Consider the following 225,308-nt stretch of genomic DNA (forward strand, 5'->3'; position numbering starts at 1 on the left):
AAAAGGGGCATGTAAAGCATTGCTCCAGAGGCAATCTGCACTAGAGGTTTGGCTTTAACTTTGTTATCTTTGCCCTTAACTTAAAGACAAGGTTTTATCTAGGAGATGGTTCTGAAGACGATTAAGAAAAGTCTCTGTTAGCTCTGTGACTACTTCATTATTATATACCGTTCTCATTACATATTATTATAAAACACAAAGTTTAAACCAGAATGTAAGTATTTGTATAAACAGGTTGATATCTACAAAGAAAAACCATTAGAGTCTTTCCTATTCAGTGGCATCTACAATCATTGTCTGTAGGAAAACAGTCTTGTGTTCATTTCACAAATCATTTCACATTTATACAAGTTACGCCTGCCTCAAGTTAGAAAAACAATTATGAGAATATATATTGGGCAAATGTATTGACCTTTAAAAATGTATTTATACTATGCATTTCTAATCTTTAGTCAAAGTATATCTGTGTTTCTCCTGAATTAAAAGGTTTTAAAATTTTTTATTCAAAATCTATGAAAAAATAATTTCTGTTTAATACTTTTTATTATTTATGACAATGGAGAACATTCTCTGCTCAGCTTCCCCAGATATCAAATGGTTGACAATTATGTTCTTGCAATGAACATAAAGTCTGCCAGCTTTGATGCTGACGTCACTGGGGGCAGGATAACATGTTTGAGCCTGTTTCCATGAAAGACAGTAGAGAAAACTTCCCTGAACTTTCATGGCACAGAATGAAGACTTTTGAGGATGATCTATACTGCGTGGGTGGTAGATCTTTACTCAGAAGTCTCCGAGAGTTTGAAATAGACTGATTTGCTTGGCTTGAATCAATCCATTAGCATGTTTTCCAGTCAGAAGTATATACCCATAGGCTTTTTAAGATAGGATATCCACTAGGATAATTGACATCTTGAAGGAGGCCAACTTTTTCCAGTGACCAACTAATGGTTAACACTGCAAATATAATGCTTTAAAAATCACATGACACAAACATCTCATAAAGAATACAGTGTGTGTAGCAGCTTTCTCATTTAGATCTTCTAATGGCAGCACATTATGGGGTTGTTTGCTTCAGGTTTTGTGGTTTTTTTCTAATTGCTGATGCAGATACTAAGTCCTGCTACTGGGAGAGTGTTTGAAGAATTGGTGTGTCCAAGGGGAGAGAAATTTCAGATGAAAGAACAATAGATGCAGGCCATTTGGATTCATGTTGTATTATTTTAGTGAATTCCAGTCTTACAACCCAGGTGACATCACCTAATGATTGGAGGTGGAAAGCAGATAGGGAGTTTAACTGCAATTACTACAGGCAACATTTGTAAAAGTACAAACATTAACGTCACTTGTGGAACTTAACCCACACTCTATTTATCTGGTATCAACACTTATTCCTGTTGATATGACAAAGGAAAATCTCTTATTAAAATAATGAAAGCAAAAGTGGAAGCTTGGCATTGCCCATACCCATTAATATCATCTGTGGCTCAGAAGGGGATTTTTCTGCTTATCCAGCAAAGGAATAATCAAAAAGATTTTTACTGATAAAATTGGAGATGGTAGTAAAGTGGAAGTAGTGCAACTGTACCAGAGAAACAACCCCTGTCACACACTAGTTCCTTGATTATGCAAAAACCAAGAATAAGTGAAATATACTCATAGGCACCTTAAAACATCTGCTCATAGACAGCTAATCAAAAGCAGATAGTTTAAGTAATCACAGCAACCAACCTAAAGAAATACAAGATACAAGGGAAGCTGTAAGAACATACAACAGTTGTGAGCCTTGGCAAACTCAGTAGAATCAGCTATTGACAGTAATTCATGATAAGGTAAAGAAAGCATCGATCCCCATGAGGAAGAAAATCTCTGTATTCCCTACTGGCTCTGAGCTTGCTGATTATGGGTTGGCAGATCCTTACGGACAGGCCAGGAGAAGCAAGTACAGATGACAACTTTGAAGTGGAGTAGTTGTTTAGGTTATTGTATGTCTCTCTAAATGCAATCCAGTGTTTGTTTTCATCAAGTGAACTTCTCACTATCATCTCTACGGGTTTGTAACTTGTCTAGTATATAAAAAGTGCTGCCATAAATAATCACAGAAAAGCAATTTTAATCCATACTCTTACTCATTCCTAAAATCCCAGCTTATGCAAATTTTTACTGAATTTAATACGACTTTCCCCTAGGTAAAGGCTGAAAGCACAAAGAGATCATATATCTGCTTAATATCAAGCCATTATTCTTCTGGCTTTAATTGAATGCCCATACACCTGCAGAAGCTGGATAAAGAAATGTGCTTGACATGCCACAGACACAAAACTCCTGTACTGCTCCGTGGGGTTCAGGTGTCTGCAGCTCAAACCCTGCCAACACACATCTCACAACACCTCAGGGTGCAGCTGGGCCCAGGGGCAGAAGCTGCAGAACTACCATGAAACTGGGCAGTTGGCTTCTGCTGTATTGGGGTACCTTCTGAGGTGCTCTGGCTGCAGCTGCACAAACAGATTCCCAGAAGTGACCTGAAGGACCATGCCCTGACTCGAGTGAAAAACCTTCTTCTTTTTGCAACTGTTTTTGTCTGCCCTCTCTACAGAGAGGAAACCAAAGAGACTTCCTGCACAGAACTGCCATCTTCTTCAGGTGAAAAGACAGTGTCAGCAGGAACATGGTATTGCAGTGTAACTGCTAGCCAGGGTGGTAGCAGTCCTGTTCTACCAGGGGGAAAAAAGAAGAAAGCTTTTTTTCTGGCTCTCTCCAGAAGTCGTGTTTGAAATACTAATTATACCAGCATTGTACTTTTCTGTATTGCTTCTCATCGGCTTCCAAGGTGGTCCTTTTTCCCCCCTTTCCAGGCATTACTGAAATTTTGTAGTATTCAAATAGTGTTCACAAAGGGGTTTTTTTCCTCTGTGCATGTACTAACTTTCTGTTTGGGAACCTTGCTTATCATTTCAGAAGTCCTAGAGGTTCTCCTCAGTTGCCACATCTCTGATGTCCACTATCAGCCCTCTACCCTGGCCTCTTCTGGCAGAACAAAATATGTTGAGGGTCCCTTAGGTGACTCAGAACTGAGCATCAGCCACTGAGAACAGCCACTCCTGAGCAAAGAAGGGCCCCATAGAAGGGAAACATAGAATTTTCAAGGTTCTTGCAAACCTCCCAGGTTGGTGATACTGCATAATATGATGCACTACATTTCCATTTACTGATGGCCAGGTTTGGGTGAACCAAGGGCCGTGCGCTATTCCTTCTACACTGGGAATGGCTGGAAATAGTCTCTTCTCTTGTCCTGAATCCTTTATGTTTTCACCTTACAAGAACGTGAGAATGAAGACTCCAGACATGACAGTGGAAACAGAAACTGAGAAAAACAATAGTAGTGAAGAGAAACCTATCCAAACCAGGGGGTTTGCACATGTTAGCTTTAATGCAGAAGCCTAGAGCCATGAGAACACGTTGCATTGCCTCCTTCCTCTCTCAGTTTGTTCTTGGTTTGTTATTTTTCCTGTTGCTGCATCAAAGCACCCACAGTGAAAAGGGCCTGGCATGACATGTCAGGAACAAGATTATGCTCAGGCATGAGGCTTTGATCCTGAAGAGTCTTCAGCTGTGTACAGTGCACAAAGGTGCAGCCTTGGTACAAACTAGCAGAGGGTAGTTTTGCCTGGTGAGTGAAGAGTTAGTGCAGGTCAGTAGTAAAGGCTGTGTGAGCAGTTTTTTTGTTGCTGATGCAGTTTTAAAACACTGAGCATATGCAGAGGAAGTCTTCACATGGTGGTAAGTTGCTGCATGCAGACTTTTTTTTTTATCTATGTATTTTTAGATATGTACAAGAAATTAAATCTTCAACCAGCAGGATATGTGAAAAGAACTTTCATTGCAATATGTTTGTAAACCAAATACGTAGAGAGAAAAATAGATAAGAGGTAAAGAAAAACGTTCATTTTTTTTCAGACTCTTCCACATGTATTAATATCCAACTCACACTGAGGAAATTTTCTCTACTCACTGTTTCGGCATTCTGTGCTTTCAATACTTCTTTGATCTCTTGACTTACAGCCATGGGGATGAAAACCAAACAAATACTTTTCCTTTGTTTTCTTGAACGCCCAGGTTTGTTCCATTATAAAAACCAACCTGACAAACTTTTATATCACAGAGATAAAAAACGAGATACAGAATGTACTTTGTGAACTGTGAACTTCTGTAAAGATAGGTGATACCTCTGTGAAGTAAACAAGCACACATCCCCCAGGGAGGTGCAGTATACTTATGAAAGGCTGGAACCTCACAGAGAATTTTTCAGTAGCATGAGTGTGATGCTATCTGTGAGCAAAATCTGGCGTACATAATCTTTTTTTCTTCTGCTTTTTGTCTTTTGATCAAGGATGGACAGAACCTCAACAGGTGTTTTTTAGATCATCATCACGAAACCAAACTAAAACAATAGCTACAAATGTCAGTGTGCACATCACATCAGTGTTTTTGTCAAAAGCAGATGCTTAAAGAGAACAATATAAGTTAAGCTTACAGCATGAGAAATTTGACCCAGTAAACTTAACTCCATAAAGGCCACTACACGTATCTTAAGACTCAGAATAAGATTTTAAAAGGTAAGACATCATTCTACTTTTGCATTGGACAACTTCCACCTTTACAATTACAGCTGTATGGTGACACTTTTTCTAGATTAGAAAACATTTTACAAGTTTGAAAAAAAAGTGAGTATAGCTGGCAGAAGTGACAGTGTGTTAATGTCGACATCTGATGAATACAAAATGCAGGGGGAATAGCTTGTTGCTGAAATACATTAGATCACAGCAGCAGCAAAATGTAGCAGTGAGACGCCACCATCATCATTTCAACGTCTGTTCCATATAATTGCAGAGTGACTGCAAGCTAGCAGGGAAAGCTATCTGTCTTTGGGAGTCTTGTAAATGACATGCTATTTAAAATAAAACATCAAGACTGAAAAAAACATTCAGAGGCTCTTCGACATCTATTGAATTGTGTGCAGTCTTCGTGGAACATCATAAATGCAGCTCTCAGAGGAAGTAAATGGTTGTCTGAAGACACATTGCTACCAATGCCATTAACACAACTCATCAGCTAACAAGAGCATACTCATCTGTCTAGACACAGATGATATTAGAAGAGTAATCACTATAGATCACACTCATGTCCCAGTCCTGAAGGAGCTCTGTATGGTTTCATTCTGTCCCTGCCCTGGCCCACAGTCCAAAGGCAACATCCTCGCTCACAGGCAGTGTTAGCTACCCAAGCTCTGCATGAGCAGCAGAGTTCCTGCTGTCCAGACCTGATGAAGTATCTGTCTGGTGCAGATAGAGAGCTCATTGCCAAACCAAAGCTTTAAAATGCTAAGGAAATAGCTCCTTGTCTCTCCTTCTCCCCTGACACCACACACAATGTTTAGAAGATTAGCTCAGATTAAATACACAGCTTTTTGAGAGGTAAAGAAAAAGGACATGATTTTCATTCAAGCTGTTAAAACTCTGGTCAAATACAGGAACACAAACATTTGGGTTTATATATAATGCTTTGTTACCATAATGCTCTGTCAATCAGCCTTGTATTCAAGCACTATATTCCGCTTGAAATTCATTTATATGTTTAATCCCCTTCTTAAATTTTTTTTGCCTAATTCTGCACTTGGAAATTATTTTGGTTATGAGTCCCAAAACCATATCGCACCTTGGTGAAAAAGTATTTGTTTCCATCTGTTATTTTGCCACTTTTTCCCCTTTCATCTGTGCTCTCTTGTGAATGTGCTTTCTATCTAGTGGTCTTCGGGATAGCACGAAAACAATTTTGGCCAGTTTTCTTACTTTTGTTATGCAAGGATATCATCTATCCAGAGCACATTTGTCCTGCCTTGCTACATAATGTAGCAGACGCAGAAGTGGAAATAGTCCAGGTGTCCTCTTGAAATTGAATCTCTAATAAGGGCAGTAGGGCACTATCTTTGTTTCTATCAAATGCACATTATAGAAACAGCAAAGACTCAGAAATTAATTCAAATTTATTGAGGAACAAACTCATCAAATTTTTTATGACCGCAAGCTTAGCCTAAGGACAGCACCCTTGGAAGATTTAAAAGCAAAAACCTAGAGATAGAAATTATGGTACTCAAGCAACTTCGTGGAACCAGCAAGTTGAATGAAGACTTCAATTTCTTTTGCTCTAAAAAGAGAAACAATTGTCTCAGTATCTGAGTAATGGGTTTGGGATACTCAGTCTGTGAAATGTCTGTGACAAAGGCTGGTAAGACACACGTTCATCCCATTACAGATTAGAAAAATACATTATATCATGTCTGTACACCTTCAAACATTGTGCCAGATATGTCAAAATGTAATAATGGTTCTGGTGATTATTTGTTTGAGCATAGCTTTGTACAACAGCAGACTGAGGTAATGCCATGTGAATATAAAACGCGTACACAAGTAGTGCCTTTTCCATTGCCAAGTCTTACACTGTCCATGAATAGCTATGTGATGGTCAGAGTACGTTTCATAACAGTCTCCTGTCAGTTTTGGTTTGAAAAGAACAAATACCGTCTTATGTATCTGAAATTTATTTAGCCTTTCTTTTTTGTTAGGATTCACCTTTTTTTTTTTTTTTCCCCCAGAAGTTATTTCAGTAGTATTTTGAGAGGTAAAATATTTACAGTTGAAAGACTCATTTTCACTTAAATCATGTAGCTTTGTAAATAGAATGACACAATTTAGTAACACTTCCATAACAGGGCTGGAGCACAAGCAGAAGATGATTTTGACACCTACATTTTTAACATCTGCAGAGTGAATATTTCAAGTGAGTTACTGTAGAGAACAGTAGAGGGTAATAGAAGTTTCTAAACAAATTATGTTTGTTTATTCCAACTGTGGAAAGATAACCATACAGTTTAAACACACCACAGTGTTTGGGGTGATTTTGTGTCTACCGAGTCTCTCTGCAAGAGAAAGAAAATAAAATGTCTGGAGAACAGCAGACTGGCTCCTCAGAAAACTTCTTCATGCACAGCTGCTGATGGGTTAACTCTATTTTGCTCTCAACTGAAACTCAGAAAGATGTATGGAAAAAATGTACTCTTAAAAGCCACATTGTACAAAAGAGAGGAGAAAAAGGTTACTATAGATGACTAAACAAATCCAAATTAAATTAAAATGTGTTAAATAACTTTTTCACTGGGACAATCCAAAAACAATTTTCAAAATGCACCATTGCTGTGTTATCCAGACCACAGCACCCCATTCAGAAGGAGGTAAGCCAAGGTACCCAGTCCCATATGGAAGTCTGAGATCCGGGAGCAGGACTAATAAAAGTTTTAACTACAGAGTGTACCCTCCATGTATCTGTCATCACATGAAGCAGTCTGTGAGTCACACAGCCAAAGGACTCTGCCTTAGGTAGGGAAGGAGAAACGAGACCCAGGAGAGTCCTTCAGCTCGGCACCAGTGCAGGGTCAATAGGGCACTGCACAGCTCTATTTAAGACCTCAGTAAAATACCAGTGCTATGACTCTTTCAGGATGTTCTCTCCAGCTCCATTCAGAACAGGAAAAAGTACCAGAGCTCTTGTGAGGACAGAAAGTTTAAAGGAATCAAACGTTGAATGCCACCGATACATTTCATATTCTTCCTAAAAGTGAACTTCACGTGTTCTTACTGTTAGTTACTAAACTTGTGTCATTTTAGGATATTATTCTTTTAATATCTGCATTACTACCTCAGAAAGAGCCTGCACCTGTTCCCAGATCTGAACTTAACATATCACACAGATTTGTCCCTCTCCTGCATTTAAGAGTCCAGGCAATTATGTATATACTCACCACCCAGAACAGTATCATCTTAAATCACATGGATTTTTCCCTAACAGGGGAGAGGAATTAACAATAAAAATATATATATATATAAAAAAAAAAAAGGTTCCGGGTTCCAGGCAGTCAGACGTTGAGTACTGCAGAAATCTTTTATTGCTAGATAGCACAAAACATCACGCACTAAATTTGAGAGTGAGCATGGAGTCTGCCCCCAATGGCATTGATCTCATTAGCTAACACACAAAGCTGCTCCTGGTTCAGAGGCAGCACAAGCTGCACAACATGTGCCCAAAGTTATTTAGTACACCACAGATCAGAGAACAGACAAAGACAGACAATGCTGTACTCATCAAACACCAGATTTCAGGCATCCCAGGTGAAACCAGCTTCATTACAGATCATTTATTTCAAAGTAGCATTAGTATATCCACAGGTAAAGAAACTGATTCTTTTGGCAGTGTTGGTAAAGAGACCACAGGTTCTTACCTTCAGAGATTTCAAGTAAACAGAAGCAACTGAGCTGCCAAAGCTCCTCTCCTCATTTGTGTCCCTAAAATCAGTATAGGCATACAACATTCAGGCACTACATGATAGTCCTGCTGTGCTCCTGATATCACACAAAATGCCAAGGAGGACCTCACAGCAAACCTCATCACTGAGGCAGCTTCCAGCCCTCTGGTAATAAGAATTCCAGTGCCACCAATGATTCCAGTTCCACCACAATAACCTCATAGGCAGTGGCTCACTCTCAGCCTACCAAAAGACACTGCAGCTGAGAGCACCTGCTGCCTTCCGGACACTTTCTACATTTGCCTGTGACATGCTGGGCTTTCCCAGCTTCCACGTGAATCTTCACAGTTTTCTGACATCTCAAGACAGAGAAGAAAAGTGAAATGTGAGAAAGAGAAGAATGACAGAGAGAAATGAAGACCGATGCAAACAATCTGGAAGATAAAAGATGCCTCCAAGTTTATCCTGCAGCTTTCCTGCACAGTGAGTTTTCTGTTCTGTAGTGTTGCTGCCTGATCTCAGTTCCTAGAAATCTCTTTTGAAATTATAAATCACATCATCAGTCCCAAGAAACAACATGCAGCAAAGCTGGACTTTAACTGCTGCACAAAAAAGACCACTACACTGTAGCGGTTACATGTAACTCAGGAAAATTTTCTCTAACTCTGGTTCTGCTGAACCAGTGTCCACTTGTGCATCTGAATTCCTGCGTAGCTGTACATTCATGCATCTCACATACCTGTGATCTCATACATTTATTCAGAATACTTAAGTATAAAGTGGTGCTTATCTCTTCATCTCTCTGTATCGTAAGCTCTTCATTGTGCTCAAGACACGAAGGAAACATACTCTAAAGTGTAAAGCTAGGGCACAGAAGAATGGATCTAAAATAGAGGTGGGGAAAAACCAGAGAAGGGTTGTGGAGGGGTTTCTGCCACTGGGAGCTGGCAGAAGGGGGTTTTACCCCTCACGTGCCAACACAAAGAAGCCCGGAGGTCAACGCTGAAACCCCTCTGGAAGGCGGCACTCAGTGCCCAGCACACAATGAAACGGGGCAGAGCTCCTCACCCAAAAGGGGCTGTATCCTTCTGTGGCTGTCAGGCAGGCACGCAGCCGAAGGCAAAGAAGCAAAGACAGGGGACTCTCTGTATGTGTTCCACACAGGATTATCCCTGTGAAAAGACAGGGACAAAGAGGCCAACTGGCAGCAGGGTCCAGGGATCTTATACTGGGTACAGAATAGGTGGGGAAAGGGATCTCAGCCAGTGGGATAGAGACAAGCAGGGGGGATTGACAGGAAAGGAACCAATGGGAACAACACATAGGAGGGACTCAGGGAAGGATCCAATGGGGCGTCGAGGAACAAAGAACGTTCTAGAACTAATACATATTAAAGAAGGAAAATGAATATCTATAACTTCATACATAAAACAAGAAGACAAAATATTAACCAATCAGGGGAAAACATTCAAAAGACAAAACAGGGGAATCATGGGTTCTCACCATGACTGAAGTTACGTGCTAAACTTGGGTCACTAACCACCAGAACCGGTTGTCTGAGTTCTTTTCAGGAGAAAGAATAGCTGCAGCCGCTTGCAGCTGCTTGCACTGCTACAGGGCTGGATGAGATACAATTAGGAAGAAACGCCCCAGGCAAGGAGAGTATATTTCTATAAAGAGGTATTTAGTAAAAGGAAGACCAAGAGAAGAGTTGGTTTGCTGCTCATACAGAAGAAAGCTGTCAGTAGATATATAAGAGGCCAAATAATTGAATTCATGTAATCAGTTTGCTAACACTAGTAGTACCAACAACAGATGGGTTAATATAGCTGCCTGGAAGAGCAAAAAAGACATTAGAGAGTAGCTGGATGTTTTCAGTTCAGCTGGTCCGGCTGATTTCATCATGGGATACTTGAAGGGATAGATGAAACAGTGTCATGAGCATTAGCAGTTCTCTCTCAGAGCTCATAAATATCAAAGCATGAGGTCTAGGAAAAGGCAAAAAGAGCAATATCATGCTCTTATTTAGAAGAGGTGAATGGGGGGCTAGGGAATTTCTGACAAATCTGTGTAAATACTGAGCAGCAGCACAGTTTCGTAGCTTAGACAGTGTAGAGATACACAGCAGAAAGGGTTGATATGGAGACATAATGAATTCTATAAAGATAAATGACGTAATATATTAAAAAAACCTCAGAGATGGTTTCAGGAGTAAAAACCTTTTTAAAGCAGTCAGGAAAAGTAGCAAATAAACAAACTACTTCAAAGACCTTAGAAGAAGAGGGAGAGAGAGAGATGAGTAAAAGCCAATAATGGATTTGCCAAGAACAAGTCATGTCAAGGTATTGTAATTTCCTTCTTTGTCAAAGAAGCAGATGTGGCAATAGAAAAGAATAAGTGCACATTATATATCTTGACTTATTAAGGCTTTTGACACTGTCTCTCATGACTTTCCCTAGCACAAGTAGGCTAGGGAAATACAGTCTACATGAAACTATCGGAAGATGGGTACAGAACTAGTTGGGAAAAAACCTACACATTCAAACCCAGCAGAATGTCACTGACAAAGTGAAGGATGGAGAGACTGGGTAGTGAGATCTGCAACAATCTGGTCTCACCTTGGGTCTGCTCCTGCTGAATAATTTCCTGGGCAGCCTGAACATGGGAATGTGAATTTATTGCACCCACAGGTGACAGAACTCTAACAGGGCACAAACAGTTTGGGCAACAGAATTCAACAGACCCAAACCACAACCAGCCCACCTTGCTAGTATGTCTTAGCCATCACTTCAAATGCCAGTGTCTTCAAGGTCTGCCTTGAAGGGTTTAACAAGGTCCTCTGAGAAAAAGTTGGGGAGGAATGGGGGAAAAACAGAGTGGATTTATGTGTTTGAGGTTACTCTAGGTTCAAAGAAAACTATAAAACATTCAGAATCCATTTCAGAAAGGTAAACGTAGAGAAAAGAAAAAGAGATGGGAAAAGAAAAAGAAAATGGAAAAATCAACCAAACTGTATTTATAGTGGTCACTTTTCCTGTTCTATCCCAGCCAAGAGGTATGATGGAACTCTTCATTAGAAACTGAATAGCAAAGAATACACTGCAAATTAACAGTTTATTTGCTCTTACATACGAAAAATCATAAAGCCATTATTTTAAAAATATTTTTATTCATCTGGTAAAACAAAACCTATCCTCTGTTTATCCAGCAAGTGAGCTTTGCTCACCAATAGTTCAGCTGAATTTTAGAAGTGAAACAACATAGAAAGAATTTACGTCCACTTAAACTTGTGCAGGAACGCTTATCTTTAAAGTACACATTATTTTATTATGATCATTGAACTGGTGCTTTATCTGCAGCATTTACTACCCAGAAGCCACTGCTTCCCACAAAAGAACAGTAAACATTAGTAACTTGGACATGTGCATTTTGCACTAGATTTGGTGAAGCAAATGAAGGAAGCTAATCAAGTCTCCTGCCTCAAGATTGCTTTTACTGTTCACATCCAGCTGAGTTTACAGCGCAGCAGCAAGCAAAGGGTACAACAAAAGACTTTCACATAGGCAATTTGAAAATGTAATTGGTTTAAGTCATCGTCAATGCCAACAGGGGCACAAGTTTATGGCACAATTGGTAACAGAACACAAATATTACTTGTGTGAAAACTACTGTGCGTTTAACTACATGGAAATTAGCGTGTAGTGGCAGGCTGACAACACAGTGAGCACCATATCATTACAAGATTATAGCCTTCCCAACCACAAGGCAAGAATACAGGTTATATGCTAATTAGTTTTGGATCTACTAAAGGTAATTACATGGTAATCTTCACATAGTTACATGGTGTTTAATAGGAAACCCTATTAACTAATCATATAATTAAAGAGTAATTGCAAGATACTCCTTCCTTGCGACATGCATGGTGGCCAGATAAATTAAAAGCGATAGAACTTCACAGCCTAACCTGTTCCTGTTACCAGACTTCAGTGCAGTATTATGCCTCTAAAGACATTGAAGTAGATGGGAAAATGTACCAAAAGTCAGGGTGTTTATCATTCCCTCAATACACAGAAAACAGCACTTCATCCCCAGAGCCACTGTTTGTTTGCACAAAATTACAAGGAAGAGAACCTCACCATGTTCTTTGGTTTTTGCCTTACTTGATTTTCCTTTTTCTCCCTACTTTTGTCCATAATTTCAGTTTCTGTAGCTTCCCAGTCACAGCCATCCTGTCTTTTCTCTCAGCATGTTTAAGACACATGGAGTCAACTCTTGCTCCATTATGTTCACTTTTTTCCCCTTTTCTTCCTCTAACAAACTTTTCAGTAATTTAGTACTATTTTTTTTTACGTGAAAACTCCATCAACTTTCCCTTCTTTTTTCTTTTCCCTCTTCTGCTTTCTTTTCCTAGGACTCTCATTGTTTCCTGTCCTTTTTGCAGAGGACACTGCCATGCAAATGATAAATAAAGTTATTGAAACTCTCCCCTCAGACTTTCCAAAGCCAGGACTGCAGCTAGCGAGGCTCCTCCATCTTTGTTCCACTATCCACACATCCTTTCTGCCTGGCTTCAGCAGAAGTTGCTCACTGCTGCCACAGTCTTTTCTCCAGACTGATACTTAGACAACCTTTCTAGTTCTTCCTGACAGGTCACACCACCGACCACAGCAAAAGCTGCACAGCACAGCCAGCTGGAAAGAGGTGGACAAGCAGTGCAGACCAGCACACAGTGCTGGCCAATTTCAAAATGTCTCTCATGTGAACTACTGAAGTTGCAAAAATGGCTTCATTCCAGAGCGGACTGAAAAATTGAAACTTCCCACAAAAGAGCATTAAAAATCCAGTAAATCAAAACATTTCATTCTTGTTTTCACCCTTCTTCATTATTCTGCCTCTTATTTTGTACCAACTAAAATCACAGTTATATAATAGCAACATCTACAGCAAAATATAAGTGCAAAAAAAAATCAAAATCCATGTCCCCAGCACCACTCAGTTTCAATGAACAAGCATTTTTCCAAAGAAAAACGTCTGCCCACAAGTTTCCAACCATATGCAATACTAAGCCTGTTTCCAGGACTTCCCCAGCCTATTGGGGATGCAGAAATCGCCATTCAAAAATGTGAAAGCAAGTGAAACATTAGACTAATAAACTGCTAAGAGCACAATGTGCAATCATCCATGACTGTGAAAGGACTATGGACTCTGCTTAGTTTTAAAATACCAAGTCCCATTCACTGCTCTAATGAAGCCCAAGCCTCAAAATGTTGCCGAGCCCCCCAGTAAGGAAAGAAATGCTCCCACCCTTTTCTTTTTTCCTTTTTCTTTTTTGACAGATCTCATTCTGCCTAACCAGAGCACAGCACCAGCAGTGGATGCTGCTCCATACTCACAATGGGGAACAAAATAAAGATGGGTATGAATTCCAAAGGGAAGGACAGCTCCTGCAAGCTTCACCATGGTAAAACCCCACACTAAGGTAAGAAAACTGTGGGTGAGTACAATGTTACAGGAACACTGAGACAGAATTAAAATTCTGTCCGCAAAAACAGAGTAGACAAAAGAGAGCAAAAGTGATGATCAGTGGTGTGATTCAACACAACACAAGAAGTAAGTATTCTCACCTTTCATTTTTTTATTTCACATTTGTTCACTGCTTTTTATACAGGTCTAGAGCTGAATTTACGCAACAATAACCAAGGACCCTGGGGAGTCTGCTGTTATCCTAGAACTGCCCACTGCAGCCAGAAGAGTGAGCTGTGCTGAGAGGGAAGAGAGACCAGGTAAGTGCACAGAAAATACATCAGTTTGGTCTTTCTGCTATGCTGACCTTCTCTGACACCTTGGTGGGAAGATACAGCTGCTTCTGTCCTCCCACCAGAGGGGGTTTGAGAAACATGACAGACCAGATCAAGTCCATTGTGCCAGTGAACCAGTGATGCTAGGAAGTACCATTCTGTTCAGTAAACTTTGCCCACAACCTCTAGGTGTGCAGCTCCTAGCAGGGAAAATGCAATGCCTGTAAAGTTTAAAGGTAGAGGTACCATCTCTTGTTAGAGCAACTGGTAAAGCTGGAAAGGCTGGACAAGCTTTTGGGTTTCTTCATTACTACAACAACATCAGAATGCTGAGTTTATACTTGAGCTTCTGTTTCTTGAATGGCTTTCTGTTTCTTGATCAGTTTTTCCAGCTCTCCCAGCTGATACCCTGAGATATTCCCTCCACCTGCAAACTTCACATTGCTTATATCGTTGGTCTGCCACAACTGCAACAAAGTACAGTCTCAAGCAGAGGCAGCCTCATGTTGCGCTGCCATCACTCACAGTCTGAGACAGCTAGATGTGCAGGTTGGTACCCACTCAGGCCCAGTTAAACCCCTCGGTTACACCCCACTGTGAATTCCAGGTCACAGGGCAAGGGGCTGGATTTTGTGTAAGGATGTCACATTCATGGCATTGCACTGTTGGCATGCCAAATTACACCATCTGCCTGAAGTAAAGAATTTGGGGGTTTTGCATTTCTTTTTCAGCTAAATTTAATCTATATTTCAGTCCTATGTCTCCTAGTATAATCCTCCAAAATACAGGTTCAGAGGACATTGTGAAGCTAAAGAGAAGAGGAGGAAAGTGGGAAAATAACTGCTTCAATGGCCACTGCTACCTTGGCATTGGCAGGGAAGGGAGGCAGTGGGCAAACTGTACAAAGCCCTCCCAAGTCTCACAGCAGGTTTTACTTCCCAATCTCTGAGCACCTCATGGTTGTTCAGAAAGAAGAAAACAAAAGCCTGTGTCAGGAGAGTTCCCTGAAAGTGAATGTAACACTGAAAAATTATGTCTGATTGTGAGGCATTTTGGCACTGGAACAAGTGTGCTGGGCCAGCATATTCACAGCACACAGCCATTCCCCCGTGTTCAGCATTACATGGGCAGCTTGCTAACTAACAGTCCCCTCAGAGCAGGGGAATGTATTAGCATATGGACTTGGCATCCAGGTTAGTCAGTGCTGACTCCAATGTCTGCACAACTAAGTAAAGCTAAGCAGGAAGCACGAGTAGCTCACAGTATTACTTCAATTTGGAGATAACAAAGACTTATTAATTAAGAACAGCAATTACTAGAGTAAAAGAGGTTATGAACTCTTTTTTTCACTGTGAAAGTCTGTATACAAGTCTGCGTACTGTGCTGACACTGACACTTTTCAGAAAGGCAATTCCATTTTATTAGCATACAGAAATAAGCTTCCAAATTGGATTGTGGCTTAGTAAAAGACACTGGAGTGCAGAGATTATTCTCTCTATCATTGCTTCTCTTTCCACCACCACTGGGAGCATTATGACCCAGTCTCACAACACCCACTTCAGCCCCAAAGTCATGACATTGGTGCCTTCTTTCTCCTCACCCTGTGCAGCTCTGGGTCACTGCTTTGGCAGCTGTGGAGCTGTTGGAAAGCACTGCAGGCTATTTTTCCAGATGCAACCTGGGAGGGAGCTGAGGAGAGGAGCAGCACTGCTCCTCACAGGCACAGAGCAAGTCATTCTCTGAGCTCCCAAAACAACTTTTACTTACCGATCTGATTAATTTCAAATATCCATTATCTCACACTTTATTAAATAGTTACAAAATCTCCAGAAACCCTGGGGATACTGTGACTAAGGAGCAGCCAGCAGCTGGTGAAATGTAACAAGTAAGGTTAGAACCAGGTGCATGAAAGTCAAATGGAAACCTGCTGGAGATTTGGAAAACTGCTGCTTTCCTCGTCTGTGTGAAAAGTCAGGCACCCTGGGATCTCGGGCTGGAAGGGACATACATCTGAAGGGTACAAGAACCTGATGATGAACTGTAAGAACTGTCACTTGCCACACACAGTGATTTTGGACCATACCTCTAAATTTATATGGAAAACACACTGCCTCGGTTGGCAACTATGATCAAGACATTTTAACTGGCCAGAAACACCAGCCTTTATGTGCTTAGTAGGTACCAGGTGTTAATGCTCATGCTGGGAATATACTTCCTTGTGTGTTCTTTTCTTCTCTCCCTTTATCTTGGTGGGAATATCTCACCTCTTTGCCCTTCACCACATACACACAGGCTGTTGTTACTGAGATCTTTGTGCTGCCACTCTTTCATCAGACCAAGGAAGAACAAACCGAGAGGACATACAAATATGAAAGCAGTACATATGAAGAAAAAACCTAAAAGAAAGTCAAAAAAATAAATTCATATTGATCATTCACCCCTTCACCTCTCTGGTTGTTTACGCACATTTGAGACTAGGCCTGAATCTGAGGACATTAGGCACACTGTCATGATGAAGGATTCTAAGAGAACATAAGAAGCTCAGCAGAAATTATGAATATATACAGTAAAACTTAATTTTTAAAAAATTTAAAATATTTACAAGCCTAGCAGAAGCAGAGCCCAGGACTGGGGAAACAAAGGCAGAAAGCCTGTTTGTATATATTCTCAATTTAAAAAATTAATTAGACAAAGAGTAAAAAAAAAACGCAGGCAGAGGTTGCGTGTAAGCCATGTAAAAGAAATCCTTCATCTCCAGGTAGGTTTTACTTCGTGGATCCCTGAACACCTGATGCCAGTCTGTCAAGAAGCACAACTAGGACTAAGACCTGCTATAGGCATGGGAAGATTGCAGCATTGACCACTGGCAGAACAAAAGGTAGGAAGGAGGGGAGAACAGGACCTAGGGAGAGAAGGAGGAGAAACAGAAATTAATATATGAACACTTGGGTTCATTCAGTCACCACTTATTGATGAAACACTATTTTCCAGAAGTTCCCCAAGCAGCTGACCTGGTGCATCAGGGATACAGCTTATTTCAGTCTCAGTATTGTATGTACTGACCTGCTTGATACAAAAGAGAAGCAATCAGAGCAATTATGTTCTTGCACGGAGCTCTTGCCAGGCCTTTCATTTATGTAGGAAGTCAGGTGCAGTGCTGAGAACCATCACCCACCCTGCCCCTGCCTGGGACTCCTACCACCCACCCCACCAAGGCAGGCTTGGGCCTCCTGAAAGAGGAAATACTTGCAGTAGGGGGTGGTATCCCAGGAGGGCAATTTTCTGTGTTTGTCTAATGACAGAGGGCACGAGGACATTTGCATCCAGCAAAGTCACTCATACCTTTCCCTCTGGTCCATCTAATGCAGGAGCTAAGTCAGCCCCTCCAAAGAGGCATTCTGTCTGAGACCCTCATTCACTTACTAGTTATAGTTGGTCACATTGCACCCACTGTCTGCCACAGGATTTCCTTTCCTTGATTAGCCCTATCTACAACTTTATTCATCCAATGGCCACAGCAGCTGCATTAAAATGGGGCTACAGAAAACTAATCCTTTCTTTAAGTTCCTAAGCAATAATTTAACAGTAATAGGGTTTTGCCCTGTATCTCCACAACTTGCAATTTTGCCAACTTTCATTAATTTTAATAAAATACTCCTATTAAAATACTATTTTTTTACCTTTATACTGCAGCTCTGTGAGTTTATCATGTTGACTTCCACTAAAACAAACTAGTACAGTTCCAGTTATCACAGTTGCAGAAACCTGTAAACACAGTTTTAAATAGAGTCTCAAAAACAATAGGCAAATAAAAAGGGGGTTTTGTTTGGTTGGTTGTCTGCCTTACAGTTTTCCAGTTCTCCTTAAGCAGAGCATGAGTTTTATGCAGCCTGATGGTTTGCAATTCAGCTTTGGCAGTACTGAACTGAAGATCACTCTGAGTCAATATTAGCTCTTGATTTTTTGCTCTCACCTTCATTTTCATTTGCTTAGAGAGGTAGTCACATTAAGAAATACGTGTTTTAAAATATTCACCTTTTTGAGACACATACTGGCTGCATTTTAGCCACTCTGACCTCTTTCTCCCCTAGAAATGAAACCAAAAAAGGCCAGCAATGACTGAATGCTCTCTTTATAGCATCAGCTGGTGCCAGCTGAAGTCTATGAGAGCTGTTTGAAAGGTGTCACAGGAGAGGAACCTTATGGTGTCTGAAGGCACCTGTTTTCAAGATGTATGAAAGTTTTTGCACTTCACAGTCATTTCTCTATTCCTGCTTAGCTTTAATTATCCCAAAATGTGCAAATACACCAAGAACTCACATGGTCAGTTCCTTTGACACTCACTCAAATCCTTATTTTGATAATGCTCCCTCTGCAATGCTGTGTAAAGCAGCAGGTAAGAGATTTCAGGATTTAAAATTTTCCATTAATTCACATTGTGCAGAAGAATCAACACTCAGCAAGTGTCCAGGTGTCCTGAGAGGCCATACACAGACTGTGCCAACCTGATAATTATAATTTCTTTAGTAGAGATGCCATGCATATAAGGAAGTATAACATGCATAAAAGCATATTGGAAACAGAGAGGCTGTAATTTTCTCATCAAAGCTCCAAGTCACAAAGAAGTAACTGTGAAACACAAATCCAGGAGGTAAAAATGTAAGCTCTAAGAAATCACATCTCAGCCTGGAAAAGAAAAAAAATTGGTAACAGACATCAGAAAAATCTGGATGACTGCAGGCTAAGGCCATCATTCTATTGCAAAATCATAAAGCAAATCTGGGTACTGGTTTTGACTCTTTAAATTATTCACAGTCAATGGTGACCTTCCAGGATTGGATTCCCTGTTCAGTATTTCACTGTCTCATTGTATTGTAAAGATACTTTCCCTGACCTTTGCAAAGTTTTGTTCACTACCTGGTGTCTTGACAGAAAATATACATATCTACAGCAGATAGAAAGGGAAAAAAAAGTCAAACTCAAAGGTATTTTCTCCCTCGTCTGAAAAGAAAAAAAAAAAACTCAAACATAAATTCTTTTTTTTTTAATTATGTATTAAACAGTATGTGCTTATTAATAAATTACAAGGCAAGCAGATGTAGAAGTCACCTTCAGTGTGTTGTTGAAGGTGTTTATGTCAATGAGACAAGCAGAAGAATTTTTAGATGATTGTTTGCACGAGATAAATACTAAAATAAGAGCATACTAAGCAACTTTGAAATAGAAGTGATGGATTGTTCCCTATTGTTCTTAAAGAACATCTGGCAGTATTTGTTCATACATACTTATGGTGACCTTTCCTCGTTAGAAGTGATTTCCACTCCCCAGTTTCCAAACCATTTCTCGACAGCCCCCTATTCTACAAAAATTATGACTCATACCTAGATAGCTGAATCAATATCAACAATATCATTTTAATAGAGTATCTTAATTGTTCTATGAAAACTATTAAATCACAAACTTAGTTCTTCTTTTACTATCTCTTGCATATCAGAAAGAGTAACTGAGCATTCAACCCACAGGAGCTTGCTGTTGTAATGGTGGCGAGAAGAACAGAATCCAAAGGAATAGGAAAATAGAACTCTTCAAAAGTGGTGCGTTTTGGCCTTGATTTAGTTATTTCAGCTGAAGAAGGCATCTCTGATCTTACAGCTATTTTAGAAGTACATTTTGTTCCCCAAGACAAACTCAGGGTTGCCAAGGGGGGGGGTGAGGGACAGCAGAAACTTGTTCCACATGCGGGGGTGCAGGCAATGACACCAGCGATGCCCACGTGTGGGCAGTTCGCAGGGATGCACAGTCAGGCCTGTATGCAAAGTAAGTATGACAGCACAGAGACTGCAGGTGGAGCATTACTAGGCACATACATAAATGAATTTACCTAGTAATGTGTCCTTACACAAAAGCAGCTGCACAAACGCCTTATGCTCTATGTATGCTGGAATTACAGGCACAGAAGAGATCCAGGCTGAAAAATCTTCCAGTTTTGGTAGCACGGTTTGCATCCCTTCTTACAGACAGGTTTACATCTCTTCACAGGCATTCAGTTAGTTCAGACCTGTTCATTCCCTGGAGCAGAGATTCTTTTGTACGCCAAATTTGAGTACATGGGTATTTCCGGTAGAAACACTATACCTCCAAGATATGCAGGCATCAGGTATTCAGGATGCAAACGGAGATTACATCTTTGTACAAACTGTATTCAAGGCAGTTGTACTGGAGACCAAGATAAATCCAGCCCTTTCATGTATTGTTTTTCTTAACATTATAAAATTGGGCTAAAGCCCAATTCTTCTCCTCTGAATAACAATTACCTAAGCCAAGCCGTGATCTGCACCATCTCCTTGTGTTTCATTTTAGCAATATAACAGAGAGGATTTCTCAGGCCGAAGTTTCCTTGCCTCTGCTGCTAACATTTGTGACAAACCTATTTGTTTTGTAGATCTTGGAGGCAGACCCCAGGAGCATCTGATCAAGCCATCTCCAAACTGGACAAAAAGAACAAGGCAGATCTTTAGTCAGTACCTTACCAAGCCACACCAGGTGTACTTTACAGAAGGGGAGGAGGATTACTCTCTTCTCCTTTTCAAAATCACACTATTAATATAAGCTGGGTGAAAATAATGTTATAGATGTACATGGTAGCATTTCCTGAAATGTAAATTGCACGCTTGTAGAAGAGAATGTTAGAAAAATATAGTCACAATCAATTAGTTGGATTTAGAAGCAACTGTATATGGTATAGATCCTGTCATTATAGGATATATACCATATCTTAGAAAAAGATCTGAGTTAATTGCACATCTATTTATTTTTGTCATAGGATTTTAAATGAATGCACATAATTTTAACAATGGCCTGGTATACAATATACCAAAATTTAGAATAAAAATCCTTAAAAAATAAGGTGCAATTTAGTCCAGTTTGAAAATCAAAGCCTTCTTATTACCAATTCTGTTTTGAAAATGTAAAGAAAATGTACATATATTTTAAAAGAACACAAATGTCTAGAAAAAAGCTTATTTTAACATACTGTATGGGTAGGCATATAAATATGAAATTACCAAGGCACATAAGTTTCTTGGCATCTGTCATGCAGATAAAGCCAAGAAAAAAAAAGGTATTTTCTGGTAAAGAACTAAATTAATGGAATCTACCTCAAATGACTGTACTGCTTGGGTTGGTACACTCTGAAAGTCTTCACCCAAATGGTGCTGCCAGCTCCAATGCCTCCTGTTATTTAGAACTTAAGACCTAGCTCAATGTTCTCTGTTCAATAACTGAGTCATTTAAAGAAAGCAGAAAAAGTAAGAACCAGGGAGGTTGTGTTGGCTGTTTCTGTTTTGGTGGGGTTTTTCTTTACATAATGAAAGGCAAAAGAAAAGTCAATACAAAGAAAGCCACAGACTTTTTGAGGGGCAATTTTTTAATAAATACAAGTGTTCATGTCGCATATATCTGCCTCTCTGTGAATGCAGTTTACACGTTTTATGTGGTTACCTACAAAAAACACTCCAGCAAATTTCTAAAAAATATAATCTGATTTTTATAAATCCTATTCCTACCAAAGATAATCAAGAGATAAACAGCTGTTTTACTTCATTCTGTTACAGCCACTTAAAGAAACAATCTCATTGACGGAGCAGAAGAACCAGGCAATAGTAGTCACCCCTCCATAAAACTGCTTGTGCTGAAAAGTTTAGCACTGTGACTTTACTCTGCTAAAAAGGTGATTCTTAACTCTGATTTCTAAGGTGCTTCCAGTGCAGAATGAACCTTACAAGTAAAAAACCTGCCCCCAAGCCAATTACTATCTTTTATTTTAGTAAAGGCTGTTATTTCATCCCCTAATGGACTAGTGAGATTAAAGTTATGAAAGGAAATGTCTCGTTTTGGGAAGTTATGTCAAGAAGGGTGATTCTCACAGTCACTGTGAGAAAAAAAGTCATGTTTCTTTTTGAAAGGGAGTAACTAGGTCAGATTTCTAACTCAGAGAATTATTGCACTAGTTACGTGTCTGAGAGCTTCCCTGTACAACCACGACTTTGCACTCTTGCTTTCCCTCTTCCTTGCCTCCTAATAAAAACCACACAGCTATTGGGACATTTTTCTTTAAATAAAACCTGCAGTTAGTTTGCAAAGACACAGACTTCTGTGTATCTCTATATTTCTGCATACTCCCAGTACTCAGCTTTGCATGCAGAACTTCATTCCCTGTTGAAATTGTCACCACCTTCCCCTTCCATCAAGTGTGGCACCCAAACAGACATTACCTGACACATACATCTTGCACCAGTTCCAAGGAAGGGGCAGGAAGTGCTTGGCAGGACACCAAAGGGATCTGTAACACCTGGATTTGATTTATAACCTCCAGAGAATTAAGTAATGAAACTCATCTGGAAGCAGCAGGGCTGGGCCATGCCCTCACCATGGGCTCTGGGAGATGAGCCTTGCTCAGCCTGCCACTGAGCGCCAGGGCTGTGCCCCATTCCCAGAGTCTGATGTTTCCCAGGGGGTCACTTGGCTGGGAAAACTTCTCAACCATGAAATGCTAGGAAAAGCACCTCCATTTTATAGCTCTCGCAGTGAATTAAGGAGGCTGATTTTCCCCTTTCAAGAGGAAGTTCTGTGTTTTGAGCCTCTGTAACGCAAGGAAAGGGGTTGGTCGAGGGTGTATATGACAAACACCAACATGCACACAATGTCTTGCAGTCCATATGACCCTTTAGCAGGACCACACCAATCCCTGCCCCCAGCTGTGAGGAGCCAGCAGGGGCCCATGGCGGAGCAGCGCTGCCCACACGCACTTTGCATGGAGCTAGCCAAGCCAAGGGCACTGTGCAGCTGGAATGGTGGAACTGGGCCAGCATCCCGACTGGTCTGCAGAGGGGGTGTCCCCCACAAAGAGATGCTAGGCTGCATATGATAGCTGACTGCTAGAAACACACTACAACTGCATCTGACCCTCTGAAAGCAGTGTGATCTTCTGCTGTTGTCAGATCACTTGACATTGCTTACACCAAACCAACAGCTGAAAAAAACAAAATGACAAACACTGGTAATGAGCAGTTAATACAAGCTCCTGGATGAAGAAGCTTTGACAGTATTTCTGCTCTTGTGGAACCTCTGCTTCACAAGACTATCTTCCAATGCAGCTCATTAAAAGAGCACAAATGCTCAAAACTCCCTTTGGGGAAGCAAGGCTTGAAGTGAGCCAGGCAGAGGTTTCCTGGGCAAGATGGGCAATGCATGCCTCCCCCACGTACACACAGAGCTGTGCACCTCAGGCTGGAGGTCAGTCAACGATTTTTGGACCATGTGCCAAAGTAAATTCTTAGGTGTCTTGTGGGAAAAAATTCCTGTGGGTTAAAATTCAGCAGTTTCAAGGGCTGAATGAAATAGTTTATGTACAGTCATAATAAAAAATTGATCTTCATCAAAATGAAATAATCCTCTTGAAGAGTTTGGCATTTATTGCTAGGAAACTTCACTGCTGCTGTCTTGTCAAGCTGTTAACTGGCCCTATACAGAGATAGAGTGATCTGGCTCTCCCCAACACATCACAGGAGTGAAATTCTGTTTTACAACTAGGGATTAGTAATCACTGTATTTCTAATTTGAAGAGAGATCATTACTCAGAGCTTGGGTCTGAGATACAGGCAATTTACCTTGTCTATGCTACTATGCAAACAACAAATCTACCTCTTTGCAATTATTTGACCCTTTCTGCTCCATGGATGCCAGGCTATATTATTTCACATCCTACTGGAACTAAGAGAGCACAGGTTATAGAAAATATGCATTTCATATGCCCCATCAGAAACTACAAAACTGTGTCATAAACTATTTTCTGAGTTTTTTCTTAGTTGAACATATTAAGCACTGCTACTTTTTAAAAGTTCTTTTAAAGATTATGAACAACACACTTTCAAAATAACTTGAAGACCAATAAAAGTGTTAGAAACATCTTCACAGTTTGCTCCAAGTCATGCTTGACAAGTGCACATTAGAATAGTAAAGGTTTATTCAAAACTTAGAGTTACTTAAACAGACATCAATAAAATGTGTACTCCTTCTATTTTTGCAGTTGAACCCCACTGGAAATCAGCAGAGGTACTGACTCCAAGATGGACCTGCTTCTGGCCATTGCCAAGCTGTCAGCAACAGTGGTAGCATCTCTGGGATAATGTATTTAAGAAGGGGAAAAAAGAGTTACTGGGTGGAAGCAAACTGCAGCCAGAGAAGAAAGGAGGATATGTGAGAGGAGCAACTCTGAAGACACCAAGGTCAGTGAAGAAGGAGGGGCAGGAGATGCTCCAGGTACCACAGCAGAGTTTCCCCTGCAGCCCATGGTGAAGACCGTGGTGAGGCAGCTGTGCCCCAGCAGCCCATGGACATCCAGGGTGGAGCAGAGAGCCACCTGCAACCCATGGAGGACCCCATGAAGGAGCAGGTGACCCTATGGGAAGCCCATGCTGGAGGAAGCTCCTGGCAGGACCTGTGGTGCCCTGGGGGACCCACACTGGAGCAGTCTGTTCCTGATGGACTACACCATATGGAAGGGACCCCTACTGGAGGAGTTCATGGAAAGTTGCAGCTTGTGGGAAGGATTCACTTTGGAGAAGTTTGTGGATTACTATCTCCTGCTGAAGCAGGTGAAGAGTGTGCGCAATCCTCCCCCTTACGAGGAAAGAGCAACAGAGACAACGTGATGAACTGACTGGAGCTCCCATTCCCAGTCATCCTGTGCTGCTGCTGGGGATAAGGTAAAGAATTCAGGAGGGAAGTTTGACCCCAGGTGGAAAGGATGGATGAATGAAAAGTGTTTTAAGATCTGGGTGTATTTCTCATCATCCTATGCTGATTTGATTGATACTAAATTAAACTAATTTCCCCAGGCTGAGTCTGTTTTGCCCATTACTGTAACCAGTGAGTGATCTCTCCCTGTCCTTTTCCTGAGTCACAAGCCTTCCATTATATTTTCTCTCCTGTTTCATGTTCGAATATAACATGGCAGGCTATTTCCTCATACCTTTTTGTTGACCCTTAGCTATCTCTGTGTCCCAACAGGCCCAAATAAGTCCTTAATTAGAGTGGACAGCTCTGCCACACTCTCCCAGCACCCATGCAGAGCTCCTTTCCAAAGCGGTAGAGACACAAGGGTTAAGGTGTCATTTCCAGAGGTCATTCTCAGTGCAGGATTTTACCTTGGGAACAGTAACACTTTACAATCACAGGGTCATGCTTTGCCTGCAAATAATGCAGCATTACTCAAATGCAAAGCAAATCAGAGCAGAGAGCAGAGCCTGTAACAACTGCAAGGTCTGCTCCAGGTGCAGAACATGAACACAGTTCCCAAGTATTACACAGAGCAACTGTCCTTTTACAAACAGAACAGCAGCAAATAACAAACACTGACCAGAGCCGGCCCTGGCAGGGACATCATACAGTCTGATGAGAAGCACCAACACACTATGGAGTAAATAGATCCCTGTTTTCCCAGGGAGAGTAGACAGCAATGCAAAGAACAAACACTTCAGTGAGTCACTTCCTGTGTTAGGGACATGCAAACCTACAGTCTAAAGGTTCAATGCTGACACAGTTCAGGGTGTGACTTTTCTCAACAGCAAATCACAGAATGAGTTTGGAGTTCACTTAAGAGGCAAAAACTGCTGTTTGAATCCTGCTGACTCTTCCAGGCCCAGCACAAGAACATGCTGCATCCAGAACCTGGGTTCAACAGGTCTATTTGCATGATCCTTAACCATGACCACTAACTCATGTGGTTTTCAATTTTAAGGAATGCGTTTTATCTGCTATAGTTCCTTATTTTTTCCATGCCAATGGCAGTAAGGTTAAATAAAGAAATTCATACCCACACAGAAAAAGAGATTCATGTTGCTTGTGGGTTTATATTCTCAAGGTATGATGAGCAACTTGTTAGAAGAGTTCCAATCTGACTATCCAAAATTATGTCCAATTGGTATCTTTCCTTCTGGTAACTGTAGTTCTTAAAAACTAAACACAAAATAAAGAACAACCCTATCACTGACCATTTTGTTTTAAAGAAGATGATATAATCTTATGCCAAAGAATGAAATTCCCTCGAGGAGCCCTTGTACATAATCTTTTTATCTTTATCTGAGGAACCAACAGTAGTAAAGTGCTGGAAATGGAAATGTGAAACCTCTCTTATAGAAAAAAAAATGACTGGAATAGAATGAAACTTTAAGTTACTGCATATTAAGCTCAGGTATAATAATTTCATAATTCAATAAATTTTCCTGACACTTGGTATTGCCCAAGTGTGAGGAGCACTTTGCAGAGATTATATATCTTTGTATTGCATTTAACTTCAGCTCCTGTGGTCAATGACAGCTAAAATGCTACCTTTGATAAAGGACCACCCTGGGATGGCATGTTATCTGATGTGAAACAGACTGACCAAGAACTGAGACATCCCGTTCCTCAAGGAACATTCTGTATCAGCTGTTTTCAACTATTCACTTGTAAATACATTTTTCAGTTGCTTCCCTAAATTGCAGAAATTGTGTCATAAATGAGGGCTCCTGATACTCTTCTGAGTCCTGTCACCTCTTTGAAGCACCAGGACCAACACATCCCCAGGGTGACAGGCACCCCAGGTCATATGGCTGTACTTTTCTGGCAGAAGTGGGAAAGATGCATTTCCCATTTTATTTCTGAGAGTATAATGTTTTATTTCCTTTCATATGCCAGTCACATTTATCAGCTATAAAAAATCCCCGCTTTGCCTGACCCATCTGCCTTCCCTAAAAAGGCAACTCTGCTTGTATTTTTGCTATGCCAAACAAATTTCTATTGCTTCCTGGCATGAGGTCATTCCAGGCAAACATTGGTACGTCATCTCTGTTCCCTCCTGTCACCTGCTACTGCAGATTCATACTCCGGATTCTGTAGACAGGCACTGATGGGGAATAATACATAACTTCTCTGAGTCATATTCTTTGTGAAAATGCAGACCTTTTCAGGCAGTGGAAAGCAATCCATATCAACAGCAAAGAGCTTGTTCAAACATCTTAAATATTATTACTTTCTTAGAAAAACATATTTCAAAGATCTATAAATTGAAATATTTTAGATAAATTACTCTAGGGTGTACTGTTTTCAGTGTTCAAGAGCTGCAACCTCTAAATAATTAACAGGCATTTCATCTGCAGTTTCATTTTGTTTTAATGTAGATGTATAGCCCATCAGGGTAACAAAATCAACAATTCACTGAGAGAGTGACTACAATTTCCTATATTAACCCTACAGCGAAGAAGGTATTCAGCATCAAACAGCCCTGTCGTTTCTTTCTCTAGAGGAATAACTTTTTGGATGCATTACCAATAGGCAAGGAAAACTGCTTTACAAAAAGAGGTTTATTTATAGTGTCAAGAAATTAAGCCAAAAGTGAAGTAGCACTGTGTGTGTTAATAAGAAATGCATTTATAAAAAAGTGCTAACAAGCCACAACTCACAGGCTTTCTAAAAGCTTAGGATATTAAGGCAATACAAAAGAGATGCTAGTAGTGCTGGCATCATGAACAAATCTGGGGTTGGTTTCAAAGCCTAGATGCTTATGAGGTGTATTTGCTCAGCCTTTTAACACTTGTTTTAAAAACTAACTCCTCCATTGGGCCCCATTATCCTGCAGGGGGAACCGCAGAGTGCAAACCCAAAACCTCCTGACTCTATCTGAAATGTAATTAATTACAGGCCTCAAGGTACCACAGACAAAAGCCCGTTTATATGGAAATTCCTCCTCTAAAAAGAGACATGTAGAAACTTCCCAATTCAGCAAGTAAGCCAATGTGGAAACTCATCCTTGCCTGTCTGACCAGCTACAGACTCGACTCACATCACCCTCAAATGCCTGCTGCTGAGCAGGAGAGAGTTCAGGCTCCTGAACTTCACTTAGCACTTTCCCTTAATCAGATAAAAAAATATTTGCAACATTTACACAGCAAACAAACACTCCAAAATTACATCTACAGAATGTGGGTTTGGCTAAATAAGATACTTTCTCACTCTGTTTATTCCTCCTAAATAGCAGTCAAACTGGGCTTTAAAAATACATTATAGCATTTCTTCCATATTCATTTGGGGGAAAAAAAATAGTCCCTAAAAGTAAAAAGTACTTATAAGAATCATTAGAAAGTCATAAGCTAACACTTTTCAGAAAAAGCAACCAGAAGTTTGTATTTTTAAAACAGACCTTGTTTAGGAACAGGCAGCATACATAGGTTAGGCAAGTGAGGGGAATCTCCTGCCTTTCTCTCAATGAAAACACAAATTTTAGAAAATCCCAGTGGTATGAGGGAAAACACTTCAAATAAACCTGTAAGCCCTCAAAACAATGTTAAGATGTTCTTCCCCCCCTCCCCCCCCAGCTTGTTCGAAGACTCACACACTCCCTAGGAAAAGTCCTTTATTTGCATTGATTAAAGTAGGTATTCAGATCCAGACTCATACAAATGGAGAAACTGAGACAAATAGGTGCGTAAGGAAGGACAGGCTGTGCCCATCCTCTTATTGCTGAAAAACATCCATCCTCTCTGAATACACAAAGATAATGGAAAAATACAGACCTTTGAATATACTTTTTCTTCAGACTTTAATATCTTTATAATGTAAAACAGAGCCTGCAAAAAAAAAATAAAAAGGCAAGTCTTAAATTTAGGCTGAAAACTACTTTGGGAATTAATTTTTTCTTTTGCTACGTTGTGATATGTGGCTGACATACCAGTGCCTTGGCTGAAATGCTGCCAGAGTAAAACATAATTATCACTGTAACTCCTGCCATTATAAGTCAATTCTGAAACTAAATCAGCAATTCAGATTCTTCTTATGGTCAACTACTCTTAAGCAGGAGGCTTTCCCCCAGCCATCTCCACCAGGAAGTATTTCTGTTAAATAAAAATGACAGCAACAATATAGGCCCAGATGTGGACATGAGAAAATAAACTGACGCACGGGTATCAAAATCCAAAAACAAAACCCCAGAGCTTTACCTCAAATCTGTAAGCAGCTAAAATGCCAGGCATTAGCTTAAGAATTAGCCTAATAATTTTATTCATAGCATCATCAGGTAAATGCCATCAGTAAGGGTGGGAACAAGAAGCAAAGCCCAGTCCAAGCCATTAAGCCAAAAAAAAAAAAAAAAATTAGCTGTGATTAAGTCTATGTTCTTTATTTCTTTCACAAGCGATACAGCTTTATCAGGAGTGATGAACATTCCATGATGGTCCTGAGCAAAGACTGTGCCAGGTGACTGAAGACCTCTCCAAAGTTTAGGAGCTATGGATTTGAATCTTCTTAACCAAAGCCAGGTGTAGAACAAGCTTCTTGCACCTTGGACAACTACTGCAAACAATGTAGAAAAATAAGCATCCTACCCCCACCAGTATCTGGAAGGACAGGAGCAGTTCCTGTGACTTGAGTAGTTGGGTACTGAGCTCATGTGTCAGTCTCAGGGCTGGGGATGCTCTGAAAGAAGCTTTGCACATAAGTACCAAAATGTAAATTGTCACATGGCACCTTCAGTGCTGTAACCTTTGCAAATCAATTCTGTAGCCCACAGAGCCTCTCACAGCTCTTTAATCTTTCACCTAAGCAACAGAAGTTTTTCTTTCTTGCTGCTCCTCTCCCAAGTACATTCCTGCACCCGCAAGCCCTGTAATGGCAGGTTCTCTGGAACCTGGAGATGTTCCCACTGGCATAAGATTCACCCCTTCTTTACTCCCTGTTTCACCCCCTTGATTGCAGCCTTTGGTTTACATTAGGGCGCCCATTAATAGCCTGAACACAGTTTACCAACAAAGCAGCATACAGCAGCTGCCTCAGATCAAAGCTTTTCTAATCAGCACCCACTGCATCCACCACAAGCAGGCAAAACCCAACAGGGGAGTTTGAGTTGGTCAAGGTGAAACCCACTCTTTCTATGGGAAAGATATTATAGGGGGTTTCACCTGCAGAACTGGATCCAAGTGAGTCCAACTGTTTGAAGTAAGTTCAGAATTACAAGAGGTGTTTTGTTAATACACTGAAACGACCTGCTCCTGCCATGTCTCCTATTAATTCATAACCATGATCACCAATCAGAGCAACTAAAATGGATTGTAGTTTGAACTCTAATTGAATTAGTAGGCAAAAACTGACCTGCAAACTACTTCTTTCTCATAACTTCAAATAACAATTTTTTTTGTTGTGAAGACTTTAGCATCTTAAGTATTGCACAAGCCATAGTCTCAAAGGTTGAACAATTCATTAGCTGAACATAGCAGTAAGAAGATCATAGCAAAATACTTCACTAGCATAAACAATTCTATACCTTCTTTCAGTTTCATTTTCATTAAAATCAAAAACTTCTGAAAGCCAAGGAATGTACTGTGTTAGGACACAGCCCATTGGCTCCTCACCCAAGAAACTGCAGGAATTACCTGCAAACACAAGAACTGTAGTCACTATACAAAGGGTCATGTTGTGAAAGCAAAGCTACATCTGACAGTAATGCAAAAGGATCTTGGGAGTCTTGCTGTTAACCTACACAGGAGGTAAACTGGGACTGAAAATTGCCTCTGTCCCCATTCCTGCCTGTTTGGTCCTGTGCCTCCCTAGCCCTCCTCTTTCTTTCTCTTTCCTCCTCTGTGGGATTTTTCAGTGCGTAACTGAACTCACAGTGCTACAAACTTTGGTAGTTCTGTTCTGGTAACCCACGAGCACAGTAATTCTGCAGTAAGCCTCCCTAGCTCCTGAGCAAAGAACATCTACTCGTACAGCTTGGGAAAGCCAGGCCCTCTTGTTAGGATTAGCATTTTTAGAACAAAAACATACTAGTACACTAGGAAATATCAATGAGATTAAAGTAAAATACTGAAGCTGAAAAGAGCAAACAGCACTGTGTGTCAAGCCTATAATCTATATTCATAAACTACAGTTAAATACCACCTTCTCCTGCTAAACCTCCACCTGATCCAACCAGCCCTCCCATCCAACAACTTACATCAACGATTTTATGAATACAACTTCAAATGTAGTATGTTGACTAGAATTCATTAATACGTATTTAACAGTGTAGTGTATAATAAAAAAATATTAATACGTGTTTCAGTAACATTAAGAAGCAATAACACTGTCAGTGCCCTTCATTTACTTTGCAGAAGGTCTGGGAAACAGTTTTTCACTCATAAGAATGAGGGAAATAAAGCAAATATGTTCTCAGCTTAAATTTGGGTTGACTGTTGGTATCCTTAAACACAGAAACGTCCTGCCAATTCTATACAATTACATATATATTTAAAATGACTGACAATTTGCAATCAAATCAAGTACATTGTGTAATCCTACCACAAAACTATTAACTAAACATGAATTTTCAGACTGGTGTAGAAACTATGCTTAACCATTATAACATTGTTTCTTGATAAAGGCATCAAAATAATTCTGCAGCTGAAAGATTCAACAGAGCAAAACCACAGTACTTAATTAAAAGGGGGGGAAAAGGTAAAAAGGAGCAAAAATAGAAGAACACTTGAAAGCAAATTTCATCCTTCAACTAACCCAAGAAATAATGAAACAAAAGGGAAGACAAACAACCGTCTATCTGCATACCGACTGTTCACCCAGTCTCAATAGGATCTGGATGTCAGAGATTCAAAAACTTTTTAAAAGAATGAAAATTACAAACACTAACATTCAGATTATATCACTGTCTTTTGCTAAAAACCAGCCAGAAATCCCAGTTTTTCTACTGAAATGTAAGATTATACTGTGCCAAAACTACCACAGGATTACTTACAGACATGTATATCAACAATTTTGCTATGTAAAGCAAAGCTAATAAATATGCAGAGACAAAACTTAATTTAAAAAAAAAGTTACCAATGAAGTATGAAAGGGCAGAACACTAAGCCAGCTTTAATTTTTGTAAAATATATCAGACAACTGAAAGGAAGTGAGTATTTTGTCAATTCTATAGACTACAATAATGCACTATTGAAAAAGTTGACCGCTGATATGAGATCTCATGGGGAAGGGTGCAGGGAAGGAGGTTCAGAGATTGACAAAGCAAAAAATCAACATTTTCAGACTATATAATTTACATATTTACAAAATCACCTAAGTTTGAAATTCAAATCATCACTTTTGTCTAGATTTTTCATGTAAACTCTGGGTACATATTATTTAAATATTTTTAATGTAAATGTATACCAATTTTTTATGTTGTATCACTTCAATAAGAAAAAACTACATCCAAAATTCTGATTAAGTACTTGGAATACAGGGAAAACCCTGGTCCCTCAGAGGTCAAGAGCAGAACTCCCTAGGATATCTAAATTCACTGTATGGTATTCACAGTGTATGTTTAAGATACCCATACTTGACTATGTAGATGGAAAAGCCTAAATGTCAACTCAAAGATCTAACTGTAAAAGAAAACTCATTCCCTAAAGGCATAATCTTTCACTTCCACACACTAACACAAAAATAAAGATCACAGGCAATGAAAAAACAAACCAGGCGGCCACAGTTTGAAGACCAAATATTTCTTTACTTCAAAAATACATCTTTATATTCAAATTCCAAGTTGCTGCAGTGTAGCAGGAATATGCAATCATAAATTTAATTTATCTTGAACATTTGCATTCCCTGGCAAACTGAGCGCAGGCAAAACATCTGGTTTTCAGTGAAGACGTCTGTTACCTTGTCTTCTGTCTGGGTTCATTATAATGTAAAACAGATGAGAAATAAGCCTTGGGGTCACGTAAGCCATTCTCCGCTAAACTGTGAATTGCCTTGCGATCGAACTTTATCCGATAATGAATGAATTTGCTCATCATCCATCACAAGAACTCTTCAGAGCATATGTGGAATTTTTAAATTTTCTTTTCAGGTGGACACACAAAAGTACAGCAGTTACACAACTGATTTTGCTTCTTAAAATCTTGCAGAACTTAAAGTCGGTTTGATAGTTAACCATGTAAAAAGCCAAACAAAAATTGAAAGTAATTAGACTATTGAAAATTTAATTTTTCAAGCAGGATTTATGCCTTGGCATACCTCTCATTGTTCTCCTTGCATGGAGAAGCTGTTTTTCATTCTTGACTTTAAAATAGGGCACATGAAAAAAATGTACTTCATCCCTTCTTGCTTGATGATGTTACAATTCAGCAGTCAAATACTGTCTATCATCATTTGTATACTTGAATCCATTTGGACATGGCCAAACAATAATGTGAAAAACAGTAACTATCACAATCATAATTTAACCTCTGGTAAATTAATTCCTAAAGAAGTTCTTAGAATTAACATATTGCCTCCACATAATTAGGTAGCAGGACTCTTCTGCATTGGCTGCATCAAAGATCACTTTTTTGGTAAGTTTCAGTGGCAAATGCTTCAAGCAGGAGCTACTGGTAGTCTTCTTACTATTTCCATAGCTATCTTTAGATAGGCTTTAGCCTGCAAAACAGAAACATATAGTGAGCACCTTCCATTTTCTACAAAAAGGAGTATTTCACAATCTATTAGGTATTTGTTCTTTTACACACAAAGAGAAAACCAAAGATGTTTAAATAAATGGGTTCAATTTAGCCTGCATTCAGGAAAAATAATGCATTAATACACACAATAAGCACAAGCATTGTATCAAATATTGGTGGGGAGGGAGTGTGTTAAATTTAACTTGGGTATTACTTTAAGAATAGAACTTGACTGAACAACTGGTCTTTAACAACAAGCAGAGTCAATAGTTTTCCGGAGAAGTGATGAGGAGGACATAGACTCTTTAGTCCCACAGGTACTATTAATTATAAACTTCCCTCATCCTGACAACCGAGATGCTCCGTGCACAGGATAGAGAATCAGAGAAAACAACAGCATTCCAAAAAAAGTTTTTTGAGACAATGTGTTACAGACTAGACTATCACTATGGAATTTCCTATTCAGACATTTAAAGTATTTTCAAAAAAAGACATCTTTCCAAAAGACTGAAGTGGGTATTGGAAAGAACTAATTCTGCAACACTAGAATCCAACAGGTGAACTCTTTCACACCAAACTGTGACATCTGGTCAGACACCTTGAGCTGGAGAGCACAATAGCACAGAACTGCAGGACTATGGAGAGCAACCCAAGTAAGCATACTTATGTTAACAACTCTAAAAACCGTGACACAGCTAGGACCATGATCAGTCCAACATCAAGTATTAACAAACCTAATGTCAAGGGACTTATATCAAAACACTGCATAAAGTCCAACACAGAACGAACCACAAAATTAAACCAAATTATTCCTGTACCAAGTTCAACAACCTGTCATCAAAATAGAACATCTTTTAAAAATCTCAAAGATTGATATAAGAATGTTTAATTAAAATAGTGGTTTTGTGTGTATGTATATACACACTGCACATTGTTCCAGACGTTGATTACTTCCATTGTTAAAAATGTACACCTTATCTGTAACTTGAATTTGTCATATTTCAGTTTCCAGCTGGTGCACCACATTCTGTGTCTGTCTAGTACACAGCAAAGTCCCCCAACTGCGCTTGCTCCTCTGCTCCTACTCTGTTCGATCGTAACCAACCTGCTCCATCTTCTCCAGTAAGTCTCCATACAAAGTCCACATTGACAACCTTCCCTGTTTTACTCAAACAAACCCCCACAATAATCCCTACTGCACCAATTTTTCCTCTCTCCTGCACGATGGCTCTAACAATTAATTAATCCTTGTATCCCTGATGAGCCTTTTAAAACAGCAAACAAACTGACACATGCCAGAGGCCGGAGCTTGAGGAGCAGGAAGAAAAGGTCTGTCACACCAGGGCCACCAGCACCCACTGTCACTGGTCTGAAAGAGGTGTCAGCCTTCTGCAGAGCCACGCACTGCTCAGGTCTTCTCTTTTTTAGGGATTGCTCCCAACTTGTAGGGTTTTATTTTCTGGCACTCCCGCCCTCTACACCTCATAGTCTCAGTGCTCACATCCCCTTAAAACTAAAGCCACAAAATTTTCTGAGTTTGTAAGGAATGCAGATACCAAGATCGAACTGCTTCCTCTCACATGCATGACTTTGTGGCAAGAACGATAGAATGAATTTAGAACTTAACTCACAAACATGAATTTCAAACTTCTATGGCTACAATTGCAGTGCACTTGGGTAACAGCCTGTGTGCAACACTCACTTCACTCAGCCATTAATGTCCTGCGTGGTCCCCAACTAACCACTTGCCTAGACAATATAATGTACTAACTTGAAATAAAGCGATTGACTGAAGTCAAGCTGCCTTTGCAGTCAAGTATTTGACTAATTGGTGTAGGACCGCTCCAGGTGGGAATTTCGAACTCTCTTGAACAGTCCCACCACAGGCAGCTCCCACTTTGCACAGATCAATTAATGCATTTTAATGAGTCAATTAACAACCTGCATACAAAACCTGGCCCCTTCTAAAGAGTGTCCAGGCTGTTTGCCTGCTCCAGAGTTGACCAAATTGTACACAGAATTATAAATTCACCATAAACAGACTTGACTGTATAAATGTTACCCTATGTCAAGGTCCCAATAAACTTATGATTTTTTTTTCCTGCAAAATGCTGTTAATGAGGGTCTGAGCAACAGTTTCCCAATGTACACTGACTCTCATTTGCCACGAAGCTGATCTGCCACTTTGCAACAGGAAGTTCCTGGTGCAGTTCTTTGTAGCCAGCATGCCAGCATTACCTAGACAGTTTTCTCAGCAACTGGTCTTGCCTGCTAAGCTTTGGGTTTTTTGTTTTCCTGGACAACTACTTTGTCCGTTGAACAGAGCAGTATCTCCCACATGTCCTTACAGAACTCGACCAGTCACCTGGCTTTGGCAAAAACCAACCGTTTCGAGCCTTGGATTCCTATCTTTGAACAAATCATTTAGCTATGAGCAAGGACCTATCAGCCAACATACCTGAAAGGTCTAAATGGAATCTTGGTAACTGTCAATATGCACTATATAAAAACAACCCTACACATATTGAATACTGTCTTGTACTCATCATCTTCTCAATATGGCATCTGTATACAGAGAGCACAGCTCAGTTCAGCTGTTTAATCCATCATTACTAAGCAAAAGAAGTTGGGTTGCAACTCAAAATCAACAGGGTTTACTATTTCTTTTCTGGGTGGAAAACCAGCAGAGGAAGAGTAAAGGATGAGTTCTTATTCATCACTCATATCCTTTTTCATTTTAATAGGATAAAAGCAAATTTCTCGGGTCAGTTATTCCCTTTATGTTTGAAAGCTCTAAACAAATGGTTTATAGACTTTCTGAAAACCAGTTTTTTGTTGATGGACTACTTTATATTTAAAACAACTACACATCAGTTTTCATTCTCCCCACTTCATGAGGATGAAGTGCACAGGAAGACAGAATGCCCTAAAATCAGACCAGACTTGTTTATTACAAACACTGCCTAGATGGAGTCTGAGAGCAGCACTGGGACAGGCAGAGGTAGAAGTTGAAGGTGATGTTCATAGAGTCAAAACAAAAGCTGGGAAACAGCCACATGAGAAACTGCTCACGTCTCCAACACTGGTACAAACAGTGCCAGAAAGGCACAGTTCTTAAGACCTCAAGGGCACAGCTGATGATGAAGTGACTGATGACAGTGGATGTGGTGGAGTAGGAAACAGAGAACCTGTAATGAAGTTCACCAGGAAATGGAGTGAAAAGTCCTGCTTAGCCTAAATAACCAGAACATTCATTACTCTGTAATGAATTTGTATTATCATGGGCTAATAGATGTGGGGTAGATTTAAACTGCAAGACTTTTTACTAGCTGATCTAATTAAGCCCTACAGGAATCCTAGGGAAATATGAGCCTTCAGTTACGGCATTTCATTCTCCCTAAAAATCTTACCCCTGAGGGAAGCATGCATCATTGCTAAGATTACTGCAGACTGTACAGGTCATGGCCAACTCTGCCCTGTTCTCGTGGATTGGATTGGTTTGGCCTGACCTGCTGGTTTGCTTTCCACTGAAGCACAGATCTTAGCCTGCCAACAGCTCACTACAGTGGTTGCCAGTATCTGGTGCAACAGCCACACAAAGAACACAACTTACAAGCAACAAAGTCAAAGCAGGTAGGAGCTGACATCACATCTTTCTTCACCCAAACCACTGCATACAAACAACTTCAGACCAGCAACTCAGAAACGCACACTAATCCCCTCACGCGGTTGTAGGCCTCATACACCATTGGATATAAATCCCAGTACTGATATGGTTTCTAATGTCTGTTTGTAATTACAAGACTCCAAGACTATTAAGATGCTTTATCCAGTCCAGCAATCCAAAGGAGAATCTGTGCAAGCCCAGACTGTCTGGAATATCAAATGCTGTGGATGCTAATATACCTGTAAAGAAGGAAAAAGAATTTAAATGTGCTCAGCTGACCTGTTAGGGCTTGTAATTTATTAATTGCTGAAGGAAACTAGCAACCATGAGCAACTGATCAAATAGTGACTATAACAAGGACAAATACTAGATGTAGCTACCATCTACATGAACATAATCATAGCCAGCCAGTCACTGATAACTTTTGTTCTTAGCACTCTCTGCTCAACCACATTCCATTTGCCAGTTCAATCAGATTTTTAAATAGCTTTAATTTCCATGGAAATTGCTTGTTACTTTGACACAACTCCAGCCTTCAGTGCATGACTGAAGCTGCGCTCCAGTATCTGTATTTTACTGTGGTCAACTCAGAAGAAAGTGTGATGATAAATGCAGCTTTAATTGAGTCTACTTCAGATAAAAGCTTCGTGTCAAACCAGAGAAATTCTTGGCTGCTACAAGAGGTCCAGAGCCTATCTCACTCTGTCCTCCTCTGGGCAGTTCTACCCTAAGAGTCTTCTTTGCATGTACTGGCAACTCTTGCCAAATTACAATGAAGTCTCAGGTCAGAAAGGGAAACTTAATGAGCCAATAAAAGTCAATCCATACATTGTAACATGAAATGGGGGAGATGGGTAAGTAAGCTGGATTTATGAAACTAAAATCTCAAAGAAAATTCCTTACTGCTCATGGGAAATTTCCTATCAATCCTGTATTTCAGCAGTTTTAACAGCCATTCTTGGAGGGAGCCCCAGCTGGGTAATACTGCTATCCCTAAGGTGCCATTACAGACATCTAAAAAGACATCCTGCCCAAAAAACATGGGTAAGTAGAACAGTGAAAATCAAATGCAGTATAGTAACATCCTTCAAACAGACTATCCTACACTCGTCATTTTCTTCAGCAGACAGAACCATAAATGAGGATCTGATGATGCACTGTACTATCTACACCCTGAATGAAGGATTTGAACCTGTATGTACTAAATGTCACTGTGATCATTCAAAGGAAGCCTTGATGAAAAAGACGTATTATAAATCATACCATGCAGCCTTCTTTGGGGTTTGCTTTTCTTTTAAAAATATCAACCCCTGGACTGACCACTCATTAAACAGAATTATTGACGACAACTAAACCACAAAATAGGATTCTATGACTATTTGATACCAGTACTTCTATTCTTCTCCAACTACTTCTTGCAATCTTTAAAAGACTGTATGTTTTTACCCTACTTAAATATCACCGTTTCATAAGAATTCTACAGAAAAAGTGGTTCTGAATACAAATCTGAGTTGTCTCTTCGCATGACACCACAGCAAGGTTTGTAATGTTCTGGTTTAATTTAAAAGGGATTATTAACCAGACTTACTTTGCTCTCTTCTATCAGACTGCTGATGCCTTGTGTCCCTGCTTTCCACCTGACTGGGCTTTTTCTCCTCCCTTATAGATCAGTGTGCAATTTACTGGACTCAAAATCCTTCACCTGTATATACAGGATGTGAATGGACACACTGACATAGCAAATGTATTTTGTACTTGTTTGAGCTGCTTCTTTGACCTTAAGACAGGTGGGAGTTTGGTGTTCAACAGTCACAGATAACCTGTCTGTTCTACCAAGGTATTAAAAAATCCAGTCTGCCATCCAGGCTGTGATATAACCAGAAGTTTCTAGCAGGAATTCCTCACAAGATAACCACCAACTGCTCCATAACTCTCTGGGCTTTACACTCACAGACGAAAGAGCTCTTAGGAACCTTTACTTATTTTTCTCCCAGTATGACAGAGAGTTCACTGGGCATTTAAGCAGCTCATTTGGTGGAAGAATAACTCCACTGCAATTAATCATGTTCTGTATCTCTTGCTGTGCTTCTAGTCTTCTTATCTGCAAGCTTCAGGATTCCTCTTCCAAACACCTGTTTTGCTGCTGGCTCCTTTCCCATGGTCCATAGGAAGTTCCAGTACATCTGAGCATGATCAATTTCACCTGGTTTCAGTGATTCCTCATTTGTTTTCCCTATTCTACCTTTTCCCCTACTTTTTTCCCCTATTCTACCATTTTAGCAGCATTCCTGATTTTTGTTTACCAGCTTTTGCTGTCCAGTGACTCTTGCATATGTTTGAGTGAGCAAAAAAATGGAGCCTTAGTCAGCTAATCCACCTCCACAGTGTGACAGAGAAGAAAAATGCTCAATTAATCTCCAGAAGGGTCTCACTCCAGAAGGTAAGCCCTCACTGTTGATTAAAGTAAGAAATTATTAGCTTCTTATATAGAATCTTGGGTCACTCCCAGTTGCTGCATTAAGCTGACATGCAAGTACAGCAATACTCCATTTCTACATCAGAAAGTTTTGTCAATGAAGAGTATTAAGAAAATGCCACAAAAAAGCCACAATTTGAACAACTAAGCTGACAGAAAACACTAACGTAGACAATGTTATACCAAGAGCAAAATCATTTTACCAGCACTGTTTATGTCTCCCAGGGGACTGCCTCCAAGCTTCACCAGAAGAGAACTCCAGCCATCAAACCATCATATCCTTTAGCTATATTGTCAGTACTTTCCATAAGCAGATTAGTCATGTGTATTCTGTGCCTTCACTAAGGAAGAACTTTCTAAGTTCACACATGCACCATTCTACAAATAATTTTCTTTTTTAGTTGTTAGTAATTTCCTTGTCATTTGTGAAAAGGAAACCCCTTTTCCACCAACTACATCTAAGCTTTAAAATAATAAATTTAGACAAGTTTGCTTAGACATTTTGAAATTCTAGTGTGAAGTCAGAGATATGCTTTTAGATATTTGCAAGGCAAGATGAACCCCATGGCAGATCTGTAAGCAATATTTTAGAAACACCCTTTTATTCTAGGCTTGACAGAGCTCAGAAGGTGTGATAGCATGCTGGGTTCCTAAGAAATCAATCACCAAGCCTATTCCCTACTGCTTGAATCTGCTAGGTATTATTTCTATGATTCTGTACTTGATTTGTAAGTGTGTTCTAACAAAATCAGCATAGAATTTTGTATGAAAATCCCCCGCACATTTTAGCAACAAGAGCAGAGAATTTCAGCAGACATTGTTCTCTATCCCAAAAGTTGGTCATGCATGAATAGCCACAATTTCAGTTTATTTGAGAAACACGGTGATGACTGTCACGTATTAAAGATTAGAATCTGACCTTATATGACCTCTCCCACCATCAGTTATGTGCTAAGAATTTAATTTTTCTTTGAAAATATAAGACAATAATGATTTTCTGCCTTTAAAATGAGAAGCAAACTAGGAATAAAAGGAAATTCTTTTTCATTCCGTAGAGATTAGTGACATTTAAAAAAACCACATTCTCCAAGGAGAATGATTATCTCTCAGACACAATGGCAGAGAAGGATATTAAGATTTTTCCCCAGAGTCACACATATTTGTCAGTCTTTATTCCTCTGCATATTTAACTTAATTGCCACAAATGGTGATTATAACCCATCTTTTTGCTATCAAGAACATAGTTCAAGGAGGAACAGATGGGAACACAACAGACTTTTTTGCCTTTTTTATTTTCAGAACTATCCCCTACATGTCTGAATTCTTAGGTCAATAGTCCAGCAGGCTACAGACGCTTGCTTATTACAGATTTCAGATACTGTGAGCTGTGAGACTTCCATCTTAGTTTCCCAGCTGTTGTACTTCAACTTTGACCAAAACCATGCATCCACTCAAACCTTCACACTGCTGATCAAACTTCCCAGAGAGAAACCACCATATGGATTATAGGGATTCCTTTTCAAATAGACCTGGACTCAAGATCACTACATTATTCCATACCACGGGCCTTGCCCAAATCTAGCAAAAATATGGCATTCAATTAGAAGTCAACACACCATAGTGCTGCCTCTTCTCTTTCAAAACAAAATTACAATTTTGAGACTGTCACTGTTCTTCCAGAATCCCGTTCAGTATGTTAGTAACACTGGATTAACAATGTTAATCCTCTCCTCCCTTTTTTTCCCGTCTAAAATACTGGGAAGGAAAAAACTAATTTCAGCGTGTGCCTAGCAATCATGGTATTAAAAAATCTACCAATATTTGAATGTTCCATAGGTACAGTCTACCTAACTGTGAATTTATTCTACCATCTGTTATCAGCATTAATCACTTTTTTCACTATACATCTTTACATCTAAGCAGCAGTCAAGAGTGGGGCTGCATTATGCCATATACTGTGCACAGCACCCTGCCCTACAGAGCCTGGCAGACAAACTCCAGCAAAGGAGAAAGAAAACAGCAGACAGGAAAATCTTACTCTATCAGCATTAACGAAATTCTATATGTACAACTACTTTTCTTTACAGAGTTGCATATTTGACTCTCACCATCTCATCAACTCACATTTTCCACTGACAATAAAATGTTATGGTAAATGCACTCAAGAATCCATTTCGTCTTGTTTGTAAATTGCTCCACTTCCTGCTGAAAACAATCCAGGTACTGACAATATGAAGTTTTGTTCCAACCATCTTTCGATAGGACCCTTTGACACTTTGCAGGCTCAGCTACCAAAGGCTTAACTGACAGTTTTAGAGGACCTACATTAGCTGCAAGGTCTCATGAGGCTTGACACTGACCTTCCTCCTCTTAGCATGCCAGGACGTGGATCAAATCTTCTCTATTCTGAATGATTCAGCCTAATTAAACAAAACCAAACTCACAGAAGCAGAACAGATGACCAGCATTTCAAAATCAAGGACCTGAGTTACTTACTGGTACTACCTTCTTTTGTATTTCCTTACTTCCATTCAGATACACATTTCTTTCCAAACAGCAACAAGAAGCAGCACTCTCCATTCACTTTTTTCAAAGGAGAGCTTTCTGTTGTTTTAAGTGCAGTGCACCAAACTTACAGCATCACTTTGAGGCTGAGAGATCACAACAGGCTGTCCTGAATCACACGTCTCCCGTATATTAACATGCAGTGGAATGTCTCCTGCATCAAAAATACCAAGATACACATATGTGAAGACCTAGTACTTCTAAAATGTTTCCTTAAAATAACCATACAAAAAGCATATAAACCATATAAAGCAGTTAAAGCAACTTAAATCAAATTCCCATTCAGTATATTCTTTGAATTGCTTTATCCCCAAAAATCAGCATTTAAAACGAAAATTGGCTGCAGTATAGTTTCCTTACATCCATAATGAATAATGCCAAACATATTTTGGATTTTTCTTTCGCTGAAAAGAAAGGACCATGCTTCAGTCATTTACTAGAGAAGGTAAGGCTTTTTGCCGCAAACACACAGAAAAATACAGGCTGAGATACAAATTATTTTGTGTACATGAAATAAATTGCCTGAGTGTCAGGCAACTGCTCATCATGCAACTTACTGTTCAGCCTATCTCCTCATTGTAAATTCTTTTCAGTGCTGTTTTAAGATTTTAATCACTGTTCAAAGACTTCTTTGAATACTAATTTCCAAATAATAGCATTTGTTATTGTCCTTATTAGGCCTTGGATCCAATTCAAAGGTGGACAACTATTCAGTTCATTCTTCTTTCCAACAGAAATCATCTTTATATTCTGCTTTTATAATGAGCAGGGAACTATCAGAGAGGAAAGGAACATTCTAAAGAAGACTCAATTAGCAGCCCTATTCTATTCTGAGACGTACTTTCTGAAACACAGATTTCACCACTGCAAGAAACTTGGAGATTCCTATGTTTAGTTCACTGCTACACAAGTAATTTTGAAGTGAACTGAAGACCAACTTTCTTTTACTGGAAGACACAGCTACATTTTACATTATGGTTTGATGCAGACAGAACAGCCTACCGCAGTTCAATCCTGACATATGAGAAACTGTATCAGCTTAATTCAAACACTTTAGCAACTTGATTTAACTCAAACCAAGGCCAGTGTCAATTACTGAGATTCAGTGTATTCAGAAAAAGAAACATTAAAAAAAACTGTATGAAAATTGACAAAGTTTAAGAGAGATAAAAACCAGAACCCAAAGCAAGCAGAATACAAACAAAAACAAACAAGTAGTAAACACAAAAGCTGTGGTTCCATGATTAGTGTGCTGAATCTTTGAAGAACCTTATTATTTATGATAATTATAGTCCATTTACTTCAAATTTATTTTTTTCTTATTTATTTCAGTCATGAATAAATTTAGGCATAATAATCTGTTTATGTATTCATTAAAAGAAAAAAAATCAGGGAGTCCTCTGAAAGTTTTCTAACCATAAACATTCTTAATGGAATAAAAGTAACTTCGTAAATCTTCCTGAAATTCACTTCCTACTCTTATTTCATGTAGAGACTAATCTTCTCTTTTTTCCTAAGGATGTTTTGCTAATGAAAAAATACTCCTTCACTATCAGCTTAAAAACAATCTCCAATAATTACAAAATGGCAGCCTCTTTCTTTTGCTCCTCAGACTTACAAAGGTGTGCTGGTACTACAGGAGCCTAACAGGACTTGTACGAACAGAAGTGCAGTCAGAAGATAAAGAAAAATGCATTCTTAATTTTAAATAAAATCAAAACTCTATAATTTAAGCAGAACACATTAGAACCACCTGCATAGCTGTTTGGGTGATAAGGGTTTGAGGAAGATAAAACTTTTGGACTATCCTTCACTACCCAATGTGATGGGAACTTGTCATTTGACATTTTTCTGATACTAACAATTACTGCTGACTGCAAAGAAAGAGAATAATTTAAATTTATTGTAGGAAGAAAAACCAAAGAATTTTAAAAATCTGACAGTCATTGCTGATGGTCAGGAACCAGACAGTCTTTAAAAAGTCAGAAATTGCAAAGGTCAGAATGGAACATACAGAAATTATTATCTCAGTATCATGTATACCAATGGCATAGCTTTGTGGTCATGGTTACCAGTCTCAAGCTTCAGGGACAAAAAATTCAGAGACAGGGAGAGAAAAATCAGCAGCATGAAGTCTCTCTCACAAACCTTGTCACACTTTCCTTTAGAGAACAGTAAAAATACAAGACAATCAGAAGTATATGAAATAATGAACTGCACTTGAAAGTCTCCTGGCAACTGTTAATTGTCTTCTGTCATAAACAAAAATAAGGTATTCAGTAAAACTAATGACAGCCAACTCTGAGCAAGCAGAAGGACAATAGTTTTCAATCAGATGTTACCTTGTTGGGTAACATCTGTTAGATGTCAGATGTTACCTTGTTGGGTTTCCAAGCAGGACTAGGTGCCTATCTAAACAAACAGAACAGCCATAGGTGTTGGAAAATATAGGCAAAATAAATTTAGAATTACTAATTCTAAATATATGCATTTTACAGATATATATGTAAAAAGATGTTCTCAAGGTTTTTGGGCAGAATTCAAGTAATACTGAGATAAAACTTCCATTTGGGATGTATAAACTTAAAATCTGTAAGCAGTAATTCTTACAATACCATAAGGTGTTATTATATAATGATCATCCCTGGAAGGAGGAGCGTACTAATCAGATCAAGTACTGTAATTCTAAATTTAATCCTTGTGGCTTTATTCGTAATCTTAGTCTGGTTTTGCATTGACAGTTTGAAGTTAAACTTCACTCTGCTGTATTTTGTACATCTCATCTATCCCCTGCTAAATCTGTATATCTCTCACATCACTCCTAATTAAATCCACTCACAATCAGTTCTGTACTCCTAGGAAATAACAAAAACCACCCATGGGACCAATGCCATGGCACATCATTTGTGCCTGTGTATCTAAATGCATGTTTGACTCAACTGCTTGCAGAGCGTTTGCATCCATCCACGTAACTCAGGGCTGTAGAAGTCCCCTTGGGCTCTGATCACAACTTATTATATATTCAGAAAACTAAAAGATAGCCCAAAAGCATGTCTTTAATTATGTGTTGCCTTGCTATATTAAGTCTATGTCAGACCTTGATGTTTCTGTGTTGATCTTTCTAAGTGAGCTTCCTGGTTCTTTTTAATGAATTAGCTATGGAAAATCATTGAGATAATTAGAGTAATACATGGAAACACATCATTAGCACATGCAATTACCCCATTTACCAACTTAATTACGCTGTGTTACATTCTTTACTTACAGCACAGGTTGAACCATGCCTTTTTAAATCAGTAATGTATACTTTAAAGATCCTTGTGTATTTTAGCCTACAGGCATGACAGATAGCTTAATCATAGCTAATCATAGAACGGTTTAAGTTGGAAGGGACCTTAAAAATCATTTAGTTCCAACCCCCCTTTCATGGACAGGGACACCTTCAAGTAGAGCAGGTGGCTCAGAGCCCCATCCAACCCGCCCTTGAGTATTTTCAAGGATGGAGCATTCATAACTCTGGATGACCCTCACCATCCTCACAGTAAAAAATTTCTTCCTAATATCTAATCTAAATCTACCCTCCTTCAGTTTAAAGTAATTCTCCATTGTTCTTTCATTGCCTGCCTTTGTAAAAAGCCTCCAGCTTTCTTTCAGGTACCAGAAGGATGCTTTAAGGCCTCTACTGAGTCAATATGTAACAACTCATTTCATTTAAATGAAATAAATGAGAAAAAAATTATTGATATTACTGGACAGAGTTTAGGACTGTCCTAAGACTAAATAGAATTCTTGGTCTTTTGTAAAAATTGCTGTATAATCAATCATATAGTGAATTTCAGGTAATATGGCACACTGATATCAAAGCAATTCATGTTCTGGACTGTTTGTAAATACAAAGATTTAAGATGCAATTCAAGAATTTTCATATGCAGTCAACATCACCATTACAAGACTGACAAGGAACAGAGCATACTACTTATAGTTCTATTATATCTGAAAACTGTCTGACTATAGAGCAATCTAAGATTATGCAGTTCCATAGTTCAGTTAATGCTTCATGCACACCAATAAATTTTTCTTCAAAAATAAAACCATTTCCATATTCTTACCCAGAATATCTAATCCAAGAGTTTTTGCCAGATCTCTTACGCCATCGGCTCCAAAAATATGCGTCTCATGCTTACATTTGGGACATTGGAAAACACTCATATTTTGAACCAGTCCTAAAACCTGTCAAAGGAAAGGAAAGGATGTTCAAACCAAGCACTGGTATTTCCATTATTCATCTCTGACAACACAGATTATTGACTAAGAATCAACACAGAGTGGTGATTTAAAATAGGAATCAGACTCGTTATTATCATTATCATCTCTTACTAGTCACCTCAGTGGCACCATCATCTGTGCATTATTTCAATTTTTTCACATTTATACCTCAAAGACTAATAGCCTTATTTGTAATAAAAGGTACCTCTTGCACAAACCTAACTTGCCAAGAACTCTCCCTGCCAGTATTTCATTTTCAGACTCTGAATACTGGAAGAATTTTCATGCTGTGTTTTACAGTTTTGTACTTCGCAGTTTCAGGAAAGACAAAATAAAAACATACCATTACAAGGAATTACACAATCAGACATGCTTTTAAGGTATTTTTTATAAGTTATCCTGTAGGAAAATGTTTTCAAAAAGAACCAGATTTGCTACTCTTCTGAAGAGCAGAAGTACATTTTAAAGACCAAACAAGAGAAATAATTATGTGAAACTAAGTGGCAAAACCCACAGCATAAAAATCTAATATACACATCCTGGGTACCTTACCAAATACGTCAAATAAAAATTTGCCAAGTCATTCACACAAAATATCTGCTTTCACAATGTGAAATAATGCTAATGATAGCATTGATCTCATTTTATTCACATAGTAAACAAAACTCTTCATTGAGGCAGAGCAAAATTTCCAGAAGTGATAAAAACAGTGTTCAAATGCTACAAGGTGGAAGTTTCTATCCACCTGCTAATAAACAGAACACCTGCTTTAAGAGATTCCATGTTATGTATTTCACTTTCAGATTTATAGGTTACTGAGATATGTCACATAAACTATAGCTGAGTTTTAAAAATGAATATATAATTTACATTGTTATTTGCTTTGTAGCATTTTGGACTTCTACATTTCCCCGAGCCTTCTAGTTTTGTGCTTGAACAAGGTAGTCTCTAGTTATTAGAGAAGAAACATATCCACTATGCTAATGAAGCATATCTAAGAGGAAATAGCAGTGTTCAATGCAACCAACTAATATAAAGTTATTTAATTAAAAGTGAATGTACAACTTCTAGCACTTGTATGTTATTTACAATATCGTAATAAAAGTTTCCTTAGCTATAAACTGAAATTTATCAAAAGATGGTCACCTGCTTTTTCCTAAACCACCACAAAGTATATTTGCTACATCTTCCTTTAATTATGTAAAACTCTCAGATGGTTTAAAGCAAGGAACATTTTAAGAAATAGTAATGTTAAAAGAAATTTAACCTATTTCCAATTTAACACCTCAAACTGACTTTCTGCCTTTTCTATTCTCTCCCAGAGACTGCCAGAGAAGCAAGAGGACCAAGTTTCTATTTACTGGCACATTATTACAGGTAATTTTATCATCCAATTCTTAAGTTAGGAGAGACATGAAATACTTCATGTTCAAGGGTACGAGGTGCAGGGAGGTCAAAAGGGATCTGTACGGCCACAGTCTCTACAGATGAACTCTAAGCAGTTATTCATCCTGATCTCCCCTAAAGTCAAGTCATGAAGTTTTTACTCTGTTGGTAAACTGGAGGACACTGGAAGGGGTATTACTTGACAAAACAAAAATATTTTCACCAGGATACAGGGAGGCCATTTTTGACAGTACAAGGGGAAAAAAAAAAAAAAAACAACGAAATTTACACTTTAGTTAATTCATTTTCAGGTATCTCAGGGTTCACATTTTCTGTCCTCTTCAAAGTACTTATACAACATCTATGATCCAGCAAATTTATCATCGAAGAAAAAGTTATGTAGTATACTGTTTTGTGAATTATTACAGCTGTTCTGTTAATATTTCAATAATCTATTAACAAGGAGTACTTCTGCCAATGTAAAAGCAAAGGCTGAGATACAGCTGTATCTCCAATGCTAGATCAGTTTTAGAGGCCTTATACATTGTCCTTTTTTGTTTCCGTTTCAACAAACCTTACTAAAAGCAAATGACATTTCAGCATTATACGATAATTTTAATTTTTCAGTGTTGGTCCTGTTTGTCAGCCAATGAGTAGTGCATATTTAATAATATATAATCTATTCTTCTGGAATATGAAGATGTCACTTAAAAATACTAAGTATAATACAGAATTTTTGCAAACACAGAACATTACTGCTGAACTGTATTTTTACCATGCATATTTCTGCACATCTATTTACAGAAGGGAGCTCCTTATGACCTTCTTTTAAAGGTCGTAAGCTTTTAAATCTACAAAGTAATAGGTCTTGCTAATGAAGTCAGTAATAACCCTCATTTCCCTGCTCAAATAATAGACTTGTAATAGCTTCAAAGCAGCTGTTACTGTCTACACAAGCTATCCCCTAAGTGTGTGTGAATACTATTCGAGTCCTTAGTGAGCTTGGCAAACTTGGCTCAGGAATGACATGAAAACTTGTATGCACCACATTACAGGAGCTAACCCATGGTAGCAGCATGGAGCTGTATTCCATTTAGACTAATCGTTATTTTAAACAGCAAAGAGACATCTGGCAAGAAATAACAGGAAATGAAGAACCCTTTCATTATGAGTTATCTGCACAGTTCCTGAATGTTTACATGTTTCTTCTGCTCAACTAACCTTTTGGTTACACAACAAATCATGCCTAAATCCAAACATACAACCTTTTAAGTTAAAGAAAATACAGTGATGAAATGAAAGCTCTCTGTATTTACATTAGAAGACAATTCCTGAGAAATCCACTTCAGTCATTCACTGTATTTGAGGATGGATGGTGCTGAGGTCTGACTTCAATCTGATGAGGAGTGAATTGACCAGGGTTACAGTTCCTCTGTCATCAACTTCCTGTGTAACCATCAGTCAGTCACTTCACATTGTATTGCTTCAGGTAAACATGCACAATATTTCTGCATTCCTACCTTTCATCTTATAATGAACAATTTTTGCCTTTAATATCTGCTCCCAACATGACGCCATCATCTCAGCTGGTTTTTCTTGATGCTTCAGAAACACCATTAAAAACATAGCCAAATAAGCAATTTTGGTACAACTCAGAAGGAAACACATAGCTGAGTTTAAGCAGTTTTTTGAAATCTGCAAAATCTACAGCATAATCTTCCAATTCAAGGAAACTTCCAGAAAAGTTGCAGGTTTAACTAAAATCCTGTCTTTTCTTTCAGGGATATGATTGATAAGATAAACTATAATGAACTGAACTCAGCCTCAGCAGGTGGAAATAGGCAGGTTTTTTCCCTAAATACTCAAAATTATTCACTTCGAGTCACCCTTGGGAATGCAAGAAAACACTGACCAAACTCACATAATAGACATGAATCTTGAAACTTGTTGTGATAGGAAGTCAGCTTCACTTTGCAAATTCCTTCTATAAGTGTAGCTCTGCTTCACTGCACAACAAATGTCACTCCTTTTTTAACTACTATGCCCTAAGACTGAAAATATGAATTTTGCCCTGTAATCCTGGTTTTAATGCTGACTCTCCTTGCCAGATTTTCATTAGTTCCTTCAGTCATTCTACTTCAATTTCAATAAAGGACAAACAACATTTACAATTGTGACTTTACCGTAGTAACACTACATGTGTCATCTGAGTCTTTGATAACTAATAACAGTGGGGGTGATGGGAAGATGGAATACGTAGGCCTGTATGTACATGGGAGAGAATGAAGTTCATTAAATATAAAAAAGCGCACTCAGAGTTCAGCAACCTATAGATTTCGCTCCTTTGAAAAGTCAGCTCTTCCCAAGCACTTTCTGAAAGATTAAAGACTTCAGAGATTAGAAATTTAAAGATCAGTTAATTACGTAATCAGGATATGTAATTTTAGCACAGACCCGCAGATTCCACCTCTTTGACATAAACCTCAGATCTGAAATTGTCCACAAAAAATTATGTCACTGCACTTTCTTTAGATCCTCATATTTAGTTGACATTTAGAAATACAGTACATGGGCAGATGCTGCTTTAAAACTCAAGTGAATGACACATTTGTACTCAGGTACATAGAGGGCAGAATAAAATGAAGCAGGGTAGAATAAAATGAAGCAGCATCATGAAAAAGGTAAGGCCTGATGGTTCATGCGCATTCAAACTCAACATGTGGTGTAACAGCTTCACTGTGACTTTTCACTTTATTTGACAAGATCTGATAATTCCAATGAACCCAAACAGATCATACTTAATGTCTTATCTTCCACTAGTCAAACTAGTATTAGCCAAGCCCATTCTAGAACGCATGATTTTCTTGGAGGCCATTTTCTTCAAAGGACATTGAACAAAACAGTTTTAGAAAGAAATCTTGGTAATTTCTCATTAAAACAGAAGGAAAATTCAGTGAAGTACTAACTCAAACACAACTTAAATTGAAGAAAATAATTTTACGTCATTTGAACAAACCCAAACATAAAATCAAAACAAAATGTTCCATATGTTATTCTTCTTGTTTTCCTCTGGCAGCAAATTATAAAAGCTACAATACTTTCATTTTGATGCAAATATGCTTAAAAAATAGTAATAAGGAATTCATCAAAGTATTTTGGTTTTATTTTTGTTAAGCTATCTTGTAAATTAAAAAAAGGGAAAGCATTCACTTCATCTTTCTGTTGAGTTTTTTAATTAGCAAAGCACTAGCTATGAAAGAAATTTCCTTTCTTAAGAAAGAGTAAAAGTAACCTTCACACAGGTAAGCAAGAAAACATCTTTTTTTCCTTACAGTTTATGATAAGGAAGCATTTCAATTTATATTTTTTCATCAACTGCCCATTTCAAAGTAAAAATTAATCTCTACATAAACATACTCTAGCATATAATATTCGGTTACTTAGCAACTTCTAGCACACAGAGAATATATCAAGCCAAGGATGTTAGCCTGTTTAATGTTTTCTCCTAATTGTGGACATTCTTAAATTTTGCATTCCTCAAACAAGTAAGCTAAGATATAAGCTATAAACCTAATGAAAAACAGTGATTAGACAGCCTTCTACTTGTCGTGATAGGTACGGAGCCCTTCAAATGGCAAAATAACTAGATATATGCATATTTCCACAAAAATTCAAGCTTGCTTCTTAAAAAGTATCAATAAATTATTTTTTTACATTTCATGAAATTTTAGATTTTAAGCCCCAACACAGACAGTGCTGAAGAGGACATATAATGAGGACACACAGTATAACTGAAAGGCATGCATTACTTTGTAAGATATTCTGTTTAGCAAGCTGATCCATTCCACATGATTAAACAAACAGATTTAAAACAAATCACCTATTATTATGGCCTCAGTCTGAGAAGATTCTCTCCTTTCAGTTAACTCAAGTTCCTGATACAGATATAAGATGGATTCTAAGCCTTTTAAGAAGAATTTATTAAATTCAAGTGATTTCTGAATGTTCACCTATTGCTGCATATGGAAATTTTTTTTACACTTTGGGGAAAAAAAAATCTACTGGTATTTTTCATGGAGAGTCTTACAGGTACATGGACTTTTCTAAACATTTCAGCTCCTTTGCGTGCATCCAATAAAGCCACGTCTTGTGGAGTGGAGACGATCACAGCTCCTGGGAAAAGATAACATGAAATCCCATTTAAATGTGTATTATGAATTATTCTGCTAAATATTTTGATTATTTAGTACATGCTACTAAATTCAAAGCAGTCACACATTTATATGCTTTTAAGGAAGTAAATGATGCCAGGTTTTATATTACATAAAGATCAAAATAACTGAGATATGATATGATATGAAGTGAAAAAATAATTTAGATACTTTCATCATAAATTTTCTATGCAGAAACCATTTATACTTTCTAAATGCGAAAAATTATCTAGTATCATACAACCATGGAGAGAAGACAATGGTCCACATGCTGACAGATTGCAGAGGTGGTACTCTGGGAATATCTACACAGTGACAGTCCCATGCCATAATTATATTTGAAAGCTTTTAATTTAACAATAAGCCTTGTTCTAAAATCAGGAGGCAGACGCTTGCAATCAGACTGCTGTTTTCTGGACCTGCTGCGCTTTCTTGAACCATGTCACACTAGACACCAGTGCATTTGTATGAATGATACCACAAAGGAAGAGGCCAACTCATGCATGCTTGCACTAGGTTTGAATAAAGTGTTGCTCACTGTTCAGACATGGCTCCAGGTTACCTGATAATTAGTACTCCTGAGAGTTATTAAGCATATAAAACAGCTAGAGCTCTTTGTCAAAGTTAGACTCTAAAGTAAAGTAAGCCTACAGGTTACTATCCTATACTGTTATTACTTCTTGATTAATACAGAATGCAAAACCAATACAGACATCAGAATATTCCACATCAAAAAGAGCATCTTCTTCCAAATGCTCAGGGGTTTCAAATATTATTTCCTCAAAACTTGAAACAAAAAACTGTTCATGCTTGTCCCTATTTTAGAAAAATGTAATGTACAAGGGAGCATTACTGGTCAATTGATTAGCTTTGGTTTCACACTGACCCTCTAGTATCAAAAGTCTCTGTTACAAAAAGATTTCTGTAGAGTCACATTATACCAACCATGCACAAGAAATTTATGTCAAATTTCACACTAATAGCAATTACAACCGACAATTCTAGATGCTTGGGACAGTTTCCTACTGGGCCTGCAGTTCTCAATCCTCGGTGGACACGGCAAAAGAAGAGGTGGGTAGATTTCCAGAGGCACACAGCCCTGGCATCACTGGCAGCGACCAGAGCACCAGAAGCCCTGGCATTCTGAGATCACTCCTGGCTCTGGCAGCACTGGGACAATGAGCCCTGCCCCTTACATCATCCACCTACTGCGGGCTGACAGCCAGCATTTTCCAAACACCACCTGACAGCATGTTTGAATGTTTTCAGCCAGCATTCTTAACCTCTAATTTGAGAAAGAAAAATACAATCTGGCACCTCGCTCCTGAAAAGCTGCCGATCTCTGCCTTACACAGTATTATACACAAGTCCAAAAACTGAAAGGCACATATAATGTACCAAGCAAATGCAATTTCCCTATTTGCTAAAACTCTGGCATCCAAATAATTTGCTGGTATTCCCAAACCAACCTGTTTCCAATGTCATCACAAAGAATAATGTGTAAGCCTTTCAGTTACACTGAAGTCACCTTAGCTCCTCATTTCACCAAATGCAGGGTTACACTTTACAGGCAGCACTGAAATGTAGGGTCAATTCCACAAAATGAATGCACCCTTCCCTAAAAGCACAGGCCACAAGAAAATAATTTAGATGCAGTGTCCTTGAGACTTTTGCATACTTGTAAAACAAAGATCTTTCAATACTTGAAAAAAATGCTTATTACTGCTTTCTTTCCAAACAAAATTGGAAATATGTGCCTTGTGTGTATACACACTTTTATTCACACTCTTCTCTGAAGATGCTGGCTCAGAATTCCCTGGATCTTCACACAGAAGCTAATATGAAATCAACAAGACTGAAGTCTACATTTTCTGGTTCACTATTAATTGTTTTAAGAATCTAATAATTGGCATGGCATGAAGGACAGACTATGCACAACAAAAACACCCACTAAAACCACAAGCAGCTTAACAGAGAGGTACTTTTTACTAACAAATTCTCATCCAAATGAAAAAAACTAAAAATGCTAAAAAGACCCAATGGCACATTACAGAGTTTGGGCTGCCACAAGCACCAACCCTGTGTACAAAAAACTTCTGGCTCCTGAAATAGATGAGTTAAAATTACGCTTGTGGACAATTTCCATGGCTTCTTCCACAGAATGAAAGCCAATATCCTCGAGAAGCTGCTGTTGAGGGTGTAATAGTTGTTTCTCTCCTATTTTCCTTTTTACTCTGAGCTAGTTACAGGCAAAATTTATTCACAGCCAGCTTGTACTGACTTACACCAACACCCTATAAAAAAAGTATCTTCTCTCTTTCTTTGGTACATCTGCTAATCCAACAAACCCAACCTGAAGTTCAAGAATTCAAATTATTTGCAGCATTATTTCCTTTGCTAGCAACCAAATATGGCAAATGAGACTTTTCATAGTGCTCCCCTCCCTGAATAAGTTTACATATGTTTAATTCAGAAAATTATTCAAATGATAAGCAAGAAATATTGCAGCCTACACTTTCCTTGCTATCTTGACTCTACACAATTAACAGGAATATCAAACAGTAAAGTTATTTTGATCAATAAAGTAATGAAATATGACGGAATTCATGCTCTTGAAGCAATACGTGCAATGTTTACACAAGTGTCTGAACGACAAACTGAGGCTGACAAATTGAATGAAGAAGCTGCAGAAACTTTATAATGCTATCACACTGCACATTGAAACGTACTAAAAATTCTGTGTCTGCAGCTGTGTGCAGAAAAAGTTTCTGTGCCTTGAGCATAGTACAGATATCTAAGTAGAGCACATTTATGTTTAACTGACTTATCTACTTATTCATGCATTCGATTTTTTTAATTAATTTCAATGTATTCCTGTTGACAAAAAGCTGATACACATTCACTGAGTCACACAGAATCTGTGAATGGGTCGGGTTGGAAGGGACCACTGGAAGTCACCTAGACCAATCTCCCTGCTCAAGCAGGGTCCAACAGAGCATGTTACTAAGGATTCTGTCCAGGTAACTTTTGAGTATCTTCAGTGATGGAGACTCCACAACCTCTCTGGGCAGCCCGTTCCAGTGTTTAATCACCTGCACATTAAAGAAGTTCCTACTTTTGTTCAGGTGGAATTTCCTGTACATCAGTTTCTGCCCACTGCCTCTCTTCCTACTGCTCAGCACCACCAAGAAGAGCCCAGCTTCTTCTTCCTCTCCTCCCTTCCAATACTTACATACATTGATAAGATCCCCTCTCAGCCTTCTCCAGGCTAAACAGCCCCAGGTCCCTCACAAGTGACATCCTGCCATCCCCTATTCTTCTTTGCCCTTTGCTGGTCTACCTACAGGAGCTCCATGACTCCTTTGTGCTGAGGGATCCAGAACTGGACTCAGCACTCCAGCTGAGATTGCATTAGTAAAAACTATGTTAACTGTATTTTTAATCCTTAGGACACATTATATAAAGAGACAGGACTAACAGTACCCTGTAGCACTGATGTTTGCCTTTCTATTTCAACCCCAGGTCCTTAATCCTCAGTAAAAGAAAGATGTGCCTACAATGCACATTGGTACCCTTCTGGTGGACTGGTGTTCAGGAAATTACAAGCGCTGAAACAGCCTATAATTTGTGTGTTACAATTTTGAGTTACAAAGCATAAGGTGAAATCTCACCAAACCTCTGCTATAGTCACTTTGTTCCCAAGCAAAGAACACAGAGGTCTAAAAAACAGCTGATCAGCAGCAGCATAGCAGGTCTACCTTAGGATGAAAAGGATCCCCCTAATATATTCTTTTTTTCCCTCCAGTGTCTTCACAGACAGATTTCAGAATCAGGCTACGTGTCTCTCATCCAAGACAGATGATTAAGGATCCCACCACACAACAGTATTAGACCATGTCTTATATCAGCCTCTTCGCAAACAGTGCCACCTCAAAAGCTGTGAAGTATAACTGACCAGGGAGACCGACTGAGTTCTGGAGGATAAAGAGACAGAATAATCATATCTGCTAGCTGACAGGCACTGAACGCTCTTAGCAAGGAACAATATTCAAGCCTCAGTACAGCTGTAGATGGCCTGACCTGACTACAGCACTCATGCACTTTTTCTAGTTTTTGCTACTTTTTCCACTGCATTAATTTCAAACTTCTAGGTGAGATCTTCCACTCATAAATAGCCTGGTTAACCCGACTCCTCTCTGCCACAGGTTTCTTCAGAGCCCCTCTGATCTTCTGTTAAATTTCTTGCCACTTCATAGATAAAGTGTGCCTGAAATTACAGATACACTTTGCACTTGAAGATGCAGAACAAGGTCTTGCAAGAACGAAGACTTCTGTCTTTGCTGTAATTTCAACTGGCAGTAATTGGAGATAAACCAACACTAGAAGATGGTTCATCTCCTTGGATAAACCATAAAAAGACGTTCCTTTAGCTTTTGTGTGTGGTGTCTCATTACAACCAGCAGCTTAAAAGAACCACTAGTGTGACTTTCCATTATAGGATCCTCACTTCAAACTCATAAAATAGCTCAGAACTGTCCCAAAGGCTGGATCCTGGCTGTGTCACACCTCCAGCCTGCTTGCTGCCTTCTCTTTGGAGGAGTCATTGAACAACTGCTCAGACAGGGGATGTTTCCAACAGCCACACATCCTCTTCTGCCCAAGAACTAGCAGGTAATAAGAGATCAGGACACTATTGACTAGCCCACATAAAAAGAGAATAGACATCTTAAAGCAAGATTCTTCCTCCTGCTCAGTGGAACTATCAGTGAAACAACTGGGCAGAGGAATATCACAAGCTGGATAAAGCTGTCACCCTAAAGCTAAACTGCCCTCATCTAAACTGATCAGTAAGTATTATAATATCCATTTCACACCAGATCACATGGAGAAAGATGTGGAAAGACAACTCTCACTGTGTAAAATGTTTGGTGTTGGACATGGCAAACTGAACACGTATGTCACACTAATGCAATTTACAATGGAGTATTTATTTAGTGAAGTGAAAACACTGAAAACATTAAAAATAACATCTGCACTATCTGCAAAGTACAGGCCTAGAACAAAAAGCTAATCCGTCACAGACACTGTCACTTTGCACTCTTTCTTAGCTATCTGAATTAGCATTTTTCTGCTCAACCCCATTCCGCCTCCTGCTTTCAAGGACATTTGCCAGTCATGTCCAGATTATTATGAGAATTGTACTAGGCAAGAGCAAAGCCCAAACAGTCTCTCTGACAAATGAGTACGACTTTTTTTTAAGTGAGAGGTCCTAATCCAGAGAGGAGAACTGGGTAAAAGAGTGATTTTACTACAGAAAAAGAAGACAACAACGAGATTACTTCAATCAGCTCCCCAAACCACTCTATTCTTTACCGTCATCCCCTAGACATGGGGATGATAAGGAGCAGATTTGAACATTTACTTTTTTCAAAAGAAATTGCTAGAGGAGAAAATGCAGTACCACTATTCATGTGAATTTCTCTCACCTTCAGCAACTGTCAGCTGAACGCTAGGGTAGTTTGTTCTTCCTATTCAGAATAACTGGTCTAAAAACCAACAAGGCAATTGCAGTTAATCTAGTACTTAGCATACACTTAGCCACTGTTGCCAGACCTCAGAGGGCCCAGTTTGCAAAGCCTCTATTCTTCACAATTTTTTTTCCTGAATACCTGGAAACTATTTTTCAGAAACAATAAAATTTAAAGAACTTGCACTGAATAAACTATCACACCAGCTTCAACAGGCAATGTGTGTTAATTCAATCTCCATGAGCCAAGAATTAAATTTAAATTTATATCGAAAGAGTGTGAAATATTAACGTGTAAACTCATACTATATTTTGGTCTCTAAATTAAGTTTACAGAGTCTACTGAGTCTGACAGTTCATAATGAAGCACCAGGAGTGTCCAAAGCTAAGATAACCCTGACAATAATTTGCATTTGTCAGTTAAATTTATTTTGACAACAGAAGCAGACCATTTCAGCATGCAAATCATATTTGGATGAATACAAAGAACTGTTTTAAAATCCCCACTGGTGTGACTAGGGTTTTTTTCTGTTTTTCAATCTATCCTAAACCCACATGCCTTTCCTTTCCTGCACCTATTTAAAACATCAAAATACAGCATGAAATGAAGAGTAAATCTACATCAAAATCTGATATTAAAAATATTCACCATTCAAAATTATATCAAGTAAAATTTACTATTACCCAAATAGCACCCATAAAACAGCTTCAAAACTTTACTGCAGAAAATAATTATGTACCTTCACCACAGAAGAAGCAAGCAAATTTTCTTAGAAATTGAGAAAAACATTGTATATTGCCATTAAACTAACAGGAAAGGTCAGATGCCTTGCCAACTGCAGTTTGCACCAGAGATGTGCAACAAGGGGCAAACAAACACTTACACAAAGAGCAATGACAGAACACAGATATGCTTCTTAAACTGTATGCTATACACAATTTGTAATGTAGCACTGGGCTTTTTTTCATCATTTCTCTTCAGGAAAGAAAAGAGAACAGCACCATACCTATTCAGCTTTCAATTTCAGGTAACTTAAAAAGTCACCCTTATAAAGTCACAATTCTTTTTCATGCTAAATCATGCATAGTTTTATAAAACATCAACAGTATTTTTTTTTAATGCTGATTTGAAATTCTCCTCTTACTGTTTTTAATGTTCATTTCTGAAGAGACAGTCTACTCACCCCCTGGAACTCCCTGTTCCTGTGTATTACTATAAATTGAGCCAAGATCTGGTTTTCTTCAGTACCACACACTGCTATAATGTAGCTGTGCACTAGGCTACACCCTGATCTGTGTGACACTGACATAAATATGAGTAAATAATTTGGTTTGGAAGCTTGGTGAGTCACATGACAAAGAATTTAAAACTTCCAAATGTCTTCAAGTTGGTGGCATCCCTTTATTTTTTCCTGTTCAATGTACATTGAATAGAAATAAGACTTTTAATGTTTAACCAGCAGAGACAAAAATATGGTTTTTGGTTTTATTTAAAACCATCTATCAAAACACTGCTATCAAAAAATATCCTTTTAATTACAATTCTTTGAAAATTCATATTTGAACTAACAAAAATTCCTTTAATAAATATTTCAGCCTTACCTGAAAAAGGTATTCAGGAGATAATTAAGACATAGATATTGCTGAAAGATGCAAACATCCAGAAAAATTATACCATTTATAGGATAAGGCAATACAAATATTGTAGGAACTCTGTGTTATGTTGATTTTAAATCTGAGAGGTGACGAATGTAATTTCCTGTATGACTAGCAACAGCAATGCTTCTGCTTTTATAGAACTTGAGAGAAAAAAAATAGTATTCACATTGCTTTCACTTTGCTTATCTTGACTAATTGTCTTTCTGATTCCTATTAACAACCTTTTTAGAGCTTATTATTATAAAGATTTTAATAATATGTGCTTTGTATGGGGAAAAAAGTTATTTCAGAAGGTGGGAAAATTAAGAACACTGAAATAAAATCTGAAGCCTTCTACATTTAGGTCTCCTCTACAAACACAGTTCAGTTCAATACTCATTACTGCAATTACTAAAAGATTGCTCAGTAAGATGTGAAACTATTTGTTAGTCCCAGTCAGCTTCCCACTGGGCAGATGTACACTTCTAATGGTTTTCACTGCTATGGCACCTTAATATCCAAAGAAAAGGGTGATATGACACACTTTAGCAAATGAAGCAATTCCAGTATTAACCTGGAGCTGGTTCTGCCAGCTGAGACAGCATCAGTCTCTAGAGCTGTCAAGCTGTCACACTTCACTAACACTGACTTCACTTTAATGTTAATGAGGAGGCAGCAGACAGCCTAATTTAATGGTCAGCCCCCACAATGCAGCTTGTCCACAAGGCAGAAACATTTGTGCAGGGCTCTGAGACTGCCTCTTGAACAGAGAGGCTCTTGCTGCTTCCCACGCAGCCCTTGCACTCTGAAGGGAGAGAATAATAAAGTTCTTTCCCAGTCTTTAGGGAGGCTAACTATCCATCTCCAATAATATTTATTACACTTATGTCTCTTTTAGATAAATGATCAAACAAATACACAGATTTCTCAATTTAGCAGCTAGGTAATGCAAAGGAATCATAAGCCTTATTTTTCGTAATATCATTAATTCACACATAACATCTGAAACCCCCTGTTTTTAAAATGTTTTAAAAGCTGCAAAATGGGTAAGGATGTTTCTAACTTTTCCAAGCACGCATGTTCAATACATGATAAAGAATCCACTTCGGAAGTTCTGCTCATGCAAAAGATGGAACAGAAGAATAAAGCAGAAGTAAAGAAGTAGAACTCAACACAAATTAACTAACAATGGACATGAACAAAGCCATTTTCTCCAGACTGACCCTGGATTTCTATTTGGAAAGCAAACTTGCATCTGAGGAAAGCAGCAGTGTTTATGCAGAAATATGTATCACATTTTCAAGCTATTAGAACATTCCTCATCTGCCAGTTTGTTGAAGAATGACTGCAGCATAAGCAAAGTTACAGATGATTAAAGAATAATATGCTAAATAAGATGTGTCTCCCTGTAAGGTGACTAAGACTAATAAAAATAAAACCAAAAGTCACAGTAGTTTCCTTTTCCACCTTCTTTTAAAGAAGGAAAAGTACCCACACAAACCTGCTGCTCCAGCCAAGATTGCGTGAAGCTGATAATCTCTTTAATGACTACTGGAACTGTAAGACACATCTTGTTGTGTTGCTTTTATACCCATTAGGTATTTTTCTAGTCTTCTTTTGACTCAAGAAAGCTATGGGACGTGTGATGCAGGAAAAAAACCCAGTCTTGTAAAATTAAAACCCAATACCATTTCACGTATCCTATCAATGTCTCTCTTATGCTCAGATGCTGCAAAGCTACAGTTTTTTATGCCCCATCTGGGCAAACCCGCCACAAACAAAACATCTTGACACCAGTGCTCTTTCTCGCACTCACAGAAAATTCTGTAAGTGGCTAGCAATAATGTGTGCGGGTTTTGTAAATTTGTTTAGAGGCAAAATAAAAATATTCTACACTGCTTATCCTGAGGAAGCCACAGATTAATAATGAAGGAACCATAATGCAAATACTGTATCTCACATATGCATGCACGCAAATCAAAGAACAACGTTCATGCAAATTAGATATTGCACTTCTAAATTTACTAAGATATATATGCTGTCTCTGAGGAAAAACAGAGAAATTATTCCACTAATACCATGACTGTTTAAGGCATCTTCAAAGGATAAAGAAAGAAAGCACAAGAAAACTGGAGAGGGAACAGAGTGGCACAACACTTTCTGTAACAAAGTAAAAGACAACGAAGGGCTTAGAAATACAAATTGCAAATGAAGATGGAGTCCCCAAAGCAACAGAATTCTGTAGAATGCTCCAAAGATCATCAAGACCTGTAACACTGTCTTCCACACCCTTGAAAGGAACCAAGCTGAAGAAAATAAAAGCATGCTAAATAATGCTATGGACTCTTAGAGAAAAGAGACAGAAAGCAAGTAAAAGAAGCATGCACAGTTCAAGCTGTAATACACAAAAATACATCCTTACAATGAGGGTGAAAAATAGCCACAATAAACAGGAGAGAAAATTCTTCCTAAATCACAAATTCATTAAGTCAGTAAGAACACAGGGAATTACATATCTTATTACTCCTTGTCTGCTGTGTTTGTCTTCATCAAAAGCAGAATACATTATTTTTTTAAACTGCAAGAGTCAACTTCAGCATGGTCAAGAAAACCAACTAATGGGAAAGACAAATGTAAAGTGATGCTACCACTCCTAATTTTATGAAGCTAGGATTGATGAAAAACTAAGCTGAACTCAACAACTGTAGGAACAACGTGAAGCCATTTCAGAATTCAAATAAAAATCAGACATCACCAAAATTTAGAAGAAATACAGGATTAAAGTAATTTCCATCACCTCTCTGTCCCAGAGGACGCAGTGCACCACCATAACCACTCACACTTCTGAAAGCAGTGCAGCATTCTGTGGGGAAAGGGCACAACAATCCCTTGAAAATCAAGAGTCTAAGGACCTTTCTTATGTTAAACCAGGACACTTAGGTGCGTTGTAGTAAACAGAAATTATCAATACCCATTGTACTTAAAAAAGCCCCTAATAAAGCCACAGCTTTTTAACTGCATAATTTTACTGCCCTGATGTACATGATTCAATTATCCGACCTTACAAAAAACTTCTGTGCCACGGTCATGTTTCACGTCATTGCTTAAAACCCTGGGAGTAAAAGGCCCTCCTGCTTTGCTACAGACACATGCAACCTACGAAGCACTGTATCTAAGAAAATTAGTATGAACAGTTTGCTTTTTATCACGTGCTCCAGGTCATTGATAAGGTGAGGCACTAGAAGCCTCCTCTTTTACTTCTTCTGGGAAAAAATCATTGTATTTTTCATTACGACTCTGTTGGTTTGCTCTCTTCCATCACTCAACGCAATCACAGGCAGCAGAAAGAACCTCCCATGATTATTAATAATTTCGGGGCAATAATGTTATGGCTGAGTTAGCATGTTTCTGAACATTTAAGTTTTATATGTCAAAACCTTTAAGTTTTTCTGAACTTGACATCATTGAAGATTATGAGATCTTCACACAGACTTGACATTAATTTGTCAAAAAATTTGTGTACTAAATATATATATCTAAATATATATATTTATATATAACTGTGATTATCATGTTCATCTGATTGAAGTTGAGACATGACTGTATTAAAGAAAATGCCTGATTTTGTTAAAGGGCTACTTTCAAATCTATAGTCATCACTGTCCTGCTAATGTTTCTGCTATGAAAGTAGGATGTATCCCAAAATCCGTTAGCTGTTGTCTTCTTATAGAGGGGCCCATCTCCTACCTATATCTTAAGGTAACTCTTTAATCCTGTCTTATGAAGTCTTAGAGATAAACAGTTCTTTATTAACTAAACTTACAGACAGTCTGGTAAGAGTTCTACATGTAAGTGAAACAGTTCTACGAATTTAATATTTAGTAGATTCACTTCAGTGTGTGACTGCCACTGAAGTGCAGAGACAAAGGAGTGCTGGAGGGAACCAGGGCCTGTGCACATGAATCAGTCTGCACTCAGAAAAGAGCAAGTGCAACACAAAATGCTACCATTTCAGGTTTGTATCAACATACCTGTCTGATCCCATTAAAACTGGAGCAAGCAGTCCTACTGACTCTTTCATAACTTGGACTCACAAAACTGTTAGTCAAAAAAGGTCTCTGGAGGTCTTCTGCTGGCAACATTAGGTAAGGCCAGGTAGGGATTTATCTAGTACGATCTGGACAACTACCAAGAATGGAGATCCCATGGACTCCCCTCCTGGTGAAGAGCCATAGCAATTATTAAATTGGTCCTGGGACTGTAAGGATTGCTTTTGCTCTTTCACCATTGAGTTCCTAACATTTTTTATGTTGGTTATTGACAATTGCTTCTGTTGAAGCATGTCAGACAGGTAATAAATCATTACAGCCTTTTAGACCTCGTGAGATGCTTGCGCATTCTTTCAGAAGCGGAATTTCTAAGTCTTGCTGAAAGCAATGAGATTAGAGGGCAGCCTGCATATGGCAAGATTGTTTCATCAAAGGCTAAATCCACTACAAAAAGTAAAATTGATAACACAAAAGGAAAAAGAATGCATTAGCATATGATCGTGCCAAATACTTTATCTAAATAAATGTTGTGAATTAACAGCATTTTCACTGTCTAACTAAAAAGCAATGAAATCAAACTATTTTATTGTATTAGCTTTACTATGTACAGACAAGAGAATTGTTTTCTACTACAAAACTTAGCAGTTTTTGGCAAGACTATATTTCCTTCAAGAGTTACAATTGACTTCTCAATCTTTTCCAAACTTAGATTAAAAGAAAAACACAACTGTAATGCTAACATATTAAAAATCACTGATAATGTTTCCAGCCCCATATAACTGATAAAGCAATTTCTTAGCATGCTGGAAAAAATTAAAATAATTTTGGACTGGTGTTTTAAAACAAGATTTTTCCAAAGCTACCAAACTTAATTAACTTCAAATCTCTGAAACAGTCAAGAAATACACATACCTGCAATTGGAATATTCTGTGATACTGACAGCTGTACATCTCCAGTCCCAGGTGGCATGTCAATTACTAAATAGTCCAGTTGACCCCAGTCAACCTAGAAGACAACAATATAAATGTATGTGGAGATTTATGTGTTTCTATTTAAGGCCCTTCATGTTTTAGTGCAATCCTTGTTTCTTATAATGCAAACAAGTGAACCAAGGACACCTAAAAGAATGATACTGAGATGTCCTCTCAGTCACACTTTCAGCATGGGATCAAGACATTATTTTCCTGAGACACAATCTTTGCTGATTATTGCAAACTAAGAGTGCAACTTTATCATTAACTTAACTGGCATAATTCTTATTTAATTATTTCCCCCCAAAAATTAGAAATAACTTAAGACTTTTACTTTGCAGCTGCTTAATCATGGCTTAGAAGCAAATATTAGGTAAAACTCAGGCTAAAAATCAGGGGTTTGTGCAGCAAATATCACTCAGGAGTTGCTTCTATTAATTTAAGACTACTTTTGCTTCCTTCTTACCACTTGTGAAACTACACAGTTTATTTACTAGCTTATTTGCTACATACAAATTTAGGCTTTTTTTCCCCTGTTTTGTTGTTATGAAGTTAGAGCTATCAGTCCTGGATTTTTCTCTATGAAAAAGAGGTGTTGGGAGAAAAGAAAAATAAAGAAACAGAACACCCTAGATTTGTTAAATTAAAATCACCAGGTATAATTATACAGACTTACAACATTCTTAACATCACAAAATAAAAAAATATTAAACTTTTGCTAGACATCAGATGAGAGCAACCATTAAAGATCTTAGACTCCAACATGAGAACACTGAGATTACTTACCCTTTTTTACTAGGACAGATTTCAAGGAAAGCCAAAAACTCTCCCTAGACCACGGTGCACAGAGAGAAATGTTCTCTTAATGAGAACAGAAATGATCCTAGGCCTACTCTATATAATGGACAGCCTACCTATACCTTATCTAAACATTTCGCAACAAATATACTGGAATTATATGGTATGTTTCTGATTGATACAACATATACAAGATACAGTTGTATGAGCCACTTTAAAACAGGAAAATGCCAAGCTAAAGCATTGTATTTTACACATTTCCTCAAGTGTCATTTTAACAGCAAAAAATAATCAACACTTTGCCAGTCCCCTAGTTACTGTCATACTAGACCCTGTCAAGGGAACACTCATCCATTTTCATTCAGTTCTTCTGTGGATGATGACCTTCAAGGGAAGCACATGCCATGCGAAATCCAGATCACTAATCCACTATGCACTCCAGCGAGAAATGGAATTTTTCTCTTTCCAAGGCAGACTAATGAAGAAGGAAGACTTCAGAGCACTTATGAGAGAACAGCGGTGGTAAAAGTTAGCTGAAAATTCTAACTTTACATGTCTAAATTAGGGACTTCCAAGCACGCCTCCCTTTTCTCATTTTCTATACAAAAGCTGCAGGACCACTAAAAGGTGCCTAAGACAGTCTAGCTAAACAAGAAATGCCACTTACATTAACCACAGAAAACACTGCACTTTTTCACATTTGATATTGATCTGTATCATCTGTAATATCTATATTTTGTCAACAAAATTGACATAAATCTAGCAGATTTCTAAAACCAGTTAGCATTCATAATCATATTGAGACTATATAACCCTGAAGAAAAACTACGTATCTGTGCAAAAATATACATACTGAAACAATTATGGGTAGGAAAGCCATTTTATCTGGAAAAAAGTCTGGTTTTTAGTTTGGTTTTCTTAACTAATCTTGCTTAGTTATTCACCAGATAAATGCCAGTGCTGATGAATGCCTCCTTGCCCAGTAAAAACTACTTTGCTCACATGAAGGCATGAACTTCAAATTTCTATGTTTCTTAATTAAAAATCAACCGTAATAAAAGTGACAGATTGAAATGATATAGATGTAGTAGTTTACAATATTAATAAAGCCACATTCCTTGAAGATTTGCAACTGAACACAGAGATCTTCCGTAAGTAACACGTATAAATCTCAATATGCAAAACCCGCATCTTTCATAATAATCACAACCATTCTGAAATGCTAGATAGGCATAGGCAGTTTTAGTTTTCAGAAAGGATTAATGGATTAATTCAAAACATCTCCCCCCTCCCAAGTCTTCATGAAGGCTGATTCTGGCATCTTTTGTTAAGTTCATATATATATATATGATATATAATATATAATACAATTATATATTTATATTTATATTATATATAATACAATTATATATAATACAATTCCAGTAATAATATTCTCCTTCCTTAAATGCTTCTACAGAATAGAATGAATAAACTGTTTTTTTGCTTTCTGCCTTGCAGCAAGATGCAGTCTGGAAACACATCTATGAGTGGCACAGCACTACTATCATTCTGATACAGTTTCTAATCACTTTGTCTGCCAAAAACTCTTGGTTCTTGGATATATTATTGGAAAAAACCCTTGGATATTTAGTGATTTTCAGCCGTTTTCTCCAGGAGCTCAAATTCAAGTCCTTCTAGGTACACCACTGCCTTATGGAGTAGTACAAAACAACCCAAATCCCACCCTTATCGGTAACTGGAATGAAAAATATTTTCTCCTCAAGCTAAAAACTGTCTGGTTTTCCATATAGTTGCCAGCGCTAACTATAAGCTAGCTCCTCCTGTGTACCAAAGTGACTTTCTGGGCTTGACCTAGAGCTTTTCTTTTCAGCCTTACCAGATGTTTTGCTCCTCCAACCTCTTCAAGCACTAGTCTCCTTCATCAAGTTCCATGTGATCGTCCAACATACCAAGCATAACAGTTGTGCAACGCTGCTGGAGGTGACTGCAAATGCCAGGGGCTCAAAGCCTTTCCTAGGCATTCAGATTTGTGGGGATACACAAATTTTTGCTCAAGAAGTTACTGTCGAAATTTACCCCATATAGTAGCAGGGAAAAAAGGGTACAGAAATCTGCCTCAAGCTTCCTGAGTAAGTGATCCCGTAACATCAAACATGCACTTTCTGGATGGTCCTATAAATAATGATTTTTAATGATTTCTTAATAAAGTTGTAAACCTTTAAAAAATGAAGCTAATAAAGGAATCTTAAGCACATGGTGAATCTCATGGTAAATCTCATTGCTAGGCAACAGAAAAAATACTCTGTTAACACATAGTGTAATTAAATTATAACGCTTTATTTAATTTAAGGTACTGTAAACATCTTATTTCACAAATTTTCTTCAAATTCACAGATTGAAAAGAAAAAGAAATGCGCTGTCTATCAAATTAAGTGTGCTCTGTTATAATACTTACAAATATGAGCACAGAAAAACGGAGAAGCTACACCATCCCAGCAGCAGTGGAGAGGACATCTTACCACTGTGTAGAATAGGAGGAAGACAGGCTTTTGTCCCACAAGTTCAGAAAAAGCCACAGCAAAGATGCCAAGGTCTGTAAGTACTGAATATATAAAGGAACTACCCTCCACAAACCTCTCTTGAGTCATGCCACTGCTGTGGTGCTGAACTGGTGAAAAGAAAGTCAGGTGGCAAACCATATTGGAAAACCACTCCTAATTAAAACCAACCTTGCTTTTAATTTTGAATGTAGTCAAGTAGTTATTGTCACGATTTCATTTTCCTCTTTTTCATTTGTAATTCAGGGCAAGAAGGGAGAGCTGCACCAAAATGATATAGCCATAATTTCTGGAAAGAACTGAGCTACAGTATTTGCCTAGTAGTGAGCAGTAGTGTCTAGACTACTATATAGGTTTGCTCAGACTTGGGCTGGGGAATGCTGCACGTAACCCCATTTCTCACTGTCCTCTTATTTGATTCTATTCTGCAAGGATTGGATGACGTTCAGTTCCTCCTCCATTACCATCCCACAGGAGTACAGCAGTATGAAAATCCTTTATTAAACACATTATTGAATGTAATTTGGATAATTTGTTATAGAAGTGTACACTTTATTTAATGGGAGAAGAAATTCCAAGTCTGTTACTAAATTTCAACACAGCAGAAAGAAAGAGAGGAAAGACATTTTTAATTAAATTTAGAACTGGAACATAAAATCAGGAGTGGCTTTTTGAAATCTACTATTGCCATTCATTCAACATTAATAAAATTGAACATATAATCAGGCTGTGATGTAACACACTAATTTGAATGCAAATCCTGTTTATATGCAACAATTTACCAAATCAGGACCACTGTCCTCATGTTCTCAATGAGTTCCAAGAAGTGTGTCTGTATGCAAATGCGGTTTCACACAAGAAAATGAGCTCAGAGAGTTCCCTTTGCAAGCAATAGGCAGACAGCAGCTACAAAAGCCTGCCTTGTAGCATCTGAAATCTGTCAGCACCTTTGCATGTACAGAGGTGTTAATGTCTTTGCCCCTCTAATGTATACAGTGTGTAAAACATTTCAAAGCATAGAAAGGTAATTGCATTTTCCTTAAGCACAGTATTCATCCTTTTTAAAAAAGGCTTAACTTGGCATTTATTGTTAAGCAATGTAATTAAGTGCCATGTGCTTCTGTGTATTTTCCCTTGCTCAGAAACACCAGGAATGCTTCTATGTAAATTATTTTAATCAATCATTCTGCTTATGTGACAATCCATAATCAAAATACCAGATACGAATTTTGAGTATGGGTTCTAAATAGCAAGTTAAACCCAAGGTAGAACACATAGATACAGATGACATTTCTGCTGAGGAATGAAGCCTCAGCATCCTCTGTGCATGAGGCAGAAATGATAGAGCATTAGAACAGATGAGGGATTGCTACTTATGACTTTGAAGTAATCCTCATGTTTGGTTGTTTGGTAAATAACAGAAGATATTATTTACTTGTTCTTATTAAGAGGAATACATGCAGAGTTACAATCAAGCATTATGCAGGTGCAGACTTGGCAGCAGCCAGCCAAACTCTGAACACCAGGATCAGAAAAACAGCAAGAGCTACACTGCAGGCAGAAGTCTATTCCTGCCAGATTCATCCTCCTCTCCTAAGTACTTTGTGTGTATATTAATGATTTAATCCAGGCAAGCAGCTGAACAAAGTAAAGGTGAGAAATTACGTTCTTAAATGAAGATTTATATACCTGTTCACATGTAGTTATGTGTTAAGATAAAACATGCATTTAAAATAAAAACCATGTATTTTAACATAAAACATGTACCGAAATAATACTTCATTGAAAAATTACTTACAAGATGCTGTTTAGACACACACAGACATTAAAAACCAGTAAGTAGTTTCACAGTGTACGAAAACAGATAACTTAGGAATAATACAATGAAACACAGCATTTTAATCAAAATTTTTAATGCATTTTCAGAAGTATTTGATAAAGAAAGAAGACATTCCCCAGACATAAACTGAAAGATTTTTAGCCCCTATGGAAACTTTCTCCTATTTAATATCATAACAGGATATGCCACAGTGCTTAACACAACTCGACACTTTCTGAATAAACACAACTGCCCCTTTAACTTGTCCTCTGATGCTTAACCAATCTCAAAGCCTTACAATGTAACACCATGAAAAACAGATGCACTGCAACACTTCAAATTCCCTCTAAGGTATTTCTGAGCAGTCTGTTCTGCCAAATTCAGAGAGAAATTGAGGTGAAGCATAAAAACAGTTTGCTACAAAGACATCCACAAGGAAAAGGAAATTCTCCTAGTCTTTCTCAATATAGGTTAAGAGTAACTTTTAGAAATAAGTGCCTAGGAAGAATGCCAGAGTCCTGTTCAATTCAACAACCAAAACAGAAACTGGCCTCCTCCTCTTCCTCCCTGACGGCTTTTAATAATGTTAAGAATTGAAGGCAAATACAGTAACCTGAAGTTTCTGTGACCTTCATTTGTACAACCAACAAAACTAAACACTTTCCAGAAGGCAGCAATAAAGAGGTTATTCTCTGTGGGGTGTTCCAGGAGATGGAGGGAAGGCACTCAACACCAAGCTTCTTCAGGAAGCCCAGTCAACATCGTGTCAGCTTGAATGGCAGATGGAACCCAGCTGTGGGGCAGTCTGGAATGTCCATAAGAGCCTGGAGATGATCTCTGCGGATGACTGAAAAGGAGTAATTCTGATGAAGACTATCAGCACTACCATGTATAAAAGGCTCTTCCTCCAGGTTCAAGCTGTTACTACAAAGAGCTTTTGTGAGCTGGGATTCCCATTTCCCAGGGATTTTTTCCCTAAAGGATGACAGTCTGGAAAGCAAACTTCTATTATGCAGTCTTGAAACTGATCATTGGTCTGCTGCTCTCTCTACCCTTGAACCACAAATTATGCAATACAAAATTTGCAGAAACTTTTCTTCAGAAATACACCATCTTTTTTTTTTCCAGGTTCTACAATACAGAACTGCCTGTAGTTCAGCTTCTGAATCATGACATCAGGAAAATAAATATGGAATAAGCAAGTGTCTATTCCTATGTCTTTCTGCAATAAAACTAAGCACAAAAGTTAGGTAACATAAAGGTAAACAAATCAGAAGAAACTGGGCTAGTGTCACATCTTCTAATTAAACTAATCACCACGTTGATACAGCTACGTTAAACACATCACCTAAACTACAAATTCTGAGTTCTCCTTACTCATACACAAAGGTAAAATCATTGTCTAGCTATCAAATCCAAAGCCAACACCACATTTTTAAGGCAGTATTATCAGGAGTCAACTTAAGCTCATAAAATTTATATAAGCTGTCTGAACCAGATTTCCCCTACAATAACAATAGAAGGAAATATTACAAGTGTTGGCAACAAATACCAAAAGGGAGAAGCTTAATAAGACCACTGCCCATATGTATTTCAGCCTACAATTCTGTAATTATGTTGAAAGCTGATATATAATTTAAGACTGAATGTTTAAGTTGTGCAATGGAAATGAATGTTTCTAAACTGCTTTGTAAGTTATTGAACTTCCTTAATGTTCAGTTCATTTTCTGGTACAAGAAAAAAAATTTATAAATTCCTTACTGAGGTACCGACAGACTATTATAGGTACCACTTCATGACCACCACTGAAACAATGATCTTAAATCAGCACTTAAACTAAAAATCATTAGATTAAAAATGTCAGAAAATTCTTTCTCAACTACAATGTATAATGCTTTTTTGTACAGAAAAGGGAACTTCTGCAGAAGCCAGTCTAAAGCCACCTAAAAAAGGATTACAGAAGAAAGTAACATCATAGGTGTTATTCAAGTCACTTAAAACTCTGCTGAAGAAAACCCTCCAATATCACCATAAACAGTGCAACATAAAAACTCAAATAGAATCAGTTAGATGTAGACAGCTGAACAGAGGCCAAAAGACAGTAAATCTCAATAAAGAACATAATTTTCTGTCTGGTGAGAGTTTAAAGTAACTAGCCTTGAGTTGAAACATGAATTTTAAATAATAAAATGCTGGTTTTCTTTTTTTTAAACAACCTGTTTTTCACAAATATGGATTAAAATTTGTCCTCCAAAATTTCTGTACTTAAATTCACAAATATATCTTCCTCAGCCACAGAATTCAAAAAATTCAGCCCTTGCAAATAAAACCAGTGTTGGAGAGTCTGCTTTAATTATCTCAAAGCAAAACAATCAATACTTCCAACAAGAGTTACAATAAGGCTGCACAAAATATAGAACCTTTCAACTCTTCAGGAAGACTGAAGAATATGAGAGTGTGAGAAAAGAATGTAAGGAAGGGTACATGTGAGAGTGAACAGAGCAGATTCATGACCATGGGACTGCGATTGCAAGTTGGTATATGTTCTCTGTCAAAAAAACTGCCTTTACATCAGAAAGGAGCAAGAAAAATTGCATATACATTGTCCTTACAAATAATAGAACACAGAAAGGACATTAAAGACACAGACGAGATGTAAAAATGAAAGCAAATTTTAAAACAATACACATTTTGCAGTCACACACATACCACAGCCACAATTTAAAGATGTGCTGAATGTCATATCCCTAGAATACTAAGAGCATTTACTATCAATCAGACAACAGATAATCTGTGAAAGAACCAATTATAGATTGCCAAAATAATTGCTGTGCCCACAGAACCATGCTTCTGCATTCACCAGTGTCCTCAGTTAGGAATCTACAACAAGAAAAGTGTTCCTTGTATTCTAAACCTAATTAAAATAATTTGCTGAAGGTGCTGATACTGTGAGTTTCAGGGACATCCAGTGATTACCATCAAGCAATGGAGAATCTTCGTATTTTTATTCACTTCCTAGCTTTTTCTTTAGCTTCAGTTCTTATTTAATGGTTTTTATACAGAATAAAAAATCTAGCAGAAAAAGAATTTTAAATGTCCACTTTAGTTGCATAGTAGGAACTGTATTCCAAAGGCAGCATTCTTCTAGGAGAACATAATTTTTCTTTTAAAAGATACTACTGAAAGAGCTAAACACACTAAGAAGTGAAACATCTTCTACAGCTTCATAAACAGTACAAAAAAGCAGCTTCTTCATTGTTAGGGAGGGGGAGGGGAAAAAAAAGCCACATGACACTAATCTCTGGTACCTTAAGCACAATTACTTTATGTTTGTGTCAATCACTTGGGATGTGAGAAATAATCACTTTCCACAAAGAATACTAGTACAAAACCTGCTGCTATTCTTGGATACCTGCAGTTATTTTCTGGGAGCAAAAGAGATATGGGAGGATGGTTTGAGTGAAGGATCAATCTGTCAGCTTCCAACAGACAGAATGCAAGCTGGATTATTAAAAAGAAAAGAAACAACTCTGTGCAATCAGTTTAACATATATTAATTCAATATTAATTTTTAAAAGCTGTTTATACAGTTACATTCAAAGTTGTTTAGTAAGTAAAATTAATGTGTGATGCTAAACAGTGTGTCAAAGTAGAATCAATATTCAGAGGTAGCAAGGTTCCACTTTTGTTTCGATCAAAAAGATGAAAAAGAAAGGCTGAAAAATGGGGGAAAAAAACCATGCTCAAAAAGCAGCTCTGTTGAGCTCCACCTACACATTCCACCAAAGATCTCGACTGTTTAGGAAAGGAAATAAAAAATCTCCATTGAGCATAAAATTTCAACCTGAAGCCCATTTGGGATCCATTAATTACACACACATTTGCGGAAAAAAAGCAAGTCTTACAAGCCCAATCTAGCAGGCACTCTCTAAATGCACCTGCCACTGGAAACACTGAACTCAACACAAAGCTGAGCATACGTGACCATTAAAAAAGAAAAGAATCAAACCAAAACCAAAATCTCAAAGCCTGTGGTTCTGCTCTTGTAATAGCAACTGCTTAATATCACAGTTAGACACATGAGAGAACATATCTATGAATGGGAAGATGTCAGTTTTAATTTCCCAGGCAGGTGGCATTTACCTGGATAAAACTATGTAAGCAAGAATGCAAAGGCCACAGAAACTACCATGACCCTATACAAGGCCAGCTGAGGTATTCACCTGGAAAGCTAAAGCTTCAGGTTAACTGAATTTCCTGCACAGATCTGGTCATGCTCCCCCTTCATGCGTCTAGTCCTGCCCTCAGGAATCTTGCATCTCTAGCTGTAGAGCAGAGGGTTATGACTGCTGTATGTGATTGCAGGGCACTCTCCTGGGTGAGTGAGCAGGTAATACAGCCCTAAATGCTAAACTGGTAACGTAACCAAACTTGCATCTCTCATGTTCAGGCTTCCAAGGCTCTTATTATGAACAGAGGATAAGCCTGTGGAGTTCAACTGAAAGAAGGATCTTAGCGCTTAACAGAAGATGCTCAGTTTTGGCTTTAAATCTTCACTCTACACAGCTGTCCAATAAGGTTACATTTAGGTGCTGAAATCCAGGACAGATACAGAAAGTGAGACAGCCCACAGGCTTTTCCTTATAGCCCTCTCGTTCAACATCTTCAGTACCACTTAATTCCACTTGGCAAACCTACTCCCACTGACTTACACCATTAATTTCCACTTATTCCACACCAAGCTCTAAACTTCAGCACTCCAAGATATATCACCTATTCTTCTAAGGCACTGCCGAAGAGTCTGAAGGTACCTTCAGGAGGGCAAAGTAACCCCTCACTACACAGAGAATGACAAGTGATGTATTCTCCAGGTATGCAGTGGCTCCAGGCGAAGCTTTGGTTTAACTCTCCATTCCTGCAGGCTGGACACCAGCCTCTTCGGCACAGCACAGCACAGCCCATGTCCCTTTCTGCATCTAACCTACAACAGCTAGAAACAAAGAACAAACCCTCTTACTAGCAGAGGAGAACAAAGAAAGTAGAAGAGTAGCATTAGGTGTCTCCTATTTTTTTGAAAAAGTTTACGTAAATAATGGAAGTTTCATTTAGGAAAGAAAACAAGCAGTGCCTTCTTTCCCTCGCTCCTTTACCACCAGTATTCCTGTTTAGCAAACACTTCAAATCATGCTTAAATCACTACCTCTTTCCAAGAATGATGCTGGATGCCATTTAGGCACAAAGTTCTGAACTTTGCTGCAGAGAAATCTTAAACCTCAGAACACTTTCCTTTAAAACCTTGAGTAAAAAAAAAAATCTAACCCCAGCACAGCCATTTTGAGACACCATGAACTCTCTGCCATTTCTTCCTGTCTAGTCAACAAATCCAGCAAAACAGTTGCATGTTCTGCATTTGTTTTATGCAAAGGAGAGGAGACATTTGCATACCTGTGTAATGTGCACAAGAGATGAGACTACTGGAAGCAGAGCAAAGAAAACACTTTCACAGCCTGTTCCCACAGCAGCAATAACTGCACAGTCATAACTATGACAGCTGAGGAACCAGGCCAAGAAATGTTTGCTGTAAATACATTCTCACTACGCTGTTAGGCTTTTTTTTTAATCCTTAAAGACATTTAAAATACATTTACTACAAATACTTCCAGTTCAGCCGTAAGTGTTGGCTAATGTTTTTGGGTTTTTCTGGTTTTCTTAACACTTCTTTCTATGATTGTCAATTGCTTTCAGCAACTATAATCCCTTTTCAAATCAGCTGCTAATGTGAGCCAATAAAGCAACAGGGAGCTGTATGGATCCTGCTTAATTAAGGGAAGAAAGTCCAGAGAACAGGTTTTGTAGCTTCAGCTAGAAACAAAAAGAATCAAGCCCATATTCGTTCAGTCACACCCACCCCAAAACATACAGGAACACTCAAGACAAAGGGTGACAATAGAAGTACTCTAACTGGGGGACAGAGGAGTGGAAAGAAAGCTTTCTGCCATCTCCCACACTTCTGGCTACAGTACATCTCTGTATCAACGTTCAGCTTCTGATCTCCAGGAAGTACAATCATTTCCTTTAAATATGTACATACTGATTGGGACTGGTTAAGGCAGTTCTCTCAGGACAGACAGGACCTTTCAAGGTGATTATTAACATATGAGCAAATTAATGATGATTCTACAAATTCCTGTAGCAGGCTTTTCTAAACACCAACATCACAGCTGAAGCATGGTGTAGAAATTAGTGTAGAGATTTCCATTGATTTAAGTCAGTTCTGAAGGAGAAGAAACTAGTTTATTTATCCTTTAGTTTTTGCAAAATACATTTAATAAAAAATGAGTATAAGAATTTTTACTAATTCTTTTGTAAGGTATGAATGGGTCATCTTATCTCACCCTTGAAACAGGTTCCTTAATTTCAGTGACAAAACAAGGGAATGAAATTTGACCTTCCTTGATTTAAAAGAAAGCTTATTAAAGACTTAAGAAAAATCTCACAAGCATTCAGTTATAGTTTACCATCTGCCAGCTGTAGATGCAGTCTTAGTGGCATATCCTACTGCAGTTTTAGCACTGGCAGTTCAGTCAGTATTACTGAGTGTTGTTTCTCTTTTCAAAATACCTCCAATAGCAGAGAACATTTCTAAATAGAACACATACATAATACCAATGATCTTATGTTGAGGGACGAAATGTCTGGATCTCTTCATTCTCATACTCTAGATCAAAACATTAAAATAAAAAAAGCTTTCCAACTCCCTAAAGACGCAACTGCTCTTATTTCTTTGATTAACAATGATGCCTCACCTGGTTTTTTTCTTTTTCCAAAACTATAAGGTGGCAGACTTTAGGCTGAACTAACCATCTCTATGTCCACCTCAGGCGGAGGCATCTCAAAACAGAAGAAATAAACAGAAGAGATATTTTTGTAATTGTGGAAAAGCTGGGAAATTTTTCACTGTAGTGACACTGTAAGTAAGACTACTGTAGTTTAGAATTATGCACTGCAAATATAAACATGTCTTTGTAGTTTATAATATAAGCATATACATAGAGCAGCTTTGTTTAGTTCTATGAAATGTAAACTGTAAATATCTGCTACTGACTATCTGCCTCAATTACTTGGAGATAAATTGGATAAACACATGAATATTGTGAAACACATGTCAGTTTTGAAATTAGCAAATATCCTAAGACGGATGGATATTTGCCAAAACACAGAACATAGAGGAAAACAGTATTAATCTGCACTAAGCACATACATTTCTGGTACATATCTTCTGTTGATACATAAACAAGTGTGCATAGACTCTTACATTTGTACTAGAACATGAAAAGATTACAAAAGTTTGAGAAACAAAGAGCTATTTATGTTTCTTACCCCTTTTGCTAAAATTTCCCATTGCACCATCTCACTCTTTTCCTGTCTTGAAAATTTAGTGCCATAATGCAAGTTAAATGCCTTCATTTCTTGACAGAGTCCCCTTCCTAAACCAAACAGTGTTAAAAATAAAATCCACCCAAAAAAAAATCATCTGGCTTCACAGCAGTGCTCCTTCTTCACTTGCTCTTTACATTTACAATAAGAATAATTTTCAGCATTGATTCACTACTACTATTCTGGGCATCCTTTGAATTCTCTTAAAACATAGCTACAAAAAAAATCAGAGCCATCAAATTGTTATTGTCTTCCTCCTGACCCAGTATGTGCCATTCTCAGCTAAATCCCATTTCACTACTCCCTCTCATCCACCAATACTGTCTCACTGATTTTGTAGTAGTAAGACACTTTTTTGCCCACCCTAATAATAATTTCATTTTCGACATTTACCATGTAAGTGACAAAACACAGCAAAAGAGGTACTTTCTGCCAATTTGTTTAAGAAATGGATCTAAAGGATGACAAGTTTTTGCTATCCTTAAAATCCAAGGTTTGTACCTATTATCTTAAGACACTGCCAAAGAGTATGGAGATAAATCCAGGAGGGGAAAATAATGCCTCAAATAGTACCACTGGGAATGACAAGTTATGTATTCCCACCACCCCAGGTATGCAGTAGCTCCAAGCTAAGCTTTGGTTTAAATTTCCATTCCTGCAGGCAGGGCACCAACCGCAGAGGCACTGCAATATTCTGAGCAGGAATACCAACATCCCTTTTTGCACCTAACCTGCAGCAACCAGAAAGAAAGAACAGACCCCTTTACTAGTGAAAAAAAAATAGAAGAGTGGCATTAGGTTTCTCTGTAGTCCACATTTTGAAATTTTCCTTATAAATGAATACCACCAGTATTCCTGTTTAGAAAACACTTAAAAACATGGTAGCCTTCAATTCACGTCTCCAGGGTCCACTCCTGCACTCATTCCTGCTTGCCTTTCATCTAAAAAAATTTGACATAGAAGATTTAGTCTACTTGTTTTTTTAAGATTAATTTTGTTACCATCTTTGAATTTTTCTTTGTCCAATTAGACTTTAAATTACTCAGGGCTGACCCTGATGGCAAGATTAAACAAGCAAACAATCAAAGTCAACGTATGCTTCTCCATGCACTACAGAGAATGACCAGATGGCCAGATCTCTTAGTCTGAATTTCATAGAGGCTTGCCTCCTAGACAGTAAACTACTAAAGTTTATGCAAAAAAAGTTAATGCAAAAAAATTGCCAGAAGTTTCCAGCAAAACTTCTTTATGCCATCCCTACGCAATTCTTAGGTGCCTGAGAGCACATCAATGCATGCTTCAAACCTCTCCTAGATCAAGGTACTTCTATAAAAACAAGAGGTATGATAGGGAAACAAAAAATTTATTTCTTCTATTTTTTTCATGGTTCATATTAAGGATGCTCATTCAAGAGATAAGGCTTATTTGGGTTTGACTTTTATGTCACCACCTCAGTACCTTTACAGTCTAAAGAGACCAGAAATGCTACTGAGGAAAGGGTGGTCTCAGTCATTATGTTGAAACTTGCTCATTTGACTGCAACACTTAACTGTATGACTACCTCACTTAGTGATTAAGGCAGTCACATTAGAGAGACACCTACACTCAGTTTAGGTTTTGACTGAATGCTCTAACCAATGATTTCTGTGATAGGCAGAACCATTTTCTTTGCTCTGACCTTTAATGGAGTTACAGACCGATAGTCAAATAGGCAGTGGAATGCCAATTTTAGAACTAATCCCAGATTCACAGAACAACTTAGGTTTGAAGGACCTCGGGGACCTCTGTCTGCACAATGCAGGAACAACTTAGAGCAGGTTACTCAGATTCCTGCCGAGCTGAGTCCTTAATATCTTTCAAAAAAGAATTTTGAGAATCTCTCCTGGCAACCTGTTCTGACATGCAATTGTTTCAACTATAAAAAAAAAAACCACCAACACCCCCTCACATTTCTTACTATATATTGCAATGTAAACTCATTACCTCTTGTGCTATTAACGTGCATGTCCACAAATAATCTACTTTCATCTTCTCTGTATGTATCCATTAGGTAGTTCAAGACAGCAGTTCGTATCTCCCTTTAACTGTCTCAAAACAAACCCAGTTCCTCAGTGTCTTTGCGTATTACATGCTTCACCCCCCAGTATCACCTTGATGGCTCTTTGCTGGAGAACATATAGGCAAGGTAGCATGTACCATCAAAAGCTAAGCAATTGCAAATGTATCTGCAAAAGAGATTTAGGTTCTTAAGAATACTACTCATGGTGAATGCCTGTGATACATTTACAATGATCTCAGGCATTCTTAATAGATATATGTCACTCATATGCACAGACACTGAGAAGCAGAAACACAGAATGTATTGTGGTCAAAAGAGAAAAGGTTTTATAAATTTGTTTTATAAATATAAAAAAGTATCAAAGAAAAATGTTTATATTTATTTGGAAGCTGTAAATACTAGTCTTTGTATGTCTGTGCATCTCTCACAAAAAGTGATAATTCACTACAGTGCTGAATACTGCATAAACACAGAACGAAATTCCCATGGTCCCAAGAATATAAGGCAAAAGACAATACATGGACACAAACAGAAGCCAAACGACAAACTCTTAGTGAATGATACTAATGAATCAGGTACATGGCTCGGCATGTAGTACTTAACTACTTCAGTGACAATGTTTTTGTTGTTTATTGCTTCAAATCAAATACACATTGCTCCTCCTAATGTGGAAAGTTTTCCCCCAGTTCTTCCATTGTTCTGTTTGTAAGAAATGCATTTATACACACAAACACATAAGGCAGTGCAAAGCTGAAAATTTACAGGCTGAAGAATTTATGAGATATAACACAAGAGTGTTACGAACACACATGCCAAACAAGATTGGACTGCTGTCTACGGACACCATATAGAGAACATTCTTCTGCCTAGAATGTGTACAGTAAAACAGCCAATGGCAGCATGGTAGCTATTTTACCAGGTATAAATATATTTGCTCTCAATACCTTATCCATTTTTGCCTTCTCAAGTGCAGCATTAACATATAGCTAAATAAACCACATTTAAAGAAATGTTGGCCCCAATCTATACCTGCAACCTCTCCAACGAAAATGGTAGAAAGCATAGCAGTAACTACATACACACTTCTCAAACAGTAGCAACTGCATCTAGCAATTTATTAAGTAATGTCACTCAAACACAAATAGTACTATCTATAATTTCTATAGAGATAAGTCACTTCAGACTGATCAGAAACCCAAAACAATATAGCCTCCATAATATTTGCTTTCCAAAAATTAAATACTACTTCTGTTTCCAAGTTACCTTAATCCCAAATCTTTAAGCATGAATTTTTACTGTTCTATTCACACAACTGTTGCTTTTATGGCAGCTGTCTCATATAGGCTCTTGAAATAATCCAGATCTCACAACCCATAGTCTGCTCAATATTTTAAAGACTATTTATCCATCTGTCTATATCTTCCCTATTCACTATAACATATGTGTGCTGGTTCTGGCTGCAGCAGAGTTAATTTTCTTCACAGTGACAACAATACATACGCTACAACTACCTATGTATGACAACTGAGCATCAGAGAATTATGCTACAAAAAAGGTCAAAGTACATATACATACATTCACACACTCCACCATAGAATTACTACCATCACTACCTCTGGCAGGTGCTGGTTTTGAAAGAAAGTAGCACACACAGTCCTCATTGCTAGCCAAATTTTCGAAATTATGTACAGATTAAGTAATCACAAACTGAGTTCAAATTTTTTAAAGGATAAAGCTGAATCTTTAGACTACAGCCCGATTCAACTCCGGGTTAGCTAATAAGTAACTTTGATCCGTCTTCTCCTTAATTTATGGTTTACAACATGAATTTACAGGGGATAAAGCCTGTCCAAGTATCAAAGTGCAAGGTTCCATTTCCTTTTGCTGATGTGCAGTGGCTCTGCACTGGAAGTTTTATTTAATTTGCTTTCTGCTAATTTGCCTGCATTCTTCCTGTATTCTTCCTTTCTAATTATATCCTTCCCAGTAAAACTTTGTTTTATTTTAATTTTCTTTCAATACATACCTTGACTAAAACAGAGGCTAAAGTGGTACTAAAATAAGCAGGAAGAAAGAGATAGAGGAATTACAATTCGATGATAATAAGAGCATTTTAGGGACTCATTAGAATTAAGCCATTCCAGGAAAAACTTCATCACCATTCTGGGAAAATGGGCTCATCCTTATCAAGTACATTAAAGGAACCTTTTGGATTCACAAATACTTAGCAGCACTGAGGCTCTACATTATAGCCATAATATACCAAAGACGCTGTCAATGCACAAAATATTCTGGATACTCTTGAAAACTATGATAAGGACGAAATACAGAAGTCCTGCCTCTTAAGACCAGACTAGCCTGCAGAAGCATAGGTTAAAATGTCATGTCAGGGTAAGAAATCCTATTAAGGGTGTTAATCAACCTGAAATTTATGCCTTGAAAAAAGAGCAGATTTCTGGGCTAGTTTCAATGTGACTGTTCACACAAAACAGAATTGCTGGTATCTATAACCCATGTTGTGTAGGCAACGCTTGCTTCCTTCCAGTAGTGATATAACTTCATCTATTGAGATGACAAAGATACAAGAATATTACATACTAAAATACGCACTTGCATTTTATCTGTAGTCTCATTTTGATTTGATTTTTTTAAAAGAGAAGCAGACTTGTGTGCAGAATATTGAATTTTTTCCTTCTCTGCTGATAGTTCAACTAGGTAACACACATAGAATAAGACAGAGCTCAAGATCAGAACAACAAACAGTTGCTATCTTTAATACTAAAAGCTTTATTGATTATTCCCTAAACAGGAAACCCCCTCCATTTGTATTGCTTCTATGACTATAGCAGATACTAAACTGGCAGTCAGCACAGTGCCACTTCCTTTCTCAGAGCCTTTTGGCAGAATAATTGCCACAACATATTCCAAGACATACAGCAGGTTTGTATCTGCACCCTTCTAATTGTTCCTTTGCCACTCAACTGTCAAGGTGTCCTAAGACAGAAAAGAGAATAGTGCTAGAAAATTTACCATAAAGACTGTACGGGACAGTGGTAATGACTATTTGAAATCCCTGTTCAAAAAGCAGTTTAAATCAGAGAGCAAATTTTGCTTGCCTTGTCTTTTTTTTTCATAATCTTTGTATGTCTAAGGTTCTTAGCTGCTTACTTGACACTTTTTTCAACAGCTTTTCAGATACATTACTGTTCAAGCACAGGCTTTAGGTGACTCTCAAAAAAAAAAATCGTACCTTTACTGCGCTTAGCCTAAAGGTTAATGTAAGTCACTCCCACAACAAATACAGCAAGATGATGCACTTTGAGGTAGCTTGTTTAATCTAAACCAAATACCACCACACTGAGTCAAGATACGCAGAGTAAAGGAACAAAGTAAATGGGACCAGGCAAAAAAGTAGGCAGCTTCTGAAGTGTATGTGAAGTGAAAACTGCATAGAAAAAGCCCAGTGCTATGGATGACACTGGAGAGCTATTAAAGCTTCCTTACCTGGACTTTAATTATACCTTTAGAGAAAAGAACTATCTTTTAAAGCTTAAATTAAAAAAAAAAAAAATCTCTTCTATCTTACCTACAGGCAAGCAAGATTCAAAAGAAGTGTTAACAGATGTGAAAGACTTTTTATACGAAGATAACTGTGACAGGGAAATAAAAATTAAAACCCAGACAAGTGACAGATCACCCTGAAGTATAAATGGGCCTACAGTACATCTAATTATGTTAACAAAGAAGTTACTTCTCAGCCACAACAAAATGTTGGGCAATTTCAAGACATATAAACTAGAGATATATTTAACTGAAAGAGTTATGAATATGTTTATAAAGATCAAATGTTCCATTACTGTTTGCAATTCACTTTAACTACAGGTGAAAAATAATTTCCTTCCATATTACTTGTTCTTTCAATAGCTTAAAATCATCGCTTTCCTTCTTTTCTATTGAACAATTCTTTTGTTATAGAATCAATATGCTATATATTTTCATTTATATACTAATTTGATACACATACATCAACATACAGGTAATGTAAGTAATATAGTATACTAAACTGTTTACTCTGTTTTGTATTATAAGGCACATTTCCTTCCAAATCTGCTAAAGGAGAATAATATGATGTGTTGCAGAAAACCATGCTTGCTCATGAGATAATGCATTCCCAGAAAAACACCAAGCACTACTTTGGGCTTCACTATTATTCCCTGTTATCTACCAGTCTGACACTATTCAAGAAACCTGTATTGTGAGATCACACGCAATAAGTATATACAAAAAGCATTATGTATATATTTAACAAATATATTTTCCAAATTAAGAATTTCATAAATTTTAAAAAGTTCCAAGGGTAAGAGAAGCATTTAAACACTCATTACAGTCACAGACATTTATGAGTCAACAAGTTCCCATTACAGAATTTGGAAACTAAGCACTTCAAATGCTTTACTGCAGTATCTGAAGCATGATAGAATCTGGCAAACAGATTTGTTCATACAGAAAAAAGAAACAGACATCCAAAATTATTCACAGAGTAATTGCATAGTCTTGATGCTATTAAACAAATAAAAAACCTGTCCACCATCTAACAGTAAACACAAATCTGAAATACCACCAGTGTTTTTAATGCAAAATTCTGGGAACATCTATGTTTTCTATCAGGCTGAGTTAATTATTTTAAGAACTCAGTATTTTATCAGCTCATCTGAATGCACAGGGACTCCTTACACTTATATTATACTACAAATCTAGATTAGAGAGCTAATTTAAATGGTTTCTATGCAGCTAATGAGATAAGCTATTTCTTAACAATATGGTTTCAAAAAGTTAAATACAAGCAGAAGTATTTTACTCTTGGAAGCAACTTTATCCTGTTAAACAAAAGGTAATAGCTAAGACCAACCAGAACATGCTGATAAAGAGAAAACAAGAAAAATTTTTCAAGTCCCCAAGAGATCACACAACTATTTCTAATATAAAATAGAATGATAGTATCTTTAAAAGCATCATCACAGGCTGCAGTTCTCTCTTGTTTAGGTGTCCAAGGTCTTTAAACTACTGGTCCTACCCGTTCTTGACACTGGCTGGTAACTGCAGAAGGGAGATTACAGCTTTTAAAAACAAAATAGCATGTCTCAGTCTGGAAAATGCATTCTTCCCTTTCTTAAAGCCACCTGTACATCAGATAGACCCGCTGGTTTTCCCTGTGATCTGTGAGCTTCTCTTCAAAGAAAGAACTTTTTCCAGCTCAGATTTAAGTCTATCCTGGTTATCATGCAGAAGCTAAATGCATTGGGCAGAAGAAATTTAGCCATAAAGCCTTCCTCTTTCACAACTTAGGTTTCACTGCCAGGGAAATCAGTGATGCCCTGAGCATTAATGGACTTGTCTCATTCCCACATCACAGCTGGCCAGCATGTAACTGCAGTGGTTGCTAGGGAGCAACGAGCTCATTACACAGCATCACCCACACCCTCCACAAGGATGCTGGCACATGCTTCCCATCTGGGGATACTACTGACTGAGGAACAGCACTGCAGTGCCTGCCAGCTTTCAGGCTCCCAGGGAAAAGAGTATGTCAATACAGCAGGTGCTAACTTTAGTTCTACCTTCAAGGTTTTACATTCTAGTTTTGTGAGCCAGGGAAGCGCGACACAGCACACAAAGAGGTCAGAACAGTCTCTACAGCTACTGGCATGGATACCCCTTACTTTTAAAGGTCAATTCTAGACAAAGATGTTCTTCCTAAAACTTTGGCAGACACATGGCTTTTGTGACCAGAGCAGTAAGTGCCACTATTCTAAAATCCATGTTAGAGGAGAACTCAGTAAAAATGGAAAGAGGCTGAAAAGGCTGGAAAAAATTATTCTTTTCAGTCATTAAAGGAGCACAGTATTTGGAGGCATTTAAAGAAGACACACAGAAACCTTGTGATCTCCAGGCTGTATACAGTAGATCCCAAGAGTGGATGTCAGCTGTGAACAATCTGGGTCACTTCAAAGTCTAAATATGCAACCTTAATGCTTTTTTTCAGCAGTTTGTCTCATTAGCACTTCACAATAAAAGAAACAAAAAATCTGTCAGAGAATAAAGAAGTCACCCTGCTTCTACATACCAAAAAACTTACTAACTAACAATCTATCTGCATTACACAGAGATTGTAGCTAATGATTTTCCTGTACCTGTCACACGTCAAATGCCATTCAAGAATTCTTAGTGCTGGTGAATTAACAAGCACATAAGGGAATACAGCTGTAGATATGCATAGATACCTATACATTCAAAACCTTAGGCAACTTCAAAATACCTTTTTTTTTTTTTAACAACTGCATAAAGAAACCTGAAAAGGAATGAGAAGGAAGGCAAATTGGGGTAATTCACTCGTCAAAGGCATGGAACAACAGCACTGTTTGAGGGGTTTAGGTAAACACAAAAATATCAATGTTTCCCCTTACCCGAATTTAAGAAGACCAAGACACAAAAATGCTCAGCACTAACATAGGAAATAATGTCACAGACACTCATGTATCACTTAAATGCATTTTTAAATAACTGATTACTTTGAAGCAGAAATACATAACTAAGCCTTACCTGTCTCAACAATTTTTCAACAGCTGACATTACCATGAGCCCTCTCCACACAACCGGGGCAGTCTCTTCTATCAAGAAACCCATAGACATGCTGAAACAACAAAGCAAAAACTTGAGCTTTACAGCACAATTCCAAGTACATCTGAAAAGAAGCTTGATTTAAATTAAAACATATGCTCACCATGCGATTCCATAGTTCTTAAGGGGCCTCATTAGTTTTTCTAAAAACAAAAGCAAACAAGGGGGGTTTTTTTAGAGGGGAGATGGTTTTAGGGTATTTCAGGGGTTTTTAAAGAAATATGCATACACATTTTATCTTTTAACAGCAGTTTTCCCTCTCTCTTTAAACAGTTGTTTATTTTTCCCCCCTCATCCCTTCATTATATGTATAAATGTAGGTATGTATATATGTATTATATGCATTTACCTATTCTGCCCAAGAATCTGACTCCACTTTTTCTTAGATTGTTACATTTTAATAACACCATTCATCTTTTGCCAGAATAACAATGTATTTGTCCATAATATAATGTCACTTTGTGCTGCCAGAATCAATCCATTTTTATGAAATCCTCATGGTGGAAGGCATAAATTCTCTATCAGGAATCACTAAAAGCTGAGTCATTTATATCAGAACAAAACCGAAGTCATACAACATGGTGGGATTTTAATTCTTTTTTTTTTTACATCTATCCTATTCACTAATCTCATTAATCAGAAGAGTATTCCCATTAACATACCAGAGTTTTGGGGAATTTGTCTCCTGTTAAATCTGCTATGGAAACCCCAGAGTAGAGATACCAAAGAAAGCCACCCCTAAACTACACACTGTCAACAGCTCCAGGCAATTAGTCCCAGATTTCTTCAGGTTGATAGAAGTCCACAGGACTTATACAATTTCTGCAGGAACAAAAGATGCTTATCTGAAAATTGCAGAGGTAATGTCCTTGCCATGCTTCTTATTCCTATGCTCTCCAGTGCCAAGAATAAAAAGCAGGGAGAGAATATTGTAATTGTTCTGGTAAAGGGGCGTGCAAGCAGAAAGCAAACGAAACAATACAAAAGAGTGCATTCAAACAAAATCTTGCAAAAGCCGAAACTCTTCTTTGTGGTTTCTACCATCTAAATCCACACCTTATCTCAAAATGGCAGACACACACACAAAAAAGAATGAATGGAATTTTATTTGGTCTAGCTGATGTCTTGGAAGAGCATGCACAGGCAGGAACCAGCAGAAAATAGGAAGAATACTTTAAGCAGTATAAAATATACTACAATACTGATTTTGACCAAAATCCTCGATGCACCCAAAGTAAATACATATAGAGAGTAAAATAAAAACAACGTAAAATAAAAACAGTGCATTCAAAGCTGAACTCCAAATTCAAAGTAACAACCAAGAACATACAAATTAAACAGCTAAACTCTACAGATGAAAGCTTTCAAGCAATCAAGTAAGTGAGGATTCAAGCCATGTAATTTTATAGAAACATGGTGGAGAATAGATTGGATGTTTTGGTTTACAAATCAAAAAGAACAAAACAGGAAGATAAACAAATCACTTGTATGACTACTGCACTCAGGAATGGGTAAGGAACTATCATTGAAAAGAGATTGGCTTGGACTGATACACTGTACCAGTGCATACAGCTCTCCTTCACTCGTGCAGCTCCTCAGTGTTTAGTCACGGCTTATTTTGGTGGCATTGTACTGTCTTAACCACATTTCTAGGAATCACGGTCTTACTTCTCCCCCTGCAGTAAGACAGTTATGAAAAGGTTGATGACATTGGAACTTCAGCCTAGAGCCATCTCTAGGCACTGCTTCGGTGTCTTGATAAACAACACATACACCACCACAAGTTATAATACTGTTAAAAGTATTGAAATTACCACATATTTACCTAAGAGACAGGTTAAAAAAAAGAAATAGGAAAAAAGTATTTGCAACAGTGTATATCACTGCAGAATCAAGGTTTCCTTCATTTTTTAATCACAAAATAGGGACAATTTTAAGACAAAACAAAACAGGGAGGCCAAGTTTTGACTGCTAATCATGAGGCCCAGGAACTGAAGAGTAATATGAATGGAAAAGATGTATGATTCTGGGAAGTTCACCAAAATACTAAGCCACTTCTCAGTTCAATTCAACTGCTCTTCACTATGCCAGTCAAATACCCAGCGGCTAACATCTCAACATCCACTACCTGCATGGACAATTTCTTCTGCATAGACACCAGGCACACAGACTAAGCTCACACACCTTCTGATATATCCCTCTCCTTTGTAAAATAGGAGAGTTGCTGTGAGTAGATAAACACTGACCTACAGAGCAGCCAAAGGGGCCTCTGTTTTTAGAATATATGCACTGCTTATTTCTCAACAGCAGTGTTTCCTTATGAAAACTGCATCTTATTTTCTTTGGTTAACAGCAAGGACTATATACTGCTCTGAGCAGCAAGATTTAATCAAATTTATACAATGCACAGGAACAATTCACAACTTGCTGTATATTCAGGCCATAATGTTCTGCATATTTTCAAAGTAATACAAAATACTGCAGAGCTCCCCACTGTTTGCCTACTGCTAAAAATCATTCTTAAGACTAATCTCAAATCTAGTGCTTCAGTGGGCTTTGGTAATCACCCTTGTCTCATCAAAAGCAACAGGCCTTCCTTCTCTTTCGCCCTGGGTCTCATGAAGATATTCTAAAACATAACATGTAAAGAAGATTTCGCTTAATGAGATCTCAGTAACATCTCTAATTCCCATTGCTCTTAGAGTATGCTTTTCTGTTATCAGAAGCCTACCATACAGCTCCAAAAATTCAACACACAACAGAACAATTTCTTAAAATCACGACACACAGCAATACCATGCCACCTATGCCAAGAGATAAATAGCCTAGTTTGCAATTTTCCAGTAGGCTTAATGGCCCTAAGTTCAAGACTGCTGTGTTTTCTCTGAACATACAAAATCAGATCAGTAAGATCAACATATCACCAATGACATGTCAGCAAATGCCTTTTCTGATAGAATACAAGTAGAAATTGTCTATCTTTTAGGATAGAATACACTAGAAAAGGCAGACATGCAAATTCATGACAGCATTATAGCAGATTGCTGATTAAAAGAGTTCTGGGACTGGTCTGAAGGTTGAATCGTTACTCACATGGGGAAGAATAACACCAATGTAATGAAGATGGATCTTCATTACATCAATGAAGATGCACTTTGTAATTATTTTTTACTAAGCTTTTTCTCCCCAAACAAATCAAGCCTTGCAGACAGACTATCCTAACAAGGTAACTTGAGTTACTCCACTTTTTAGAGAAAAAGACTGACATAGCTGTTCAATGATGGCTGGGGATAGTACAGCACTGAAAGTATGTACAGAACTACATATATATGTATATATATATAGTTTTGGCTGGGATACAGCTACATTTCTTCACAGTAGGTTGCATGGTGATATGTTTTGGATTTGTGATGAAAACAGTGTCAAAAACTTTTCTGCTTCTCACGCCACCCTACCAGCAAGCAGGCTGGAGGTACACAAGAAACTGGGAGGGGACACAGCCTGAACATAAGACCGCAAGTGACCAAAGGGATACCCCATACTATATGCCACCATGGTCCACATATAAAGCTGGGGAGAGAAAAAAGAAACAGGAGCACATTCAGCATTGCGATGTTTCTCTTCCCAAATAACAGTTACACGTGATGGAGCCCAGGGTTAAGCCACGAGGAGCCATTCCAACTCTTGGCTTAGTTTTTGGAAGCGGTCTGTTGAGCAATACTTTAGTGCAAGCAAAAGCTTACATTTGGTCTCACCCCACCACGTAAGTCAAGACCATTATTCCAGAAGATTGTGATGTTATACTACACCTCCTTAGAAGGCATTATACTGTTTAAGAAAAGGAAAGGTAGCTTGCAATTATTAAATATTAATGTAGTGGATCATGCAACGTCCTAGAAAATGTATTTTGAACTCACTGGCCCAGCAAGCACAAATGCAGAAGAGTTGCTCTGAGTTTTCAAGTGTCTGAACTAAGGAGAAAAATGGAGATTTTTTGCCATTTCAAAGACCAAAAAAATATCCAAACATGACAGGAGAACATTAGAAGGGCAGATTTTTCTCCCTGTTGTAGATTTCCTATTTTACTCAGATATTTCTGGAACTTGCCGCTATAATGGAAGATCAGAGATTTCTAATAATTACTTTATTTAATCTTTGTCTTCAATAAATCTTAATATTCAAAGTCACCTGCCTGTCCTAACTGGATTTTTGTCCTTGAGCAGGAAAGTGAGGCTTTTAAGTTGTTCTAGTGTCAATAGCCAAAGCTATGAAAAAGTAGTACACTTGTACTATTTTCCAGTTAAATACATTCTACTGACCTTTACATGCACATTTCCAAATGTTTCCAAAGACACTACCAACACAGAAATTTTGCCACCACAGACACAACTGCGTGTGTAGCTCTGGGCTACACTCTGAATGTGACTGTTTCCTGATTCTTTTTATACAAACCCTGTTCCCATAACACCTGTGCACCTAAAATGAACATTTCCACCTAACAACATGCTTCTAAGGTGGGAAATTATTGGACACTTACAGATGATAGAATCAAGGTTATACAAGAACCCTGTGGATTTGGAGACCTGAGCTGTGTTCCCCAAGGTCAGATACTCTGACTCTGGAGCCATGACTCTACTTAGAGCATTTCCAGTATTGGAAAGCATGTAATGCACAGCTAATAAACATCTAGGAGATCTCAACAGTTTAGGCATGTTGCTGAAGTTACATATTTTCCTTTGAAACTCCCAAGTACATTTGACAAGAATTTAAACTTCAAAAAGCAAACTGAGGGACACGAAATGGCATACAACAGAAAAGGCGTATAAAATTACACTACATATTGCCCATAAAACCTAAGTCTCTGAATACTATTTTAGCATTCAACACAGCAGGTTTAAAAGCATATTTCTGAATTGCGCGTAAGTTTAAGTATTTCCTAATCTATCAGAGTATCTTATTCTAATAAAACCCATACTGTAACTCCTCTGCATATGTTTATCACAATTTGAGCAAGCTGATACTTATTCACAGTTTATACAAAAGCTACGGGTTCTGCTGCTGTTTGCACAGCTCATCATGAGCTGAGGTTTACATGAGAAATTGGTATTGACCACCTCCTCACATCTCAGTGACAATTCACTGCCTGAAACACAGGTGATGTTTGGCACAACGAATCACACAGCCACCACACTAGTCAGAGAGACACTGCAGAACAGTCTGTGGATTCTGGTACATTAAACAAGGTTATCTGACATGAACTTAACTAATGTGCCATACATACAGACAAGCCTGCATCAGATTTTAAGCATGATCACTTATAAGATCTCAAAAACTTTTGCATGATCTGGATTTTAATTGTGTACAATTTCATGCTGCCAGTGACTAAAGGATACTCTATCACAGTCTAAGTCAGATCTCCATCTTACACAGCATCTTCTGTTAATCACAGTAAATAGTCATTCTCAGATGGCTACTACTATGTACAAGTATAAGGCACTTATTTGCTGTTTAATTGGAAAGTCACCTCCCAAGGTCAACATTATGTAATGGGAGGAGTGAGGTTTCAGTCAAGGACTCAAAGACTTCAGACTATTTAGGCTTTCCAATAACAGGAAGGGGAGGGAACGAAAAATGGGGAGGAGAAAGGAGGAGGGAAGAGGGAAAGGGAGGAGATGTTGGACAGAAAGAATAAAAAAATGGTTGGGCTTTACTTGTGTAAATATAGATGTGTCCTGCCACTCTGGATGCCTTAAAGAGCTGAGATTTGTAGAAGGCTAGCAGATTTGACAGAGGGCTTAGGGAGAGACATACCTTCTGAAGGAGCAGCTAGATGCCAGACATCATGCTCCAGCATGTTTAAAGTAGTACTGGTTTCCTAAGCAAAGGCAAGTGAATTCCACCCACGGAATGGTAAAGAGGAAAGAAATGCCACAGAGGGGAGGGGAATTAATAACAACAGGGCCCCAGAGTACCTTGAAATAAAACAGTGACACCAATCTATGTCAGAGAGTAAAGGATGCTGTCACTAAAAGGTCAGTCAAAGCCACAAATTTTAAATCCTTGTTTTAACTGTAATCAATGTTTTAAGTGCTTGTGTCAGAAGCCTACAATATTCTGTGGCAATTGACAGGCTGAGACTTCAGGCTTGATTTAACACTGTGTTTTAAGTTTACTTGCAGGGTTGCCCCAGAAATACTACAATTTGTATTTTAAGCTTGAAGAGCTCCACACAAGGAAGGCTGTGATTGCCCATTACATCCCACACTAATAGTGTTATCTAACAACAAAGACATCCCAAATACTTAACCAAAGCAAACTAGTAATGAGACTTAAAGAGCATTATTCCACGCTCACCATTCAATTTCAAGAAATATATGCATAATGAAATGCAACTTTTCCCAAGAGATTTGGTTCTCGTATTTAGAGGGTCTACCAGTCCCATTACCTGAAAAGGCTTTACACTTTTTTTCCTCCCGATAGACTGCAGAGGAAACAAAGCTCTGTAAAAGCTTTTTCATTAACAGAACAGTTTTGCAGATATGACTTCATCAGTTCTACCTAAAAGCAAAAGAACTAATTGCTTGCTGGAAAACTGTACTTCAAAAGCAAGTCTGGCACAAGTAAAGAGCACAGTGATTTAGTAACACCTTTGTTACATTTTAAAGCACCACTGACTTGCTAGGTCTAAAATAGGTTTAAAACACAGGACTGGTTTTAAGCATCATGCCATTACCTTCCATCACAAATGTCTTCCTTACGACTGCTAAAATAACCCACATTTTGAAATGCCCTCAGATCCCCAAGGAGCCAAAAAGCTTATGTATAGTGGATCAAAAGCTTTATTAGACTAATTTGGGCGGGTTCTTTTAGTTCATTATACCCACAAGGAATGAAATAGACTTACCCAACATGCAGTTTAAGGCATCTGTCCTGACACACAAAAACCTCTGGGAAAGCTCACATCATCTGAAGCAATGACGTGCTGCTGTGACAGGGGGACTGCCCTGGTCAGTCACATAACAGTGTGCCAGACAACAGCAGAGCAGAACAGGGAGCAGCAGAAACCCAACGGGCAGACATTCACTACACATCAGCTTTAATTCAAGACCCAAAGTCAAAAAACATTCCAGTTAACTAGGGACTTTTCACTGCTTTCAAAGCAAAACTATAGAACTCAATACATTTGTGTCAATTCAGCCTTTTTAGGTTCAATACTGTAATCGAGACCCCAGAAAACCAAAGAAAAAAAGAAATATAGGTGAAAAGACATGGGAGAAAAAAAAATTGTCCAAACGATTATGTGTAATTGTGCTGATTTTGGCTAAGATAGAGTTACTCTTTTTCACAGTAACTGGTATGGGGCTGTGGCTTGGATTTCTGATGAAAACAGTGTTAATAGCAGAGGGATGTTTTAGTTACTGCTAAGCAGCGCTTCCACCGAATCCATGTCTTTTCTGCTTGTCACCCCACCCCACCAGCAAAGCAGGCTGGGAGTGCACAAGGAACTGGGAAGGGACACAATCAGGACAGCTAATCCCAAATTACAAAAGGGATATCCCACACCATATGGCATCACACTCAGTATATACATGATCAGGACCATCAACTAAACCAAAGGAAAAAGATGCTAGCTTTTACACTTACTGTCACTTCTGGCCTCTGGTCTCTATAGGGAAAGGATTAAACCACTTTTTTCCTGTTTTTTAATCTATTCTGCTTCATCTCGCTATTCTGAAAAGTCACTCCATCGTACTACAGAGAAGAAAAGAGAATACAGCAAGAAGCCCACAGAGAAAGAAAACCACGGAAGTGAAAGAGCAAGGTAAAAATACTGAGAAAATTCAGAATTAGTTACAGTCCTTCAATTTTTCCTCTAGCAGAGAAGAGCAATGAAAGCGCTTATTCCTCTGAAAAAAGCAAAAAGGTAAATGTGTTCAGTGTACAAAAGCATGACTAATTTCTTTTGTTTATGTATGTATAATGAAGAGTATCATGTTCCTATAACAAGCCATTTTGCAATTTAATTCCAGTTTTTATACCAGTTGAACCAAAAAACCATTTGTATCTGTGAGAGTAAACTTTATAATATAGTGAGTATCTGCTAGCCACAATCCAAATCAAATAATTCAGAATTACTGAACTGCAGGATTAACAACATGAAGAGTAATACAAATCTGCCTTCAAGTACTTCAAATGTATTATTTCAGGTTACAGTGTTTCAGTAATTTATATTGAAGGCATTTGGTAAAATTTCATCTGCCATTTATTCAAAACGACTGCTCTCAGTAAGAGGCCTTAATTACTACGCACTACATTTCTCATCTTATACTTTTTTTAATTGTATGAATTTATGTGTAATGAAGAATAAAATTTTAATAAATTAATTCCCTAGAGATTTTTTCTTTTTAAACAGCAGCTAACAACTGTATGCCTATAAATAATTCCTTGCAGAATTGGGTATCCTCCATCTCCTTTCTCTTCCAAGGTCTTCAGTTTTTTTTACAAGTGAACTCAACAGTAGCTGAACTAATCCAGCTTGAGGTTTATTGTTACAGGTTTGAGGGCAATAGTCAAGGTCCAGAATAAAATATTAATAAACACTTTAGTAGTCTTCTCATTTTCAACTACTTCATCACATTTGAAAAAGCCTCCAAAATATAAACCACAATTAATTACAACATTCTCAATTATTATTTTGTCACATGTAAGGCACATGGGACTAGTGTACTTCCACCATCCAGATAAACTGGTGTAAGACATCACCAAAAGTAAAACACAAGTTTCAGTTTAGGCTACTTTCAAAACAGAATCAATAAAACATATCATTAGATTATATACAATCTAAAAATCACTTGCTCATCAATCAAGAGCTAGTGCCAGTAGCAAATACTTTTTTTTTAAAGAATCAAATTTAAGGTTTTTTTAAATTAATCATGACACAGTTCCACTGATAAAGCATGATAAAGACAGCTTGGAGACTACAAGCCTTATCTTCAACTCCTTAGCAAAGATCAAGAAATTTCTTCATAGTTACCAAAATAACTATGCTACCTACCTAACATTTTGTCTATTTCACTAGTCCACTCCAAATTTTATATTTATAACCCTCAAATGAATGCACCACAATCCCTTAATCAATCCTATTCCAGCAGACATCTTTAAACAATTTATTTTAAATTTTCACGTTCTGGGAGTCTGCTATCACAGTCTTTAGATATGTAAATGTATCCCAGCGAAAAAATTCAAGCATCCATTTCTATAGTTCCTGCAATTTTATTAGACTCAGTGGGGCAGCCACAAACACCGTTAACTTTCTCTAAGAAATTACATTTTATTCTAAATTGTGATAACAGATGCCAACTACTGATCTTTTGAATATACAATTTTATAAAGAAACTGAAGACACTGAAGCTATCATAAAATGGCAACAAAGTTTTGAAATACTAAGAGTGCAGTCACCTGTCAAAGATTTACCCACCAAAACCTTCATAATGAAACTAAATAAAGAGACTTTATTTATCCGGCGAAATGGCAATTTTTTTTGGCAACGTAATAGTTTTTACTGTCTGCCATCTAGTTTAAATGGCAGATTTGAAAGGAAAAAAATGAAATCATGCGATTCACTAAGCCAGAAAACAGCTTTTAAGTAAATTACTTGAGGAAAGAATAGAAGTAATGCTTTTGTAACTTATGCTATTAGCATTGCCCTGCATATATATATTGTAGATTATGTTAATATTAATTCCATAGTTAGATAATCCTCCATTAGCTAATTAAATTCAGTTGTGAATTTATTAACCAATATTTCCCTGACCATTTAGTTAAAAGTATTTTGAACGACAGCCTATTAAATGTTAGCAGACTCTTCAATGTACTACAGTTTGCAAAATTACATTAATGTAGTATCTCCCATTTATACAGACTCCTCACTAAGAATTCCTAATTCATTTTGAATGCTTAAATTATAGCATAACCATAATAATTTCTATTCAGAAGTAATAATTGCTGCATGGACTTATTTTGTATGGTACTGGGAATCCCTAATCCCTTTTCATGTGAGAAAAGAACCACAAATCAAAGATTGCAAAAGTGCTCAGAACCTCCCAGGATTACTCTACAGATTCATTTTCAAATCCACACCTCACTCTGAAGACAGCATTAGACCTTAAACTTTTTTTTTTTGATTGCTATGTTATGAAAAATGTTTTTAATTGACTCATTGTTATGTAGACATAGTTTATGCACTTCCATAACACAGAACTGCCTGGGCTTTCTCAATTGCTGTGCAATATTTCTTCAGAGCTTGTTTTACTCTTGAGAGCATAGTAAGAAATCAGAACACTAATCCTCATTATACCAAAAAACAAGAGTCATACATGTTTTTATATCAATGCATTTATATACATCTATATATACTCCATATATATACATATTATGATTGATCACTTCTTTGCAAGTTTATCCCATCTGTCACTCATTAAAGGAGCCCTTGATTAAACTTTAATTAAAGTTTCCTATGCCATTCCTATTTCGCAATTAAACCATCTTTGACAGTACTTCTATTGATGTTACTCTACAGTTTCACCAACTCAATAGTTAAAAATACACAAAGAAGTGAATACAATCCCTGAAATACAAATTCTATCCTGTTATCATTCATGCCAAATTACTATGTCTTTCTCAGCAGACTTGTGTCGTCTGTCAAGCTTTTGAAATATACAGATTCAGTTTTCAGTCTGTTAGAAAAAACAAAAGGTATGTTCTTTAAATCCTGATATTTACTTGGACTTTCCGCACAGAACTAGAAAGAATGTATTTCAGTGATCAAAATGTTAGTGCTTACAAGACAACAGCAGCAGTTTCAGTTCAGGGAAATCTTCCAATTTTTTTCTATTACATTGAATTCCACATTTTTAACAATGCTTGAAACATATTAAGACAAAGCTTATAGTGAATTCTGTTCAGCTGTTTACCAGAAATATCTAGTCACTGAAACAAAACTGAGCTGCTCAATATCTGAGTGAATATAGTCTTAAGGTCTTGCATTCCTAGAAAGTTGATTTGTACAACTGTAAGAAATAGACTGGGCAACTTGCTTTTTAATTTGTGGCTCAAGACATGGATTTAAGTTTGGTATGGATTGACAAAATACATAGCAAAATGACCAAGAAGTTCTAAGTTATTTGATCAATTTTTTAAACAGTGAGGAAAAAAATGGAAAAACAAAACTCAACATCACACAAAAATGAAAAGAGGAGAGATAGGAACACCACAACATGGTCCCTTTTGTGTTCATATTGCACAATGTGATTCAAATACAAAATTCATAGCAAAAAAATCTGTTACAGGAAAACACAACCTGTATGACATACATCCTCAATGGAGTTCAAAGTACAAGTGAATGCAAGAAGACTTCCATTTGTATCAGAAAGTCAAATCCCACTGATGATACATTAAAAGGCTCAGTTATTTATCTATTTATTTATCACTCAGCAGCCTTTTGACTTCAAAAGATATAGCAAAAATCCAACAAATAAATCTAAGTAATCTCCCTCTCTTTCAGGAATTTATCTAAATGAAACCTGTACTTGTAAGCCAGGCATTTAAATGTAGGAAGTACTCAACTTGACAGCTGTCTGTACAAGTATGTGCAGCACATCAGTACATGGAAATACATTACTTTTTTTTATCCAGAGTACAGGACATAATCATAAGGAGACAGAATTTTAATTACATAAAAAATCCTAAGTTTGCCACATTAAGTTTTCAGAGGCTGACACTGCAAGCTTAATAGCAACCCTTTAAAAATACTGGCACTGTTCAATTCTGTATGCTTTATACCAGGTGACAACACATAGACCAACAACCATTACACCCATATACATGCACAAATCAAGACGTTACAAATGAACACTCTACAGCAACAGTAGAACACATACAGAGGGATGGAACACCTCTCCTATGATGAAACACTGAAAGCATCAGGGCTGTTCAGCCTAGAGAAAGGAAGGCTCCAGGGAGACCTTACTGAGGCCTTTTAGTACTTAGAGGGGACTTGTGAGAAAGATGGGGAAAAATTTTTTAGCAAGGCCTGTTGCGACAGGACAAGAGGTAATGGTTTTAAATTAGAAGAGGGTAGGTTCAGACTAACAATGAGGCTGGTGAAACACTCAAACAGGTTGCCAAGAGTGGTGGTAAACAAGAAACACTAAAAATCAGGTTGGACGGAGTTCTGAGCAACCTGATCCCATTGAAGATCTCCCTGCTCATTGCAGGGGGGTTGGACTAGATGACTTTCAAAGCTTCCTTTCAACCCAGACCTTTCTATGATAAAAAGAGAGAGATCACGGCATGAAAGGAAGGAGAGGGAATATTCAGCTTTCCTTTTACCCAGCAATTGCTGCCCTCAAACATTGCAGTTGATTACTTCACTGAAGCCCTTTCAAGTCCTGTTTGAAATGATCCCATCCTGACACCACATATGGCCAATCTGCACTTTCTTCAGTAGGATCCTAATATGTTTTAATGTGTCAACCAGGTGTTACAGTGTGGGACTAGTTTTGTATGTGGTTACAAGTTTTTAATTTTTTTACTTACATGCACTCTCTCACAGGACAATCAAAACAAAGTATTAAACAAACCATATCACCCCAGTGTCCCTACCACCCCAAAATACCACACTGCCTTACACGCAAACATCATATGAACAGGATATCAAGATAAAGTCATTCTTCACTTTTGTCCTTGTTTGGCCTAGGTGAAAGTTAAATTTCTGAAAGCTAAAGAGACTTGATATGACCTTTTTAATTTGGGTCACCTTATTTCTCTGAAGACTCTTCTACCTGAATTTATTGAAACATAGATTTAGAAGAAATATAAAGATTTTAGTTATAGGCTAGCTGTGTTGAAATTAGTTAGAATAGGAAGGAATTCAGGCCCAGCTAGAGTTAATTAAAATAGTTAAGAGAGCTGGACCTGAAATGGGTTTTAAGATGTTAGTAACTGATTACCAAATAACTGATTTATGTTTCCCCAGAATTCTTCCTAGCAGAAGGAAAATTAGGAGTTTTGTTTACTGTCTTTACTGGTTTACTGGTAGGGAAGTGACCATCGTGTTCCTAAACACGCAACTTCAAACACAAATGAGTCAAGTGGCTTGGCACATTGGGCTGAAGAGAGATCATACAGAACCATTTTAGTGACATTTCATACAAGCTGCTGTAATGATCCTTCTCTTACTGCTCTTTTTCTTTCGTGTCTCTTTCCCTAGATTAGTGGGTTTTGTTCTTTAATTGAAAGTCACCTATTGTAGGATACTACATAACAATTTTAAAACTACTGATAAATAACCTTCCCTTCCAGAATCTCTAGTAAAACTCCATGAGACTGCATGGACCAAGATTAACAAAAAATAGGGCTCTGAATATGCTCCTAGTTGTACAAGGTAGCGTTGAAAGTAACCTCAATATTATAAATAAATACATACATACGTACACAGTCTTCTGTTTGCATCCCTTCTGTGCCACACCAAGGAAGCATCCATGAGTGGACCATGCTCATCCCTGTACAAAAAAGACAGCAAGAAAAATCACTTCTACTTACTTGATGTTAATTCTGGGTTTCCTTTTAAATTCATCATCTTTGGAATTGAAGGTCCATATATGTCTGCATCAAGTAAACCAACTTCTTTTGTCTGTGTAAGGAACAAAAAAGTAATTGCCAAAATGTCTTCCTTTCTGTATTATTAGCTGAACAAAATTCAATATCATTTAAAGAAATAAAAATATGATCTTGATTTGAGACATTGTGACAACTGACAACATCTACAAGTTGTGCCAGTTGTCTTTGCAAGAGCTAGATTCTCCATGAAGAGAATCCTCACTTGCACAGTTTCTTACTTACAATGTAGACCATAGACTTTATATTAATAAGCATTATAAGCAACGTTCTCTCTACTCCATGTACTTTTATACAGAATTAACACCTTAACTTCTTTAACAAGGTATCAAATTTTATTGTTTAAAAAAAAAAAGTGAGGTTTGTAAGTATATGCAAATGAATGCAATTTAAATCATTCTAGTGATTACAAAGAATGTGAAAAACAAAAAAACATATTTTTATCTTCTATTTAAGTGGCCAGAGTACACTTTTGCAGACATCTTGAAGTTACTGAAATGCAAGTCTCTGAAGCTAATTAAGCAGGCATAACATTTTAATGAAATACCTTTACACAAAAGTATGCTAGAAATGGGTTTATTCAACTACATATGGTACATTAGGCAATAAACTTTAAATAAAAATAATTTCAACTATGTAGTCTAGACTTACAAGATTCCTTTCTATATTCTTTTTTTATAGGTATACATACATATTTTGTGGCAATTAAACTATTTTTCCTACAGATGGCAAGACACAGTACCAATTACCAAGTTCTGCAAATTAAGTAGTAAAGAGCAAGCCCTTTAAAGTGCTGAATGTCAAGTTTCTCTAATATAGAAAGCTAACTGTATTCAACATTTTGCAAAATTGCAAACGAGTATGTTTAAGAGCTTGTTTGAAAGGTTAAAGCAGCAAGAAGAGCTTTTCCAACAATGCCGAATCAGACTTCCACTGTCAGTGTTTCAAAATGTGTACTTCATTTTTCAGATGATGCTTTCTTAATTTGTTATCTTATATTGAGCCATTTTGCTATCACAGTTTTAATGGGAAAGATAGAAAGATAAGTAAAAAAAAGCATGACCTTATTTGGTCTACTATGTACTTTTAAAAGTAAGTTTTTACCGCAAAAATCAACCAAATTAGGGTTTAGTTATTTGATATAGTTTTTATTAGCAAAACAGAGCAAAGCATATATAACTATATGGGTTATTTAGATTTTTTTCTTTATAATGTCTTGTGAAAACTATTAGACAAAAGTTCAGGAGTTACTGTAACAAATTATTCTACTTCTTGCCTACTGTTGAAAGCTGCAATTTCAAAAACATTGAAAAGACTCATCTTTATGTTAAACTTTAAAGACATCGAAAACAGACTATTAGAGCTTCTTTGTTCTTGTACAAAATGCATATTTTAACAGATTAGAAAGATTCATGACTCAGTCCCTCCATCTGTGTCAGCAGCTAATCAAACCCATCAACACATCATCTACAGGCTGTTCCACCTAATTCCTTCTCAAATGAAAGTAAGTAATTGCTGAAAACCCTACACAGTGTTTTAAACTTGATTACATACTTCCCCTGAATTTTTTGAGGATTTTCCCCCTCATGCAAAGATTGTGACTATTGACTGACTACAATGATCTCACAACTCACTAGAGTTTCACTTTCAGCACAAAGGGACTAAAGATTTAGGACGACCTAAATTAATTAGAATGACTTTATGACCTCCTGGGCATAATCAGGTATTCACCACTACAAGCCACTTATTCCTAGGAGTCAGCAGCACTGTATCTACTATACCTGTATTATCTAACCTAAGTGTACAAAATTTCCTGAAATAAAGAATAAATAGATCCACATTGGAGAAAAACATCCTAGAGGACTTCGCAAATTCAGCTACTACTTTAAATTACCAAGCTAATACAATAAACCTGGCCATTTCTCTAAAAATTTTACACACTTGTTCGAAAGTAAGTAAAGTGCCTGTTTCTGAGATGCACTGTTCTTCTCATGGTTCAAGAAAATTTTTGTCATCAAACAGAAGAATAATTAACAGATTCTCAAGTTTCTACGACTCATGTAAACGAAAGCACAAGTGTTCCTGTAAGCATGGTGCTTTCTACAGGATTATAGGAGAAAGGTCTTTCAGAAAATCTTTAAATCACTGACAGAACCTCACTTAATAGCTTAAAGAAAAGGTTTCTTTCTTCACTAAGCAATTCAACATGTTAGGTGAGAAGAGTTCACACTGCCTAGAAGTAGAAGCTGATACAGAAAGCATTTGCTCAATAAGCTATGGTTTTGAGTTTTGTTTCTCCCAACTATCCCTGCTTTTGCAGTATGTAAACATCCCTAGAATGCAAATAACCCTTTATTCAAGGTTTAATTACCTCAGAAAAATATTATGGCAGCTACGAAGGGATTTTTTAAGACATGCACAGTACAGTCCAGATCATCTCTTCCAGCATTTACAATGTTTTAAATCCCCAAGAGAAGAAATAATATGCACACACCTGGATGCTAACACATGAAACTGTTAATCAGAATTACCAGATGCTTCTCATGCTGAGTGAAATATAATCCAGATACACAAGTTACAATAATTTAAAAAGTAAATTAAATTTTAATAAATTGGTTTTTCTCCCCATATAACCCACACCTCATATAAAACCGCACATCTTTCAAAGCATTACTGTATTAAAACAAATCCTGAAAACACACACACATAAAAAAACAATATCTAGGCAGAAGGAATCGATTACAGGGGATCAAAAGCAGGACCAAAAAGGCAACTTAGGAAAAAAAGGGGGGGGGGGGAAGCGCTAAGATTCCTCTTATGTCCTTTGACAACATTTTCATATGCATATACTTCTCATACCAATGCTGAATCTTTTTTTCTTAAGTAATACTAGTTACACAGAGAGAAATGCAATACTAAAAGCATACCCAAGCACGCAGAAGTCCCCCTGCTACTAAGTGTTTTTCAGAGCACAGCACACACCACTGCTACAGCCTCCCTCAGCACTCTGGCAGGAAAATGATTCAAAAAATACAATTCCACCATCTTCTTATGGCTGTTTTTTCTCCTTATAAGCATATTTCTCTCCTGTGCTATTAAACAAACAGCACTCCATCTCTCCAGATGGCATAGCAATAACCAAGTTCAAAATAGCTGTTCTCAAGTTAACATTTATCCTTTTACTTTCACCTGCCCTACTGTGAAAGAAAGTTCGAATCGACTTTCAAGTTTATGATGCTTGGAAAATACTTCCTAGAGACCTTATTTTTTGGTTGCCTTACTGCAAGTTCTGCAGCTTAAGCCCCAAGGATACAACTGACAATGTAAGCATTCCCATATGATTTAGTCATGTCACTAGAAGCTACTTTGAAAAAATATACAAACACATGCAGTATTATTGACCTCTTCATGCAGCATACAATCCTTATCAAAATTCCATGAGGCAGAGACCATGAAATCAGAAATAATCAGAAATTTTCAGCACATGAAAATACAAAAGTACTCTCATGTCAGCAAAAACTATACTTAAAAACTCACAAACGTTCACGTTTACCTTCTTATCAATGCTTTTAAGGCTCCCCTACCATAGGTAAACAGTCTCTACAGGCTCACTACTCTAGGATTTGCTATTTCTGCAGTACTGGTACTCTCATGGTCTCATCTGATCACTGGTGACCTCAAGAACACAAAAAATTTACAGAATAAAGAACTATATTACAGAATAAAGAACTATAACTCCTCTTCATCTTCTACTTTTACATCATTGACTAAGTAATTCTTTCTACTTCTTTTTTACACTATCAATAATCTTCTCAGCAAAATATTAATTTGCCCATTAGACCTCTCTAAAGATTTCTGACAAACATTTTTCATGAGGTACTATAAGTTACACTATCACTGCAGCTCTTAACCCATTAAAAATACAGTGAAGTTTTCATTCCAATTTAGAAACTTCTCTCACCTACAATAAGAATCAAAAACTATTTTTCACTGTCACCAGGTACAGATTCCATATTTACAAGAAAACCAAACGCTACATCAATAGATAAAGAAGATATTCTTGCACATATCCCTGAGAGATGAGAATTCTACAGCTTCATTTTGTGCAGTGTACAAATTACAGGCATAGATAACCTCACTTTTTAAAAAGATACTTCTCTTTATCTTCTCTGGCAAGATTCTCTGCATAATTAAATTTCAGTTTAGTCCTTGAACTTGGCCACTGCCTTGTAAGTAGTGGGGATTTGGAAGACAGCGGTATTCTAAATTAACGATTTTCAAGCTCTGAACTTAGTTGTACTTCCTTTGGGGGAAAAAATTAAAATTAAGTTGCTGAAGGCCAAAGTCCTTGCAGAGAGAGGTCATGTAAAAAAACCAATAAATTTTGCCTCCTTTTCCTTACGCAGCTTAGAAAGTATTCAACTGATATTATGTTTGCTCTCTTAGGCAGGCAAATGTTACTGTACATAATCCTTGTTCAGGTGGCATAAGTTCATGCTAATGACAAAATGATCCTTATCTTTCCTCCTCTTAGCTCTTTGAGCAGATCCTTAAGAAATGTTTTGTCCCTCCCTATACTTTCTTTACGTAGGTTCCCTTTTCTGTCTTTCAGGGAATATTAACTACAAAATCAACTACATTTTCCAAAAACAAATTTTTAACCAAATGCAACCAGTTCCACTCACATGTCACAAATGACCCCTCCACACAATTCTGTGTGCAATGGAAAATCTGGTGATATTCATTTCTTCCATGTTGCCAAATCCTTTAGTGAGGAACAGACCTGATTAAAGACCTCATACCAACAGAGAGAAAAAAGGGAGAAAAAAAAAATAATAAAGAGCTCACATAAAGCTTCTATAAATAGCTGTTAATCAACATAGCCTACGTTACTGCTAAACATCCAGAGACTCTTTGACAGCATTAATTTCATTTTTGCTCATATTTTCTGAGACTTTTTTCCATGTTTGGTAGGGCTTATGTATCCCCACTGGATGCTAGTAGATAGTATTTTACTTTGAAGTAAACTCTGCAGACCACCAGAATTCCCTGGTGTTTAGCCTGGGAGGGATGAAGGCACAGGTTAATGAGCTGTTATTGTTCTATACAGTGAAGAACTTCCTACACTAGAAGTGCTCCCAATATTCAGCAGCTGTAGTCCATTCCAAAGACAGAAATTCCAGCTTTGCTAAGTGAAGGTGCCAGTTATTTTAAAGCTGGTGCTCTTAATCCACCACCAGGACTCTCAATTTATCCTTTTAATGTCATTATAGACTTAGAGCTAATCCCAAACTGCAAGCAGCAACACATAGACAAAAGAGAACTTTAAAATCAGGATAGGCTATGGATTCCTCATTTGATATACTGACACAATGAATAGCCATCTTTTAATCCTTAATTTTCTAACTCTTTCAGCTGCACACTATTTAAGTGCCTAGCTCTAAACTGGATTAAAGCCAAAAATGTACCACTGCAGTTTCCTCACTCTATCCTAGAAATGCAAACTTCCTTTCAAAACTCCGTCTGCTACTGATTTAAAAGCCCTTTTCCTTATATGAAGTGTTTCCAATTTTCTGCCAGCCACAGGACTTTTCTGGCACTTCTTTTCCACAACAGCCTGCAGTAGCTCCTACTCAATGTTCTTAACAATCGCATACCAGTAATTCATCCTTGTTTGGCCTTTTTGCACACTATGTATCTCACTGAAAAAAAAAATTCCATACAGAACCATTTGAAAAATAAATTACCAAAACAGAATCCCCAACATTACCACATCTCTACAAAATGCCTCTCCACTTTCACAGCATGTCAAGTTATTATAAAAAAAGGGTCCACCTTTCACATCAGTCTCTCTGGTACCTGCACTGGGCTTTCAATGACTTGAAGACTAAGGATACAAACTTTTACTTCTAAACAAAACAAACAAAAAAGGAAATTTTCTTCAAATTAAGCATACAGTTATCTGATTTAAGTAAAATATCTTAGGAGGTCTATGTTAAAATGTATTTTTAATTTTGGTTATTTTTTATTTGAAAAACAACAAAAATTTTTAAGCTTTATTCTCTCTTTTTTTTTTCAATTGATCTAGAAGCTAAGCTATCATTGCAAATAAGCCAAATCAATTCCAACTGGCATCTCCAGCTTTATTGAAACTTTTCAGCATTAAGAAACAAACATGAAGACATTAGCTACAGTGATTAAAGTCTTCTGATTCTCTAAGCAACAGGGTTAAGGATGCCTAGAAATCAAATCCTCACAATTAGAAAAGCTGCATGGGAAAAGGACAAAACAAGTCAAAACTTGCCTTCATACTACAATTACTCACTAAAGGATCCCATTATTGTCTAAATTCTTCTAGATTTGTTTTCCCACATGGAATTCTTTCCTTACCAGCAACAAATGTATATACATTGTAGAGCCATCTATAAATGTAGCTGTCAGGTATTATCCTGTGGACAAACAGTTTAACTACACAAATAGTTTAATTACACAAACCAAATATTTTTTTAAAAAAAGGTGGAGTGTAAAAAAAGTAAGCTGGGTGTCTTCTGAGTAGTTTCAAAATGTGTGGGTTTTGATTAAATACACGGTTTGAAGAAATAAAAATTAATTTTATTATCACAGCAGTCAGTTCACACGAAGACTCGGCTCCTAACTACATCATTACTATGCTGTAACTTACTATATATGCACGAGAAGTCTCTTCCCCGCCTGTGTTTGCATCGGTCAGATATCCACGCGAGTTTTCTGGTTCAAGAAGAACAACTGCGGGATGTTGAGACAATTCGGCAGCCGGACACCGTGTGACCCCAACCTGCTTCCCCCGCCGAGCGCCCCTCCCAGCGCCACAGCACCCGCGCCCCGCGCGCCCCCTGCCGGCCGCCGCCCCCCGCGCGGGCACGGCCGGGCCGCAGCCGCACTCCCCGCGTTGCGCAGCAACCGGAGCGCTTGCTTGGGAAAACAGGGACCGCATAAAAATCACCCTCCATGCATTTCACGTTTTGGTCCTGGTCTCCATGACCCAGTAACCCCCTCGTGCAGGGCTAGGTTCGAATACTGAAAACTGCTGCCTTTCACCACGTGTCCCCACTGCTGCAGGCAGAAGCCACTTGCTTATGCTTACATGCTAACTTGGTCCATATGGTTTTACTTCTTGCTCCTCTGTCCTTCACAACACAAAAAAACATTTCATCCTATAGTGAAAATGTAAATCTTCCAGAACGAAAAGGCGAGCCAAAGGAAATCTGACTGGGGAGCTTGCCACATAGTGACAGCACAAGCATACAGCCTCCCAACTGGATTTGTGCCATCCTTAGTCATGCACAGCTGGTGTTTGCTCACTAAAATACTCTGTTCATAAACAAGCAATCCCTACCCTATTATTGCTGCCATCTATTAATTCAACTTGTTTCTACTATAATAAATTGTCTCTGGCCAGGCAGCTTTCATAAATAGTCATTCTAGTCTGAATATGAATCGTCCTGGCACAAAACCCAAAAATTCTTCCCAAGTGCTCCTAGGGGAGCACAACTGACTGCTGGTACATCAAAAGAATGAAAAGAATCAGCTGTCAAACTAAGCCAGCAATTAACAGTAGGACACAAGGGTAAAACTTTAAGTTATTTCTTAACACAAAAAGAACACTGTATAGATTTATAGGCCTTGGTACAGGCCCAAGAGCTTATATATTTCTTAACTAGTCCATCTACAACAGATAACCCAGGGTACCAAAAAAACTAATATTCTAGGAAGGCATAAGAGGCTGCCCTGCTTGCTTTCCCTGGCTCTGAATCAAAATAAAAGCAAACGGGGGGGGGGGGGGTGGGTGGGAACTCCCAAAAAAATGTACTGTGTCTTGGACACGGTATCTACGCATCTAAATGAAATCCTGTCTTGAATTATTTACTCTGTAACCATGAGGTAAAAATATGCCAATCAGACTGAGCACCAGCATGCAAGACTTTGAACTCCCAAATTCTAATCCGGCTCTGCCAACAACACTGTGATACCAAGACTCTGTCAATGCCCTAGTATTTCAGACCATCACTACGATAACTGAAAAAGCTTCCGTATTATTAAAAAAATTTTTTAAAATATGTATCAGTAGAAACAGTGGGGTTTTTGTTTTGTTTTTTAACTAGAGAAAGTAGATTTTTAAAAGATAGAAGGATCTTTTCTTTCATCAGGAGGACAAAAAATCCTTTATTCTTTGACTGTTAATCTTCTGACTTATGCTACACCAAATACCAATAAGATGTCACAGCTGTTACTGAAAGCAGCAAGAATCTACTCTAATCCAACCTCGTCTGAGAGAAGAGCATCTTTCACAGATCTCACTCACCAGAAAACAGGTGTTGTCAATAGTCTGTAACTTGTTTTATCTTAGAAAAAGAACACTTGAGTTACAAGCATAGAACTTGTAATACAGACTGATGAAAAAAGGACAGACTTTTATAGTCATGCTGACCTATATTCCTCCACAAGTCCTTTATTTCCTTCTTTAAGCAGTACATCAAGTTCAAGATCAGCTTCTATGAATCTGTATTTCATTTATAAGAGGCATAAGGACTGTTAATGAAGTTGCAGGGGCGTCCTGAAGCTCTGGTCTACTAACAACCATTACTGCTTCTTCTGAAAGAGATGAACTTAAAAGAGCAATGAAGGGCAAAAAATCATGGCAAGGTGAGGCACAATCAATAGTTACTAAATGTAAAATAAAGGCATCCCTTGCTGCATACCTGAGGACAAAGAAATTGACTATACAATACAGCAGGAGGCACCAATGGACTCTGAAAAACAACCTTCTTATTTACTTCATTCACCATTACAAAACTGAACATTGCAATGATCTCTAGAATTCACAGCACTGGACAGTACCTGCCTGGAATAAGGTCACAGAAATTCTCATTTCAAAACCTTGACTCACAAAATTAGTGAGCTGAAATAAATGTGAGTACACAAATGAAGAAACCAGCAACTTCAAGCCCAAAGGTTAAACATAAACATGATGCATGCCATCATTATCTTAAGGAAAACAAACCACAAAAGAAAAAATATATTAATGCATGAACAAACAAGAAAGTTGTTTATTTAATCCACCTAATTTCATACTTTCTAACTTGTAACCACATCAATGCACAATTTCACCATAGTAACAGCTTGCTAACTTGTGACGACCAGTTCACACAATTCACAGATATTTCATCAGTTTCTCTGCTCTTCATTGATTAACATCCACCAGATGCTGGCCTCCAACTTCACACACCAACACATAATTGTAACATCAAAATTCCTAACAAAGGACATAATCTCAAAACTTGTGTATGTCAGAATTACTAAGAAATGCATTATTTAAATATATTTTAAAACTGCATGCTTGAGAAGTATCAGACACCATCTTAAAAACACATAAGCTGGTACAGAAAAGTTATGTGCAATTGGTTGACATGGTTTCCATGGAGCTACTCAATGACCATCCCACAACACAGATCACATTGCAGACTGATACTTGTTTTGCAAAAGTATTAGAGCAAATGCCATGTTTTAAAGTTAATTAGAAGGAACCATTCAAGCAGTTTTGCTTTTCAAAATGACAGATTCTTCTCTGAGATTCAATTATTCCAACAGCCTATTTAAAACACAGAATTAAAAACTGTGAAATAACAAGATCAGATGCCATCACCAACAGTACATATTTCATATAACAGTTCTAAACACTCTTCCTATTAAGTGTGACTGAGTATATGGAAAATTGTTTTAAATTTTTTACAAAATTCCTACAGGAAGCTCGCAGATTGCATGCAGTCCTCGCTCCTTCTACCTGTCATGTTTTGTTCTACTTGTCTTTTACAACAAGAAAAAGATTCTACATTTGCCTAATTAAAGTACTTGAGGATACTTTGTATTTAATGTTTTATGAGTACAAAGCCTACATTATACACCCTGCCGCTGCAAAGGAGGCTTGCTTCTGAGTTTACCTTTGTGGCAATAAACGTGCACAATGGAACGACTCCCAGTCTACAGCAGCAGGTGGACACAGCAAACACCTGTGGTTTTTACTCTTGAATAGTTCCTACTCTCTACTTACAGTCCAGGTAACAGTTTGAATAATACCAAGATGGGAAATCACTCAAAAAAACTGTATTTCCAAGCTTTAGGGAAAATACATAGTTTTTGGGGTTTTTTCCTTAGCTGTTTATGAAGTATTTTTGCACATAATTTCTCTAGAAACAGTAAATCTGTGGAGCTATAAAAAAAAAAAATGTTTTGGATCCTATTCATCACTAACTCCTATTTTTTTCAAGTCAGTGTTCTGAGGTGATAGAATTTAGTTATTTATTAAGTGTCTCCAACCTGCAGAAGCAACCTCTATGACATTTACACATACTTGCAGAATTGCAGTTCAACTCAGTGACGCACCAGGAAAAGGACAGAGCCAAACCCAGAAGTAGGATGAGATCTACTAAGTTATTCATGGTACTGATAAAATATAAACAAGCTGACAGAAACTCAAAAGCCCATCAAAAACAAATTAAAAATTAAGTAAAAAAAATTGAATACATTAAATGTATGCAACTGTCCTCAGCAGTAACCATTTTATTTATGACATGCATTTCACATTAAGGCTGAGAATTAAATGTTCACCTACCGAATCATTTGCTGCAAGGGCGAGGGCTATATTTACTGCAAAAAAGAAGAAGAGGAAAAACAAAAATATTAAGTGCAGGAAAATTTAATTCCTAAATATTGAGAATGCTACCACTGCTAACAAGACAAAATATAAATACATCTTATTTAATAACTGCATCATCATCTCAGTTCTCAGCTTCTTGCATCTCTACATTTGCAGCTAAGTGGCAGCAGCACCCACATTTCAGTCTACGTTTCTCAACCAGCAAACAAACTCAAGCTAATCTGCAAACACTTGCAGACTCTCAGTTTCTAGAGGACACTGCAAAATAAAAATACAGTCTCAGTATTTAGCCAAAGAATAACATTAAGAAAAACTTCTGGAAGTACCCACTTTTGAAAGCGGATACCACACTATAAAACTAACCCTACCATCAGTAACCTTCACCACACTCTCTAGTGTTCCTAAAACTAGAAATTAGTTAAGTATTGACATAAACTGCTAAAACAAGTGACCAAAAAGATGATCACATCCCTTTTTTTGATTTCTTGTGATATATTGAACAGAGATGTTTTCCGGAAGAAGGTGCAATGCATGCTTTCCACTTATTTTTATGTCAGAAAACAAAGTCACATCTGCCTGAAAGCATCTGTAACTAAAAAAAAACCAGACAAAAAGAGATAAAGCAACTAAAAAGACCATTTGTTTAAAGCTTTTACATTTCCATCAATACTTAACTCTCATAAACAAATAGCATGTGCAAATGGTATCTTCATTGGCTCACCAGCTTCAATTACGTTGGGAGATCTCCTAGAAACTTCAGTATAAACAAACAGTAATGTTTATAATCCAAGAAGTTACATGTTTTAGAAAAAAAAGAAAAAAACAAGGGAAAAAATCCAACATTCACAACCCTTTCTTGGAAACAAAAAAATCTTTTGTTTCCTTTACATGTTGCTGTATGTCAGTCCACACACTCTTTCAAGAAAGGTAAGCTGCAGTCAGCCTTGTTCAGCTGGAAGAGTACAAAAGTTCTGAGAAGCTGGTGAGCCAGATTCCTGTCTTGAAGAACTTAACACCAAGAAAGCTAAGTTCCTTCAAACAAAACAGCAGGTTAGCAAGGACAACTGTACAGCTTTCTCAAAGAGGCATACAGTCTCTTTCCTCCTAAGCTAACAAAGAACACAGATTTTACCCTTCCATTTTTTGTTTATACAGATGCTCAATTAACTATTCCCCAATCAATCAGAGGAAAATTCATCCTCTGAAACCTGGAGACCAATCTACAAATGACAGATATGGAGAAAAAAACAAGCAAACCAATTACAAACAAAAAAGAAAACAAAATAAAATCAACTGCAGCTCACGTCTGAAGAAGGGAGACAAAGACTTTCTTAAAATCACTTTACACATCTATCTTCTTCTTAAACAGCTTTCATGTGTGAAACTTAAAGTATGACCCACAATGCTTCTTCAATAAGGGATATTTAACTACTGAAGGGAAAGAAAGGAGACAGTGGGAATAACATAGCATGTATACCTAAGGTTTTTACCTGGATATCTAGCTGAACACTTCATTTTGAATCCCAGCTGAATCTTGCATTCCCTTGTTTTTGTATTACTATCAGTTCCAAGAGGGCATAAACATGCAGAATAGGACCTAACCTGACCCTTCCTGAACATTCATACTGGCCCTAAGTACATTCCCATAACCAGGAGTGCAGGACATCACGGCAATATATGCCAGCAATTCTACACAACTTCACAGCAGGCTCCAAGAAAGTCACTAAGGTCTCTCCACCCATGCTAAACCTGCCAACCAGTATAAGGAATGATGCACAGGGAGATCGGAGTTTGTCTGATCCAACCTAAACTTCGAGTTGGTCTCATCTAAACTAAACCTCCCCTGATACAGCTTCAGTGGCATGAAGCTGAGTCAGGAGAGACTTAGGTAGGATATTAGGGAAAGGTTGTTCACTCAAGGGGTGGTTGGGCACTGGAACAGGCTCCCCAGGGAAGTGGTGTCACAGCACCAGCCTGACAGAGTTCAAGAAGCGTTTGGACAACACTCTCAGGCACAGGGCACGACTCTTGGGATGTCCCATGCAGGGCCAGGAGTTGGACTTGATGATCCTTGTGGACTTGATGATCCCTGTGGACTTGATGATCCTTGTGGGTCCCTTCGAACTCAGCTTATTCTGTGATTCTGTGCCTCTAGTCCTCTTGAAATCAGTACAAGTCTAAGAAGGTTTGTTATAGTTTGTCACTTCCAACTTTCTAACTTCCAAATCCAAACTGACCCTAGGAATAGCACAGTTGAACTCTCAGAACACTGAGCTAACAATACAAATAAAACTGCTTGGTCCAAAATCAGACAAGTACAGAGCCAGCTGAGTGTGTCTGTATCTGACATGGTTAATATACATAATCAATAAAATACCTATAGATAATTCAGATGAACTTTGCAAGATAACTTTCAATACCTGCATCTCAATGTAAGTGGCATTTAGAAATAGAGTTTATGAGAATATTTTAATATATAAAGAAGGCCCAAAATCAAAAATGTTTCAATAATAGTACATCCTACGCGTGGAATAAAAGTAGGCAAGAGGGAAAAAAAGTTAAATGAAGTTAATATGACTGAGATATAGTCAGCACATGGTGAAATGTATCAGCTTCCCTGAACAATAATGAAAAATCTCAGCCTGTTAGCCTTTGCTAAAAATGTCTGAAGGTCCATGTAGTCAGTTGCTGTATTTTCCTCAGACATCAGGATTAGCAAAATGTGAGCAAGAACACCAGCCTTTAATTTTATTCCACTTCCACAGCTAAAAACAGTAAGACTTCCAATAAATTGGAAATTTCCTCTCTTTCAAGACCACACTTGGACTTCTTTTCACACCAGGATCAATTTTCTTCAGTACTCTCATCTTTAGGGTAGTGCAAAAGGGGAACAGATGAGCAAGAATTTAAAAAAACAAACAAACAAACAAAAAAAAAACAAATAAACTTTGAACAGATGGGGTAAATATAGAAGAATGCTACAAAAAGACAGAAACTTGACAGGACAGGGACAAGAAACATGGCACACAAACCAACATATTAGACAAATAGAAACAACAACAAAAAACTATCAAAGTATTTAAATATGCATTGAAAAATATTTTTCCTGTAACATAATTTCTTCTAATCATTAACTACATTGATTTCAGAAGACCAAAAAGCACTGGAAACAACAGAGAATACAACATGAAAGCCATATGCAATAAACAGAATGAGTTATTCAACAGGGTAAGGAATGACCCTGACAAACTTGACCAGAATGCAGAAGCTCTTTTCCTGAAATGGAGATCCAGAGCAATTAAAACACAGCTGTACTGGAGAAAACAAAAAAAAAAGCCCTGACAGGCCTTCTGACATACACCCAAGACTGACGATATTTTCTGTGGTGCTTTAGGAATTACAAGTGCTTACTAGTCTCCTTTCTTTTCAATTCCTGCTCTCAAAATGCATCAGCAGAAATGTCACCAAACATGTTCCCCACAAACCTCAAGTAAGAAGAATATGATTTTAAGTACATAATTCAGTAAGGAAGCCAAGCAATACTTTTGTTTATACAAGTTATCTGAAATTCAATTGCTCATCTGAACCATGAAATTTATCCTCATTATAATATACAAGAATATAGATTTCCTTCTCAACATTATGAATGAAAACATTCATTTTAAAAGGCTGTCCAACATAGATACATTTAAATGGTTCATTTACATTTCCAATATCTTATTTAATGCTTGTTGAACACTGATTTTTTATTTTTAAATGCATAGGAATGAACTCATAGCCCTAAGTATTATTTATACATGTGTTATATTTTATGTAGAAATTGCACACAGATGCCAGTTACAAGAACTTAAATTCAGATATTTGTTTGCAGACATGAGGAGAATAATCTGAATTTACTTTTCAAATTATGTTCATTTTGTAAACTGTTGATTGATGAATCTGGTATTTTTGGTAACCTGCAACAACCAGTCTATGTATTATAATGATATACCTTTTGATGGTTAAGAAATGCATGTTTTAATTGTTTTGCATGTCTTTGTACAGGTATGTATATCCTATGTATAGGACAGGCAGCAAATAAATAGAAAAAAAATTCCTTTTTTTTAAGCACGGTTACTTTCAGTACAGATATGTTAGCCTGTACTAGAAATTATTAGACAATCAGTCTGTTTCAAGCACGGCTGAAATACAAACCACAAAATGATACATTAAGAGCTATATCCATGTGTTATTCACCACACATGGAGATGAACAGCAGATATCCTTCAACTAAAGAATGAACATCCTTCAACTCTTCTCCAGTCTAGACACTAAGGAAGAGATCTCTAAACAAAGTTCTAACACTTTACAGAGATCTTTTCAAAGTTTACTTTCAGTGTCATAGAATCATAGAATGTTTCGGGTTGGAAGGGACCCTAAGGATGACCCAGCTCCAAACCCCTGCCATGGACAGGGACACCTTCCACTAGACAAGGCTGCGCACAAACCCCATCCAACCAGGCCTTGAACACTTCTGGGGACGGGACAACCACCCCTTGTCTGGGCAACCTGTTCCAGTGGCTCACCACCCTCACAGTATAGAATTTCTTCCTAGTATCTAATCCACATCTCTCCACTTCTAATTTAGAACTATTCACACTTGACCTATCTGCCCACATAAAAAGTCACGCTCCTTCCTTTTTATAAGCCCCCTTTAAGTACTCAAAGGTGCTCTAAGAGTCTCCCTGAAGCCTTCTCTTCTCCAGGGTAAACAACCCCAACTCTCTCAGCCTGTCTTCACAGGAGAGGTGCTCCAGCCTCTGATCATCTTTGTGGTACTTGTTGGACCTGCTCTGACAGGTCCTTCTTATGATAGGAGATCCAGACCTGGACACAATGCAGCCATCCAGCCAATTCCTAATCCACCAAGTGGTCCATCCATCAACTCCCTGTCTCTCCAGTTCAGAGACAAGAATGTCATGCAGGACAGTGCCAAATGCATTGCAGAAGTCTAGGTTGATGACATGAGTCACTCTTCCCTCATCCACCACCACTGTACGAAGGCCATCACCTTTGTTGGCATGACAAGTATTCTTCCATTCTGTCACTTGTCTAAGTTCAAGTAAATTTCTGCAGTACTGTAACCCATGTACTATCCCATTCTCCCACCTAGGAACAGCACGGTTAGAGAAAAATTAATTCAAAACCTAATGGTGAATTTGAGAGAAGAATTCAAGGTGCTTCACAAGGCTCTGATCAATTTGTGTGGTTTGTAAGTAGTTTCACTTTTTCTTTATGAAACACCTATACAAGTAGTTGAGAAAATTGAACAGAGTCCTGATCGTGAAACTTTCTAAATATTAGTATCCTCTACAGAGCACACAACTATGCTGACATAGCAAAGAAAGGAACTGTATAGGCACACCTAAGCAGCCAGGGAACAAGGAACAGTGTTAGTGCACTAGCATATGATCCCCTTGACCTCAAGCCTACATCACTTCTTAAGATGTCCTGATGTCTCAGGACAGCACTGCACTATTACAAAGATATTATTTCAAAGCTGTCTGCTTAATTCCCACCTAAGTTAAAGTCATGACTTCTGTACCCAAGTAGATTCTCAATGGCTGCAATGGGACTTGACAGAGGTGAAGGGCAGTGTTATGGAACCCAATTACAAGGTGACACAAGCACCTAAATATTCCATACAAAGTACTAGAAAATGCGCAAAGGAAATTATTTTTTTTAAAAAAGAAACCTTACCTGCTGTTGTTGATTTTCCAACTCCCCCTTTGCCAGAAGCCACAACCACCACCTGCTTAACTCCTTCTATGGGCTTCTGCTTTGGCAGCCCTCGTGACAGGATCCGAGCACGTTTGTCCCTCAGAGCCTCATCCCCAGAGCCTGAGGACTAACAAAACCAAAAAGCAAGTCAATGCACATGCACCAACCTGCAGTTTTCACAGAAAAAGCTGACAAGAAGGAACCTACCTGCACACTGAGAAATTCCCCCTACTTGTTTAAAAAAACCATTCTGCACAGGGGCTCTCCCAAAGGGAGTCTGCTTCACAGGCAGACAGGGACTACGCCTACTTAAAAATAACGCGATTCACATGGTTTTTTGACAAACACTTAAATATGATTGATCTTAACAGTTAAAGAAAAAAAGGAAAAAAAATTGTGTTGAAATAAACCAAAACACTGCTCTAAAAGTCCGAAGCTTTAAGAAACAGGCTAGACTTGGCGGTCCTTTTGGTACAGCTGTTTCAGGCACAACAAATACAGCAACAGCGAAGGGCAGAACCCGAGGTTCTGAGGGCAGGCAGTGCCGGCAGGCAGCTGTCCGAGGGCTCTCGCTGCCCTGAGCCGTGCCACAAGCACCGCACACATGCGGGTGCGATGGAGCGCGCCGCGCTCCGCTGCTCCTGCGGCAGAAAAGCCACACGAGGGGCCCCCACGGCTGGACGGACGGAGCAGCCGAGCCAAGCATCCCCGCAGGCAGCTCCCACCTGCTCCCGCCTGGCACAACTGTACCGCCACGGGCACTGAGCGCCGCGCGCTGTTTCCACGCACTTCACGCGGGTCCGGATGAAAAGACGGCAGAGCCCATCCATCTTCCTCGCCGGCCCGGCGCTGCCCCAGACCGGCCCCCGCCGCCAACGCCTGCAGCGACCGCATCCCCTCCCGCAGGGACGCTGCTGCTGAAGCGGCTGCCGCAGGACAGAGCCCCTCGGGGCACCCGTGCAGGGACAGACCGTCCCGCCTGCCGCCCCCGCAAGCACAGGCACAGCCCAGCCCGCCCCGGCGGCCGCGGCGCACGGCGGAGCTCCCGGCTCACTCACCGCGGAGCCGGCGGACGGAGCGGCGCAAGCGGCGGGCGCGCAGCCCGGGCCAGGCCGCCGCGCCGCCAGAGGCCTCCTGCCGCCGGCGCCGGGCACGAGGCGGGCGGCGCGCAGCGCCCAGCGCCAGGCGGGACCTCCCATGCCCGCGGCCGCCCCGGGCGCGCTGAGATGGCGCCGTGCGGCCGCGCCTCGGCCCGCCCCCCGCGCTGCGCCGCGCCGCACTCCGCCCGCTGCCCTGCCGGCGGGGCTGGCGCTGGGTCGGGCCGGCAGCCCGGGGGACAGCGCGCTGCTTGCCGGAGCTGAGGGTGTGGCGCTGAGCGGTGCCGCGGCTCCGGAGCTGCGGGAAACGACCTGCGCCCTCCCGCCGAGAGCGTCGAGCGGTGGCAGCGGGCAGCAGCAGCACGGAAAGCAGATCCTTGCCATTTGTAAGGATACCGGGGCCAAGGGATCGCCACCGGGTCACCACACGCATTGCAAACCGCTTCGGGCTCATTCCTCGTAGTGCTGTAATTGTCCCCGCAGAGGCTCGTTCCGGCGCTCTCTGCAGTGCTCCTTCGGCTCGTCGGTGCCTTCTGAATTCTCACCTTGGCCCGCAAAATGGTTGGGCAAGAGCTTGGTCTTGGTTGGTGTGCTCTACAAATACAATAAATATATCCCATTTCCTCCTTTAGATCATTAGGTAAAAGAACAAAGAGACCTGTAGCCGAGACACATGGCACCTATTTGGTGGTTTTTTTGCTTATTTTGATTTGGATTTTTTGGTTGGCTGGGGTTTTTTTATAATACTAAAGCACAGAATCACAGAATTAGTCAAGTTGGAAGGCCCCCACTGTGGATTATCTGGTCCGGTCTCCCTGCTCAAGCAGGGTCATCCTAGAGCACATGGCACAAGATTGCACCCAGATGGTTCTTAAATATTTCCAGTGAGGGCGGTCTCTTGGCAATCTGTTCCAGTGCTCGGTCACGTGCACAATAAAGTTGTTTTTCCTCATATTCAGGTGGAACTTCCTGTGCATCAGTTTCTACCCATTGCCTCTTGTCCTATTGTTTGGCACTGATCATTGGTCTGGTGATAGTTTTGATTATCCATCCAGTTTACCCTCACTCAGTAAAAGTTCACAAAAACCCTTTTCTGTTCCTTATATCATGTGGGATTCGCTTAAAGCTTTAAGACACACATCATCTACTGCTTCTCTCCCACCTACAAGCCTTGTAACCACGTTGTAGAAGGAAATTAGTTTGGTTTGATATGATTTGCTCTTACAATTCCATGAATAGTCCCTATTCAGCTAAGTGGTATTATAGAAATAATTCAGAACTTAGCACTTTCAGGCCATTAGTTTGCAAATATAAAATACTGTGTAGACAGTGTCTTTTGTTGGTATCTGTTGTAATATGTAATGGATCAGAGGATTTTACATCAGTTTAAAGTCTTATTATGATAAACATTTCCTCTCTTCCACAGCAGAATTTTCATCATTTCAAATGTTGCTTTTTAAATTGTATTAAAGTCTCTAATCAAGCATTTTACTAAACCCCACCATTTCCAAAGGCATATTCCAGTGCTCAGCTACAACACATAAATTACAATGCTAATTTTTTTTTCCCTATCCTTGAAGTGATTCTCATTCAACCTACATTTTTGATGTACCCACATGAGCGTATTTTGCATAACTAACACAGACACCTGAAGAGGTCAAATCATTTCCCAATAATTTGCCATACTGTCAAACCAAACCGGAAAAGAATACGGAAAACTAACAAGCCACTTTGTTTTGAAACTGTTACATAGATGTGCCTCCAGGGCTTTTTTTCACTGCCTCTGGAAACTATGTTACTTTTTGCATTGCAGGAAATTTGCATAATTGTTTTTCTACCTTGAGCAGTTGGAGGCAGTGTTAAAGTGCAAAGTACTGTGCATGTCACGTCAACGGAATCGGTACTGCGGGATCACGGGTAGGCTCACACTTGAGATATGCTTCCCTTCAAAGTCTTTCCAAAGAAAGGAGCATGGCGAAAATGTATGATACACTTTTTCATTTTGAGAATAGCTCCAACACTGATGAGAATAATACTCAAATATTTGTGTGAGGTTTTGTAAAGCTGATCTAGCACAAACTAAAATGGAGCTAACAATCCTCAATAGTTTTAATTTTAATAATTTCTTTTAGCACTGGTTTGTTAACTACCCTGTTAGTAGGGTAGCTAACATGGCAGTAGGTTGTATTGAACATGAGTATGAAAAGTAGTATTTGGCCATTAGAAAGGGAATCAATTTGCTCGCCAATATAGCAGACTTTTCCAAAATGCCTTGATTTTAGTGGAATACACTGCAGTTTGACTGAGTAGTGTTTCTATCTCTACTAATTGTGAAGACAGTTTTATGGATTGTACACTTCTCACAATAGCTCTTGGCTTCCTATTTAAATTTTAACACTTGAGAATATTGTTCTATGTTGTTTGCCTGATGTATTATTGCAGTCCACATACAGTGGTAAAATATGAGTCTAGGAAAATGCAACCAAAAATTAACAAAATTTTTACTGCCAGACGTGAGTCTTGATGGAAACTACAGGAAATCTCAGCATCTTTCAGAAAATTCCACTTTGGACTTTTCAAAAGTTTAACAAAATGAAAGGCACAATATTTAATTTTAATGCAAATTGATAACGTATTCTCTAAGTAAATGTAGGAAAATGTTTCATAGACTCTAAATTACTATTCAGCCTGAACAATAACAGGATAAAAATAGAACTGATTTTTGTCTGAAATTAGATTGTCTTATGTTTAAATACATTCTTTCTCTACCCAAAATCAATTAAGGGTATCCAGGTATAGCTAGGAAAGATTTCTTGCCAAAATAACTCCACAATTTAAAAATAAAATAACATTTGAAAAATGATTTGGTAGATAATTAGGTTGGTTTGTGTGCAGTAGGATGTAAGTAGCTAAAAAAAGAAAAAAAAAAAAGAAAAAAAGAAAAAGAGTATCCATTCTCGTTTCTGGGTGTCTGCACAGTACCACATTAATAATACAGTAACTGCAAACTCTTTCTCATATAAGCCATTTATTTCAGTCACAATTTGAACTAGAAATTATATTAAAGAATGGCAAAAGAAAGATTCTTCACAACCAAGGAGTCATTTTAGCTTCATGACCAGGCCTGCAATCTTTGGCCACAGAGGTATATACCACTGCATACTAGGATGAGCATGTGTGGCATAGGACTCTCAGATTCTGGGGTTTTTCCCCCGGCTGGTTGGCCAGCCCACACCTGTAAGATAAATAAGGTTAAAAATGATGCTTTTTATCTTTTTTTGTCACGTGGTGATAATTACTTGGTCTTGGGCTCTGCCCTGGCTAATGAGCCTCGAGCTCTTAGCATTACCTCTTGGCTCAGCCCTTGCACTGTGTCTCAGGACAGCTGCCACTTCTTCCCTTTGGCAGCTCTGAGACCATGCTAGAGCTGCTCTCGTGCTCTTGCCAAAACAGCATTCTTCTGTGGGGCTGACAAACTATATCAGGCTGCAAAATAATCCAAGACAAAATGCCTACCAGTGTGAGTTCTTTGTTTTATCTTTGCTATGCTCCTCGTGGAAGTTAAAGCAACTTCCAGGTTGCTTTATTTAATGCTGAGTCACAGATCTGCTCTTACACAGACCAGCATCAGCTTGGCAGAGCTTGTACTCAGGGGCACAGTGGCATACCTGGGGGTAACTGCAGGCATATATGAGGGAAATCCTTCTGTGTTCGATATTACCTCTCTGTCATTCACTGGAATTTCTCTTCCAAAGTCTTTTTCCTGCTAGGCTTAGACATCAAGGTCAACATCACTGATATGGAGGCAGTTATGCCCACTTGTTGCAAAGTAAATTTGGCTCAAGGGATTTTAACAGATTCTGATTTCAAATATCCATTCAAAACAAGGCTGGTTTACATGAGTTTTCATATAGAATATTACCTTGTTTAAGGAGAAATTTCTGTTTATTATATATGGCAGTACTTGAAAATGCAACACGTTTAACAAGCACAAAGAAAACACACAAGAAACAGTAACAATTTATTAATTTTTCTTTATCATGTGTATTAGTATTTCCAATAAATATAAGCCCACATAAGTAGCTTCATCCAGTGTGAAAGCTTTGCCAAACCTTAAACTGAAAAATAAATTGTTTGCTTTCATTCAGTTTCACTAAATGAGGAAGAAGGTCTCGAAGAATTGAGAGCGATTTAGTTTGTATATTGCTTTCCTGTGGAATTTTAAACAGTGCAGTCCTTCACAGTCAAGAAGAGATGAAAACCTTATTTAGATTGTCACTAGACTCTTCTGAAGTCAGTCATCAAGTTCTTCAGGTTAATACTGCTTTCTATAGTAACAGCAACATCACAGTGAAAATGCAGCTTATATTACAGCAATTTTTCCAACCTTAAGGAAGTGGTGCAGAAAATTAAAGGATTTATTTTGTTGAATATGATCTTCTGTAACAAAGCCACATAATTTTTCTTAGGTACTTTACATATATAGGTATTCCTTGCATGAATGGAATTAACACAAATTAACAGTATTTCCATACCTGAAGATAAAAACAAAGGTTTTGAAACTATTCCTAATCTCTGCCATATATTTTACAAACGTTGAAGGAAGACTGGTATTTTCTTTCTTTTCTTCTTTCCTATCTTTTTTTTTTTCAGTAATGGAAATAAATTGCAATTTTAAGAGTCTTAGGGGCAAAAAGAGTCCTGTTGCTTTAGACATTGTACAAATATGGAATAAAAAAGATGCTGACTGTCCTAAAAGCTTCAGTAAACAATTTGACACTATGGATCTGAGTCACAATGACATTCATAGTTTCAGTTTCTGAAATTATTTTAATTCTGCTCTTCATTCATTTTTCTCAGTAACAAGCTTGTTTTACAGGAAGCATTTTTGTTAACATCAGAACACTGAGCCTAAACAAGTTTTATGTAGCAAATTAATCTTACTTGATCAACGATGCTGATTGAAACATTACACCAATTTTTACTGGGTTTTGTGTTTCGTATTATTTTTAAAATCTGGTTAATGTTCTAAACCAGTTCAGTTTTGCTCCGTAGCGATTCAATACTTGTCTCATAAATCCCTGCAGTAGCAGTGCAAGGTTTTTCAGAAGGCACCAATAAACTTTGGGTGTGTATGGACCACTTACACAATTGTGACAACATTACACAATTATAGCAACCTGCTCCAGAGGTTGGTGTGCAAGGACCAATCTCAGCTGAAAATAATTGTGATCAAAGAACACTTCTTGTGTCAGTGCACCCTGTATGAAGCACTGTCATGTAGAACTGCGGGGCGCTCTATCACTGTGAAGCTGGAGCACTGATCCTTGGAACACAATCCTCTGGTTAATCCTCAGCTGTGAATATAAGTAACTCTTCAAGGTTTTACACTGAGCCAGAGGTTCTTAACTGGTTCTTAGCTGCTGAACCAGCAACAGAATTTTTTTCTTAGTGAGCAAGCCCTGGACAAAACTATGCCAAGGAGTAAAGATGAGCTGCAATGGCCAAGAATATTTCTTGGTATTGATTCTTAGTACAAATGTAGCTTAGAGGTTCACCTGCAACTAAGCTGAGTCATTCTCCAAGCTTCAGAGTACATTAGTTAGATCTGTGTTTTCTGCAACAGGAGCTAAAATTTGTCATATTTGTGCTGGAATTTATTTATGGGCACCAAAATGAAGGATTTTTTAATCTGGATGTGGTCCTCACTGGGACTGATACCATGAAGACATGATTATTTTTTGTCCTATGGGCAACAGAGTATCCAAGGAAAGATTAAACATCTGTAATTGATATTAAAACATCCCAAGTTATGGAGTAATTGCTTTATTCTGTTAATCATAAAAATATAAGCCTCCAGCAGTTCCAAGAATTATCTATGAAATAAAAAGCTCTTTGAGAAAAAGTTATACCAAATACTATTTTTCTATTCTTTTATAACATAAAATATTGGAGATAAAATGTTTTGCTTCCACTCTGTAGCAGCAATTTAGCATCTTTTGTAAAAGAAAAACTGTGACTTTTGGCAGCTTAAAAAAACCATAAACCAATCAAAAAATATGTGAAAAATCCTATCATTGCAATGTTTCTGATGTATCTAATAATACATTAGTAGTATCATCCTAAATGAGTTCAGAAACATGCATTTTAAAAATTGGTGCTTTGAGAAAGTGTGAAAATTAAAAACTAAAAAACAATTTTTGACACTGCTCTTTGAAACATGTTAATCTACACTGGAAGTCGTAGCAGGAAGCCACATCATTTCTTGACATGTTTATTATCTTATTTGACTCCATGAATATTCATTAGAATTTACAATCTTTTATTATTTAGCTCACTGTATTAAATATTTGCTTTCCCCCCCCCCCAAGATGACCTTCTATGTGGGTTAAAATAATGAAAGGATTATATATATAAATAAAAACTACTGTATTACTGAAACAAACCATCAAAAACCAAAGGCTGATGGTAAATGAAAGTCTTACAGTTGCCATTTGTTCTAAGGGAAATGAGTTCCCAAAAAGCCTATAGATCAACATCGCTGTACCAGTATATGATGCTGTACTATGGCAAAGTAAGGTACCAATTTGTGCTGTAATGCAATATTCTTTCATCAAAGGGAATAAAATGCCAAAATCTGTCAGCCGTGCTTGGCTCACTGTGCTCTGGCAATCTTGTTGAACTATGCTGCGGAAGAGGTTGCTGTGTTCTGGAAACAACAGCTCCAACAACCGATAAATGGCAGACCAAGCATATAATTAGGGCCTCCGAAAACTCACAAGTTTTATCATGATGCATGGCAAATAGCACTTGGGATGACTTCAGAGATTTGCCATTCAGAGAATTTCCTAATGACCTATCATTTGTGTGCATGCTTCCCTGACTAGCTAAGGATCAGTATGCCTGAGGGGAAAAAATGATAGGAGCTGTGACTCAAGGAGAAAGCTTTTGGCCTGAAGATGTGGTGAGTTTTACTTTGAAAGTCATCCATATAAATGCAAAAAAATGACATGCAGCCTTATTATGCCTGCATACTCAACAGTAACTGGAGGCAAGGAGTCCTCCAGGTACAGAGAGAATAATAAATGACTCTCATTTATCTCACTGTTTGTGAAAGGAACAGAAAAAGCCACATCTCATTTCACGTCCATTTTTAATAACATGAGGCTTTATGCCAATACTCTGATGTTACACATGGCATCTATTGAAAACATGGAAGCTCAAGTTTCAGCTCCGAGAATATATTGATGCATTTTTGTCTATAGCAACATCCTCGTCATATTATCAAAATTTCTCACTGAAGATGAGAAAAAATGGGATTAAGTAATACATCCACATTCTGTAGTACTAATTGCTATTGCAAAAGTGTTTATAAGGTGAAGAGAGCAGTGATGCAGCAGTACTTGGGGAGGAAAACAGACTTTAATTCTTTTACATGGCGGGGTAGAGGAGTATCCACCTTGGATGCAGCAGACCAACCCTGATGGTAGGAAAATAAAGAATGTAGGAGCTGTGCTCCATTGTTCCTGTTCTAAATACCTGCTCCATCAGGAGGAACCCAGTTTGCAATACCCATCTACATCAGCCAGGCATGGGTTAGCTCAGGGGCTTGAAGCAAACCAGACCCCCACCTGCCAGAGCAGCACCAGGCTCTGAACTCATGGATGGTCAGCAGCTCCACATAGAGCACAGGCTGAAGCTGACTTTGGGTCAAGGGTGGCCCTACCGAGCTTGCTCAGGGATGGCAAACAGCCTGTACAGCTGCTGACTGTCATTGAGCTCTGTTACTCCTGCCCCGTTTGCTCCAGGCCCTCTGACCATAAGGTTATCCTTTTTTAGCTTGGTGCTCGGTGCTTCTTCTCTCAACACTGAGTCAGTACTGTCCTACACCCAAGTTGTTTTCATGTGCTCCTGCTCTGTGGAACCCAGATCCCAAACTCAGGAGACCAGGGAAGCAAGTATATTTGGATACACCTGCAGGGATCAACCTGGATCTGGCAATACCATTCCTAATGGTAAAGCAGAAAACTGCTGACCTTTGAGGGACTCCTCATGGAGTCAGCTTCATGACTCTGTACAGCCTGCCTCTGAATTCCAGAATTAAGACTGTGGTATTGAAACTCAGAGTTGGCTCTGCACAAGAAAGAGCATGTGGGCATATGGGATTAGCTCAATCCCGTGAAAAAAAAATAAACATATTGCTTCTAACCAGTCCACCGTGTTACGGTGAGTCCCCCTGGTACATGCGGCAGGTAGGCCACTCCCACTGCCCTGTTGATTCCACTGGAGCATGATACAGCAGTCCTTTTAACATTAATGCCTGTCAATCATACAGACAAAGATCTGGTTCAGGAGACACCCAAGCAGGAAAAAATAGAGTAGCTAAACGTCACAGGCAAATGAACATGCCCAGCACCCAACAAGAAACTGACTAATAGTGTTCTTACTTCCTTTAGGCAATTGCAGTAAGCAAGCAGATCGTGTGTCTTTTATCTGGCTACTTTTTTTTCCTCTAATAGAGCCAAATTTCTGCTTCTCACAATAAAAAACAGTAATTGTATCTGACACAGCTTTCACACTAAATCTGGGGTTTTTCAGAAATGTAATTAACTTTTGATTGCTATAACACATTTCAGTGTCTGTTTTGTACTTGTATGAAGGACTAAACAAAACCCTAATCTATTTTTAACAGTGTATTAAATTTTTGTTGCTTTCTTTAAACACAGATAAAATCAACTGCTCAAATCACAGACCTGTACTTCCACAACAGGAATACCAGCCTTCACTGCTAAAAATTCTGACATTTGTGGGGACTCTATAAATTGGCTCTGCTGGAAGAGCTGAAGAGGTGGACCAACTCTGATGCTACAGAAGTGGAGCTGAAGAAGCCATGACCTACCTCAGAGGTATGGTGCAAAGCACAAAGATAAAAACCACAGTACCATTTTCCTCTCAATCATCTTACCCCAGAAGTCTACAATAGTTCTTTCAAATGCTAAACAGACCTGAGGGGCAGTTTGGAAGGCAAAGTGGATGATAGTCTTCACTCTACGTCTTCTCTGGAAGAGGTGTTTCTGGTAGCTCTGCACAAGCATTGTGCAATAATTGTGGTCTTTGACTGACAGGACTGCTCATTTTTGCTGTCTGACTTCTACTAGGGAAATTCTTCATGCCCTCTTTGCTTTTCTTATTTAAATACCTCTGGAGGAAGGAGGATGATGGTTGGGAGGCAGACATACCCCTGACCTCTGGACAGTACTTTGAATAAGTGGGTACTAAACACAGTCATCATAACGTGTCTTAGACTGTAAACTTGTTCTAACGCCACCAGCTAATCCTCTCTGCACCCACACCACTGTTGAGCAGTACCTTGTCTCTTCCAGTTAATCAGCATTTCAGCTAACATTTCTGAGGCTGCAGTAAACTAAACTGGGTCTTGAACTAGACTGAGAAATAGGCTACAAAAAATAATCACCAAATACAAGAACCAGAGAACCAATTTGTGCTATTTGTGATAAGGCAAGTAGCTCAAAAAGAGAAACAAAATAAGTAAACTGGGAGAAAAAGAGAAGAAAAAGAGATCATCCTCCAACAGAAAGCGAAGGGCTTGACTCAGTTCAAGATGTACGATCACTTCAAAAACAAATCCCACTAACATTCTGAGTTGTCCAGTGACAGGTTAAACATCTTGGACTGAAGATATGCAATATCTTTTTTGATTTCTTTGAGGGATTGACCTGTTGTTTCAACATGGCCAAATTAAAATTGTGTTTTACTTGAACATCAATCCCAGTTTACAAATTATTTTGGGGAAATATCTTTACCTTGTGATGGAAATTTGCAATTCATTGTTGCAAATTCCACTTTCCAGGACATTCTCTGATGATGAGTCTTTTTACAGCAATCTTTAACAGCTGGCACAAAGACATCCATTGGTTCTGTCTCACCCTTCACACCAGTTGTGGCCCCCACCCATTATTCTTTACTAAATGATTCTAAGTGATTGAACTTTTTTGGTTTGGTTGTTTTGGTTTCTTTAAAATCTGTATGCATGGGAAGAGGTCCAAATTTGGCAATGGAGAAAGCAAGTGTTGAAATCTAATTCTTTGCTTGGCACTCTGGCGCCTTTCAGGTACGTATATCTCAAAAGAGGTAGTTCTACCAAGATATACGCCTTGCCAAAAACCTATTTTGTGTCTTTGCTATCTAAGTGCCACTGAAGCTTTGTATAGTTTCTCTTCAAAACAGGTAAGGGCAACTCTGTCGATGTGAGAGCTGCATGAAAGACCACCGATCATGTTTCAGACGCCACAGACAAAGGAAAAACATCCCAGATACATCTTGTCCCTTCAAAGGTCCAGTCAACTCCTGCCCCTACCAAATGGTATGCAACACCAAACTTAATAGCAATAACAACAAAAACCCCCCAAAACCATCCCTAGGCCTAGAAGAATTCAACCACTTGAGATCATTTTGGTACTGAAAGACAAGGAGAAAGCCAAGTCCCTGCACAGGCAGAGCTTCCAGCATCCACCCACCTCTTGACAAAAGGATTTGTTCCAAATATGCATAGATTCACAGAACCGCAGTATACGCTAAGTTGGAAGGGACCCACCAGGATCTTCAAGTCTAACTCCTGGCCCTGCACAGGACACCTCAAGAATCACACCATGCACCTGAGAGCGTTGCCCAAACACTTCCTGAACTCAGACACACAACCATTCCCACCGCTGCAATTTGTGACACTGCCATCTGCCCCTCTGAAAGAGAAATTATCTGAAAATAACCAGAAATGTCTACCTACTTTCAGATCCAGTGACAACAAGCAGAGAAGATACAGGAAATACTCTGGGACACCTGTCAATTCCAAAACATACACAAGAATGGCTTTATATAGTACTTGATAGAAATACCAATATATTTTATGCATGATTATATTCTTCAGATGTCAGGAGGTGGTTTTTTCTATATAAAACCCACAGTCAAATCCAAATCCATACCTAAAATTTATCCAACAAATTTACTATCATTCTTTGGCATAAAAAGAGAGGCCCTTAATCTAACAATAGGCCAGTAAGATTGAAGAAATTCAAGGTGCAACAGAATTATTTGGCTTCCTAAGGAAAATACAATATAATTCCACCAAGAATCCACAAACAATGATGTCATACTAATTTTTCTATGCAATGTTTCACAGGCATTTGTATTGAAACTTGCGCATGAATAAATGTTCTCCATCATATCCTGGTATAAATAATGGCACAGTACCAAGTAACAATCAATATCCTTATATATTAATATCCCTCTATAATGTGCTTATTATAATTTGCTCAGACTGTAGCAAAATTCATTTTCCTTAACAATCAATTTATATCACAAATATATATGGAAAACCCTCTCGTTTTAAATGGATTTCTACTTCATTAAACTCTTCTCAATGAGTCTGGGGATATAGCTTTCAAGTAAACGAACAGAAGGTATTTTAAATAAAATTTGCAGAGTTTAAATAAAAACATCTTGTATTTTACAATACCCTACAGCTAGCAAAAATTAGCTACTTCATACACTAACCACCTAGTGCAATTTCCTGTTCTTCCATGAAGGTTTGCTTTGAGAAGAGTAACCTTATTGAACACGCATTGAGAATCTTCTTTTAAAATGACAAACAGAACCCAAATATATTCCTATGTGTAACACTGACTATTCAGAAGTACATATTGGCCCTTGCTGTTCAGTGGGGGATCATTGGTAATCTTACTCTATTATTGAGTCCAGGTACTAAAATTCAGCTTCTTACTCACACTACTATATATTAGTTTTTTTATTTTTAAACACAGTTGTAAAAATAAAATCTTTGGACATAAAATGAATTTGGAGAGAGATACTGAATTCTGCATCATTCTATCCTGACTTCAGTGAAGGCAGTATTGTTCAAAACTTTTCTCTGTTAGAATTCACATATGGGAGAAAGACACAACTCTTCCAGTTTTGGAGCTGTTCAAGGAGTATCAGGGTATGTAGCCAAAAACCTGCAAGATAATAAAAGAACCACTTGCAATACTTTTAACTTTTGCCATTAGCAGTGGGATCTCATTTCGAAACTATGCACTTCTTTTTCCCGAATGATTTGGATCACTAGCTATCCAGATCCCTTTTAACTGCGTTTTGTGTTCTCTCTGCTCCAATGCAGTATCACTGAAGAGAAATGCTCCAACTTGGTAAGACTGACCTCAGCAACCTGAAACACAAACTAAGTAATGAACAAAAGAAATAACAAGCTATATTCAGATTTTCTTTTTCGTGCATAAACTATCCAGCATACTGCTCTTACCACACGCATGTAACATTTCCCCACCAGAAGACAAAAAGAGCTTTCATTTCCCATCAAACTAAGAAACCGAAGCCCGCTTCCTGCTAGCTATCAGGGCATCGGTAAGTAGAGCTGTAGAAACACTTTGTTTAATTCTGTTCCAAACTTTGTATTCAGCCCCCTCCATAAAGAGGTCAGATCAGAAGCGCTGTTTTAACATGTGCACAAGGTTCCCCCCCGTCACGCTCCCTGCCGCCCGTGACCCGCGGGCTCCAGCCGGTGCCGGCGCCGGCGCCGGAAAGGCGTGACCCGGCCCCGCCCTCAGCGCTGCGGGCCCGCCATGGCGGCGACGCGGGCCCGGGCCGTGCTGCAGCAGAGTTTCTCCGCCCGGCTGCAGGTGCGGCCCCCCGAGCGCGGCTCCGAGGCCCAGTGGGTGGAGGTAACGTGGGCCGCGGGCCGCCCCCCACCCTCGGCATCGCCCGTTCTCCCCCCGCGGAGCGGGGCCGCTCGGGGCGGGCGGCGGGAAAGCGCTCTGTCCCCTGCGCGCGTGCGCCGGCGGGGAGAGGGTGGGCATTTCGGCGTTTGAGGGGAACACCCTCTCCTCCTTTTCCCGGCTGAGCTGTACTTCCGGCGCTTTTGAACCTCGTGTCTCGTTTCCAGTCCAGAGCCCTCTCCTCGCCCCCTGGTTATCACCAAAGGTTACGGTCAGTCACTTCGGCAAAGGGACAAGCAGCAGGAGGCCGAGGTCGGCGCATAGCGTTTTCGCTCGGCTGCTCTCTCTCCCTGTGCTCCACAGAGTCCTCCACAGGCAGCAGTTCCTTCAGGAGCATGACTGCTCCACGACCAAACACTTCCCTTCTAACTGTGTTGTTCCTTCTTTTCTTAAACACGCTTTTACAGAGACACTACAACGTTGGCTGGTGGGCTCAGCTGTCGGCTTTGTTTGTTGTGTGATAGTGTTAACTCGGAGAGGAAAGGCCAGGTAGGGCAATGGGACTATGGCAGCAGTAGTTCTGATGTTGTTTGGTTGGTTTTTTTCCAGAACACTAACTAAAAATGAAATTTAGCGTGCAGGTCACCACATAGGTTGAGGAAAACATTGTATTTTCCCCCTTTTCCTCCCACAGTCTTCTGCTGGGAGAGGTAGGTAGGTCTGCAGACTCTTTGGTCGATGTGCTGTGCATCCAGCCCAGGGCTCTTTTCCAAAGCATGAAGGCTGCCCTTTGGAATGCACTGCCCTGCCATAGCTGTCACTGCTTGTGAGTTATCTACACTAGACTAAGTCATTTCTGCCGTTATCAACTATTTACCCCATGGGTTTTCTTGGTTTTATCTTTTGTCATTTTTAAAGACTATTACAACAGAAGAAGCTTAATGCACATGCATAAATTTTAAAAAGTAAAAATTCTAGCATGTTTAAAGGGTTTATGCATTCATTCAACACATCTGAAGAGAGTTCACTTTTTGCCTTTCACATTATCCTTAAAACATCTCTTCTTGTTTAAAAGGGGCAGGTGGATCCAGCAGATCTAGTTTCAGCAGCATGGTCTGGGAAGCCAGAATGTTTCACTGGAAGGAAATAGATACCATCTCACAGATACTGTGTTTCACAGATGTAGTGTGTCTGTGTGTATTGCATTATTAGCCTCTCAGTATAAGGTTAATTATAATAAAATATGCTTAGCCCAGCATACATTAACTATAGGAGAAATAACCTGTTTCTAGCCTGCTAATCACAGAAGTAATTGTAGATCTAGTAAAGAAAAGAAAAAATGTAATTTTGCTGTCTTTCTTTTAAACTATCTTCAAAGCTACATGTTGTGGTTGATGAATAACTTTGCTACAAGGAGGTTATGCGGTTTCTCTCTCTAATTTGTTTTTAATATACTAAGCAAAATCAGTAGGAAAGTAATAGATAGCACTAAAGGAATCTGAAAGAGATTTGGGTGGTCTCCAGCAGGTATTTTTTCAGACATGAACCTTACTAATATTTGTCATGGGTACTTAGGAATCTTTCACAGGTACCCAGGGCTTTTAAAGAGGAGTCTGTTTTAACAAGAACTAGTCACCATGCAGGAAAATAAGCCTACGGGAAGTATGTATTTTCTCTAGTATGACTACTTTAGAGGTCACTGGAAGGAAATTTTGCTGCTGACATTTTGTAGTAGGGTAATTTTACTCCCTATATATGCATGTCAACCCAGAAACACAAAAATAAAAAATACAGACCTAATCAACTATTATTTACGTCAACCAGTGTGTTCCTGATGTTTTATGACCACTTAAAAGTAGGTCCTCACCTTGAGACATTTCTAGAATACTGTAAATGGCATATTATGTAGGTGGCTTTGAATAGCTTCTGAGCTGTAAGAGACTCCTGTAGGTACTTCAGGAACTTCAGAGCAGATGTTCTTTATCTGCAAAAAGGTTAGGAGTGTGCTTTATACATTAATCTCTGCCTTCATTGTGTTTTCATGAATGAGTTGCTTGGCCTGTTGAGGGTTATTGGGCATAGGATGTCTTGTTTATGGAGAATTTTGGTTGTATACCCTCCATAAAAGGTTTATGTATACAGCAAAATACAAAGAAATAAAAGGAATTATTCTTCTAAAGGTAGGGGTGAAATAAGGTGAGGTTTGGTGTATTTCATAACTGTGGAGAAAAGAAACATGAAATGAATATTCAGCTAAAAAATATAAGTGCCTACACTTTATGCAAGGAGAACTGTCCTTTCCTTATCTTATTTCCCTTGACTTGTTTTCTGGTTACTATGGCAAAAAGAGGTGCAAAGTACCAGGCACAGACTTGCTCTGTGACCTGTGGCAGATGATGTAATCTCTCTTTGCTGCACTGAATATAAAAATATGAAGAAATCTTCCCAGAGGGTAGTAAATCTGAACTTGAAATGGAAATGTCACAGAATAATTTATGTAAGTTAGTTTCACTGACTTCCTAAGAATTACAAAGTATCTCTGGTTTTGTTATCCATTCCAATTTCCTGGGGAAAAAATAGGAAAAGGTAGACTTGAGATAATATATTGCAGAATATATTTCAGTTTTGCTAATGAAATCCTAAAAAATACAGATGAATGTATTTAGTAAGGAGGATGAGGAAGGAGTCAGTTACTCATTTTTCCCTGCAAAAGAGCTAAAAAGCAGCATTTGGAGGCAGCGTTGCTAAGGCTGTCTATATGGCTTTAGGGCTGGCTTCATGATGCAGGTTGCCTGATCTGATGATTACTTAGGACAGTTGTATAATAAATGCCAGTGTTGCACAGTATCTTGCTTTGCTGGTTTATTTATGTAGGCATTTTACTGCTAACAGTAGATCCACATAGAGCACAGCTTTCCTGTCCAACTGCCTGCCTCTCACTGTGTAGGTTCCTTACAGTGGCTGTTTGCACATCAGCATGTTGAATTTATGATCTTCTTATTTGTGTTATTTTGCTCTAATTTTTGTGCATTAAATACAGATCTGAGGGGTAGTCAACTAGACTTTGATAGGTTACAGAGGACCTGCAGCAATGGCGATGGTTTTGCTTTGATTCAAAAGGTTTACACACTACATTGACAATGAGCACAAGCCTTAGGACACCTGGAACACTGATGTAAGGTCAGATTGACATATGTTGTTATTAAATGTGGTCTTGTAATTGCATTCAATTTTACATCTTCTATTCAATTAAGAAAGCTAAAGAACAAAGTAAGACTTAACAAGGAGTTGAAACATGGCTGCACATATTGGACCATACTTTTCAGTCATAGTTGAAACCATAAGTTTCAGCTTAAAAATAGTTGCATAGTTTTCAACTACATCATGGTTGTAGTGTCCTAGAAGACCATAAACATGCAGGATAAATAGAAGCATCCTCTATCAGCTTTAACTTGTCTCTGAATTAATTGTTTTCTCATTTAGCCTTCTGTTGGTCTAATTTTTTTCAATATGCATGTCTCATCTTGTGATAAATAGTTTCTTCAAAAACCGACATCAAATAAGGACAGAGGCTGGAAAAATCATGAATTATTTTACTTAATCGTTATCTGTCTGACCTTAGGACTTGCTAGGGTCACTTTACTTATTTTTTTGTGTCTTTAAATGAGCTGCTAGCAGAATATCGTTACTACTGTGAGACTGTGCAAAACAAAGACTGTCACAAGTCTCAGAATTAAAATTATTTTCTGTTATGTGTGCTGTATCACAGAGTCACTTATTTCTAATGCTGGGGTTAGACCAATAGCAAGACCAAATGCATCTGGCCTATTTTGATAAAATATTTTTATTAGTAGCTCTTTGTGCATTGTTGTTACCTATTAATATCCTGACACCAGTCTGTTTCTGGAATGAATATTTACCTAAACATGTAAGAATATCTAATGTTTGGCAGTCTGCATTTCTCTTCCTTTTTGAACAGATGATTTGAAATGTCATTTGAGGTTCTGGCCATCAAATTTCTTACAGTGTTTATAAAATATGGTAGTCATTTGGGAATCTGTATAATATTCTGCACTGGCCAAAATGAGTTTTGAAAAGAGCCATTTAAAGCTTTTGAAAGTTCTCAGCATGTGACATTTTGGCTACAAAGAGCATTCTCTTTTTTCAGAAGTTAGTCACTAGAAAAACAGTTGAGAAGGCATAGCTTTTCTCAGCCTTGAGCATTTTGTATAATCTCTGCAATAACAAAGGGACAAAATCTCATGTGTATAGCTAAGATTTCTTCACCAAAAACCTTTATCATTTAAAGAAACAGGGAAAAAAAGAGAGGAAAAAAAATTTTAGAATAGTTTTTAGAAACTATTCACATTTTCCATCATTTTGCTTTGATAACATTGATATTAATAACTCCTGCCTGTCCCAATCTATTTAACATCTCTTCAGTGGTATTTCACAAGTTGACATTTGTTTCCTCCAACAAAATTAAAAAGATACTTTTTCTTGGCAAAGCAGCAGGGAGGTTTCTTTATATACGGTCTGCCTGTAGATACTCTGGAGTTTTTCCCAAAGAAGTTAAGGCACTCAGGTATACTTGTGCATGAGACATAGTTGCTGCTGGCTGCAGAGCCTATCAGTTTGGCTTAGTAAAGCATGGGTTGTTGCACTCCTCATGGACTAACCAATTGAGCAGAAAAGCTACACAAAAGTTTTCTTGTGCTTTCTCCTCAGTATAGGCCTAATTCTTCCCTCAAATGCATATTTCTTACAGGTAGTCTCTTTGAATGCTAAAGAAGTGGCATATCCTTTAGTCTATACCAATCAGGTGAAAAGTTCCATTTTGCCAGTTAGATTTTACCCAAGCTGATAAATAGTATTTTGAACAACTTTATAATATTCTGAACAATTTCACAGTTGCTGGTCATCATATTTAAATGTTTAATTAACAGATTCTCTGTTTTTTTCAGAATTAAATTGTACTAGATTACTTTCAATGTCAAAATTCAGTTCTTTGACAAGTCCTATGGTGTTTGTCATGTTTCATAACTGGAAATATAATTCACATTGAAAAATATTTTAGCTGTACATTTGATAGGAAAAAAGCTTAAATTGTTTCTTATGCTGGATTTAAGTATACTAATTTCATCTCGTCACCTCGTCTATGTTAATACTGTACACTCTACATTCCGACTAAATTTGGCTTCACATGGAGCTAATAAATTGTCTAATTGTACGTAGAAGCATTGTGCAGATAATCAGTATATATCTTATAAGCTTCCACAGTGTGGTGTGTAAACTTAATGTCTGAAGCTATACTAAGTAATTAAAACTACTCTTTGAACCTTTGTCTGTTATGGGGTTTGTCATTTTTAATACCAGTTTTAATGATAAGCATGCATAGTAGATAATGAGAAACATTGACATCGTTTTCTGTAATCTTTTGTAGATCCAGAGAGGGCTTGTTATCTACATATGCTTCTTCAAAGATGCGGATGAGGATCTTGTCCCAAAAATTGGTATGATATGATCCATATAAATTATTGTATTGTTTGAAAAGGAAGAAAAGCAGTTGAGGCAGAGAAGGTAGTAACCATTTGGAAAGCCATGAGATGGCATCATTCTAAATCAATCACCTGGCTGAAAGAACAGTTTGGTCTGTCTTGTTTCTTTTGACAGTTGTCCATGCCTCTTTCTCTGTCTGTTCATGACCAATGTAGAAAACCAAATCCCCTGACAACATGTCTAGCAAAGGAGAAAATGCTGCACCTGCTGTTTAACATATTACATGTGTTGGGCAACAGGTTCAGTCCAGGACAGAACTGAATTTCAAATAGTTCATGGCTTGATTTGGTAAGTATTTTATCACTGATCTCACTGTATGTGCAGGATATTTAAAATTATAGCCAGTAGAGGGAGTTGTGTGGATAATGAAACTGTGTCCTTCCCATCTCACTCCATTGGTACTTTATACATACACTGTTAGCACGTGCAGTTTTCTGGTTCAGAAACAGTAACAGCAACGTCTGCAATTCTTGTCTTCTTCTCCACGTGCACTTCAACATTTATATTGAAGCAGAAAAGATGCTGTGGATAAGGTCAAATAGTAGCGATTTCTGTCTTCATCCGGTGCTGTTTTGGCTTGATTTTTTTCTTTTTTTGGTGGGGTTTTTTTTGTTGTTGTTGTTTTGTTCTTCTTCTTCTTTTTTTTTTTTTTTTTTTTTTTTTTTTTTTTTTTTAACTTTTATGTCATTTCTTCTCCCTCCTTTCCTCCATCAGTAGCACTGGATCCCCTGGGAAATTCTGTGATGCCACATCTTCCAGATAAAAGTGTCCCTTTTCTGTGGCTGGCTGATAGTAATGATTTGGCTAAATGTTGTGTAACAATAGTCTATTTCAGGCTACTGGCTGGGACCAGCAGTGCACAAGTGCAGGTGCTATTTAAAAAGCTGAGAGCAGCTCCTGGGGGGTTCTCTCTTGGTCTTGGAGGGCACAGTCCTTCTGTGATGCTAAATATTTAAATCTATGATATGAAAATTTATTTTGTGCTTGTGAGAGTTTCATGAGAATGTTACTTGAGAATAATTACATTTTCAGTCGTGTGGCAGCTAAAACAGGCCAGAAAAAGAAAGATCTGTTTCCTATAAGGAGATTCATCTAGGACCATCCTCCTTGAGTGCCTTAGAGAATATTGTTTCCTAAATATATTTTGAATCTGTTTAAGTGTGTGGTTTTGGTTCCTGAATCACAAGTCAGCTCATTTTGCTTCTAACAACATTAAACATGTATGAGTTTGGAGGCATGACTAGTATCCTCGCAGCTTTTATGGAGTTGGGGTAATGATTTGATTTCTTATAGGAACATTAGAAAATCTAATGTTAGTAAATGCATTGATTTCATTTGCAAGTTTATATGTTCTGGCTTATAAGCCAAATTGCATCTGACCTTCCTGCCCACCTCCTGTCTCAAGTGACAAACTGGTAGCTGCATGTCTCGAAGTAGAGCACTGAAGGACACTTACTCTACTTGAGACCAACCTATGGAGCTGTGCCTTCAGCTCACATCAGTGCTGGGTCCTGCTGCAAACTACTGCAAGCAGAACAAAAAGAGAGGGCAAAACCACTGAGAATGGTGCATCCCACAATGTGGAGTGTTGGGTAAATGCTGCCTATTTGAGTACCAAACAATCAAGGAAGGCTCACTAATTGCATCCTGGTTTCTTCTGGGGGTGTCCAACTAGAATCGATTTTAGATAACCAATCACTTCCCCCAAAAATAGAACTTTAGACATATGGTATTAATATCCTTCACATTCTTCACAATACTCAGACATATTAGTTGGTTAAGTATTTATTGATTGTCCATGTTTCAGTTCAACAGTAAACAGTTTCTTTTACTCAGTAGTTTGTCACACATCAAAATATTTGTTGGATCTTGTTTATGATGTCCTGTTTAATTCACTTCAGTTATACTAACTCTTATTTTATTTTTATTTGCAGTCAATACACTGTTGAATGTTAAATTAAGTGAAAATGAAAACGGCGAGTTTGTTTCTGTTCTTGATTTACCAGGCGACGTACTCATCATACCACAAGCTACCCTAGGTGGTAAACCAAAGGGAAGAAGGATGCAGTACCATGCAAACATTGAAAAAGAAAAAGGGTTGGAACTTTACTCTCAGTTTGTGACTTTGTGTGAAAAAGAACTGGCTACCAATGCCAAATGTGTGGAAGCTGGTGTTCTTGTCAAGCATGGCACATATGGAAACAGGCAGGTGTTAAAACTGGATACAAATGGACCTTACACTCATCTGATTGACTTTTGAAAAAAGTAAATTGTATCCTGAATACAGTACTGGTGTCTTTTGTTTGGTTTTTTTTTTTCTCCTAAGCATTAAAGTGCTTGATTGCCTTGGGAGATAGTTTGAAAAAGGCTTTCACTCATCTGTGCTGGTTTTGCCAGTCCCAGTGAATATAAGGATTCCTGAGACTGCCTTGCTATAATGAGTATGTTTTTTGTTCATATGCATCTGAAGTGTGCTCAAAATAATTGTTAATATTGATCCAAAAATTCAAAATGCTTATCAACAAATATGGGATAATGCAATCATTTTTTACTAAAAAATAATGAAAGAAGTATTGCATGTATAGCTTGAAGAAGTGGTTTATAGATAAAGAATACTTCAGATGTACTTATGTCAATTTTTGCCTTATGTTTTCTATCTATAAAATGAGAATGCTTTATAACTAACTAATATATTGGAAATAAATTCACTGAATTTTTAGCCTCTTAGAGAGTAGGTAATAAATAAGAAAGTCCATCCCCCTCAATCAGAGTGTGTAAGGGTGGGAGACGTAAGGTAGTACAGGATTGATCATGGGCTGTGCAGGGAAGAATAAATGAGGCATATCTAGAAACCAGCAGTATCACTGAATTGCTTACTTGAAATTTGCATTCTGAAATCTCTGATGTGTTTTGATAGGCTGCCTGCTATAGCTTGGTCTATGTCCTTGTTACTGTGGTCTTGCTGTCTACTCAATTCTTTCATAACAGAGCCTCAGGAAAAGAACAGAAACATTCAAATGAAAACAAAAATAAAGATGGTACAATGTATGCTGCCATCTCATTGTTCCCTCTGTCCCTATTGCTTCTTTCCAGCTTTTTGTCCATTGAAGCTTTTAGGCAGAGACTAGCTTTCCTTTTATAGACAGTATTGGTACATTTGGGGCCCCCTTCCCAGCTGACCCCCTATGCAGTTCTGTTATAAACATTATTAACAGATGGTGTTAAGAAGATATAATGGGAAATTCTGTCTTAAAAGGCAGTAAGAGCAGAACAGCTATATTAAAATGTGGCAAATTCAAACTGATTCAAATGTGTTCATCCTGTGAATCAAGTTTCTCTTTTTAATGCAGCATTATGGTTTAGAAGGGTTCAAAGTGAAATCAGACATTTATATGGTTTGTAGCAGTTATCCAGATTTGCCATTTGAATAAGAAATTATTCTGGAGGATATGTAAAGCCCTACAGTTAGTGAGGATGGCAGCTTGCACAATCCTAAATTGTAGGCCAGTAGTTACAAATACTCTGTCCTTATCTTTATTTTGTAAAAAACATTGAATGTGTAATCTTCAGGCTCAAACTATGCCATGAGAATCCCTTTTATTTTTAACAGATACGAAGCTTACAGTTTTGATAAGAGAGTAATGAGATTTTTTTCAGGTTAGCATAATATATGGTTAATAATTATGAAATAAATAAGGATATTGAATTCCTGGCAACTGATATTCTCACAGTTGAAAACAACCATTTACACAAATGGCCTGGAAATACTAGCTATTAGGACCCAAATGCCATATTTATTCATTAATAATTAACAGTTATGATAGACACAATATGAGTCATGTTCAAAGTTCCTACTAGAGACATTTAAATAATATTGTCCTGATGCAAATGACTAATACAAATTCATTATGATCTGTGTGCTTGAAAAAACATTTTAATTCCTCTTTCTGTTGGAGGTCACATCCTAAAAAGTGCTGAATAATCCCACTTTTCACAGACCTTACAGGAATTGTGGGTATTTAGTATATCTCAAGAATTGATCCTTTGAGGTATAATACAAAGTCTGCGGTTTTTAATTTATTTCCTGTCTCCAGAAAGATCTTTGGCAGCCTGGCAATTCATTCTCTATATTTAAAGAACTCAGTGATTTCTAAGAGGGATAAGCTTGAAAATGTTTAGTGAAAAACAGACTTCAAACCAAACACCATCTCACAGTGGTCTGTCATATAAATCACATAAAATCTAATACACATTTCAGTGGTTCTTAGGACCAGACGGAACTCTGAAATTTCTGCAAAAAGGTGGATATTTGTGTATTATCTGCCCATTTCTGATTTATTTGTATATCCATCTTGATACTGCCATCTTCTCCTCCAGGGATTGGCAGCTTGTTGAATGCTGTGCCCTTTGTACTGCTTTATTTATATCTACTATTGATTCACAATCCATTTACTGAAGGAAGCCATTTCTGAATAATATGCTGGACCATACTGATAAAAAAATTGATTAAAATTACTTTTTCAAAGCCAAATGCTTATTCCCTTCGACCATGAATATGTGCTTTAAACAGATGACCTGGCTCTGCTTTAAATAGTTTCTGTTCTATGACTAGACAAAAACTCATATAATTGTCCTGTTCTGTACTTAGAGAATATCTATTAGAAGATGCTTAATATTCCCCACTTCCTTGAAATAACCTATAAAGTCAGGAGTCATCCTTATGCTATTATATCTCCAATTCAACTGCCACACAGGAATTGCAAAATCAGGGTTTTGCGACCTTGTTTGCAGCGTACACACCCAGTGTGTTGAAGCTGAGCGTGTGTGGACTATGAACTGGGCTCATAAACACTCTCTAATGAGTTCAGGTGCAACAGCCTCTTTTCTAGTCAGCAATATTACTGCTTCCTTCCCATGCCCTTTCTGTAAATTTTTACCTCTGCTGCTACATAGAGTATGCAACATATGAATTTACTACGTACAAATATTAATCCAGAACTGGAAGTTAATAAACAGAATTTAGCCCAGTAATACTTGCAACTGTATTGCTACTGCTAGTGACAGTCCCCAGGCACTGTCCCAAGGGTTACAAGAGTGCAGCATGGAGGCTTAGCACAGGAACTTTCCCCAGAGCTTCAGTTTTATTTGATTTGGCTGTAACAAATTTTTTTCTAAGGACAGGAGACTATGGCAAATTTGTTTTACTTTTATGTGTAACCACAGTTGTTACGTAGATATTAATAATTAGTAGTTAATTCTGTGTAGAACGATATATTTAGGACGAATCCAGTGTTACAGAGTACAGAAATACAGGCCTATTGAAACAGTAGCAACTTTGAGAAGTGAAGACACTGACTAGTGTAAAGCAGAGGCATGGGATAGTAAGAGATGGGGCACTGGAGACTCCCAAGGCTGTAAACAACTTGCCAATGGTCAGTTAAAGAAATAGAAACCTGGAGCTGGACAAAACTATTCTTAGGGATAAAAAAGAGAAGAAAGAATGAGTATATAATATAAACAAAAAGCAAAACACTTAAGATGAACGAAAAGAAAAATACATAGTTGCAAGCCAGTGAAGAAAAAGCAAAGAGTAAAACTTTATTAGAAAATGTACAAAAGAGCCCCAAGCGAGAGCTATTTCCAAAAAAAAAGGAGAGAAAGAAGAAGAAATCATAAACACCAACATCATACTCCTGCAGGCACAGGACTGCTGATGATCCACTGTGCTCCCTCTACCAGGTGGAAGCCACAAGGAAGTGAAAGGGCAAGCACAACACCAGGAAATGGGGTAAGGGTAGGTGCTAAATAGTGCTTGCATAACAATTTTTACTGTAGTATTATTGAGACTTTCTATACAATTTCTTTATTTCTATTTCATTTGTTTTTTCTGCAATAATTAGATTTGGACTGATAATAATTCTTTGATTAAATTGCTAAGGTTGCAATTAAAATAAATTTGGCGTGACTCTAAACATAGACTGGATTTCTTTTTGCCCATAACAAGATTTTGCACATAACAGTTTCTGCAGACAGTTGCTTCCTCATGTTGAAATGGCAGCCATTTGATGGGCTGCTGGATATTAGCCAGCCTTTGTGGTGCTTTTCACCAGGTCTTTTAATGCATCTGTGCTGTCTGATCTCATTTACCACAAAAGCTCCACAAAAGTTCTTCATTGTGACTCAATGCAACGACTGCTCTTTAGCTCCTCTTTGAGAGCAAAATTCCACATCTGCTTGGATTTAAAAGTATGATCTGCTCAACCTCAATCTCACCTCTGGTATAAAAACAGCTTCTTTGGAGAAGGAGGGATGAATCTTTTAAGCTTCCATTATTTTTTGCTTTTAGTTTCTATTACTGTCTTCTATATGGATTCCTTCAAACACATTGGGGGTTTTTTTTGAAGCTGGAGTAGCAGAATGCCACAGACGGCTAGAATGGTCTCCACAAGTGCACAGGCATTACCTGAGGTCTGCCACCAACCTCTGTTGTGACTGACTTCATTTCTTAACTTCTTTGCATCTTAATTCTCATCTAATAAATGGCCATCTATTTTTGTTTTCAGTGTCTTGGTCCTTAAGACCATACGTTGAACAAAACAATGACTGTCACTCTGTTTAATGTTTTGCACAGCACAGTGGGACACAACTGGATTGTCTGGGAGATCCACCAGCTGCTTTATTCTAGACATCAGAGTCACAATTGCTGAACAAGAACAGAAAGCAGAGCTTCCTTCTTAATCTTTTTCTTGGGAAAACAGCACCCAAAATTTGAGACACTCTCTCAAAAATTTGGTGAATTTGGTACTTCCTATTTATTCCTTCTTACTGTCTTGAAGCTCCTTGAAAGCAACTCACAGTTTGGGAATCCCCCCAAGATTCTGTTACCAGAAGTGCCGTGCAAATACAGTTGAAAAGTAAATGGTGTATGTGAACAAGAGAAAGAACCAACAGTTAGAATAGCCCAAATACTACCAATGTATTGCATATTTTCTATTTAAACCAATGCTGTCTTCTAGTTCAATTACTGCCAGTGTGTGGCTTTGGGCAAAGCAATTTTCTGCTCTACTTTTTCCATCTGTGATACAAAGAAAGAGTGAAAACGGGGGGAAAAGAGGTTTAAAACCACTGGGTTTTTCCCCTTTCACTAAAAGCAAAAAATCACCTCTGAATCTCTTTTTCCATCAGAAAACTTTCGCCTATCTTCACCTTTGTTGGAGCTACAGGAAGTTGCCTTTCACTACCTCCTACTTTAGCCTCTGCCTCACAAATGTGACTTGAACTAATAATGTTCACAGAGCACTTTGAGTACCTCAATGCACAGTGTGGTATCAGTACAAATAACACCTCATCGTATTTCTAAAGTAGGAGTGATCCAGACAGCATGGGAAGGCAAATAAATGGCATTCCTGTCTTACCGTTCTTGTTCATATGTATCTCATTACTCTGAATTTAAAATTGTTTTCCATTCACTTTAATTGTATTTACTGGTGTAAGTGCCACAATAGATGCCCTATTACATCAGTATGTGTTAAAAATGTGCAAGAAAGGAGCTTAATGCTATTTTTATGTGCTCCATTAGAAAAGAGACTGGCAATGAAAGTTTTGGATCAACAGTGAATGTAAAAGGTTTTTGGGAGGCCTTAGTATTTAGCTGGCAATCCATCCCTAGATGTAACTTTCTTATTTCCTGCTTCCATGTTGGTAGTTGTATCTAACATTATCTAGGCCTGCATAATACTTTTATTTGTGTTTTAGGATTTAAAATAACAGCAGGACTGTGTAATTGCTTGGCAGGAATTCAGGCCTTGCATTTTGTGATAGCACAAAAAGGAACTGTGTTGGGAATAAGAAGAAGCCTAGCAGTATTGTAGCATAAAACTATACATTATTTTTGATATTCAATGTGTAAAAAGAGAAAGATTGGTACCTATAGCATTGCAAAGGCTAGGACAGGCCAAAATGTGTTGGGTTCTACATGCCTCCAAAGAGTAAAACAAAATGGTTAATCTTATATTTAATCTAAAGAATTTGGTTTTGTTTGCTATGTAATTATTTGGTGATGTAACATTTGATTCAAATTAGGCCCCTAGTCCTGTGATTCTTACTCATGCATGGACAGTCCCACTGATTCAAAGGCATACATTCTTTTTTCTTCCTCTAGAGTCACTGAGGATTATAAAGCTGAAAGAATGAAAATGTTTAGCTCAGAGGCATATGTGGCTGCATAGATATTCTACTATGTCTGGAATTTTTATGGCAGAACCAACTCATGCTCTAAATCAGTCAACCCACTTTACCAAAATAGACTAATGAGAAGACTGATCAGTAGGTTTGTGCATTTCAATTATTTGCTAGTTGTTTATTTTATTAAGTAATTTGTTATTGAAGTACAGTCAGGACTAATGGGGAAAGGGAAAATTGAATTAATACATGGTGAACGCATCTAACTGTCCTATAGTTTTCTGGTTTAGAACAAATCACTGTAAATTTGCACAACAATTTCTTTTTTTATTTCAGATTGAAAGGGGAAAAATAAAAAAATGGCATGCATAACTGCTAAAGTAGACACTAATTTGAATCAGTGCACAGTTAACAGTCTGTTGACCGATTTAGGGAAAAATAATAATAAAAATCAAGGTTAGCTATAAATCCAGTGAAGACAGACTCTTGCCCTTATGTAAGCACTGCTGGCACAAAGCAACCCTAAAGCTGATGTACCCAGAGATGGAAGGAGCATCCTGCATCAATATGCCTTGTTATTCCAGTTGATTCATATCAGTATAGCATTAACAAAGCATTACTTAGATCTGATATCATGTGTCCTGGGGGGCTGGACAAGATAATTCTTGGGAAAAACTGAGCAAGTCTTTACTTCTTAATGGATGATGTTTTGTCTTGCCCTGTGTTCATGTAACACTCAGCATTATGAGATACTAATTTTGAGTGGGTCTCTGCCTGCTACCATAACAGAGTGAATAATAGGTATAATAATGATAATAGCAGCAATAGTCTTCCAAAAATTATTCTAAATTTGGGGTTGTTTATTTGTTTCTGAGTTAAACATGATCAATCCTTCACAAATATTTCCAGGTGTTTCTGGTACCTCAGGACTGTCAGAGAGCCCTTGTTTTTCTGGAGTTCCTTATGGAAAAAAGTCGTAACACCAACAGTCTTTGAACAGAAATTGTTCAGCTGACCTTTCTCACAAGTGAATTGCAAATCACCGTCTTAGTAGCAGCAACTCAGCCCCTGATCAAGATGAGGTTAACTTAGCAAATAACTCTTTCCTGGGAATGTATGTGATTTTTGAAAACAGGTTGACACTTTTACATCAGTACAAGTTTGTAAAGTTGATTTCTGTGAAATATAATATGTAAATAATTTCCTGCTTCAGGTGTGAGGCATATTCTTCACTACCACATCCATTGCCAGCATTTCTTTTAAAAGGTCATTGCATCAGTGGTCATGTTTTTTATCACAGTCAGTTTAGTAAAAATGGAAGCAGTGTCCGTATATGGTAACGCAGCATGGTGCTCATGGCATCTGCAGCACAATCTAATCAAGCAGCCCTGCATGTACTCTTTGAAATACTTCTCAGCAGCATCATCTGCATGACTGAGTACAGATGTTCACAGAGGATCCCCTGCATGTAAACTTTACATACTGAATCTACGTGAAGTTGAATGTACAAGCTTATGCAAGGTTTAGAAACAATTTTGGCTCCTATGATTATGTGTCCCAGACATTATTTCCTCACCACAATGGTTCCCTCTGTACAACTACCTGCAGGAAGGTTGGAGCCAGGTGGGGGTTGGCTTCTTCTCCCAGGCAACCAGTGATAGCTCAAGAGGACATAGCCTCAAGCTGTGCCATGGGGGGTTCAGGCTGGACACCAGGAAGAATCTCTTTATGGAAAGGGTCATTAAACATTGGAATGGACTGCTCAGGGAGGAGGTGGAGTCACCATCACTGGAGGTGTTCAAGAAATGACTGGACATGGTACTTAGTGCTGTGGTCCAGTTGACATTGTGGTGATCAGTCAAAGGTTGGACTCAATCTTAGAGGTCTTTTCCAATCTTAACGATTCTGAGATTCTGTTTGCACCAGTTAAAAGAAGATAGTCCCAGAAAACACAGCTTGTGGAGAGAAATCTGGGTCCTGGATTCCAAACATGGCTGGGCATCAGTTGGAAAACTACACTAAGATTATTATTTATTTATTTTAAAACTAAAAAATGATTGAGAGACATAAACTTTCCTCTTGTTGAGATAGAACTTAAACTGATCACAGAATACATTAAAGAAAATCCCTCCAATGGGTATTTTCTGATGACCAGTGAGTTCGCTAGTGCAAATTTGGAAGGGTGGAAGTAATTCCCAGTGACAAAGCAACCACTTCCAGCTGGACCACCTATGCAGTAGGAGGAACGAGGTGAAATTCCTGGAGCTTCAGTTGACCTTGTCTGTAAGACACAGAATACTCCTTGACTTGGGATCCCATATCGATTTGGGATCACAGCTTACACTGATGAAACCCAAGAGTAACAACTTTTGCAAACGTTGGGTTTGACGAACGCTTAATAGAAAGGGCGTGTTCTTGTTACTGTCCTGTGCAGTGCCCAGGGGCCCTCCCAGGGAAGTACGGACGTGGATGCCTGAGGGGTGGAGTGGAAACCAGAAGCCATGGCAGACTCTGATCACAGCCAGGTACAAATCCCAGCAGTGCCAGAGCTACCTTCACAAAGCATCACCGAGGGGGATCTTTTGTTGCTGGTTTTGGTGAGAGAGCGCTGAGCGCGAGCCCCCGGCTGTGCCCCCCTAGCGCAGAGCCGCTCATCGCCCCGGCGGCCACGGAGCCTCGGAGCGCCCCGGGGCGGTGACTCTGTCCCCTCCGGCACCGGGACACCTCGCCCCGGGCTCCGCGCTCCCCGGGCCGCTCCCGCCCTCCTCCCGGCCGCCGCGGGCGCTCGATGGCTCCGGGCCCGATTGCACAGTCCTGAGCACCGGAGTCGCCCTCCTCCTTTTCCTGCCCCCTCCCCGCCGGCGGGCGGCGGCAGTGGCGGCAGCTCGGGTGCAGGACCCGCCGCCCCCCCGCGCCGGAGGAGGGCGGGCGGACGGGGCCGAGGCCGTAGAGCGGCGCGGGAGCGCTGCGGCTGGCAGGTACCGCGGGCTGAGGGAGGCCAGGGACAGCAGGGGGTGTGTGAAGGGGCAGCAGGGCCGAGCGGAGCCGGGAGTCGTGCGGGGCTGTGCCTGCCCGAGGCCTGCGCCCGGAAAGTGCTGGATCACCCCCGCAGCCGCCGGGTGGGTCGGTGGGTGACACACACACACAGCCGGCTCTAAAGCTGGCGGCCGGGCGGCTCCCGGGCTCCCTCAGCCCAGCCCAGCCCGTGCCGCCGCATCCCGTTCCCCGGGGCTGCGGGGCAGGTCTCAGCCCCGTGAGGGAGGGAAGGGGGGGCGGCAAGCCGGGCGCCGCCCGGGTGTCACGGGGAGCGGCGGCGGAGCGGCCGTGCCGCCAGGCTGGGGGTGGGCGAGCGTGGGTGTTTGCCTGGTGCGGGGGATACGGATTCTGAGGCTGCAGGCAGGGGTTTGGCATTCACTTGTACCGAGGTTCCATGATTTTGGGGTCTGATTTTATATTTTCTTATAAATTTTGGTACTTAAGAATATTTGGGGAGGGGTGGCAATATTGGTCATTCTGATATCTGGAAATGTTATTGTAAGCTTTTGCAGTTTGAATTCTTGGTTGTCTGGATAGGATAATGATTAAGTTTACACCATATAACTGGTAAAAACCTTGCACAGGGATGCAAGACCTGTAGAGTTATATTAGCGTTGACATTTTTGAATGCGGGAGAGTAATAAGTGTTGTAAGTTTAGTTAAGAGTAAAATTTATTGAGATACGGGTAGAAGGATGATAGGAGATGAGGAAGGCAGATAAAAGTTAAGGTGAGTCCAGCTCTGTGCTTCTGTAAGTGAAATTCGGTATCTTTTGAGTTTTGGATTCATTATTTGTAGTGTTTCTTTGAGTTTGGGGTTTGATTTAGTAAGATTAGGTGTTTGCAGTTGTGACCATGAACTGTACATTTATTTTAGTCTCACATGCCAGAAATATTTTCCCTGTCTTCAGAAACAGTCAAGCTATATTGTATGCTTTAGTGTTTTGCTACATGATGTGTAATATTCTCTATTCATGTATGAAATAACAATTGAGACCCAGAAGATAGATTACTTCTGGTTGTATGCTGAATGGAGCTTGGATTTCTTTTCCTGATGGTTTGACACAATGAAAAGGAGGTGGGGGGAAGAAGCCAGTTTAATGTTACACTAAGTCTAGCCATACATCGAAAACTTGTGCTTGATTATTGAACATAGGATTGTTTTTGTAGTCAGTAAAGTAGCTGACTTACTGACTAGTTCATGGTGGTGTATGCCAACACATCAAAAACGTTATTAATGCAGGATGATCTGTTTTAAGATTCAGAACATCCTAATGAGGCAGGAGATTAAAAACACCTTCTAACAAAAACATTTTCAGGTTGTGGGATGTTTGTTCCATTCAGCTTTTACCTTTATGGGTTTTACTGGGTTCAGCTAGCAGAATCTTTAAAAAGACACACAGTATATCTATATCTACAGTGCAGACCAAAAAGGCTTGAAACCTCTAGGCAGTTACATTTTTGGAGCTGTTTTGGAGTTTTCTTTGGGGAGCAGCCATGTAAAATACCTAGGGAAAGAACCATTGCAGTGAGGTATGTCAGTGATTTGTGCCCGGATAGCGATCTCTGATCTGCCAAACAAGTCTCCTGCAGAGTTTGCATCTGTGAGGGCTTCTGCTGCTGCTGCTAAATTTCCGTGTCAGTGTTTCAGTGCAGTTGAAGTCTAATCATAATAAAAGCTGTAGTGATTTTCAGGAAAAATATGTATACTTTTCTGGGATTACAGTACATGTTCAACAAAAATTCCTGGTGGCTTAATTTAATGCTGAGCTAGGCTGGATTTAGCATTTACCTTAACAGAAAATTCGTAGCTAAAATCAACCTGCACTTTGGATAATCCAAATGCATATATATCACCTAGTGTAAGTCAATTTAACATTTTACCAAATAATTTGATTTCCTGAAACTTCTGTCATTGTGACAAAAAAACCCCAAACAAACAACCCCCACCGTGTCAGCATATTTAGTTTGGTATATTTTGTCTATATTAGATAAACAATATTATCTACAACATTCTCAGGACTAAAGCTATGTTCAGACATATATTGAAATTATTTCTATAGGTGGATGTTTATACTTCTGTAGTTTTCATGCACTTGCCTTGCTATCACACCAGGTTTCAAATCTGCAAAGAAATAAACCCAAAGCGTTCTATGCATTTTTATTCAGACTGAAGATAGTTATTGCTTTTTGAAGTTTACTTAGTCCAGTTTTGGGGAAAAAGATAATGTTTTAAACTCAATTTGTCAGTAACAGATATAGTACTGTTTTTCCAACTATTAGAAGCATTGGTTAATTATTTATATGCAGTTTGCCAGGTTGACTGTAAACAAAATGATGTTCTGAGGTCCCTATAATGGAGCCAAGTTTATCTTTTGACTGAAGCTTTCAGAAATGAACCTAAATAATATTCAAGAGTTGTGAGGGCCAGAGGGGTCAGAGTGTGCCAGTACTGCCCGCTGTGGAGCTCAGGAAATGGCTGTTAATATTTCTCAGTAACTGAATGTTGCTGTTTCTTCGTTTCCTGGAATAATTCTTCTCATGTGGAGATAAAAATTAAAGTGATGATAAGAAACATGAAAGCAAAGTGTATGTACTTTTAAACACAATGAAGGAATGTCTTCCCAAGTTTTTTTAAAATGTCCTTAACATTTTACATTGCTAAAACAGCTATTGCATTTTCAGGCACTTTGTTTAGGGTATTTTTCTCTAATTATGTCAAGCTTTGTCCTCAAAACTTCACAGAAATCATTCAGCATTCTTAGAAGACATTGTCTTGTCATTTCCTTCACACTTCAGCAAATGTATATTGTGTTGTAGTTCTTATCATTGTCACTGTTATGTATGAGGATTGTGGGTGGTCACATTCTTTGAGTGAATATTTTTAAACCCAGGAAGCCCAGAGCAAGGATTCTGATAGATTTCACTTAGGCCTTTGTTGCCTTTAAGCTTTATTGCTCTTTCAGATACTGGGTAATTCCTCCAAAACTTGGAAATCAATAACATTTGATAAGCATTCTGATAGGAAATCCAGTCATTTGGAACTGTTCCTGTGGGAGTAAACAAGTGCTTTGTTTGAGCATCATTGTTCACAAAACATCAAAATATAACCCCTTTGTTTTGCAACACAAATGGAAGTAGCTGTTTGGGCTGTATGATATTCGTTCTTTAGTACAGCCTGAAACACTGTGAGAGCACTGCACGACCTACATATGTGGAGCATGCAATATGTGGAGATGCACTTGGATTGCATCTTTAACGAGTACCTGCATAAATGCTACCAAATTTTCGGTGAGAGAATAGACACATACCTTTCCTGTGGCAAATTTCTTCATCCAGAGCACTATTAAGAGGAAAGACTGAAAGAAAAGTGTCTTGTTTCGACATCTATGATTTCAGAATCATGTTTCTAAGCAGAATAATTGCATACAAAAATATTACATAAGTGAAAGTTGTCCTAGTCTGAAATCTTCAGCAATAACTAGAGGAAGTGGATGGTTCTGCAATCATCTGTTATTTTTTGTTGCTCGTAGTCAGATTTTTCATTGCTTTTTGCTGTTTGGGATAAGCATGTGATGCAAATATGTACATATTTTTATTTAAAAAGGAAGATCTGTGAGGGAAACTGAATCCCTTTATACCATAGAATATACAATAAAGCATATGAGTACTCAACCGTGAGATTTATTTGCTGTGTTTTTCACATGATAATGGACTCAAAATTTGGTGTTAAGAGTTACAGTTCTGCTTGATTTAAAGGCCTTAAAATTTTGGACCTTCTCCTCTCTGGCCTGGTATTATTTTCCATGTGCTCCGAGTTGTGGTCTTGTGATGACTTTCTCCTGTGGCTTGTTCTTGCAAACTGCTGCCAAACATCACTTTTGGTCCCATCTTCTCTGTGCTTGGCTTCAAATTTCCCTACTGCTGACCAATGTAATGTAACACTGCAAAATACCTGGCTTCTTTATGGCTGTATATTAATTTTGGATGAAAACCACTTGTCAGTTTTGATGCCAAGGGTAATTTGGTTTAAATTTATGAGACCAGGCAGTGACAAATTCAAGTATGTGTGTGTATGCATTGAAAGACTGGGCTCTGGTTTCATGAGTTCTTCTTAATCCTCTTCATGAAGTATTTAATCAGTGAAACATGTCAGCAGAAACCAGTGTTTCTGCTAAGGAAACAGACTTCAGGGGAGTTAATGTTCTCTTTGTCTCTTCCTCCCCTCTCTTCTTCTTGTCCTGGTGCCAAAATTTCCTACATTTCCTTGTATGTTTCTTTGAAAATACATACAAGAAAGTAGTAAAAGGGCACCTGAAATTCCCAGTTTTTTGGGGTTTTTTTTGGTTGAATGAAAGGCCTAGAGTGATTAGCACTACTGAACATAAAGTATGTACAGAGGGGTCACTGTTATGTTGGGACCAGCAGTTACCTGCTGTTGCTTCATGTAGCTCTGTGGAGCAAAAGTTTAAGGTTTGTGTATGTAGAAAAAAGGTACGAGTTGGCTGAATGATGGGGATCCTGCCACACAAAGGATGTGGAAGTACTGATTCACTTACACTGATGCTTTTATTTAGCTTTGCCTTCTCTAACTGAAGATGTTGAGGCAGACTTTGCTTCTGTGAGTTAGTTGGTAGTAGTTTGTAGAAGTGAGTAAGTAAACAAAGGCTGGTCTGTCCTTCCCGTAATTATAAATGTCTTTATCTCTTGAATATTCCCACTCCAATGTATTTCAAGTATCTAAACTCCAAACTCATTTAAGGTGAAATTTTAGTTCTTTTTCATTCTTTATGAAATGACTGAGATTCTGTAATTGTTGTTTATTTAAATTAGATTCTTTCTGTGTGTGCTATAAATTTTAGCCAGATTACAACTAAAGCTAACTAAATTCTTCGTTTCCTGGGCAATCATACCTCCCATTTGAAGTTGCTGGAGTTTGATCCTGCACTTTTGGCCTTCTCCAGACCCGGGGGCCTCTTTATTTTTGCCTACTAGCATAAACAGTACACTGTAACTATTGGATTTTGGTCTATGTTTCATTCAGTAATAGCTGCATTTGGCTGGTGCTTTAAGGTTTTTCCACCCAGCTGGCAGAGACCATCACACTCAGTTTCTCTTGTCAGAAGTAAGTCCGAGGGAGCTGGGCAGGAGTTTTGTTTATGTTTGGGAGACACTGGACAGGTACGTGCAAGGGTGTAACAAAGGTTTGAGCATCGATGTCTCTCCATGCAGTCAGCTCCGATGCACTGCTAACGATCATCCCATTAAACTTTTAAACAGTGCTGCAGGAGTAACACTGATCTCAACTGTTAATGGCTAGAATTAAATGTGTCAGGCTGGAAGGCTTTCTCTTAAACTTATTGGTTCACTTGTTAGGCAGATGAAAATAAATCTTATTAATTATTATATAAATAATTATGTATTATTAATAAATAATATCTATTATTAATTAATAATTTTAAAATAATGTGGATTTGAAGTTAGTTAAAATACCCCTGCAGTGCAGTAAGGGTCAGCTTGAAGCTAACAAATGTGCTTCAGCTCTGTTTTTCAGCAGTGGGATGGTTATGGCATTGATTGTGTAGTCTGCCCAATGGCAGCTGTTACGAGAACACTGGTTGTTATTATTACTGGTCATTTTTCATTTTAATCATTACTATTATTCTTTTTTTACTGTTACTCATTACTGTCAATGAGTAACAACAGTAGTTTCTTAGAGGGCTAATATGTACTTGTGTCTCTGCTAGATTAGTCATTGGTACAGAATTGAATCCACAGGTTTATTATATCAGATTTAGTGCATAATTATGTTAATACTTTTGAAATTAGAAAAATATAAATAATTATTATTAAGGTAAGGTAAATGGCACTTTGTTTTCTTCACTACAAAGTAGGTGTAAAGTACTTAGACCCTCATCTAGATTGTGCATTAGATCCTCACCTGAGCATCATCCTCAGAGAACTGGGGTTGATGAAATTTCTGTTTGAGCAGCACTTGTTCCCAGCAAAGAGAAGCAAACTGCTGAAACAGAGATCAAATTTGAAAAATTTTAAAAGGAAATGAATTTTTAAGTACAAAATTGATTTTGTGTGGTAGTTTCCATTACTTGTGTCAATCTTCATTAAAATAATGAGTCATAATTTAAAGGCTGATATTTTAGTGAGAGATCAGTTACGAGTCTGCTTTATTGCAGATTACTTTTTTTCGGTACTGCTTATTTTTTTGTGCATAAGCAAAATACGCCACTAGTTGGAAGGAAGAGTGAAATTCACTAAGTTGCCATTACTGCTCATAGCTTTTTCAGTGGTAATGTTACAATTTTTGACTTAGACTCCATGTGAAAGATATACAGCAGTCTGTGGTCTGCTTCCCTCATCTTTTAAAGCCTGAGGAGATTACCTAGCTCAGAATGAACTTGATACACATAACAGATCTATTTGGGTTCTTTACTGTTATAACTTTGTCATGGGTGGTCTGTTGGTAATCATATTTGAAAGACAATTGCTAAAGGGAGCTACTAAGATCAGTCTTACCCTGGATGACTCACCTTTTATTTAAAGAAGATTACAGGTCCCTTTTTTCTCATTGTGGTTTGTCAGAAACTTCAAAAATTCATTTGCTGTTGCCTTTTAATGCTTGATTCACCCTTTATTCCTTTCAATTTACAGGGTGGCATTCCATCTAGTGCTTGCTCCAAGAGCTTTTCTGAGCTCTTTTCTGACCAGTCTTGAACAATCCTGCTTGTAAAATTGGCAGTTGATAAATGAAAAACTTTTTGTTAGTAGTAAGTAGGAACAACTTCTGCCTTGGCCAATAAGTCTGTGTGCCTGTTTTGTAGCATAGTATAAATGTAAAATAAACTTAGCTCACAGGAAAAAAAAAGGAGGGATCTTTGGTTGATCTGTTCTTGTAGTACTGATGGGAAAGTAATTCTTGTAATTACTTCAGTTACCTGACGACAAAACCAAAAGGATGGTGCATCATGCTGGTTAGCAAATGAAGATTGCATCAGGCACATATGCCTTTTTATTTTGGTTAATGGCATAGTATACATCTCATTTAATTAAATTTTACATTTTCTCCCCCAGACTTCTTTTTCATATTGAGAAGCATCAAAATTATAACACCAGGGGAAAAGCACTATCAAATATTTCAGCATTTCTAAACATGGGTTTCATGTAAGTAGAGGTGCATCTTTACATGCTTAGGTTGTACTTGCATCAATTTACTGGTGCATGATGATGGCCCAGCAGTTCCAGTGGCTGACAGAGCATTCAGTCTTTCCTGGTGCGTGACCAGCCCAGAGCGTGGCTGTGCCACGCCTTCAGTTAGAGCAGAGTCCCACCTGTCTGGACAGTGTGGCTTTGGGTTGGATGTTTTCTTCTGCACTTAGAAATCGCCTGGAAATATCTTGTATACATAACAAGGACATATTTGTTACTAATCAAATGCAGCTCATCCGCATGTTCAGCTTTGTGTAGCCTTGTGAGCACTGTGCCTTTTGCTGTGTTCTCTACAAAACCAGTATGCTGCAGTAGAACTTAATGCCCTGCATTCTTGCCTTTCTTCTCCCAAGTTTGTATGCATGTGCTCTTCTTTTATCATTACTTCTGAAGTTTCATAATTATCCCTGGTGTGCAGGCTTAGAGCTTATTGAAGGGAGCCTCAATAAGTGTTTGGAATAAGTTTTTTGCATAGGGTAGAGAGTATACTGCTTTCTGTACAGGTTCATGGAATCAAGGTTTGCTTGTTGACCAGCAGTGGAAAGATCAGGTCTGGGATTTTTTTTTTTTTTGTTCTGTATGGACAGTTCTGTTTCTACAAAAACTAATTCCTGCATAATAAGCAGTCAGTCTTTGTAATTCAGCCCTAATAGTCTTTTCTTTGAGAAATGCTAGTGTTTCTGGCCATGTTAGCAGGTGTTCATTATAAAGATCAGCAACTACACCAGAACATTTTTTCTGTCTTTAGTTTAGGCTAAAAATAAATAAATAGATTTAAATTGGTTTTGCAAATGTGTGCTTATACAATTGAAGTGTTTCATTTAGAAACAAGCTACAATAATAACTTGAGATGATGTTGCTTAGGGCTTTGTCCAGTCAAGTGGTAGAAACCCCTGAGGGTGCAGGTTCTGCAATTTCTCAACACAAGTCCCAGTGGCTGATAATCCTTACAATGAAATTTTTTTTTTTTTCTGTCAAGAGGGAAGCTCACTTGTTTTAATTACAAAGTAATGACTCTGTCTTCATGTTCTTGGTAACCTTCCCTTTTGAAGGCTGTTACATCATCTTGAACCTTTTCTTCAGCAGACTGAACACTGATTCACCAGGCAAAAAGAAATTTGGATTACTCTGTCTGCATGTACTTTTTCTTTGTTTTCAGGGTTAGTCTTTTGAGGAGTGATTGAAAAGTGAATGCTTTTAAAATAGCATGCAACCTGTATTTCACGTCCTGCCAGAATAAGTTCACGTTGAATGAGTTTTGAAAGGAAATGTTTTTGCCCATGAATTCTAATATTAAAACTATATCTGGAGGCTAGGAGAATGGATTGATAATCCTCATGTCTTGTATTGATAGTATTGTACATGAATTTTTCAGAACAGTTGAATCACCTTTGTGAGTTCTGCTGATTGTTGGATAATCTTTCTAGAAAATTATTATGGTTATTATGCTGTTTGAACTTCCTTTTTACTGGTTTAGAATTAAACTGAGTTAATGAAGCAGAAATAAGAAAGGTGATTTCAGTAGTTAAATGATCCCAGTTGTATGGCACATATGGTGGGTCTGCCAAATTTAAATGTAACACATAAAGAGCTGGTAATATTCATGGAGCTCCAGTCTTTTTTGGTGAGCTATTACTTAATAAACATTGTTGGTATTGCAAGACTTTGAAATTCTTGTTTTGTATACAAACGACACTTGTTTCTTATGTGCTGTCTTTCCTAACGTTGTTCTTTGTATTAATTATTTTCTTAGAAAATCGAGTTCTTAACATCCTTGATCCAAAAGCCTGGAGCAGCAGAAAGACAGTTTTTACAATGAAGAGAATTTATCTGCTAGGTAAGTTAAGTGCCAGTGTCTGGCAACAAACTGATCTTTTCAGTTAGGGAAAGCAACTATTAGTTGTAGTCCTGAGATGGGTATGTAAATTGGATAAGCTGCTGTGGTTTAGTAGGTGGTTTAGAGATGGTAGGTGTTAGAACAGGCCTTGGGTGAGGAAAAAAAGGACCATTTGTGACATATATATATAATTTTCATGCTGAGCAGTGATGAAACTCTATACTTAATCCTACTTCTTTTTGCTATGTTTCAAAAAATGTGAGGATAGAGCTAAATTCTGTGAGTGTTCTAGGAGTGAGATAAGTGGTAAATTTGGAACTTTTACATACCTAGGTAGACAAAATATGTAGAGGTATAATGTGCTATGTATATTTAGATCTGCTTGCCATTTTATAGTGTGGTGCCTTGTCAAGCTGCTTGGTATTTCAGGTAGATTTGAAGTGACAATTCATTATAATAAATGAAATGTGACTAATTTTTTTTTTGTGAGTACATTTTACATAAAAAAGTGTAGAAAGTGGTAAAGGTAACCTTCTGCTCTGTGTTTGATGACAACCTGAGTACTGAATTATTTATCAATGCTTTATATTGCCCGTCTACTATTTGACGGATCATTTTACGCTATAATGTTGTTACTGCATAGGAAAAACCGTGTTCAGCAGTCTTAGTGACCTCTGAAAAGGATAACTTGCTTGGGAGTTTAGAATATGGTTGACATTTTACCAGAATCTCCCTGGCTGTTTTTAATTGTGAAGCCTACAGAATATTCTATTTTGTATTTTGAGGCTATATGGCATTTAGATATTGGGGGGGGGAAGATATCATTAGAAGTATTTTTCATCTTGGTTTGCTTATCAATAATGTGGAAATTCCCAAAATAATCAGAGAGATAAGTGAAACATAACTTCTTTTGAACTTTGAGTTTTGAAACAGTCTTTTTTCAAGTTTGGGTTTGGGGTTTTTTTTCCAAGAGATTATTAGAGGTTTTCTCAGCAATGAAATTCTGGAAGCTTTTTTTTCCTTGCTTGGCATTGAGAATATCTAAAGTGTTTCAATAATATGTCAGCATTTATATTTGTGAATATAATTAACAGGAGTTTGTTAATTGTTAGTTGCAGCTTTTGCTACACTTTGTTCTTGATAACAAAGTTATTATGTTTGAGGTCAGTTGGTCATTACTTTCAAGTATATGATCAAGGACTAGAAAATCTCACTTCATGCAAAACAAGGTGAAGGAAAATCAGTTGTTCAGTGGGAACCCCTCTGATATACTCTGAAGTATATTTAACTTCAACTGGCATACTGCATCAATACCATTATCTCATTTTTAAAAACATTTGGTATTACTAAAGACATCTAAATAAAACTGCTATGATTTACTTTTTATATTAGGCTTTCCTTTGAAATTTTCTTTTTAGTCAAGCATGAGTATTACATATTATATGATTGTTGACTTTCTATTAACTTTTTGTTTTTTCTGTTTAGGTGTTCAAACTTCCAGTTTGCCAGATATTAACAAGGAAGAAAACTGATTAATGAAGTTCTGGTAGTCTGTTGGATTTTTTTTCATTCTGTGGTGTTGGGAGATTTGAGGAAAATTTCAAGGAATGGAGTTAGCTCACAGTTTACTACTTAATGAAGAAGCGTATAACCAGCTTGGAGAATTTCAAAAAGCAGAGTTTATTTTTGCATGGTTACAGTTTTTGGAAAAACTTTTACCAGTGACTAGCAGAGTAAGTGTAATGAGACTTGAGAAGAAGAGCCTATCCTTTTGTTATTTTGTTTAAAATCAAAGAGCAATATGCAACGTTATTTGCCTCATGTCTTGCATGTACAAGGAGTGAAAGCATATTCAGTGTTAGCAGCAGCTTTCTAAGTGTTCTAAGTTCTTGGTCACAGCCCTTGTAGTGACAGAGCCACTTGTCCAATGAAAGGAATTTTATTTTTTAACTCTTATTATTACTCCAAGATTTTGCAGCCCCATTATGAAGAATGTCACTAATGCTTCGACCTAGTGTTGCACAATTATTTGATGCTTCTCTAGCAAGCAGGAAAGTAACATCTATCTCTTTGTTGTTTTTTTTAAATTTTCCTAGTCAAATGGTAAGAGATCTGTTTCTAGCCAACTCTCCAATTGTTTGATTCACTGTTTAGAGGATATTGAATAGGTTATGTAGGCATGTAAGAGTAAGAGTAAACCAACCAAAATAATGCTATTTAAGAGTTGTTATTGGTGATGAAAATATGTAAATGAAATACAGTGCTAGGTACTTTTTTTTTTTTTAAGAGTATTTAAAAAATTTATACAAGACTGGATGATTGTTTTAAGGGAAGTTCTTTCTTTTCTAATGCTCAAGTTCTTGAAACTCAGCTTCTTCTTTAAAGTTCTTTGCTATTAAACTTCCTATATATCTGTGAATTCTTTTATTTTAAAGCAGACTTTAAAAAAGTAAGAAAAGGCAACTTTGTTTGAGAAAGATTTAAGTATAGAAGTGCCAAAAGGAAAATACTCTTGAAATGCTACTAGAAATAATCATGCTCTGAAAAAAAGTGTTGGGTCTTTTAAGAAGAATAAAATAGTCACTTGCTTGAAATTTTCTTTAAGTATAAAAATGCAATAAAATGTTCATTTGTAGTTCAGCATGTCATTATCAGAATGGTAGTAATGAAAAGTAAAGATAATTTACATTAATCATCTGTAACTCACTTTTAAATTTAACTGGACTTTAACTGGTTACTGATTTTATTTCCAGGCTGACATAAGGGAAAACCAGAAGAAACTGGTTGAACAATTGACTTCTTTATTAAACAATTCACCAGGACCTCCTACCAGACGGCTTCTTGCCAAGAATTTAGCTGTACTTTATAGCACTGGAGACACTTTTTCTGTTTACCAAACAATTGACAAATGCAATGAACTCATTCGGAGTAAAGATGACTCACCAAGTTATCTGCCTACAAAACTGTAAGTGCTTTTTTACCCTCAAGCTTCAAGTCCAGTAATAACGAGACAGATTTAAGTGGTGAAATGCATCTGAGTTCACTGCCATAAAATACATAATAAAACAAAGATTGTGCTGGTAGTCCATGTTGTATGTGTGCATCAGGAAGGTACCTGGTGGTCTCCAGACAGACAATTGAAAATCAGGCCAGGGAGAATACCAACAGTGGATAACAGTTATGAGAGGGCAGGTGCTTAAAAAACAAGGAGAAGGTAATAATAGTGCTGAGAAGAGCACTAAAACAGACAAGTACTACTCCAGGTACAAAAGACAGGTACTGAGTACATTTCTTAATCCAGCTGGGAAACCGGATATAGTTAGAAACACCTGCAATGTTTGTTACTAAATACCTAAAGCATAACCAACAGAGCAGAGAAACATGGACTGTTACTTCAGAATGTGAAGCCAGATCTTTATGTGCAGAAATGTTATGAATGACCTTCATTCCTGAATTATGCACATCTCTCACTATAGTGAATTAAATTAAAGGAGAGATAGTAAAACATCCTTGTGCATTAATGATACGGTATTGACAGCAGAGTAGAATCTCTCTTCATCGTTTACTTCATGTGCTAAACCTGTTTCTGACAACACAGGTAAAGATTCCTGAAAACAGGTTTTGCAAGGAGTCAGTTGTACTTTCTAATACCTTTTTTTTTTGTTTCCTTCTTGTTCCAATTGACCTCTTGTGCAGTCTTTTGAGTTAAGAGTAAGTTTGTTATAAAGGGTCTTAGTCTTGCAAAGCAAATTACTGCTATGCTATATTCTTACCAGTGATTTGCATTAACAGTATAGGTGAGTTGTCATGTGGGACAGAGCTCTGCAGGCCTTCCTGCTTCAGCTGCAGTATGCCACACTGGAGGAAGTGGGGTGACATCAGCACAGCAAGGAGGGATGGGGGAGGCCATTGGCAGTGAAGCAGAAATGGGAGATAATCAAAGCCAGAATGCAGAGTAGTAGCTGGGGGAGAGAGAGAGAGAGAGAGATGTGGCCATGTTCAGAGTGTTCCTGGGTATGCAAGCAGTAGTGAGGAAAGGAAAAAAGAGATGGAGAAAAAGAGAACTGTAAAATACGATTTTCTTCAATAAAGTTTTGGTAAAGGGATATCTGATAGAATTGACACGGAAACAACAGGCTACAGAAAATAATTGGAAGTACAGATCTGTTTATTGAGTAAAATCTTTCATCCTAGGCTGCAAATATGTGAACTACTTGGTGTTCAGTGTAGAAAACTGCTTTTTTTGTTGTTGTTGTTTTGATCTTGATTAAAGTGTTGTCTTTGTTTGCCATCTGTCCATATTTAGCATGCATGCCCATGTTGTCTCATAGCAACACTTTCACCATCAGTGTTCACAATATGTTGATACACCTGGGAACTCCTTTAAATACAGATTCCAGTGAATTGGTCTCTTATCTCATAATTTATCACTTTTCTTCTTTCCTGTAGGTGGAAGATGGAAATGTTTTAGGCAAGCATTTTAAACACAACCTTAGTTAGGTGCTCATTTGCTACTAAAATTCAGCATGATGTGAATGCTATACCAAATCAGATAAACAGGTCATGCAGCATGAATGCAGCTTTATTACTTTATAAAGGAGAGTACCTGTAACCATCAGTTACTCAATTTAGCAGTGAAATGGGAAAATACTAATTTTATGCCCAGGCACACCATGAACAAAATTTAAATCCAAACTGTTGGTGTGTACTGAGTTGGATAAAAGCAATAGCAAAAAATGGGTTTTTAATGAAAGTAGTATTTTGGTATGAGAAGAGATAGAAGGTACTAGATTTGTTTTTCTTACCGTGTGGGGAATTACTGTAAATATTAAATGTATTTTTTTAATTAAGAATATATTAGGTATGAGAATTTAAAATTATGTATGTGGAACTTGAATTCAGGTGGGGAATAAGAAAAATCTTGTTTTGTTGAAGGGGATGCTGAGCAATGTCTGCTTATTTAAGTAGGTCTGGAAAAGAACTGAAAGCTGATAAAACATACAATTCTTTTTCTCCTTGTATTCATGAAATCAATTGGTTTAGTTACAGATCAGTCAATACAAAACCCAAGTGTTTTCACTAACTAATTATTGAAACGAAAATGCTCTTTTATTAGGCAACTATTTCTTTATTTCTTGATATTTTTTTTTTTCTCAATATTAGCATTTTTTGCCTTTGCTAAAGGAGAGGCCAATGAGTACACAGAACCCAGCTGTCAAGTATTTCACATGGATGCTAAATTCAGCATCTGTCTACAGTGAAAAGGACATGGGTTTATAGTTTTATTTCCTTCAAGGTATTCCCTTATTATGTATTGTTATATAATAATGACAGAATTGGAATTACTAGACCATTTGCAGTCTACAGTCAACCATCAAGTTGTAAGTAAACCTGTCCCTGGCTACTTCTGGCAGCATCTGCTGCGGCATGACACAGAGCATGAAATTAATGTTAAGGTTTAAAAGTGGATATGAAAACTGTATTCCTATTGTAAAATGTACTGGAAGACTGTATTACCTGAATTCTTGTATTATCCAAGTTACTTTAGTAACCCTCATATCTGCATTTCTTCTAGAGGTTATGTGCCACATACAAACAATTTTTTTTTCCCTTTTGATGATCCACTTACATTTTTGGGACATCCTGTTTAGTTATTTTGCTGTTTGCCCATTGATTACTTCAGTCGTCTTAATCCCTTTCATCTCTTAACTGCATCCATTTTCACGCATCTTTGGATTTGCTTTTGTTTTAGTGCTGCGGTGGTATGCTTGGGCTATTTATACAAAAGATTGGGAAGAATTTTGGGAAACAGTTTTACTGACACCGTTGGGAATGTGCTTAAAGCAATGAAGAATGCAGAGGTATTGGAACAGCATGTTTAAAAAATGATTGGAAAAATAGAAGGATTTTTACTGTTGGTAGCTGGACGAATGAATAAGAGAAAATGCATGATACCAAAATAAAAAAAAAAGTTGTGAAAATTCAGATAAAAATCAGTGTCTAAATTCTAAAGAAGTACTGGAGTTAATTGATTATGACTATAAAAGGGTGGATCACAGCTTTCTTAATCTGAATTCATGAAATTTCTTGATAAATTAGAAAATGTAATTGCATTATTAATGAGAACATTTTTTCTATAGCTCATACTTTATGTTTTGAATTTTATAGTTGTAATTACTACTTTTCGATAGAACATAGAATTCCTATTTTCATTTGCTTATAGGGTTTTAGGGCAAGTTACCTGCTTTAACTTATTTCGGTATAAATAGATCTCTAAAAGACTCAACCATTTTTTACCTATTTCAGTAGTTGGCGTTTTGTAGTTCCAAAGAACTTAGGGTTACAAAGCTTTAACATTTCTCTTTTTCATTTTTCAGTCTCAAGGTCGTTATGAAATCATGCTTAGTTTGCAAAATATATTAAATGGTTTAGGAGCTGCTGCTATCCCCTGTCATAGAGATATTTACAAAGCTGCCCGATCGTGTTTGACAGATCGATCCATGGCTGTCCGCTGTGCTGCTGCAAAGGTAAACTGCTCCATGAGCTGTTTTTAGTAGCTCCCTGAGACATAAAATTCTGTTCTAATGATTGATGAACACAGAATTAAATACATTGTTTGCTTATCTGTGTTTCTTTAATATTAACTTGGCAGAAAAAATTCAAGTCATTTTAGTGTGAAGCAAAGTGCTTATTTTGTTAGGGGGAACTCAGTGTATCATGGAGCAAACAAAAATTTTTACTGAGTGCTTTTCCATGTCAAAACACTTTTATTTCCCTTTTTTTGTCTAGTGTCTTCTTGAACTTCAGAATGAAGCGGTATTTATGTGGAGTACAGACCTGGATAGTGTTGTTACCTTATGTTTTAAATCCTTTGAAGGTTCCAATTATGATGTACGATTAGCAGTTTCAAAACTTTTAGGCACAATATTGGCTAGAGCTCTAACATCTAAGCAGACAACAGGTAAAGTATGTACTTTCTTTGCTGATTCTTCATCTGTAAAAATCTGTGAGATGATAAGAAGCTCTCAAGTTTTCTTGAAGCCTGAAGTAAAATCACATTATAAGCTTCTTTCGACTGTTCTTGTCTCTGGTTTGGTCTTTTTTCTTGTGAACTGCTGTGCTTTTGGTTGCGTCTATCTGTCTATTTATCTATCTATCTATCTTTATAAAATAATTAATAATGAAAAGTACTTGGTAAAACTTTTTCTCCACTATGAGATTGTTACTGTATGGTGAGAAATTAGTAACTTCAGGAATTTAAAAGCAAGATTAATTTAAGCAGTGTAGAAACAACTAAGATTTGAGGCTGTCTCTCTGTCAAACTAAAACGTTAAGGATACCTTCAAGCTGTTTTTCTGCAGTAATCAATGCAATATCTGGGTTGTCAGTGGATAGCAGTATAAATATGATCAGAAGCAGAAATTAGCAGGCAGTTCTGTTTGCAGCAACAGCCATGTAACAGTTTTTTCTGACAGACAGTACTCGAGCTAACTGAAGCATCCTGGCACAAAGTTATCATTTCCAATACTTTGTGTGATTCAGACTGAGTGGTTTTAGTCTTAGAAGCCCCAAGCTAAATATCTAACTGTAATCTAAGCAAAATGTAACAGGGTGCAGGATAAGTGTGATTCAGACTGTTTGTTCTGCCTTCAATGGCAACAAAGAAGGCCTTCAATGCAATAAGCAGCAAATGACAAAATGACATGCCTTTAAGCCCAACTTACTGTTTTTCAGAATACTTGAGGCTCTGTATTTGCATTGTAGACTCTGAAGTCTTTGTTTACAAAGTATTTCCCTAAGAATCTTTTGGAGAGAATTACTGTGTTACAGAAAAAAATCAGCATTTATCTTTTTCTCAGTAAAATAAAATAATATTCTGACCTCTTTATAGACTCATTAGTTTTCTTTAATCTATGTAAGCAAAGTACTTGCTATTTCTGAAGCTCTAAAATAAGAAGCTTATAAATTATTTGGTTGGGTATTTCAAGGAGTTTTGTCCTTATTTTAGTTATTTTTAGTTAGAAAGAAGTTAGAGCTAAGTGGGGCAGAAGCTAGATGGGGACTAGAAGGAGCTGTCAGAGAGGTGGAGGGAGCGGTACATGAAGAAATTTGTAGTCCTGAAATTTGTGCATTGTAACTGATAACCTGCTGATATTGAGGGGGTTTTGTTTAATTTTTTTTTCTGGACGTGTTTATCTCAAATTCTCTTACTCCTTTTCTCATTTCAGTCCTTGAAAGAGAATGAAAAATGCAGTGAAAATTTTAGGTCACTTTGTTTGCACAGTGTGATCTCATCATGCTAAGTTTACACATACATGTCCCAGCATGTATTTTAGAAGAACTTTATTTCAAGAAATAAAGTGTTGAAATTGGAATAGGAATGGGGGATAAATAATTTTCCTAGACAATTGTAAGCATATTTTATTATTCTCACTCTTTTAGAGAGCTATCTTAAAGTTAAGGTGAGTTGATTTTTTTTCTAAGAGAACCTGTAGTTATGCCCTTACCTGGCTAAGTGTAGCAGAGAGGTATCTGCCCTGTGTGTAGTTTGGAATAGAGGTTGTCTTTGCTGGTAAGCTGGAATGTGTCAGAACCAGGGCTTTCATGAAACTGTGGGTGGTAGGGGTATACCTTACAGACCTTTTTGCAGAGGGAGCATAGATGGTAAATGCTGAGGATGGGAAAAAGTATGCATATTAAGTAATGGCTTAAACTACTTAAAGGTACTTATTGCAGGAAAACTTGAGAGAGACTGTGCTTTGCTGGAGCACTGAGTGCTAAAATGTCTTAGTTTCTGTTGTGAAGTTATGCTCAAACAGTATTTAGATTTGATTGTGCTACTGAGTTTGTGCAAATTATTTTTACTAAAATTAAGAGAGTTGAAACTCTCTACTTTTAAATGTAGCAAGATTTTAGAACTGTTCCTCTAAAGATTTACATCTATTCTTAGCATCTACCAAGCATAACTTCCGCAGAATCTCTTTGGAAGATGTGATGGAGCTATTGGGAACTGGATTTCTTCGTGGAAGTTGTGGATTTCTACGAGCCAGTGGCGATATGTTGAAAGGGACCAGTTCAGTCAGCAGAGATGTTAGAGTTGGAGTCACCCAGGTTTGGATTACATCAGTTATGATTTTCTGAGATTGCTAAACATTTGTATCATTGCTTTGCTCTGCATATGTATCTTCTTTCTTCCTTTTTTTGTATCTGTAATGAAATGTATATACTTGAAAATAAGGATTTACTTCTTGAGTCACGCTGGAAGGAAAAGAAGAGATTTCTGATGTTGCTTATTGTTTACCCGAGAGTTTGAAATTTTAAAAACTAAATATGTCCTACTTGTGAAAGCTTCACATGATATGAATTTCAAATGAGTGGTATAAATAAATTCCTCAAATTTTTAATTTAGAACTTATTTCCTTATGTCTGAAAATTAAAGGGAGAAGTTACAAGAAATGTTTGAGTTTGAAATATTTTCCTTCTCTATAGAGAATTCCAAGTCTAGTTCTGAAAGGATGGTTCTGCTTTGAGTAAGTGCATGAAAAGTAAGGAAAACATAATTTAGTGGAAAAAACCCAGCATCTCTTTTGCTGTGTTCCAGGATGCTCAAAGCATAGAATCTTGTTAACTGAACAGGACTGAAGTCAGGCCATATAGTGCACGCTCGTAAAAACACTATAAAATTTTCACATAATATCAGCTTGGCTTCATCCTCTAAATATTGTCTTAAATGTAAACATGCTAAATTGTAGATATTCAAATGTGAAACCTGTGAATCAAGACTAAAGGTCATGATGAACATTTATGTATTCAACAGCTGTGATTATTTCAGTATGTTACAATCCCACAGCTATATGATTAACCACCTTTGCCAGTAAGGCAGTTTGTCAGTACATTTCAACTTCTGCAGTGCAAAGGATCTTTAAATTAGCTTGAATTTCTAATACAAGCTGCCAGATTTTGCAGTGAAACAGCTAGAAGGTGCTCACAAATTGTCTTCTGTGCTCAGGTCTTGCTGAGTGGAAGCATTAACTTTTGGCAGAGAGAACAGAAAAGCTGGGGAACAATAATACGTTGACAGCTATTTGCCTAGAAAATGCATGCCAGAGATTCCTAGGGTTCCTAGGGTTCCCTTTCTTCTACATGAGTAATTTTGTTGTTTATGTTAGACACAAGACAAAGTATGTATGAGGCAAATACAGAAATTGGTGGATATAAGCAATTGTGAACTTTCTTATGAGGAATTTTGTGTGTTCGTTTGCATATTCTCTTTTTTTTTTTTTTTTCTATAGACAGGGTAGTTTTATTAGTTTTCCAGGAATATATCAGGTATCTCAGTCCAATGTTTTGACTATTTGTACTGGTCTTTGGAAGTTGTCTCTTTTTTCATGCATTTCTGTGTTAACGCAGTAGTACCTGTGACAGATGGTACACTCAAACTGTACCAGAACAGTTTAAATAGTGCAATGTTTCTGTAAAAAAAGCTTGGAAAATTGTGAATTTATCAGTGCGTGTGAGTAGAAAACACTTGCAGTTATAAAATGTATTAATTAGTGATGGCAGGTTATTATGAAATTTAAAAATAAGAAAGTCTCTGAAGATGACTTCTTACATATGGAAGATTTTATATTTGTTGAAGACAGAGTTTAAAATGAAGCCGTGGCAGACTCTTCACAAGTCTATCCTGTTAAATTCCTCAGTTTTCAAATCTGTAAAACCAGAGTAATGTACTGATGCATAATGAAACCTAAGTAGTATTTGTCAAGAACAATAAGCTGCTAACAGGATCTATAGTATAATTATTTTGTCTACAATAGTTCCCTTTCTTCTACATGAGTAATTTTGTTGTTTATGTTAGACACAAGACAAAGTATGTATGAGGCAAATACAGAAATTGGTGGATATAAGCAATAATTGTGAACTTTCTTATGAGGAATTTTGTGTGTTCGTTTGCATATTCTCTTTTTTTTTGTATTCCATTTTCTTGATCTATTCATTTAAAAAATCCAACATATGCACATGGAAGGCAATTGTAGGGGAGCTTATTATGTGGCGAAATAAATGGTCTTGTGGGAATTAGATTTGTAAAGTGATTCCGCATTCTTTCTCTTTGTGGTGACAAACATAATCTTTTTATGGTACCTCCATTGCAAGGCAAACAATTAAAATTCATTGGGTTGAAGAACAGTGTCTGGGGCCTGCAAACGTTCCCTGATTCAGACCCTTTAATAACCAATGGGTTATTTTCTCTGGGTTATGGGTTATAGTTTTGTAACATAGTAGTCCTTAAAATGCATTCATACATTAAATTTGGGTTCCATGTGCAGAATGTTAAATAGCTGGAAGCTCTTGTTCAGTGAGACCAAACACAGTGTTTTACATAACAAGTGCCTGTGCAGGGTAAACTGCCATTTCTCATACTCTGGAATGAGATGACATGGGCAAGCAACTAGAAATAACTTACAGTCCTTTAAAGCAGGCTGCAATATTACTAGTGCAGAATCACAGAATGTGCTGAGTTGGAAGAGACCCATAACAGTTTGGATAGTAATTTAAATTATTTTTAAAAATAATATATAGATATAGATATAAAATTTGCAGATACCTAAAAGTGAGAATATATGTGATTTATGGATGCATAAATGTATAAATCATTTCAGTTTCGTGTTCTAGTTGTGGCAATGTGAAGACTTAAAAAAATATGTATGTAGGATAGTTAGCAGTGATTTTCCAGATATTTTGCCCTAAAATATGTTTCTTTTCAAATCTCTTCCAGGCATATGTAGTATTTGTCTCTACATTAGGAGCACAATGGCTTGAAAGGAACTTCTCTGCCTTCCTATCACATATTCTAGATCTTGTGTCTCAGTCTCACCCTAAGGCTATTCAGAGTCCAACGGATGCTATCGGCTGTCGCCGCTGTGTTTCATTCATCCTTCGAGCTACAGTAGGAGGCCTGCTTGAGGAAAAGGCTCAGATTGCAGCTGCCAAGGAGATTTGTCAGGCCATCTGGAAACTGAAGAAAGTTGTGGGTATGGGTCTAACAAGATTATCCATTTGGGCCTCTGTTTTTCCTTTTTTAAGTGATTGTCCAACTACCTAATCCAGAGACTGCAGAAATAGAGTATATAGTGCTGATTTATTACCATGATAATGTAGAGGGCTTTTGATGGACTGCTTTGTTTTTAGCTTGGGCTGGTTATTTGCTTGTGTGTGTCTGTGGTTTTGTATGTGTGTACCCACACAAGTATATACAGATTTTGTAACGCTCCAAAATGGCAAATGTACCATTTACCATTTTAATTTAACCATTAACAAATAAAATAATTGCAGTAATAATATAGAGACAATATTGTAAAGTAAGTTAGGTTGGCAGATAACGCATGTCTAGTCAGATCCTGCCTTCCTGTTCAAAGCAGTTGACATGCTGAAGGTTCAAAAAAGAAGCATTTGTTCCTAATCGACAAATGAGCATTTCTCCTAGAGAAAACAGATCTCTTGCATGATAAGGTCTTGTACACTGCTTCCAGAAAAAGCCGCTGATCTTCCACCACTGGCCTTCTGGAGGAGAAGAAGGAGAATCCTGGACATAAGGAGTTGTCCTCTGGTGTACAGCTGCATATTGTATCTGATTTAAATATCGGAATGTTTTGTGTCTAAACAGATGTAAACATTTATGTCTCAGAAGATAAACTTTCAAAAAACATCATATTTTTCCCTTCTTCTTCGTTCCATCTCTCCGCCTTCTTGCTTGCTCTTGCAAGATTTCATTCTTTTCTTCCCTTTCTTCTTTCCTACAATGCAGTAAAATCTGGCAAGTTATATCAAAGCATGTCTTCTTCAAGTTATTGTTGGTGGGGCAGATGATAACACACTTCTTACTTATTACTGTTCCCCATCATGTAAAGATAAGCAATTTGGTAGTTTCCATTTATCTATACTCTTGCACTCACAGAGGTTACTACGCCATCCTTTTAGTAAAAGAAATGTACTTGTCTCAGTGAAGGTAACCCTTTATGGAAACAAAAATGGTAATGGTAGAAGCTTATTTAGTAATATAAACAACCTCTGTTGGCAAAAACCCTTCTCCCATCTGTTTGATTTTGGTATGATTTCATGGTGATTTTCTTGTATTGTGTTATCAGATGCTGCAATGAGTGACGGTAACTTGGAAACAAAAATTAATACAACAGATGTAACAGTAAGTCAGCACGTGCTTGTGTGTGCACTTCAGGAACTTGGAAGTCTCATTCATGGCTTAGGAACTACAGCAGCACCGTTACTGCAAGACTCCAGTGCAGGTACAAGCCCTGAATTATTTTGTGAACCAGAGTACAAATTAAATTTATATTTGTTTGTTCACTGTGATCTTCTTTGATTTCTTATGGCTATTCTTCTGGTGCTCAGTCTCCATACCAGAATCCTCCATAGTTCTTGTGTTATTTTCTGTATTCTTCCAATAAACTTTAAAAAGGGGTAAGGAGGGAAAGTTGGCTGCCTTATTGCTGTAGGAAAATTTCAGACATTGCCCAAAGAGTTCTGTATCTTTCCTAACCTGTACAAGAATGTTAATTAAAAAAAAAAATCATCTTCATCAAATTTAATTCCATTAAGGGTTGCTTTTAAGGTCCAGCACTTCATAATGTTTATAATAAACAGTTTGATTGAGCTGGGTACCTTTATTGTTTTCATTTAGCTGCATCCATGGCATGGATTTCTGCTTCCTTATAGAAGCGTACAGATATTTTCTATGCATATTGGGGGATAACTGTAATATGTTAGGTTTTCTCCATAATGTTACTTTTCATCCAGGATAAATTTTTCTAAAAAGAGCATAATTATTTAAATTTGTTACAATTACTTCAAAATAAAAAACGATAGTACTTTTTCAAGAGAAGTATAGAAATTGGATAGCGTTATGTTTGCCAGTCCTGTATATACATTTTCGCTTGTTTGACAATCTGCCTCTTTCTTAAGTGTGTTTATGCATTTTATTTTTCAGGAGTTCTGGAAGCAGTAATTTCTGTCATTCTTCATCCCAGTATTTCAGTGAGACTAACAGCAGCTTGGTGTTTGCGCTGTATTGCAGTAGCATTGCCCTCCTATGTGTCCCTGCTGTTGGATCGTTGCATTGAACGTCTTAGTGCATTGAAATCCTGCCCAGAAGCAGTAACTGGCTATAGTTTTGCTGTTGCTGCTTTGCTGGGTGCAGTAAAGCATTGTCCTTTAGGAATTCCACATGGAAAAGGGAAGGTATGGTCTGAATACTTTACATATAGGCCATTCTTATATTTTTTTGCAGCAGTATTTACATGTTTTCTTTGTGATATGGTCACAATACCCAATGTTACTGATGAGATACTTTGGTTCCTCAAGAAGAGGGCTTTGAAGCATACCATAACTCAAATAAGCATGTGTTTTTCTCACATGTATCAGGATCCGAAATTCTCATTTCTTGGGAATGACTCTCAAGTGTACAGGTTAGTCAGTGCATACAGCAATAACTGCAATTATGTACTATCTTGAAAATCTTTGGTCAAGTCCAACAGATACACACTTCTGCTTTGTTGTACAGAAACCAACTTATTGCATTAACACAGTCTAAGATGCAACCCTCCTCACTAGTGCAGGTAGGATATGCTGTGCTCTGAAGTTTTAAAGATATGCAGCCATACAAATAAAGACCAGGAAAAGGAGCTGTTTCCATCTTCGTTAGAATTTTATCCATTGAGTTACTCATATTTGGAAAACGATGGTGCATTACAAATGTCAGCAGTACATGTTAATTCTTTGCATAATGTAGAAACATTCTCTCTTCTGAAAAAGACTGTTTCAGAGTCAATGAACATTAAGAACATTCTGGACATTCAGAGTCCTGAGTGATGAACTTTTCCTTGTGATTGCTGAAAGATCATGTGGAGAGAACAAAACGAATGTAGTTTGCCCACTTATAGATAAGAAGTGCCATTCAAATACTCTACACCTAAGCAGAGCTGAAGTTTCTGTTTAACAGAGAAACATAAGTCTTAACAAAGATTTCTTTTAGAAGATTATAATAGGATGAGATAGGACTAGGGAGGAGGTATGGGAGGACACAGAAAAAAATATGGGAGGAACACTGTATTCTGTACTATGGTGGCAGGGGGAAGAACAGAACAGTTGACAAAAGCCCTTTTCTGCTCTCTCCTAGGAACACTGCCAGATTCCAGACTAGCTCCTCTTCTGAGAAGCAGAAAAAGACCACTGTTAAATAGAGCAGTTTTGAGAAGGAAGTATCAAACATAGATAATAATGATCTGTAGAGAAGCTGTTTTATATTAATGGATTTTCCTTTGAGAGAGCAGTTAGAGTTGCAGGTGGAACCTAAAGAAAATAAAGTAATTAGTGAGTTTATATGTATTTAACATTCAGTGCTATTGCTTATAATTCAGTTTTAAAAAATCCTTCAAATACAAGGCATTCCTCCTAGTACACAGAGAGAAAAACTGTCAGAAATCATTAAATTATGTCCTTTCTAGCATGTATGCTTTACAGGTAGTTTAAGTATACTAAGTTGTTAGTGATTTTTTAGTAGTATAATTTTAAAAAGGCTTATTTTAGAATCAAATGTATTAACTGTATCTGGAATGTATACAAATACATTTCTTCTTTTACAACCACCTGGTAGCATTATGGAATTGGGGAAACTAATATTTTCAGATTGGAAAAAAGACTTCACATGAAGTTCTGGAAGTGTAAAAATCTCAAACATTGGTGAAACAAACTTTCATGACATTTTAAGTGTGAAAAAAAATTATAGAAGGATGTTTTCTATACTGAAGCTTTTAATGATACTTTTGATAATGACACTTCTTACTTGCAATACTGATTTATGAGCAGTTTGTTTTGGAGACTGGACATAATGCAAGTCGTAAGAAATATGTTTTAGCATATGTGAAACATAATTGAAGCAAACTATATGCAGAATACTTACAGCATTTGTAGCCATACTGTGGTAATTGTGCATGAGCACAAGGTGTGTTCCTCCACGTAAGTTCTAGGTAGCTTATGTTTTGGTAACAAGCGGAGTCACCTTGCATTTAGCCCGTAGTGTGCATGTGCAGTTATTCTGGAGCAGCTAAAATAGGATTAATTCCAGCTATACTATTTTAATTTATTTGTCATACCATTTGTTGATTTGAAAAATGGTCAGAAAGAACAATAGGCTTTATTCTGAAACAAGGATAGAAAGATCATTACCACTCTCACCCCTTCTTTTGAGCTGTAAGTCATAGATGTTGTGCATACATTGTGGCATAAATAGAGTATCAGAACACTTCTATCCTTCCAATGCATATTCCTGTGGGAATTAGCAGTTGTGATTTTACTGCTGATAAAAGAGAGAGTACAAAGCAGCAACGTAACTTACCTAGTACTCCACAGAACTGTTTTAAGCCATCCCAGACTAGTACTGAAGTCAGGAATTGCAACTTCATGAGCCTGATTTATTGCCATAGTGTAAGAGGAAGATGACATTCTATCTGGGCGCAAGAAAATAGGATTAAGTATTATACCAAATAGTATTAAAAAAAAAAATTGGTAGTTACCAAAATGTGATGCTCTGTTTTTCTCTTTTACTTTGAAGGTAATCATGACAGTAGCAGAGGATTTGTTGTGTTGTGCATCTCAGAACAGTCGCATTTCACTGCAGCGAATGCAGGCTGGATGGCTCTTGATAGCTGCTCTCATGACATTAGGTAGTAGCTTTCTACAATTTTTCTTTATCTACATTAAGGTGTTCAGTGTTCTGTCTGATTTTTAGTTGGAGGTTTTGTCTAGTTTACTGCTGCACAATAATTCTTAAAAACCCAAATGTTGAAATATTTTAGAAAACCTTTCTGAGATCAAAATGTTGTTATTTCTTTCAAATTTGCTTTTTAGTTCATTGGGAGCAATGTCTGAGAAATAGTGATTGGAGTGGGACTGCTATTAATTAAACGTAGATGATAAATTTCAAAGTGAATCTAACCAAATGTCCTAGTGGTCATTCATAGAAGAATTTTTAAATAGTTGTCACAGCAAAAAATGAGCTAATCATTTGTATTTGCATCTTGTCAGGCATTTGAAATCTTACAGAACTTTCTGATATATATTAATGGTCAGATTATTGACTGTAATCAGTAAATTGCTAATAAAGAATGTATTTTATTGGCTTTGGTAATATTTTTAAGGCACTTGCCATGTTTTCAGGTGTTATTTCTGCCCAACAACTTCCATTTTTTTCTTATGCTTGCTTTTCTGAACATCACTGTTGATCATTACATCTCTTCTATGCTGGTGATCCACAGGGTCTATACTTAGTAAAACAGAGATTGTAGTTGGTTTGGTAACATACTAGTAAATGTGTCAGTGGGTAGTTACATATGAAAATGAAGTACCAAAACAGTAAACATTTGAGAAATTACATATGAGAAGGCTGAGAAAGTAGCATAAGGTTTTGTTTACTGCTGTAAAGATTTTACAAACACAGAAAAAAAAAAGAATGAAAGAAGGTTTAGTTTTATTAATCCTTGCATTGGCATGACAACTGTCAACATTTACAGGTCCTGCAGTTGTCCAACATCATCTGCCACGAATGCTGTTACTGTGGAAGTGCATCTTTCCGTCATCTCCTAAAGACCTAGAGACAGAGAAGACACGAGGAGATTCATTTACCTGGCAAGTAACACTGGAAGGTCGTGCTGGTGCTCTCAGTGGTAAGCAGGATTTACTGTCTTTCTCTGCCTATTTATAATTGGTCTCTTAGTTAATTTTCCTTCTGAAAGAACAAGGACATTTCATACTGATTTTTTTTCACTAGCTGGTAAAGGCTATATTCATTCCCCAACATACATGCTTACATACCAATATTTACATATAAATATATGTTTCATTTTTCTAAAAAAAGAAAAAACAAACAAACCAAGAGAGTTTTTCCTCTCCTCCTTCTAATCAGTTGCTTTTCAAGCAATAAATGATAATCAGGAAGGTTGCTTCTCTTGTTTAGCAAGCAAATCACAATAATGACTGAAGACCCAAAGCAGGGTATGTTCTGTTGTTTATCCAGTCTATTATATGTGGCAAATAGTGGTTCTGTTTCCTACTAGGTAACTTACTATAAGCAAAATAGAACTGGTGAGTCATTCAAACGTGTTTGTGAGAGTGGAAGGATTTGGGTAAAGATTACGATCAGGTAGTTGGGATTCTCAGCCAGGAAAGAGTGCTTTGGATGTGGCTGCTCTCTGGTAGGTTGCGATTTTTAATCATGAAATACTGTGAATTTGGGTTTCCAAGAAGTTGCTCCAGTGATTTTCAAATACTTAATGTGTTTCAGTCTTGTATTCTAGAGTACTAAAGGGTACTTCGCTTTCCAGTAAACCCTGATATAGTAATCACCCCTCTCTCTCACTATTAAGATGTATCACAAAGTGTGGAATTCAATAGTAATTTCATTTTAGACCTACCTAAACAATTAACCTTTAAATCTTTTTTCTTTAGAAAGTAGGTACTTAATACAATATATTCTCTAGATGCTTTCGAAAATAAAACTCAAATTTAGTTTTCTGTAAATTATATACATATTAATTGGTTCCTAAAGAACAGTAATTGAACTAAATTTTAATGGAAAACTAGTGAAGTAAGCAGTAGGTCACCTGATCATCCTCCTATTCTCTTTTTATTATTATTATAGAATTATCATGAAGTTGAGTTATATACGATCACTTAGTTCATAACAAAAGGCAAAAAATAATTGCATTTATGTATGCAATTAAAAGTCAGGGTATGAATGTCCAAGCTGACACACCAAAAGGGTGCATCTGACTTTTTTCATTTGAGATTTTTATCAGTTTTTTCATTTATTGGCCAAAGTATTTTTTTGTTTATTTTCTTCTACTTTTATACATTATTAGTGATGTGACAATGTAATTACTTTGCTAATGTGATTTTTTTTTTCAATATAACTCACACTAAGTAAGTTGAAATCCAATTCCTTTTCTAGCTATTAAAAGCTTTGTTTCCCACTGTGCTGGTCTTCTTACGGATGAAGTTGTTCAGCGACTTCTTCCTCCTCTCCCAAGTGCTGTTGATTTATTGACACAGTAAGTGTGTATATAAAAGTGTTATTTGAAAACCTAGAGTAATCTTCTGTATTTGATTAGTGCACTTTCTAAAGAACTTTCTTTTCAAGGGACAAAAATCAGAGTTTGTGTTTGCAGATTCCAGTGTCATGTGAAAAATCTAAGGAAAACTTTCTTGCAAGGGTTTTTTCAGTTAGTTTTTATATACTGCTTTTTAAATTAAACATGCACGTTTTCATTTATATACCATTATTTTTTATAAAATAAGAATCCAAGTTCAGTAATATGCTTGGAAAAACATCTTTTAGACATGTATATTTTCTGTATTTAATTTCAGATCTAAGCTGGAAAGGGTTTTATAATTTTTAAACTTTTGCCTTTGGAATATAGAACAATTCAATGCATTTGGGCTCTAAGCTCTAACTTAGAGAAATATATCCACAATAATGTCATAAATATAGGTACAATCAAAGGAAATACAAAGCTTGTTTATTTCTCTAGTATTAAATAAAAATAACGCTTGGAAATGGACAAAAGACATTTTTTCAGAATATGTGAAATAAATCAGTTTCCTTTTACTATTAGTTATGCAAATCAAAACTGTACTTCTAATATATGTAGATTTTAAAAGCATTCAGTAGAGCGGTACAAATGAAACTGGGGTGTTACATAAAACTTAAAGTCCCTACCATCTCTGACATGCTTTTTATATTTTAAGGCTTTCTTCAATATACAAATCATATGGAAATTCCTTAAAAACACCATCAACGGTTTACAGACATAAACTTTATGAATTACTAGCAGTATTGCCCCCAAAGGCCTACGAAGGTACGTATTTCCATACAAAGAGAAATCCATTAAAATACCATGGGCTCATTTTTAAGTTTTTGTCCAACACACATTCAGCCAGCAAAGATTAGTTCCACCTTTTCTAAAAAACAAATTTTATTCCCTCTATATAAGTTTGATGAATTGTAGCAAAGTCACTGTGGTTTTGAAAAGCTAGTGTTCATGATCTTTTTTCCCTTTTCCTAATACAAATACAGACCTCTGTTACAAAGAGATGCTTTTGCTCTATTTTTGGTTGACACTTGAAGTTAGTCATCGTTTCAATTTCAAACTAGTTGAAAAATTTCTTTTCTTTGATGCCTGCTTTACTTTTCCCTTGAATCCTAATTCCCAAAGGTGTAACTTTAGCTTAAACTAATTGCATATAGACCACTGAAAGAATTCAAATTAATTGAATTAACTAAGCATATATTACAGACATATTAATCTGATCCTGTGCAGATTGTGGATAAAAGGTTTGTATTTAAGGAACAGTTTCAACAAAATCTGGGGATTGACTTAATTTTTATAGGAGAACATAACAAAAAGAGTCTAGGCCTCTAAACCATTAAATATGCAATGTAGTTGGATGGGTCTAACTTTTCAGCTAAAATATTTATTATCTTTGTTATCTTTAAATCATTTGCCATACAGTAGTGTATGGACTGCAGCAAGGAACTATAGTGTTTTGACAGCTGTAAAGAGAAGTACAGGGTATTCTTCAGGACAGAAACAACATGGAGCAACACGCTCTAAGTTAGCTGTGTCCTCTGTATCTTGGAGGGAATCGTTACTCAAATAATCTGCTCCATCTAGTGGCAACTGCTAAGAGGATCGGGACAAATCCCTGACCTATGCCTTAAAAGCTGTTGTCACATTAGAAGTCTCTGTGTAATGAAGCATAGTCTACAATACTCACTTGTGACTGAAGATTGCACCGCTGTCCCTGAGACCAAGTTATTCCTTTTGTTCTTGAATACAGGAGCAACATGTCATAGAATACAAACATTTGGGTATGGCTGGGTTTGGCAGTTTCTTGGTGTGTTTGGGATTTTTGCCTATGTTCTAACTTCATTGAAAATATACGGTGTTTTACAGTGTGACCTGCAAAATATAACTCTTGTGAGAGAGCAGCCTAGCTGAGGATGCTGCATTCTAGATCCAACAAATAAAGAAAAAGCTTGATAAGTTTTTTACAAATAAGTTGACACCCCCCTGAAAGCTTTGAAAATAGCCTTAGAATCAAAACAGTAATTTAACAGGTATAGTCTCAGAGGTGTCCACCCATGTGTAATATAGCAGTTTGAGAGTGGGGAAGGAATGGAAGTACATACATTGCTAGAACTTATTTTTATATATTTTAACATATAAGTGTGCATCATTTAAAAATGCGATGAAAAGTTTCTAAGGTAAAACTTGAAACAAATACCATTCTTTCCATAATATTTCTAGTAGGATAGCTTCATGCAGAAGCTGTATGTCTTTGCAAATATTGGGAATTTTAAAAATACATTGTTTGGGGAAAGATTGTCACTATGAAACTCAGAATGCTTTTTTCAGTGTCTAAATTTAGTTATTATAATTAGTACTGTTGTGTTGCACAGCATGGCACATTTTACATGGCTCAGAGTGACAAACTGAGAAGCTTTCACCTCTTCATGGTTTTATTTCTTTTCTATTTATTTTCTTCAATTCAGGTAGTTAGCCAGATGATAGAAATCTGTAAGTTACTTCTTTTTAAGAAAATTGGTGATAGAAACATATACCAGGAGTTGTAATTCAAGCTTTTAGTATTTGCAAATAATGTGCAAAGCTTGTTTTCTTTAGTACAAGAGGAACAAAACAAAATACCCAAGAAAATAAACAGTTGAAAACAGACTATTCATATACCCAAGCTTCTCTGTCAATTCATGCCTTTAGATTTCTGAGGCCTGAGATACTATGACTTGTTTAGGCTCTGTTTGGTCCTTTCCTACTCACTTTCTGCCTCTTTGATGTTCCTTTTATTGCTTTGTCATCTCTCAAAATCATATCTGCTCAACCAGCAGAATTTTGCAAAATTCTACCTTGAGTGTACACGAATCATAACTGATTTTTTGCATTATTTCAGCAATAACAGATATGAGAAGAACATATTAGGTAAACTTGAACATCAGTGAAATACATTTAACATGTTTTAGTTGCTGTCTTCCATCGTGTGTGAATGGTTAAGACCTGTAATTTATCTGCTCCAAAGTATGAACTTGTTAAAGCTGGGGAAAGCTGGTTGTGTTTCTAAGATGACAAGTCGTATTTGTGATCATTTTCATGTGTCATTAATTTTTGATTATAATGTGCTCATGTTTTTGAGGCTAAACATTTATTCCTTGTGAGTTAATATAAAAAGTTTGATATTGTCCAAATTGAAAATTCCACAAAAATAATTTCAGTAGTTTGAATTCTATTAGATTTCTTGATGTTTCGTGTTGTCTGAAATTAATATGTTTTGTCAGACAACTCATTAGAGTTCTTTCCGTTCTTCGGCTTTTTGTGCTTGTTATGTTCCACTGTTTAAACCATAAAATTGAATACAAGCATTCACTTTTCTTTCTTAATAGCATGAGATTAATAGCTAGAATGGTGAAACTGCATTCTGGCTTAAAATTTTGAACTGCTTTACGTTGGGGTAATATTGTTTGAAGTGTTGAGGATTGCCAACTGTCTGGGACTAAAATAAATGTTTATTTGGTTAAAAAATGCTGGATATCTCCATGAAATTTTATTTCAAAAACTGTTTTTTTTCATAGGAAGGGGATTTTTTAAAAGAAATTTTGTTGTGATGACTAATAATGAAAAAACAGCTTCTAGTTGTTCAGTATCATGGTTTTTTTAAAGGCTCAATTTCTATTCCTCTCACACATTATCTGTACGCCTTGCAATATATGTGATAGTGCAAACATTTTGCATTAAGATTTGAATAAAGCACTTTGGGAAAATTACATACTTGCTTCATTAGTCAGGGAGGCAGGCAAAGCAACAGATGCCTGCAGGGGAGACATGCTGATAGGAGTTTGACAGGTAGGGGAGAGCAAGTCAGCTTCTCAGAATAGATTCTGTTTTCAGGAACGGTTAAATAGCTGGTTGCAGCTACCAGCTCCAGCTATACTAATAACTCTGCTCGTGCTCATGAGGTGCTGATAACTGTGTTGACCCACTTTTTGGAACTTCCATGTGTTGAAAAATTTTAAGCAACTGCAGTGCCAACATGTAATTGTGTGGTCAACTAACAACAAAACTGAATGCGAGGAATTGGATATGTGGAGTTAAGCTCCTGTCCTTCTCCCCTCTCCGCATCTTAGTGCTGATATTTCCCAATTCATGAGGACTTGACTTTTCAGTCTTAATGCTCTGGAGGTAAATTCTTATGTAATATTTGTATAAAGACTGTGTACATTCTTTAAAATCAGTTTTGCAGTGTTCTTCACCGCAATTACAAACCAGTCCTTTCTCATCACATGTGGTTCAGCACTGGAAATGTTCTCTCACTACAAAGCCTGTTTTAATAACCTCAGTAGTCTGACTCAAAGTGCCCAGTGTTGTAGTATTATGTACAGCCTTGTCAGCAGTGTTATGTGCAAAAATATGTGAAAGTTTTAACTACCAGTGTAATTTATCATAATGTAACCTACAGTAAACTCCTCCTGCTTTGGTTTTTGCATGCAAACTCCTAAAATAGGGCACTGCATTAATCAGCTTTTGGTTACTTATCAAACCTATGGATGTTTTAAACTACTTCTGCTTGCCAAGTCCAAGTATCCCTTTGTGATTACGTAATACATTCTGTGGCATTAATTTTCAGGAAGTAGAAGAAAATATGGCTATGTTCATAACTGCCTTTCCCCCTTTAATTTATTTGTAAATGTAACTAATTTATTGAATTATCAGTTTTATGGCATTATGCCTTCTGTAAAGGTAAAACTCTCTGGTTTTCAGCTTCTAGATTGCTGTGGGTGCTTAGCTTGCTTATGTCAGGTACTGCTCTGTGGTTTCCCCTCTAACAGAGAGTCTTCTCTAATTAACTGTTTGAAGACTAAAGAGAAATGTTAGATGGATGTTACTATTTCAGGATGAATATATTGCTCCCAAAATTGCTTGTGGCAAGTAGCTAATGAAGTGTTTTGAATATTTTTTCTTTAATTTAAAGGAAATTTCAGTGCTGTTCTAAAAGAGTTAGTGACTGACTTGACTGTCCCAGATAGCCAGATTGATGCCTCTACATTCCTGCTTCCACCCCTTTGTCATGAGAACGATCGCCTTTTACTCGGTCCCCTACTGCAGGAGACTGACCACCGATTTATTGAAGAGCAGGTACTTTTTGGTTTTATTATAAAGGTATTATTGTATTTTCATACAGTTGTAGTTATTTGGGTCAGTACTCATTTAGACTTGGTCAAAAATATGGCTATCACTTTTTTGCTTCTTACAGCTCCTTTTAGGTAACAGCATAGCTGGTGGCAGCTTGGAGTATGACCCTTACTCAATTTATGAGAAATTTGTAAAAGGGGATTCATTACCTAAACCACTACCTCCTGCATTATCTGTTATCAGTGCAGCAACTCGACTTTTTGGAGTTATGTTTTCCCACATAACAGAATCTCACAGGTAAAGTAGTATCTGTAACTGCTGGGGAATTTAGGAGATGTTGTAAGATGGTTACAGTGTTTGACATTGAATGCAGAAGAAAACAGTTCTGAAAAAAAAAATTTTTTGCATAAGTGGAGTCTGTAGACCATCTGAATAGCATAATTCAGACCACCACATTATTGGACTTCTCTCTTTAAGGTTACTGACAACAAAAAAGCACATCCAGCAGGAGGTTACTGTCATAGCAAATTCCGTGGACCAAGGAAAATAATGTTTTGTTTTTATAGCCAGATCAAAATGGAAGCTATTTGGAGAGCTATTACACAATTTTTGTGGTGCTTAATGCATAATACATTCTTTATAAAAAGTGGATGGGAAGAAATAATAGAGCGTGTCTTAACACAGTTCTGTCAAGGTACAAGAATGCTTAAAAGACATCAAAAACTTCTCTTGGGTTTTTGTCTATGTTTTTTCTCGCTGCATACATGGCATTTTGGTTTGTTTCACATTTATAAGCACACTGATTGCTAAAGCATAAAATTCCTGAAGATTTTTGCATGCAGTTGCTTCTTCTGTGTGCTGCTGGTAATAATTTTGAATGCAGCTTTAGAGCAGATGAGTTATTTTAAAATCAAATAGCCTTATATTTTCAAAGCCAGCTGTAGTTAGACCTCAACTGTTAGATCGTGATCACTGTTGCTGGTGATGGTTTTATAGTTTCCTGTGTGGGATGAGTGTTTAGTGTTGATGAGTCCTGAGTCTTGATGTCTTCACAACTTTGAATGCTTGGGATCTAGTGTAAGTTCCAGGCAGCTGTTTGTATATGAGAATACCTGCCAATAAAATTGCCGCAAGATATATTTGTTCTTCTGACCTGCCTTTACTTCTTCATTCTGTCTTCATTGACTACTTTTATTTTGGATTTTTTTTCTTTGTTTTTTTTTTTTGCCCCAACTGTCACCAGCTTGCTGGTTGGTTTTCTTCACCTGTTTCTCAAGACCTGAATTAATTGCTGCAGATAAATACATTTTCATTTTATTTCTCCTTTTCCCCCTCCTTTCTCAATTGTAAGTCAAAATGCATTATTCCCATGTATTCCTTTTAATAATGTCTGTTTAATCTTACTTAGATATAAGCTATTATCTATGAATACGTCTAAGGAAACAAATGTAAAAGAATTTCATGTTCATATAGGGAAGTTCATATTCTGAAATGGAATATGCAAATTTTTTTGTAGTAGACAGGGATGTCTGTTGAAGGAAAATGCTCAGGAGTTAATTTATTCTACCTCTGTTTCTATAATAAATAGGTTTTGTTATGGATTTTAAAATAAAATTTAAAAGCTTTATTCATTTCTTTAATTTTCAATTCTGTGATTTCTCTTTTTGTTTAAGGCTCCAGGTGTTAGAACAGTTGTTGAATTCCATAAAGCAAACAAAAGGATCTCGACAACAAATAGTACAGCTACATGTTGTGTCAGCCTTTTCTACTTCCTTAAAGGTAAATCTGCTCTCTCTCTCCCCTTTGTTTCTCTCTCTCTCTCTCTCTGTTAAACCATAGCATCTCTTGGTTCAAATACATCAATTGCTGTGGTTTAAACCGAGCCACGCAGCCACTTGCTCACTCCCCCCACAGTGGGATGGGGGAATCACAAGAGTAAGAGTGAGAAAACTCCTGGGTTGAGATAAAGATGTTTAATAGGGAAAGCAAAAGCCATGCACACAAGCAAATCAAAACAAGGAATTAATTTCCTGCTTCCCATCAGCAGGCAGGTGTTAAACTGTTGCCAGAAAAGCAGCGGTCTATCTTGCCTAACAGTCACTTGGGAAGACAAAAACCATCACTCCAGAAATTCCCTTGCCTCCTCCCAACTTTATATGCTGAGCATGATTCCATGTTAAAGGAAGAGCTGTTGCAGGGGCATTCTCACACTGTTCAAGGAGTCGCACACAGACCACCTGAGACTTTAGGTGCTGGGACAGGAACCCCTTTGCAGTGGGCAGCCCCAGTGAGCAGACAGGTGTCCCCTTCGTCTCCTTGTTGTCACATACACTCGCTCTCTGGTGTGCTTCCTCCTTCTTCCATCTTAACTCTGGGTTTCCCGTAGCGGAGTGTCAGGCGTCAGATTTATAAAACCAAGTTATTTAATGGAGTTATACAGCAGCAGGTCAGCTCAAGCTGGGTGTCTCTGAAGTACTCAGAACAAAAATCCCTAGGCAATTATACCCTTATGATTTATGCACCTACCCTTCATATGCTCTTTATGTGCCTTGCATGTGTCTCTGGGTCCAGTGGTGATTTTTGGTAAGGGGTCTTCTAATATGTTACTGGGTTCTTTCCCTGTGTCTGTGCAGGTAGGTGGTTCTTGAGGAATTGCAGCTTCTGCTGCCAGCTGTAGTCTCCTGATCTTCTGGTTTGTGTTTCTGATGCATCTGCTCTCTGGCAGAGCATGGAAAATTTAAAAAACCCTAGTCTTAAGATAAACATTACCTAGCAACAATCAAAACATCAGTGTGTTATCAGTGTTCTTGTACTAAAGACAAAACACAGCTTTGTACCAGCTACTAGGAAAATTACTCAGAAAATTAACTCCATTCCAAACAAAAACATCTCTAGGTGTAAGTTCAGAGCTATTGGCCTAAGGCATCATCTAATCCAGCTACTCATGCTGAGCCAGTAAAGCTAGGCAAGCAACATCCTAAATCACTGAGTGTTTTACCTCTATGTAGCTCATTCTACTTAAAACTTATTTATGCTAAACAACTATCTCTTGACAGCCATGTGGTATGGAATCTCGGTCTGGTCTGTTGGGGTCACCTATTCCAGCTGTGTTGCCTCCCAATTCCTTGTGCACCCCCACTCCGCTCACTGGTGGGGGTAGCACAAGAAGCAGAAAAGGCCTTGGTTCTGTGTAAGAACTGCTCAGCAATAACAAAAACATCTCAGTATTGTCAACCCTGTGTTCAGCACAAATCCAAAACATGGCACCATGCTAGCTACTGTGAAGAAAATTAACTCTACCCCAGTCCAAACGAGGATAGTACACAGAAGTTTGTGTTTTGATTAACAATCAAGGTGATCGGTCCTGTTTTCTATGGTATTATATTGTTTTGTGATGGCATAGCTTTCTTGAGTGCAAAGGAATCACTATTTAAGTTTTCTCCTTTTTTAATATTAGTTTTAGGGAAACCTGTTCTAGTACACTCTAGTGTACCAGCATCCATACAAGTGTCATTCAAATAAGAGAGATACGGAAAAATTCTGTTTGTATCATTTCTGTCTTTGTCATTTTCTTTTGTATTTCTTACTGTATAAATAAAAAAGTAACAATTGGTAAAATAAAGTGATGTCATAATTATATGCCATCTGTTCATTTTCCCTGATGCTTTATTTGTATTTTCCTCTGTTCATGTGCAGTTTTCATTCTTCTCTTCTTAGGCAAAATGTTTTCAGAATAGGCAAGAACTTTTATTGTACAATATTTGTATTTGGGGCATATTTAGTATGCAATCCAGATAACTGCTGTAGCTTTTGCTCATGCTCTTATTTTGGACTGAGATTTTTCTTTGTGTTATTCTGTTCTCACTGGTTTTCTTCTTCTAATGTGTTGGTTTATCTGGTTCTACTGCAATCTATCCAGGATTTCCTAAAATCATAATGTTGATACTATGATGTTGTGCTGTGATGTACGCTTATGTGGGTTTGGACATCTGACTCTCAAACCAGCACATTAAAAGAGAGGAATTCCTCAGACAAAGGGGAAGAAAATCAAAATCCTTCTACAGGTCTTATATTTTTTGCATGACTGACAGAAAAGCACACTCTGATTATTGTCTAACTGTTTAATATATTTAATGTCTATTTTTAGCATTTGGCTAACTGCAAGGGAAGTTTAGGTTCAGAAGAAGTTAGAAGATCTGCCCTGATGTTGGTAATGGGTGCCTTGGAAAGCAGTAATCCACTTCTAAGATGTGCTGCTGCAGAGTGTTTGGCCAGGTTGGCACAGGTGGTTTCTGACAGTGCCTTCACTGCTGGATTAGCGCAACTCAGTTTTGACAAGTAAGTTCAAAATAAGCATGAAAAGATACTGGTTGAGTTTATAAAAGTGTTTGAGAAATCTACCTGACACCTATTATGATAGTTTTTAAAAGCTGTTTTCCTTTGTGAATTTGATGTCACTTCAGAAATTAACAGGAAAAAGCACTGCCTGAGTTCTGCATGTATTTCTTAGTGTAAGACTATCTAAGTAAGCATGTAGACTTTCAAATTAATTAAATCAGCTGCTGTTCTAGCAACATCATTTAAGTGTATCTAAAATACTTTTGGTACTTTCTTCAGATAAGAGACAATGCATGAACTTAGAATTTTGGAAATATAATAGTATCTAATAAAATTTTTTGCTGATTATATACCAGAAATTTCATTTGTAGATGTGCTTATTACGTAGTAAGAGTCTTGGTGATTAAACTAACAGTTTTCTTTCAATTAATAGGCTTAAATCTGCTAGGGATGTGGTATCAAGAACAGGTCATTCTTTGGCTCTGGGATGTCTGTATAGGTACCTAGGAGGAATAGGTTCTACTCAGCACCTGAATGCATGTGTTGGAATCCTTTATACTTTGTCTCAGGACAGTACTTCTCCTGATGTACAGGTACTTGTCACTTACATAAAAAAGTTATGTTACAAATTAAGTGAATTATATTCTGGAGTTTAAGATTCTTTTTCTTGTGAGAATAACACTTCACAGCCTCAGCAACAAAGGCAATGTAGAAGACAGTCCCTGCTCAAAATCCACCTTCAACATCTTCCATAGCAAGAACTATGATGAGATGTGGGAGGTTCTTATTCAGTGATCTGTGAGACTGATAAGGCTCACCAAAACCAGTACCTAATGTTTTAGGGATTGATTAGTTTCATATTCACCTATATCTTGACTTTGATTAGATAGTACCTAGGGTTGTTGTTGATGAGGGATTTTTTTTTTTTTGGTATCAGTTTTTGTCTCTTTTACAGTGTTTACCTCACAGCATTTTTTGTTGAAGGGTCATATAGTAAATAAAAGGGATTTGTAGCCTAAATGCTGTAGAACTTGGTGGATATACATTCTTGAGTAAGGCAAGAGATTTTGAAGACTAATTAATGTTATTTCTCTGTGGCTAAAACTGTTATCTGTCAGAATAGCTTTAAGAGACATTGAGTGTATTTAATGTGTTTGTCTAAATATCAGTTAAAGAATTTTTAAAGCTTTTTCCACAGTATCTTTGCACAAAGAAGAACTGTTTGTTGACATTGGTGCAATGTAACTGTGACAGTTTCAGCAGTTGGTTGTTTCAGCAACTCTAGTATTTTTTCACAATTTTGTTCTTGCACAAGGAACTGTAAGAAATTTTTAAGTAATAAAATATAATTAAGGAATAATAATCACTGTTAAACTCATTTACTATTACATTCAATTTTTTGTTTATTAACCATGACAAATTTAAACTGGTTGTTTCATTGCACAACATACAGTTCCTTGTAAAATACTCAAAATGGCTTATTCAACATCAGATTCATAAAGTTTCTGTGTATAACCTCTCTATTTGTTCCTTTGGAACCTAGAAGTGCAACTTCTATTACACTTCATTACTGAATTACACTTTCAACTATCAAATTTTTAAAAGGTCTTATGTATATCATATGGACGTTACATGACTGCTTCTCTTATTTTACAGGCATGGGCACTACACTCTCTGTCATTAATAGTAGATTTAGCTGGGCCCTTGTATCATGTGCATGTGGAACCTACCTTATCTCTTGTTCTCATGTTGTTGTTGAGTGTGCCTCCTGCTTACGCTGAAGTTCATCAAAGCCTTGGTCGTTGTTTAAATACACTTATTACCACTCTGGGCCCTGAATTGCAAGGTATATAACATAAAAAAGTGTCAACTTTGTTTGCTGTAGCAACTGAATTGCTAAACATTGTTTGAATGTGTGTGATTGCACTGTAACAAGTAAGCAGATGCTAAGTTTCTTTGCATAGTTGTAAGACAGTATTTCATAGGCCATGACTTTATGCAACCAAGATGACATGACTGCTAGCTTTCCAAAATAGCATCTCCTTTGTTTGAACTGGTTCTCCAAGCCTTGCCTTGGGCTGAAATTTCTTACATGAATTTTACATTTTACAGTTCTTACATTCTTGCATCTTATAATTCTAGCATGAGAACAGAAGGTGTTCATATTTCAGGAGTTAGGTACCCGTCTATGTCTTAGTTATGATGCAGACGTTTAAAATTTGCATCTAAATCACCAGAGAGCAATGTGATCACTACTCATTGATATCAAAGTATGGCACAGATACAAGGATCATCCTTTAGGAGGATGAACATTATGGCTGGCTTGGGAAAAAGACAGGTTATCTGGTTTATTAAAAATAGATATGTTTTAAAACCAAACAAAAAAACCACCCTACCTTCTTTATTCTCAATATAGGCAGCAGTACAATAGTGTCAGCCTTAAGAACTTCCTGCCTTTTGGGCTGTGCAGTGATGCAGGATAATCCTGACTGCCTTGTTCAAGCTCAAGCCATCTCTTGCCTTCAGCAGCTCCACATGTTTGCTCCTCGACACGTCAACTTGTCTAACCTTGTAACCTGCCTCTGTGTGAGTATATATTTACTAGTTTATATTCCTTGTATTTTAAAATCTGTTCATATTTTTCATAAACACTTAAAAAATGCAGATGTTCCTTTAAGCAGAGAAACTGATCACTGCGTAGGCGTGAGGTGTTTCGTGTTCTCCTACAGGCAAGTATTCTATATATCTTCATTTTTTTCCTCAGTTCCTGCTTCCCCTTTACAAGACGAGCACATTCTGTAGAAATCTTGGCCTTCTGAACTGCTTGCAAGTGCAATCTGCTGTTCTTATTAAGACCAGTTGTCTGGCAGGGTATACCATTCAATACAACTTTTTGCTGGATTTTTACCAGCTGTTTTATGTTGGCAAATTTTTTCCCTCTGCTGCTTCTTGTGTCTTGGTTGAAGGATTGATTAAAAAAAAAAATTGTGTATAATTACTGGGAATTGTTTTGTTTCATTTTGTTTTTTCATGATGCTGAAAAATTGTAGATTTCTCTGTTTTGTAATTTCTGTGGTACTAATGCTTCAGTGTTCTGACATCTTGGCAGTCAGTATAAAAATTTCTAACACTTACATAAGTAATAGTCAAATCAGGTCTTTGGAAAAAATAAACAAGACTTTTTCAGCCCTGTTTGACAAAGAGATGGAGGAGTTTATTTGCTGGGTGGGATCTGGGGTTTTTTGGGGGGTTTGTTTTCACACAGTATCTCTTTGTCTTTGAATAGCTGCTGTTCTGAAGTACTTACTTCTATTAAAAAAAAAAAAAAAGTTTTCTGGTGGCTATTAGCTGTGGTGGATTTGGGGGGGTTAGCTAGGGGGGTGTTGGTTGGAGGATTTTGGAGGGTTTTTTTTCAATAAGACCATCTTGTCTCACTGTTAGTCAGAGAGACAGAAAAACCCAGACAGTAAGATGTGGTAGGATTTTGTTTTAATCTCATCTATTTCCACACAGTTCTTATTCACATCTTCCATTGGGTAGCACTTGTGTATTGATACTGAACATATATTAATTTTGTTTAAGGTTTAGATTCCTTACATATTCTTTATTTAGTTGGACTGGAAACATGATTGTGGGAGCTAGGAAAAACTGAAGTAGGTTTTTCTGCCCCACACTGGGATACACATGGGTATGCTAGTTTCAGAAGAGCTGGAACTAATCTGAAGTGTTCTTTGTTTTAACATACACTAACAATTATTTTCTCTTCTCTGGATAAAACATAGTTCTTCTTGCATTGATAAAATGACAACAAACCATGTCAGTCCATCTCTTGCTTGGAGGATGTGGTAGCATTTGGGAGCATTTCTAAGTCCATGTAAGGTCTGCTTCTATGTCTAACTAATACTAAGTACCTACTAATAAAGAGGATGTAATGACAGAGTTGTCTTGTCTATGTAATATTACTGATTTTTATTGTTTTTGCAGGTTGTCTCAAAGTACTTCATGCAGCAGTTTATGAACTTCATAATAGTAAACTAGTCAATTCAGAAGCAGGGGTTGTGGCTTGATTGTGTGCGTTCATGCACCTGTGCATGTTCCCCTCTATCCCAGAAACTGTTGTGGGCTTCCTGGTAGGGGAGTCCATCAGAGTCAGTGGCCTTACATGGGTGACCTTTTCTCATTCTAATGAACTTGGCAATGTTGCTGGCACTGACAATTCAGTAAATGTCGATATGTCTCTGAAGAGTGTCATAAACAAGGTTCAAGTGTGTGCTTTGCAGGTCTGTGAGAAGATAGTTGCACAAGCAGAATTCTGCATTTGTAAAGCTCGACATCCGTCTGTGTAGTTTCCACCCACTAAATCACCATCTCATTAGGGAAGCAGAATAAGTTATTGGATCTGAAGTCTGCCCTTCACTGTGCTGTTTATTTGCAAGGTAGCCCTCAGCTAGTTACTCTTCATGAGTATAAATGTCTGCAATTTGGAGAACAAGGTGTGATGGTCCTCCTTTGCATTGTATTTTGAAGTCTTAAGGGGAGGTAGCATGCAAAAGTTAGGCCCTAGATCATGCAATATTCACCGTTGCATTCTTTATTTAGGGAAGAAAAACAGGAGAGGAAAAGAACCTGAGGTCAGATGAGCGATCTTTTTCCCCTTCATCTACAGAAACATGAATTTTCACTCATAAAATCTTGAAAACAAATGTGCAAGCAATTTTTTTTTTTACTTCTTTTAGTAGTATTTGAACCAACTCCTCTCTCCACCCTCTTTCCCCAAGGATTCTGTAAAATTGTGCCTTCAAACTTGCCTTTTTAAAATTCTCATTTTCCCTGCCATTACCCCCCACTTTCCTCTTCACCTCCTCTCTTACCTCCCTCCACTCTCTCATAACCCTCCCTCTCCTCTCTCTCCTCCCTCTTGTCCACCTTTATTTCGTTTTTCCCTCATTAGGCATGCTAACAGAATTTCTTGTGCAGGCAGCTGCAAGCTGCCTCCTCCACTTGTCTTCCCAGCCCCTACAGCATGGGATGGTTCTCGTCTCCAGTGTATTTAAACAGTTCAGGTTGTAACTTTGCTAGCACTAGTAAAACATGACTTAGGCAATGGACACACTGCTTCACTGGCTCATGTTTTGTGGTTTGGTTTTTTTTATATTGTGTACATGTGCTTGTCATTATCTAGCTTCCATTCTTCAGCTTCTGAGAGTGTTCCCTGTTTGTCAGTCGGATCTTTCATGGGGCTTCTAACAACAATGCATATTTATCCTGCTATTTGAATTCTTGGCTCCAGCAGAATACAAATTGTGTGCTTTTAATCATGTCTAAAATTAGCTCTAAAACTAACTTAGGTGAGCACAGACTTCTAAAGAGCTTATCTGTGTAAGCTTATGATGTAGTATTCCTCAACACAGTGAATGCCAGTTTTCAGCTCTAAGATATTAAAGATATTTTGAAACACAATAAGTATACAATGTTAATAGCTATGCTCTCCTGTTGTCTTGGTACTGTTTTACTATTAATTTTAGGGGCAGCTGGATTGGAATTTGTGTGTTCAACATGAAAAATAAGAGAAATGAACTAAGCAAATTAGGCTTTTGGTATGTTTGAGATAAGATTCTGAATTTTATTATATGCTGAATTTACATGTTACAGTCTCCTTGTGTGGTTGATATCACTGTGATATCTATTTTGGTTTTGTCATGACTGGTTGTCGTTTGTTTTTGTGCAGGAAATCTTGTTGGATAATTCTGTGTTGGTAGGTCCCTGTGCCTTGTTAATCCTTTTGCAGTTTGCAGTGGTGTTTTTATTTCGTCTTTTATCTTTCCTTTTAACCATTTTAATGTAATTTCTTTTAGCATGTCAAGTGATATTTTATTGTCATCCTAACCAGAGCCTTCGTAACTTTCTGCAGATGGCAGGAATACATTTCGTTTATGTGCTTGGTGAGGGATAATTCTGTTTTTAGTGTGTTAAGTACAAAAAGGGAACTGTTTGTACATTTAAGTTTTAATGTGATGCTTGCATTTTATGTCTTTTATTTAGTCCTGTCCCCTGCTTAGAATGTGGGAGAATGAGAGAGATGAAAAATGTGCATCTTGCGTTATTTCGGTAGCCTCAATTGTGCCCTCTGATTTTCCCTTTTAAAAATGAGCACGGAATTTATGCATGTCCAACTCGAATGTGTAGCCTGCTTGCCATAAATGTTGCATTAAAAGTCTCACTTGTTTTTAAAGTTGCAATTAAAGTGTGTCAGGTTTCTTTCCTTGTGGAAGAATTATGCAGAAAGTGTATCTTTTTGTGTATTAATTATGTAACTCAGAGTATATTAGATTCATGTGCATGCATAGAAATTCCAAAGAGGAAGCTGAGTTTTGTTAATCTACCAAAGCTGAAATTCTGTAGTGCTTATTCTTTTTGTCCTTAAGTTGCTTTCTTTAAGCATATGTTAACTAATATATATTAGTCATTTTGACTAACATATATTGGCCTCTTGCTGACAAATGAGGAGCACAGCCTAATGCAAGGTTTTCCTGCAGAAGACATTCAGCTCTATTTTAAGGATGGTAACAGCTAAGGGTACACAACTGCTTGTTGTAGAGAACAATTTTTTTATGATAAATTAAGATTAATTTAGAAGAAGATGTATAAAAATTGTTGTAGCCATCTTGCCTGACCACACAGCTAGTTTATCGTATCTCTAGGATTCCCTTCAGGATTGTCTTAAAATTGAAAGAAGCAAATAAAAAACAGAAAGCTCCACTCTAACAAAAAACCCTTGAGGCTATGTCTTGGGTTTTTTAAGTGTTTTTTCCTTGTTCCAGTGATAGAGAATCTATGATCATGCATTTTCCAGTAAAATAACCCACACACTGGCCTGTTGGTGTTAAAATATGATGGTGCTATGAACTTTTTTGCTAGAGACTGCTCAGGAGAGTTGACCTGTCTCAGTGTCATACATTCACCAGTAACTCTCACCCTTTCTCTCACCTTCTCTAAAACATAATTTAATGTAAACTGAATATATAGTTTTTATTTTTTTTCCAATGAAGCTGCAGCAGTGTTCTCTTTGCCCTTTCTTATGAAGTTCCTTTCATGCATGGAGTTCTTTTTTACTAAAGCCTGATTGACTCTCTCACCCTTGGTTTCACTGACATTTCTCTAGTTACATCTGATGATGACTTGTGCTGAGTTTTCAAGCTCATTTTATGCATATACCCAGTAATCAAAGAATTAATTGTTCATTGAGACCATGAGTCACCTGGCATTGAAGTTAATGGGGGTCTTTGTACAATACTGGTTGAGAGGTGGATCCAGCCCCAAACCAATATTGTAAGTTGCCTTTGGAGAGAAAATGCTAAAAGTTCTGATATGTTTGTAAAACTGATTACAGGACTTGCAGAGCCTTTCATTTGGGGGTTAAAAAAAAAAAAGCTGAGCAAAAAGAGCATCAGTTATGTGTTTACTGACTTAACAGATTTGCCATAGCTGCAGTTGTTCAGAAAATACCAGCCTTACTGAGGTATTGCCACAGAGGTTTGTTAGCCATCTTACTGTATCTTCTTGCATGTTTCAGATGAATCTCTGTAGCTCATACTTATTACTGAGACGTGCAGTGGTAGCTTGCTTACGTCAGCTTGTGCAAAGAGAAGCTGCTGAAGTATCAGAATATGCTGTTGCACTAGTGAAAGAGAGCAAAGAAGATTTTACTCCAGGTAGTGTATTGAAGTTTTGAGATCAAAGAGCTTGACATATTGACAGTGAATTTTAAACACACTTTGCCATGGGTGTGAAAACTTTGCTGCATTCTTGAAATCTTAGACTCAAAACATTTTCTACCTCAGTTGTCTGTATAGTACCAAATTATGATAAAATGAAGAAAATGAGAAAATGCAAGGGGAGTTCCAGAGAAATCTAAGCCTATCTAGCCAGTAGCTCTTGTATTAACTTTTTGCTAAAAGGCCTGAGAGTGATCACTAGTTCATCCTCATGTGCTTTTCTGTGAGTGAGTGGTGTTAAAAGGTTATTTCAATTTGGCTTTCAGTTCAAGCTCATTTGGAAATTTTCAGAAAAGATAGACTATAGCCATTTTTAAAAACTGCTGATACTTAAAATTTGTAATATTTGTCAAATAAAATCGGTCATATTAATTTAACAAATTATTTCCATTTGTCTGTTTTTGTGCTTTTTTGGAGAATAGCTTTAACTTCCATTTCAAGTTAAAATATTCTTTTAGAATTATCTTATTAAGTAAGGTAAGTGAAATAATTTTTTTCAGGAGCTAGATGCTGTGGTGATGGTAATGCTGTGACATTCAGAGTAGGATTCTTCTTATTTTTTGCTGGGTTAACTTTCTTCCTGTTGTTAATATGTTTCTGTAAAAGTTCAAAGTTTCTTTTGTATTCGTAAGTTAGCTATAGTGTTAAAGTGAAAAATATAATTGTTTCAAAAATATTTTAGGGCTATTAAGTACTTGTTCAGAAGAGACCCTGTGTGCAACCTTCAGTGGGCTTTCTGTTGTCATTACTGCAGTTTTGTGATGTAGAGTACTCAGCTCACAGACTTTGTTCTTAGCAGATGTGAACATCAGAGAAATAGGCCTGGAGGGGGCATTGCTGGGCTTGCTGGACAAAGAATTGGATCCAAGATTGTGCCAAGATATCAAAGAGACTCTGACTCATATGCTTACTTCAATGGCAGTTGAGAAGCTCTCTTTTTGGCTGAAGCTTTGTAAAGATGTTCTTGCTGCCTCTGCTGGTAAGTCGTAATACACTGTAGTTGAGAACACTATCAGAGGAAGTCCTGCAGCAGTACACTATGTCACTGAGGGAAAGTGTTCATGTTTCTTGAATGTTTGCCATTTATAAAGTGTATAATCGTCATTCATATTGAAAGATTGGATCCTTTAACTTAGTTCCTTCAGAGGAATATGCCTTTCTCTCTTCTGATTGCCTTTTCCCCATTGAACAAGTTCTTGTAAACATCTTAGGATGTGTTGCCTGTTCATATTCTTGGTGATTTATACTCCTAATGTTAACTTATTTCTCTACCAGAAATGGAAATGCAGAAACGTTTGAGCTTGTGAGTCCTGTGCAATTACCTGCAAGAAAAATAATCTGATCCGTTCTTCTGTTAGTAATAGGAATGATGCAAACCTATTATATCATAATGAAACTCTTGAGCAGACAAAATTATTACTGTGCTGAATACTGGCGGGGGTAAAGGAAATTTTTTTACCTGCAGTGCAGGAGGAAAACTTCTTGGATTTAGATTTTTTGATTTGGAATAGTTATAGCTTCTAATGCATCACACATATTAAAAGGGGGGTTTTTGGATTGCTTCTTTCACTGCAGTTCTTAATTTACTTTTGTGGTATTGATCTTGTCTTCCAGCAAGTAATATCAACCAAATGTAGACAGTTTTGTTATATTTTAATTCTGACATTTACTTTAAGATACCAAGATTGAAGGAAGTCCCTCTGAATTTGAGGCTAGATATAGACTTTGAAGAGATTTCTTTCTGTAGTTTTCAGTTACAGTAAGGAAGAATATTATATTTGGTTTTTTTTCCTCTGTGTCCTAAATACAGATTTCAATACAGTAGCATCAATAGATACCACTCAAGAAGAGGAAACTGCCAAAGTGGATGATATATCTGTATTAACGTCTGACAATGATGACAGATTCCATCCTTTCCGAAATCCACGATGGTCTACCAGAGTTTTTGCTGCAGAGTGTGTTTGTAAAATTATAAGCCAGTGTGAAAATGCAGGCAGTGCACATTTTGACATAACTTTGGCTCAGGAAAGAAAACAACGTGATTCAAGAGGTATGTGTTAAGCACTGGAAGAATTTCATAGAATGCAAAGTATGTTTACAATAAGTATTAGCTCTTTGCATCTTAATGAAATTAATCATAAATTTGTTGTTTGTAATCAATGAAGCCTTTAATTACTCTGATTGGAAGCCTGTATTCATTAAAGTGTAGAGAATTTTTATTTGCTAAAAGACTGTCATCTTACTGCAGCATTTACACTCAGTTTCCTGGTTATAGTACTATGGCATATGTGTAGGAAGGTGTTGTTTCTGAATAAGCACCGGCAGTCCCAAGTGATAGCTGGCACCAGCCTACAACATCACAGTTTGGTATCTGGGAGTATGACTTAAAAAAAAGCCACTTTTTTCCTTTCTATAATTTGCATAATCACCAGTAGAAATACAGTGCCATTTTTCAGTACCTCTCTATGTTTATGTGGAGGTGTTTTCCTCAACACTCTTTTTTAGAAAATCTGTCTCATACATAAAGATATTTATACTTTCTTCTAAGTACTTTCTTTTAATATTTAAATGGAAAACAGACTAGATCAGCTAACATAAGGTAGCCAAGTAAAATTGATGTATGTGTAAGCTGCCTGAAGTGAATCCTTGATATGGGTTAGGGTAAAGTGTAAAATATACATTTTGAAAACATTTGAAACAGTCTTATAAAACACATTATGTCTAAATTTAAATTTAATAAAACTATTTTGCTTTTTAAATTTCTGTTTTCAGATGACTTTTTGGTATTGCATCTAGCTGACTTGGTCCGTATGGCTTTCATAGCTGCCACAGATCACAGTGATCAACTTCGTCTTTCTGGGCTTCAGACATTGCAAACTGTTGTTAGGAAGTTTGCAGCTGTTCCAGAACCAGAGTTTCCAGGTCATGTAATCCTGGAGCAATATCAAGCCAATGTAAGCACCATTGCTAATAACTTAGGAAAGTTTAGAGTTACAGTCGATTACTAAAAGAAATTTGCATTTGCAGTGTGCAGGTGCAGAGCTGGGTTTCAGTTACTTTGTTACTGAAGTATTGTTAATGTCTTCAGACTTAACTTCCTTAGAAATCATCTTTTCAGTTGGCATAAAATTTTTCAGCTCCAAAGTTTTTCAGGTTTCATCGTTTTCCCCTCTTGAACACAACAAAACCAAAATAGATCATTGGTGGGGTTTTTTTAGAAAGCATTGGTTTCAGGGTGTGAAAGTATCGCAAGAAATATTAGGAATAACTATAATTTTAAACTCAGCTTAGAAATAAGTAGCCTTTGCACAGCAGCCATCACATTTTGAGATCTTGGCCAATAAATAAGCTAGAAGAGGTAGAAATGTAGATTGTACTCATAAGGTTCGTTTGAGTTAAGTCTTGGTTTAGATTTACAGAAAACATGTCCTAGTCATTTTGCATTCCAGACCACACTTGGGTTAAATATGACAGACAGCTGTGTTAAGCCTCATACAGACAGCTTCAATTTCTAGCAGGCACTGAATAGGTCAGATCACTTTCTCTCATAGAATTGGAGAGATCCTGACACTGAAGACATCCTAACCTACTTTGATCTTGCTTTTGCCATTATAATTCTATTTTGTTGGCACTCCTTTGTGGGAAAGAAGTGCTATGGTCTAGTCTGAAGCTATCAAGGGAAAAAAATAAGCCATCTGTCCTTGCTGTCTAAAACCATCAAGCAGGTCACAAGTAAAGCTGATAATTTTCCTTTTAAGCTTCAGTACTTTTAAGGTGTTTCTGCTAATACTGTGCACAGATCTCATCAGCTGTTTCATATAAGTTTAGGAGATGTGAAACTGTTAAAAATCTTCTTTTTTTCCTTAAAAATATCATAGTAATCCAGAAAAAGGTTATATAAATTTTCTGGGCTTAAGTAATGACTTCCTAAAATCTTGTTCAGAAGTTCCATAAATAGAATCTCAGCTTTAGAGGGTCTTAAGTGTTTCTTTGCTCTTTAATTTCACCGAAACAGTCTGTGAAAAAATGACTAAGGAACTATGCTTTATAAAGGAAAACTGTAACAAAGTCTGGTTATGAAAAGTAAGTATTTAGTTGATTGTTCACTATGTATTAAATGTTGTATAACTTCTCTTTAGGTTGGAGCAGCACTTAGGCCTGCCTTTGCTCCCGAAACTCCTCCTGATGTCACAGCAAAAGCATGTCAGGCAAGTGTTGAAAGTCAAAAGTCTCTTAGGTAATAGACCCTCTGAAATACTTTTTTTTTTTGCGTAATACGCAACACAAGAAGAAGGAAATAAATCCTCTAACTTCAAATCCTCCATGCACAAAAAATAATGTCACCTCTATGTTGTGACAACACAAAGATTTTTGTCGCTTTAAAGTCTTTTGAGAGACTTTGTAGCGGTTGATGTTTTGGCTGTTGTTTGTGACACCCCACAAATGTTTTGGTTTTCACTACTTAAGTATATTAAACTGTGATGTCATTTAACATTTAATATTGTCTGAGAGTAACTGTATCTTGGTAGAAATTAAATCTGGTTTTCTTAATTTTACAGATGGAAAAAAGAGTATCCACAGGTGGTTTTTTCTTGTTCCTCATTGTTTCTGTTTTGCAACACTAGGTATGCAGTGCCTGGATAGCAAGTGGTGTAGTAAGTGATCTTAATGACCTTCGAAGGGTTCACCAGTTGCTTGTGTCCTCTTTGCTCAAAGTGCAGGCCGGAAAAGAAGCACAAAATCATCAATATAATGAAAGCACCTCAACCATGGAAGTACTAGCTGTCCTAAAGGCTTGGGCAGAGGTTAGTGTAACAGCTCTGCAGTATTAGTCTTGATATCTGGTAGGTGAGTTAGAACCTTTCAGACAGAATTTTCAGGAATTTCTAACATACTTCTTTAAATAGAAGGTGCTGACCCATCATTTTGCTTTTCTACCTCTAAAAGTACATGAACTTCGTAAACTTGACAAAAGCACTGCTAATTAAACTGGTTTTATTATACTATACGTTAAGAATAATGACTCATACTTAAAAATATGAATTCCTTAATATATTCTAATAGTCCGTTTAAAAATGTATGTTATAAGTGGTTATGGCGATGGTCCACTCAAGGTGGTACCATTTTAAATTGGTGTCATTTTTCTCATTGTTTATTGGCATTTTGTATCTTGGAAATAGATCTTTTCAATTAATATTGTCAGTTCAGTACTGCTTTAGTTAAATTAAAGTCAGCTCATGTGAATACCTGTTTTAATATGTGTAAATGCAAGGTTAAATATTTAAAAGTCAAAAGTGTGGACCGTGTACACCACCTCCAAAAGATATGTATTAGAAAGTAGTGATGATGGCCTTGGATGCTGATGGTTGATAACCAGCTAAATATGAGCATGCTCTGAAGGTGGATGATATTTCAGTGTATAACCAGGAAGGTACTTTGGAGGAGAGAGTATGCAATAGATAGTTTTTATGTGAACATTTGTAGAAAAATATGCCAATGTTTTGTGTGCATATTTGAGAATGGATATTGACAAAATAGGAAAGCCATTGGAGACAAGCTAGCAGGTGGGAATAAAAGTCTTGAAAACGTACTTACATTGAGAGATTTAAGTAGATTGGTTTATTTAATTAGTTCAGGAAAAGATAAAGTACTGTGATCAATTTAAAATAATTACACAAAGAACAGGTTTTTTATAGCATATAACAACCTTTCACTGGTCAGAAGCCAGGACAAAATTCAGACCAGACATGAGGCTCAACTGTCAGAAATGAAGATCTGTAGATTGTTCCAGCCTATAATTAAGATCACTAGAATTCTTCAAAGCAAACTCTGTAGAGCTTCCTAAAAGCTTTTGTGACCTGTAATTTACAAATATTTCACTTAAGCCCTAGGCAGTTCCTTCTCTGTTAGAATCTTACCTATTTCTTGTTTACAGAAGTTGAAGGAATTTCCCCATCCTGTTGCTGCAGGGAGGTGTGAGAAAAGGGCTTGGTGTGTGTTTAGTTGCTGGTCTGGGACAACCCACTACAACTAGCAAACATGAAAAAGATACAGAAATCATAATTGCAGGAGATTAGTACTCAACAAAGCTGACTCGAGATTTGTTGCATCTAAATGTGTCCTTTGTAGTTGAGGAGAGCTTCCCTCCAGGGGCATTTTGGAGATACTATAGAGGGCTGTTTGTCTGAAACATTCTCAATTCTGTCTTTTTGATAACTAGAGAGATATCTAGGGAAATTAGCATTAGGAAATTAACCTATAGATGGTAACACCCAAAGTTTGCAAAGTATGCAAGACTGTACTTTTCATTCTTTACTGCTAACATGAAGTAACACATAATTTTGAGAAGTCGGTTTCAAGTGCCATATAGCATTTCAGTTAAAAAAATATTTAGGAATGGGTTAACTGTTGTTTCCGAATCATTATTATAGGTATATTATTTGATAATTCTTCAGCCTTGTAGCTCTAACAGGGTTTGATGGTTGGAAGTAGAAACTGGACAAATAATATATTAATTTTTAAGAGCAGGGAACTTAATTGCAGGTAGGAATTTTAGTAGTTTTCCCTTTTTGGGGATTCTTGCATCATGATTAGCTGGGGAATGGATTCAGAATGTTTAGAGTGCTTGTTCATCCATGCCTACTGGACTTGAAGCAGAAGTAGATTTAGGAAATCTCATGCCTGCTCAACAGTCATGCTAGTGATCACAGTAGTTTTCCAAGTGTTAATATTTGTAACTCTCTATCCAAATATATCAACAGGTTTACATAGTTGCAGTTGAAAAGCAGAAAAATCAAAGTGATACACACAAGCAGTGTTTAAAACTTGAAAACTCCTCAGAAGAGAGCTACAGAGATATAACATTTTCAGCCAGTGGACTTCTGGACTTGGTACAGGCAGATCTTGGAACACTGAGCAAGCTCTGGCTTGCTGCACTTCAGGATTTTGCTCTCTTAACTTTGCCTCCAGAATATGCATCACAACTACCTGCTGAAGGTAAAAAGGCAAATGAGTTGTATTTTCATAAGTCCCTTGTAAGCAAACCGACTTGTGTTAAGATCATAGTAAGATTAAATTGTATAGATAATAATCCTACTTATGGACCTATTTAAAGATCAGGACTGCTTTTGAGAACAGAGGTTTCATGGATGTGAAGAGTGGTTTGGTATTCTTATTTGTTGGCTAATTTTATGGTTGAAAGAAGAAATGGGTAATCTATTGGATTCTGTCAAAATAAATCTAAATGAAGTACCCTCATTGGCCTGAATTTTAATACTAAACATTTAAAAAAAAAGTCATACATAAAACACAATCCTGTTTTAAGAATGAGAAAATACAGTAGTTGAAAGTAAATTAATGTCTTAAAACTAATTTCTTTTCTTGTAGGTGGTACATTTTATACAGCAGAGACAATTGAAAATGCCAGACCTCATTACTACAACTCCTGGGCACTGATACTTTATGCTACAGCCTTATGGCTTACTAGCACAGGTTTCATTGTTGTTGATCCAGATGAAGGAGTTACAAATCTCTCCAGACCTGTTACCCCAACTACCATGTGTCAAGATTCTTCTACCAGGCCCTTGGTGAAATCTCCTGAGGATGTGAATACTGACAGATTTCATCTTATCTTGGGTTAGTGAGTGCATAATCTGCCTAGATGCTGTAACTCAAAATAATTCTTACTAGAAAAAACTGTTAGCAGGTAAATATTTAATTATTAAAATTTAACTGCATCATTGAATATCCCATCTTTCGGAAAAACATACAGTCAGAAGAATTTTAAGTTGTAGTGAGAAAACCGTAAGTCATTTTCCCAAATATGGTACAAAAAACACTGTGAGCTAAACAACCCTAAACAAATGCTTATTGCTCTGCTCATAAACATGCAAGTTCAAGGGAGGATTTTATGGTGTTTGTACCAGTACAGTTACAGAGTGTATGGATTAGTTTCACTGAAGTACAGTTTTACATCACACAATAGTGTATAGGTTGGAAGGGACTTGTGGAGGTCATCTTATCCACCTCCTGCTCAAGCAGGGTCACATAAAGCCAGCTGCCCAGGACCATGTCTAGACAGCTTTTGAATATCTCTGTGAGTGGAGACTCAACCTCTCTGGGCAACCTGTGCCAGTGCTCGGTCACCCACACAGTAAAGAAGTGTTTCCTTACATTCACGTAAAGCTCTGTTAAGCCTCCACTACTGCAGAAGCTAATCAGGTAGTTGAATTAGTCCCAGTTCTCTAAATTTACAAAATTAGGCATTTCTGATTATATGTTTTTCTTGGTCTCTCTTTTGTATCCTTCTTTTGTAATCCCTTTTTGGAATGAGTTTGTATGATTTTATTGCATATGTCTTCTTTTGAATCCCAGTCTTTCTGCAGAGAGCCAGCTCACTTTTGAAATCTATTGCTCCCTCAGTTAAAAGTGGGACCTCTGATACAAAAGCTGCTCATTTTCCCTGCTTCCTCTACTGCTTAGTGCATCAAATTTCACCTACTTGACTGTGGGCATCTGGCTTGTTTATTCTGCTTTTGAATAAAATAACATTTTAATTTTAACTCCCTACAGAGAAATGGAAAGAATTTAAAACCACTTTTCTCTTGCACAGCCATTGTTTAGTGGACATTGATTGGTTTCCCAAGTCATCACACATTTTGGAATTACAGCCGTACAACTGGACTGAGAATATGGATTGCAGTTTATATGACTGTTATCTCCAATATTTTGAGGCGTCCTGAAAGCTGAGAAAAAAGATAGCTCTTATCTGCTCTACAGTTTGCAAGCTTAGGCTTCATGTAATTTACTTACTGCTGGTTATGTAGTTGCGGTAGTTGGCATCTTCAGCATTTTTTTTAAATGAGAAGATAAAGCCCCAGCCTTAGAGTTTGTGAACTACTATTACTTTTACCATTTCCTTCTATTACATAAATCAGAGTGATTAGGCAAATATTCTGCTATATACTCACTATGAATTATCCTGTCTGATCATTGGACCTCATGTTCAGTGTTTTATTCAGAAATTGCTGGGGTTTTATTTATGTTAGTAGCCAGTTATAATTGGGTCTTACACTGTCTAGAAGGTGAAGTTTCTTTCATTGTTTTGATGGAAATAGAGTTCTTGCCCTGAGTTATTAGCAATAGGAGATGAATTCACTTAAAATGCTACTTCTGTGTTTGCTCAACCTTCTGTGACATTACCTAGTAGTCGAAAAAATTACTTCTTAAAATTTCAAGCACACATGGGGTTTTTTCTTCTGATGCTTACAGGAATTAGTGTGGAGTTCCTCTGCTCTCCTCGATCAGATGCAGCAATGGAGAACATTATTGCCTGCTTACATGCCCTGCAGGCACTCTTCGATGTTCCATGGCCAAGGTCTAAAATAGGTGGTGATCAGGTAATGCATAATGACCAAATGCCCCCCAGAATTAAGGCATAGTTTTAGTCTGAAGAGTCTCTACAATCTCTTGTATTTCCAGGAATCTTCAGTGTAAAAGTAGTAGGTAAATTATATGCTTTACCCAAATCCAGAGCTGTAGACGGAGGACATAAAAAAGAGCACAGTGTGGAATTTGTAAGGTGAGGGGCAGAGAATTTGAGGGCATTTCATCAGGAAGATATAATTAGATGAGTAGGATGAGAGCCAGGTAAAGACAAAATTCTGGAAAAGAGAGTTCTCTTACTCTCTCTGACAAGGCATGGTTGAATTAATTCTGTTGTAAAAATCAAAGTTGATAAAAGAAGACTGGACAAAAGCAGTGATACTAAAAAAAAGAAAAAAGGCAAAACTGAAAAAAAGCATTACACAATGGTGATCCTAAGAAGAAGTAGTAATCTGAAATTTCATTTTTTTTCCTTTAAATTACAGTTTATACCATCCTGTGTGCCATGCAATTGCCTAACACAGTAGAAGTGATAAAGCCTCTGGACATGGCCAAGTTCTGCTGATTGTTGATGTTCTGTCCAAGCAAATGCACATAGTGTAGGTGGGATACAATGTAGTGTCCCCACCTTCAAGAGTTAAGAAGCCATAAGATAAAGATTACTTGGGGTTTTTGTAGTTGTTTTAAGTACCCTATGTCTTAAATTACTATGATAAGTATTTTGTTGGGAGACTTGATTGGGACTGCTGTTACTGGGAGCTAGGAGCTGGATGTTGAAGAAAATGCCAACTCCTATGATTGTATCAATTACATTGTGTTCCTTAGTGAGATCAATCAGAGTAATACTGTTGGCTGTAACAAGTACTAACAAGTTCCTAAAACTCCTGCATTAAAATTAAGGTATATTAGATGTTTTTCTTGCTGTAGGAGTTGGGTGTAGAGCTGCTGAATGTTTTGCATCGACTGATACTGACCAGAGAATCACCTGATATTCAGCTTGCTGCCCTTGAAGTGGTTCGCTTGATTCTTTTTGCAGCTCAGGAACATGTGAAGGAAAAGAGGAGAAGTGCAGAAGGTACAGTACTGTATGAGATGTTTGAGTACCTATTATCAGGGTTAAAGCAATTCTTTCTTGGAAAACTGGATTCCAGGATGCATCTTAATTAAAGTTTTTCACATTTAGATTCTAGTTTACTTAAGACAGTCCATATTCCTGACATTAGAAATTCAGGTGGTATGATGGATAACAGGTAGTTTAGGTGTTGAACAGAGGGTAGAAAGTGAGGAGAAAAACTGCAGAAACTGCAGCTGGGTGGTGTCAGGGAGGGAGGAGTCCTAGTGAAAAGCTGGGGTCAGCTGCAATTGAGCAATGGACAGACTTGCCACACACAGCTGTTACAAGCCAGGTTCCAGTAGTTACTCTGATTGTAACTTCCTAACTTTCATTTTCTAAAAGGAAAAAACTGGGAGAAGAATCAAAATGCTTGTATTAGGTGACATCATATTGGCTTGGTGCCTTAGGATGTTGTATGTGGAAGTCTGTTGCGCACCCTTTTGCCTTTTGACAATCACTCCATAGTTTGCTTATTTGGAAGGATGGATGTTTGCTAGTAGAATTTTGAATACATACCCGTGCACATACATACGTGTCGAGATTATAATTTGGTGCTGAAACAGTCTTAAGAAATGAACTTTTTGGAAACAAGTCACAGCCTGCAGACTTCTGCTATATTTCTTGTTTTTCTTTCAGTTGATGATGGTGCTGCAGAAAAGGAAACATTACCAGAATTTGGAGAAGGCAAAGACACAGGGGGACTGGTGCCTGGGAAATCATTAGTCTTTGCAACACTGGAGCTGTGTGTTTGTATTCTTGTCAGACAGCTTCCCCAGCTCAACCCTAAATTAACTTGTAGCCCTGCAGTTCAACCTGGAAAACATCTGTTACTGTCAGAAGATGGAAGCAGACTGGTAGCAGCGGCATTAGTTATTCTCTCTGATATTCCTGCAGTCTGCTCTCCTGAAGGTATGCTATTTCATCACAAGAAAAGATTAATGAAAGAATATTAGGCCCTTCTGTCCCCTTGTTATTACCTAATTTCTTAGCTGGTTAAATCTGGCAGCAAGTTTTGTTGATTTGCTGTGACAATTTCCTTTTCTAATTTTTTTTTTGACTGTCAAATTGCAAAACAAGTTACAAAACTGAAGCAGTTAAATGAGTAGTTTCTCTCTTCCTCCCACCCTATAGCAGTGCAATTAATAGATTCATTTTGTACTGGGTAGTAAACAACAGCTACATGATTATATTCTACTTGAATTGTCTATTCTGGAATCTATAATGCAGACATAAATTTAAAAGGGAAATGTGTGATGTTACCTTCCCATCATTTGAACATTAAGAAACGGCTGTAAGGAGTTACGGTTGAATTCTCAGATTAGTTGACTTTTACCCATGATTCATTTTGGATTCACTCCAAACTTTAAGATGGTGCCCCACCACCAACCCTCAATGTCATATTCATACATATTTCAGTACTGTTACAGCCACACATATAAACCATTTCTGTCCTACTCTGTTCCCGCCTTAAGTATTTTTGTTACACCTTATGCAAATTCTTGGCATTTACCACCCCTGAAAATTTCTTCTTTTTTTTTAAATTTGTTTTCTGTTATGTTATTCTTCTATGTGGAATATGATACTCCAAATGGAGTAGCTGGCAGCCCTTGCAATCCTTGTAAGGTGATGATTTGCTTTCTCATTTCCATCTGCAGCCCATTAATTTATCAGTTCAAAGTGAAAGGAAATACACATCGCACCACTCAATCTGAGGACAACTATCTTGTGTGAAAAATAATCTGTGATTTTTTTCTCACTGTAGTTGTTTTCATCTTTAGCAAACAGCTTGCAGGATCAGACCACAGGGAATGTGAGAGAAGTTAAGCATTTGGTTCAGGTGACTAAAAAGAGGAGCTGAAGCTTGCTTATACAGTCAGTTGAATAAGGAAGCAGCTCCAAAAGTCAGCTGACATAATCAAAGAGATGAGAATTCCTCTGTGGAATTGCATAATTTTTTCTCCTTTAGTAGGTAACTGAAGTTACACTCCTGTGACTGCCGCGTCTCTTCCTTCAGGCCCCTGTCATGATACGTGTGCATAAAAAAATTTGCAAGTAAATGATGTTCATGACCTAAATTTCCTACTGAATTCCAACAGTAAAGTCTCAGCTGTTAAAAAATACATGTCCTCAGCTTCAAAAAATACTTGTGCATAAGTCAGAGACCCTCATTATTCAACAGGCCTCTCATGAACATCAGTGTATTAAAATCTTAAAAACGTAAGCATTTTGGTGATTATGGAATGCGATAAGCATATTAACCCATATGCTTAACTCTGTGCTTTGCTGAGTCCTAACTTAGGACAGGAGCAACACATAAGTACGCAGGTTTCTAGATTGCCTCCAATATATGCAGAATTCTAGATTACTGTTAGATTCCAAGACATAAAAATAAGTGAAACTGCTATGCCACGTTATTCCTCTGAATTTTAAAATATTTTTAGTGCTCTGTCATTATGACTGGTCAACTATCAGATTCTCAGACAAGAAAATCTCTTCAGTAGCCTAAGGAACAATCCGCTTCTCTCCTTAGGTCTTCTCTTTTCCAAGATATTTTTTAGAGCTTCTATTTTAGTTCTGGGGAGTTTTATACATATATTTATTCTGAAGTCCTTATTACTCTTACTAAACTCTTGACTTCAGTGATTTCCTAGAACAGTGGCATCTTTAGCTAACTACACATCATTGAGTAGAAGTTTCCTCTTGCCAGTTTTGAAATTACCCCCATTAATTTCCTTCACTGTATTGTCTTCATGTGCAAAGTATACTTAGATGCATATACTTTGTTTTCTTCTTTCTATGTAGTAGTATATACAAAGAATTTACTATGTATCAGTATATATACTATACATATCTACAGTATATATATATATATATATACAGTATATGTATAGTATATATACTAGTATATACTGTATATGCTACTATATATACTTTCATGGCTTCTCTTCCATGAGAACCACCTCCTTAGTGGTTCTGATTTTTCTGTTCTTGCTTTTCTCTGAATATGACATAATTCTACACTTCATGTAGTAAAATGATCGAGGAAAAGATATATAATGCTAATTTTAAAGGGGAAAAGGTTTAAATTCACTTAAGCAGTCTGACTCCCTGCTTGCTATAGCAGGCCACATGATATTTCAAATCTTTTCTCCAAATTACCAGTGCCTCTATTCATAGATATGCTTAAAAATTATAAATTATTAATAAAAAAGAGAATCCAAGAAAACTACCTCAATATTTTAAAAAAAAATACTAAATTTTAAAAGTACCTGCATTTTTTTTAGATTTCTGTTAAATTAGTTTGCATTGTTTTACAGGAAGTGTTTCAGTTCTTCCTACTATTTTGTACCTAATTATTGGAGTACTTAAACAAACTGCTGTGAAATTGCAAGATGGCCGGTTACGTCTGACAGTTGCTGCATCTCTACAAGCTCTTAAAGGACTCTTGTCTTCTCCAATGGCTCGAGCAGAGAAAAGTCAGAATGCTTGGACTGATCTTCTACGTAGTGCTTTGGTCACAGTGCTTGACTGTTGGGATCAAGGTAAGCACAAATGTTGGGTTTATGAGTTTAAAAACCAAATTTAAAATGTTTGTGTGAAGTGTTGCTTGGTTTTATTTAAATTGAATTCATGCACATCTGAAAAAAGACTAGTCACTGCTTAGTCACAAGAGAATTAGCTGGTTACCAAGTACTGTTGAAACTATTGTGCGATCTTGTCCCTACAGTGCATATGAGAAGTCATCATCTATAAAAGTATAAACGTGGGTGCCATGATTTAAGCCCAGCTGGAAATTAAGTACCATGCAGCCACTTGCTCAACCTCCACTCCCTCTTCCCCCCACCCTAGTGGAATGGGGAGGAGAATCAAAGTAAAACTTGTATGTTAAGAACAGTTTAATAATTGAAACTAAAGTAAGGTAAAGTAATAATGGTAAATTATTATAATAATAATGATAAGAAAAAGGGAAAAACAAGTGATGCAGTGTGCAGTTGCTCATCACCCTCTGACCAATGCTAGACCCCGCTTCCCAAACCCAGATCATCCTCTCTTCCAGGTAACTCCCCCCAGTTTATGTACTGGGCATGATGTTCTATGGTGTGGAATATCCCTTTGGTCAGTTCAGGTTACCCATCCCAGCTATGCTCCCTCCCAGTTTCATTTGCTTATCTTCTCACTGGCAGAGCATGAGGCAAGGGATAAAGTCCTTGACTTAGGATAAACACAGCTTAGCAAAAACCAAAACATTGGTGTATTATCAACACCATTCTCATTCCGAATCCACAACACAGCACTGCAACAGCTACTGAGAGGAAATCAGCTCTACCCCAGCTGAAACCAGGACAGTGGTTTGAGGGCTTACTCCTGTGTTGTGTAGTGCCACAGTGTAGTTCCATGGTACGAAGGCATAAACAGGAGCTATGGCTTCAGTGTACAGCTGAGCGTAAAAGACAGCTGTACACTGAGTGCAGGTTCTCCACAAAGAATTAGTGTCTGTAGTGAAGCAAAGGGTGTTAAAGCAGTAGTGCAAGAAAAGAATTTTTTGTCTTCAGTCAGTTTACTGTGTGCTGCTGCTTCAACTTCCTGAGTTTGTAGTATTTTTATTGTTCCTTATGTTTAATCTCTTAAGTTGTAATTTGTTGTTGGAACTTTTCTTTACAAAACTGTTTAAGTTACAAGAAAATAATATATTCTAAATCCGAGTTTTATATTATTCTCAAAATGATTGTACTTTAATATGTCATACTAGCTCTTCAAAGATATTTATTGTACTTTATACAAAGAAACAGTAGAATAGGAGTATGCTGTAATTTTAAGTGTGCATATGATCACCCCTAAATTCCCATTTTGGCCTTGGCTTTTATTGCAGTAAAAGTCCATACCACTGTATCAGAGTATGTTGTGTATTTGAAAACAGAGGTTCCTAAAGAAACGTAGATGTTGGTATTTCTATTCCACCTCTTTGTACCACTTAAACTCACAGAATTTTTAATGTAAATCTAACAATCTTCTTTGTTAATGTAAATCTAACAACTACTTTGTTGATAGTAGATGGCCTTCTCCAAGAATTCGATGAAGTCAGCCTTCTCACTGCTATTACAGTATTTGTTATGTCTACCAGCCCAGAAGTTACTACTGTAGAGTGCCTTCAGAAGCGTTGTATTGAGAAGTTTAAAATAACACTTGATTCAAAAGATCCTCTTGTAAGTACTGGTGAAGTTATAAGAATATCACTACATACTGAATGAACCTTGGCTTATTTTAGTTGTGTTGCTAGTCCTGTGTGTTGATGGAAGTTAATTCTCTCCTGACTATATCTGTTGTATTTTAAAATACAGTCTGAACAAGTGAGCAAGAACATGTCCAGCAGTGCATTTAATCATTGTTCTGTATGCAATTCTGGACTCCTATTATTTATTTCTTTTATTGCCTCAGACTCAGTGCTTTATACATTGCTAAGTACATGATAAAGTTGTGTAGTGTTTCAGGCACCTGTCGAATTTTATTTGTTCATTTTATCTTCAACACACAGATACTATCTTTTGCAGAGGAAATCCCTCAGCTATGAGTCTTTGGGAGCTGGAGCAAGTACCACTACAAAACTGTTACTATCCCATAAGCATCAGCTCCTGGCCACTGCTGGATGCAGCTTACTGAACTGGACTAATGCTTTGTTCTGACCTAGCATAAATATTTTCATGTTAGTGGCATTAGATTATAGTGCCACAGTTCATATATAACTGACCTTCACCTAAAAAAGTAATGTATCAGGGAAAAAAAATATTTATACAAATGGCTTTTCTAGGTATTGGGGCTACCTCACTTTCGAAGTTAAGTTCTGAAAATAACATGCATTAGATTTCATATTTGTTAGAATTCACTGTAAACTGCTTTCTTGCATCTTCTCTATATATATTTGTGTAGTAATAAAAAATTAAACAAAGTTTAATTTAATTGAGAAATAAATATAAGACAATTCTTTTTTATACATCAGTACATTCCTAATATTGTAAACTTTGATTTTCACTGTTAGGAAACTGGAAATGCCAAATATGACTGCAAGGAAATATTAGCATGCATTTGCAAACTTTATCCAAGTGTTAGGCATCAGAGCCACTCAGAAATTGTGTAGGAACTTCGCAGTTTCAGTCCTATTGACTTCCAATAAGATGCAAGCTTCTGCACCATTTAAGGCATTTTAAAATTGTGCCTACAGTTTGGCTGGGATATTGCTTATATTTTAAGCACCACTTTTTCAGTATTATTGCACTTTTGCTAAGAAGAGAGTATTTTCAAAATAATACTAATATTCAAACAAAAATAGGTTTTTTTCCTTAACTCAAAAATGACAGAAGATATAAGACTTGATGAAAGAAACAGAAAGCATGATCTGGTTTCTATTAATAATTGATTACAAGTTATGATGCTCCTATAAAGTATTATACATGAGCAGCCTACAACCTGATGAATTTTCAAGCTGTGAGGCACATTTTCCCCCCTCCCAAAATTTTTATCTGACAAGCTGTTAGATTTAGAACACCCAGAGATGTATTTTTAAGTGTAACACTTTGTAACTGCAAATTTCGTTTTCCCTTTAGGTACAGTGTAAGTGCTACCAGCTGCTGCACTCCATCTTTCAGCATCCAAACAAAACTGTGTCCTACCCTTATATCCATTCTTTAGCACCATCCGTTGTGGGGAAACTGCAGGAAACAGAAAAGGCAAAACCTGAAAATGCTGCTGAACTTCAAGTCATTCAGGAGGGAATAAAGGTGGTTACAGCTTTGACAGCAGCTGCTGAGGAACAGCACCGTAAGTTACTTCCATTTCTTGTACCCAAAGTGTTAAAGATGCTCAAAGTTGCCATAAATAACAAACTAAAACCAAAATGACCACTAGGAATTCAGTCCTGAACACTAATTGCTAACAAAATTGGTCACAGGAATGTTGGGTTTTTTACCCTACAGTTCACCTAACCTTTGCAGCTTTACAGTTTGAATTAAATGTTAATCTGGAGAAATACTTCCATTTAGAATTTGACACTATTTTTAAAAATCATATATTTAAGTTCTGTTTTCAATGTTTGTAGGTGCTCACTTGGTGGCCTGCTTTCTTCCCATCCTCATTTCCTTTCTTTTGGATGAAAATGCACTGGTTTCTGCTACAATCTCGGCAAAAAGTCTACATGAGTTTGCTTTGCAAACTCTGATGCAGATTGGTCCACAGTACTCATCAGTTTTTAAAAAACTAATGGCCTCCTCTCCAACTATGAAAGCCAGGCTTGAATCAGCTGTTAAAGGCAATCAAGAAGGCATCAAAGTGAAGACTACTAAACATGCAAAAAATCCTGGGAAAAGTTCAAGCATTCAGCTAAAGACCAATTTTCTTTAAAGCCCCATATTGTAATTTTACGCACTTTGGTATCAACAGCAAAAAAGTCCCTTTTAATTTCTAATCACAAAGGGTTGTCAGGAGTTGATCTCATGTATTTCAGTTTGTGCTGAAGTATTACAGAAAGTTTTTAAGAGAAAGCAAGTCTCTGGATAACTTTCTCTTAGTGTAAGACTTTTTAAATATCTCTAAACACTATGAATAAATCAGAGGTCATCAAATCTGTATTTTTTATTATTTTGGACTAAAATATCAGACATGCACATGCCTATATTAAAAAGAATATAGTGAACTTTACCATAGATATATTTAGGAGCATCCCACACTTAGCCATTATGTAAAGTTAACTTTTTTTTTTTAAAGTCAGTATTTGTCAAAAATAAGTTACTGTAGTTGGTTTTTGGATTTAACAGGGACATAAATTTACTTACAGGTTGTAATCTGTGCTAATTACTAATTCAACACACTGCATCATTCTTTAAACAGATTAAATATCCTTGTAAGCCTTACAATAGTTTATTGCTGATCTCAGAAAATTCAACTCAGTAAAGGTAATATGGATAGCTTTAATCCTAATAACATCTTGAGCTGGCCAAGATGTAACAAATGCTGTGAAATACAGCTCTACAATGCCTCTCTGGGGACTCTGTGGTTCTTTCCAGAGTGGGACTGTCATGCATATGTAAGGATTGACAGGCTTGGTGCCTTGCTGCTTGACACAGTCTCACTTTTCAGGACGTGTACTTTGATAAGTTTTTATTAGGGGAGCCAGGCAATTGGAGCTTACATATCCTGTCCAGGATAGGACAGCAATTTTAACGTACTGTGCCTCAATTCAGACCTCTGCTCTATGTGGATGGATGTTCCCTGATCTCTGAATGATCGTTGATATATATATATGTAACTTAATTTCTGTATCTCTGCAATGACAGATGGATGCATTTGAAGTCACCTTGTCTTGTGTCTGTAAACAAAGTGCAACAAACTCATAATAAGTATGTAATTAACATTTTTATCAAGGAGCATATTTTAAGATAGAAAAATAACTATCAAAACTGCAATAGCTATAAAATATTTTCGAAGTACAATGCATTGACTTCTTTCTTAATACCAGTATTACCTAAACCAAACACTGTCAAACTGAGGATATGATTTCCTTCTTGAATCTAATTGCTTTAAAAGGAAGAAGAAAAAAATATTTACAGAACTGAGAAACACGCTGTGACTCAGGAAGAGTGTGATGTACTGTATTTTATTAGAAGTTTTGTATATAAATATAATTGTAAATTGTACAGAATTAACAAATTGATGAAAGTTCTAACAATTCTTTTTTCTAATTTACATAAATAAAGCTAGTTTTCTTCACTTAATATTTGTCTTAGTTATTTTATCCAATAGCAGAGGAACTCTTAAGGACTTGTGTATCAGAAAAAATATTGTTGTGTGCTGCCTCAAGGAAACTAAAAATAAATGTTTGGGTTGGATGCATCAAGGTCTGTGACTTGACACTGCAGGTCTTCCTCTGTTCTGAGTAGCACAATGAGTAAATAAGTAGGACCAGGGAGATTTTCTGTGTGTAAATCCCTGTGTTGTGCCAAATGCTGAAATGTGTGAACTGTGGGAAGATGGTTGAGGTGCCTTCCATCTTTCCCTGGAGAACCAGAAGTCCTGAGTTCCACCTCTTCATTGAAGTCAAATCTGTAGTTGCTGGCTGTGTTAAAAGGGACTTACATTAGATTTGCCAGTTACTCATCTTTATCTCATTAGTAATTTTTTTATCATGTTACTTTACCCTTCCAAGTTTACTGGTGGGGGTTTTTCTTTCATTTTCTTTCCCAAGGCTGCTTCTGGAAAATCATAGATTCTTATGAAACTTTAAGACTTTTAAATGAAACTCAAGTCATGTTTGGGATCAAAATGGCCAAATATATTGCAGAGGAAATTAGTTGCTAAAAAATGTATTTGTGGCTACTTTTTCATTTTCTGTCATGTATAGTAATGTATCAACATTTTTTTAATGTTGGTAAGACAATCTGTTGAAAACGTGCTTTGCTGAAAAACTTTTAAGAAGCATATTCAAATTGCAAGAGCACCAAGAAAAACTGTTAAAAGCCAAAAATTAAAGTTCAGTGCAGCTTAGTCCTAGATTTCTTAGGTCTTGTTGCAGTAGCTCACAACTGAGCCATTGAGAGGTGCCATAATTATGTGACTTGACATTTCTTGATCAAGTCTTGTGGCCACATGTGGAAAAGTACCATTTTCAACATACCTGTGTATTGCAGAAGCAAAAATGATTCCAATAAAGAGAACTACTGCTAATTCCTAATGTCAGTTGTAAATTAGGACAAATGTGTGAGCTTTATTTATCCAGATAATTAATTTATCCACATACTAAAAATACCTGTACCCTGAGTTCTGCTTTCTTATGTACACATAAAACAGTGAGTTGGATCATATGAATAAATCTACTTAGTTAACTAACATTTTATAAATGAATCTTACAGAAATAATCATTTTTCAGTTATAAAAAGATTTTGGCCTTTACATATCAGGTTTTTGATGCAGTCTTACAAGGAACTTGCATAATTCTCTTTTTTCCTGAAGAAAGAAGTAAGACCACAGAGCAGTTTTGGTTTTAATTCTACTCTTCTTTTTCAGGTATTGCTTGACATGCAAGCTCTCATGTTTAGCCAAGCAAAAAGAGCCAAACATATGCCTAGCCATAAACCAAAGCCCCACTTTCGGCACCCCTGCTTCCTGTGTCCCTTGCCTCCTTTCTGATTGTTTTTTGTGCCATTTCTCTGCAAGCACCAGTAAATTTTTTTCTAGTAACTTGTCTTTGCAATGAAACATGTGGCCTGCATGCATGTTTACTTTGTATGTTTCCCCTGTTTATACGAGAAGTTTAATGGGTTTGTGTGACAAAAGATCCTGTCTATGTCTAGCCTCAAGTGCATATATACACATATGAGTACCTCATGGAATGTACTATTTAAATACTATGCAAAAATTATTTGTCGACAACTTTCTGTTGACTGCAACAAACCAGAATTAGTCAAAACTGCAAAAGTGTCACACAGCTGGGATGTGGTAGGTTCTAATTGGATGCAAGTCTGTAGCACTGCAGCTGAAAAAGCAGCTTTTCTGTTAGTATTGCTTAGACTAGAATAAGTCTGAGACAGACCTGGTGTGTTCCAAGGTGCAGGAGTCACCTTCAGGCTGAGAGAGGTATCAGTCCAGTGATGCACATGTTACCATAAAATAGGATTAACAAATGCATAGGAAGCATAGCAGATTTTTCTATTAATGAATGTCAGTTACTAATTGGAATTTCCAAAGGGATTTTTCCCCTCAAGACTGCCACAGCAGTATCAAAGTGAGCTGTTGCAATTGCAGGAGTGATGGAGGGATCTAGGATAGTTTGCTAGTTTATAGGAAGTAACAGTAATACTGCTTAATAGGGAATCAGGTGGAAAATTCAACAGCATTTCAATGTATTTTTAATTGGAATAGTTGGATGTATCTGTGACAATAACACTGTGACGGTCTCCTCTAAAGCTTCATCCCTAATCTCAACACTAGGTATACATGTTTTGTTTTCAGGTTCCTGAAATGTAGCTCTCTTATCAGTAGACAGTAAGGCATAAACAGTTTCCAAGAAAAACATGTTAGTACTGGTCTACTAATAAACCACTTGTGCTTCTGACAGTGAAAAACCTAGCCAATGATACTTCAAACTAGACAAGAAAGCCAGGGGGAAAAACCTTAGACAGCTATCACTTTGTTTAGGAGGAACATACAGCAAGGTGGATTATTTGTCTACTTCTCTGCACTGTGATGTCAAAAACCACTGGAAGAGTCACTCCACTGTGTCTTGAAAATAGCATTGCTTGGCCAGCCCTGATGCTGTGGGTGTTCCCAGGTACTGCTTTTTGCGCATGAGAACCTCTAATCCTAAAAACTGGCTAATAAACTGTGCTTCTCTGCAGCCAAGTGTTTGAAGAAGTGCTCAGATTTGTCCACTGCACTCGAGCGGGAGCAACCCTGGAGCTGTTGCTGTAGATGACATCTCACAGAGGACTCCCATTCAATTAGCTGAAGTATGTAGCAAGCAGTTCAAGCTGTTTAATGACAGTGGGCTATAGATTCAAAGACATGAAAATTAAAAAGCATATTTGGCCACACATGACGTGCTCTACCTGCCTTTAACATATCTAAAGTAATGAATACTGAAAGTTGATTATTCAAAATGAAATAAGCCAGCTGCATTTGATTGTGTTATCTGCACGAGGAAACCCTAGAGATGTCAGTGCTATGCCACCAACCTATCCAAAATGTGTGGTTCTTACTTTGATGTACAGTTGTGGATTTTTGAAGCTTTTTTTTCCTAAAATATTCTCTGGAGAATAAATGGTTTATTCCATATAACAATGAAAGGGGAAGTTACATCTAAATGTAACAAAAGTAGGGCTGAAGGTACTGTCTGAGAAACAGGTCAGTGCAAAAGCAGGCTTTAAAAACCTGTGGTACATTAACCCAAATTCACTCACTCTGCAGCCAAATATCTGTTTTGCTCTATGGTCCTATGCTACTTCCATAGTCCCACTTACCTGAAGTGCAAAATCTGATTCTAGAAGGAAGAATGTGGCATCAACTCCCCTTCTTCTGTGCTTGCATTCCAGCTGCTTAATGGTGGCACATGCAGGAGGAAACAAGCTGGGAGGATGAGGAGCAGCCAGAGCAGAGCCTGCTGTCTGTGTGCATATTAGTGCCTGTGCCAGGTTACCTAGTTACTGCACAGAAAAACTTACTGTTATGTATGTAAACAGGTTTGCAGATGAAGAAAATCTGTTTCTAAATGCTGCTGATAAGAAGCTAAATTTAGTAATGATGAAGATTGATAAAATCCCATTCTAAGCTACAGCCTTATAATTTGCAATTGTGTAGCTTAAAAAAATGCATTTTTTTAACCAGTGTTAATATTCACGTATTAAAATTGATGTGAACTATCTCACTGCCTATAGAATTACTGTGAGTCCCTGTTGCTGCTAGTGGGAATTTTTTTCTTATTATAACCTTCTCTGGGGATGATTTTGTTTGTGGTATTTTTGTCAGCCTTTTTTTTTTTCTTCCCAGTGCATTAGTTCTCTGTGTCCTTTTCCACAAAAAAAGAAGGTTTTGTATGAGACACATCTTCTATGGAAGTAAGAAGTACAGGCCTCAGGGATTCTGGAAATAATTTTGATTTATATCTAAAAATAGAAATATTATGCAATTTGAAAATACAACCTATAATTATGAAGGCAAATGCTTTTAACCTCATCTTCCCTCATGTAAAATTCATGTCAAACACCAAGAAAAAATTGTCACAGATGTATGCATGTTTTATGGAAAACACAAGGACAACTGGTTCAAGCTGCTGCCACCAAATTAACCTGAAATTCAGCTAGGGGAATAAAATAATTTGCTTATAGGAAAAAATCAGGTACTTCTTCAAGTGCATTTATTAAATAATCAAGGTTGGGATGAAGAGGGGAAATAAAAGAGGCAATACAAGTGAATGTATTTTCCCCTCCAATCTGAGGCACAAGGCAAGCTGGTATTTAGCTGCCAGGGAGTCGAGCCACACAGTAATGTAGCCAGGGGGAGGATGGGAGGGTAGATGGGCTTATTTTTAGTCCATTCGTCCCAGTTCCCTTTTGGGAACAACAAATCTGGGTATAATTTACTTCTGTAGAATGAGAATTCTTAAGCTGGATGTAGAGAGAGTCTCAAGAACCAGTGGCCTTGAATTGGAGCCACAACCAGCTGGAGCCTAGTTCTAGGCACCCTCTAAACCATATGGTAAGTGTAGATACATGCAGACCCCTGGGGCTTAAAGACTTGCAGTCTTCTATCTTGACTTTCCCACATAACTTCGGAGATGTGTCCCCCTGTAGGTACAGGGTGGAAAGATAGTCAGGGGGCATGGTATGAACCACCAAAGTAGTTTTCTCTGTGTGAGGGCAGCTGCGCCTGGGGAAGCCATGAGTGAGTAACTTATTTTCTGAGCAGGCAGTTTCCTGCCTTTCCAGTAGGTTTCTGTAGCCACCTGCTCCTCACACAGGCACCTGTTCTGGGATGCCACTGGTCCATGCAGCTACCGCAGCTCGGAACACTGAGTTATGCCTGTGTGTGTGTGTTGCTCAGCAGCTGGCCGTGGCCTGAGTCTGTGCTGAGACTGTTGCTAGTCAAGCCTGCCAGACTTTGTGGATAAATTGAAATGATACATAGAAGTGAGCTGCTGTGCACATTGGTCTGGGCCATAATGCAAGCATGTCTCTCCTTGAGACCCTTCAGGGCAGCAGTTGCTGAAGCTGTCAACACGTGGATTTATCCACACAATGTCCTGCTCATTCTCTGCACTTGCAACAACATTCAGAACCATGAACTATGATTTAAGATAAGCAGCAGACATTCCTAAAGACTTCTGGAGATTTTCCTGGCCAAGACAGAAGAGAAATGGCTGTTGGATGTACTGGCTATAGAGCAGAGAGACTACAGAAGCAGCTACTGGCTTTGGAACCTGGCTTTCCCAGGTTGTGGTACATCTTGGCTGGATCAGCTTTACATTTGGTGGTCAGGATTTGAAACTATATTCTTCACTGGCTGGTTCTGGACTTTACCTAAAGGAATGGCTTTCAGTGCCATAGTTTTCTTCTTCAGGAGGTAAAGAATATATTAACTGTCCGGGCTTCTCTCCTGACCCTCTAGTTTTGTGAAGCTGTACCTAGACTACACAGAATTCCCCCAAAACAACTGAATCTTTTTTTCACCTTTTTTTTTTTTTTTTTGTATTTGTGTATTTCTATTAAGTGCAAGTACTTAGGCAGACATGCAAGTATCTAAAATCCAGTTCCTCTTCTTGCTAATCTCCCAGAACAGCAACTTGCTGTTAGAGATCTTTTCTGCTTGTCTTCCTTTTGTTCAGGTAGCCAACACCCAGCCATGACTTGCTGAGTGACTTCTGCTGGGTACAAGTGCTAGAGGGCAATATGCTCCAGACAGGGAATCAAGAGAGATGGCTGTGGAGATGGGGCAGGTCAGACAAAAAGGCAGCAGGAAAGTAGCAAATACTGCTGAGGCAGCAACAACATTCTAGGGAGATTTTTCAAATCAAACAAATGTTGAAGGATTAGGACAAAAAGGAAGGAACAGGGAAGCAGAGCAAAAGACACAAGCCTGGGTAGTAAAAGAAGGAAGAGAAAATAATAATTAAATCAGTCACCTTGCTGGTTCATTGCTTCAAAACCGCCTGTGTGAAATATCATAACTTAATAGTTGACTGGAATCCTAAAAAATATTTTACAAATTAAACTGCTCTGATTTGTAAAGTTCACACAGTTTTCTGTTACATGAGATTTACTTGTTCTATTTTGTACTGCCTATTATTTAGGAAGAACCATCCACGTAAATCAAAGCACAACACTTTGTAGTAGCAGCACAGGATGAGACAAGTTAACAACATTACTATAAAAAGTAATGCAGTTACTTGCATACAATACTGGGAATCTCTACGTGTTAATAAAATATGCAAAGCTGCCGCAGCAGGACCACATTCTGTATAGTCTCTAAATAAACCATGAAAACAGCCACTACAATGATGGAAACTTCTTCAGAAAGCACTATTTGTTACACACACACACACAAAAGGAAAATTTTGAATATTATGCAAAGTAGGAAGACAAGTTTGCAATGATGTAATTCATCAAGTGCAAGAGCAGCCACACGCCCTGGTTTCCATTGCCTTTTCAGTACTGGTTACAACACCCGTGCGTACACGCTTTGGATGTTTTCATCAACAGATTTTGAAATTACTTATAAGGAGTGAATTGAATGGCAAAACTTTCACCACTCTTCTTAGATTAGGATTTTCACCTAAATGGGTGGGTAGTCCTTGGAAATGAAGACCACTCCTTGGTGGGTGTTCAGAGGCCAAAGGAAATGCAGAGCTGGAAAGCGTCACTGTTCAGTGGCAGATGAGTTTTTCTAGGGCAGGTAGATGGGACCAGAGTGCGCTTCCTGGTTCCTGGTTACTGTGATCCCAGGGAACCACCAACTGCCTGTAATTGCTGGCAACAGCTCAGTCCCTCCAGGGCAGGGAAGAGAGGATAAATACCTTCAGCCTTTAATTATAGCTTGTTCTTACTCCCCAGTTAAGAAGCAATGGAAGCTGCTGATAACATGGTTTGCACAAAGTAGGCCTAAGATGGGAACTGATTTTAAAACAACAAATAAATGTGCTTGTTCTTTTGGGGAGGGAGAGGCACTGGAAACAAATCATGAAGGTGCCAGAGAAAACATTCTGTGAAGAGTGAATATTGCTGTGCCCTTTTTTGTGCCTCCCTGTCCCAACCCCACAAGAGAGGGGTTGTTACTCACAAAGTGCCAGCTTTATCAACCTTGGTAGACATGCATTGAGGCCACATGGACTGCTGTCATGCAAGTAAGATTCTTGCTGTACAGGTTATCTGGTTAAGATGTCCTAAGATTAGCTGGTAGCAAATGCTGTCTAGAAATCAGAGCTTCTGAATTTCTTTGCAGATACACCAAGGCCATTGAATTGACATTGATAACAGAGTTGTTCCACTGCAAAATAATGTTTATGAAGTGGTCAAGGTTTTAAACTTTCCCATTTCTAAATCCAAGATTATCCTGTGTCTTAAGCTGAACTGTGTTGGCTCGTATTCTACTAACTAGACTGGTGAGTAAATTCTCAGTAATTAATATTGTACCAAGATGAACATCATACTAAGTAAGACAGAATCCTGAAAATAAAATAATCCCTGGAAACCTCCAAAAATGTAGTAATAATTCGATATTATTTGTAACCTTGATAAAATTGGCTGTTTATCACTACACGGTAAAATGTTTATATAAGGTAAGTGTGTAGGGAAGCTTTTTTTCCCTGGTTTGTTTCTGGTCTAAAATCACATTACTCCATTTCTTCAAAGTAGATTAGACTCAAAAACCAGATGGGATATATTCATGAAAGGGTGGTAATGAGATTAACCTCATCTTTTTATATTTTGGTATCTAATCAGTCACTAATTTTTTGGTTTTCAAGCTGGAGTTTGTGGAACTGTTTAAGTATTGAAACACACAAAAATATGGTAGCCATTTTTTTTTCCTGTAGGTCCAGCATTTACTGCTTTCTTCAGACATCTTCTGGTGTGATCTGAACTTTGGTGTAAGGCTGAGCTTAAGGTTATCCTACAAAGACCATTCTGATTCTGTGGCTCTGAAAGCTGAAAGCAACACTTAAGCGACACTTAAGCACAATTTAAATAAATCCTAACATCTTCCCACAGCCAAACCTTGATTTTAAATACTAGGATTCTCTGGAATCTCAAGTTATTTTGCATGTAAAGCTTAGTCGGGAGTGAAAATGGGAGAAAGGGAGGAAAAAAGATTGGATAGACTGCCAAGGAAAATTTTGAATTTACTGCAAATTTGATTTAGACATGACATCATTTCTGGGGAGAAAAAAAAGTAGTAAAGGGGGATATTTTCAGAAATATTGTATCATTGGTATTGAACTGGTTTAGAGGTTTTTTGATAAGTATTTGCACTGGCCTATCAGATAGACACAGCCTTGCTACCCCCATTACCAGGCCTGAATGAAGGTACTCTGTGGACCCCCCAAGGGCTTCCTACTGGGACAGGAGGAAAAGCAGGAGCTTGTGGGTTGGGTGGCAGAGGACAAATGTACTTAGGAGTGCCTGCAAGGTGCAGGGGGTACTGTGGGACTCCCAGCTCCCTCCTATCAGTTCTGCTTGATCTTAATAAAAGAAATTCATGTGTAGGATGTGTCTGTCATCTGAAGGATGAGGTGGGAGAGGCCTGTTTGAAGGATGGAAAACCCGATGAACCAATTTTTCCATGTAAGCTATAATTTTGGAAAATTACTTAAGGCATTCTGAAGACCAAAATATGTTTCCTTAAAAATCTTTTAGACTTCTGTGAAAACTGCACCAAACAGAGAGTTGGTGTTAGTGGCAAGGGAAAGGGGAGAGAGAATGGGAAGCTCTTTCAAAGGAATGCTGGGGCAAGTGTTCGTGCAGTCCCAGAAATGCTCTACATCTGACATGAAAGACCCTGAGGAACAAAATATTTTATCTGTCAGGATTGGTCTTAAGTCAACCGTGCCAAATAGCTCTACCAATAGAGGCTGCCTGAAAGGAAACCCAGCAGCATCACTGTGAAAGTGATACTGAAAGTATTGCTTCTATTTACGTAATTTATACTAATCAAATTAATTCTAATATTTAAATTGTCAGTCTTATTTATAGCTAAGGCCATCAGAAACAGAATCCTCTAATACAACTGCATATTTCAGATCAGTAGTACAAGATAGATTAGTTTTGCATGATTTTTTATTCTGCTATTCTATGTTTTTATAAATCACAACTTGTACTGGCAGGTCTGCCCTTTGGTATTAATTATTAAGTTTGCTTTTAGTTCTCATCTGTGATTTGTGCTTACTCCTGACAGCATAAAGCATCTCTGAGCTAAGCCAGGAAGTGTCAGCATGCAGCAGCACTGTATTGGCTCCCACCAGTGCAAAAAGCTGATTAATTTAGCTACAGAAGCAGGGTGGGGAGGGAAACAAACCTGGAGTTAACACAGAGTCAGCACCACCTTATACAGAATTCAGCCATATTAATGATGTACTCACCAAGGGTGCCAATTTCTCTTTTTTTTAAGGTAAATATGTAATGTACCACATGGTACAATTCTAATGAGCTACCTTTTCATTAAAAGCAATGAATGCGGATGTGTGGTAATGGTGGTGGTGTTTTCAAATCCTCATATTTTGGAATGTCCCTACTATGTCCCTAGTCAACTATGATTTACAGAATACAGTTGATAATGACACAAACTCTCTCTACAGTTCAAACTCTGCTGCACAACTAAAGCAGCTATGTGGGGTGTATAAAACTGCTGTGTCAGAGCACAGCATCACCTTAGGTGCAGTTTGGTACAGGTTAATATTGGAAGGCAGTAAGGAGTCAGATATTTAGCACATACAAGAGACAAAACTGAGTATCATTTTACAGCTGAGAATGGTTTGATGGTTGCATCGTCTAACCATTTTAGGAGACATCAGGGTATCCGCATCTACCACAATTGTTTATCAAGGTACAGAGGAAAAGCAAATAGGGCTACAATCTTGAAGTCTTCATTATCTTTATGATCTTTATTCTTTAAAACAGGATATTCTATTGCTGCAGCATAGTTCTACTAAAGTATACTTTGCTGTGCTCCCTTTCTTTCTAGTGCTGAGACAGAATCCTTTCCTCTTGGTTCATCTTCCTTGTCTGTGGGTCACCCCAGGGCCAGGAAGTGCAGGCTAGCTTGTAGCCATGATCCATATAGAGTGTAAATGCAGAGAAGCTTCTGGTTTCCTCTTGGCTTTCTTTGCACAACAAAAAGAGTTAGCTCAATATAGCTGGGAGACCACTAATGTGTAAGCTTTGGAGTCAAACTACTAAACAGCTTATCAACATGGACTGTGTTACTCTCTGATCTGCTTTGTAGCCTTTGTCTGAATTTTCTCTTTACTGTTAACTCTGAGGTGGAGATGTCTTTTATCTCATATGTACAGTGAGGCCTGAATTTTCATTGGGGCCTTTCAGTATTTAAAATGTCTATCAGTGACACTGGTCCTCTACTGTGAAATACTTGGGAATCACTAGCATAAGATTCAGCAGCCCCAGGCTATTCCTTCTCTCATCAGGGTCAGAGTAGGGACTGGGACATAGACTAATTGTTGTATGTGAAATGTTACTGCAAAAATGACATAGACAAAGTTTCTCCCCAAAACAACTGCTGATGTTGTCAGTGCAGCACACCACTTACTTGGAGAACATGTTGTAAGCAGACAACATTTCTCTATCAAAAAAACTGTCCAACGCTCCCTATAAATGAGCTTGCAAGAGGGAATCTCAATGGTGCTTCTCACTGAAATACAAGCAAAAAAATCTATCAGGTCTTTGTACTCTTTTGATCTGCAACTTGCTGCTTCTTAAAGAGAAGAGAACTGCCACTAGATCTGGGTCTGGGTTTCACCTTAAAATGTCAAGCCAGCTAAGAATCTTGTACAAAACTTTAAATTTCTGTAGACTCAGTTTAGCTAAACTCCTATAATCAGTACTAGTATTTGAGCCCAATTGCATGCTGGCCCAATCTTGGTGAGGCCCTACTGACATCTGTAGAATGGCATTTCTTTACAAAGATGATTTGGCCTGCTGATCTAACGGCTGGCACTGTATGAAAAAAATGGGTAGAGTACATTCTTGCTTTGATGCAGACTGACACACAATACTTAATCATTTTAGTAAGTTGCCTCTGTCCACTGAGACCAGTGTTTACACAGAAATTTTACAGACTGCAAAACCCCAAAGAGCTGATGTTTTACAGCATCAAAATATAACCTGATAACACAGAACTGATAGGAAAAGCACATGCAATATGCTTGGATAAGAAAATAATGCTTGTGTCTTACCGTATATAACTAAGAGTCAATGCAAACAGAACACTGACATTAAAACACTTAGGTGCAGTAACTTGGGCTGGGATTGGACTGGAACTACTTTACAGTTGACTTCATTTTTTAAGGTATTGGTACCAAGGGCACAGGAAATGAAATATAAAATCCTTTGCACTCGTGGAAGTAATCTGTGACCCGTTCATGGATATTCAATTTTACTAGCATAAGTCAATGGGTGCAAAATGGGTAAAAACATAGGGTATAAAAAGAAAAATTGATAGGAATCATTTATCCTGTGCTACTCACTTACTAATCAGGTGGATCTCTGAACTCCTATGGAATTAAAACACAGGTGATCAAACTCTTAATAAATACATTAATAACCATGCCTTAAAAAATAGTGACTTGTAGTTTTCCTTATGTTTGTGTTAGATAGTTGACTAAAAGCTCTTAGACAAATGATTTGATAATTACACCAATTTTCTTCCATGGCCACTTATTATCCTACAAAAATGCAGCTCTGCCACAAAGCTATCTACTATCAGATCAAAAAGGTCTCCTTAATTGGCCTGGGTCACAGTTTGAAATGTAGTGAGCCTAGATAGTGTTTGGAACCTTCATAACTGCATATCCACATCTTTTCTCCTGCCAGAAGTGCTGTTTAATCCAGTAGAGCCTAGTATAAGGACATTTGAGACATATGAGTTTCTCTTTCACAACCAGCTTCTTCTAAGATCTTTTCTAAACAGAAATGTGTTTATTTGTTTTTAATGTCCTTGTTTTGTTTCTCATCCTTTTCCTCACATTCAACATAACAGAATGAATTTCAGGGATTTGATCTTTAGGGGTTATTTCTTCTCTTTTAAAAAATATTTGTGTTAAGGAAGTTAAAAAAAAAAAAAAAAAGGTAGATCAACAAAAGGAAAACAAAAGCTAAGAAAACAGAAGGAATCCCCACAGCATCATTTACTGCATTCACTAGCAATGGGCAAAGAATGAAAATCAACCCTGTTGCTATTAAAAGTCCTTCATCTCTCTTTGCAGACTCAGTTTCCCATTTTCAGACAGTTTTATTTAATACAGTTTGTAGCCTGGAAGTATGTTCAAAGGGTACGGTAGAGGGCAAATCCCAATACATGTGCAATGTGTTCTTCATTTATTCATAAAAATTAATGAAGAGAAAATTTGGTACACAGTTTATTGCCTGTAATATACTCCTTAAGGAATATGCATTCTTTCCTTGCAGAAGTATAGATTTGAGGATCTGCAGAAAATGGTTTCACATCACTAGAAAAAATCTAAGCAAAGTCATTTCACACTTCTGACAAGGATTTAAGTTGTTCAAATGGCACCTTTCATACAAACCAAACAACCCAAGCTTAATTGAAATTTCAGGGTGTTAACTTTCTGATCAAACAAACCATCAGTGAAGTATACTACTTTCCCATTTTTCCTAAATGTCATCAGTGGGGCAAGGAAGTTTTCCTGTTTACAGTAGTAAATGATAAAATTTTCTTCTTGTCTGTCTCATGTGCTCTAGGACAGTGCTATTATTGATTTTTGCCATGTTCTACCACACTCTTCTGATTATTTTTCCTGGTTTGAATGAAGGACGGAGCTCTTTTCAGTTAGCAGCTAATCCAGAAATTCAGGTTTTAGAAGCTTGAGATTGTTTCTTATTTTTGCATGTCAAGATATTCAATGGTGGTGAATAGGGCATAATTTCATGACAAGAATTTTAAAAGGCATTATTAAGCTTTCTGAGTATGTAAAAATTACAGTCTTTTCAATAAAACTCTAAAGGTGGATTTTCTTTTTATCCCAGAATGTAGAAGAATCATTTTGTGATAAAGACACTTTCTTCTTATTGTAAGTCTTCTCATCAGCAAAAATCATTCAAATTAATTCATAATACTTCATCGAAGCTTTGGGAGACACATCATATGCCTGGTAGGATTACATGTGTTTTACTCCTGTAACAACAGAGTAGAACTATGAGGAACAAATACCAAATCTTAATTAACCTTCTGATTCAGAAAGTTATAATGTAGTCTGTGCCATTAAAACAGTAAGAAGTCCTGTGATCTGAGTCACTGATCTTTCCTTGCACTTGGCTTGGTTCGGGATTTATTGCTGTTGCCTATGGTACTAGTGGACAGGGTAGAGCTAACAGCCTGAAATAGATAACTCTTGCCTAAGTTCTGTCTCACTTTCCCCTTGGCAACTGGAGGTAGAAAGGACATGAGTAAGGGCAGCTTAATTTCTCTTTTATGTCCAAAGTAGTGATATAGCTGAAGCTAAACTGAGGTAAAAAGTAGTTAATTGGTACAAAGTTTATTCACTTCTCACTCTTCAGCCTGGAACGGCAAAAAATTAAATCTAAAATAAAAAGCATCCCAGAAACAAAAAACCCCACACAAGTGAGTTTACTTAGGAAAAAGCACTGTAATGCACATGGTTTTGATCAATAATTTCAGAAAGAAGAAAAGATAATTTCAGAGTACTTGCAGTTTTCTACATGCTCCTCTGTAGCCAGCTCTGAGGAGAAGAAGCTTCCAGGAAGCTGAGCCTCTCCTGAGGAGTCCTACAAGCTGAGCAGTGACTCAGCCCCGTACCTCAGTAAACACCAGCCACCAGCATGTCACTCGCATATTCATCACGTCAACGTCAGTCGTGCTCTCACCACATGGGCTCGTAATTGCAGGAGTTGGCCTCCCCAAGAGGAAACCTCTCACCCAGCGCCCGCTGCAGGGTTGCGTCAGACCCACGTGGTAAACACAGCTCGCTGTGCAGCAGCACAGGGTTGGTTGTTGATTGCCAGGGCTGCAAAGACTGGCACGTACTTTTGGAAAGCCAAGACGCTGACACTATGTTTGTGTTCCCCAGGCTTGTGCAACAGTGGAGTGGCTAAGAAGAGACTGTGATAACTTAGG

General features: G+C 37.6%; 3 protein-coding genes across 9 annotated transcripts; 2 read left to right on the forward strand and 1 right to left on the reverse strand.

Annotated features, from left to right (window-relative positions):
* Positions 1-29,352: 29,352 nt before the first annotated feature.
* On the reverse strand, positions 29,353-117,094 carry NUBPL (nucleotide binding protein like). Its single transcript, XM_032112195.1, has 11 exons — positions 116,954-117,094; positions 115,875-116,022; positions 110,091-110,125; positions 99,368-99,458; positions 85,869-85,908; positions 85,688-85,778; positions 64,357-64,450; positions 52,107-52,192; positions 46,477-46,597; positions 42,439-42,521; positions 29,353-33,639 (listed from the first exon to the last, which is right to left on the reverse strand). Exons 1-11 carry the CDS (start codon positions 117,092-117,094, stop codon positions 33,577-33,579), a joined length of 993 nt encoding a protein of 330 aa, XP_031968086.1. The 3' UTR covers positions 29,353-33,576.
* Positions 117,095-129,616: 12,522 nt separating this feature from the next.
* Positions 129,617-140,950, forward strand: DTD2 (D-aminoacyl-tRNA deacylase 2). 2 transcript variants are annotated; one of them, XM_032113353.1, is made up of 3 exons: positions 129,617-129,741; positions 135,179-135,248; positions 137,229-140,950. In XM_032113353.1, exons 1-3 carry the CDS (start codon positions 129,643-129,645, stop codon positions 137,552-137,554), a joined length of 495 nt encoding a protein of 164 aa, XP_031969244.1. In that variant the 5' UTR covers positions 129,617-129,642; the 3' UTR covers positions 137,555-140,950. The 2 variants fall into 2 exon arrangements, with proteins under 2 accessions (XP_031969244.1, XP_031969245.1); XM_032113354.1 differs by having other exon boundaries at positions 129,617-129,699.
* Positions 140,951-145,909: 4,959 nt separating this feature from the next.
* On the forward strand, positions 145,910-211,213 carry HEATR5A (HEAT repeat containing 5A). Of its 6 annotated transcripts, none has more exons than XM_032113347.1 (38): positions 145,910-146,000; positions 155,488-155,571; positions 157,057-157,304; positions 158,325-158,536; positions 161,324-161,432; positions 161,949-162,098; positions 162,361-162,532; positions 164,522-164,682; positions 167,348-167,603; positions 168,717-168,872; positions 169,574-169,824; positions 172,196-172,307; positions 173,154-173,306; positions 174,590-174,689; positions 175,387-175,496; positions 179,680-179,843; positions 179,962-180,137; positions 181,514-181,619; positions 183,988-184,178; positions 184,612-184,771; positions 185,835-186,024; positions 186,595-186,764; positions 189,907-189,933; positions 191,752-191,890; positions 192,753-192,932; positions 193,764-194,003; positions 194,726-194,907; positions 196,093-196,161; positions 196,579-196,758; positions 198,715-198,949; positions 199,340-199,588; positions 201,224-201,351; positions 202,265-202,412; positions 203,088-203,360; positions 205,769-205,993; positions 207,501-207,655; positions 209,051-209,264; positions 209,542-211,213. In XM_032113347.1, the coding sequence occupies exons 3-38, from the start codon at positions 157,179-157,181 to the stop codon at positions 209,841-209,843; spliced, it is 6,171 nt and encodes a 2,056-aa protein (XP_031969238.1). In that variant the 5' UTR covers positions 145,910-146,000; positions 155,488-155,571; positions 157,057-157,178; the 3' UTR covers positions 209,844-211,213. The 6 variants fall into 6 exon arrangements, with proteins under 6 accessions (XP_031969238.1, XP_031969237.1, XP_031969242.1 ...); XM_032113346.1 differs by lacking the exon at positions 145,910-146,000 and adding an exon at positions 146,318-146,453; XM_032113350.1 differs by lacking the exon at positions 145,910-146,000 and adding an exon at positions 146,319-146,453 and having other exon boundaries at positions 207,504-207,655.
* Positions 211,214-225,308: the final 14,095 nt, after the last annotated feature.

The sequence above is a fragment of the Corvus moneduloides genome, chromosome 6, assembly GCF_009650955.1.
Source record: "Corvus moneduloides isolate bCorMon1 chromosome 6, bCorMon1.pri, whole genome shotgun sequence".
NCBI lineage: Eukaryota > Metazoa > Chordata > Aves > Passeriformes > Corvidae > Corvus > Corvus moneduloides.

Excerpts from the sequence above, each read along its gene's own strand:
- NUBPL (XM_032112195.1), bottom strand. The coding sequence starts at position 117,094 with ATGGGAGGTCCCGCCTGGCGCTGGGCGCTGCGCGCCGCCCGCCTCGTG. Across the intron at positions 99,459-110,090 it reads CCCTTGCAGCAAATGATTCG|ACAAAAGAAGTTGGTTTACT; the intron begins GTAGGTGAACAT and ends TTCCTTACACAG. Across the intron at positions 85,909-99,367 it reads AAACCCAGAATTAACATCAA|AAAAACTAATGAGGCCCCTT; the intron begins GTAAGTAGAAGT and ends TTTTGTTTTTAG.
- DTD2 (XM_032113353.1), top strand. The coding sequence starts at position 129,643 with ATGGCGGCGACGCGGGCCCGGGCCGTGCTGCAGCAGAGTTTCTCCGCC. Across the intron at positions 129,742-135,178 it reads CCGAGGCCCAGTGGGTGGAG|ATCCAGAGAGGGCTTGTTAT; the intron begins GTAACGTGGGCC and ends AATCTTTTGTAG. Across the intron at positions 135,249-137,228 it reads GGATCTTGTCCCAAAAATTG|TCAATACACTGTTGAATGTT; the intron begins GTATGATATGAT and ends TTTTATTTGCAG.
- HEATR5A (XM_032113347.1), top strand. The coding sequence starts at position 157,179 with ATGGAGTTAGCTCACAGTTTACTACTTAATGAAGAAGCGTATAACCAG. Across the intron at positions 180,138-181,513 it reads CACATAACAGAATCTCACAG|GCTCCAGGTGTTAGAACAGT; the intron begins GTAAAGTAGTAT and ends TTTTTGTTTAAG. Across the intron at positions 196,759-198,714 it reads TCCTAAAGGCTTGGGCAGAG|GTTTACATAGTTGCAGTTGA; the intron begins GTTAGTGTAACA and ends ATATATCAACAG.